General features: G+C 42.5%; 6 protein-coding genes across 7 annotated transcripts; 4 read left to right on the forward strand and 2 right to left on the reverse strand.

Annotated features, from left to right (window-relative positions):
- Positions 1 to 16,574: 16,574 nt before the first annotated feature.
- On the forward strand, positions 16,575 to 137,539 carry RAI14 (retinoic acid induced 14). Its single transcript, XM_081942876.1, has 19 exons — positions 16,575 to 16,857; positions 37,365 to 37,435; positions 90,047 to 90,177; positions 108,722 to 108,810; positions 111,357 to 111,421; positions 112,816 to 112,873; positions 113,997 to 114,067; positions 115,751 to 115,857; positions 117,496 to 117,674; positions 119,550 to 119,578; positions 120,810 to 120,899; positions 121,446 to 121,529; positions 123,419 to 123,476; positions 124,793 to 124,911; positions 126,496 to 128,037; positions 128,990 to 129,139; positions 133,144 to 133,209; positions 135,027 to 135,102; positions 135,408 to 137,539. The coding sequence occupies exons 2-19, from the start codon at positions 37,400 to 37,402 to the stop codon at positions 135,431 to 135,433; spliced, it is 2,976 nt and encodes a 991-aa protein (XP_081799002.1). The 5' UTR covers positions 16,575 to 16,857; positions 37,365 to 37,399; the 3' UTR covers positions 135,434 to 137,539.
- A 9,029-nt stretch (positions 137,540 to 146,568) lies between these two features.
- Positions 146,569 to 177,233, forward strand: TTC23L (tetratricopeptide repeat domain 23 like). Its single transcript, XM_081942885.1, has 12 exons — positions 146,569 to 146,706; positions 148,566 to 148,630; positions 151,815 to 152,005; positions 156,313 to 156,436; positions 158,187 to 158,384; positions 160,801 to 160,918; positions 166,345 to 166,522; positions 168,046 to 168,154; positions 170,151 to 170,278; positions 172,412 to 172,561; positions 174,413 to 174,495; positions 176,721 to 177,233. Exons 3-12 carry the CDS (start codon positions 151,895 to 151,897, stop codon positions 176,800 to 176,802), a joined length of 1,281 nt encoding a protein of 426 aa, XP_081799011.1. The 5' UTR covers positions 146,569 to 146,706; positions 148,566 to 148,630; positions 151,815 to 151,894; the 3' UTR covers positions 176,803 to 177,233.
- Positions 177,234 to 184,105: 6,872 nt separating this feature from the next.
- Positions 184,106 to 193,115, reverse strand: RAD1 (RAD1 checkpoint DNA exonuclease). Its single transcript, XM_081940653.1, has 6 exons — positions 193,008 to 193,115; positions 190,734 to 190,995; positions 190,073 to 190,181; positions 188,733 to 188,991; positions 186,760 to 186,858; positions 184,106 to 184,868 (listed from the first exon to the last, which is right to left on the reverse strand). Exons 2-6 carry the CDS (start codon positions 190,926 to 190,928, stop codon positions 184,676 to 184,678), a joined length of 855 nt encoding a protein of 284 aa, XP_081796779.1. The 5' UTR covers positions 190,929 to 190,995; positions 193,008 to 193,115; the 3' UTR covers positions 184,106 to 184,675.
- On the forward strand, positions 193,066 to 204,021 carry BRIX1 (biogenesis of ribosomes BRX1). The gene is made up of 10 exons (XM_081940652.1): positions 193,066 to 193,323; positions 197,486 to 197,597; positions 198,056 to 198,099; positions 198,351 to 198,421; positions 198,815 to 198,864; positions 199,443 to 199,516; positions 199,614 to 199,664; positions 200,261 to 200,362; positions 201,811 to 201,939; positions 203,605 to 204,021. The coding sequence occupies exons 1-10, from the start codon at positions 193,156 to 193,158 to the stop codon at positions 203,875 to 203,877; spliced, it is 1,074 nt and encodes a 357-aa protein (XP_081796778.1). The 5' UTR covers positions 193,066 to 193,155; the 3' UTR covers positions 203,878 to 204,021.
- A 4,097-nt stretch (positions 204,022 to 208,118) lies between these two features.
- DNAJC21 (DnaJ heat shock protein family (Hsp40) member C21) lies at positions 208,119 to 231,631 on the forward strand. 2 transcript variants are annotated; one of them, XM_081943364.1, is made up of 12 exons: positions 208,119 to 208,367; positions 212,403 to 212,496; positions 213,678 to 213,801; positions 215,704 to 215,826; positions 218,538 to 218,842; positions 220,932 to 221,080; positions 222,313 to 222,400; positions 223,085 to 223,240; positions 224,318 to 224,357; positions 227,706 to 227,887; positions 228,010 to 228,082; positions 231,162 to 231,631. In XM_081943364.1, the coding sequence occupies exons 1-12, from the start codon at positions 208,271 to 208,273 to the stop codon at positions 231,324 to 231,326; spliced, it is 1,596 nt and encodes a 531-aa protein (XP_081799490.1). In that variant the 5' UTR covers positions 208,119 to 208,270; the 3' UTR covers positions 231,327 to 231,631. The 2 variants fall into 2 exon arrangements, with proteins under 2 accessions (XP_081799490.1, XP_081799489.1); XM_081943363.1 differs by having other exon boundaries at positions 208,122 to 208,367; positions 228,010 to 228,088.
- Positions 231,632 to 234,525: 2,894 nt separating this feature from the next.
- Positions 234,526 to 276,741, reverse strand: AGXT2 (alanine--glyoxylate aminotransferase 2). The gene is made up of 14 exons (XM_081942884.1): positions 276,588 to 276,741; positions 271,951 to 272,036; positions 270,553 to 270,737; positions 267,527 to 267,650; positions 265,252 to 265,346; positions 261,156 to 261,249; positions 258,363 to 258,456; positions 256,818 to 256,918; positions 252,819 to 252,911; positions 250,685 to 250,817; positions 248,033 to 248,121; positions 238,737 to 238,886; positions 238,036 to 238,134; positions 234,526 to 234,707 (listed from the first exon to the last, which is right to left on the reverse strand). The coding sequence occupies exons 1-14, from the start codon at positions 276,676 to 276,678 to the stop codon at positions 234,597 to 234,599; spliced, it is 1,545 nt and encodes a 514-aa protein (XP_081799010.1). The 5' UTR covers positions 276,679 to 276,741; the 3' UTR covers positions 234,526 to 234,596.
- Between the last annotated feature and the right edge of the window lie 11,617 nt (positions 276,742 to 288,358).

A 288,358-nucleotide genomic window follows, 5' to 3' on the forward strand; every position in this document is an offset into this window, starting at 1 on the left:
CGTCTCTCAAGATGGATCTAATGATTTAGATTTAAGGTATTTCTAGGAGAATGCCTGCTATTATCTTATATTTCCCTACAGATGGATCTGCTCTGAAACTAATTTAGAAATGAAATACTTAGAAATATGTATCATTAGGTCAGCAGCTGCAAAGGAAGGATATTAGGTTGCCAAGGCTCAAGAGCTAGATAGAAACGGCAGAGGGGGGAAAATATTTCAAATTATGCAGTGATGCTTTTGGGGATACTAACCAAGGTCACTTTTTTGTCTTCAGAGCAATGGCAAAAAAAACCCAAAAACAAAAAAACCCAGTGTCAATCATAACAGCAAGACAATATATCTACTCTTGGTTTTATAATGGAATCCGAAAAGTGGACTAGATTTTCTATCTGCAAGAATTTGTAATATCTTTAAGAAGATATTTTAAAAATCCAATCACTCTTCCTCTTGAACAGAAAAGAAGTACAATACAGAAAGATGGAAGGCAATGCAAGTCCATCATAATCAGTGCAAGTTCAAATACAGGTAGCCCTAGACTTAAACCATATGTTTAGTGACCATGTAAAGTTACTAGGGCATTGAAAAAATAACTGACTTATAATTGGTCCTTATGACCATTATAGCATCCCCACAATTATGTGATCAGAATTCAGACTCCTGGCAACCAACATGAATGATAATGCCTGTTTCCCTGAAAATAAGACCTAGCATGTTTTTACATGTGTGCATAATATAAGCCCTATCCCCCAAAATAAGCCATACTTAAGAGCTTTTGTGGCTGCCTGGCCGCCCATTCCGTCTGGTTGCTTGCAGTGCTGCGGCCATGAGGCAGGGGTGGTGGTAGTGGAGCTCACCTCGTACTGGGTTATCTCGGGGCCTCCGCAGCCAGGCCATCCACCCTCCAACACCTGCCACAGGGCGGCAATACCAACAACCAGTGCAGCAGGAGTCTACATGGCCGCAGGCTCACTTCTTCTGCTTGCTTGCAGCCGCAACAGAGCAAAAGGCCAAGTGGTATGCTGGGTATTAGTGCTGCGGCCGCAAGGTGAGGCATGTGTTGGGGCATGGATAGCCTGGCTGAGGAGACCCTGAGGTAAGCCAGTGCGTGGCTCCACTCCCTGCCTTGCCTTGTGGTCATGGCACCGGTGTGTTGCTCGGCCTCCTGCTCCATTGTAGCTGTAAGCAAGCAGAAGAAGTAAGCGGGTGGCCACACGGGGCCTTGCTGGATGGGGCTACTGGAACCGCCTCTGCAAAGCGAGGCAGGTTTCAGGATATTGGTGGCCTGGTTGCAGGGGCCCTGAGGTAAGCTGATGCAGGGCACGTGAGGCAGCTCTACATGAGGCAGCTCCACCCCCTTCCTCGTGGCGGCAGCACTAGCACACCACACAGCCTCCCCACCACCAAGCAAACACAAGTAGGGCTCCTGTACATGGAAAAAAAATAAGACCTCACCTGAAAATAAGCGTTAGTGCTTATTTTGGGGCCTAAAAGGAAATAAAACCCAGTCTTATTTTCAGGGAAACACTGGTAGTTGGAGCATCATGGGGTCACATGATCATCATTTGCGCCCTTCCCAGACAACTTCCAACAAGCAAAGTCAATGGGGGAAGCTGGATTTGCTTAACGGCCATGTGATTCACTTAACAATTGCAGTGATTCACTCAACAACCATGGTAAGAAACAGAGGCATGTTACTTAGCAACCACCTCGCTAAGCAATGGAAGTTTCAGTTCCAATTGTGGTCATAATTTGAGGAATACTCGTAGTCTGAAATTTGATATAGTGTGATTTATAAGTTGACACATTTAATGCGATCCAAAATTCAGGGAGTGAAAAGGTAGCGTGTGCACCAATCATCATTTATGCAAAATAGAGAAGAGAAAGGTTTCATTTGAGAAAAGCTCAAAAGGAGGAGAGGTTCATTTTGAAGAACTATAGCAAAATACAGGAAATAGCAAATATGCTTTGAATAGGAATTTACTCCCTTTTACTGTCACACAAAAATGTATAAAATTACATTTCAAATTTTTAATTTCCTATTCCCATTGAGATGGAACCAATTACTCTATTCCCCATAGAAATATCACTTTAAACAGCACAAATTTGAATAAAGCGACCATTTCGTACAGTTCATTAACCACGCTAAACTGTAGATAAAATTCAAAAACATGTTCTGTGTTTGGTCAGGGTGCTTTAGCCACCTCTGTGGCCTTAAATGTATTGGAGAGGGTTTTTTACAGAGAAAAAATGTACAATTCAATACTCTCTCAACCATTTAAAAATAAATAAGAACTGGGTTTGAACGATGTACCAAAAAATTGGAACAGATAATTAGATGTCATATTGTATTATCCTTTTTTCTTTCTTTCCTTTTTTCCTGATTGTTTTTTTCTTTTAGCTTTACAGTTTAGTTTTCCTTCACTGCTTTGGAATATCCTATAATATAAAATCAGTGGGATTATTGGACACATTGTCCAGCATGTCCCCTATGACTTAAAAATCAGATTAGTCCAGCAATTTTTTTCAGGTCATTGGACTGCATAGTAAATGTTTAGGAAAGGTTCACTATTTACCTTTGTATGTTGGAAATGTACCACATTTGAACAAATCCCACTTCAATAAGTGCAATAGCACTTAGACTTATATACTGCTTCATGGTGCTTTACAGCCCTCTCTAATTGGTTTACATAGTCAGCATATTGCCCCCAACAATTTGGGTCCTCATTTTACCCACCTCAGAAGGATGGAATGCTGAGTCAGCCTTGAGCCAGTGAGACTCGAACTGCCAAACTGTTGACAGTCGACAATCAGCAGAAGTAGCCTGCAATACTGCATTCTAACCACTGTGCCACCATAGTGCTTTGATCATGTCCACTGGTACTTCCATTTTGACGGGATCCAATTATATTTGTCCACCACATTTGTGAGTGGAATGTAAGATTTAAACATATTAACTTGTTAAATCAATTCCCCAAACAGGAATTTGTCAACCTAAAAACCTTGGATATACAAGTGGTGCTCACTTATCATTCACTTGCTCAATGACTATTTGAACTTATGACAACTCTGAATGAATGAGAATTATGACTGTTTTTTGAAACTCTAGCTCTCACGGTCATGTGATTGCCCCTGACAATCAAAGTCAATGGGAAAGGTGCAGGAGAAGGCAATTGACAACTATATGAGGTCACTTTAATGAGGGCAGGATTCACTTAACAACTGGAAATGATGGAATTTCTGTTGCTAAGCAGCATGGACATGTGATGTTTCAATTTACACAGCTTACTGATAGAAATTGCAGATCCAATTGCTGTTATTAATCACGGACTACCTATAGAATGTTGTGTTTAAACCGTTGTGGAAAAAGTGATAAGAAATTCTTGTAAAAATCTGTAATCATCAACGTTTGGCTAAATTAAAATGGTCATCTCTCAGTCTTTTAACTCATTTTAAGTGAGGAAAGATCTGAAACTAACATTCCATATGATCTAAGTTTAATTTGAGCAAATAAACTAAATTTAAAATAAACTAACATTTACACAATTGTTCTTTCCTGCTTTAGGTATACAATTTTTATTATAAATACCATGTTAATAACACTCAAAAATGTTATTTTTAAAACAATGGGAAAGCCAACTGACCGCGGATAAATCTGCAAGAGGACATGACAGTGTCAAGGGTATTGTTTATTCATACTGACCTCAGTGAGATATTTGTCTGAGCCACTGTTCCGAGGACACAGTTGTAAAGATGCTACCATGCCAAAAAAAAATCTCAGTCAAAAAGCTTAATTAAGGCTTATACCCTAGAAGAGCAAGAAGGCAAATCTGAGGCTGGCAACAAGCCCTACTCATTAAAAAAGAAAAAAATAATAATTATCCAGCATTTGTACAGAATGTCCAGAAAACAACACAAAAGAATTCTTGGATTGCATTGTTTTTTCAAAGGGATCCACTGGCAATTCTTTGCACCACCCTGACGTTTGTAATGTTCAAATATACCATTGGTTAAAAATAATACCCCTTTTCTTTAAATGCCGTCTTTAATTGTTAGTTTTACACAAATTGGCTGACGTGGTTCTTTATGCAGAAATAAGCGATTGTCTTTTTATGGTGAAGTACTCTTGTTTTTGAGGTTTGTTTTCTAGACACAAGAAATGATAAAAAGAAGTTTTAAAATATGCCTCAATCTTCAGCCTTTCCATTGCTGCTTGAATGGACTAAAATCACCAAACTTTCTTCCCTGGGACTTCCATCCTTTGAGGGAACTAGTTCAGATATCATGAGACACAATTTGACAATAATTTCTTTTACTAATTGCAATTGTTCAAGGAACTGATAAAATATATTGAAAGGTGTGGCTCCTCAGTTTGATTAATGTGGGATGATTATGATAAATGATGTCTTTGTGTATATGTCACCGTGAAAGACCGAAATTGGTGAATGTCGACATTCACCAGTGAATGTTGGTGAATGTCGACATTCACCGGTGAATGTCGACACATACCAATTTCGGTCTTTCACGGTGACATATTGTTACTGTGAAAGTCCGAAATCTCAGCGTAACGCTTTCCTTTGGCTTTTCAATTCGCGGTCCTGGAAACTACTCATTCTAACCGCGCAGGATCGCAGGTTTTAAAAAAAAAAGCCCGCGAATAGAAGACGCTTAAAAGGAAGCGAGGAGCCGAGGTATTAGGGTAAGGGTATTAGGGTAAGGGTGTCGAGAGGATAAGGACATACACCAAGCGACTATGTGAATGTCGACATTCACCAGATTTCGGACTTTCATTCACCGGTGAATGTCGACATTCACCAGATTTCGGACTTTCACAGTAACATATACATGGAGTTGGCATTATTAAATGGGGGGAGGGCTTGTCTCTATCACCCTACTGGCTTAAGGGAGCTATTGTGCTGTAGTGATTGAAGGATTAGACAAGGATGGGGGAGAGTCCAAATTCAAGTCCATCCTCAAACATTTAGCAGATGACTTCTGGGCCATTCTCTTTCAACTCAACCTACCTCATAAAAGCTTTTGTTGTGGAGAACAATGGAAGAAAGGGTGCTACTTTTGAGTTTTTGGAGGAAAGGAAAATATAAATATTGGGAAATGCCTGAATATGGCTTTCACCCCCTTTTTGGAGTTTTTGGTTTGCAGGTAATCTCCTAAAACTCCCTCCCTTCCTCACTCCCCCCACAAGACCATCTATCTCATATATGATTCTGGGTGGCTCATAATTAAGGGTGGGATTCTACCGATTCAGACAAACTGGTAGCACCAAAGATTAGCTGGTTTGCTCCCACTAGCAATTGGGCCCTGCACTTTACCTACCTTTATCTTCTCAGCTGAGTCACGTGTCAGAGTGGATTGCCGCGCCTCAGCTGTTCTCCTTCCCAAGCAGCAATCTGGAAGGTAAGTATTCTCTAAACTGCACACACGCACTCAGTGAACCGGTTGTTAAACCGGTAGGATCCCATCCTTGCTCACAACAGCCGTCTCTTGACCTCCAGTACACCTAAGGACCTTAAGAGCATGCTCTCTGATGCATCTTTCCTTACTTCCCATCTCCTCTGAAAAGTAGGATACTTTAAGCCCTGTGCTGAAATTCAAAATTATTTACTACCGGTTCTGTGGGCATGACTTGGTGGGCGTGGCAGGGGAAGGATACTTCAAAATCTTCATTCCCACCCCACTCCAGAGGAAGGAAACTGAAAAATCTCCATTCCCACCCCACTCCAGGGGAAGGATATTGCAAAATCTCCATTCCCACCCCACTCTGGGGCCAGCTACAGGTGGTATTTGCCGGTTCTCCGAACTACTCAAAATTTCCACTATTGGTTTTCCAGAACCTGTGAGAACCTGCTGGATTTCACCCCTGTTTAAGCCTCATTTCCTATTTTTCATTTAGATTCAGTTTTGTCTCTGTTGTTTTACTGTACTCTTCCTTTGGCCTCCTTCATTCTGGATTCAGTGTCCCTTAATTTCCTATCTTCCTGGGAGCATTTCCCATGTAATTATGTTGTCGGTTTGAGCTCCGAGCTTGGCGATTTGGTTGCAAACATTTTGTCCCCATTCGCGGAGACATCTTCAGTGCTCTTTGGATCCAAAGCACAGTGAAGATGTCTCATCAAATGGGGACGAAATGTTTGCAACCAAATCGTCACACGCGGAGCTCAAACAAACAACATAACCAACAACCCCAGCTACTAATATTCAAAGACATTTCCCCATGCAATATTTAAAAACCAACCAACTATCAAGTTTCCCTTTGCTCAAAGAAGTCCAAGAGTAAATTGATTTGTTGACATTCCTATTCATCTCATAAATTGGTCAGTTGGTATCAAAGTCTATGAGCAAAGTCTGTGAAACACCCAATACAAAACTAGGTCTTTTAAAGAAATTGTAGACATTAGCAAATTCTTTCCATAGAAATTCATATGGATTGTTCTGCATCCTGGATTGTTTTCTTCGTTGAAGGTAATAGCCAGGTCTGCCACAGCTAACTATATCCCCAGTATTCTGCACGAGAGTAACCTAAATTCTGTGTTTAGAATAGCTACCCTCCCTCCCAAATATGACTATTGTACAAATAAAGCATATTTTCACAAATGTGCTGATTCTCTAGCATTTATAAAAGTATGGAATGTGATCTTTGCAGAACTAGTCCCATTTGATTAAACGGGATGATGACTTCTGATGATTGTAGGAAGGGAACAAAAGATGTGTGTATCATGTTGTTGTCAGCTGAGATTGGGGGGGAAAATTCTGCTTCCACATTTTCACAAAGTGTGGCCCATGCACTCTTTTTGTTATCCAAAGTGCAGAGCTATCACTGTTGTGTGAACCTTTTTTTAAAAAAATAAATAAAGATTTTTAAATTCTTTTTTGCACAATGTGTACCGTAATTAAACTTTGGAATTTGGTACCACAAGATGTGGTGCTGGCTTTTTTTTTTTTTAAAGGATTGGACCAATTCACGGAAGTCATGAGGATGAGCAGGTAACAGTCTTACTGGCAGTATGCCTACCTCTGAGGGCCATCTGCTGGCAAACTGCTGGGCTTCCGCGGACCATTGAGTGATCACCCTCCCCCCAAAAAACAGGGTTGAAATGAAGGGTCCTTGGTCCTCTCTGAGTTTGGCTGTTTCCTCACAGGCATTAAATGGGCTTTAAATTAATTAAATTTAATTAATTTAATTTAAAGGCATTAAGTGGGCTGCTGGGGGTTCGCAGAGGTTCCGGAGAACCTCTAGCTAAAATTCTGTACAGTTCGCCAAACCCCCAAATCCCACTCCTGGTTGGCCCTGCCCACCCCTCCCCTCCCAGGAGTTCCCATGCAACCCGTTTTGGATGTAGATAAGTGCAGGGCACACACAGAAGCCTGGGGAGGGTGAAAAACAGGCCTATAGGAAGTTCTCCCAGGAGCACCACCACCACCATCAAGGGTTTAGAGCTCACCAAGGCCCCTCATTGATTGACCACTGCTGGACGAGCTAGGCCAGGCCACCGATCCAACAAGGCACTGCATATATTCTTAAGATCCCAGGATGCTAAAGCTGGATTTTGTGGCAAAATTTAAAAAGTGGGAATTTCTAGATTTCTGTGCAGAGTCTGACTGAAAAAGATAACGGGGCAAGGGATGATTTTTTCATGTTTAAACATTTGAGAAGGGATGAGATAAACATATCAAATGGAAATCTGCTTGTGTAATAGGATTTGTGTATTTATTATTTTATTTATATATCAAATTTAGAAACTGCCCAATCTCACTCACAGAGGATGTCTTCTTGCCTTCTCCCCATTGGAATGTACATACGAAAAAACTGTCCTGGAAATTTATCTGTCTAGTTATTATCCAGGAAATAAAATCAAGAAGGATCCTGCTCTTAAGAGGGCATATCTGAACTCCCATTCAAGAGGCAGCTTATTGTTTCATAGCAAGATCAAGGTAAAGGGAATTGACTCACCATCCTGTAGAAATGCAAACAGAAATCTTTTTAGCTCAAAGGAAGTGCTGATGGGAGGAGATGCTAAACAAAATCATTTTAAAAATGTTATTTTCAGCTGTTTTTATTAGCTAGATCATGGGTGTCAAACTCAATTTCATTGAGGGCTGCGTCAGAGTTTTGTTTGACGTTGGGGGGGCATGGGGGCATGGCCAAGGGGCATGGTCAGAGTTCTATTTTCAGTCACAACAGCCTCCTGCAGCCCTGTCAGTGAAAAGAGCTTTGGTGGGCTGTGCTGCCTGGCCACGCCCCCTGGCCCACAGGTTGGATTCGGCTAGCGGGGTGCTTAGATCTGGCCTGCAGGGCTACCCTGGAAACAGCGAAAGTTCAGCTTGCAGTGCCTCTGCCAGTGAAAATGGAGCTCCATTTTCATTGACAGAGGCACTGCAGACCGGCCTTTCACTGTTTCCAGGGGATCCCCGCAGGCAGGGGTGGGCTTCAAAAACTTCATCAACAGGTTCTCTGCCCAGTTGTTGGGTGGGCGTGGCCTAGTCAGCCTCCTGCACCACGGCGGGTGGGGTAGGGCTTTCCATCTTCTCCAGGCTCCAGAGGCTTTCCTCGAGCCTGTGGGAGGGTGAAAACTGTCTCTCCTGGGCTCCGGAGGCCTTCCAGGAGACCCGTTTATCCCTGTCCTTGAGCCTCTGCGGTAGCCTCTGCACTTACCTCGCATCCAAAACGGGCCACGTGGAGACTCCTGGAGGGGATGGGATGGGTGGGAGGGGGAGAGCCAGCCAGGGATGGGATTTGGAGGTTCTCCGAACTGGCCATTACATTAGCTACAGGTTCTCCCAAACCCAGGAGAACCCGTAGCACCCCACCCCTGCCCACGGGCCAGATCTAAGCACCCTGTAGGCCGAATCTGGCCCATGGGCCTTGAGTTTGAAACCCCTGGGCTAGATGATGCCTAGAAGTTATATTTTTCAGTTGAGGACCTTACTGAGAATCTTGGGATTTCTTCAGATCAGGCTGAACTCAGGCAAAGCATCAGAGGATGGTAGAATTTAATTGGCTGCAAAAAAAGCTTAGATGACTGACAACAAATATATATATATTGTCAAGGCCATGGATGGTTTTCCCAGTTATCTGACTAAGAAAATTAGACCACCAGAAAACCTGAATTAAGCAAAACTGGTGCTTTTTAATTGTGTTGCTGGATAGATTTGCTTGGACCACCAGAAGAAAAAATATAGTTTAATATTAATGTAGGGTTTTCCTATCCAGTCATGTCTGACTCTAAGGCATGGTGCTCATCTCTATTTCTTGACCAAGAGACCCAGATACATTCAAATACATTTTCTGTGGTTATGTGGCCAGCATGGCTATACACCAAAACATAAATAATGCTGTTACCTTCCCACCAAAGTGGTACCTATTAATCTACTTGCATTTGTACGCTTTTGAACTGCTAGGTTCAAAATGAGCCATGGTGGTGCAGTGGAGTACTGCAGGCTACTTCTGCTGACGGCCGGCTGATTGCAATTTGGCAGTTCAAATCTCACCAGGCTCAAGGTTGACTCAGACTTCCATCCTTCCAAGGTGGGTAAAATGAGGACCCATATTGTTGGGGGCAATAGGCTGACTCTGTAAACCACTTAGAGAAGGCTGTAAAAGCACTGTGAAGCGGTATATATGTCTAAGTGCTATTGCTATTGCTAACAATGCATGTAGTCCTCAATTTATGACAACAATTGGGACCAGACATTCTGTTGGTTAGCAAGGCGATTGTTAAACATGTCATTCCTGATTTTGCAATCTTTCTTGCTTTGGTTATTAAGCGAATCACTGCTGTTTGTTGAGTGACTCATGCAGTTGTTAAGTAAATTTGTCTTCTTCCATTGACGTTGCCAGAAGCCATTTGGAAAGGTCACAAATATTGATTAGGACACTGCTTAGAGAGGGTTGTAAAGCACTGTGAAGTGGTGTATACTGTAAGTCTAAGTGCTATTGCTATTGCTAGGTGGACAGGAGCTGGGGCAAGAAACAGGAGCTCACCCTGTTGCGCAGTGCTCAGGTCCCAAACCCGAAGAAGTAAAACCAGACAGGCATCAGAACTGTTAATCGCAAAACTACAGCTTGAATATTTTAAACACATAAAGTGAAGGTAAGGGTCACTGTTGCTTGGAAAAAAATCAAGGCAACTGAAAAAGAAGCCAGCATTAGACAAGAAGATTAGATACAATTACTGATGATACTCAGACTCAACATACAGTAGCACTTACTGATGGGCAAATCTGCTGAGCTGTCTGAACAATAGCAGAGTGGATGGTTGCAGACATTACAATGAGCTGGACAATTGATGCTAAGCAGGTGAAGAATAGGCTAAAAAGCTAGAGGGTTAACAGAAGAGTTTGGGAACAGGATAAGGAGGAAACCATTCCACCATTGGACCAGAGGTGGGTTCCTACTGGTTTGGACCGGTTCGGCCGAATAGGTAGTAACTTGTCCGGACACGTGACCGTACCAATTCTATCCTGGGCGCCGCCATCTTTATTTTCTCTTCTGCACATGTGCAGAACAATCTTCATTGATAAAATGATTTTTTTTTCCTTTTTAAATGGTGTGCGCATGCCAGTCCCAGAGAGGTCATAGAGATGGGCCGTTTTTCGCAAAAACGGAGGCATTTTTGTCTTCCCCCAGCCTTGCTGAAGCCTGCAGAGTGTTCCTGGGGGATGGGAAGGACAAAAACTTTTTTTCTTACTGGGTAGTTTGCAGGCGCTCCCTTAGCTCCCCCCTCCCCCATGTCAAAACTTTTTGCCACCGTTTCAGTGGGCATGGCTTGGAGAGTGGGTCATGTGACTGAGTCTGCTTGAGTGACGTCAGGTTGGCCATGCCCACTCAGTCACATGTCCCCCATCTAGCCACGCCCATAGAGCCAGTACTAAAAAAACAAACCACCCCTGCATTGGACACTTGCCATGAGGTAAAGCCACAGCAAGGCCATTGAACAGTAGTCCCAGATTGGACTGAGATTTCATGACTTACCCCACTGTTCTAATGTTATCTCCATATAAAGGCAACAGTTAAGTTAGGAACTGCGGGACAAGAGATCTGCCGTGCACAGTAGTTCTTTCCGCCAATATTTTCTAGCATCTGCTGCTTAATGACTGTTTAATATTACATCAGCCCCACCCAGTTAATTTGTTTCTTGGCTGGACTGATCTTGTATGAGTTGGTGGATAGAAAATAATATAATGGGGGCATTAATACTGCTGAGGCATCAGAATAAAAATTAAACGAGTTGATTTCATTTAAAGGAACACCCCACATCCACCGGCCATAAAACGGCAGACTACAATTAGCAGATGACATTCCTGTGATCTTGAAAAAAAAAGTTGCTGTGCAATACTGAAATTGTCTGCGTAGGTAGATGCATTTCCCCTTGTATCAGTGTGGTTGTAGTTGTAAGATATATATGCTATTGCTATTACTAAATCGACCATTCAACTATCTGAGCCTTTGATTTTTGTTTCTTACCTTAAAAAGTTTGCACTTAAATTTCATTCTTCTGTTTGCATCTGATTTTCCACAATAGCTTTGAATTTCTGCCTTGAAGAAACAGAGTGGACTCAGCTACTGCTGAGATAAAGCAATGGGCAACTTTCTTGTGGTGGGCCCCACCCTTTCTTCTTCAATGTGGTCTCTGCAGACTACAGAAAGCTTGCCCATGAGGTCATCAGATTGGGAGAGACCAAATGTTTAGCAGGTGTTGGGGGATAGCTCTATTAAGCCTTAAAAATACCCATCTGGTCTCTTAATTGCCTGCTAAGAAGAAAAATTAGCTAAGATGTGGCTGACTAATTGACGGTTCAAGCACAGTGTGCGAACCAATCTTAGGAATCTTTCTTGAGAAGAAAAGAAAAAGAAAAAAAAGCAAACCAGTCATTTTTTCCAATCAGGTAAAAGCAGAACCATGTTAATCTCTTCTAGCCTATGTAGTTAGCCTGTAATACCCAGCCTCTTTATGATCTTCATTGAACAAGAACTGGGTTAAAAAAGAAAGTATAGATTTCATTTTACTAAGTATTTGGGAAATCGTTTCACTTGCAAACAATGGTTTAAGAAGATTTAGTGGCTCGAACTACCGTGTTTCCCCAAAAATAAGACAGGGTCTTATTTTCTTTTGACCCCTGAAATAAGCACTTGGCCTTATTTTTGGGGAGGTCTTATTATTTTTGAGGAGCAGGAGGCGGCGACCATGTCACCTCATGGCTGCTTCTGTGTTGCAATATTTTGGGGGAGGGCTTATTTTGGGGGGGGAATGGCTTATTTTAGCGCATGCACTCAAAAGTCTGATTGGGCTTATTATCCGGGAAACAGGGTACTTGAGAAAATGTCACTTGCTCTAAAATGAAATAGAAAAATATTACCTTATCAGGAATGGCCAGGTTCAGTCTTTTCCATCCATAACAAAATGAATACCATTAGCCTATATGAAAAAAATTAAACTTAATGGCTGGATGTAACAATGTAGAAGCTGTTGTATGTAGGGCAATGTAATGAAACATTAATCCTAAAAATTCTAATAAGAATTGCATATGGTTTATCCTGACTGATTCCACACACTGATTTCAGAGAGATTTGGGCCATTGCAGCTCAATAGTTACCATATTTTTCAGAGTATAAGACACACCAGAATATAAGATGCACCAAAATTTTGAAGGGGCAAATAAAAAAAAAGTTTTTGCACTTTGCAGACTTCCCCAAAATGGCCCGTTTTCACAAAAATAGGCCTGGTTTTTTTTTAAAAAGGGCATGAATAGCCTTTAGGAGGCTTTTAGAATGTTCCTGGGGGGTGGGACCCCCCCAAAACGAGCAAAAAACAGCCTTTTTCATCAAAAAAGGGCATGAATAACCATTAGGAGGCTTGTAGAGTGCTCCTGAGGGCTGGGGGGGGGGGAATTGAGCAAGAATCGGCTCTTTGTCGCACATTTCTGCCCTCCCCAGCCCCCAGGAGCTCTCCGAAAGCCTTCTAAAAGCTATGCACTGCCATTTTGGTAAAGGGGGCGGAGTTTTGGGAGGCAAAAATGCTGTATTCAGTGTATAAGACGCACCCAGATTTTCAGCTTCTTTTTTGAGGGAAAAAGGTGAGTCTTATACTCCAAAAATATGGTATAAAATATCTATTCATATGCTTATAAACTGCATTTTCCCACCAATGACCAGTTGTAGCAGCATTATAAAAACAACCATGAATGCAAAGATATACCCCAAACCTGAAAACAAATTTCACCCAGAGCCAACAATGACCACCCAACAATTTTGAGAAAGAAATAGGCTGGAGTCACAAAAGCCGCTCAACTGAAATGTTCTTCAGCTTTTTTGGGGATTGAACTGTGAATATAATTCACAAGAAGCTTTGCACAATGTGTGAATCCAGCCAAATAGGAACTACCCCACAAGCATGTTAATCTAAATACATGCTGACTGAGGGACTCTGGGAGTTGAAATCTTAAAAGTTGCCAAGTTTGAAAATACTAAGGGGTCCATGCTGTACTCTGACGGTGGCTGTTTTCTTGCAGACATTTTATGATCCAAACTAGGAAACACTATCAGTGCTCTGCAAGAAAATAATTAAGCTCAAGGAACACCAAGGATCCACCCTGCACTTCAACCTTGAGCTACAAATATTCTACTTTCTTGCTACACTGATCCAGTGGTGGGATTAATTTTTTTTTTACTACCAGTTCTGTGGGTGTGGCTTGGTGGGCGTGGCTTGGTGAGCGTGACGGGGAAGGTTACTGCAAAATTCCCTTTCCCTTCTGATTAGCTGCGACTTGTGAGAATAGATGGGGACGGGGCCAGTCAGAGGTGGTATATACCAGTTTTCGGGACTACTCAAAATTTCAGCTACCAGTTCACATGGTCAGAATCTGCTGAAAACCAACTCTGCACTGATCTAAATCCATCCATCTTCTGCAATTCTTAATTCCCAACTAACGTATAAATCCGATTTAAAATACAAATGTTTGCAGATGAATCAGCGCTTGCGTGTGTCATTCCAAACAATTCCAAGGAACTCTTATTTCAATGTTTATCACGGCCTCAGCCGCTTTTGTTATTCTGCAATCTGGTTTTATGTGTGTTTACTTAGAATTAATCCTTACTGATTTAAATAGGAAGTACTACCAACGAAGCTTTGTAATTTATTTGCAGCCATTTGTTATTTTGGCTTAATCATTCACTAGTTTCAATCCGAGCTTTCCTTCAAAGCAGGAGATTGGAGTGCATAGGGGTACCCTATTCAATGTTATTCTCACAACAATCCTGTGAGGTAAGTAGAACTAAGGTGCGCTTGACCTAAACTCATCTGGAGAACTTCCACAATTGAGCATGGACTTGAATCTGGAAAGCCAGGATTCTGGTGCAGCATCTTATGGCAACTTGGACTAGTTGTCTCATGCCAGTTCCTTCAAAGTGAAATGTATTAATCAGGGTAGATTCAGAAGAGGAATCAGGCAGAAAACTAATTCCAATGCACTTGAATAGGAAGAATAAGTAGCCTTAGAAATTATAGTTATTGTATCAAAGTGGTGGGAATATTTTGCCTTTTAGTAAGCTCCTGTTACTTGTCCCAGCTTCTGCCAAGCCAGCAGTTCGAAAGCACGTAAAAATGCAAGTAGAAAAATAGGGACCACTTTGCTGGGAAGGTAGCAGCGTTCTATGCGCCTTCGGTATTTAGTCATGCCGGTCACATGTCCATGGAGATGTCTTTGGACAGCACTGGCTCTTCAGCTTCGAAACAGAAATGAGTACCGCCTCCTAGAGTAGCGAATGACTAGCACATACATGCGAGGGGAACCTTTACCTTTACCTCTCAACAACAAAGGAACAAGCCGTCAATGCATGCTTTACAGATAACACTTGGTAGAGCAGCCATGAAGGTGTCGGAGAAGATATTTAAATGCCTTGAACCCTAACCTCACAAAGATCGGAATCTGCAAACTATGGTATACCCCATAACGTTATCTAGAAGCAAAAGTTGGAAGTTTAAAGAAACAGGATAGAAAAAGTATTGTTGTTTTTGATAATTGATGTTGGAGGAGACTCCCAAGAATGCCCAGGAGAACCAAGAAAACAAACCAACGGATCATTGAACACGTTGACCGAGTTCTCACTCGAAGCATAAATATGCAAGTTCAGACATATCATCCAAGGACCCAGTTCTCTGGAAAAGACTCTAATGTTGGGAAAGGTGGAAGGAAAAAGAAAATGACCAGAGTCATGGTGGATGGCTTCAGTTATAGCGATGACAGGTGTACTCTTGAGGAACACATTAGGGATAGAGCTTCTCGGGAAAAAATCTGTATACTTACCAGGACTTGAAAATGATTTAATGACACATGATCAATCAATCGTTTGAACAGCATCAGATTAGGCAAAATAATAGAGTAGAGTAGAATGGAGTAGAGTAGAACATGGGGAATGGGAATGATAAGAACAGAAAGGGAATGGAATAGAATAGAAAATAGAATAGATAGAAAATAAGAATAGAAAAGAAAATTGGAATGGAATGGAACAGAACAGAATAAGGAAAGGGTAGGATAGAATAGGGCTGTGATGGTGAAGCTATGGCACATCTGCCAGAGGTGACATGCAAAGCCCTCGCTGTGGGCGCACACACCGTCGCTAGCTGCTCTTCTGGTTTCTGGCAGGCACATGTGCACTGGCTAGCTGGTCTTCGTAGGTGCCGGAGCGCCGGAAAACAGCCCAAAAAACAGCTGGAAAATGGCCAAAAAAACAGGCATGTGCACGCTGGCCAGCTGGTTTTTGGGTTTCCAGCGTGTGCATGCATGCACGTTCTGGTTTGGGCACTGGGTGCCAAAAAGGTTCGCCATCACTGGAATAGGGAAAGAATAAGGATAGGCTATGATAGAACAGAACATGGGTAATGGAAATGGGATGGATGATAGAAGGGAAGGGGAAGGGCACAGAACAGGAGAATGGAAGGGAAGAATAGAATAGATAGAATAAGAGAGTTGGAAGGGACCTTGGGAGGTCTTCTAGTCCAACCCCCAGTTAAGGCAGGAAAACTTACACCACTTCAGACAAATGGCTATCGAAATACCCAAGAGAATGCAACAAAAGTCTTTATTGGCCAAGAGTGGACAATACTTTATTGGGCACACAAGGATTTAAGGCAACTTCGGTGCATGACGACCTGCTTCGCTATAGCCTTACAGGAGGCACCAACCCAGGCGCTCCTGGGCGTTTTTATCGGCTGAGGTCCAAAGCGGAGGAACGGGGCTTTCTCCCCACCAGCAGTAACGAATTCTAAGGACCCGGGGGTGCCGCCACCGCCGCCGGAGGCGCTGAAGTCCAATCCCGGGGCGGCCCCAGCAACCCACGAAGTTCATCAAAGGACCGAAGAAGCGGAGGGGGGGGGAGGCGCGAGAGGTTGAGATGCCGCCCGAAGCACGTGACCGGCCTCCTGTCCGTCAAGCGAGCGCCCCCAGACCCGGCGCCACGCGGGTCCCCCGAGGCGGAGCAGCAGCAGCAGCGGCAGTGGCGGAGGCGCCTTTCGCCGCGTCACGTGGCTCCGCCGTGACGTCATCCCCCCGCCCACTCCGGGGCATTTAGAACGCCGAGAAGTAATTTTCGAGGCTCAGCATATGGGCGCGCGCGCGTGGCTCGCAGACGCGAATAAGCAGTTTGCAAGCGAGCGAGGAGTAACAACCGCCCCGTAGCAGAAGCGAGCGCCGCGGGGGGGAGGGAGGAAGAAGCAACGCGATTCCTACATTTTGCAAAGCGACAAAATCCGCCTCCTGTGTCCGAAAGCGCCGCTCGGCAGCTCGGGGCTCTGCAGCCGGAACCGGCATCCACTAGCAACAGGGTGCAGCAAATCTTTTTATGGGGTGAGTAGCGTTTGCCGGAACTTTTGGGGCGAGCGTCCTGTGCCTGGCTTTGAGGATTTTCACAAGTCTTCGTCCTTCCTCTCCAGCTTTCCTTAATTCCCCCCCCCCCCCAACCTTCTTTTGTAGTTGGGATTCTTATTTGGGAGAGGGGAGGGGCGGGAGACCTTGACGGCCCGACAAGGAGCGAGCCAGCCTATGAATGGCTGCATTGTCTCGCAAGTCCTCGAGAAAAAGACCGAAGGTGGCTGGAACCGGAGGGGCAGAAAAGGAGAGAGAAGATGCCCGAGCCGCCGGTGCGATTCGTGCAATTAGGCGGAGCCGGTTCCAGGCATTGGCTTTGAACCGGGAATATGAGATGGGGAGAGATGCTCTTTGCTTTAGCTTGGACTACAACTTCCATTATCCCCGGGAATCCTGGTAAGCAACGATGGCGATTGCGGTCCAGCGCATATCGGTAGGCGCAGAGTTCGCAGGGGAACCAATCTCATTGCACATACGTTGTGCACTGACAAATTATTTATTATTAGTATTATTGTTATTACTATTATTACTGTTGCTACTAATACTATTATTATTATAAAAAACCGAGCGAACGGGATACTCTTCGTGTTGGCTAGGTAAGGGTACTGCAATGGGAGCGCGCGGAGAGGGAGCTTTTACCCTTTGGGCGGGGGGCGGCGGGGGCTCCTTCAACTTGAACAGGAGGGGGCGACGTCTGGGTGGGCGAAGGAGCCCCCCGCCAGCGCCTCGGCTTGAAAGGCTCTCTCTCTCGCCCTTTTGCTCTGCGGCAGTCGAGGCAAACCATCTCTGGAAGTCCGGTGGGAGCGGGGAAAGTTGCTCGGCAGGAAGGGACTGGCCGCCGCTTCCACCCACCTCCTTGCTCCCGACCCACCAAAGGGGAACCTCGCCTTAGAAAGCCTCCCGGGTGACTCCGGGCAACCTTTGAGGTTTTTGTTTTTTAATCTCCCGCCCGTCCTTCCCCTAGAGAATGCGAGCCGGGGGCTTTTGGAAAAGTTTGGCAGCTCCGCAGCTTCCCACATGAATCATAGTTCCTGGGGAAGCTTTGAGAGCTCCAGGGAAATTCAGATGGATCAGAATAGAGCTGGAAGGGACCTTGGAGATCTTCTAGTCCAGCCCCCTGATTAATCAGGAGACCCTCTACCATTTCAGACAAGTGCCTGTCCAGCCTCTTCTTAAAAACCTCCAGTGATGAAGCATCCACAACTTCTGAAGGCAAAGCTGTTCCACTGGTTAATTGTCCTCACTGTTAGGAAGTTTCTCCTTAATTCCAGGTTGCTTCTCTGCACTTTTTCCAAAGCTCAACATCTTTTTTGTAATGTGACCAAAACTGGATCACTCTTGAGATTTGGCATCTCGGGATGGGCCAAGGTAGCCTCAGATCTTTGATTTAATGTGTGGGGCAGCCCATTTCAGTGAAGGCGTCTGTTCAGCCTAAGGCAGGGGTGTCCAAACTTGGGAACTTTAAGACTTGTGGACTTCAACTCCCAGAAGTTGGCTGGGGAATTCTGGGAGTTGAAGTCCACAAGTCTTAAGGTTCCCAAGTTTGGACACCCCTGGCCTAAGGGGATGATTTATCGATCTCAGATTCTAAATTCCTGCCATTTTAATGACTCTTATGCAAACTTTTTTTTCATGGTGTTTATTTTGTTGCTGGTTTTTAATTGATTCTGCTTATTGAAACTAGGAAAACGTTTGCCCTGATGAAAAATATATCTGTAAGCCCTACAGAGTTTCTGTTCTAATGAAGCAGAATCCCCCATCTTTCCTTCTAGTCCTTGAGCATTAGAAATCTTAAAATAAGAAATGCAGGCTTTGTGCAAATTGTTGGTGGAGAGGAGATATCTTTGTCTCTCTCTGATATACTGTTGTAAACCAGCAATGATTGCAAGAGAGATGTGTGCTGATTCAGCTTTCAAACGGATCCTCATTTCATTAAAACTTTGATGACTTATAGGAGCAGCTGTCATCTCTAATATTGGGGACATGACCTGGATGACAGAATGACACTAATCTTGGGGAGTTCCTATTTACTTACCCTACACACAAGCAATCGTGGCTTGTGAGCAGGAGAGTCATAGCCTATTTAATCATGTTTTGTATGATATGCATATGTCTTTTCAGAATACTTTTCACATTCCTTTGCTAGGTCTAAATGTTTACAAGGTGGTTCCTTAATACATTGTTCTTGACTTACAATTGTAATTGAGCATAACAATTATCATTAAGTGGGCTACCATGTGACCGGACCTGTTTTTAAGACCTTGTCATTAACTGAAGCAAGTGTTCACTATGTGCAGTTTTTGCCAGAAACTGGAAGTAAATATACCAGTTTCTGGCTATGCAGCGTTATCAATTGTTACCATTGGTGGTACCAATTGTACCACTGCAAATAGGCATAAATGCAGGCTGAGCACCCAAAATTTGGTCATGTGACTGGGAGGGCAATGTTGCAACTTTGAAACCAAATCTTAAGTACCATCAGGGGAGGGCATCAGAATGTTGAATGGTTGCTAAGCAACCAGTCGTAAGCTAAGATGTATCCATAGACTGGGTACATGTAGTGTTTGGTTTGTGGAATAAACCACAACAGCTGGATTCACAAAACCTGGAAGCCATGCTAGGAATGATGTGTACATTCAACCAATTTCTTCGATTCCAAGTCTATTGAGGCAGGAGAAATTCTCTCCGGCTTTTCCCCATTGCTATTAAATGCCAGTGGAGGTGCTGCTGGTACATTTTTGTAAAGCAAATTCTTGAAGGCTGCTGTGTTAATTGAGGACACAATTGCATTGCTTTCAACCATCCTCTCATTGTGCATTTCATGGTTGGCAAATACACTAGCTCAAAGTGACAGCGAAACTAAAAGGGAGCTTGTTTTGGAAGAGTGTTGTTCAAAATACAGAGCTTCTGATGGTAACTGTTGAAGTTGAAACACACCCGTCCATAGTGGACCAGAGGACAATTGGTGATTGTATTTATTCTCACTTGTTTTGTTTTTTCCCTTTAAAGTAGGCTTCATTCATTTTGAGGAGAAGGGGTGCTTTTCTCCCCAGCTTGTATTTCCTTTCCAATGATTTTATTGAATTATTCCTCAATTGGCTGGAGTATTCTAAATGTTAATGTGTGTTGAACCTTCTACCCTGTTTCCCCAAGAATAAGCCCTCCCCGAAAATATTGCAATACAGCAGCAGCCATGAGGTGACCACGTTCGCCGCCTCCTGCACCTCAAAAATAATAAGATCTCCCCCAAAATAAGGCCAAGTGCTTATTTCGGGGGTCAAAAGAAAATAAGACCCTGTCTTATTTTTGCGGAAATATGATAATAAAGTAAGTTTTTCTGATTAAAAATATCTACATCTATGAATGCAAAAAGGTGGTTGGAAAGATGATTCATTGTGTATTAAAAGCAACTTTTCTAATATTGCTGCTACTCTGTAATCGGCAAAGCATTTGTAGTTGCTTTGGAAACTACAGGTAATTCTAGACTTAACACTATAATGAAGCCCAGGTTCTCCAACATAAGTCATGACGGTCATAAATCAAGGCACCCACATGACTGATCCAATTTTTGCAGCAGCCGTGAAGCGAATACTTCTGTTATTAACTGAGCCATTTGATTCCTATGGGCATTTCTGTTCAAAAGCAATGGCAAACATATTTCTTAACTGGTTTTTTAGGGGAATTGTTTTTTAAATTTAATTTTATGGGATATTTGCTAGGGTTTTAAATTATTTACTCAGCTGTACAGTTCTTTAAACCTTTTTATCCTCCTTCGTATCTATTTATCTATTTAATAATTTTAATTGTTTAATTTTATAGTTATTTATATGATGCATTTCTGATATGGACTGTACACCGCCCCGAGTCCCTTTCGGGAGAGGGGGCGGTCTATAAGCTCTCAGTAAATAAATAAATAAATAAATAAACTGTGGAATGCTGTAACTAGCCAAAATGCAGTCATGTGACTAGGGGGTGCCACTCTGGAACCATGTCATAAGATCCTTTAGGGGAGGAGTGTTGTAACTTTGAACTTCACTAAGCAACCAGTCATTAAGTGAGGACTACCTATATACTGTCTCTGTGAAATGGCGTACAAACTTTGTAAATGAATAGATTCAGGAATATTATCTTTTTAAGAGAGGGGTTGAAATTATAGGAGTTAGCTTGAATGTCTTTCCTTTTGCTGTCCTATGAGTCAACCATTAATTCATTCAAAAATTGTAATCTGTGGTTTTATAACAAATGCAAATTGACTCTAAAGAAATTACAGAAATATAGTATTTGCATGAACATGTTAAACCTAACCATTTTAGGTTGGTGCAGCTTTATCTTATTTGGTTATATTTCATTTATTCACTAGATAAACAACCTGTTTTTCTTCCCAGAGGTTCAGGATAGTTGCCTCTTCTAATATTATTTCTCACAAGAACAGTTTTTGAGATAGGTTGTACAAGAGATAGCGTCTAAACCTACGTGTGGTTTCTTTGGTTGTTGCTTTGCACAGTGTGTAAATGTAATCAATTATGATTTTATCAGAACACCACAATTTTGAAAATTGTGGCTTAGCTACACTGTCACATGTGGACTAGACCTGGGTTTCCTAGTTCCAATTTAATACCTGATCTTCCATAAAACTTATTTTCATATTTCTCTAAATTACACAAAGCAAAGGGCCCTTATAATGTTGTTGAATAGATATCAGTGGGGCTTCTGTACTTTACAAAAGAATTTTGTCCATTTTGACAGTGCTGATGTAGAAGAAATCCCTTGGATAATTCTTTTATTTCCAGACTTTGAATATTTCTTTTTCTCTGATTGAAAGAAAGTAGCCTACAAGTTCTACAGAAAATAAGTCGCTCAGCTGGAATCATTTCCCTTTCCCAGATGATTAGTCCCAATTGTCCTGTTCAAAGAATGGAAGAAATGGGCTTTTTACTGATCGTTAATATATTTTTATTTATTTATAGTTATTTACTTATCAGATTTAGGTAAAGGTAAAGGTTCCCCTCGCACATATGTGCTAGTGGTTCCCGACTCTAGGGGGCAATGCTCATCTCTGTTTCAAAGCTGAAGAGCCAGCTCTATCCGAAGATGTCTCCGTGGTCATGTGGCCAGCATGAGTAAACGCCAAAGGTGCATGGACACTGTTATCTTCCCACCAAAGGTGGTCCCTATTTTTCTACTTGCATTTTTACATGCTTTCGAACTACTAGGTTGGCAGAAGCTAGGACAAGTAATGGGAGCTCATTTCATTACGCGGTGCCAGGGATTCGAACCGCCAAACTGCCGACCATTCTGATTGACAACTTCAGCGTCTTAGTCACTGAGCCACCATGTCCCTCCATCAGATTTATCAGATTTAGTGGATGTCAAAATGTTAAGCAGGAATAGACCTTGTTAGTACTTGAATGACAAACTAAAAGTGGAGATTAGACTAGGACAGGAGTGTCAAACTCAAAGCCCTTGGGCCAAATGTGGCCCACTGTGTAGTTGGATTCGGCCCGCAGGGCCGTCCTGGAAAATGTAAGGGGCCAGCTCGTGTTGCTTCAGCCCAGTCTACCCAATGCGGCTTTGGCCCGGTCTGCCCAATGCAAAGAGGAAACATTGGGCCAGTGTGGCTTCTGCCTGGTCTACCCAGTGTGAAGAGGAAGCATGCCAACAGTTTGGGGAATGGTGTCAAGCTTGCCATACATACACAGCCCCCCCCCCAGTTCAACCACAGCCCTAATGTGGCCCTCAATGAAATTGAGTTTGACACCCCTGGACTAGGAGATTGAAGAAAATACATTCTGGAAGAGGATAGCAGCAAATTGCGTTTTTATTATCGAGAATACAGTATGGGTACATTCATGTATTCTTTGGAGATGACTTAAATTCAGTAGAAATTTTACCTATACGTCTTGCAGGCTTTTTAATCTAATGGGCAAGATAATTAAAGTTTGTTCATTAACCTTGACTGGGTTTATACTGTGTATTGAGAAGAGCATCAGAAGCCCAAATGTTTTGATTAATAACAAGGATTATTAATAACAAGGATTATATCTGTCTTACAGATATTGCTTGTCTACAATTTATATTACAGTCGTCATCTTCTGGCAACAGCTGTTTTTCTGTAGCCAGTCCACACATTCAGTCATCATCAAATTTGTGCATGTGCTTGTAACATGTGATAATGTTTCCAGAATGGAGAATCTGTAACTGTTTAGGGCACTTTTAGTTGTTCACTATTATACAGTTACGGTAAAATAGTTACCCAACCTTGTGCCCTCTGAAAATACCGTATTCATGTGATGGTTAGTAATCCTAAAAGTTGAAATGTGGCATTTTAGGAGCACCTGATTGGGGACTGAGGAACTATAGTATAAGTGATCAAGCATATGAAGAAGAGAGTATAATGTCAACATATTTGGTGTATAATACTTTATAATGGCCAGAGTTGAACCAGATTTATTTAACTTTTTATTCCCCTTTTTGTGGACAATCTTTAGTGGGGGTCTTAAAAACTTACAATATCAAATAATCGCACTACACTAAATTATATAAGTCATAGATTGGATGACTTCATAGCAACTTACAATAAAATACAAAATAATACTTTTTTTGTTCTGTTCAACTTCTGCCATGTCCGATTCATGTACAAATCCCAGCAGTTTTCTGGGCAAGGTTTTACAGAAGTGATTTGCCATTGCCTCCTTCCTAAGGCTAAGAAAAAGTGGCTGGTTCAAGGTACCCAGCTGAGTGTGCCTAAAACAGGACTGGAAGTCATGATCTCCTATTTTCTAGTCTCATGCCTTAACTACTACTCTTACAATAACAATATCTGAATATAGAAAAATATAGAAATGGTCATAGTTGCTTCCTATGAGTTTCTGCTTTCCAAAGGATTGGATATTCATCTCTCATGCTGGGAATTAAAATCCAGTATATTTCTAAGTTGCAGAATTCTAGGTTAAAGGATCTCTTCCGTACCCTCCCTTAAATAGGGAACCATCTGATGTAATTGAAAATGAACACTGCCCAACTTATATGGCCCACAAGAAGAGTAGGCGTGTAAGAGAATTTGGTGCTGCATGTTATATTTGATAAGCTTGGAAATTTAGGTTGGCAAGGGAGCTGGGTTAGCGCAAGAACAAGCCCAGGGCAAATTGATGGAACCACCCAGTTAAGACTCATTACAAGAATTATCCTTTAATATCAACTCAAAATGAAAGCAGCGTTGGAGGTAATTAAAATATTTTAGTATATTCTATATTCGGATCTTTTATACAGGCAATCATGGTATGCCTGTTTGCATACATGGAAGTTAAGTTGCTTGTTCAGAATTTATTTCTTAGACTGATATCATATGTACTGTACCTTGAACCCACCAGGAGCTGTGGTTCTGTGAAGTGGCTTTGCCCAATTCACTTTATTCTTGCAACAATCTTGTGAGGAAAGTTAGGCTGAGAAATGGAGATTTGAAGATGGGTCTGCCATGATGCTGCCTCTGTCAATAATGGATAGAAAGCACATGACTTCTACCTGATATTGAATGAGCTAGCTGTAATGGGAATTTACAATATATTCTGTAACTTTTCTAAACAATGGCCTTGAGTTATTAGCCTGTTTATAGATGGCCAGGAAAGCATTTCCTGTTGGTTTCAAAATATAGTTCCAATAACATAGCAGAGAAAATGGGGCGATTTTATTGCAGAGTCATCAGATTTCAGCTCCTCCTCTTCTGGAATATTCCAGCAGATCATAAGACTTTGCAATTAATCTGCTTTTTCCTTCCACGGAGTTCTTTACCTTTTGTGTTTTGTCTTCCAGATAATCCCTACTCTTGGGTTTATAGACTTGTTATTGACCTTGTAAAGCTCTTGGAATTCTTCCTCTTTTTGTGGCTGATGAGGAGGATAAAAATGTTTAATAATAACCTTCCTCAAATTAGTGCCACTGGTTATCCTATGTGCAGCAAATATGTATGCATGTATGCATGTATGTATGTATATGGATCACATTAGGGGAAAATGTAATATTGATCACCAGAGGCAGGCATCATTTGACCAGGTTCATCCTCTTCGGGATTCATCAGATGTCAGTAGCCAGATGCTATTCTATGGATTCAAACCCTCTCCTGGGAATTGAACTCACAGATGGTTGCATTTTAGATGACAAAAAACAGCACATTAGCTTTCGAAGCTATTTAGGCCCTGATGGTCAGTATTTGCAGGAGGAAATATAGAATAGAGGAAGAGAATAACAGTTGGAAGGGACCTTGGAGGTCTTCTAGTCCAATCCTCTGCTTAGGCAGGAAACCCTACACTCCTTCAGACAAATGGTTATCCAACATCTTCCTAAAAGCTTCCGTTGTTGGAGCATTCACAACTTCTGGAGGCAAGTTGTTCCACTGTTTAATTGTTCCCACTGACAGGAAATTTCTCCTTAGTTCTACGTTGCTTCTCTCCTTGATTAGTTTCCACCCATTGCTTCTTGTCCTCCCCTATATATAGAAAGCCTTGATACAGATATACAGATAGTCCTTGACTTATGGCCACAAATGGCGATCATGTGATCCTGGGACACTGCAAACGTAAATGCATTCCAGTTGCCAGTTGCATCCAAATTTTGACCACAGGATGGACATAAGTCACTTTTTTCATTGCTGTTGTAACTTCAAACACTTGCTAAACAAGTGGTTGTAAGTCAAGGACTACCGGTACACTGAAATCAAGGAAATACAATTTTATGTCATGTCCCCATGTATACCAGATGAATCATGTGGAATCTCAATTCCTGTTTTGCCTCAGCAATAATGCTGTGGAATTTTTGTGTAAATTACTGGGAAATAAAAAATGTGATTTTATGACTGTGTGTGCTTGTCTCAAATAGAGGAACAATTGCATCAGCGCCTCACTGGATATTTGCTCTTGTTCCTGGTTGTGTGGTTGTTTTAAGTTTAATGCATCTTTCCCAGTTCTCCATTTCCATTGTTCACGAGGCTGTTTCATATTTTGGATCCGAATTTAAAAATGTTGATTTGTTACTAAGTTCCCATTTCCTTAATTTCTTTATGTGCTTCTTATGCCTCGTTTGCATTTCTGTGAAGGAATGATGTGCAACAACTTTATGATGTGTGTTTAATAGACTTCTGAGTCAGTGCACATAGGTATCCAGGATAAATCACAAGTGATGTCACATTATAGCTCAAATGATGTGAATTATGTCATTTGCATGAGTTGTAACCTATCAGTTGTCTGACAACGTTATGGGATGCTGATCGATTTTTCTGTGGAGGAATTTTCTTTCTGAAAGCACAATAACTATGATCATTTAGGAATTGACTAATATTTTCTCCATAGTGAGGGAGGAGGAGTATCCAGGATGGGTTGACCTTATCCTCCAGCTGATTTGGACTGAGTCAGATAAGCTCTTGGGACATGCTCCTGGCCCACCAGGCACCTCCCAATTATCGACTCAGTCCCCAACTGGACGGTTGCCATCCTGGATCTCCAAGAAAAATTTAAAGAAAGTCAGAAAAAGCAAGAAAATAAGCAGCCGCAATTGAGCTGGAAAGCTCCCAGAGTGGCAGGAAAAATTTGCCAAAAGCCCCCTTGGGGGCGGCAAGCTGCCCAGACGTCTGAGTGAGACAAAGATCACTCAGGGATTGAATTCTGCCGGGCAAGCTACAAACACAGGGCACAAGCTCTCCAAGGGCAAGCCCTGCTGCGAGGGAATCAGAGGCGCTGGAGCGTGAGCCGCAGACCACCGGCAGGCGAGGACGGCGCTGGATTCCCGATCAGGAGGTGAGCCTCGCTGCTCTGCTGCTTCCCACCAGGTTGAGCAGCGAACCACAGCTTCCCTAATGCCGCAGAGCGCCCTGCCATCATCCACGTGGCTCACCTCATTGGAGGGAGCCCACGGGCAGAGCCTAGTCCCCCCAGCGCCAGAGAGAGGCAGAGGGGAGCAAGGAGACCGGCGTGGGAGACGCACGGCAGCTCCTAGGAGCACAAGCCGCCAAAGGAAAAGCTTTTAAAAAGTGCGCCCTTTCCACTGCTGGCGCGTGCGCCATCTTGAAACCGGCAGGGACCACGTGTTCCAAGATGGCGGCACCCAGCAACCAGGAGGAAGCCGGCAGGAGCCCAGCACCTACAGCGATGGATAGCAGCCCTGCCGGAAGCGCAGAGGATCAGCCAGGGTTAGTGACCACCCCTAGGGCTGCCCGGGGGAGGGGAGAAAAGGCTAAGGAAAAGAGAAGACACCTTTTCCCCAGGGCAGAGCAGGAAGAGGGTGGTCACAAGCCTGCCAAAGCCTCCCAAGTATGAAACAAGAAGGCACAAGAGGCTGGAGCAGCTCTACAAGAAGGCAAGTGGGCACAAATCCAGGGCTGGGACAGAAGGGGAGGGCCCCCGGAGCCCCCTCCTCAAGCGGAGCCACAGGGGAGGAACCCCCATTGCAAGCTAGGATCCCAATTGACACATCAGGTCTTTGGGGTCTCCCTTAGGGGTGGCACTCCCCTCCACATACAGCCTCCCTGGGCCCAGCCCTGCCCACAGGATTTCCACCACTGGGTTCCCCTCCTGCACAGGTGGGCATGGCGCCCAGCCAACAACTCCCACCAGGGGTCCCCAATTTCCAGGACATAATGATGCGGGCCTTTCAACAATGCATGACAGCGGCCTTTCAGCAGCCACAAGCGCAGCCCCAGGTGGCGCTATCCCCCAGGGCACCAGAAGGCCTGGTAGAACAGGAGGATGACATCTCCAGCTCCTCAGTCTCATCGCAGGAGGACAGCGACCTGGATTGCGAGGAGGGGGAAGTCAGGGAAGATAAACTCTCCGAGGACGAAGGTATGCCCCCTCCTAAGCCGGCCTTCACTGGGTTGTTCCAGCCTTTATTGTAGAAATCACTTCTGTTCAAGGCCAAGGCAGCAGCCAAGCTTGGAAACAGAACGGCAGAAGCTTCACCTCAGCTTCAGGGGTTCTCAGGAGAGACCATCTTTGATGAAAAGGCCATTGAGACCGACACAGTACCAACCCCCAAAGCCTTCCTGGAGTCAATCAAGCGCCAGTGGGAGCCCCCACAGCGGGTCCTATGCCCACATCCACAGATAAGATCTTTTTCAATGTGGATAAGGACATGGCTGGGGTGCTGTCTCAGCCCTCCATCGATGAGCCGGTACGGGCACTGCACACCCCAACTAACCTCCCATGGGAACCAGAAGAGGCTCTGAAGTTGGAGGACAGAAAGGCGGATCTCACCCTTCAAAAGGGGCATCAAGCTTGGGAGATGAAGGCGGCCACCACCGCCTCCTTCTTCAACCGGACTTCCTTACTTTGGCTGCAGGAGCTGCAGCAGCGGATCCCCGTCACTGAGATCAGAGCGCACTAGGACATCAACAAACTGGTGGCAGCTATCCAGTTTTCGGTGGACGCCACCTTGTCCGCAGCCAAGTTCACCTCCAGAGCGATCGCTTCTACCGTCGCATCCCGTAGACTGCTTTGGCTGAGGCAGTGGCATGCCGAGGTACGACACAAGTGGCGCCTGGCATCAGCTCCCTTCACAGGAGATACCCTCTTCGGGACAGCCCTGGACCCGTACCTCGTAGAGAACAAGGATAGGCGGAAGGTGCTTCCCACGGCTGCAACGAAGGGTCAGTTCAGAGCGACACCTGACCCCAGACGGTCATACTACCGGCGACAGGACTTTGGAACTTCCTTCTGTGGTCAGGACTCTTTCAGGGGACCGGAGGCAGGGTACTCAGGGGCCAGGCAGTACCAGGGGGGCTTCGCTGCCAGGCAAAGGTACCCAGATAGGCCACAGAAAGGCTTAGTTGGCCAGTGCCCTCAGTATGTGACCCTCCCTAGCTTTGGTCCGTCCCATCCTGGATACTCCTCCCCCCTCACTATGGAGAAAGGGCATTGGTACTTACCTGATACGCCTCTTCTCATAGTGGGGGGAGGCGTATCCAGACCCCCCCCCCCGACATGGTTATGTAACATGTGTTTGTTGAATGTTGCACTGGTATGTTATTCTTCAATGAAAGGTTTGAAACTATACTAAAGTCTGGAGTGGATGGCATAACGAGTCGGATAGAGTTCTTTGCCGATAACTGGGCGGAGCCTGGTGGGCCAGGGGCGTGTCCCAAGAGCTTATCTGACTCAGTCCAATCAGCTGGAGGATAAGGTCAACCCATCCTGGATACTCCTCCCCCCACTATGAGAAGAGGCGTATCAGGTAAGTACCAACGCCCTGTTTGGAGGTGTGATAATCTTAATCTGACCTTTTTCTACTTGGCATTTTCTGAATATTTTGGACTTTCACCGCTGATAAGCTCTGAACTGGCATGAACACTGGTTGTGCTGCTGCAGGATTATTATTATTGTTATTGCTAATTCGTGTAGGCCACCTTTCAAAAATGAGATTTGCTAGAGGCAGTTTGAAAATGAGTTTAAATTGCAATTTTAGGAGCTGATATCCATTGTCTTTTAGAAGGTGCCTGGTTTGGAAAGATTGATTTTATCTACTTTAATGGAACCTATTTCCAGATTGGCTGTTTTACTTCATTTTAAAAGAAAATTTATTTGAATTTGGGTAGATGATAAGGATAGCTTGCTTTTCTCTTTAACTGAAAAAAAGTCTTGTATTTTCTCTAGTGTAATGATACTGGTGCTAGGTTTCTAAGGGCTCAAGTCTATAGAAATACCCATTGATGAGTTGTTCTAATGTAATCAGTTTTTTTTCATGCTTGATTGTTCTCGAATGCTAAGGATTACAATATTTCATTTTCTTTGGCAAGTGCACATTTGCCCTGCTTCAGCACAACTCATAGCCTGATCCCATTTCCACAAATACTGCCAGAATTGAATTCTTTAAAAGCCTCTCCCTAATGCACACAGAAAAAAACCTATCCTCTTATTGTTTTAAAAAGGCTTTTTCTATAGCAAAAGGATCATGGGAATGGTGAAGCACTAATTTTCTTGTCTCTGCACTGGGAAGGTATGGAAATTATGCAAGTCAGTCTTGGTTATACAGATTGTCCTCGACTTACGACCACCAGTTGAGCCAAAATTTCTGTTGCTAAGCAAGACAGTTGTTAAATGAGTTTTGCCCAAATGACTGTAGGGATGCTACAATAGTCAGAAGTGTGAAAACGAGTCAGAAGTCACTTTTTTCCATGCTATTGTAATTCTGAGTGGTCACCGAATGAAAGGCAAGGAGTACTGTATAATGCCACCAGCTTGGAAATCTGGTGTTCTTCCATTTGATTAAGAAATCACTCTTATGATGGGCAAGTAACATGCATTGCAAAAGCACAGGTTTGGGTGTGCACTCAGGGTGTGTCCTCCATCTGTACAGGTAGTTCTTGACTTACGGCCTACCTGAAAAAAGAGACTTACCACCTGGATCTGAAGTTCCAACAGTTGTTGCACCATCCCCACCCCTGCGGTCTCCGACTACACTTCAGGTGCTGAGTAACACAGCTGCACTTAAGGCTGTTTACAGCATCCCATAGTCACGTAATTGCATTTTACGATGGTTTTGTTGAAAACTAGCACTTCCAGTTTTCGGTAAAACCATGTCATAATCCACCATGGGTTCACTTAAGCCTGTTATTTGCACTTACTATTGAGAATGAGGTGACTGGATGGAGTCACTGAAGCAGTAGGCGTGAGCTTAAATGGACTCCAGAGGATGGTAGCGGACAGGAAGGCCTGGAGGAACATTGTCCATGGGGTCACGATGGGTGGGACACGACTTCGCAACTAACAACAACAAATTTGCACTTACTATTTGCACTTACATACGGTATATGCACAAAGACAAATTCTTTGTGTGTCCAATCATACTTGGTCAATAAAGAATTCTATTCTACAGCCCCCGTGTTCGTTTAATGACCACAAAATAATAAAATAAAAGTGTGTGTGTTATAATTTTAAAAGTATGACTTATAACCAGCAGGTTCCATTATAATTGTAACTTGAGGACATGTATACCGAAAAGGACTGCAAGCCCTCGAAGGGACAAGTACATGTTGTTGGATTTTAGTTTTACCATTCCTGCAGATCTTTCAAATTTCAATTTTACTTGTCAGAACAGTAACAATTAATTTATATGGAGAAGACGAAGGAGGTGTTGCGTAAATCTGGTAACTATGTATTAAGGCTGTTAAGCTACTAAAAAGCTCCTGCTTTTGTTGTTATTTTCCCCCCCTCTGGAACAGCTCACCCCAACTGCATATGGCTCCCAAGCCCCCTTTTTTTGCATACTCTACAATTGCATCACCTAAAATAGCAACAGTAACTGTTTTTAAATTTCTTCCTTCCAGCATTTTGGAAATGTTTTGACCTCAGCATAAGCCTGTTGAAGTTTAAAACATTTGCAGCATGGATGGATTTTTATTTCAAAGGAAAGCAACTTTGTTAAACTTGAAACGTGCAGAACTCAACGTTTTGCATATTCCCCGTTGGGAGAACCCCATGTCTTTCTTCAAAATCTTGAGAAGAACTTTTTCTTTCCTCCTTGGTTACCCTTTTGGGGATAGCTCATGATTGGCACCCTACTTCATGGGAGCTCTGAATGCTAAGTGCAGGCTTTTGTCTATGGCTAAATAAAATATCCAAAGAATGGGGGAAAGATCTCCAGCCAGATTGATTTTTTTTTTTTTTTTGCCTTCCATTGGCCAAACATGCTGATCCATACAAATGTCTAACTTTGCAATAAACCCATTAAGAAGCATTTGCTTTTTCCCTTCTGCTAAAGAGGGAAGGCATGTTTTGGCTGTTGTTCCACAATCTGTTGTTTTAGTTGCAGAACATGTTTTTCTGCCTGCTTCCTTGAATCTACTACTGTTCTCGGTTAGAAAAGCTCTCTGCGAACATGTCAAAAAAAGATCTCTAGAGAGTCCTGTCTGCCCAAGTACAATATCAGACCACATAGGTAAATAATTAGAAGTGCTTTAGGGCAGATTCCTTCGATTCCTTCTTAGCATCCAGCATGATAACGAAGAGGAGCTTCATGGGAGGTATAGAAGGATCTGCCCATCTCCTCTACATGAAAGTCACTGGATCAGTGTTTCTCAGTCTTGGCAATTTGCATTCCTCTGCTGGCCAAGATTGAGACTCCCTGTGCTGCACTGGATGTATGTTTACTGCTTGGTGTCGGCTAATAAGGATCTGCAGAATTGAACATCACAGGTATTCCACTACTTTCACTATCATTTCTTCCATACAGATAGTTCTTGCTTAGTTGGCAACTATTCAAAGTTACAACGGAACTCCCCAGGGTACTCCCCAGGTTACTCCAACTCTCCAGGATACAACCAGTACTCTTCAATATCTTCATCGATGATTTGGATGATGCGATAGATGGGGAACTCATCAAATTTGTAGATGACACCAAGCTAGCAGGAATAGCCAACACTCCAGAAGATAGGCTTAAGATACAGAAGGATCATTGGGCACTATCTAACAAAATGAAATTCAGTGGTGAAAAAGCTAAGGTTCTAAATTTAGGCAAGAAAATCAAACACACAGGTACAATATAGGTGGTACCTGGCTCAATAGTAGCAACCGTGAGAGGGATCTTGGAATCCTAGTGGACAATCATTTAAATATGAACCAGCAGTTTGCAGCAGCTGCCAAAAAAGCCAACACAGTTCTAGGCTGCCTTAACAGAGGGATAGAATCAAGACTACCTGAAGTGTTAATACCACTTTATAATACCTTGGTAGGGCCACACTTGGAATACTGCATCCAGTTTTGGTTGCCATGATGTAAAAAGATATGTTGAAACTCTAGAAAGAGTACAGATCAGAGCAACAAAGATGAATAGGGGACTGGAATCTAAAGCATATGAAGAACGGTTGCTGTATGTCCAGTTTGATGAAAAGAAGGACTAGGGGGTGATATGGTAACAGTATTCCAATATTTCAGGGGTTGCCCCAAAGAAGAGGGAATCAAGCTATTCAGCAAAACCAGCCTATAGCAAACCGTTGGTTTGCTTAATGACTTTTGCTTTATTTAACGACCACAAAAAGATAATAAATTGGGTTAGTCGCGTAGGTGACCCGTCTTACAACTCTCATGACATACAACCATGATGGGCAGGCTCCATTATGTTTGTAAGTCAAGAACTACCTGCATTCAGGTACCACTCATAAACTACAGACTGTTTTAAATATAAAAGCAAACTTGAGAATATAGTATGTATTTGCTCTGCAAAACAGCTGAATCTGCTTGCAAATATTCATTTTTTGATATATTAAAAATCCAGAAAGTTTCAGGACCACTTTCCAAGTGCTCTTTCCTTCTCTTAGAGGTCAATTGGCGCCCACACACACAAAAGCTTACAAGGTTTTTAGTTTCACTGAATTATCCTTGTTGGTTTTGCAACTCATGAATTAATGTTATCCTTGCCAAGTAGCACTTGACTGGTTTGGTGTGTTTAACAATGCAGGAGTTTTTGTTTTTGTTTTTGAGAGAGGAACAGGACTAACCTCTGGCTAAAGGCATTTGCAATGATTGTGCAATGAACAAATCAGTTCTTTTGACACACAGCTTGTGTCATGTTACTTCTATTTGCAATTTTTGCAGCTTGCCTATATATATTCAGCTCTGCAAAAGTGCACCGTGATCTCCAGATTTTACTCCTGTTGGTGAATAGACAGCACAAGGCTACTGTTCTGCAGTATACTCCTTGGTTGTGGAGTCAAAGTGGTATTGTCTTCCATATTTTTTTAAGTAAAGTAAGTGTGAAATAAATACAGGGACGCGGTGGCTCAGTGGCTAAGATGCTGAGCTTGTTGATCAGAAAGGTCAGCAGTTTGGCGGTTCGAATCCCTAGCGCTGTGTAACCGAGTAAGCCTTCATTACTTGTCCCAGCTTCTACCAACCTAGCAGTTCAAAAGCATGTAAAAATGCAAATAGAAAAATAGGGACCACTTTGGTGGGACGGTAACAGCATTCTGTGCACCCTCAGCATTTAGTCATGCCGGCCACATGACCACAGAGACATCTTCGGACAGCGCTGGCTCTTCAGCTTTGAAGATGAGCACTGATGAGCACTGCTCCCTAGAGTCAGAAACGTCTAGCACATATGTGCAAGGGGAACCTTTATCGTTAAGTGTGAATTACAGTCACAATTGAGTCCAAAATTTCTGTTGCTAAGCAAGACAGTGTTTTGCCCCGTTTATGACCTTTCTTGTCATAGTTGTTAAGTGAATCACCATAGTTGTTAAGTTAGTAACATAGTTATTAAGTGAATCTGGCTTCCCCGTTGCCTTTGCTTGTCAGAAGGTCACAAAAGATGATCACGGGTCTTAGGGACACTGCAGCCATCATAAATACATGCCAGTTGCCACGTGTCTGAATTCTGATCGTATGACCATGGGAATGCTGCAGCGGTCCTAGGTGTGAAAAACAGTCACACATTACTTTTTCAGTGTCGCCGTAACTTTGAACGGTCATTAAATGAATGGTTGTAAGTCCAGGACTACCTGTATAAATAGAGCCCATATTATTTCCCAAACCACTGCATATATTTCTCCTTTCTGCAGGGGTGGGCAATGTACAGCTTCTTTGTGAAGCTTAAGGAACCCTTGCCACATTAGATGGCATCTGCCGGATTGGGGGCAAATTGTAAATTTTCTAAAACCTGCCTGAAATTTCACAACATTTCAGTGTTCATGCCCATCGTTCAGGGCAAAGTGTTGCTGAAAGATTAATCTTAAAGTGATTTTTAAAGTGTTGCTGAAAGATTAATCTTAAAGTTTGATTTTTTTTTGTCTTTTGAGGGGATCAACAGGGACAAAGGATTTTTTAGAGGGTTTTACACATTTTATACATTTCATTTTTTAAAAAATAGAAAGATGTGGTTCTGGTTTTGGAGGGGAAAGTTCCAAGAACTGTATATGTTGTGGGGTGGAGAAGGCAGGAAATGTTTGGCATCACAAGGTGCCTACTTCCGGTATCACTTTATTTGATAGAAGTGTCTCTGCAAACAATCATCCTGGGCCTACTCAAAATTACCTCCCCAAAATGTTGGAAATGCGAATCGATACACGGAACATATTACCATTTATGGTGGACCTGTGAGGAGGCTAAAAAGTTTTGGAAAAAGATCAAAAATTGGCTGGAGGCAATAATGGGGGTTAAAATAGAATGGAAACCAGAAATCTTTTTATTAGGAATAATGCCTGCGAAATACAAAAAAGAAATCCAGTATTTAATACTACATATAACTACGGCGGCAAGGATTGCCTTTGCCCAGAAATGGAAAAACAAACTAACTCCAAGTGAAGATGAAATAATAAGAAAGGTTATGGACTGTGCTGAAATGGACAAACTAACTAAAGAAATTCAGGGAAAAGAAGAATCAGAATTCTACCAGATATGGGATAAATGGTATAGGTGGATGGAGGAAAGAAACAAGAATCAATGAAGGAATGTAACAAAACTCAAAAATAATAGTTATGAGTAAAATAAGAAAGTTAAGAATGGTGAAACTCAAATGAAATACAATTGAATGGGAAATAATATAAGGTGAGCGCTACCGATTGATAATTGCTACTAGAAAGAACAGGAAGCTCCTGTTTGTATTGCACTGTGTAAATGTGTTGTACGCCTAAGTTTTGTGTGTGTGTATTTTATATGTTTGTTAATAAAATATTTAAAAAAATTGCCACATTTGACATGCATATTCAGAGGGATGGCAGGATTAGCTTTGTGAACTACAAGACCCTATCCCAAATACAGAAAGCCTATTAATAAAAAGCTGGGGGAAATCTACAATACTTAATTATCTTGTGTTATTATCTGTAACTGTGCAGTTGTAAAGATTTAAAGATCTTGCCTTGGTTCAAAGGGAAGTTTCAGGGTAGTATATTTAAAAATGAGACATTCAGTTCAAAAAGGCCATGTAAAATCCAGGCCCTATACATTAAAATCAGCTAAGAAAACCCAAATATAAAATGTCTAGATGAATTAAACTGCCAATGTAAGCAGAAGTTAATATTTCTCAAGGTACAGGTACTGTGTTATTTCCTATACTCTAAAATGGAAAATGATTGAGAAAAGGGACTCCTTTTTGAGAGCTACACATTTCTGAGCAACAAGCCTTTCAACAACAATTATTGTTTAGTGGGCATCTAGGGCCTAGGTTTACATTTGAGAGTCTTATCTTTAGAATACCAGATACCTCCTGATCTTTTATAAAATACTCTTTTCATGTTTCTCAAGTCATAAATCTCACCCATTTCAGCCTAGAACTCTTGAAGGCATTGCAATTACATCCAGCACAGGTGACATATTCATAGAGGAAACTAGCTAAGTCAGGGGTGTCAAACTCAATTTCATTGAGGGGCCCATTAGGGCCACGGTTGACCTGGGGGGGGGCAGATGGGCATGGCCGAATCGGTGGGCATGGGCAACTTGACACCACTCCCCAAACTGCTGGCATGTGTCCTCTTCACATTGGGTAGACCGGGCCGAAGCCACACTGATCCAATGTTTCCTCTTCGCATTGGTTCTCGTGGGCTGAAGCAACACAGGTAGATTGGGTTGAAACGATATGGGACGGCTCCTTACATTTTCCAAGGTAGCCCCGCAGGCTTTGAGTTTGACACCCCTGGCCTAAGTGGACATACGGTACATTCTTTGGTTACACGTGGAACAGTTGCTTATTACTTTCCCTTCTTTACTAGAACAGCTTTCCTAACTTGGCAATCTCAGCAGCCGTTAGAATGCAGAATATGAGCCTTGCTGGGGAATTCTGGGAGCTGGCAATGCTAGTATTTGTAGAAGGCGTTAGATTGAGCAAACTTATGCTAGAGGTTTTTCTTAAATAAAAAAGGAGATACTATTGTGGGAGAAAAGCCTTGGCCATGCTAAGTTGTGGCTGCAAATGACATACACTTAGCTGACAAGGAAGCAGCCACGTTGGGTGTTGTACAGTACATTCTGCTTCAATTGAACAAGATAAGAAAAAGGCAACTAACCCTCTATAGCGTGGCCTATAAAACCAATGAATACTTTACCAGGCATGTTATTAAATGCGTTACGCCTTGATTGGGATATAGAAAACTATTCTTTTAGAGGTTTCATTATTTTACACAGACAATATATTCTTTACTGCTTTGGAGAACAATGCCAAAGAATTGTAATCACAAAAGAGGATTGTGCATTTTTCTTGCTGGGTTAAAAAAAAATGGCTAGAGCAAAAGGTGGGAGATTATGTCATACTTATTCAGCTTTGCTATAAGTACTTTGAAAATGCACGTGTAAAAGTAGATCCTTTTCTCCATTGTTGCACAGAAAAGCCAGCTCACATAATTTTCTTTGCTGTTTAATGTAATAGGTGAAATTGAGCAATAGATTTGGCTATCGTTTTTGCCAAAACTTAACTGTATACTCCATTTAAGAAAATGAAACTGTTGCTCATTAAATTTCAACCAAATGTAGCTGGAAACATATATATTCTTTACACTTCTGTTTTTTCTCCCTACATAGGTGCTGAAAGTGTGTAGGATTTGAATGGAAAAAACATGAAGAGTTTGAAAGCCAAGTTCAGGAAGAGTGATGTAAGTATTCAGTGGCTCAGTTTGGCTAACTCTCATCTGTTTTCACTTCCATTCCACATTCTTTTGCTTCCAAGATGATAAAACTGAAGGTTAATAAACTACAAGAGCAGGAGTGGCAACGCTTGTAAAAAGAGACTGGAAGAAGTAATAGGATGACAAATTGCTTCTGTTCTAGACAAATATTATGAAATAATTGTTAGGATGAAATCATGGGTCACCTAGCCAACCTTAGTTGATCTCAAAAAGCTTAGCTGCATCAGACCTGGTTAATTATTTGAACAGCTGACATGCTAAGCAAGCAACCAAAGAAACACAGAACTGAGCAAAATTAGAAAATTTCCTTGAAGAAGCTGGCAGTAAACGTTTCTATATTGTTTCAAAAAAAATCTGTATCCACCAAGAATTAAACTTGACACGAATGAGAGTTTTATCGGCAAGTGCATAAGTTGCATTCCTCTTGAGGTGTGAAAAAGACAATTTCTGTTGGCTTGAATAACTCAGCAAACTAGGCCTTCCCTTTAAACTAATCCACTTCATTAATTAATCTGAAAAAAGCTAATATTGCTCAACTGAACTTTACTATCCATCACACCTGGATATAATCTTAACTATTGAGGACTGCATGCTTGAGGAAGGATTATATAATTCTTCCCTATATACAGTCTATAATGTATAAATAGGATGGACTATAGAAGGAAGGACTCACTGGAGAAGAGCCTAATACTGGGAAAGATTGAGGGCAAAGGAAGACAGGGACGGCAGAGAATGAGATGGCTGGAGTCACCGAAGCAGTAGGCGTGAGCTTAAATGGATTCCGGGAGACGGTAGAGGACAGGAAGACCTGGAGGAACGCTATCCATGGGGTCGTGATGGGTCGGACACGACTTTGCAACTAACAACAACAGGTGTATAGATTGTATAATGCATGTGCATACCTTTAACCAGGGAATTAAAGGTAACACCAGTAATCAGTGTGATACCTTTAACCAGGGAGAAAGTCTTCTACTTGAATCCCTGAAAAACTGCTGCAATTCAGCAGCCCACAATTGGTTGGGTCTCCACATCCTGCTTACTCTTAACTCATGGTGTAGAGATCATAATGGATGGCTCTAGGTCCAAGCCAAGCGCAACATGCAATAGCTTAGCTTAGTTTCTGAATTCATTTGCATTAGAGTCACTCCCATTAGGCTTCTCTGGATTATCTTAAATGAAAAGCAAGAGTTACATATTTAAAAGTTATGCAGAAAAAACTACATTGGTAGAAGACTATGTTTCTGTTGATCAGGGTTTTTCTTGTGTTTATCTTTTTAAGAACAATCGGTTATTCTTGTTGCAGAAGCTGATAATGTTCATGATTGGCTGTCTTTTGTATCTGGAAGACTTAGTTTTGACAATTGCTGGGGTTTCATCCTCTGCAAGTCATAAGACTATTGAGGAAGGCTGAGCATATTGATTCTTCTGCATTGTACCTCAACACATTATCCTATTCATGCCTTGGTCCTAGGCGTCTGCCTCAGCTTGTCAGGAAGCAGCTATCCTCTTAGGTCAAGCATTGACCAAAAGGGTGTATGTGTGTGTGTGTGTGTGTGTGTGTGTGTTGAAATTTCACTCATCAGATTCCTTTAGATGGCTGTTACTGTAGTTTATTGGGTGGTCCTTTGTAAAAGGAAACTGATGAGCCATATATGACAAAAGTTGCTTTCCAAATTGTTGCTATGCATCTCAGGCATTCTGTAAATTTTAGCTTTTTTATTTTGCGTATGAGCAACACTTTTGCATTCATTCATGTTGACTGTCTCTGGATGACAGGGGTTTTTTTAATAGCTGAAGAGAAAAGAGAATGTCTTGGGTCTGCAGGAAGACTGTTTAGTGATAATACAGGCTGTTTTTTCCCTTGTGTCACAGATTGATGCTTCCTTGCAGATCTTTGGCATTTGTCCCTGCCAAACATTGTCTAGCTCTTAAGAATCAGCCAAAGTTCTTCAAAAGGTTTTTTTTTTCTTGTTGGCTTATTTAAAAAGCAGTAATCCAGTGTGTCCAGCTTGGGTGCAATGCTAAACAACCAATGAATAGAGATGCCTATTGTTTGTTATTCCTGCTGAGTAATGTGCATGATAAAAGCATGGAGCCAAGCACATTTGCTTCTTCAAAGTATCCCAGGCTGGTTGGGATGAGGTTCTGGCACCAATTTTTTGTAAATAATTTTTGGGATGCTATTTCCTTGGTTGAAGGAAAAGTCCAAACCTGCTGATTCCGTTAAATTAAGTTGATTGATTGTTTGCTTTCTTTGAAATGTCTGGAGAAGAAGGCTTTTAACAAACAAAAAGGATATTTTCTGGTCTGTTCCCATGCCTGGTATTTGTAAAATTTTGCGGTTTCTAAGTTAAAAGAGAAAGAAATAGGGAATTATATCAGTCTGGGTAATGTAGTCTGTTTTTTTTTAAAAAATAAAGCATTTTAATATCCTATAAAAGATACTCCTACAGCTATCTGTTGCTATTTTTCCAGCTTCTTTCTAATTCTTCTTCTTAGTTCTTCTTTTCCTGAAACCCTTGGCATACAACCTGTTCCTTTTCATATCTGCTTGTAATCTGCCCTAAACTGAAACATCTGCATATAGTTTCCAAGTTGATTCTTTCCTCCACTTTTCCATTTGTTGTTGGTTTTTTTTTCTTCTGATTGTAAAGTCCTTGAAAAAGAGTTCTTTCTCCTTATCTTTGGCCATAAAGAAAGTAGATAACATGCATTATAGAATTGAACAAAATTAGCATATGTTAGCCCCGAGTCCCTTTTTGGGAGAGGGGGCGGTCTAGAAATCCAAGAAATAATAATAATAATAATAATAATAATAATAATAATAATAATAATAATAATAATAATAATAATAATAATAATAATAATAATAATAATAATAATAATAATAATAATAATAATAATAATAATAATAATAGTAAATTGGCACCCAGACCCCAGGGTCCCCCCCCCTAATAATAATAGTAAATTGGCACCCAGACCCCAGGGTCCCCCCCCCAAAAATCTCCAAATCTCAATGAATTCTTATTCCACCTTTACTTTCTTTCAACTAAATGAAACTAAACTAAAATGGGGAAAAAAGTATTGAATAGAAGCATGTTGCACGCTGGCTATCTGCAGCAACTTTATTTGCACAAATGCCTCAGGATTCCACAGAGCTTTCACTGGGTTAGAAGATAGCATCTAGGACTATTTTCCCTCTGGTGAATAAATGCATGGTCAATCTGGTAAGTGGCCTTCTCATTTTGGAACTGGCCATGGTGTAATGGTATGTGGGAATGACCTTAGGAAAAATTTCAGAAAGGACCCTTTTATCCGGAGGGTCTTGTCAACCTGCTGCTGTCTCTGCTCATTTAAAGTAAAGGTTCCCCTCACATATATGTGCTAGTCGTTCCTGACTCTAGGGGGTGGTGCTTATCTCCATTTCAAAGCCGAAGAGCCAGCGCTGTCTGAAGAAGTCTCCGTAGCCATGTGGCCGGCATGACTAAACGTTAAAGATGCACGGAATGCTGTTACCTATTTTTCTGCTTGCATTTTTACATGCTTTAGAACTGCTAGGTTGGCAGAAGCTGGGACAAGTAACGGGAGCTCACTCCGTTATATAGCACTAGGGATTCGAACCGCTAAACTGCCAACCTTTCTGGTTGATGTTATATTCCTTTCCTCCCTGACTTCCGATCGGGGATTCCCCTGTTGTCAGCCAGCAACAGCCATGCTGCGCCTTAGCCAATCAGGCGCGGCATGGCTGAAGGCGGGCTGATCGGCGTTCCTGATTGGTTCCTTGGCCTGACAGCTCTTCGTATAAATAGCTGTCAGGCTAAGGAACGGGTGTTTTCTCTCCTGTATTACTTCTTGTTGTTATTTCAAATAAAATAGAGTTGGACGTTCCTCAGTCTGTCAAGCCTCGTCTTTCCCCACACTTCTTCAGTTGACAAGCTCAGCGTCTTAGCCACTGAACCACCATGTCCCTCATTTGGAGGCGTTTTAATCCTCAGTTTTCCTCCCCCAGAAATCCTCACTAATTCTTAATTTTATTGTAAGGTTCAGTTAACAGATTCTTGCAAGACTGAAAATATTTCTCTCCTCCTTTCCTTTTGCTTTCCACAAAACTAGGGAGAGTCCCTCCTGAAACCTTTTCCTCCTTTTGTGGGTGGAGGTGTTTTTTAAATGGTGGTTGTCCAGCCTCTGGGCTCTTCCCTCCGTCTCCCAAAACCATTTCCTCATATTTACACACATGCTTGTAATGGCTCCCAATTTGTGAGTAGGCCCATCTCCATGACAACCATTTGTGACTGTGCTCTCAGTAGGCTAACAAAATTCCTAATCTACTATAATTCATAGGTTTGCCTACTCTATGTATAAACATCTTGAAAAAAATAATAATGTGATGTCTCATTCCCTGACATTTTCATTTAAGAGGAATCTTTCCAAATGAAGCTTAGTGAAAATGTCAGACACATCGGTAAAGGCAAATCCAGTTGTGGCTTTATCAACAAGCGTTTTGAGAAAATATCTTTATTTTGTTATATTTACCCTTTTGATTATTATTATTTATTATTTATTAGCGTTTATATACCGCCCCCTCTCCCGAAAGGGACTCGGGGCGGTGTACAGTCCGTATCAAAATACAACAAATTAAAACATAGTAATAACTACATAAATACGTATATGAGAGGAGGATAAAATATGCCAAACTGTACAGCTAAATAAATAAATCGAAATGTATAAAATTTAAAATCCCAATGTCATATAAGATTAAATTTAAAAAACTATCCCTCTAAAAACCAGTAAAAATGTGTATGCCAGGAGGTAGACGTTATAAATTATGCCAGACCAGCCAGTCGGAACAGGTGTGTCTTCAATTTCTGTCGGAAGGAGCGGAGGTCAGTAGTGGTTCTAATGTCAGGGGGGAGGTCATTCCAGAGGGTTGGGCCCATCACAGAGAAGGCCCTACTCCTCGGTGTCGCCCGTTGGCATTGCCTCGTGGACGGCACCAGGAGAAGGCCCTCCCTGTGAGAGCGAATTGGCCGCAGGGATGTATGTGGGAGGATGAGATCCCGCAGGTAACTAGGCCCTATGCCATGGAGCGCTTTAAAGATGGTAATCAGAACCTTGAAACGCACCCGAAAGACTACAGGCAGCCAGTGCAGCTCGCGCAGGAGAGGTGTTACGTGGGAGTACCTAGTACTCCCCATGACTACCCGCGCGGCTGCGTTCTGGACTAGCTGCAGTCTTCGGGCGCGTCCCAAGGGAAGCCCCATGTAGAGAGCGTTACAGTAGTCCAGGCGAGACGTCACCAGTGCATGAGTGACTGTGCGTAGGGCATCACGGTCCAGAAGGGGGCGCAATTTGCGCACCAGGCGAACCTGGTGGAACGCCCCCCTTGCCACGGCTGCCACATGATCATCCATTGACAGCCGGGCATCTAGGAGGACGCCCAAATTGCGCGCCCGTTCCACAGGGGGCAATTGTTCGCCCCCTATGGCCAGTGATGGAATCAGCTGGCTGAACCGAGGTGCCGGTAGCCACAGCCACTCGGTCTTGGAGGGGTTGAGTTTGAGTCTGTTGTCCCCCATCCAGACCCCAACGGCTTCCAAACATCGGGACATCACTTCGACAGCCTCGTTGGGGTGGCTTGGGGTTGAGATGTACAACTGAGTATCATCAGCGTACAGATGGTACTCAACCCCAAAACCACGGATGATCTCACCCAGCGGCTTCACATATGCATTGAACAAAAGGGGCGAGAGGACCGACCCCTGCGGCACCCCACAAGAGAGTGGCCTCGGGGTCGACCTCTGCCCCCCAGTCAACACACATTGCATCCGGCCGGAGAGGTAGGAGCCGAACCACCGTAAAACGGTGCCTCCGACTCCCATCCCCTCCAGCCGGTGCAATAGGATACCATGGTCGATGGTATCAAAAGCCGCTGAGAGGTCTAATAGGACCAGGATAGAGGAGCAACCTCTATCTCTGGCCCTCCAGAGATCATCAACCAACGCGACCAAGGCTGTCTCGGTGCTGTGCCCGGGTCGGAAGCCGGACTGGCGTGGGTCTAGATATACGGATTCGTCGAGGCGACGTGGAAATTGCTGCGCCACCACATTCTCAACAACCTTCGCTAAAAAGGGGAGGTTGGAGACTGGACGGTAATTAGCTAGCTCCGTTGGGTCAAGTGAAGGCCTCTTGAGCAGGGGCCTCACCACCGCCTCTTTCAAGGCAGTCGGTAAGAAACCCTCCCTCAATGAGGCGTTCACCAGGCCCAGAAGCCAGCCTCGCGTCACCTCCCAGGATGCCAGTACCAACCAGGAGGGGCACGGGTCCATTGAACATGTGGTGGGTCGCAGCCGTCCACGCAACCCGTCTAAATCCTCGGGGGCAACAGAGTCAAACTCCTCCCAGAGTGGGCTCACAAGACTCACTGATGACGGCTCGTCCGGTCCACTGGGGGGGGGGCATCCGCTCCGGATCTGAGCGACTTGAAAACTTAAAAGTTGTAAATAAAATGAAATCAATGTTACAGAGTTCTACATACATAATTGCAGTGGCATTATTAGGATCTAGTTGAGTTCTGATTGTTTACTTGGATTGGCATGAAACAGGATTAATTTCATTGAAAATCATTTGGACTGAAATTGAGAGGAGTGGGAAAGGCTGAGCTCATATATTGCTTTTAAATCATAATAAAATTAGCTTGTTTGGGTTTTGTATATTATTGAATATACAAAATGTTGTGGTTAATTCAGTAACCTTACTTAGTGCTATACAGGAACCCAATCAGATAGAAATTAGGAATAGCAAATCAGGTAAATAGTCCTATCTTAACCTTCTTCAGTGTGGTGCCCTCAAGATGTGCTAGGACTATAATTCCCAAATTCCAGGCAAACATAGAATAATTGTGGCCAGCCTTAATTCATCTCAAGGTCAAGAGCTTGGAGAAGAATGCCTTATTAGCATTTTATTCCATCTATGTCCAACCAGATGCTTCAGGTACCCCAACAACCACTCTATATCTATCAGTACTGATATGAAATAGGACAGAGAAGGCAAAATTTATACTGATGAACATTCAGGCCAATTTTTCCTTGCACTCATTTGTTCACTCCTTAGTGGTATTATCTAAAGAGCAAGCTTGTACTTTTGCATAAACATCCCGACATTGTTCCAAGGAATAGCCAGAGAAAGCTGCATATCTTTGAGGTTAACCACAGAGCTATCCAAGCAGACTCTGAAGCTAGTCCAAACTCTGGTTTTTAAATACTTGAGACGCTTTTGAACTTAGATAATAGTGACTAGCTTATTATCATTGGCTTTTAAATTCTGTGATATATTGTAGACTTGGAATAATGCCCATAGCAAATATTTGCGCTTCTTTCAGCTATCTTTGAATGGAGGTAGTGCTATTGCTTTTAAGCAGTGGGAAAACATTTATATATTTCATGCACCATGTACTGTTTTGTCATTAAATGTGTTAATTCAAATTCTGTTAAGTTCATTCTGGGTGATGAATTTATAGAAGTTGGGTTGCTTTGTCTTTGAGAGAATCCCAAGGGTTCAAATATTGTTTTAATAGATACTCACTTGTGAAATTTTCTTGTGTTCTAGTCATATTTCTATGTAAAGCTTGTTTTTCTTTTGTTGGAGGGTATCATCTGTTTCTGCTAGACAAAATCACTCTTCTGAAGGGAGGTAGTCAGACATATTAGTCTGGAGAGTGATAAAAAAATAGTTATAAAATAGTCTTTTTTGGAGTTTTACATGTTTTCTAGCTCAGTAAGAGGTTGAGTCATCCACATGTGTGGTCTTTCTTATCCATTAACTTGAGAATAAAAACAGAGAGTGTTGCATTTGGAATTGAGTTAACCATAATTTGTTGCCCTACAGTAGTGATAGTCACACTGTGATTTGAGACCACCATGTTGTCTGCTGCAGTCTCTCTACCTGCATCAGCTAAATGATCTGCTCATTTCTCCCTCTTACCGAAATGTATGATCTGGCTGGACAAAATCATTCAACAACTCAACTCTCCTCTTTCTCATATCTATCAGCTGGGCAGAAGAAAGTCTGCAATTGTTGGTAATGATTCAGGAAAATAGATCAGTGGCTGAAAACGTGTACATTGACACATGTTGTTAGTTGCGAAGTCGTGTCTGACCCATCGTGACCCCATGGACGACGTTCCTCCAGGCCTTCCTATCCTCTACCATCCTCTGGAGTCCATTTAAGCTCATGACTACTGCTTCGGTGACTCCATCCAGCCACCTCATTCTCTGTTGTCCCCTTCTTCTTTTGCCCTCAATCTTTCCCAGCATTAGGCTCTTCTCCAGGGAGTCCTTCCTTCTCATTAGATGGCCAAAGTATTTGAGTTTCATCTTCAGGATCTTGCCTTCTAAAGAGCAGTCAGAGTTGATCTCCCCTAGGACTGACTTGTTCGATCGCTTTGCAGTTCAAGGGACTCGCAGGAGTCTTCTCCAGCACCATAGTTCAAAGGCCTCAATTCTTTGGCGCTCAGCCTTTCTTATGGTCCAAGTTAAACAGCCTTACATTGCAACTGGGAAAACCATAGCCACATACATTTGATTATATAAATAGCAATGTGGGTGTGTTACAAATTCTAAAAACATTTATGAACAAATCTCAGATGCAGTTAGCAACTTTTGAGGTCATATAAGAGACAGCATAGTTTGCAGCTGGATAATGTGTGAGGTAAGGGGCTCAAAAAGACACTCTAATTTCCCGAAAATGTCTAGTCCACCTGGTAAGCTTGACATGTTCCCTACAAAGCATCTCTGGATCTTGACTTCTAAGATCATTCCAACATACCATTGTACAAGTAGAAGTATATAATATTACACCAAAGGAAAACTGTATGTAGGAAGTACAATTATGAATATTAAAGTATGGAATTCAGTTGAACAGGAGATCCAATTGCTTCTAGTCCCTTTGTATTCAAGAGGTTTCTACTGATGAATGTTCTTGACCAGCAAATTGTTTATTATTATGGCAAAGATTGTTATTTAAATGAGGAAGTGATCTTGTACACTGATGTGCAAAAGGGCAGAGCCAGAACTAATAGACCCAAACCATAGGGAAGTACATTCAAGGTAGGTATTAGGAGGAATTTCCTGATAGTAGAAGCTGCCAACCAGTGGAATAGCTTGCTTTAGTACGTTCTTCTTCATTGGAACTCATGAAGAGAGACTGGATAGCTATCCATCCAAACTATTTTAGCAGATCCTGCAATGGATGGCATTGGATTGGATGATTGCGAAGTAAATTATTCTGATCTTTTCCTGAAAAATATGAACATAAAGATGGAAATTGGGCAAGATTAAGGATGATTGGGTTAATTGCATCGTTCTGCATTTTATGAATATTAATAAATACGGTTGGAAAAAAAATCTATGAACTACTCTATCTGGTGTACCAATCCAGTACTACACTTCAGGATCAACTTAGAAATATACAATGCTGCTTTAACATATACTGATAGTATGGTAAATATTATGGGTGAACTTAGCCAGTTACATGGTACCTACGTGGTTCAGAGAAAAACAGGGAAAATCTTGCTCTACTGTGTGAGCAATGAGCAAAGTAATCCTTGACATAAAACCATTGATTTTACTACAATTCAAAATTATGATGGTCTTGAAAAAAAATGACTTACTCAAATTTATGACTGTCATACCACGCTCTTGGTCATGTGATCTTAATTCAGATACTTGGCAACTGGCTTGCATTTACAACTGATTGCAGAATCTGCAGTCACATGATTACAGTTTGTGACCTTTTTTGCTGATTTCCAACAAAACATACGCCTTAGGAACGATTTGCTTAACAACCACCATAATTGTTGCAAAATCAAGTTCAGCTGTAGTGACTTACAGTGGAAATTCCCATTCCAGTTGTGATTATAAATCGAGGACTAGCAGTAGATACTTAACATGTTGAATCCAGCAGTAGTAGTTATTTTTATTTTCCCATCATTCTCATATCCCTTTGAAGTAAGTACTACATTTGGAGGGCCAAATGTAATCACAGAGCTTATTTTGTTCTACAGGAAACTTTCAGAAAAATAACAGGGAAAAAAGAGTCATGCTCAGGCCAAGAACATGGAAATCTGTTTCTAGTGTGTAATTTTCAATGAGCAGTCTTAACTGAAGAGTAGGAGGGGGATAAAAAAAGAAGAAAAATGTTCTCTGTTTAACAGGAGAAACAAATCTCGCCTCCCACCCCTGCTTGATTTGAGAGCAAGAGTCTGAAGGACAGCTGGCTCTGATCTTATCGACACCTCTTATAAAAGACTTCCTTTTAATCCAGCCAGAATAAATTTCTTGGTTTTTATTTACTGAAGATTGGACTTGATTTATTAAAACAGCTCCTGGCCTTAAAAAGATTCCAATGTTATGTGGAGGCAAAATAAATCTGTAGTCCCCCAATCTGGTATAGAAAGGAAGCTGATTATGTATCAGAAATTCAAAGTTCTGGTGTGAAAGGAAAACGAGAAAATATAAGAAAAACAAGTCAAGTGAATCAAACTGAGTTGTAAAAAGCTTTCATTGAAACATGTAGTGTAGACTTTTTAGCTCAGTTGCCCTAAGCATAAGTCATATTTTAAAGTACACAGATTCCCCCAAAATTTGGATTGTTGTAGTTGTTTTTGAGAAACTTTGAATGTTATCACTGCTATATCATATTACCATAGAACCATGATGGTGAACCTATGGCACATATGCCACAGGTGGCACCCAGAGCCCTCTCTGCGGGCAAGCCAGCCATCGCCCCAGCCCAGCTCCACCGCGTATGCGCATGCCTCCCACCGACCAGCTGATCTTCGTGTCTCTACAGCGCATGCGTGGGGGAAAGGGCACACATGGGGGATGTGTGCAAGCATGTGAGGGTGCTCGTGTTGCATTTTGGGGGTTTGCGCACATGCGTGCACCTCTGTGCCCCGTTTTGGACCTGGAAGGCCTCCTGCACCTATCTGGAAGCCAAAACAGGGTGCAGGGAGTGCTGCATGAGCCCCCCCCCTCCGTGTCCCATTTTGGGCCTGGAAGACCTGCACCAACCTGGAAGCAAAAAATGGGTGGGGGCACAGGCATGGGGGACGTCCATGTATGCATGGGGGACATGCGCACATGCATGGGTGACACTAACTTTGCATTTAGGGGGGTGCATGCACGCGCACGCTTTGGGCACTCAGCACCAAAAATGTTAGCCATCACTGCCATAGAACATGGTATAATACTTTATAAATGGTGGATACATGGAGTATGGGAATTCCAGTTGGAATCATGTGGAATAGTTTGGGGGTAACACACTAACCCCTTCTGTCAAAACTATTAGAAAACTCAAGCTGGGAAGTGGGTTCTCTTAATGGCTCTTAAGAGCTATTTACTCAAAAGTTGGAGACAGCTCATCTTCCATCACTGTTGCAAAGCTGAGTCTCCCACCCTTCATTCTTCCGCTATAAACTTGACCTGAATGATCTAATTGTCCTAGAGGTGATGGCAGGAGACCTGGTGGCCTCTGAAGATATCATTAGATAGGTAAAATGTATGATAGTAAAGAAAATACATTAATAGTAAGCAAATTCCATACCATCTTATTCAGTGGTGGGTTTCCAATTTTTGTACTACTGGTTTGCTCGTGCGCATGTGCAGAAGCGTCTGAGTGGGTGGGCTGAACCTCCTGCCACCGCTACTAACGGGCCACCTGATCCGGGCTGAACCGGGAGCAACCCACCTCTGATCATATTGGTGTAGGTGAATTGATGCAAAATACTATAGCCGCCATAGTTGTGTTTGGATCTTTTAAGCATTCAAAGGAGCCTTTCCTTCAGAAAATAACTAGCAATTCATAAAGGGCTTTTTGCTGTGCTTTGTGATGTTGGATTAGAATGATCGTGGTTAATACTGTCATTTGGAAGCAACTCATTTTGGACATAGCTTCATATATGTAATGGTTAGGTGAAATAGAGAAAAGCAAATGAAACCAAGAGTGGGAAAATACTGATGGGGATTTGGCTAATCTTTTATGATTTATTTATATTTCATATTTCTGAACTACCTGTCACCCTCGGAAAGGGACTCTGGGCAATGATAGTACATTTCTTGTCACATCAGTGTCTCCTGATGTCTCTCAAGAGGGACAGTGGCCAGGTTGATAGAAGAGGCATATGAAATGGGGCTGCTAGTAAAATTTCAAGGCTCCTGGATCTGTTTTGTGAAATCTCACTTCAAAGTTATCTGAGCAGAAGTAGGAACCATCACTTCCATGAACCTGATGAAAGCAGCATCAGGATGCGAGGTCCTCTTGCTTTATCCATGTATTCCACATTGTGACTCACCTACAAAAGGTTGCATTGGGGCAACCTTGCGTTCATCATTTATCTCTCTGAGGCTGCTACTGCAGCATCTAAGCAGTGTTATAAAAACTCCTTCAGAAACAAATTAAAAGCCAGTGCTATTGTAACTTTGTGTATGAATTTGCAAAAGGAACATAATTCCGTTCTAAAAATACAGTGGAATTCATATAAATATGTCGCTTTCTGTTGCTATTAGAGGCAAAGGCTTGCAACATGGGATCACCCAAAATGCACTGCTGGGATTCAGGCCTTAAACTAGAACGCTAAATGCTTAAAGCTGCAGCGCAGAGGTAGCCCAAAGCATTTTGCTTCCTGATTTAGAAGAGCAAGATACCATCATACCATTGTTGATTAGCTTGATTAGCACTTACAATTTATATCTAACTGGTTTTTCCAACTTAATTTTTTCACAAAGGGATGAGTTGAGTCCAAAAGATAGATAGGAAATTGAACTACTCCCTATTTCTTCATGTAGTCCTTGACTTACAATCACAATTGGGACTGGAATTTCCACTGTAAGTTAGTAACACAGTTGTTAAGTGAAACGGGCTTCCCCTTAGTCAGAAAGTCACAGACATGATCATATGACCCCGGGACACAACGATTATAAATATAAGTCAGTTGCCAAGCATCCAAATTTTGATCATGGGATGCTGCAATGATCATAAGTGTGAAAAACAGTAATCAGTCACTTTTTTCAGTGACGTTGTAACTTTGAACAGTCACTCAATGAACTGTTGTAAGACAAGGGCTACCTGTATTAGGCCAACAGTTGGCATCATTAGTAGTTGAGATTGATGAAATGCTGTAGAGTTTTCACTTCTCAATAAAATGATAGTCAGCAGCGTAAAGTCCAAGGGGAATATCTATTGAAGCATTATTATCTTTGTCTACAGCTGTGCTGACTCATCCACAAGTCTATTGCTTAGAGATAAAGCAGTCTGAACACAGCTCACAGATGTGAAATATTGTCCGTCTTTGTCTAAAAATATGCTGTATATCAGCAACACATTTCCCAATATGCTTTTCTCTGGTGGTTCAAACTCTAGGAGGTGTTTGGTAAGTATCAATTAATAACTGCTGTAAGCAATTAATAAGCAGTTACTAGGGGGAAGCAGCCAAGGTTTGAAATGTCTCTTGGATTAGAGTAGAAATTCACCAATCTGTTTTTTTCAATGGGCATCCAGAAATGGGACAATAGAAATGAGATCTCTTGAAAGAATCTAGCTGTTTAGTTCTGAACACTTAAGCAGTCTTTCTCATAGGGTGGATTTGATTTAAATCAAGTCAATTTAAACCACGGTTTAAATCATTTAAATCACTAGCAAAAGGGCTTGATTTAAATCAACTCAATTTAAATCATAATTTTTAAAGAGCAACTGTCACCACTGTCCTGCAGTGGTGGCTCCTCTTGCCCACTGTTGACTCACCGACAGTCCCAATATTGCAGAATTTGCAGCCTCATGCAACATAACTAAGCTCCATTTCATGCTGAATAAACTAAATTATTATTGTACCTTAAATAGAAAACTACCTTTAGATAGATTTTTGCACCAAAAGCATTTTATTAAAATAAATTTAATAAAAATATCCGATTTAAATTAAAAAATCCATTTTTTTTAATTATTATTTTTTAAATCATCGATTTTTATCTACCTTGATTTCTCAACCTTGGCAACTTTAAGATGCATGGACTTAAACTCCCAGAATTTTCCCTACGGGCCAAAGAATTCTGGGAATTGAAGTCCACTCATTTTAAAGTTGCCATGGTTGAAAAAAAACTAATTGAGAAGATAATGTTTGGTATGTTCTTCTTTCCATTCTGCAGTCATTTGTGCAGCCTGATGTGATGGGCAAGGAGTTGCTGGGGCACACTTGCTTCATGTCCATGCAACCTGTTTGTTTTATGAGTAGCAGCAATGTACTTTGCTACCAGTTTGAATAGTATATGCTAGTACTTAGTAGAAATAAATATGTCCTGCCTCTAACATTTTCCCTGTAAGGAACTGAATCACTTTTAAATGGTTTGGTTTTTTTTCATTTAACCTACTTTCTCTGTGTGCTAAGCCTATGTTTTACCTTTTTCTTAACCAAGTATATCAGCCAACATAAAAGGAATCCATTGCACCTTGTTGATAGGCTAAAGGGATGTAGAGTTGGGATGTGGGAGTGAACACTGAACCAGCCATGCTTTGGCCTTGGAAAATGTACATTCATTTGCCATAATTATACTTTGACTGATTGGCAGAAAATTACATACCAATAACCAGATTGGAACGTATCTGCTGTAGCAGACTACAGCGTTGCAGTAGTCTCGTCTGGACTACTGCAACGCTCTCTACATGGGGCTCCCCTTGAGATGTACCCGAAGACTACAGCTAGTTCAGAATGCGGCCGCACGGGCCATCATGGGGAGTACTAGGTACTCCCACGTAACACCTTTCCTGCGCGAGCTGCACTGGCTGCCTGTGGTTTTTCGGGTGCGTTTCAAGGTGTTGATTACCATCTTCAAAGCGCTCCATGGCACAGGGCCTAGTTACCTGCGGGATCGCATTCTATCACATACATCCCTGCGACCAATTCGCTCACACAGGGAGGGACTCCTCCGGGTGCCGTCCACCAAGCAATGCCAACGGGCGGCGCCTAGGAGTAGAGCCTTCTCTGTGATGGGCCCAACCCTCTGGAATGACCTCCCCCCCCCGATATTAGAACTACTACCGACTTCCACTCCTTCCGACAAAAACTTAAGACTCACCTGTTCCGATTAGCCGGCCTGGCCCACTTATAGTTCTACTCTTACCTCCTGGCGGATATTTTATTTGGGATAGCTTTTAAGGTTAATGTTTTAAATTTTTAAATTTTTTAAAAAAATTTAATCTAACTTAACTAAGTTGTACAGGGAACTTTCACTACCTCCTCCAGTCCTATGTTTAATTTATTTATTTCATACTTATAACATGTATATTTACTGTTCAACTATTTTAATATGACTGTACACCGCCCCGAGTCTCTTTTGAGAGAGGGGCGGTCTAGAAATTCAATAAAGTTAAGTTAAGTTAAAAAAAAAACCATTACATATATTCCCTTCAGTTTTAATTTCCTCTGAAGTGGCCCTTTAACCTTCATTGTTGAGTGTGTATTTTGCATGCTGGGCTTGTCAAGAAGTCATTACAGCTGAGTTTTTGGTACTATTTACTTGTGGCAAGTTGCACAGGGACAACTTTCTGGCAGTTTGTAGCTGTGAAACACCTAGTTGCAATGTGATGTTTTCCTTCTCAAAAACAGCATAGCCAGAAAGCACATTTCTTTAGTTTTTCCTTTAGTCCCCACAGTTTTAAAACACAGCTTGTGTATAGGTATCTGGATTGCTAAGTTATTTACAGTCCTGCCTTTAAATAGAAACCTATATAGTTTTTTCACTACTAGAATTCTCGCATGACAGGTAGCATTGAAGAAGCATGTGATTGTTCCTGAAAAGCCTTTTGTTTGGGTTTAGCTCCAAGGTTCAGCATCAGGAGAGGCAACATCTTTGCTTTTTAATTTTTTTCTTCCTAAAGTTCATGCAAATGGCGGAAGTCCAGAAGCTGAGAAGTAAAGTGGTAGAGATTTCAAAAGAACCACCATTGAAAAAAAAGTTGAAGAAGACAGGATTATTAAGTTAATAGTCTCTTTAGCATGCAAAAATAATAAAGATGGTTTAGGGTTTAGCATCAAGGCACTACTCCTCTACACAAAATATGTTTCTTTTTATTCTTTCTATTAAACAACTAGTACAGGGTATTTGTCACTTAACAATAGCAATGGGTCCTCCTCCTCCTCCTCTCTTCCTCCCAACTCTTGAGTTGATGGCAAGATGAATTGATGTAAACATTTAATAATACAGTATGATGTTGGCTATGTAATAGTATACATGTGATTATATGTTATGAAAATGAAAAAATAAAAAACTTTATATAAAAAACAATAGCAATGGGGACTAGCAGCTCCGTCACTAAGCAACATAGTTGTGAAGTGAAACATCACATGACTGCTTGACTTACAACATCAGTTCCAGATGTTAAGTGAATCACTACAGATTGTTTAGTGTAATGTCATGTGACTGCAACTTGTGATTTCCTGCCCATTGACTACTTGACTGTGAAGTTTGCAAATGGCAATCACTTGACCACAGAACACTGCAACCATTGTAAATACACACTGGTAGCCAATCACATGAATTACAATCTTCTGGCCAGGGGATGCTGTCGTAAGTTCAAGGACCAGACATACATTTCCTTTTTCAGCACCCTCATCACTTCAGTTGTTGAACAAGTAAGGATTATCATGCATTATGAATTCAGAGAAATTCTAAGAAAGACCATTTCTCTGTTCTATATCACCATTTTTATTCATGGTATCTTGTTTCAACAAAGAATAAGCCATTCATAAACCTTTTCAAAAAGGGATAAGGTGCTATTTAGCAACAATTAAAAAGTTTTGCAGAATTATGCGATAGCTTCAGGTTTAACTTTATGTTCAATTACTCCTTTCCATTACCACATATATCTTTACTGACCTGTTCATCCCAAGGGAGAGCAGCTGTGCTTCAGATGATGCAGTTTCATGCTGAAGTATCTAAGCAGGAGATTTCTATTTTGGGTTCCTGAGTCAGTGTTTAATGGGTAAGATTCCTGACTCACCTTGGACTCTCTCCTGGGACTTGGAGTAACTTAGTAGAATGCTGGGACTGAGCTGTTGATTCATACAGTATGTTGTATCTGAAATAGCTTTGGAAGTCCCTTTCATTTCAAAAGCACTTTGCCATAAGACTTGGAGGATGATTTAAGGGAAATAGAGCCGTTAGCTTATTCTTGGTTCCTGGTTCAGAGTTCTAACTTCAAATGCTGCAATGACTGAGCCTTCCCTACATAATTATTCTCCAGTTTGTTTGGACCACAGCTTCAATCAATGTAGTCATTAGACATGCTGCCCAAAGTTAGTCCAATATATCTGAAAGCAACTGGTTTGGGAAAGGCTAGATTAGATGGGTGGGGGTTTGCTCTGGTTGAATTTTATTCCAAAGGAGAGATTTACACTAAACTTCCTCATCTTTGTCATACAGCTCCATTCTAAGTGGATCTTGGGTTTGAAGGACAATAGCAGGAGAAATAGCTTTAAGTCATTTCAGATCTGACAGTCATCACTCCTGATTGATCTTCCATTCTTTTCCTGGGTACAATTCCATCTCCCCAAACTTTTCCTTCCATATGTATTTTGACAGACACTTTTAACATTGAGTTGGGGCAGGGGTGGGATTTAGTCAGTTCAGACCTGTTCAGGCGAACCGGTAGTTGTGGTGGCCCCGCCTACCTGCCCCTGCCATTTCCTGCCCTATATTTCCCTGCAGATTGCTGCACGTCAGCTGTTTTACTCGCTGGCACTGACATAGAAGGTCAGTTTTTAAGCTTAAAATGGGTGGTTTTTGAATATGCGCACGCATAAAGCGCACATTAAGCACGTGTGTGTGCAAAGCATGCATGTGTGCGCTCACCAAAACCGGTTGTTAAGCCGGTTGCATCCCACCACTGGTTGGAGGTGGTGAAAATTGTAATCCAAAACATCTGGAGAACTGTAAATTGGAGAGACTGGCATATTCTAGTTATGCTCTTCAACTACCCTCATTTTGTCTGTCTTCTTTGTATACTACCGTATTTTTCAGAGTATAAGACGCACCAGAGTATAAGACGCATCAAGGTTTTGAAGAGGCAAATTTTAAAAAAAAAACCTCTGCAAACCTCCCCAAAATGGCCCATTTTTCACGAAAATGGGCCCATTTCTTTCAAAAAAAGGGCATGGGTAGCCTTTAGGAGGCTAATAGAGTGCTCCTGGGGCTGGGGGGGGGGAATTGAGCAAAAAAATGGCCTATTTTTTTCTCATTTCTGCCCTCCCCAGCCCCCAGGAGCACTCTGAAAGCCTCCTAAAATCTATGCACGGACATTTTGGTGATGGGGACAGGGTTTTGGGAGACAAAAAATGCTGTATTCAGTGTATAAGATGCACCAGATTTTCAGCCTCTTTTTTGAGGGAAAAAGGTGTGTCTTATACTCCGAAAAATATGGTACTTCCTTTTAAAAAATATCTTGCTACCATCTACAGCAGTGATGGTGAACCTTTTTTGGCTTGCGTGCCATAAGTGGGAGTGCAGGGGGGTCGTGTGCGAGCATGCCGCACCCATAATGCAATGCGCGACCCCCCCGTGCGCATGCGCACACTACAGGCGCAACCCCCCATTTTTTGCATGCTTTTTTCACCCTCCCCAGGCTCCAGAGGCTTTATAGGAGCCTCGGGAGGGCGAAAACAGCCTCCCCCGCCCCCCCGGAAGCCCTCTGAGGCTTCAGGGACCTTCAGGATGCTTCCCTGAAGCCTCCGGAGCACACAAAATGAACCTCCGTGCCCTGACAAATGGCTCCACGTGCCACCTGTGGCACGCGTGCCATAGATTCGCCATCACTGATCTACTTTATCTCAGTGTTTTTCAAAAATGGCAACTATAGTATATATGGACTTGGACTTCCAGAATTGCCCAGCTAGCATGATCTATCCCAAGAACATGTCTTGGAGATCTAATGGAGACAATTGTTCTGAATGCTGTCACAAGAGGGGTGGAATTTGGAGGCCTAGATAGCAATTGCGAACACAAATAATCACAAAATACCAGTTTAACCTCTTGGTTAGAACACTTCTTGAGCATACCTTCCAGCCCCCTATCCAGCGGTGGGATTCAAATTCTTTTACTACCGGTTCTGTGGGCGTGGCTTGGTGGGCGTAGCAGGGAGAAATGCTACAAAATCCCCATTCCTTCCTACCTCCTCAAATTTGCTTTCCATCTCTGTTCTCCTGTGCAGGGCAACAAAAGAAGACCCAGCTGATCAGTTGGCACTCGGGAGGCAGTGAATGGATCGGGGACGGGGCCAGCCAGAGGTGGTATTTGCCGGTTCTCTGAACTACTCAAAATTTCCGCTACTGGTTCTCCAGAACCGGTCAGAACCGGCTGAATACCACCTCTGCCCCCTATTGCTTTAACTTACCTGTGCTTTTTTACTCGGGCTGGAGACACTTCTGAACGAAGCATCATTTTGCAGTCACTGGTAGCCATACATACAAACAAATGTTTTCAGCTTTTTTTTTTTTAAGGTAGCTTGCCTGGAAATTTTGGCATTTGTCTCCTGTCCCCCCCCCCCTTTTTTTTTTTTTTTTGGTAACATTGGAATGTAATTGTTCAGCCATTGTGTATTTTTCCTCTGCATACCAGGCAATTTCCATGGAAGGAAGCTTAAGAATAGTTTCATATTGCATCTCTGTGTGTCTCAGCCTTAACAATGAATCCTACTACTTGACCTTGCCTTATAGTTATTCTTGAAACATTAGTTGTCTTTCCTCCCCACCCCCCAAAAAATGTCTTCAAAAAGATTTTGTCTTTGGAAGCAGTAACTGAATGTTCTGTTTCTTACTTAGAGACTGATTTACTTCTATAGGAAACTGCTGCAGTGAACTCAAGATAAACTGTTGAGTTTCCATTCAAAGGTTGAAAACTGTTTCTAATAGTTACTGTGTTTTATGAAAGCTCTCCCATGACACTTTTCTCAGTTGCCATGTAAGTGAAATTTTTGCTCAATTTTCTAAAAGCCAGAATGAGCAAACTGCACAGTTTATCCTGTCCTGTATTTTTTATGTGAGCTCCCAGTTGTTATTTAATGACAGCTAGACCAAAACTTGGAATATTCTTAATAAAATTCTGATTTGGGAGCAGATTATAAAATGCTGCATAAATGTATGTTTTATCAATTGTTGATAGGATGATACTTGCCCAGTCAGTGTATAAAAGGAGGTGAAACAGACTGGCTTCATACACCATAATATACATTTAATGTTTTGCATAGTTGCAAAAAATTACCTATTATTTGGACCCAGCCATTTGGTTTAATATTTAGCACAATGGGGATGTTAGCCAGTTGTGTTTATTTAATAAACCATGTTAATAAATAATGGCTAATAAAATATACAAATACAGCCCTTCTCTGTATAGAACTTGTTATTTTTCTAATTCTCAACTGCATCTTTCACTTTTTCAATTTCAGTTTCCATTTTATACATGCATCAAGCTCTTCCCATTCATTTTTATAGTCCTGCCCTCCAACTAGATTAGAAATTTGGTATTGAAGTCTTCGGCTTATAGTCATTTGTTTAGCAACTGTTCAAATTTACAACAGCACTGAAAAAAGTAACTTACAACCAGTCCTTGCATTTAGGACAATAGCAGCACACCATGGTGACATAATCAAAATTTGGACACTTGGCAACCAGCATCTATTTATTATGGTTGTAGCATCCTAAAGTCATGTGGTCACCATTTGCAACTTGACTTCTGACAAGCAAAATTAGTGTGGGGATCTGGATTCACTTAATGACCATATGATTTACTTAACCATGGCAAAAGGTTTTAAAATCAGGCATACCTCACTCAACAATCGTCTTCCTTAACAACAAAAATTCTGGTCCCGATTATGGTCATAGGTTTACTACCTGTATAATATTTCCAAATAGGTTTGTAAGTGCTTCCAGGCTATATATGAGCACATGCAGTATTCCAAGGTAAGGCCACACTTGGAATACTGCATTCAGTTCTGGTCACCACGATGTAAAAAAGATGTGGAGACTCTAGAAAGAGTGCAGAGAAGAGCAACAAAGATGATTAGGGGACTGGAGACTAAAACATATGAAGAACGGTTGCAGGAACTAGGTATGTCTAGCTTAAGAGAAAGAAGGACTAGGGGAGACATGATAGCAGTGTTCCAATATCTCAGGGGTTGCCACAAAGAAGAGGGAGTCAAGCTATTCTCCAAGGCACCTGTGGACAGAACAAGAAGCAATGGGTGGAAACTAATCAAGGAGAGAAGCAACTTAGAACTGAGGAGAAACTTCCTGACAGTTAGAACAATTAATCAGTGGAACAGCTTGCCTCCAGAAGTTGTGAATGCCCCAACACTGGAAGTCTTTAAGAAGATGTTGGATAGCCATTTGTCTGGAACGGTATAGGGTTTCCTGCCTAGGCAGGGGGTTGGACTGGAAGACCTCCAAGGTCCCTTCCAACTCTACTATTGTATTATTGTATTATTGTATATGTTCCTTTGTAGCATTTAGCTACTTTTTAGTGTTGAAACTTTTTAAAAGCCTTAATATTGCAAATAGCATTATTGGCCTGAGAATAAAGGTCTAATCTGAAATTTGTTGTATTGGAGCATTGGACTTGATATTTTCATAAGCTTCTTGGAATTTCTGTGGGGTTGAGAGAGAACTGCTCTACACCACGGGTGTCAAACTGGTGGTCTGTGGGCTGGATGCATCATTGTAGGCCACGCCCATCCCAGCTCCATGAAAGGGGAAAAACATCATGTTATGTCACGTGACGCCACGAGTTTGACACCCGCACACTACCGACTGAGTAATCAGGTACTCCCTGCTTCGGAGATCCACACCAAAGTATTGTTAAGATTTTGTTGCCCTACATCCCAGCAAGACTTCCTCTGTTCAGAAACAGGAACTGTCTTACAGTTGATTGCTTTGGGAGTGATCTTTGTCTTCTCCAACAAGGAATTCACGTACATACAATATTAACTCCTCAATATCAGCCTTCCTTAAATAGCCACTTTTGGTGCTTTCTGTACATCTTGCTACTCAGAGGCTGTCTTCAGAATGAAACTGGCACACTAGACTAGAAATTCTTGTGGCCTACCATCTTTCATATTCAAGGAATATGCTTTGTCCTTGCAATAACTTGCTTACATTATTCAAGGCCAAAGATACTATGCCATACAATGTGTTCAAAGCAATTTGGAATGCTGAAATTTACGTTACATTGCTGCCTGGTCAAAGCTGGCCCCAAACTTGTAAAATTAGTCTTTTCAGCATCTGATAGAGTAAGTCCTCAACAGCTGAAAACTCTCCTTCAGAAGATAAATTTTCTAAATAATCAATACTGTAACGATCAGACCAAAAGTGGAAGGGAAGTATGTTGTCTGGCTGTGGTCTAGCAATTGCGGTGACCCCTATCTTTGACAGGAATCAGTTCTTTTTCAGAAGACACATGTCTACAGATGTGTATAGCCTTACCGCAGACAGGGAATGACCTAGCCTGTGACCTGGTCTCGGGGGAAATTAAAACTTCTAACTCCCCCTCTTCACCTCAAGGAGATCAGTCCCCTTGGCTGGGAAAAAAAAAGTCAGATGTAAGATACTGTCTGTAGTTAGTATGCCTGCAACAGGAGAAGCGAACTACATCTTATAAGCAAACAAATGGACCTCAAATTAGAAATTATTCAGCAAGGAGCAGCAAGATTTTTAAAACAGTCCTTATTTATTTGATTTTGTATCCTGTCTTTCATTCATCAGGGTAATAAAGTCAGTAGGTTAAGAGTGTGGTTTGGGGATTTTTTGAAATATACATCTCAATAACAGTACACTAGTGGAATTATCCACCAAGAATTATCACCTCCCCCCCCCCTTCGTAAGTAAAGGCAAACATTGAAACATATACCCAACTGTGTATATACATAGTTGTTGATTTAGAACCATTCATTTAGTGACTGTTCAGAGTTACAGGGGCACTAAAAAAAATGATTTGCCACTGGTCCTTGCACTTACAATTATCACAGCATCCTCATGGTTATGTGATCAAAATTCAGATGCTTGGCAAACAGTGTCATTTGCAGCCATCCCAGTAGACCTCTTACAAAGTCAATGGGGGGAGTCAGATTCTCTGAATGACTGCATGATTCACTTAATGGCAGTGATGTGCTTAACAACCCAGGGCAGAAAGGTGATAAAGTTGGGCATGTCTCATGTAATATCTGTCTTGCTTAGCAATGGAAATTCTGGTCCCAACTGTGGTCTCAAGTTAAAGACTATCTATATATCAAGTACTCTGGCCCACTTAGTCCTGAGAATATTGTAGTATGCAAAGCAGGAATCGACCCTCTTTAATATTGTGAGGACTGAAAGGTGTTGCTTGACAAAACAAAAACATTACATTAGCAATTTTGCGAACTCCACTTTCAGGGATAATGTTGAGTGGCTTTTCAAAGTAATTGCTGTGAACAAAAAAGAATTGTAAGGGGCGTTTTTTGTTCTGAATTTATTAGTAGAACATGGTATTAACCCAAATACATTATTAATCAGAATTTAGAATTAATCCGTATTTATTTTGACACATTTCCTGGAGTCACATTTATGTGGCAGAGCCAGTGGTTTATATTTCAGTTTCATTTTTTTCTCTGCCTTTTAAAAAGTAAATGCAGTGGGCCTCTTCAAAGAATAACCAGAGAATTTGTACAAAAGGACAACACAAAACTTTGTACAAAACTTCTAACACAAAAGGGAAACTAAACTTTAAATTCTGGGAATTTGAAAAGCCACTTGCACATTTGCTTGCCAAAACAGAGAGGCTAAAAATTACAGGAATTGTGCAACAGGTTTTGGTTTACAGGGTGTGTTTTAAATTAAAATATTTTGGTGCAATGTCAGGATTCTATTAATACACAGCCCATGGTCCAGTATTATGGTTTTTCCTCAGGATTTCCAAATATCATGAAAGAAAACATTCTTGTGGAAAAAAGTTACCCAAATTCAAGAAATTTGAAATCCTGTCGTTGTCAGAGCTCAAATATGAACTATGAATAGATCTGGCATGAAAAAGTAATGATTTTTTTCCAGGGTAAATGCATTGTTGGTCTAAGGCTGCACCTGGAGCTTGTAGGTAGATAGGCTCTGTAATCTGTAAGTTGTTAAGAGTTGGGTTTCTGGTAAGGAGGCACCTAAGTTTCTTCAAACATTTTGCTTTAAAAGTGGCAGCACCAAGATATTTTATTGTTTATGTCTTCTAGCTTCTTACAGCAAACCTATTCTGTTGTAGGCTGTTGAATTGGGCATTCTTGGTTTTTCACTTTTGCCAACCTTTTAGGATACAAGCAGCCCTCAATAATTGAGCTCAGAATTACGGCCAAAAGTCAGATTCACTACATGAGCACACCCGATTTTACAAACTTTTCAGCTTCATTTCAGCAAACATCATGATGTTAAACTGGTCCATTTTCCCCATAGGCCTTTTTGCCATAAACTGAAAATAAACACTGAAAACTCTGGAAAATTGTGATCACATAAGCACAGAATGCTGCAAACAGTTGTAAATATCAGCTATTTGCGAAGTACCCAAAAGATTATTTGCAATGCATGAGTGTGGCTGCTGAAACTCCGAAAACCGAGCCTAAGTTGGTCTGAGAGGTCTGTTGTAACTTTAACAGTAGCTAAGCTGTTGTTAAGTCTTCTCTAACAGGTTGCCTTCCAGATGTGTCACATCATAAACTTCTGTCAATCCTGGTTAATACAGCTTTGGGTTAAAAAGTCTTGAATAAGCCAATTCATGAATATTTTATCCTTATGATGGGTGTATTAGAGCAATGACTAATCAGTTGCATTTGGTCCTTGAGTTCCTTAGATGAATCTTTACTTAGGTCTTCAACATTACTTGGAGAGTCATTTGATTTAAGAAAGTGAGTTCAAAACATAAGAAAATGAAGATAGGTTATATTGATTAGGTGAGAGAAAACACTAGGTTTCTCTAGTTATTTCAGCCAGTTCAGGAAATAAGTCTCACATGTGGCAAAGGTTCTGAAATTAAAGAATTCAATATTTCAAAGATTTACAAACTGATTATAGCTCACTCTGTATCTGGTTTCATGATCTGAACATGAAACATGGTCTGATTTTAACCTCATCTGAAGAAAAGAAAAGTACAGCAGAGAGAGACGATAAACTTCCTAAACAAAGATAATTTTTTGTTTTAATTATTGAGCAAACTAATAAGTGTTAAACTTATAGACAAGCAAAGTAGGCATGTTTAGTTTGGACAAATTCTAATTTCTCTCGCTGTCTGTTATCCTTATTTTGCATCTTTATAAATTAGTTTGGGGCACAAAAAGCGAATTGCAAACACTAAGTAATATGACTATCAATATGCATACATTTCTATATCATTCTATGCCTCAATGGCAGTTAATAAGCCAACAAGCAGTCATGGTTTCCAATTGTGATTTACTGCTGTAAAACAAGGTTTTATTTATCAATACTTTAAGTACAACACTCTTAGGCCCAAGCCAGGCTAACTGCATTATGTCTCAGCATGAGGTAGAAATCTGGCCAATATCTAAAGAAATACTGTGAAGCATTGACACTGATGTAGGTTACATTGTGAGAACTGAAATACTTAATATTTAGTCTTGGGAACAGCTTTGCCTCTATTTGTTTCTAGTATTTGAGGGGGAAATGGCATGGGGGAGATCATTGAGCAAGTCAAACAAATGTGTTTACAGAAAAAAAACAGCTTGGATACAGAAATTATGGGTAGGGGGAAACTTGAAATCCAACACTTAAAGGACTCAAGATTGCTTGGCATTAGTATTATGTGATACTTTGGGGAGACTGCAATTGAGATGCTTCCTTCATGACATCATGGAACCTTAAATTGTTTTAATATTACTAATTGAGAAAAGCTGAGATGAGAAGAAGGCAGCTGGAAGAATTCAGGACCAGTATACAGGGATTGACTGGGAAGGAAGAATTTGAGGGTCATGGCAGGAGATAGGTAATTTGAGGACAGTCCAATAATTGCTCCATTTACTTTCAAATTTGCAAAAGTCTTTGGCAGTGGGACTCTGCCAGGAGCCAAAGATTGGGACTGTTTGCAGTGAGCCTGGAAGGCTTTAGATTTTTGTAAATGGCCTTCTGTGCAGGTGGAAACAGCTTTATTTACAAAGCTGAGCTTTTGTGCGTGTCAGAAATCACTTGCAGTTCGGTCAGCAACTCTTTTGTCAGAAGAAGCAATTAATGAATATGATCTTTTGGAATTTTGTAGAATAGTTCTGCAGATTCTTTGGTGCATACAAGTGCAAGCAATTTCATGTCCACAATGTTACAAAGCGCTTTCTGTTCCAAATGATTTACATTAAATTTGTATTGGCGTGATTCAAGAGAAAACCAGAACTGGAACATCCCATCACTGGAATGGGAATTGTCACGCACATTTGGTGCGTTCGGCTTCACAGACTACCAGAATAAAAAGTTTTTCAGTGAACTGTATCCCTATTTTTGTGTTACTTGTTGGCTGGGGAGGCGGATCAGCAGTTGAACCAATTCTAGAAACTTTTCCTAGTCTTGGAATGGAGAGCTTAGAGATCAGCACCCCTAAACTTGTGCAGTCACTGAAGGCTTTTAAGAAGAGACTGGATAGCCATTTGTCAGAAATATTATAGATCTGGGATCTCCAATGTTGGCAACTTTAAGACTTGTGGACTTCAACTTCCTGAAGTCCACGAGTCTTAAAGTTGCCAACGTTGGAGACCCCTGCTATAGATCTCCTGCATGAGCAGGAGGTTGGGCTAAATGTCCTCCAAGGTCACTTCCAACTCTGTTACTGTAAATTATTTATCTTTGCAATTCTAATACAGGATGGATGACTTTGGCTTCTTATAGTCACTGAAATGTAGTAACATACAGTTAGTATTTGACTTATGACCACAATTGACCCCAAAATTTCTGTTGCTAAGTGTTAAATGAGTTTTGTCCCATCTTTCTTGCCACAATTGTTAAGGGAATAATTGCAGCTGGTAAGTTAGTAACATGACTATTAAGTGAACTGGCTTCCCCATTGACTTTGCGTGACAGAAGGTGACAAAAAGGTGATCACGTGAGAATACACTGCAATTGTCATAAATATGAGTCAGTTGCCAAGTGTCTGAATTTTGGTCAAGTTATCATAGGGATGCTGCAAAGTTCATAAGTGTGAAAAATAGTCTTAAGCCACTTTCTTCAGTGCTGTTGTAACTTCAAACAATCATTAAACAAATGGTTGTAACTACCTCTATTTGCTATGGTGAGTGAAAATACAGATGGATGTTTTATGACCAGTTGAGGAGTTCTTCATTGTTCCAAAAGCCACAACATGGCTTTGTTCTAAGAGAACAAAAGAAAACATTGTTGGTGAAGGCTTAGTTATGTATTGGTTAAGCAGTTGGATCTAATCTGTATAAGCAATTGTACACATTTAAAGTAAACAAGTATGGAATGACCCTGGTAATTATATTGGTAAAATAAAATCTTGGATTAGTAGTTGTTTACACTGCTACATTCAATTTTTAATGTGGCTGCATTTTAGGCTCATCAGAAGTACAATTTCCAAATCATAACATGTCATGCTTTCACTTTATTCTGTAACACAGGTAGTCCTCGACTTACAACCATTTGAAGTTATCACGGCATTGAAAAAAGTGACTTATGACCATTTTTCACACTTAAGACTGTTGAAGCCTCCCCGTAGTCATGTGATCAAAATTCTAGCACTTGACAACTGGCATTTATTTATGACAGTTGCACTGTCTTGTTACACCATTTGTAAGCCGCCCAACCAGCTTCTGAAAAGCAAAGTCAATGGGAGAAGCCAGATTCGCTTAATGACCATATTCACTTAACAGTTCCACTGCTTCACTTAACAACTGTGGCAAAAAGGTCATAAAAGGGGCAAAATTTGCTTAACAATTGTCTTGCTTAGCAACAGAAATTTTGGGCTAATTGTAGTTGTACGTAGAGGACTATCTGCAGTCGGTTCCACCTTGAATATTGAGTCAGTCTGGAACATTATATTTTAAGAAGGACTCAGAAAAACTAAAACGGATTCAGGAAAGGAACCGAGGATGAGCAGGGGATTAGAAACTAAGACCAAGCAAGACAGATTGAAAATGCTTAAATATTTAACCCTAAGAAGATAAGATTGATAGATGATATCACACTCTTTAAATACTAAAGTGATATAATTCAGAGGTTCAGGGTCTGTTCTCTTTTGTTCCAGAAAATAATGGAGTTAAGATACAGGAAAGCTGATTTCAAATGAATATTAGAAGAAACTGTGTAAGTTTAGTTCTCCACTGAGTAATTGGGACCATAAACGTAATGCTTTCATTTGGATCCTTCAACTGAGCAAGGAGTTGGACTTGACAGCCTAAATTAGCCTTCTTTCAACTGCATGATTTTATGAAATGAACATTTTGTAAAATTTATAAGTTTGTTAAACAAACTTGCAACTGGTGATGATGTCTGTTTGGCATCTCACCACAATCCTTATTAAGTCTTTAACTAACAGCAAATGGATAAGAAACTTGGGCAGGGCAAGACTCCTGCTCCCATACAGGAGTTGGAAAGATCTTGGAGGTTTTCTAGTCCAACCCCCTGCTCAAGCAGAAAACCCTGTACCATTTCAGACAAATTTTGTCCAATCTCTTCTTTAAAACCTCCAGTGATGGCGCACCCACAGCTTCTGAAGGCAAACCTTTCCACTGATTCATTTATCCAAATACCGGAAAATTTCTCCATAGTTCTAGGTTGTTTCTCTCCTTGATTAGTTTCCATCCATTGCTTCCATTCACACTTCCAAGGATTTGGTCAAACACAAATGTCTGAATGGGAATGATGTTTCCAGTTGTTTGGAGCATTTTGAATGGACTTTTGTTTTACTAAAGGAAATCTTTGGGGATTTGTGGTGGGGAGAGTAGGGCCCTAAGTAATGCATTATACTGCTGACTATATATTGTGGTCAGGTCTGTTCTTGAATTCTTTCTATGCAGGAATGTGCTTCTGGCAGGAAGTATGAATTGATGGCATAGATTCCATTACAAAAATCTTAGAAGCATTTAGTATGGTTCTAATAAGAATCTACAATTGTCTATATAACGACAAACGATCTCTGTTTTATTATTATCCTTTTGCAATTTTCAACAACGATGTTTCTCTTTTAATTGAGAAGCATTAAGTACTTTGGCCATAATCCAGTGACATGTCTAAGAAGCCTGTGGAAAGCAAGGACCCTGAAACTAATACTTGTTTTATAAACCAGCCAGCACTGGTCTATGCCCTTGGCTCTTATCTTTGCGCGGTTGGTTGTTTATGCATGTGGAATGAAGTACATATATGACCTTTTATGTAGAACACCATTTAGCTCTTCATGACCCCATGACCTCTGGCTTATTGATCCTCAACTGGGGAATGGAAGGATTTATGAACACTGGTCGAGATTTATGTTACTTGCCCCCAAGAGAATTTTCAACAGCACATATTTCTAAGTTTGCCCATATACTCCCTGGTGGATCTTAATGTTCCAGTCCTCACTTCTGTGAGGAGTAGAAGAATAAACAGAGTTTTCATTTTTAGTTTTTGTCGCAATTCACCCTTTTCTTATAAGAAGAGCATGACCACTTCTGTTCTTACAATAGCATTGTGGATAAAACAGGTATGTGTCAAAAAAGCATTCCTGTTTTCTCCCATCCCGAATTCAGTCGGAATTTATTCTCATAACCGTTCCTCCCTCCTTGACATAAGGTAGATTTTTTTTGGAAAAGCTTATACCTGTCAGATTAAGCTAATGATGTCCACCCAGAAATTTGGCTTTTGGCAGTGTTCTCTCAAAGTACTTTTTCAGTCCTTGATTATCACAATTTTTTAAAGTTTTGTTGACAGGTTTGCTGTTAATTTCACGTAAGCTACTCAGAGGACACCCCCAAGTTGAAAAATGCTACATATTTTTTTAAAAATACTATTTTCTAGAAAGTGTGCAGAGAAGAGCAACAAAGATGCTTAGGAGACTGGATACTAAAACATGTGAAGAACGATTGCAGGATTGGGTGTGTCTAGTAAAGTGAAAAGAAGGACTAGCGACATGAAAGCAATGTTCTAATATTGGGGGGAAGGCTGCCACAAAGAAGAGGAAGTCAACCCATTCTCCAAAGCATTTGAAGGTAGGACAAGAAACGGTAGTTGGAAACTACAGTACTTAAAGAGGGAATCAACCTAGAACTAAGAAATAACCTGTATCCATATCATCTGCAATTTTCCCTGGTAATGCAGCAATTCCATACAATTTTCCCTAACATATAAGTGTTTCATTACATTTTCTCTAATTTGAGGTTCTTTGAATGTATGAAAGCCGGAGGAAACACATGAGCCTAAAATTTAGAAGATAGGACCAATTTACTCCTGTAAAAAAAAATCTATAACTGGTTTTGGCCTGTAGCTATTATGTCTCTAATGGGAGTGAGAAGATCTTACTAAGAAGCAAGTTGTATTTAAGTTCCTGCAGCTCTCTTTGAATAGTAATTTATGCATGTAATCCTTAAGTGTTGACTTCTGCTCCAAAACTACCCAAAGGAGAAATAGCATTAAACAGGGCCAGCTTTTCAACGTAGACTAGACTAGAAAATCAAAGTCACACATGCTAATACTATTTTTAATATTAGGCTAATAGTAACAGAATCTTGCAAATCCGAATATGTTTTCCTCCTCCCTCCCTCCCTCTCTCCCTTTCTCTTCCTGAGAACTAGGAAAATCTTATCTGAAAAGATTTTTCTTTCTCAGGTTACAATTCTGACCCAGACTCAGATATCTTTTTTTATCTGATTGATGCCTTGTTTGCTGGCTCCTCTTTAAGATTATTCATTCTGCTCATTATAAACAGTTAATCAAACCAGGAGGATTATGGACCTATTGTTAATTACAATAAAATAAAAATTTAAATCTCATTTCTTTTCTTTTCATCTGGTAGGAGAATAAACTTACATAGCTTCATAGTGTGTTAACAATTTTTACTTTTTAAGCAAGTCCCCATGAACTAATAACGTCTTATGTCTAAGCTTGTTTATTTTTTTTTTTAAAAAAACCCTCAGTATGGCACTTTTCAACTAATTTGGCGGAAATATACAGTAGTTCTCGATTTACAACAGTTTGTTTACCGACTGTTCATAGTTAACAACTGCAATGAAATAAGTATCAAAATAAGACAATTTTTCACACAACCATTGTAGCATCCCCTTGGTCACATGATCAAAAACATTGGTAACTGACTCATATTTACAACAGTTGCAGTGTCCCAGGGTCAGGCAAGGAAAAGTCAATGGGGAAGCCAGATTCACTTAACAACCGTGTTACTAACTTAACTGCAATGATTCACTTAAAAATCATGGCAAGAAAGGTTGTAAAATGGGGCAAAACTCACTTATCAACTGTCTCACTTAGCAACAGAAAGTTTGGGCTCAATTGTGCCCTTAAGTCAAGGAATACCTGTGGTCTATTTGCAAACACAAACGAAATTGTTACGGCCTGGTGAAGGAAAAGCAGCCTGTTTGAATTTATGGGGTAAGGTTATTTGATGCTTTTCTTGAACGTCTTTTTACCCCAGATGTTGTTTTCAAGCGCATTATTTTAACTCTGTGGTTTATTTGATCTGCATCACCGTTCCCCATTACATCCTCACTTAAACATCTAGCCGCCATTGACTTTGCTTGTTGTATTTTCAGGAATATCATCTTGCAAAATGTCAGGATGTATGCTAAGAGTTGATAAAGCTCTCTTAGGCTGGCTCCCATCCATCTTCCACTTGAATCTTCCTGTTTTGACATTCACTGTTTGGGGGAAAAAAAATCTTCTTCAAAGGAGTATGCATGTGTGTGTTTATAACATAAAAGACAACTAAAAGAAGTTGTTAATGAGCTATCTGGTTCCCAGAAAATGTTTCTTACTGTATTTATAACTTTGCTTAGTTGTTGTGGTTTTGTTTTTGTGTTTTGCTATTTTAAGTTTACGTAAAAACATTTGACAGATTGTGGCATCTTTCCGCTGCATGGCACACTTGAGATAATCTAGAGGGTCAAAAAAATGGGCAAAACCATGTTAGAAAATAATCACACACAGATAGATCTTGAATTGCAACAGTTCGTTTAGGGACCGTCCGAAATTACAACAGCACTGAAAAAGTGACTTATGACCATTTTCACACTTACGACCATTGCAGCAACCCCATGGTTACATGATTTACATTTGGATGCTTGACAACTGACTCACATTTATGACAGTTTCAGTGTCCCAAAGTCATGGGATCCACTTTTGCGTTGTCCTGACAAGCAAAGTCAATGGGGAAACCAGATTCACTTAACAACTGTGTCACTAACCTAACAATTGCAGTGATTCACTTAACAAATGTGGCAAGGAAAGTCATAAAATGGGGCAAAACTAACTTAATAAATTTCTCACTTAGCAACATAAATTTTGGGGGTCAATTGTGGCTGTAAGTTGAGGCAGGGACGTGCGGTCAGGGGAGGCAGGGGAGGCAGAGCCTCACCGCTCATCATGAAAATTAAAAAAGGATTTTTTTATCCTTTAGCCACGCTCTCCTTCATGTTGACTCAGGAAGGCGGGGAATGGGACCACGTGTGCAGGAGGCTCCTCAGTGCTAGCCTCCTGCACACATGGTCCCATTCCCCTCCTTCCTGAGTCAACGTGAAGGGGACCGCGGCTCGTGCTGATGACGTCACCAGCCTCACCAGCCATAAACCTCACCGCACGTCACTGAGTTGAGGACTACTTGTATCCTATTCCTTCTTTTAAGAAAAGTGGTATATGGGAAGCTATGTTTTGCAGCAATCCGGCATTTTGTCACATGCCAGAGAAACACAATTGGAAATACCACCATGGAGAATGTTTGAAGACTTTCCCTGCAAAGTTTTATGGTAATGAATTCCCAGTTCAACATGGGAATGCAAACCCCTAGGCTAGTGTACTTGAAGCTCAACTTGAACTTGAGCTCAAGCTAGCCAACATATCTAATATCCCTCCTCATCTTGTTTTCCCCACAATAACAACCTGGTGAGGTAAGTTGGGCTGAGAGAGATTGACCCAAAGTCACTTAGACAACTTTCATGCTATGGTGGCACTAGAACTCACAGTCTCCTGTGTGAGGAGCCTAATGCCTCAACCACTAGACTAGACAAAGCTAAAATGGCTACTACAGAATGCACTAATAGAACTAAATTAGTGGCATGATGGCAAAAATTAAGGAGTCTGGTAGCTCTTTTTTCAATTTAAAAAAGTTATTTAAATGCAGACGTTTTCATAAACTGCAGCTCATTTCATTAAATGCATAGATATGCTGCAAGATAAATGTCACTATATTTCAGTTATTAGTATATCCACAGTGTTGGTATCTTCTGGAGTATCCTCAGGACATCTTGTAAACAGATAACATAAACCAGGTCTGCTCTGCTAGTGAGTTGCTTTTTATCCCTTTCAGTAGGCAAACTTTTTCAAAGAATTTCTTGGCTCTGCTTACAGGTAATAGTGGCTATGTGTGGAGGTGGTTATTAATGATGTGGTACAGTTGTCACCGACATTAACTCAAGGGTAAATAAACATTGATGGAACTTTTCATTAAGTGGCTGGCTTCACACATCAATTCAAGTCGTGATGTGGTTTGTTTGGTTCTGCTTAGTGTGATGTGTGAACTAAATCATTGTGGCTAAAAAGCAGTTTGCGGTTAACCACCTAGAGAACAAACCCAGCCGCTTTTGGTTTATTAGCTAAAGCAGGGTTTATGCTTGTGTGATTTATGAAGTTGACAATATTTGCTTGAACACTGAGCAAAAGAAGGTGGTGTGTCTTGGCATTATGGAAGTTCTCATTCAATACATCTGGAAAATGCTGTCTGCAGGATATACCGTATTTTTCGGAGTACAAGACGCACCTTTTTGCCTCAAGAAAGAGGCTGAAAATCTGGGTGTGACTTATACACTAAATACAGCATTTTTTGCCTCCTGAAACCCCGCCCCTTTTGCAAAAATGGCTGTGCATAGCCTTTTGGAGGCTTCAACGTTCAATATTTCAACTTTCTAACTCCAACCTTGTGGTTACTATATGTTCAAAAGAATGGATCCAAGGTTCGGTAAAGGGAGGAAACCACATAACTGGAATTTATTAACAAATTTTACCTCTAAACTATAGCTCTTGTATAGTCTTCTGTTTCTTTCTCCTTTCCCGAATCTTGGTTTCTCACTTCCTTGGGTTTTATTTTTTGAAGATGTACCAAGCTGGAGTGAGTTAGGGAGAGATTATTAAGACAGATAAGATAGGATGGGGTTGTGTTATGGGTTACAGCTGTAGCAAAGTCTTGCTATTCTTTTTAAAAGTCATAGTGTCTCATGCTAAACAAAAATTATGTATTGGATCTTATGGCACTGCCTTCTCACTTCAAATAAACTTTTCATTTTACTATTTAAGTTCTGGCTTGGCTTCAGACTTGCTCATGTGCAGAGTAGACCAGTGAAATTAATGTGATTTACATTAGATTGTAGTACCTTGCTCCTGCGGTTTGAATGAGTCTGCTTAAACATGATGATCATCAGTAGATCAGTTTTAAAGCATGATGGCATCTGGATTCAACCCAGAATTGTAGTCACGCTTAATGTACAGTTAATTCTGGACCTAACCCAGAACTGTAGTCATGCTTAATGTCTTGACACATGCCCCCTTTTTGCAGTGGCATTCACCTGGCAGGTGTACCTTAAAAGCAAGAAATGTTGAGAATGTGACATATATTCCTGTCTCAAAATTATGTCTGCCTGGATAAGAATACCTCCATCTTGTACATCTACTTGTTAAAGATGTTCAAACTGATTATCGTACTATCACATCATGCATTTTTCCATGCCAGTTATGTTAATTTCAGGGCACATGTAGCTGTCAGCATTCATTTGCTGATAGCTTGAGCTGGCATATTTTGACTGGATTGGACTTCCTATCATACCTGCAGGCCAATGGCTGCACTGACTGAAGGTGATGGGAAATGGTAGTCAAACTGAATAAAGGCAGTATTTTTCAACCTTAGCAATTTTAAGACATGTGGACTTCAACTCTCAGAATTCCCCAGCCAGCAAAGTCCATATATTTTAAAAATGCAAAGGTCAACAAACACCGAACTAAGGTGTCCCTTTGCACCTGCAGTGATTTCACTTTTCAAGGAAACTAGCAAAAAGTGTTATTACTTTCTGCAATCTGATTGGGACTAGAAATAGATAAAAAGTGTTGTGTGAGGAACATGTTATTCCCTCTGCTGTTCAGTCTTGTACTTTGTGCTCTCCATTAGATTATGGGACAATCAGAATCTAACTACAATAACCATGTTGCTTTCCAAGATTTAACTAATGATGTGATTTCACATCAGTATTGGGCCTTTGTGCCTAAGTTTAAGCACAATCAAAATAATGATTTAGATAATGTAAGAAAGGATAAATAGAAAATATTGTTTACTTTCATCTTGGATACTAGCTGAGATTATTAATGTAGCTATATGGAACATGTACACCGAAAAAGATCAGTGTGTGGTAGAAAGTTGTCCATATCAAAAATTGAAAGGGAAGAAAAATTGATTTTTCCCCCTATGGAAAGGCTCCTCTTTCATAAATTCATTAGCAATAGTGGATCAATAAATAAAATATTATTTTATTGATAAATTATTAATTAATAAATTGATAAATTATTAATTAATAAATTGATAAATTATTAATAAATAAAATATTAGACAAATTTCACAGCTCTTGAATTGTTAGTGGTTTTTAGTTGGTTATTTTATAGCAAGTAGGTAAAGGAAATGTATGTCATTCATCAGAAAACATTTCCTTGCAGCTTTTCCCAATAAAAACTGGCATATTTTTGCCTAATTCAAATAACAGCTCAGAATTTTTCACCCACATTACTGAGAAAGTTCAAGCAGCATTTCAGATGGCCTACTACACTTTCATTCTTAAAATCATTTTCATGTTGGAGTTAATGTATTGGCTGGGCAAAACAAGAAATGAATTGTTAGCATTTTCAGAGTAACTTAGCATTTTTCTTCTAAGGTGTACTCAGCCTTCTTACAGTACCATTTTGAGGGTGTGTATAATTGTTGGCTAAGGGCAGGACATGCCTGTGTGGAAGGACTTTTACGTGCAATTTTTAAAAGTTTCCTCCTGTAGATTCTAATGCATTTTGAGGTAACATTTTGACTGTTGTGAGGTACTTTGGAGAAAAGACTTTCTCTTAATATGGGCAGAATGGTGCCAAAGAACAGTAAAATGACGGATGTTGCATACAGCGCTAACTCATTCATTTGCAATATTAGCATTTGAGGCGGAATTGCTTTTAATTTTGCTTTAAAGAAAAGCCATTTATAAATACTCCAAGAACTGTCTTCACAATGTTTGTTTTGGGTTTAGCGAGTCTTTATAATGTAGTATGTGTCTTTTGCAATTTTTTTTAATAAAAATAGCTAAGCAGCTGGCTTCCAGGAATACTTGTCCATGTCACATATATCTGACGCCTTTCTTGTCTCTTGAGGCCACACAACATTGCATATTTTATGATTAGAGTAGAGCTTTTAAATGGATCTGTGCCATATGGCTGAGTCATCTGCTCCGGCCCTGGTTTTGGGAATATTATATGTGGAACCTTCCAATGGTTATGAAACAGTTGGAGTGGGAGTAGGAAAGGAAACCCTTAGAGCACAAAAGAGTCCAAACTTTTGCATTAATCAGACTGTATTATTGTCTTAAGCTTATACGGACATGGTAAAATGAACTGCATTTCAAGTTTTGGTTTGGAAAGAACCTCAAGTGATGCACCCTTTTTTTAGCTTTTTCTAGAAATTTGGACCAATGGAGATTAACTGAATGAAATGAGAATTAATTGCTAAATTGGAGTGGTTATATTGCTGAATGGTTGCTCTGGAGAATACCACACATTTCAAAACTAGGACAGGGAATTTAACATTTCAAAATTAGTTTTTTACGCCCGTTTTATGGTAGTGTTACTTTTTCATAGTTCAAATTATATATTGTGACTCTTATTTCCTTTATCCAAAGCAGTTAAGTTTTGTTCCTAGTTTACAAATGGTCTCTTATTCTTTCTGCATTAAACTGGATCTGAAAGTAGCGAAAGAGCTTGTTTATGGAAGATACACTTGAGTTGTGAGGTTGTATTCCAACTACATTCACAACATTTATTTATTTTATTTATTTTCTTCGAATTTCTAGACCGCCCCCTCTCCCGAAAAGGACTCGGGGCGGTGTACAGTCCACACAACAAACAATAAGTATCAAATACAAATATAAATACAGATATAAATACACATAAGGAGGAGGTTAAAAATTTAAAAAGAACTGTACGGAAGAGTATAAATCTGGTTCTAAAAATCCTACAATCAGTTAAATTGATCCTGTATCAACACCTGATACATTAACACAATAAAAAGGGTACTGGATTGGAGAAGATAGTAGTAGGAAGGTTTTCCCAAATAAATTGCTTTGTTTCTTAGGGCTAGCTCTGCATTCAGCTTTATATTTCTTTTCCAGTGAGAGAGCTTAAGGGTAAAAATAGATGACTTAAATTTTGTAGTGGCTTCAGGCTGCTTTTATTATTAAATCTTAGTAGATGTGAGGAAACAAGTTAACTGGTTCTACCAATGGAGAATATTGGATCAGGAAGTATTAAGCTCATCTCTCTTGGCATTTAATGAGCAATCATGTGCAATAAGCAGTTCTATGACTATCCATCCTTGTTGCTATTTTAGGAGAACATCTTCTCTCTATCTCATGAGGGAAAGGAAATTGTTCTCATTTCCCAGCCGTTTCATTTTATAAACGTTCTACCTAGAAGGGACACAAAGTTGGGAGCCCCATTCATGCTACGTAGCATTTTTCATGTTTCTTTGTTGTTGTTGTTCAATCATGGTTCGTCCCACGGTCAGCCAGATGTTCAAATTGGATTTGACATTTATATCCACCTGTTGAGTCTTTCCTAAGGTCCTAGGATAGGCAGATGTGGTTGTTTGGTAGTCTTAAAGCTATCATCGCAGGATATAGACTGTTCTGAGCAAAGCTGCCATTTGCAATTGATTGATGGTGATTTTGACAATGCCGATGGTATTCAAGTGGTTTTCCAGTTGTTTTGGGACCCAACATGTCTATTACTATTGGTATAATCTTTGCTTGCTTATTATTATTGTTATTGCTTGAACAACATGTAGTGTTTAGAAAGTTTTCCGGCTGTTGTTGCTTTTGGGGGGGGGGGGCTGAGGGAATTGTCTTCCACCTCAAAAGAGGCCCTTAGTTTATTGTGTTTGGATGAGTGTACAATGCAAAGTTTCTATTTATGACACCAGTTTTTAAACCCATGGAGACACACATGCTTTCATAATTTTTCAACTAGTTGTATCATGTCTGCATTATAATATATTATTATCATAGCTTCAATGTTTAAATCAGTGTTTTTGCATCCCTGATTAAATAGATTTAGTTGCTTTGAGAGGGAACTCCTGATAGGTATCTCAACTGGAAAACCTTTCCAGTAGCTTTGAGGAGCGGAATAAGTATGCACAGACTTTGAAGAATTGTTCATAATAAGCTTGTTGTGCATAGAGCCTGCCAAGCTTTGCTTTCAATCATAAAATTATAATTTTTAAGATGTCTTTGAAACAAACAAGAATATCTCTGTATGTTTTTCAAAGCATAGAAAGGCAATAAGAAATATCAAGGTAAAGAAATAAAGGCACAAAAAAGAACAGAAAAGGAAGTCTAACAAAATCTAGTTAACAACAACACAGTTCCCTATGTAACTTTCTGTCCTTGCAAATCATCCTTTCTTCTACCATATCTTTATATAATGGCTTTTGTTCTTTAAATTCTTACCTTTGAAGATCTCACCAAGTTCAACTACAACTTTTTTCACTCTTCTTCCTCTAAACTCAATCGATTCTGTAATTTAGGTTTCATTCATCCCATTTTCTATGACAAGCCCACATCAGCATAATCCGGAGAGTATCTTTTTGTTTGGCCACATAGACTTCTTATGCCATCTGTCTGGGTTTTTTTTTTTTTTTTGCAAATCATCACATTTCCAACTAACAGATCTCTAATACCATCATAAGCATGTCTTATATACATAATGAATTAAACAGTGGAGGGAATATAATTGCTGGATATTTATCCACTTACTAGCCAGCAGTATCAATTTTGACCAATAGATTCTAAAGCAGAGGGATTTTCTCTTTAATTGCTACTCGGTATTTCCAATTTTCAGAAATTGAATCTGAGATCTTCAATATGCACAACATACACTATACCATTGAATTGTGGGTCAGGCAGACATATAAATAACCCAACAAAAATATGCCAGGCTTTGAACTACAGGTAGTCCTCAATTTACAACAGTTTTAGTGACCATTCAAAGTTATGGCACTGAAAAATGTAACCTATGGCCGTTTTTCATAGTTATGACCTTTGCACATCCCCATAATCATATGATCAAAATTCAGATACTTGGTAACTGGTTCATATTTATGACGGTTGCTGTCTCCCAAAGTCATGTGATCCCCTTTTGTGACCTTCTGACAAGTAAAGTCAATGGGGAAACTAGATTCACTTAACAACCGGGTTACTAACTTATCAATTGTAATGATTCGCTTAACAACTATGGTAAGAAAGATCATAAAATGGGGCAAAACGTATTTAACAAATGTCTCAACAACAGATATTTCGGGCTCCATTGTGATAGTAAGTGGAGGACTACCTGTATTAAGATTAAGGTGGGAGACTCTGTGAATCTAATTGGAAATCCTGAGCTGTTAATGGACTACCTATCCTTAGCAGAAAAAAAATCAATCTATTCTTACACTGAGGTTGTTGACTAGGGACTACTAAAAAGGCCTAAAGGTCATTTTATGAAGGAGATCTGTAGACTTCAATTATTTTTGGAAGTAGATTTATTTTTATTTATTTATTACATTTATTTGCCACTCATCTCATTTCAAAGCTATTCACAGTGAGCAATAATTTGCGATTCTTGCTTCAAAATTTCTGCAAGTTTACTTCTAGCTTATAATGTTGAGGAATACAACTAAGCTTTAATATCTCTCATCTGTATATTTTTAATTTGTTGACCTTATAATACTTTGGTGGTCTTTTTATAACCAGAGTATATCAAAGCAGTCTGACTGATGATATAATTTAAATGTGATCTTTGGCATCTTCTGCCAAGGCTAGCTGCATGCTCTGCAAAATCACTTAAGCCAAATATCCCATTCTGAAGTCCAGAAAGGGATAAAGAAATAAACATGTAAATATTTGTGGTTTTGAAGTCTTGCCCAGTGGAATTGGATGATGAAAAACTCAGCCTTTAGAAAGTCATGTGGTGGTCCAGTGTGATGCCTGTTGTCCTTTATTTGTTTTAAATTTCTTTCTTTCTTTCTTTCTTTCTTTCTTTCTTTCTTTCTTTCTTTCTTTCTTTCTCTTGCTCTCTCTCTCTCTCTTTCTTTCTTTCTTTCTTTTCTCTCTCTCTCTCTCGCTCTCTCTCTTTCTTTCTTTCTTTTCTCTCCCTCTCCCCCTCTCTCTCTTTCTTTCTTTCTTTCTTTTCTCTCCCTCTCCCTCTCCCTCTCCCTCTCTCTCTCTCTCTTTCTTTCTTTCTTTCTTTCTTTTTTTCTCTCCCTCTCCCTCCCTCTCTCTCTCTCTCTCTTTCTTTTTTTACTTCCTTACTTACCAGCAATTTTCCACTCCTAGTGAGAGGCTAATTGGGTAGGATTTGCAAATATGTGGTTGTTGATTTTTGCAACGGGAAACCACATAACTACAAAATCCAGAATAAGGTTTAAGCAGTATTGTAGGAGTACTGAAGAACTGACAAGTTTTATTTTATTTTATTAAAATTAGATGATGTCTTGCCAGGCCTGTGGCACAATTCCAGTTTTTTTTGTGTGTGTTTCCTTTTCAGCTGCAAAAAAATGTGCTAACTTTAAGCAGCATTTATTAAACAGATTGTTAAATTTTCAGTATCTTCTCCAAAGATTTGTAGGGAGAATAAAGTCATACGCTGGGAGGGCATAAAATAGATTTGGGAATTGATTATTGATGAGCCCCTATAAAATAGAATACAAACAGGTCTGTTTGAATAGTGTTTCATGAAAGTACAGGCAGTCCTCAACTTAGCACAATTGAGCCCCAAATGTATGTCGTTACATGAATTTTGCCCCATTATATGACCGTTATTGCCACAGTTTTTAAATGAATCACTGCAGTTGTTAAATTACTAACATGGTTGTTAAATGAATCTGGTTTCCCCATTGGCTTTGCTTGTCAGAAGGGTGCAAAAGGTGACCACATGACCCCGGGACATTGCAACTGTCATAAATGTGAACCAGTTGCCAAGCATCCAAATGTAAACCACGTGAACTATATGGGGATGGTGAAATGGCCATAAGTGTGAAAATGGTCATAAGTCATTTTTACTGACATTTTAACTACGAATGGTCACTGTGCGAAACATTGTAAGTTGAGGACTACCTGTACATGTTTTGGGGGTGTTTGTCCATGCCGATCTTCCTTATTTATCAGCCAGAAGACTCTCTGGATTGGCACTTGGACCATAGTTGCCCAACAAATTTAACATTGATTCCTAATGGAAAGCCATATGGGTCATTGCACACTAAGACATATAAATAAGCCCACAAAAAATTTCGGGCTTTGAACTACAGGTAGTCCTCGACTTACAACAGTTCATTTAGTGACTGTTCAAAGTTACAACGGCACTGAAAAATGTGACTTGTGGCCGTTTTTCAAAGTTATGACCTTTGCAACATTCCCTATGATTCTGTGATCAAAATTTGGAAGCTTGGGAGCTGGTGCATATGTATGACCATTGCTCTGTCCCAAGGTCATGTGATCACCTTTTGTGACCTTCTGACAAGCAAAGTCAATGGGGAAGCCAGATTCGCTTAGCAACTGGATTACTAACTTATCATCAGCAGTGATTCACTTAACAGATGTGGCATGAAAGGTCGTGAAATGGGGCTCATTTAAAAAGTCTCACTTAACAATAGAAATTTTGGGTTCAGTTGTGGTTGTAAATCGAGGACTAACTATGCCGGAATGGGTCTGCTCGCCTCGTACCCTTCGCTGCCCCTTGTTTGCACCCAAGGTTTCACCCCTAGCCATTAACCCCTACCATTTCTCCTCCGCTGAAATGAACCTAGCTGTTCGCCCTGGCAAATGGGACCCAGCCTCTTCCGTCCCAGAACCTTCGTCACAGCCATTCACTGAAATACTGCTCACCCCAGCCTTTTGGGCTCAGGAGACAGTTGGGGGCAGAACCCTGGGGGTGAACAAGGGACGGCGAAGGGTACGAGGCGAACAGTCCTAGGCCCACCTGTACCATGTCAACAATGGGCAATCCTGAATAGGATGTGCACCTCACCCGGCATCTTCTGGGATTCTCTGTATAAATCAGGCATAATATCCTCCATTTAGTGTGATTGCAGGGTCTACATAAATTGTAGATCACCTCATGATGGGCTATAAGCTGAGGGCAGTATCTGATTTTTAAAAAATTTAAATGATGCGCTTCAATGATTGCATGGCCTAGAGTAGACACCTGCATTTGAACATATATCTTTTTAAACATTTATATTTTACTGCGTTTTACTAATCTTAAGTGAGTTGTTAATATGTATTGCCAGTCCTTGTATGATGTGCCATACACTAAGTAATAAAATGGGGGAGGTTAATTACTTCTCAATGCGCTGAGAAAGATAAATTGCATGTGATGACAGTAATTGCGCCTGTCCTTTCTTGAGAAGCATTGGAGATAAATCACCAATCATTTTGTTGCTGAACTCGCAGTTTCAGCAACCTGTCTAGCTGCTTCTGCAATCTTCAAGTTGCATAAAACCTGTGATTTAGACTGCAGTTTCTGGTGGGTTGTTGTTGTTTTTGCCTTTGCAGGATCTTTTCTGCTGTGTACATGTGGGAACATGGATAAGTTGTCACATAAATCTCTGGGGCATCTGATTTTTTCCCTTGGAGGGAACAAGTTCTAACCAGCAAGAATAGTTTGGAAACCGAAAATTGTGTTACAAAAGCATTGTCTTAATTGTTCACATTTACAATAATCCTAAAATCGTGGGTCCCTTCACAAATCAACTATGCAATCTTAACTTTAGCATGTGGGAAAGCCAAGAAAGAGTTCACCTTATCTTTTTCATGGTTTTTTTTTTCCTTTTATGCATTTTTAAAAATGGCATAATTGTGGTTCACTCATCTCGGTTATAGTACAGGTAGAAAATCTCTTACTAGATTTCTAGCTCCCATCAGCTTCCATACTTTTGCTCTCATTTTCTACGATAAAAACAATATACTACTATCAAGACAAAAAGCAATGGATGAAAACTAGTTAAGGAGCAAACCAACCTAGAACTAAGGATAAATATCCTGACAGTTAGACCAATTAATCAGTGGAACACCTTGCCTGCAGAAGTTGTGAATGTTCCAACACTGGAAGTTTTAAAGAAGAGGTTGGGCAACCATTTGTGTGAATTGGTATAGGGTTTCCTGCCTGAGCAGAGGGTTGGACTAGAAGACCTCCAAGGTACCCTCCAACTCTGTTATTCTACTCTATTCTACCGTTTTATCTGTTGGTGCTCCCTTTCTAAAACTCTAATGAAAAAATCTAAATCATATTAGATGGGAAAGGGTTTTGCTCAGAGATATAAACCACATTCTGAAGTTATTATTTTTTTCCTCATTTATATTGAATATGTGAAAGTAATATACTCATCTTCCTTTCTTTTTTCAGCCAAATTACTTATTGGTGGATGAAGAACTAGGGCAGGAACTGAACAGGAAAATATTTTTTAAGTAAATTGGGCACTTTTGGATTTATCTTAATACCCTTTCCATTACTCCATGCTTCCTACACTTTCTTAAGTTTGAAGATCCCCTTTTAATATGCACATCTCATCCTCCGCTTAGGATCACAATTGGACTTGGAATCTCAAACATCGAGTAAAGCAGTCTTTAAGCGAGATGCCATATCACAGCTTAACTCAACTGCCCCAATCCCAAGCCTCCCAAGATGCAGTTACGTGGAGCCCTGGAGAGAGGTCTAAGGCCTGGAGCCTCTCACTGCCTCACTAGTGAGAACAATACTGTATACTATGCTAAAGTGAGACTGAGGTTCTTTGCTCAATTCAAAGGTCTTGTTGTGACTAATCTGCCCCTTGGTTGGGTAAAAGAGAGGCACGGGGAGAATCCTCCTGCGCTCAGTTGTTGCTTTCTTTAGGTGCACTCCGATCAAAAGGACAGGGCTTCTAATATTTGTAGTCTTAGGACTTTCCGAAGTGATTAATGAATTGGAGTGACTTCTGCAAACTTTTTATAGTCATCAACATATTACCATTTAACAACTCAATTCTTCGTAATCACCATGGCCTCAGAATAGGTGCTTTCATAACACAGCCCATAAAGCACTTCCAGCCACCATGAAACTCCCCAACAGTCACATAATTGCATTTCGGGCATTTGCCAACCAATTGCATTCACAACCAGTTGCCAAGTGTCCTCTGATCACTATTGAGATCTTCTGTCGGCTTCCCCAGAAAGTCAAATGGAAAACCAACATGGAAGGTTTCAAGCAGAAGGGACATTGAATTTGAGGTCTGTTTCTTTGGCGCGCAAAGGGATTTCCTCCCGTCTCCCACAAAAATTCTAGCAAACGTCATTGTTCCTTTGTACTCTGATAAGAGATATTAATTACGTTTGTCTTTATGACATTTAGGATCGTCCTCTTTAAAACTAAAGCTTCCTGATTCTAACCAGAATGCCATCTTTGTGAGGTCTTCCAGTATCCTGGGCAGCTCTCATTTAGACATTGGATTGCCTGACATATCTATTATCTATCTATGTGCTACTAAAACTCTAGTTCTCATCTGTAACTTCAGTTGGGTGAGACGGTGGATCCAAAATCTGAGACATTGATTTCCATGGGATTGAAATTGGCAAATTTGTGGCTGCTTCAGTGCTGCCATGGCATCAGCTGGAGATTCAGTAAACCCAATCCTGCCCTAACCCTGCAAGGGCTAGGTAGACTGGCCGATCCTTCAGCCCCCCCCCCCCCCCAGAGATCATATTGGCTGGTCCCATCATAGTCCTCTTACAGGCCAGTTTACAGTGGTCACACTGTCAGCTACACCAAGTTGGCAGGAAGAGTTGGAGGTTATTCCTACTGCATTTTTGCCCTTGGTCATTCTATTTCCCTGTTTAGGTAATGAAATGTCTCTGAAACAACCCCATGGCTCACAGGTTGTCTAATAATTATTAATCCTGTCATTTTATTTTTATGTTGACGGATTGAGTTTTAAAATGGAGGATTAGATTTCTAGACCATCTACTAGGATACTAAGAAGACTAGTATCTAGACTACGTGTATTTATAAAAAAATATTTTTTGGCTTTGAGGCAACTGGAAGAGATAAATATTTCCCAGTCTCTGCACACTCACACTTTGTTGAAAACAGTTAATTATTCATAGAATGTTCTAACCTTTTCCATGCTGCTAAGTTAATGTCTATAACACCTTCTAAAGATACAACTTAAGCTTGTATAATGAGCCTCCACAAACAAGCTCTCAACAGCAGCTTGAGGAGAACTTGGAGTACATGCCAAATTGTTTGTTTTACTGTAATTCAGCTTCCATAATTCAACTTTGGAGGAAGTCTTATTTTGTAAACACATTCCTTCTCATTCCAGTCTTTTAGGATGTAACAGAATAAAGCATTTGCAGTATCCCGCTTAAGATGAATTGCACAGCAGGTGGGGGGGGGAGGTCTTGCATGGTTTATGTTTAATTTTTTAAGAGATCTGATAAATAAAATTAATGCCTTATAAAATAAATCTCTGAGCCTTATGTAATTACTACATAGTGTTACAAGCATAGCAAAAAATAGAAATCTCAATGCCTGAACGAGAATAATGGTCAGCAAAGAACTATAAAAACATACTGAATGAGAAATCCCAGTGCAAATCCTTTAGGATTAAAACCATCATTCAATATACAAATCTATGTACAATCCTTGTTTTATTGATTTCATGTAATATTCTAATTTTCTGAGATGGTGGATTTGGGGTTTTCATGAGCTGTAAGCCATAATCATCACAATTATGACAAATCACGGCTTGAACTATCTTGCTTTGTATGTAATGAGTCTATCTCATATATTAGTTTCACCTTTTAAGTTGCATTACTGAAATAAATGAACTTTTGCACAATATTCTAATTTTTCGAGTTCCACCTGTATATGCACATTTCCAAGTGACCGAAAATCTTGAAAGATGAACAGATGGGACCCAAGGACTCCACGGTTCTCCTATTCCAGAACCGCACAGACTGTCAGACCTGGAAGCCATCTTTTAAATTTGGGCCTTCAGGCCTGCCACATTTTCTACTGTAGGAAAATGGGAGGGGGGATAATATGGAATATGGGTGAGATATAGTCAAAATAACATTATTTTCTCAGGGAGTCAAGGTCACCTTGCCCTGCAGCTGCAATGGTGCGACTGGGCGGTATCTCCAGATTTGGATGGTGCCTGATTGGATCATGTGATGGTCATGTGGGTGCTGGGCAGGGACCTAAACTTTCTTTTGGGTGGGGAAAACCTGGAACTTTCAGATTTGGGTTTTCCCAGATGTGCCAATATGATATCTCTAATAAAATGGAACTTTGAGGAAACTCAAGCCTCGGAGTCTTCTTTTGTTAGGGCTGTTACTTGGAACCCTGACACAGACATTAATGTTGCTGATGAGAGAGTATCATCCTGATCACCTCATTTGGATGTAAGAATAATTGGTTCAAGTGATGTTCAGTCACTGGAAATTGATTACTGGGGCAAAATTGTGGGATTGTGGCCTGTCTTGTTTTGCTAAGTTACTATCTAATTAGTTCTGTGAGGTTTTTGGGCTGTTATTTGTTTAGTAATGAATTAACACTGCCAGCAGATAATTGAATGTTTTTGAACTTTTTCCATCATGAAGTCAACCTGTCTGTAAAGTGATAATGGCCTTGTCACTGCTGTTTCAGGTCTGAGTGATTGATTAGATATAATACCTGCTTATTTATAGCAAGATTCTTCCACGTGGTATCTTCTAAAGTGGGACCTACTTAAAAAGTGGCTATTGGTCTTCATTAAATAAGAATGAAATAAAATATCCATAATACTAAGGTGTAGACAGATTCCATAAGGTCCCAGTGAATTTATATGAGGTTTACAAGTTCATGGGTGAGTGCTTTGATGTGCTTGCCCATACACACGCACACACAGAGTACTGAAAAGTTTGTTGACCCTTGCTGACTTCCTGGAGGCATTGCTAATCAAGTTTGAAAAGTTGGCATTTACAACAGTTGCGTTCTTGAGATTCTTGAGACAATTAACAAGAAAGGGAGCAAAGTCCATTGATAAGTGCTTATCAAATGATAACTTAACTATGAACTAAAATAATACATTTACTGCCAGTTCAGTAAATAGCCCTGGCTTGTGATATCTTGTCTAAAATCTTTATAACCTCCAGTTTTGAAATTGTTGGTTTTTCTTCTTGCTGAAATGTGGAAAGTGGAACTACTAGTCTTCAGCTAGACACTGAAATGATTACCTAGCTAATAATATTTTATCAGGGTTCAAAAGACCATGAAAAAAGGAGGCTGTCCTTTAAATCAAGAACTTTTTCATGTCTGATAGTTATATTTTGTTGCTGCAATGGGAAGGGAAGTACAGTTGATGTGAAATGAGTAGCTTGTTTGTGCTTTTCTCATTTGGTGTGAAATGAGTACGGTAGCTCTTTTGTGCTTTTCTAAAGACAACCACAGGTAGTCCCCAATTTACAATTATTTGTTATGCAATCATTCAAAGTGATCCATATATTTTTAACTGGGTAATTTTAATTGGGTATTTTTTAGGATTGTTTATATACTGTTTTTTATCTGCTTTACCTGTACAGTGTTGTATTGCCTCCTCTTCTATGTTTTTATGTTTCCATGTTTGTAGTCTATTTTATCTATTTCACTTGACTGTACACCGCCCCGAGTCCCTTTGGGGAGAGGGGGCGGTATAAAAATCGAAATAAAAGGTAAAAGGTAAAGGTAAAGTTACAACAGCACTGAAAAAAATGACTTACAACTGGTCCTCGCACTTATGACCATCGCAGCATCCCCATGGTCACATTATCAAAATTCACATGCTTGGCAACCAACTTGTATTTACAGTAGTTCCTACTTTCCGGAATCATGTCATCACCATTTGCAACCTTCTCATCCAGCTTTTGACAAATAAAGTCAATGGTGACTTTCACTTAACAACCATGGCCCAAAAAAAAGGTTTTAAAATTAATAACAGACTTGCTTAATAATGGTAATTCAGATCCCAATTGTGCCAGAGGTAGTATTCAGCAGGTTCTGACCAATTCTGGAGAACCGGTAGCGGAAATTTTGAGTATTCAGAGAACCGGTAAATACCACCTCCGACTGGCCCCGCCCCCATCTGCTTCCCAAGTCCCAAGTGATTGGGAGGGAATGGGGATTTTGCAGTATCCTTCCCCTGCCACGCCCACCAAGCCATGTCCACAGAACTGGTAGTAAAAAAAAATTAATCCCACCACTGAATTGCGCTCATAAGCCGAGGACTATGTACAATGCATCCTTTTAAGGTTTACGATGCCCTTTTCATATATTTTGTATCACAAAAAGTTTTAAAACTTCCAGCATTTTTCAAAAATAACAGAAGGTGATCCTATTGCCACGAGTTGCCATCTTGGTCAATAAGTTCTTCCATAATTTCAATTTCAAGACATTCTGTAGAAGATAGAATGATTCAATATGGAACTGCTAGACGAAAGGTTAGATGGGGAGGGTGACAAGAGAGAAGTTAGACAGGCAGTCAACCCTTTGTAATGTACTTCCAAGGTGAGTCATTTACAAAGACTAAACTTTTGACGTGAATACATTCTGCCCTGATTCTGTGCTTCTCTTGAGGACAAAGCTCTCCTTGAGACCTTTTCATTTTTTTTTTCCTTGAAAAAAATAATAAGCCCATATACTTGGCAGACTGGTATATGAATAAGGCTGCACCCTAGGCTGGGAAAATCAATTCCAATTTCCAGTTTTGTACATTTATTAGAGTATCTGGTCAGAAATGATTAATTGCACTTTAAAATAAATCAAAACTACATGGAGTTACAAGAAAGAGGAGAGTCGGACTATTATGAAATTTGGAGTAGACTATACAAATGACTAGAGAATAGAAGCCAAAGCAAGAATTAAAAGTTTTGAAAATTATTGAATATACTATGAAGAAAAATGTATATATGTAAAATTTGATTATATTCCCTATATACTACTAGATTATAATATAGTTATCACATTATTATTAGAATTGTTAAAAACTATGAAAAGGCAATTATTGAATAGTAAACCACAAAAGCAGAATGTACATGCTGATACGGAAAGCTGTAAAAGTACATTATATTGTTACGTTGTTTGTGTTTTTAATCTGTTTTGTATTTGCTTTAATATTTTTTCTTGTTTTGTTTTTAAACTTGAAAACATTTAATAAAAACTATTTTATATTAAAAAAAATCAAAACTACATGTTGCTAACTAAAACAAATGTACCTGAATTGGTTACCTATCCTATCCAGGATCTTGAGGATATTTCAACAATCATTCCTTGAAGATTCTGTAGCTGAACCTATTTATGACATTCAACCAGCTCCTTGAAGACCAAATAGATTCAATCTGCTGGGATTTTATAGGGATTGGGAACAGCTTCCAAAGAGGAAAATTCAAATTTTATTTATTTAGATGTAAATTGAGAAATAGCCTACACTATGGCCTGCTGGGTCATTCTTTGTCCATATTTATTTACCTTAAGAGGTAAACAGAATGACCATGGTCAGCCAAAAAGGCAGTGGGAACAGGAGTGATGTCTGACTTCCTGCTGCTTCTCCAGTAACTTTGCTTGTAGGAAAATGACAGGGAAAGCCAGAAATCGGGATCACATGATTGGCATTAACCACAGTGGCCCCAGCAAATGCAACTGGTCTCTGAAGATCCTTGAAATTTCAATTCCAGGGGAGTAATGGGTCCGGATTTTGTTTCCTTGTTTAACTCACGGGTTTCAAGCTCAATTTCATTAAGGACCATATCAGGGTTGTGTTTGACCTGGGGGGGAAGGGGGCATGACCAGCTCAACGTCACTTGTGTCGGGGGCACCTGTGGTAGCCCAAGTGTTCTGCCAGTGAAAACGGGCTCCCAAGCTCTGTTTTTGGCTGCGATGGCCTTCTGCAACCCTCTGACAGTGAAAACGGAGCTTTGCGGGAGGTTGTTGCAGCCGAAAACGGAACTTGGAAGTCCTTTTTCACTGGCAGAGCATTCGGGCCACCACAGGTGCCCTCAACACTAGTGACATCGAGCTGGCTACGCCCCCCGCCCCTCCAGCGAGGTCAAACACAACCCTGATGCAGCCCTCAGCGAAATTGAGTTTGACACCCTGCCTTATAAAAAAAAGAAAACAACAATCTTTGTGTCAGGGTTAATATATCTGGTGAGTTTATGTGCCCCCTAATCCAGGTGGCTTAGATAGTTGAAAAGCAAAACTCTATTTAACACATAAAACATTTGAAAATAATGTACTAATTCTGTAAGCATTTAGAAAAAGAAAAACCCTGGAGCAAAAGATCTTTTTTAAACTGGCTGTAAAAAAGAGGGCCAGCTTTTACTCCAAGTGGCAACTTGTTCCAGAGTATAGAGCATGTTTTAGAGATGGCAGAATCATTGATGGAGGTTTAGGAGTTGCAAAAATGCTCAATAAGCTATATGGAATTAGGTAGTCTTGCAACAGATAAGTTAATGAATGAAGCAGGTTTGGGCCCTGCTAGGGTGACTTCCTCTCACAGGTTCTCAAATTCCAGCCAAAGGCTCATTAATTGCTCCACATTTTAATAGTTGGAGGTAACGGCCAAGTTGAACCTCAGCATCTGGGTCATAGTAGCTTGTTCCAAAAAACGTTCTCATTTTCAGGTTTTGGCTTTTGTGTTTAAGCCACAGGATTGGCTGACAACTGCAACAGAATCTGTAGTTCGTTAGTAGTGATGGAAACTCCCTTATGGATTAAAGTCAAGCCAAGCTGTCAAACAGCATTGTCTCACTGAATGTTGCGATGGTGGAAATATTAGTATAAATATTTACAACGTCTCTGCATATGAAAGATTGGCATTGCCTTCTGTTTATAGAAAGCCCAACTTGGATCAAGGCACCAAAGGGCACATTTCTTTCTGAAGGCTGAGTTTAATGTAGGCTTCGTGTTTGTTTTTGTGAATTGAAGATGCTTTCAAACAAAGGCCTCTCCACCCTTAACTTTTCAATGTGGACCAACTTGCAAAAGGCCAGAGTACATGGGAAGTTTCTTCTCTAACATGTTTTGGCAGTCCACTACCCGTGGATTCTTCTAGGTCAACAAGATAAAAAAAATATCAGATTTACTGCAAGATTCAGCTTTCAAAAACGCACTGCTATGACTTTCCAAATACTGCCCTTAAACAATTTGTGGAGAAGTCATTTTCTTTATTATGATTTAGTTCTGTGTAACCTTAAGATAGGAATGTACAACTAATTAGCTCAAAAACCTTTTTTATGATCCTTTATGATTCTCGAAATTGCTACACTGAATTCAGTGCTCCACTAACAATAACTGTGGTGCAATTTTCTGCAATTACCCAAGAAGATGACATAAAATTAAGTTGATGTCCCATTGCTATCGTCAGTCAAGAAAGCTTAAACGAGAAATGGATTTAAAGAAAGAGAAAAATCAGTGCTTAGGTTGCATACTTAGTGATCCAGAACCCGTCAACTCCTATCAAATTTTTGGAGATTTTTGTCTCTCTCCCCAATAAAAACTCCTACAGATTAAAATAAGTACCTTTATAATAAGGTATCCTGTTAAGGACATAAAGGGGAAGCGAAGGGTCCCCAAAGCCAAGCTTTATTAATTAATCCAAGATTCATTATAATAAACTTCCAACCACTGTGATTAGCATCACCAGAGATAAATATGAAAGAGGGACAATTGTTGTCATTCTCATCATGATTCTGTCCCATACAAGGACATGTACGAGCCAGAAGTATTATTTAGAGCTGTGATGGCAAACCTATGGCACGCGTGCCACGGGTAGCACGCGGAGCCATGTTTGCTGGCACAAAAGTCATCAGCTCGGGCGCACATGAGCTTCAGCCTTCCACCTAGGGATGCTGTTTTCGTCCTCCCCGGGCTTCAGGAAAGCTGGGCAGGGACTTGAACTTTCTTTTGGGTGGGGAACTTTCCACTGAGGGTGAAGCCAACAAGTACCATATAAGGAATACTTTATTCACCTCCTTAATCCCCTGAAACTTTTTTCTTTTCTTTTACAGACTCATGAGTGGAATAAGAATGATGACCGACTCCTCCAGGCTGTGGAGAATGCAGATCTGGAGAAAGTGGCTTCTCTTTTGGGCAAAAAGGGAGTCAACGCAACCAAGCATGACAGTGAGGGCAAGACTGCGTAAGTTGACGTCACTTTCTCAGTTGAATAACCATGCTTGAGTCCAGGGAAGGCTATTTGGTTGAACCAGACCTCCAGATTCTCTACTTTAGTGCTACTAAACTTTTATGACAAAATTGATGAAAACTGGCTAGCTTTTCCATCACTTTGCCACTTGAAATATAAGGAGAAATAGTCATAGGTCACTTAAACACAGCAACTGCAACAAAAAAAAGAGATCCCTGCTGGTGGAAAAAGTTTGTGAAGGAGGAGGGATGAAAATTCTGGAATTAGTGCTATTCCCTTTGGCCCATGATACATCTGCTACAGTCCTTAACTTTCCCCCTAACTGCATTAGAGTACTTGACCATCAAAAGATGACCCACTTACAGTTGAACAGATCGTTTATTTTTACAAATGAAAGCAAAGATACACGTCCCAGGATAATGTTGCAGGATCCAATCTGGGTCAGTCACCGGGAACAGAGATTTAGTTTTCCGATCTTTTGGACTTGTGCTGGAACCCATTATCCGGGAAGGTCCCTGAGGACGGGCTGCAGGATGAATCCGTAAGCTCAGAAGACCTAAACCTCTGTTCCCGTTGACCAACCCAGATTGGATCCCATTTATATTTAGCTTCAGTTTTTGATTGCCCAAACTAGATAGATCCTCCTTAGATTGGATTCTGTAAAAAGTAAGTTGGAACAATAGCTTGCAAAGTGAAAAGGAGTATTGTTGAAAAAAACAAATGAGACACATGTTTTGAAATGAGATGAGATGATCTTCGGGCATTTTTTGTTCCTTCCCCACCTCCAAGGTATTTTCCAATATTACTTTTCTCCTTATCTATCCAATAACACAGTGGAGCCACGGAGATAAGTCGCTGGAGCAATGTTTCTCAACCTTTAACAACTTTAAGATATGTGGAGCTCATATCCGCATGCCTAGCATGGTTGGCTAGGGGAATTCTGGAAGTTGAAGTCCACTCATGTTAAAGTTGCTAAGGTTGAGAAACACTGAGTTAGAGAGGCATAGAGATGAAATCTTGATGGTTAGAAAGGGGAGCGTTCTTCCATTAGCATTTCCTCTTTATGCATTCAAACTAGGCTTATGCAAAAGGCCTAATTTAATAGGCATAAGTGCAGAAACATAAGTGATATGGAGCATGCATAGGAGCACCTGGTAGCACCTACCAGGAACATCTTCAACATATGTATTTATTCCTGGGCTCCCACAGCTCCCTCCGCAGCTGACAACATAGGCCTAGGAAAATAGGCATTTGGTTTAAGATATTTTCAACATGTATCTTCCCAATCATATTTTGCCTTCAGATCTGTATCTCTGCACTGCCTTAATAAATAGAGCCCACTCTTTTTGCCTTGAGGCTAATTCACTTTTAGATATGTCTAGGATGTGGAATGTGTCATTCTGTGTCTGTATTAAATAGCATTAAATTTAAGTTTGCTTTTTTTAAAAAAAACACGTACTTGTGTCTGTCTGGAGCTTCACCCTCATCATCTTGATAGCTGCTTGTGTTCCAGTTTGAATTCTGATCGCTCGTGCAGAGCGTGTTGTGTTTTTCTTCCTTCCTTTTTTAAAGACAAAAATAATATAAATAGTTCTAATGCTGAAAGCTACAGAAATACGGGTAATTGATTTCACTGGGCTCTTCGAAAATAGCTTACGGTTTCAAGTCCCTTGATAAAAAGAAAAGCCCTCTGAATTAAATGAGTGGGTTGGAAAGAAGGAAGCAGCCAAGACCAAATGACTTTGGGCAATTTATGGAACAGTCTCAGGCTGAAAAACGGAGCGTGCTCGCTTTGTTTACAGAACCATGTTCTTGGCTAATTCTCACTTGCTCTGGATTTGCTTTTGCTGCGATGTCCAGTTTCTGTTTGGATGAAGAAATGAAATTACATCTTTGAGTGACCTGAACTTGAAAGCTCGAATGTAGCTTCAAATTTCCCAAATAAGGCTTCCTCCACATCATAATATGGCATGACAGGACCTACTTATCCTTTTGTTATGTTTAAGAGGAGAGAAAATGGGAAATGGATTGAGTGTCTGTAACAGCCAGAATGGACAACTCGCCACAGCCAACCAACCCTGGCCAACTTGCCATGGCCTATTTGCTGCAGTGCAATTCCAACAATTCAGTTTAATGATTTAAACTAATTTTAAAATTGTTTTAATTTTTGTCATTCGCATTTCGTTTTGTCCTCCCTTTTGCACCCTTTCTTTAAAGATTCTATTCCACAGTTTCTTTGATATTAGTGTAACTTTTGTCCCGTGGTGAGTTGACCCGTTGCAATTTGGCCTGATGAGCTATCCCGCAAGTGAGTTGACCGTGATGAGTTACTTGTGACAAGTTGTCCTAGACCTTGTAATCGCTTCCTTTAAATGTATCCGCGTCATGTATTGGACTGCAGGTTGGGAATGATGGGAGTGATAGTCCCAAATATCTGCAGGGTTAGGGTAAATGTTTTTTGAAGACAGTGGGTGTTGTTGCTACCCATCAGCAGAGTGAAGCAAACATCGTAGACAATAGATCTTGGTTGTCATGAAAACACAGCAGGTTCTTGAGTTATATAATGTACTGATATTTTAGAGTCCAAAATGGGAAAGAGCATTTATGTGATTTTTGTGACTCATTTTCCAGAGTAGTTATGCTGTTTGTTATAAATCTTGTATCAGGTGGAGGCAGTGACGTGCGGTGAGATTTATGGCTGGTGAGGCTGGTGACGTCATCAGGAAGGCAGGGAATTCTTAACAAGGCGCCGGGCACGACTCGGTTTCCAGGGTCCTTTCGCGAGCGAGCTGGCTGGGAAACAGTAGCCGACAGTCCGAAAAGTCCATCGCACTTTCTGCTTTCGCGAGCAACTTCCCGTAAACCTGCCGTTGCTCAGTGCGAGGAAGGGAGCCACTCGCGCATGCGTATTCGCCCTGGAACATGAGCTCCAGCAACAGAACCCGACAGAGGGCGGGGAATGGGACCACGTGTGCAGGAGGGAGGCTGAGGCTAGAGGAGCCTCCTGCACCTCCCTCTGTCCTGTACACGTGGTCCCATTCCCCGCCTTCCTGAATCAACATGAAGGGGACCGCAGCTCATGCAGTCCCATTCCCCGAGGCTCCTCAGCGCCTTTTCCCTTTTTCCTTTTTTTTTTCATGATGAGAGCGGTGAGGCTCTGCCTCCCCTGACCGCACGTCCCTGGGTGGAGGAGAGCCTCCATTTGCTCCTCTTATCTTAAGCAGCAAGGGGACTTAGGACCCAAACTTTGGATGCAGTGGAGCATGGCTGCATATATGGCCGTTTGCAGCATCCCATAAAAACTGTTTTTTATAATAGTTTATGATAGTTTTCCCAAAAAACCAGCACTTTCAGGTTTTGGAAAACTGCACCCATAGTGAACCATTAGTTTGCTTAATGACTGCAGTGTTCACTTAGTGACCATGGATTTATTTAACGACTGTGGTGATTGGTTTAACTACCACCGCAAAAAAAGGTTGTAGAATCGGGTCGGTCACATGACAGGCTCATTTTACAACCATTGTGACATATGACCATAATGAACAGGCTCTGTTACGGTCATACTGAAGGACTACCTGTATCGTGATTTTAAGTCATCTGTTTTGTTTGTTTTGTTTGTTTTGTTTATTGGATTTACATGCCGCCCTTCTCCCAAAGGACTCAGGGCGGCGTACAACATTAAAAGAAAACACATATTACAAAAGTTAAAAAGGAAATTAAATAAAGTATCCAAAAACAAACCCAATTAATATTAACAGTAACATTTTAAAAATTAGATTAAAATTAACAATTAAATCAATCATTTATTTTATTTTGTTCAGACCAGGCCGGCTTGCTGGAAAAGCCAACTTTTTAGGGCGCATCGGAAGGACCGGAGGTTGGGGATTATGCAAAGCTCCCAGGGCAGCTCATTCCAGAGGGAAGGCACTCCCACAGAGAAGGATCTACCCCTGGGGGTCGCTAGCCGACACTGTCTGGCCGACGGTACCCTGAGGAGGCCAAGTCTGTGGGATCGCACTGCTTTTTATCAAATTCAGTGTCCGCTGGAATGGGACTAAGAAGAATGAATGGTCACTTGCATACATATCTTTGTGTATATTTTATTTATTATTATTATTTTTCTTTTCTATAGTATAATTACCCATGTCTCCCCCAAAATAAGACCAGGTCTTATTAATTTTTGTTCCAAAGGGTGGAATTTTCCAGTTGGGTCTTCTTTTGGGAGAAACACACTATCTATAGCAATGATGACTAATCTTTTTGCCATTGCATGCCAAAAGCGAGTGAATGAAGGGGGGTCGTATGCGCGTGTGCCCACACCTATAATTCTATGCACCTTCCCCGCATGTGTGCGCCCTCCCCTAGTGCATGCGCCCCCCCTTCCGTGCATGTGCATGCAATCCCCATTAATGCGCACCAGTGGTGGGTTCTGGATCCCGTTGCAACCGGTGTCCACATGAATGCGCACAGCGTGTGCATGCTTCTTACCGTCCGGTGACGCCTCTGCGATGCTCCTGCTGCTCAGCGGAGCGTTGCAAGGCGCTGTATGCAGTGTGTGTGCCAAACTGCCAAAGAGTTTAAAGACAGGTAAGGAGGGCGGGCGGGCCCTCCAGAGCACCGTATCGGAATGGTACCCCGGTGCTCCAGGCAGGCTCTGGTACACCTGTACCGGGGTGTACCACCTGCAACCCACCAATGATGTGTGCCCTCCTCCCCTGTGCATGTGCACGACCCCCTCCATGCATGCGTGTGCAACCTCCCCTCCCCTCACTTTTGGCGTGATGGCATGGTAGGCCCATTTTTCACCCTAGAAAGCCTCTGGAGACTGGGGAGGCCTCCCTGTTCCCCCCCCCCTCCGAAGGACCTCTGGAGGCCGGAAACGGCCCGTTTTCATCCTCTGGAGGCTTCCAGAGGGCAAAAAACAGCCCAAAATGCAAACTGGAAATTCGGGAACGGATGTTCCATATTTCAATGGTTCTGAGTCCACCTGGAGTTATATAGAGAGAAGTATTAATACAGCTTTCTTCAGCCGAAAAGTTTTTAAATGCATTGGATTTCAGTTCCATTATTCCCAGCCAGCGTAGTTATGCTGCTTTGGGATTATGAGGATCAAAGTCCTTCTCTCCTGGACTTCGCCACCAGGTTAAATAAGGATAATTCATGTTATAATTCATGTTCTGCAGTTGGTACTGCAGAAATGCCGCTTTTATCAGACTGAATTCTGAAGAAAAGGTGCCCATAAAGTGGTCACAATCTCACTCTTTTTATACAGCTGCTAGTGCCAGGCAAAAATAGAAGATGCACTGGCAATAAATTCTGTAGCTAGTGCCAGTACATTTCCAAGTCCCTGAGTTGGAAGTTTTGGATGGAAGAGAGGCTGCTGAATCAGACAATACAAACCATCCAATTTATAGCAAGAAAAGTTTTTCCTCTAATAAACAGCATTCATTGCAGATAGGATTATTCAAGACCTGAGCTACACAGGTGAGGGAAAATTCAGAGAAACTGAATACATTGTCTTAAAGAAAAGTGAGCAATACATTTACTTGATAATAATAGTCCATTCAATGACTAAAGCATTGCATCTAGTTATCTGATGACAGTAATATTTTTTTTCATAGAATTTCCTATATAACAGACTCTTAATTTGAAGAATAATTGGTCTCAGTCAGGGTTGTCCAGTAGAAGCCATATTGAATCTGACGTCACTCCTCCTCTCATGGAAAACTTTGTGCAGTGTCCTAACCTCTTTCATGGAAATGAGTTTACAAGAAGCTTGTCTGTTATGGTTAACCTTAGTTCTCAGCAGCTTTTTATGTATGTGTGTGTGTTTTGTGACCATTTGTTCCCCCGATTCTCTGGTATGCACAGAGAAATGAAAAGAAAGAGAGATGAAGCACTTAGTTTCTCATTTTCTCCTGAACTTTAGAGATATTCAGAACTCCAGCAAACCTGTGAGTCATTTCTGAATCTCTCTGAAGACTAGTTATATGTAAGCAGATGTCAGCAAGAGAGGGCTTTCTAGGACCAAACATCAGGTAATACTGAAGTTCCTACTTCATCCAAGATCTACCTCTAAAAATTACACCAAGAATATATTGTAGCTCTAAATCAGGACTGTCAAACTTGTGGACCGCCGGTCAGATGCGTCCCATGCTGCCCACGTCCGTTTTAGTGAAGGGGGCGGAAAGTCACGATACGTCATGTGATGATGCCATGACGACGCAAGTTTGACATCCCTGCTCTAAATTAACCCAGTCTTCTCCAACATGGTGCTTTTAAGCTCCAGCCAATCTTGCCATCAAACATGCTGGATGGGTGGTGGAAGTATAACCCAGCACATGGTTTACGTTGCACTTTGGAAAAGTTGTATTAAGCTTCAGAATACCTTAAATAGGGTGTTCTTTTTTCATTCTATTCTTGAATCACTTTTCAAGCAAAAAACATTTGTTAGGGGACAAACAGTTGCCAAACATGGTTGGAAAAAAACAACCTGTAAATCAGTCGCCTGATTATTAAACTGGAAGGGGGGGAGTCAATTTTTTCCTTTCCTAAGGCAATTTGAGACTAGAAGTTCATGTTCTCATGTAATTTTTGTTAAAGCAACAATAATCATATCTATAAAGTTTTGTTAAGATGTAAGCTGATTAATCCATTTCTCTCCTTTGGCGTAGAGAGTAGCACAGCTGCTCTACAAATTATAAATGGCATTAAGATTATTTTACAAAGCATAAATCAGAGTTTAGATTTAGTGGATTCATATCTTGTTATATATGAACCACAGATCACATTTAAAAAAAAACCTTCAGCCAATGTCTAAACAAACAAGGTTCAAACCTTGTGCTTTTTCTGGTTTGATTTCAGTTTATTGTAAATTGTTGCTAACATGTAATAATAATTTTAAATATGCTACGCTAAACTAAACTGGCTGGCTTCTATGAAAAGTGGGCAGAAAGTGTTGTAATTCATATTATTCAGAGGGATGTTCTGGCTCCAATTAAAATTAAATTATGTTTACCACATGTGAGCTAGCCCTTTACAAGTACTTTTTAAAGTAAGTTAAAATAGGAAGGTGGACTTAAATATGATGCACATACAGATCAATGCAGCTCCCATGTAGATGAAGTCCAAACATGGCTCTTTCTAGGAAGTTGAGTTATCTTTAAGAGTTTTTAAAATTATTGCCTGAAACTATTGTAAAGGGACCAATTATTTATCACCTACGAAGTATTTTTTAAAAAACTTCATTGGAAGCTGGAAGGGAATTCAGTGTGGAATGCATTGAATGGACTTGGTGTTAATGATTTATTTCTTGGATTTACAATATATCCCACCTTTTCTCCAGAATGTGAGGATGGCATAGATAGCAGTTCTCCTTCAGTTTTCCCAACAACAAAACCTGTGAGATAATTTAGGATGAAAAAGTTTGATTCAGAGCTACCAAGTGAGTTTTTGTGACTGGGTACCCACGGTCCAGTTTTCAACCACTTACAGATAGTCTTTGACTTGCAACCACTGTGAAGCCCAGAATTTTGGTTGTAAGGGAGCTACAACCAGTCCTAAATGCACAGTGGTTGCCAAAGGCCTGAAATCTAATTAATATAACTGTGCTAGGAGGGGGCAACAGATGTAATTTTGACAATGGGCCATAAGTAGTTTTTTAAAACTCCATTGTAACTTCAAACAATCATAAAGTGACTGGTCATGTTGAGGACTATCTGTAATCATCATTGGTTCCTAAACTACCTTTAAGAAGAATAGAATAGAATAGAATAGAATAGAATAGAATAGAATAGAATAGAATTCTTTAGTGGCCAAGTGTGATTGGACACTCAAGGAATTTGTCTTTGTTGCATATGCTCTCAGTGTATATAAAATATATAAGTGATGAATCACGATCATAGTAATCATAAATAGAATAGAGTAGGAAGAGAAATTTGTGCTACAAGTTTCTTTTTCAAACGGAGTCATAAATGTTGGTACTGGAAATGACCAAACTCACCCTGCATGAAGGCCAACACTTGAAGTGTCACTTTGCAGATTGATAAAATTAGACTTGTGTTTTATGTATTTTGCAATTAGAATCCATTTCAAAATTGTAAAAATATTTGAAAGATAAGGACTAGTTAATACTAGTGCCAAGACTAGTTAATACATACATTAATAAGGACTAGTGCCAAGACTAGTTCATACATACATACATACATACATACATACATACATGAAAATATCTGAGGCAAACGTCTCATTCTCAAAAAGAAGGGAAGCACACACATTGAGACTTGCGAAATTCTCTTACTCTCATAAAAGTTTTAGCCTAAATGGTGTCTGTTTCTTAATCTTGCCTACCTTGTAGGACTGACAGAATTGGAGCAATTCCTCTGAAATATTTGTTACCTGCAAAGCACCAAATCATAATAATTGCATCTTTTGTCAGGCTTAGATATTACAATGCAAAGCATCTCTTTCTTAGAATTTCCAATTATTTCAGGAACAAGAAATAGCGTATTTCCGTGTATTGATAATACTGAAACTATTTTTTAAAATATTTTTTTATTTATTTACAAACATGTAAAATACACACACACACAAAACTTAGACGTACACCACATTTACACAATACAATGCGAACAGGAGCTTCCCGTTCTTTCTAATAGCAATTGCCAATCGATACCGCTCTCCTTATATTATTTCCCCTTATAGTATATTTCATTTGCATTTCACCATTCTTAACCCTCTTATTTAATCATCTGTCTGCTATATTGGCTGATTACCTCTAGTAAATTTAAATCTCTTGGGTATATATATATATGTGTGTGTTAATTCTCCTTAACTACTATTTTTGGGTTTTATTGTCTTCCTTCATTGATCCTTGTTTCTTTTCTCCATCCACCTATACCATTTATCCCATATCTGGTAGCATTCTGATTCTTCTTTTCCCTGGATTTCTTTTGTTAATTTGTCCATTTCAGCACAGTTCATAACCTTTCTTATTACTTCATCTTTGCTTGGAATTAATTTGTTTTTCCATTTCTGGGCAAAGGCAATCCTCGCTGCCGTAATTATAAGTAAAATTAAATACTGGATTTCTTTTTTGTATTTCGCAGTAATTATTACTAGTAAAAAAACTTCGGGTTTCCATTCTATTTTGATGCCTGTTATTGCCTCTAGCCAATTTTTGATCCTTTTCCAAAAAATTTTGGTTCTTCACAGGTCCACCATAAGTGGTAATATGTTCCGTGTACTGATTCACATTTCCAACATTTTGGGGAGGTATTTGCTGAGATTTTAGCTAACCTTGTTGGTGCCAGGTGCCATCTATAAAACATTTTGTACTGGTTTTCCTTGTATGCAACTGATAGTGTCATTTTTAAGTTTGTTCCCCAAAATTTTTCCCATTTATCTAATTCAATATTATAGCCAAAGTTCTGTGCCCATTTTATCATTGGTTCTTTCACGATTTCCTCTTCCATTTTATACTTCAGGAGAAATTTATATATTCTCCCTATCATCTTTCTATCTGAGCTTTGAATTATTTTATCCAATTCATGTGGTTCCATTTCGATGTCATATAATTTAGTATCATTATTGTGTTTAGTTTTGATTTGCAAGTAGGTTAGCTATTTTTAACTCATAGGGCAGCAGTGTCTCCATTTGCACCTCACTTGGTATCCAAGAGATTGCTATACATTTAAGAATATAAGAAACTTTATTAAAAATGTATTGGAAGTTGGCAGGGAAGATAACAAAACACCAATCTCTGCAGCATCCTTTTATTTCCAGGAATATTTCTGAGCTCCATAGATTCTTTTAGAAAATAGTTGGCTGCCTCCCAGGTCATTAGTAAAAAAAAAAAAGTTCCACATGTTCAGGTTAAAAGGAAAAGTAAATTGAGATAGCTAAGAACATCCTACTAGGGGAAACTACATAGGATTAGCTAGGCAGCATTCCTACCTGTTTGTCTGGATCTGTCAGGATTAGTGCTAATTGTTGCCTCTTTTTTTTGTTTTAAGTCTGTAGTTAGGGATCAAATTTCTGGAGATGTTCCATATGCTCATTATGCTGATTTTTTAAAAAAAACATATTTTCGTAAATCAAAGTGGAACATGTTCTCAGGTTAGTTGGGTGCCTCATAACTAAAATAATATATACTTAAGTTCATGTGACTGCACAGAGAGCTTTGCTTTTATCTAAACATTCTCCTTCCTCCCACCCCCAATAATTTATCTTTAACAGAGTGAATTAATTTGTTAATATATTAACAGGGAATTTATTATTTGGAAGTAGAGAAATGTCTTTTTCCTCCCTGCTCCTCCTCCTGGAGGAAGGAATATCTTAATTTCAAAGTCACCTTTCCTTCCCTTTCTCCCCTCTCCTCCCCTCCCCTTTCCCTTCCTCTTCCCCTTTCCTGCATCTTTTCTTAAGGCCATGATTATAGAACCCATTTTAACTCTGGAAGTTTTCCACTTGCCCATATATACATTTTCAATCTTAGTGCCCATATCATGTCTTGGTCTAACTCTGAAGAACAGTTCATTGTCCCAGTTGCAGAGTGTCTTTTTCCAGATGTGGAAAAATGTTGCCCATTATACATTAGGGATAAGCAACTGGTTTTAAATAAGCCATCTTCATAGCCCCATAAAGCAAGTTGTGTTTCAGATGAACTTTAGTTCAGATTAACTGTAGTTTATTCTCTTTGGGTAACAAACCACAGGCGATTGGTAGTAAAACATTTTAAACTTCTCAGGTGCATTGAAGGAAGCCGGAGAGCCTGAGCTTTTCATGGAATACAGTAGGCAGTCATGATTTACTGAAATGTAGACAATGGTGATTAGTGGAACAGGAGACATTCTGATGTCTTACTTGTTATTGTAAAGAAGTAGAATTTCTTGAATTTCAGAATTATTCATGCTATAGTTATGGTGGAACTATAGGAATAAACTGGTCCTGAGTCATGTTGCATTTTGGCTTCTTGATCTTAATTGGGATTGTTGTTGTTGTTTTTACCTGCTGCTTTGATTTTTTTTCCCTGTCAATCTAAACGGAGCTTTCTTGCCCTCATTCCAATTTGCAATGCAGAAGCTTGGGTCTCTGCCAGATGATCACCTAAAAATCTGATGCAATTTGCTTGGAATCATAGAATTGGAAAGGCCCTTTAATTGATCAATCAATCAGAATAGAGGTAGAAAAGGGACCTCGGCGGTTTCCTAGTTCCATGATGGCGAACCTATGGCACGCATGCCAGAGGTGGCAAGCAGAGCCCTCTCTGTGGTCTTGTGCGCCGTCACCAGCTGCTCTTCTGGTTTCCAGCACACCAGCCAACTGGTCTTCGCAGGTGCTAGAGCGTCGGAAAACGGCGTGAAAAACAGCCTGAAAATAGCCCCCAAACTGTTCCAAAACAGGCCATTTTTCAGGCTGAAAACAGCCCAAAAATGCCCCCAAAACAGGCATGCTCATGCTGGCCAGCTGGTCTTCAGGTTTCCAGCACACGCACATGCACGTGTTCAGGTTTGGGCACTCAGTGAAGAAAAGGTTCGCCATCATTGTCCTAGTCCAATCCTTTGCTCAGTCAGAGACCCTATGCCATTTCAGACAGGTGTTGTCCAGTCTTTCCTTAAAAACTTCCAGTGATGAAGCACCCACAACTTCTGAAAACAAAGCTGTTCCACTGGTTAATTGTTCTCACTTGTTAGGAAGGTTCTCCTTAATTCCAGGTTGATTCCCTCCTTGATTACAATACAATACAATACAATACAATACAATACAATACAATACAATACAATAGCAGAGTTGGAAGGGATCTTGGAGGTCTTCTAGTCCAACCTTCGGCCTAGGCAGGAAACCCTATACCGTTTCAGACAAATGGCTATCCAACATCTTCTTAAAGACTTCCAGTGTTGGGGCATTCACAACTTCTGGAGGCAAGCTGTTCCACTGATTAATTGTTCTAACGGTCAGGAAATTTCTCCTCAGTTCTAAGTTGCTTCTCTCCTTGATTAGTTTCCACCCATTGCTTCTTCTCCTACCTTCAGGTGCCTTGGAAAATAGTTTGACTCCTCTTCTTTGTGGCAACCCCTGAGATATTGGAACACTGCTATCATGTCTCCCCTAGTCCTTCTTTCTATTAAACTAGACATACCCAGTTCCTGCAACCGTTCTTCATATGTTTTAGTCTCCAGTCCCCTACTCATCTTTGTTGCTCTTCTCTGCAAATTTGATGAGTTCCCCATTTATTCCCTCATCCAAATCATTGATGAAGATGTTGAAGAGTACTGGGCCTAAAACAGAGCCTTGGGGTACTCCACTGCATACCTCCCTCTATGTAGATGCAGTTCCATTGAGGACTACACGTTGAGTGCGGTTGGTCAGCCAGTTACGAATCCATCTGGTGGTGATGCTGTCCAACCCACATTCTTCTACTTTATCTAGTAGTAGATTATGGTCTAGTTCCCATCCATTGTTTCTTGTCTTGCTTTCTGGTGCTTTGGAAAATAAGTTGACCTCCTCTTCTTTGTGGCAGCCCCTCAAATGCTGGAATACTGCCTATCATATCACCCCTAGTCCTTCTTTTCTGTCCAGATGGTTTTCAATGAAAAACGTTGAATTGAACTGTCTGTTGAAGAGTCTGTTAGCTCTACAGGTAGTCTCAGACTTATGACTACAGTTGAGATCAACGTTTCTGTTGCTAGGTGAGACATTTGTTAAGTGAGTTTTGCCCCGTTTTACAACATTTCTTGCCACAGTTGTTAAGTGAATCACTGCAATTGTTAAGTTAGTAGCCCAGTTGTTAAGTGAATCTGGCTTCCCCATTGACTTTGCTTGACAGAAGATCCCAAAAGGCACTGGGACACAGTAATCGTCATAAATATGAATCAGTTGCCAAGTGTCTGAATTTTGATCAGGTGATCATGGGAATGCTGCAAAGATCATAACTATGAAAAAGAGTCATAAGTTACTTTTTTCAATGGTGTTGCAACTTTGAACGGTGACTAAACAAACTGTTGTAAGTCGAGGATTACCTGTAGTTAATTTACTCTCGTATATGAGTGAGACAACTCTGCACACCATGATCAAGGAATGGGGGAAGATACTTACGTAAACAGATCCTAAGAAAGATCAGTCCCATGTTATTGCATCCACTGGTTGAGTCATAACTGCATTAGAAGCCAAGCAGAATCTGTTGACTTTTCTGAAGTTATGGGACAAATGGAGACTTTAAACGAGAGAGGAAGTGAAAGGCATTCACCTCTCTTGAAATGACACGAGCACATAAAACAGATCCGTCTCCATGGCAGCTGTCAAAGGGGCCTCTGCTTTGATAAATGGTTTGTTATGGTTTTAGGAGCGATAAGCCTTGTAAAGAAATGCTTGTGGGGGTCTTGGTCTCTCGAGTTTTATCACTGCTGCTGGAGAGGCGCTGACATCATTGCATCTTTATTTCTGCAATTTCATTTGTCTGTGCAGAGAAGGGTCTATCAGGAAGCTTAGATCATTAACTTGTTGGAAAATTAATCCTGATTTCTTGAAAGAGTCTGAAGCATTGCATCAGGAAAAGTCAAAGAAAGAGGGAAGAAAAAATGCTGTTTTTTCTCAGAACAAGCCTCTAGTCCAGCGTGTGGATTTCAACTTCCAGAATGCCCTAGCCAGTGGGGCATTCTGGGAGTCAAAATCCACAAATCTTCAAGCAGCCAACGTTAAAATAACAGTGCTATAATTAATACGTTAGTTTACCGTAAGCTTCATATGAAGCTATTGCAAACAAATATATCTTAATCAGTAGTTTATGTGAAGCTAGCGGTGTGTTTGGTAGCTTGGAATAGACTTTTGGGGCAGTGGTGGGTTCCTACCGGTGTTACTACCGGTTTGCTAAGCGCGCGGGTGGGAGGGCCCACAGGGCAGGAGGGAGGGCTCACAGAGCGGGTGGGAGGGCCCACTTTCAAAGGAACAGAGAACTGGTTCGCTCTCTGTTTGAAGGCAGCACTACCGGTTCGGCACAACTACTGTAGTAGCAGTTGTGCCGAATGTGGATGGTAGGAACCCATCACTGTTTTAAGGGTCCTTGTAGCAACTACTATCTGTGTAGAGACTAGTATCATCCATGAGCTGAAAAAGATCCTAAAACACAAATAAAGGAAAATATTTGTAGCTCAGGGTTGAAATGAGGGATCCTTGTTGATCTCTGGGCTTGGTTGTTTTCATGCAGACATTTCATTACCCAAACAAAGTAATCAGCACTGATGATGTTATCTACTTTGGGTAATGAAAACAACCAGGCTCAGATAGCACCAAGGTTTCCTCAGATCATCAAATCTCTTTGAGAGTCTGAGAGTCTCATCCTGACAGAGATCTTATGTAAAAAAAAAAATTAAAATTCTTATTTTGAGAAATAAGATTCCTCAAATGTGAGATTTTATTTTAATATTTTATTAAGAGGTTGCACTTCCCAGTATCTGCAGCAAAGCATTCTATAACTCAATCTCTGGCAGCTCTCATCAGTAATTTGACTCCACTGATAAATCTGGTTAGGAGGTCTTTAGACCACCTACTCCAGCGATGGCAAACCTTTTTTGGCTCACGTGCCATAAGTGGGGGGAGCGCAGGGGGGTCATGTGCGGGCGTGCCGCACCCATAGTGCAATGCGCGACCCGCCCAGTGCGCATGCGCGCACTACAGGTGCAAACCCCCCCATTTTTACATGCTTTTTTCGCCCTCCCCAGGCTCCAGAGGCTTTATAGGAGCCTGGGGAGGGCGAAAACAGCCTCCCCTGCCCCTCCGGACGGTCCCTGAAGCCTTCGGAGCGCTCAAAACAATCCTCCGAGCAAACCGGAAGTGACTTCCGGTTTGCTCGGAGGGTCATTTTGAGCACCCCGAAGGCGTCAGGGACCGTCCAGAGGCTTCCCTGACGCCTTCGGAGCGTTCAAAACGAGCCTCGGAGCAAACCGGAAGTCACTTCCGGTTTGCTCGGAGGGTTGTTTTAAGCGCTCCGAAGGCTTCAGGGACAGTCCGAAGCCTTCCCTGACGCCTTTGGAGCGCTCAAAATGACCGTCCGAGCAAACCAGAAGTCACTTCCGGTTTGCTCGGAGGATCGTTTTGAGCGCTCCGAAGGCTTCAGGGACTGTCCGGAGGCTTCCCTGACACCTCCGGAAGGGGGGCGGGGAGGCTGTTTTCGCCCTCCCCAGGCTCCTATAAAGCCTCTGGAGCCTGGGGAGGGCGAAAAATGGCTTTAAAAAAGGGTGAACTCAGCTGGCCAGTGCGCCCATGCGTGCTGTCCAGCTGACAGGGCAGCGCCTCGCGTGCCCTGACAAATGGCTCCGTGTGCCACCTGTGGCACGCGTGCCATAGGTTCGCCATCACTGACCTACTCTATGGTGCGAAAATAGATTTCATTATCCATTATGTGGCCCTCCAAATAATGTTTGCATTATGAACAAGTAAAGTACCTTTTACCTGGTCTTTAAAATTCCAGAAAGGGAAGTTCATGTATATTATGCACATTTTACCAGCAGCCTTTTTGTTTGTCTCTAAAATTCATTACAGTGAAATGTGTTACACTTGGCACAGTTTCTTTCACAAACAGAGAAGTTGGCATGTAGATTAAATCTGTCACTGCTTTAGCCAAACTGTTGCTATGCAAGTATTTTAATTAAGGCAGATACGGCTGAAATATAAACTCTCCTGAAGTGTGGTTTGCACGTTTCTACGACAAGATATTTCTGTCGTACATATGTCTTTTGATTCTAATATATTTTCGTTTGTTTGGAAATTTATATTGTGTTCTGTCTTAGGAAGCTGGGCTGTGGGTGAGAACGTGGTCTTTTTCCCCTCACCATCCATGTTTAAATACTTTAGGGAACATTTCTTGGGAACAAACTGTTTTAAAAATTCATCCTGTTGGTGTCTTGATAAACAAGTTTGTATTCTTGGTACTTATTTCTCATACACAGTAAAAAAAACATTCTTTTCAGTGAGTTCTAATTTATTTCATAAATTCCTTTGTTTGTGTATAGCACAAAGTTTATAGCACAAAGTTGCTTGGGTGAATTGTGTTCACGTTTGAAAACACACTACTATAAAAATCAAAGGTTCTCACAAGCCCAGGTTTGCCGTGTTGTGTGCACTGGGAAAGATGGTATTCAGCCATTTCGGACCGGTTCAACCGGTAGCGGAGATCGCAGGACTACCTGTACAAGCATATATTTTAAAATAAACCAGATTTTAGCTTGCTATTTTATTGGAGTTAAATGTTTTAATGTTTATTTACTTGTGTACATAAACCATTTTGGAAGGGCTTCGGCATATAAGATAACTTAGAAATCATAGTAATATCTGTTTGGAGAAAAGAATTGGTTTGGCAACAGGATATTCAGAATGATATGTTTGGAGTGGTGTTCAGAATGATAGGTTTAAAATGGTGCCCTGGCCTAGAGGTGGCGCTCTCACCTCACAATCAGGAGGCTATGAGTTCGATCGTAGGTAGAGGCAGATATTTCTCTCTCTGGGCACACTGAGAATATAGCCACGGTGAGCCACTGTGGCGCAGAGGTTAGAGTGTAGTTTTGCAGGCTACTTCTGCTGCCTGCCAGCTGCCTGCAATTTGGCAACAATTGGAAGGGACCTTGGAGGTCATCTAGTCCAACCCCCTGCTCATGCAGGAGATTCGAACCACCGAACTGCCGACCTTTCTGATTGACAAGCTCAGCGTCTTAGCCACTGAGCCACCTAGCTGAGCCAATCTCATCAGGCTCAAGGTTGACTCATCCTTCCATCCTTCCGAGGTTGGTAAAATGAGGACCCAGATTGTTGGGGGCAATAGGCTGACTCTGTAAACCGCCTAGAGAGGGCTGCAAAGCACTGTGAAGCGGTATACAAGTCTAAATGCTAATTCTATGTCTGCTGAACAAAACTCCTCATTGGTGTCAGGAAGGTCATCCGGCCATTAAAACACTCTGCTAGCTCCACTCAGTTACCCAGACTCCCCCACCTCGCAAGGGATTATGGGGTCGTTCAATGACGATGATGATATTCAGAATGATACGTTTCATTGGAACTCAGGATGTAGTGCCATACAGTTTCAGCATCCTGGTTATATTTGTATATAGACTTTGATCAGTGGTGCTCTCTGAACTTGGTTATTTCCTTGTAGATGTCTTTAGTGCTTTGCTTGCACTCTGTTTTCCCTGGAGAACATCTGCAAGAAAGTGGGGAGTGGGGCTTGCTTTCTGTTTTATATACAGTAGCTTGACCTGCCAGTATTGGTGGGAGTGATGTTTTCTCCTTGATAGTTCCTTGATTAGGCTTTTGTTTATCTGAGTTGGTAGTTCCTTGATTAATGTAATGTTTACTGCTTGACTGATTGCCTGATGTTAATCTTTGAGTTAACCCTTGCTTATCTGGGTGTTGATTGCCAGTTGAGGAGGTATTCTGGTTATATGAACATTTTATTTCTGACTTATATCAAAATTCTGCAGAGAATTGTGTATTTCTTTAGGAAGGAGAGATAAGTATCCTTTTTCCATAAGATTCCAGAGGTCTGTAATCAATGGATCTTTTCGATTGGGAGTTTGTTGTAATGTTTAAATGTCAAGTATTGTTTAATGTGCAGTTATAACTAGGTTCGGAATTGGCGTTTCACAATCTTAAACATCCTGGTTTTTAAAAAAGTTTTAACGAAGTTATTCTGAAAGCCTCCCCTCCCCTTAGACCTTTGTAGGAATATAATATTTTTTTTTCCCCTGTTTGAAATGTTTTAATGTGGAAGACTTTTAACTCACCCTAGAGTTAATTTCTCTCATTGGCTTTAAACAAAGTTGGTGGTGGTAACACATCATCGGAGTGAAGTTTCAGATCTTTGTTGTACTGAAAATTACAAACTGGTTTATTTATTTTTACTGATTTTATTAATGAAACCTTTAGCTGCTTGCCATTATTCCTAAAAGCTTCCAGATGTGCTTATTATAGGGTACTAAGAACGTTTTTGAGAGGCATCTGCTCTAAGCTTTTTAATTATGATTTTTTTATGAGCATCATTTTGTTAAGTGGGTCAAATCGGGCCTGGGGAAACCTAAATTTACGTTCCTCCTTGGCTCTGAATTGTATTGGGTGACCCTGAGGCATTCAGTACTGTCTTGCAGTTTAATTTCCATCTTAACTGTGAGCACAATTCCTTGAGTTCTTAGAATTAAAGTAGGAGATACATCAGTGGTGAAATTCAATTTTTTTTTTACTACCGGTTCTGTGGGCGTGCCTTGGTGGGTGTGGTGTGGCTTGGTGGGTGTGGCAGGGGAAGGATACTGCCAAATCTCCATTCCCACCCCACTCCGGGGCCAGCCAGAGGTGGCATTTGCTGGTTCTCTGAACTACTCAAAATTTCCGCTACCGGTTCTCCAGAACCTGTCAGAAACTGCTTGATTTCATCCCTGAGATGCATATATTATTCAAGCAAACTCTTTCTAAGGCAAAGATCAATGTGATCCAACAACAGCATTTCCTTTTCAGTTATTATGGAACTGGCTAAAGACATTATAATTCTTTCTTTCAGCTTCCATCTTGCTGCCTCTAAAGGATATAGTGAATGTCTCAGGCTTATGATTACACATGGTGCAGAGGTTACAATCCTGGATGGAACAGGTACTCAAATTATCTGTTTAATATGAAAAGATATGATGTTTGTATGCATGCATGTGCGCGGATGGGCATATTCCTCCGACATTATTTGATTTCGCAGCACATAGCTTTTGTAGAAGCAGAGGGAATGTTTTTAGGAACAGAAGGAAGAATCACTGCCAAGGCAACAGTTGGGTAAAGAAAACCTGAGCCCAGGCCAAACTGTTATGTATGCAAACATCTCAGACAAGCTTCTCTAAGTTCACACAAAAGTGTTCTGACCCAGGCTTCCTAAGAGCATGAAGCAAACTCCTTGTCCTGACAAAAAACCCTTTTAGTAATTTACTGTGAATTCTGCTAGGTCTTTCAAGGGAGGATTTACAGTCACAGACCTTATCTGGCTTGGAGAGCTGCCAGGACCATATCTGCAAAACTTGGCAAGGAGTCTCGGAGAATCACGAACCAATTAAGCGAACTGATTGTCTCCTGCAAACTCCACTCCCCTTTCGCTCCTCTTTTATTTCCTCTGGGAAGGGCCATTCATTGTCCAGCTGTGGCTTTACTCCCAAGTCGACCCCTGTTCTTTAGCTATTCCCTTCGTCTGGCAGCTCTGCACATGTCCACGCTGGGAACAGGCTCCAGCTGTTTGTCTGCCTCACTGATGTCTGACTATGAAGGCAGCTGATAACTGGCATACGGCTCTGGCCCCCTCTCTGCCTCCAACACAGAGTCCTCATCAGAGCCTTCCCCAGACTCCAGGACTGACCCATGTTCCTCCCCAATCTCCTCACTGTCCAAATTTGCTGCTGGCTGCTGGCAGGCCACAACAGTATCATCTGTTGATCAGGAGTTTAGGCAGCCATGCTCTTTTGCTGGCAGGCCACAACACAAAGAAGGAGAGAGAGGCACATTCTGACTTGCTATATTTTGCTACCATAAATGTACAATAAAATGTACTATAAATTTACAATGAAAGTAGCATTAGGCTTAGTTTGGTTCCTTAGGTTCCTTAGTCTGGTCTACCTTGAAAGGTTGACTTCTACCTACTTTCGTCTAGTACCCTCCAGGTACATTCATTTCCAGCCAGCCTGCCCATCCCATGTTACTTAAATACATCTGAATACTCCAAAGTTAAGCAGGTCTGTGGATGTGGTTGAATTGACACATGGATATATATGGATGTATGGAGATACGTTCAGCATTCCCATATCTAGTACTGCACAGGTATGTTAGACTAGAGCAGTTAATTGAACGTTTGAGTTGCAGCCAACACTTCTGGATAATGCAAGAATGAGAAAGGCTGCATTGTGCTAAAGCATTATTCTTTTTCTGGTAAATATTTGTTTTCTGATTAATAGCAGCTTTCCAGTATCTCGAATTAAACTCCCCAGTTGACTTAACCAGAAATGGCATAAACTATACTCAGTTGTTGTTGTTGTTGTTGTTGTTGTTATTGCATCCTGCTCATGAGTTCTACTCTGTATCTGCTCTGCCCCACAAACCTGTTTTGTTTTGTTTATTTTGTTTTGTTTGGGATATACCATAATTTTTAGCGCTTTGGCCAATTTATCTCTCCTTGGTTTATTTATTTATTACTTGAACTTATTAGTCGCCCCCTCTCCCCACAGGGACTCGTGGTTGAGTCTTTCAGTACTATTTGGTATGACAGGAGAGGCTTGCTCCAGGTCCCATCTGCTAGAAAGCATCATTTAGCAGGGCCCAGTGGGTGAATTATTTGTGCCATGACACATATCCATCTTAAGGAACATTACCTTTCTGGAGATTCTACTTATCTATCTACCCATCAATTCATCTCACCTTTAAACAGCCCACCTCCCCCACAGAGCTATACGAGTGACATAAACAGACCCAGACATAATCAACAAATGTACTAATATTCTCTTCCCTACCTCCAAAAATAAGTACATGTTACCATTAAATGGGAACAAAAACCATCTGGCTTCATCCATTTGTACTTGGTTTAAACCTTGTTTAAATGCTACGTATACATCTTACAGAAAGAGATGGGCTTCAGAGAATCTGAAGGAAACCAAAGAGGAGGCTATAATTTGGCTGCAGAAAATCTGCCCTCAGATTCCAGTATTTGTAGAATGTGGGTTGGCTAACAGCTATGTTGGGTCCAGTCACAGTAATCATAGCAGCATTTAGTTTGTTCATTAGATGTATATGGACATCCATCTCAACCACATGATTCTTGGTGGCTCGCAATATTAAAGATAATAAAGCCACATTAAAAAAGAAAGCCACATAAAGTATATAGCCTGCCAAGAAAAAACTACAAAAACATCATACAATCGACACAACCAGAAACATCATAGAGTCAACACAATGCGCTCTACCAAAAATCCAGGGCCCCGGGTTCAAGCACAGAACCAAGTCATCAAGGCTTTAAGATTGGGACCATTCTATTATATTTCATCAGTATGCTTCAGATTTTTAATATAAAGACATACCCACTTAATATTTCAAGCTAAGATTTTGAACAATATTTATTTCATTTGTAGTACTGTTTTCAGTGGGCCTGAAATAATTATGAAATATTTACATAGGGCACAATGCTTTGCATCTTGCGGCCAAGAATAACCATGTTGACTGCGTCAAGAGACTACTACAGGTGAGGTGCTTTATTCCCCCCCCCCCCGGGTCCAACCCTTTTGGTTTTCTGATTAAATGCCAGTCTACATTAAGCTTCTCTGTAAGTAGCCAATTAAATGGATTTAAGAGTTTCCAACAGGGTCTATCTAAATCACTGAATTATTTTAAGTCCAGGGCTTATGAGTAGGAAATCCTTAGATTATATGGTTGTTTGCTGCTTTCTTTTGCAGTTTTGCAATTTAATGGTGCTTCACTAAAATGCCTTCTCTACATTTTCTTCCTGTTTGTATGAGCTAGTGGGTACAATTCACATAAAATGCCATATAATTGCATGTACTGGGAGTGGTAAATGTTGACTTTTAACATCTAACATCTGACAAGAATTATTTGATGTCAGGCTAGAGAATAAGAAGAGCTGCAATTGCCTAAATAAATAGTTTGTTATGGAAAGTGCTAGATCTGTTAGTTAAAAGTAGTGGTTGTCCGGTTTCTTCACATTTGATAGCAAAAAGCTTTAACTATGAATCAAGCTCTTTATTTTTACAATAGGGTGGGAAAATCTTCTTGGCTGGATTCTAGTATAGACTCACACAATTAGAAGTTGGTATCAGATTTCTATACAGTTTTCCACTTTTCCCAATGTGGTACACTACAGAATGAGATGGAGAGAAGGGCACTCTCTAAAAATCCAATATATTGTCTCCTGTGAATGGAGTTCAGTCCTCTGTCTAATGTTGTAATATCTGCCCTCCTTTCTAATTCAGTAAACTCACCATAGTCTTTAGTTAGCATTTTTGGGTAGGACTGATATACTGAGGGCATAAAACCACCTACTAGGTTCAGAACTGACATTGTACTCAGAAGTTAAGCAGGCATGAACTTGGTTAGCACTCAGATAAGAAATCTTCAGGAAATTCCAACACTTGTACCAGTCCAATCTGAAAGCATGCTGGAACAAACCAGAAACACTGTAGACTTCCTACAGTAAGAGAACCGAAATCTCTGACAGCACCATTTGTCCATGTATTTTTCTTTTGCTGGAAATCTAAATGTTTTTTTTTCAATCAAAGATAGACCTTTTTCTTTTATTAAACATTTAGTAATATCTTAATTGCTCACATCTGTTTTTGACGTGTCCTTTCTTAGTTTCAACCAATCAAAAACAAATTGCTTCACCTATTGCAGTCTTGCAACTAAGCGGTGTAGGATGATCAAGTTTGCAAAATGGATTTAATCCCTTTCTAAAAACATTCAGTTTAATTTTGTCCTGAACATCGAGCTAATCCTGGATAACTCTCAAAACTAGTTTGATATTCACACCAAAAACTTTACTCGCGTACAGTGTAGCTGTCTAACTTTCAAAATCCTTTGTGTTCTGTATTTTGTTAAAACTTCTTTTTTCTTATTCTACAGTCCAAATGTCCAGCAGAGAACACAGATAGCTCGGGAAAAACCGCTTTACACTATGCAGGTATTACATAATCATCTTGCTTCCATTCATTAACATAAATCTAGTATAATTTCTGCCTTCTGCTTAAAGTTCAATAAGAACTTTGACAAACAAGAAGGACAAGACCGAATCATCAGGTCACTAATTATCTTAATTACTTTCATTATATTCCCATAGTAAAGACATGATTGAATGGGGTTTACTGAGTAAATTTCCAATGGAACCTGATAGAGGTAGTCCTCACTTACTCACCATTTGTGAAGGACTGAAATAACAATGGTGCTGAAAAGATAATGTTATTTATTAATTAAATTTATTGGCCTTTGTGGTCCACTTACAACCTTTGCAGTGTCCTTCAATCACATGATTGCTGTTATAGTTGCACTATCCTGGGAAAACATCAGGCTGCTACATTAATGTGCTATATGCTCTGAAGCATCCTTTTGACTTCAAATCTGAAGCACTGCATAGTTCTAGCAACAAATTATGGTCTAGCCCATGAAAATGTGAGAAATATAGTCACCTGGTGCAGCTCCATACTAAGTGACCTTCTAAAAGGACTTTAAAAAAGAACTAGACAACCCATGGCCCATTGGGTCATTGTTTCAGAGATACTTCTTTACCTAAACCAGGGGTGTCAAACTCGCGGCCCACGGACCGGATTTATCACTTGCTAGCCATGCCCATGCCCGTTTTAGCGAAGGGGGGGAAGTCGAGATACGTCACATGACGCCACTGTGAGTTTGACACCCCTGACCTAAACAGACAAGCAGAATGACAAGAGATGGGCAAAAAAAGCTATGGAAATGGGAGCGACTTCCAAATTTCTGCTGGCTTCCCCATTGAATTTCCTTATGAGAAGCTGCGAGGGGGCGTTGGAAATGATGATCGTGGGTCTGTAACTGAATAGCTGGAATGCAACAGTGCTAAAACAGCCAAAACCTATCCAAATTTTAATCCTAGTATAGGAATTACAGGTTTTTGAACACATGCTTTAAGTTAGCCCATTTGAGGTGCGTTGGTTCAAAAATTGTTGCCTGTTACACTGTTTTGCTCAGCTGAATGTTACAAACTGACAAACAGGAGAGTTTTAGGAGTCTATACTGCAGATCTTCTAATATTACAATTCTTTTTTCCCCTTAAGCTGCCAATGGCTGCCTTCAAATAACTCAGCACCTGTGTGAACACAAGTGTCCAATTAACATCAAAGATCTGGTATGTAATTATGATTTCACTGGCAATTATTTTATCCTATTGAGCTTTTAAGTGCCTTTCAGTTCCTGAAATCTTATTAAAACCTAATCAGCAATTTTGTTTGGCGTTCTTTATTCTACTATTTTTTTAATAGTTTTGCAGCAAAGGAGCCAAAGAGGCATGTCCAGTTGAAAATATCCCAACATAGATATTTATAGTCACTCATTACACTTTCAGAACTGCTGTTATTGATGAGAAAGCATTGTTAAGCCATCTGCTATATAAAGTATCAGCTAGCTTTTACTTTGATATCTGGTTCTGCCCCAGGATCAGAAATTCAGAAGGCATAAATGAGAAATGTTCATCTAAGTATTAAAAGGATAACATTGCAATAAGTTTCATAATGAGAGGCAAGTTTGATGGTGTATAACAACTGGCAGTCGTGGGTCATATTTATTTCCATCTGATGACTATTGCCATTGTAACTTCTTTATTTATGGTGTTCTTATTCCATGTCTGAGCTATCTAACTTCATTAAACTTCTTGGTTCACTTTTCTTACTTGTTTTATATAAAGAAATCCATTCAACTCCATTCAGAGAAAGAAGATTGAAATTAGTTTTCAAACAAAGCTGGACTGCCAGTTCTTCCAACGATACCTTTATGCATAAAGAGCAGCAATGATGACAATCTCACACAACTTTTTGTTTAGTTCAGGGGTATCAAACTGGTGGCCTGCAGGCCGGATACATTACATGCAGGCCACGCCCACCCCAGCTCCGCGAATAGGAAAAATGTTGGGAAACGTCATGTGATTGCAATGTGTCACGGCGAGTTTGACACCCCTGCTTTAGTATTACTTTTCAACCCAGTAACTAGGTGGTTGTTTTGTTGAGTTTCAAGTTATATACACCAGTCCCGTGAGCATGAGAGCAGCAGGACCAGCTTGGAGGTTCTGCTTAGATTGGTAGATGACAATACTAAGTCAACTTATCTGGTTTGAAGATAAGCAGGAGCACACCCGGTTAGTACCTGGACAAGACACTTATAAGATAAGACCAGTGACCTCTTCTAACCACCCATGGTCTCCCAAAATAACAATAAATATACACAATACCTGAAATGACTGCATGTTTCCATGCTTATTACTGTAGGATGGGTAACAATTCTATGACAATGGGTAGGATAGATTTCATTCAAGGAAGATATGTAACCTTTTGCTACAAAAGGTCATTGAGATAAGATTATAAAGCTGCATATCATGGATAAGATTTTTAATTGTGCTCTGGGTTTTTTATTGGAATGCTTATTGTTGGCTTGTTTTTTAAAGTAATACATCTATTTTAGGGGTTAGGCTACAGTTGTAATATGTACTCAAAATGATAAAAAATCTATCCATTTTTCTTCTGCAGTCGAGGCTTTCTGAAGATAGCAAGTGAAGGGTTCAGGATCATATGTAACCCTAGGACTGAAGGCTGCGCATGGCATGTGGTAGCAGGACCACTTCTAGACTAGACTTTTGATAACTGATGAAGTGTGTAGCGTTTCTACACAGCTAGCTTCTAAATAAGGATTGTATCCCATTGTTTCCAGTTTCTGGATGTTTCCAACTTCTGTGGTGCACACCTTGTTATAAATGTGTTGAATTCTTTGGGTTCAATTGAATAATTAATAGGTTATAATTTTGTTTCAATGTTTTCTCCAGGATGGAAATACGCCTTTCTTCCTGACAGTACAAAATGGCCACTCTGAAGTATGCAAATACCTTCTAGACCATGGGGCAGATGTCAACTCCCGGGACAAAAATGGAAGGTAGGATGAAATGGAATGTTCCCCATCTTCTTTAGCAGTAATTAGAAGTCTGTCACTCCTAGTCACTCCATCAGAATATTTTTTCTAGAGTAGGATTGAAATCAAAAGACAGATAGTATTTATAAGATTTACATGAGAATCAAACTTAAGAGATACATTTGTATCCTTTCCAAATATTTGCCGATTTCCTTAATCAAGAAGGAAGAAGATCTTACTCTTTTGCTGTGAGAAAAATACCGATATTCCCTCAGTTCGCCCATTGAAGCTTCTCCTGAGGCTTCAATGTAATTAAACAACATATATTTATACATATTAAAGATACATGAAGTAGTACATCATGTGTTTTATAAAAGGCACAATTTCCCTAGTGAAATACACCAGAATCATTTTCTCATACCCTGTGTGTGGAAAATGTTTCAGCTTGTCGTAGCTATCCATGTTCTTTCTGTGTGGTTTCTATCATCAGACACAAAGTATACAAAGGTACACAGTGCCAAAAATCTATAGGCAGAGGATAAAGGTTGTTAATTGCCGATAATCATGGCACATACAGTATAATCCCCTGTTCTGGCATTCTTCTAGACAGTAGTTGTTGAGGCATGTTAATGGGAAGTGTTGGTTCTCACTTGCTCTCCTCTGAATTTTTGTAAGGCAACTCGTTGGCCATGGTAGATAGACAGGACTTTGCCTGACCTAGTAGGCCAATGTCAAAATATGTTGTTGTGTGATATTACATATTATTGGTATGGGATCCTGTCCTTTAGAGATATCTTGTCCAGCTGGGCATGGTTGTGGGCATGAAATGGCAACCTTTCCCCGTATAGATGTTTTGAACTACAGTTTTCATTAGCTGTACAGAGCATGTTATAGGAATTGTAGTCCAACACATCAGGAGAGTTCCAAGTTGGGAAAGAATTACATGAGGAAGGCAATATTGGCACTGCACATATTTAAACTACATGTATTCCAAGTAAAAGTCTCCTTCACTTGAACTTGTGACTTCATCCAAGTCATTTTTATTTTTATTGTTTTTGCAACAAAATGGAAATGTTTTGCCATGTTCTCCTTCTGAAAAAAGGTTTGTTTGCTTATTTTGGTTTCCCAGCTTATTCTAAAACAGCCATGAGATTTCCTAATGATCTTTCATCAAAAAATACAGGAATCTATCTATCTATATATATAAATTGTGTGTGTGTGTGTCAAACTTGGTACACAGATGACTTACTCTCTGGAAAAAAATATTTTGGAGATAAGACACCCTTAAAACCCCTCAGTGTGTGTGTTCTGTTAAGATACAGCCTGTTGTGCCTTAAAATGGATTCTACTGTACTGTCATAAAATAGCTTCTACTGTGCAGCGCAGTGGAGTTGCCATGGTAACGGCTTCACAGTACTCCACAAGGGTGCTCCCTCTGGTATGGGGGAAAATCCAACATTAGAAATTACGTTTGTCTGGACATTTTCCCCCTATGAATAAATACCCGGGCAACGCCAGGTTATAGGCTAGTATATAATATCAGCCTACACGTATCTTAGGCTGATCTGGAGTGGAATCACATATCTTCAGTTACTCTGGGGCTGTATCACCTTGCCATAGGCTCATGCTCTCCTTCATGGTTAGTCTTCTTAATTTCTGTAGAACTGCTTTGATGCTGGCCTGTGAAGCTGGAAACCTGAGCATTGCCGAAATCCTAATCCAAAAGGGGGCAAAAATAAATTTGGCAGATGCCCTTGGACACAATGCCCTACATTACGCCATGCTTTCTGAAAATACAGGAATTCAGAGTCTCCTTCAATCCAAAATGGTTCAAGATGCTGGTATGTGGATGCTTCTTAAATACTTCCTAAAATATACAGTGAGGCCATATAAGTAGTGTATAGAGTGCAGTCCCATTGTCCCACTGTCATGTGATCACCAATTATGAACTTCTGCTGGCTTCCCCACTGACTACTAGTCAAAGACTAGCATTGAAGTTCACAAATGGCAAACCCTTGACCACAGGATGCTGCTTGCAATGTTGTAATTGCAAGCCAGTTGCCAAGCACCCAAATTGTAATCTAATGACTGTGAAAACAATGGTTACAACTATGAAGATTTTATGTCTAGTGAACATACTTTGTTATGTATCTTCCCCCCTCCCCTCTGTCTGGAAGATGGCTCTTTCAGCTTTTAATCTGTCTGCCTCTTCGTTCCTCCACCCTTTTCTAATTCTTCTGACCAATTCCTCTTCCTTCCTGTTGTAGAGGGTTTCTTCTCCTCCTCTCCCCCCCCCCAAAAAACCAATATTTTAAGTATTTAATAGGCCCATTGAGAATGTCTCTTGTTAAATTTTCTTTTTTGTACTGTGTTTTTAAAGTCTGTTTAAGCTGGGGTAGCTCTGCATCTGCAGATAAACTTAAGCTGTTTGTTTTTTCAAAAAAAAACCTTGTTAGTCTGTCTGACAGAAGAAAAGATGCTGACTCAGCCATCTTATGTATCTACATAAATCTTCTTTGTTGTAAGCGGAGTAATTAAATGCCATGGAGTACGGTGTGTGTCTAGTGTTATACTTGGATTGCTTCTTCCTTCACACTCTCAGTGTGCATAATAAAATAGTCAAGGCTTGAAAATACAAATGTAAGTAGGATTTTTTACACATCTGGTGTAAATTATCGATGTGATTCCAAACAGGTGTCTATATGATATGGTTAAAAAAATAGTCAAAGAGAAACAATAAAGTTAAAGTTCTACCTGTCTTATATGTGCATTGCACCTCTGTAGCTTCTATCTTGACTTTTTTTGAACATATCCTGTGGACCCCCAACTCCAAACGTCTCCATTTGCACCTCAAGTTATACTGAAATCAGGAAATTGACTAAAATAATGCTAAGCTTAGGGCCGTGATGGTGAACCTATGGCATGTGTGCCAGAGGTGGCAAAAGGCTGTTTTTTGGGCTGCTTTCAGACCGTTTTTAGGCTTTCGGGCTGTTTTCAGGCCATTTTTTGGGTCATTTTCTGGCTGTTTTTTGGGCCGTTGTTCCAGGCCATTTTGAGGCAGTTTGTTTGGTAATTTTCAGGCTGTTTTTTCAGGCAGTTGTTCCCGGCCTTTTTTGGGCAGTTTTCAGGCTGTTTTTCTGGCCATTTTCAGGCTGTTTTTCTGGCCTTTTTCAGGATGTTTTTCTGGCTGTTTTCCGGCCATTTTCTGGGCCATTTTTAAGGCTGTTTTCAGGCTGGTTTTTGGGGGCGTTTTTAGGCTGTTTGGGGGGCCATTTCTGGGCAGTTTTCAGGCCATTTTTAGGCTGTTCTTCAGGCCGCTTTCTGGCCTTTTGGGGGCCATTTTCAAGCAGTTTTTGGGCTGTTTTTTTGGGGGGGCATTTTCAGGCTATTTTCAGGCCATTTGGGGGGGCATTTTCAGGCTGTTTGTTGAGCAGTTTTCAGGCCATTTTTGGGCAGTTTTCAGGCTGTTTTGGGTTTTTTTTTCCTTTTTGACCCAAAAACGGCCCAAAAAACGGCCTGACAATAGCCAAAACCAGCCAAAAAACAGGCATGTACATGCCAGCCAGCTGGTCTCCAGGACTCTGGCGCGCGCAAAAAGATGCACATTCCAGTTTGGCCACTCTGTGCCGAAAAGTTTCGCCATCAGCAGCTTAGGGTGTTGGTTTATGTGTCTTAGCTATCTCAATCAATTTAAATGGAGTCTTTCTTTTCTGCAGATGCCAAGTCACCAATCAAGTCAAAGCAGGTAAAAAAGAAAGAAAGAAAGAGAGTGGCTTAATAAAGATAAAATTTGCATTTAGCATAAACAAATTCCTAAGAATTAAAATTACGATGAAAAATTATTTGTAGCTTTATAGAGCTTTGGGAAATTTATCCAACGTGTGTGTTAAACGATTGTGTGAGTCTCCCATCTCTCAGTCAAAATGGGACAGTTTCACTGGAACTGGCAAAAGAAGCAGTCTAGGCATTTAATCATTTTTTGCAGTTGGAAGATCCTTATTGTAGATTTTCCACACTATGAAAGTTTTGTGGAAGACTCGGAATATGTAGAAGTCATCCTTTTGAAGAAGGCCGTTTTAACCCATTTGGACATTTTTGGACCTCCTTGTAATAAAGTTGGGGGAAAAAACCATGTTCTAATCTCCTTGCAGTCAAGCTGGAGGAGGAAGCAGAATGGGAGTTTCACACTTGTTCACATAACAAATAAACTATAATCTACTTGGCTTAATGATGCTTAGAAGCCATTTCAATGTAACAAGCCTAAAATTCTGAAGCAGTTCCTCAAAGCTTTATTGGCTTTCAGGGACGTATTTGGGCAATTGTAAGAAGTTGCAGAAAATGTTCTTGTTTGCTTTGAAAGTCAGGTACAGCTTCTAAAATAGGGCTGGTATCAGTTACATCCAATTGTGGCATTTATAAATTATTGGTTTGCTATGTTGAGTTCCTCCATTCCTATTTCATGGATTCCAAATTTACAAAAGGCTTGGAAGGCAGGTAGGCAGAGATGGAAGAAGATTGTGGGTGATACTGATGATTTGGCCTGCAGAATGTTCAGTGATATATTTTGCATAGATATAGATATAAATAAAAGCAGAATGATCCAAGAGACTCCACAAAAAATAAAAAAGGCTCAGGAACAGAATTGAGAGGATATCGTCTGTCTGTCTCTTCCTGTCTGTCCTAGACAGACAAGGCAGGGATCAGGAGGTTTGACAAATGGCTCGAGGCTGTGAATAGCCTCTGAAAACATGGCCCAGTAGGGAGGGATGTGCCTTTATTGACTTCATGGAAATGTACAGAGGCCTGAACTTAAAAAGGAAGCAGGATGAGCTCATGCTTAAGCATGCGTCACATCCTCACAGCAGTAAGGCAAAGCGTGAATGTGTGTGTGTTTTTAATGTCGTTGAATAACTTGTTAACACAATCCTTACTAACAAACTAACAGACCTCCCTTTTCTGGCCTGTGAAACTTCCAGCATGATCAAGCCTCTAAATTAAGTTCAGAAAGAAGTGGAACTCCAAAAAAACGCAAAGCCCCTCCACCTCCTCCCATCAGCCCTATCCAGGTAAACAACCAAGTCCAGCTTGAACGGGTTGCTATGTATAGAGAGGGAGGGGTGGTGGAGGAATGTCCTGTTGGGAATTGATCTGGTTAAATTTGCTTGGTGCAAATCCCTCTCTCTCTTTTAAATATGTGAGTCTCATGTATCATGAGTGAATTCTCATCAGAATAGAAATAGGACGGCCTGTTGTTGTTGGGGAGAATCACACATTAATTGCTACTTTGCAGAGAGAGAGAGAAATTGAGATGGGACAGGAACCTAAGTTTAGACTACGGGAGCTTATAAGAGTGCTGTTGGCTTGCCTTTTAACCATCAACTGAAGTTTGCTCTTAGACATGCATAAGCAGCTTTGCACATGGGAGCCCGTGGCATTTTAACCAAAAGTTTAATATTAAACCAAGTGGTTGCTCAGGCGATTGTTTGATTGCATGCCTGCTGCCGACAAACAATGAGGGCCGTATAGTCCTGCTTATCTGCAACTAACAGAGAATGATGACTTCTGTGAGCCAGAGGAAATTTGTGTCCCTAAAATGCATCCATCTCTTCCAGCTTGCTGACCATTCTTCATCACAGGCAACAACTTCAACCCCAGCATCTGGGAAAAGCCAGGTCTTCGCTCAACGAGGATCCAAGGTATACTGGCTGGTTATTTTTTCAGTCTTGCTTGGAAGGAAATATGAACATTGCCCTGTTTGTAGGACAGCCTCTCCTATTGGGCTACCAGATATATTGGTTGCCCCCTAGGAGTGAGTTGTGTGCTCAGCATATTTGAGGAACACCTGATTGTGGAATGCTGTTGTAGAGGATTGAGCAATGTGAAAGAGTATTTACTGTATTTTTCAGAGTATAAGACGCACCTTTTTCCCTCAAAAAAGAGGCTGAAAATCTGGGTGTGTCTTATACACTGTATACAGCATTTTTTACCTCCAGAAACCCCGCCGCCTTCACCAAAATGGCCATGCACAGCCTTTAGGAGGCTTTCAGAGTGCTCCTGGAAACTGGGGAAGGCAGAAATGAGCGAAAAATGGGCCATTTTTTGCTCAGTTCCCCTCCCCAAGTTCCCAGGAGCACTCTATAAGCCTCCTAAAGGCTATGCATGCCCTTTTTTTGAAAAAAAACCAGGCCGTTTTGGGGGGGTCTGCAGAGTGCAAAAACTTCTTTTTAATTTGCCTCTTCAAAATCTTGGTGTGTCTTATACTCCAAAAAATACAGTAATTAGCTCAAGTTGGGGAGAAGTTTGCTGTTGTGCAAGGCGCCTGGACAGAAATAGATAAAAGTAGAGAATTCTAGTTTCCAATAGATTCTGAAATGTTACCTGTCCATGAAGTTAAATGAGTCACTTAAGGCTACAATGGGACATTATTTGTGGGAGGACGGCCACACATCAAATGGGCTAATGGAATTTCCTTCAAAGGGGCACTAATGACAACATCCACTGCACAAATCCAAGTGAATTCACAACATGTGGCTTAGCTAAGAGCAAGGAGCATCTCAAGTATTTTTAATCAGCTGGCTTTTAAGATTGCTTTGGCTAACATATTTCCTCCGGCAGTGAAAATAAAATTTTTTAAAGTGACAATTTGTCTAAATAATGTTGCTTATTAAGCAATGAATTTCTTCGGTTTCTTCTACACTTTTCCTTGCCAATTTTGTCGTTATTTATTGAAAGCACTTCTAGCCCAACTTTGTCTACTAAATATCCAAGATAACTTGTCAAAATCAGAACGCAGCAGCTGAAGTACATAAGAACGGCCTGCCCAACCCATTCACCAATGCAACACCGGTTCCAGGAACTCCATTGGCCACTGCTTTGCTTCTAGATGTAAATTGGGGTCCTGGTTGTCATCTTTAAACCTCTAAATGGCTCAGGACCCGGCTAAGGCCCAATAAGATCTAGTAGGGAGGTTATTCTTTGAGCCTTATCTCTGCAGAGTCTTAGCATTAGAGACCACCAAGATACTGTATATTTTTTGCACTACTGCCTCCCTCCTTTGGAACTGTGCTTCTGCCAACGTCAGATTAGCCCCTGCTAAGCACTCGCTAAATCTCTAAAACCTGGCTATTTTGGAAAGTTAAGGAGTGGTAGAACGGTGAATCCCCATCCCGTAGTAGGTGATTGGTTATTAACTGAGAGTTGTTACTCAGCAAAATGAAAAATGTGAAAGTGATTATTGCTGTAATAATTGTTTGTTTTTGAGTCCATTTATAGTTATTTAATCTTTTCTTATGGTATTGGAATGTGAGCTTCTTAGACGTCTAAGACTGAAAGTGGTACATAAACTTTACATTAAAAAAAAACCAGCAACTAAATTATAGCAAACAATTTATGATATGTAGATATGTGTACATGTAGTCAGTCAAACATCTGCCATTTTACCAATTATTGTTGAAAAGATGGTTTTAGGGTTGTTTATTCCAAGTGGAGCATTCCACTTTAAAGGTATTTGAGCTTATTAATGAGTAGTTTGGTGGGACTTGCTTCTTGTTTTTAATCCAATCATGGTTTATTTGTCTTTCAACAGGAAGACACCAGTGCTATTCACTCTGATTGCAAAGATGGGTTAAGTGAGAGCACTGCAGGTAAGGTGGAAGGAAAGGTGTGAGGATGATTTTCTCCATTTCTTTCTATGGTTAAAGTTTCCTTCTAAAAACCAAACTCTTAATATTGTTACTGTACATCATGTGCTATGGCCATTAACCTTTGCCACTTCACTGCAAGTAGGTACTGTTTGTGTTGACTCCTTTTGTCATGACAATTCCATGGAAGGGATTCCATTATTTCCCCCTAGACTTTATTGATTTAAGTTGGTTTGGTTCTTGGACTCTCTCCTGTTTGAATTCCTAAATGTCACTGATTGTGCCCTCCCAACCAAGGAGTGCCAACAAAAGTGTGTATAGTCAAGGCTATGGTTTTCCCAGTTGCAATGTATGGCTATGAAAGTTGGACCATAAGGAAGGCTGAGCATCAAAGAATTGAGGCCTTTGAACTATGGTGCTGGAGAAGACTCCTGCGAGTCCCTTGGACTGCAAGGCGATCAAACCGGTCAGTCCTAGAGGAGATGAGCCCTGACTGCTCTTTAGAAGGCCAGATCCTGAAGAGGAAACTCAAATCCTTTGGCCACCTAATGAGAAGGAAGGACTCACTGGAGAAGAGCCTAATGCTGGGAAAGATTGAGGGCAAAAGAAGAGGGGGACGACAGAATGAGGTGGTTGGATGGAGTCACCAAAGCAGTAGGCATGAGCTTGAATGGACTCAGGAGGATGGTAGAGGACAGAAAGCCCTGGAGCAACGTCGTCCATGGGGTCGCGATGGGTCGGACACGACTTCGCAACTGACAACAACAAACCAAGGACCATTAAACAATTGAGCTTGTAGAAGAAAGAATAGAGGTCCTGGAGTCAAAATACTAAAACTAAAATTGTTTTGATTTTTTATTTATATCATTTAGCTTAAATTAAAATTAAGCAGACTGAATGCCATTAATATGATCACTCACCGTGCATTCATAATTTGCTCCTGTCATAATTTTATGTTATAATTTGACACTAAATCTAAATTCCAATCTAGTATGCCCCCTCTTAGCTTGGCTTCAACTCCAACAACAACCTGTTGTTTTACCCAAGTTTACTTTTCTAGAATTTTTGGGTGGTGGTAGTGTCTCAAAGTGTTCATAGATTTCCAGATTCACACAGTTCTTTAAAATACTTTCCAGAAGCTCTAACTGCCAAACAGTTTTGTGAGGCTTTGCCAAAATTGGCTAGCTAGTAAAAGATAATTGTCTATTTTCATTTTGAAGATTTGCTAAGTAGATGTTATAGAATTGTAGCCTCATTGAATATTCAAATCATAAATGTGCTTTTTTCCCCCCTTGTTCTTTCCCTTTTCTTTTTTAAAGGTGCTAATAGTATATTGGATATGAGTTCAGAAACAGAACAGCAAGATTTGCTTCTGATGTTGCAAGGAAAAGTTGCTTCTTTAACATTACAAAATAAGAAATTGCAAGAAAAACTTCAGGTATGTGTTCAGCACAAAACAGCACTGGTATCTTTAACAAACGATGTCAGTGATGCAATGAAAACATATTTAACCAAAATCTGAAGGATACAAAAGGAATTTGTGCAGCTGATTCAAGAAATTATCTGGGATTGGAAAAATTTCTGGTCCGTACAACAAATGGAAGCCAAATCAGAGTTCCTCTAGTAAAAAACCCATTCCCTCCCTGACAAATAACCCACAGTTATGGCTTATTTGTGTGTATGATTCATGTCACCCTTTTCTTTCTGAAAAGCAGAAGATAGCTTGGAGGAGAATCTCCCTTCATGTTGCCCTTACAACAACAAAGAGCTGAGAGAGAAACTCTGTCAGGGCTCCAGGTAACACCCCCAACGAAAGAAGACTCTAAGGCTTGAGTTTCCTCAAAGTTCCATTTTATTAGAGATGCCATATTGGCACATCTGGGAAAACCCAAATCTAGAAGCTCCCAGGTTTTCCCCACCCAAATGAAAGTTCAAGTCCCTGCCCAGCACCCACATGTCCATCACATGGTCCAATCAGGCCCCATCCCAACTGGAGACGCCTCCCAGTCACACCACTCCAGTGCAAGGCAAGATGACCTTGACTCTCTAAGAAAGGAATGTTATTTTGACTATATATTTCCCATCCTCCATTCAATCCCCCCTCCCATTTTCCTACAGTAGAAAATGTGACAAGCATGAAGGTCCAATGCAAAAGATGGCTTCCAGCCCAGACAGACTGTTTGGCTCAAAAATCATCCAGTGAGCTTCTTTGCCTGAGCTTGGGCTTGGGCTTGAACTTGGATCTCTCCAGTCCATATTGACATCTTTACTACTACCCACACTGGTGCAACTCTGCCATTTTCTGTGCAACTGCAAGTGGAGAGCAAATGGGTGCTTACTTTCTCCTACAGAGAGGAAGCATTTTTCTCCATGAAGCAAGTAGCTCGAAAATCCAAGCATGGGTTTAACTTTGTCCATTTGCCTAGAGACTAAGAAAAAAGTCTTGACCATGCCTCCTCTGACTGGTAGAGTTCAGTTGTTGTTTTTTAACTCAGCCCAGCCTTCAGAGAAACCTGTCCCTCTGCTTTGTCATCCACACATGTGTTTCCTTTCTATGCACTAGCAGATATATTACTTCTCTCTACTGCTTCATGGAGAAACACAGGGCGGATATATGTGTTTTTGTGTCTTGGGGTATGTGACTTAGCCTTACTAAAAGCCCACCATGACATCACCTGGAACACATTCAGATTCCCATCCCCTCTTCTGTGTCCTCGTGTTTGTGGTTTATGCAGTCAGTATCGTTATCGTCAGTCTGATTCTGAAATCAGAAATACAATCCAGACTGCATTAGAAATGGGAACTCTTGGGACCAGCCACACCACAGCATCATCCTTCTGGCAGAAGTGGAGGGGTGGAGGGAGAGGTTTGCTGGTTGAATGGAAATCAAATGTTGACCCAGTAATGATCAAAGAGAGGAGGGGAAAAATGTAGCTCCTTGTCTTCTGGATGGGGAAGGAGTTCTTGGATTACATTGGAATTAGGCATCATTGTGAAATACTGCCCTCTGCTGTCTCTGCAGGCAAGGACCTTCAAAACAGAAGATACCGACACTACAATGGAGTCTTCTTCTTCCACAAACACAGAATTTGGTGCTTTGACTAATAGGCTGAGTGAAGACTCAACAGTAGCAGCCGAGGAGATAAGCACATCTCCTCTGATTCTGGCACAGGCTCGGGAAGAACCAGGCCTTAATGAATTTAAAATTAAACAGTTACAAGAAAGCTTAGAAGAAGTCCAGAAGAGACTAGATAGTTCAGAAGCAAAGAGATTGCACTTAGAGTCACAGCTTCAGTCTAGTGTGCTGGAGGAGGGGAGTCCTTTGTTAAACAGCTCCGAAATTTCAGAGAATGGCACCGACCTCAGCCAGAAACTCAAAGAATCTCAACTCAAATACGAAGAAGCGGTGAAGGAGATGCTGCATGTCCAGAGACAAATGAAACTGGACCTGGTAACTTCAGAAAGCAAAGAGCCCGACCTGCAGGAGGTCAAAACGACCTATGAAGAAGTTGAGCTCTTGAAGGAGAAGCTGAAGAAAGCTCAAGAAGATGATGAAATGCTGAAAGTGAAGGTGAAGGAACTAGAAGTGAAGCTGGAAGAAAGGGAGAGAAATGCAGCTGGTATCGTGTCTCTTGAGGAATGTGAGGAGATGAAGAAGTCTTATTGTTCGGTCATTGAAAATATCAACCAGGAGAAGGTGTTGCTGATTGAGAAATATAAGGAAGGACAGGACAAAATCAAAAAGCTTCAAGATAGACTGAAGGCTCAGATGGAATTAGGTCAGAGTGATGAAGCTGAAGAGGTGAAGGATGCCAAGAACCAAATGATCAATGAACTCAACAGGCAGGTTAGTGAACTTTCTCAAATGTACAAAGAAGCCCAGGCAGAACTTGAAGATTGCAGGAAGAAAAGCACTCCAGAAGATCTGAGTTCAGGATACATACCTCTGGAGGAATATGAGAAGCTAATGGAGGCCACCGTCTCACAGAGAGAGCAAGCAGAACAGGCTTTGTTGGAAATGAAGACACAGTACACCAACGTGCTGAGTGAAATGACACAACTCCAGAACTTGGTTGACACTCAAAAGAAGAATTCTGTCTCCATCACAGAACATCTTCAAGTAGTTACTGCTCTCCAGACCTCAGTGAATGAAGTGGAAGAAGAAATAAATGCACTCAAAGAGCAGATCCTTCATAAAGAGAGTGAAGTGCAGCGTCTGCAGAAGGAGTTGTTAGAAGAAGAAGCTGCGGTGTGTGAAGCCATGGTGCCTAGAGTATTGTACGAAGAGCTTCGGACTTCTTCAGAAAATGAAGTCAATTCCTTGTCATCCAAACTGAAGGATCTGTTGAAGGAGAAGGAGACTTTGTCTGCTGATCTTGCCCAGTTGAGGAAGGAGATCACCCAGGTGAAGGGGGAGAAGGAGAACCTCCAAGCTCTTCTCCAAGCCAAGGAAGAAGAAATCAAAGGACTACTTCATCAATATCACAAGTCTCAAGATGAACTCCTCAAAATGAAAAAAGCTTCTGAGAGTGCCTTAAAAATGGATGAAGACAAAGATAAAAAGGTTAGTTGTTCTGATATCCCTAGCGGGATTGGCTGGGTTTCCCGTGGTTCAAATGCCCCCCCCCCCCCCGAAGCATCTTCATCCACTGATTACTTGCAAGATGTTACTGTGCTAGATTCGTTGTAGTCATTGCCAGGGGTGGGATTCAACCGGTGTAACTACTCGTTCACTGAGCATGCGCGCCAAACACACGCTCCCCCGCGCGTGCGGTGCCTTTGAAAACAGCTCAAAAACTTACCTTCTACTGCAGCCCTGTTGAATAAAACAGCTGAGGCGCAGCAATCTGCTCTGCTGCGCCTATCAACTGGGCTTCAAACAAAGGGAATATAGGTCAGTATAAAGCAGGGGAAAGTGGGTGGGCCCACCTGATCATTGGAGCGAACTGGTCCAAACCAGCTGAATCCCACCCCTGGTCATTGCAGAGCCCTTACCTAGGCTCAATTCCTTTGGCGTTTTTATCTGTTTCCAATAACAGAATCATGATGTAAATGCAGAAACAGTTTACTATGTTCCAAGATGGTTTTTGTAGAGTATCTCTTGCAAGAACTTATTTCAGGGAGTTTGAAGAAACAGTCCTTCATCTCCCCGTGTGTGTGTGTGTGTTTTTTTTAATAGAAAAATCAGGCTGTAAAAGGTGATGGTTGCAACCATCATAAATACATGCCCGTTGTCAAGCTCTCCTTATCATGGGTGGGGGTGGATGCAGTAATGCCTATAAGCATAAGGACCCGTTGTCACTTTTTTCAATGCTGCTGTAACTTCAGACAGTCATTAAACAAATGGTTGTAAGTCGAGGGCTAACTTTGCATTATGATTAAACACACCATCTGAATCAAAACGATGGTGATGACGAAGGCTGTTTTCCCACCTTTAAAGCAGAACTCACCAGTGCCAGGACTTTGATGTACTCTGGAATAACAAAGGGTTTTTTCCCCCTTTTATCCTTTTATAGATAACTGACATGTCTAAGGAAGTTACCAAGTTAAAGGAAGCATTGAACAGTCTTTCCCAGCTGTCTTACTCAACTGGTACACCTAAACGACAAAGTCAGCAGCTGGAGCTGTTGCAGCAGCAAGTGAAGCAGTTACAGAGCCAATTGGCTGTAAGTTTATAACTTCCTTATGTACAATTGCATATTTTTGTAATTGGGGACCAGGTTTCTCCTTGGGATGAAACCAAGGGTGAAATCTACTTACCTTCAATACCCATTCGCAAATGTGAACGTGTGCGCCTTGCTCGCACGCACCACCTTCGCACAAGTGCAGGACCTTCCAGGCATCTGCAGTGTCAAAAACAGATGTTGTGACATGCGGGTGGGTAGGCAGGCGGAGCCTGCTACCAAGGGTGCCTGAAAAGGTAAGCAGAACAGCCGGGGGAGGGGAATCCGCTGTGCCATGCAATTTAGATTAGCGAATCCGCTGTGCCATGCAATTTAGATTAGCGAGAAAACAGGAAATCCTGCGCATCACAGCTGATCGTCAGAAATACTGCTTTGCCCGAACTAGTAGCATTTTTTAACTATCGGTTTGGGCGAACCGGTCCAAACCAGTAGCTGCTCCATAGTGAGGGGAGGAGTATCCAGGATGGGTTAACTTTGTCCTCGTTGATTGGACTGAGTCCGATAAGCTCTTTAGACCACGCCCTAGTCACCAGGTAATACCCACTTATCGACTCAGTCCCCAACTGGACAGCTTTGTCATCCTGATTTCCTTGAAAAATGTAAAAGAAAGAAAGGAAGACTGATTTAAAGTGCATCTTGCTATTCCTCAGAGGCGTGAGTACTTTGGCGGCCAGCAAAAACCCCGGCGGGGGTAGTGCCTATCGCCATTAACCTACAAAGGCGGCGGACAGATTTGGCCACTAGGAATAATCCTGCAGCCACTCAAAAGGCTTTTTAAAGCTCGTGAGAAAGGGAAAGAAGCCTCACGAGGCTCCGGCTCGCCGCTCCTTTAAACAGCGGCAAGGGAAAAACCCCGAAACAGCGCCAGAGCGCTCCGCCGCTGCCTTCAAGGGTCGAGCGACAAACCGCGGCGTTTGAACATCGCAGAGTGCCCGCGCTTATCCTAAAACACCGGAGGGGGCGAGTGGAGCCGGAGAACAAGCGCTGAAGGCAGGGGGAGAAAGAGAGCTATCTCCACCTGCAGAGAGAGGCGCGCGGCAACCCGAGGGCACAAGCCGCTGTTCAAGCACGCTGGAGGAGCGGAGCTTTGAATTTGTGAACCGCCATTTTGAACACATGATCCAAGATGGCAGTCACCATGAACACAGAGGACACCCGCAGGAGCCAGGTCCTCGTGCCTACAGCCAGCCTCACCGGAGGAGCGGAGGAGCTCTCACCAGCTCTTAGTGAAGATACTGTTAAGGGAGGGGGCGGCAAGGCAAAAAGAAAAACCAGGCACCTTGCCCTCAAGGCGCCTAAGGAGCCGAGCGCTGGTCCCAAACTTACCAAACCAGGCTCCAAATATGAGAAGCAGAGGCATAAAGCTTTAGAGCGAATATGCCACAAGGCCAACAGCAGAAAAGCCCCGCAGGGGCTGGGGTCGGATGAGAGGCTACTGGAGCATTCCTCCCCCAGCAGAGCTATGGAAGAGGATACCTCCCTTCAAGTGAGGATTCCCTTTGACACCTCGGAGATCTGGGGTGCTCCGCAGGGATGGCAATCCCCTCCACGCACCATGGGCCCTTCGCCACAACCTCTCCCTCCTACACCTGTGGGTATGGGAGCTGGACAGGTACCCATATCAGGGGTACCTAATTTTCAGGACATGATAATGGCGTTTCAGCAGTGCATGGCTGCCGCTTTCCAACAGCCCCAGATGCAGTCTCACATGGCACCCTTACCCATGGTTCCTGGGGGGCTGAAGGCCCGGGGGCAGACCCCGCTGACTCCCCATTGTCGTCCCAGGAGGACAGCGATTCGGAATCTGAGGAAGGGGAGCTCGGAATAGACTCTCCGAGGACGAGGGCTTGCCTCCCTCGAAGCCCTCCTGCTCTGGACTGTTCCAGCCCTCCCTATACAAATCCTTGCTCTTCAAGGCAAAGACAGCTGCTAAGCTTGGCAACAGACCTTCAGAACAGCCAGCGCAACCTCAAGGCTTCTCGGCTGAGACCATATTTGAGGAGCAGACCGTGGAGGCCAACACGGTGCCTACACCCAAGTTTTTCCTTGACCTGATAAGAAGGCTATGGGCATCTCCCACCTTAGGGCCGATGCCAATATCCACAGACAAAGCCTTTTTCAACGTGGACAAAGACATGGCTCAGGTGCTGTCGTAGCCCACCATCGACACACCTGTCACAGCGCTGCATACACCTACGAACTTGCCCGGAGAACCAGAGGATGCTCTGAAACCGGAGGACAAGAAGATAGACTTCACTTTGCAGAGGAGCCATCAGGCTGCGGCCTGGGCAGCGAAAGCAGCCACCACCGCCTCCTTCTTCAATCGGTCTTCACTACTGTGGCTACAGGATCTCCAGCAGCGGATCCTGATAGCGGATGGCAGGGCTCACCAAGAGATCAACAAATTGGTGGCTTCCATCCAATTCTCTTTGGACGCCACCCTAGCAGCAGCCAGATTTGCATCCTCCTCTGTAGCATCCCGCAGGTTGCTTTGGCTTCGGCAGTGGCAAGCGATACATTACAAGTGGCACCTGGCATCAGCGCCCTTCATGGGGGGAAGGCCTCTTTGGCGTAGCTCTAGACCCCTTCTTGATAGAGAACAAGGACAAGTGGAAGGTGCTTCCCACCATGCAGAGAAAGAACGGCTTCAGAGCGACTCCCTACCCCAGATGCACCACCGGCCGTGGTCAGGACTATGGGTCTTCCTTCTGGGGTGAGGATTCGTTCAGGGGGTCGGATTTTGGGGATTTAGGGTTTCACCAGTACCAGGGACGCTACCCCCCCAGGCAGAGATACCCCCCAGAGAGACAGCTGAGGGGCAGGCAACAGAAGCGGCCCTTTCGAGGGGGGCGGAGGAGGAGGAGGCGGGTGCTCCTTCCGCAAGAACTAAACCTAGGCCCAGCTCACCTTTTATGCCACAGTTGTTAAGCAAAGCCCTTCAGTTGTTAAGTTAGTAACGTGGTTGTTAAGTGAAGCTGGTTTCGCCCTTGACTTCATTTTATGACCTTTTATGCCACAGTTAAGCGAAGCCCTTCAGTTGTTAAGTTAGTAACATGGTTGTTAAGTGAAGCTAGTTTCGCCCTTGACTTTGCTTCGCAGAAGGGCGCAAAAAGGGGGTCACATAAGCCCAGGACACTGCAGAGGTCAGAGGTATCGCCAAGTACCTGCAATTTGGTTTCATCGTGGGGACGCTGCAAAGATCGTAACTGTGAAAAATGGCCATGTCCCTTGTTTCATGGCCATTGTAACTTTGAACGGTCACTAAATGAACTGCTGTCAGTCAAGGACTACCTTTAATTGAGTCTGGAATTACAGTTGTAAGCTGTGCCGGTTGTTAAGCAGGTCTATTTTTTCTTGCGGCAATCATGAAGTGAATCCGTGTGATTGTTCAGTGGTTGTTAAATGAACAACATAGTCATTGAATGAATCCATTGTCCGCAATGGGCTTTTTTTTTTGCAGGAAACCAAAACAGGGCGTGAAGGGGGGGCCGTGTGCATCCCTCGCACCCCCCCCCCTTTTCGGCTTGGATGGCCTCTAGCACCCTGCTGGCCAAAATAGGTTACTGCGGGTGGGGGGGCTGTATGCGGCCTTCCCCGCGGCCCATTTTGGCTGGCAAAGTGCTGCAGGAGGTGTTCATCCCTTCTCTTCCCCCTTCCGGCCAACCTGTGGAGGAGAAGTACAATGCTGATCCGGCCCTCGAAGAAATCCACTTTGATACCCCTGCTCTAATCCAAAAAAATTTCTATTTTGCTCTCACACAAGTCTGGGATTCTTTTCCCTAGGATAGAAGCTGGGAATACCTGGGATTTGGCAACTATGCCCTTGCATTGCTATCCTCAGTGTACATGTGGCAGATTATGGCTTGGGTGAATTAGTATCACTTTCTGTTTTACATTATTTTATTAGATAACTACATCAATGTTCCATTAGAATTCTAGTGCATGCTTGTTCATTGGTTGATTGATCATCTTCTTTTTTTTTACAGGAAACAAAGAAGCAACATCAGGAGATAGTTTCTGTTTACAGAACACACCTGCTTTATGCAGTGCAGGTGAGAGGCTCTTTCCTTCAGTTCTCCTTGCATTTCTTGCAGGACCATCAGTTGGTTAAAGGAAGCAGTGGATTTGTATTTGTAGAGGTGTTGGTGCTCTATATGAGTTTGGTTGGTTTTCTTTTTGCAGACATTTCATTACCCAACTAGGTAACAATCAGTTTCTGTAGGTAAACTTCCATCAGGGTACAGTTATCCTTTCTACATAAATGCTTACAACAGCAAGCCCTGCAGCCCTGTTGCACTGAAGGTGTTACCTAGTTGGGTAGTGAAGCATCTGCCAAGAAAACAACCAAGCTCAGAGCACCCAGGATTCCACAGTTCAACCCTGAGTTATAAATATTGTCTTGTATTGATTATATTTGCATACTATTGTTAACAACGGATAGTACAGAAAATGGAAATCAATCTGAATAGAGCTGGAAGGGACCTTGGAGGTCTTCTAGTCCAGCCCCCTGCTCAAGTAGGAGACCTTATACTAAATCAGATAAGTACTCTTTTCTTAAAAACCTCCAGTGATGAAGCACCCACAACATTTGAAGGCAAGCTATTCCACTGATTAATTGTTCTCACTGTTGGGAAGTTTCTCCTTAATTCCAGGTTGCTTCTCTCTTTGGTTAGTTTTCATCCATTGCATCTTGTCTTCTGGTGCTTTGGAAAATCAGTTGATCCCCTCTTCTTTGTGGCAGCCCCTCAAATGCTGGAATGCTGTTATCATGTCACTCTTAGTCTCGGCTAGCCATACCCAGTTCATGCAACCATTCTTCATATATTTTAGTCTCCGGGCCTTTTATCATCCTAGTTGCTCTTCTCTGCACTTTTTCCAAAGTCTCAACATCTTTTTCGTAATGTGGTGACCAAAACTGGATGCAGTATTCCAGGTGTGGTCTTACTAAGGTTTATTAATACTAATAAATGCTTCAGGAAGACACATTGCACACAGCTGTTATATGAGAATGAATGCCTCTTCTAAGTTGGTCTGGCCAAATAGTTGTTAATGAGGGGTAACTGTAATTTGACTAAAGAAATATATGTAATCATTTTAACTGGAATGATTGAGTAAAGGTTTCCATCTCAACGCATGTGTTTTACAAAGGAGAACATTTTGACATGCATAACAGAGTGACAAATGTTGATAGTTCAGACCTTAGAGCAGTGATGGCGAACCTAGGGCAGGCATGCCACAGGTGGCACGCGGAGCCATTTGTCAGGGCATGTGAGGCTCCAGAGGCTTTATAAGAGCCTGGGATGGGTGAAGAGAGCCTCCCCCGGCCCCCGGAGACCCTCCGGAGGCTTCATGAGCTTCCCTGAAGCCTCCGGAGTGCAAAAAACCGCCCCTACAGGCAAACCGAAAGTTCGGGAACAGACTTCCTGTTTGCTCGGAGGGTCGTTTGAGCGCTCCGAAGGCTTTAGGGAAGCCTGAAGATCCCTGAAGCCTCTGGAGGGCTTCTGGGAGGGCGGGGGGGCTGTTTTCGCCCTCCCCATGCTCCTATAAAGCCTCTGGAGCCTGGGGAGGGCGAAAAAAGCATGCAAAAATGAACTGGGGGGGTCGCCAGCATGCACTGGGGGGGGTCACGCATTGCCTTATGGGTGCAGCACGCCTGCACACGACCCCCTTGCGCTCCTCCCACTTATGGCATGCTAGCCAAAAAAGGTTTGCCGTCGCTGCCTTAGAGCATGATGATCCTAATATAAAATGAGTACTTGTTTTATTATAACAGTGCAGTAATGATTGTAATATTTAAGAATTTGGCTTAATGCTCTTTGCTCAAATCTTATTAATATTGTTTGCCTTTACTGTTTTTCCCCCTCTCTAGGGCCAGATGGATGAAGATGTCCAGAAAGTGCTGAAACAGATTTTAACAATGTGTAAAAACCCATCACAAAAAAAAGGTGAAACTGTTTTTGTGGATCCCTGATAGTGCTGCTGCTACAGAATTTGAAGCTCACCTTAGAAAGATTTCCAAAGTGCTAATTTTGCATCTTGGACATAAATGCAGAATCCTCCAGAGATTACAGTTTACTATAAATCAGGGATGATCAACCTCTGACCTTCAGTATTAGGAAGTGATTGTGTATTTTCTTGGGTTATGATTTTGGTTATAAGCAGCTGCACCATTTGAAGTTGGAGGCAGAAATGAATTGTTCAATTCCTGGTTATTTTTAAATGGATAAAATTACCTTCTTTATATTTTTAGGCCTTCAGATGTCCAATATAACCTAGAAGCTAATCGTAAGGAAGACATCTTCACCTTGTTGTGTAAAGCCAGCTGCAGTGTTTTCTTTTTATTTATCAAGTAATTTATGGACTGCGAGAGCACCAGATTTGTCATATGTATTAAATAGATAACATAAGATATAGCCATGTACCAAACAGGAGTGGGGAACTATAGTCCTTTTATGACTTGTGGACTGCAACACCCAGAATTCCTGAGCCAGCATGGCTGGCTCAGGAATTCTGGAAGTTGAAGTCCACAAGTCATAAAAGGACTATAGTTCCCCATTCCTGTACTAAAACAAGTAAAATACTTCTGAAACAGTTAATTGCTAAAACCTCAGTTTCATTATCAGGCAGGAAATCAAACTATCTATGCAAAATTTTGCAGTTCTATTGGAAATAGAACTTAGAAGAGAGAAAAGGGTATTTCAAATTGCAAGCAAGGGATCTGATTGAATTCATGATGTTTACAGTGAGTTATCTCACAGTTCCAAACCTCACTTTTGTAAAGAAAATAAAAAAAAATCTTCTCTATGATATATTTTTACTGGCCCTCGAATTTAGAAAAGCCTTTATAATGAAATGTGTTTGCTATGTAATACTTCTTTGCGATAGACTTTAATAAGAATTTACGCAATTGCTTTCTTCGTTTTCTCCCTTTAACCCTTCCCCCCTAATAAAATTGGTGGAAGTAGTCTACTCTCTCTAGAAAACTTGTACTGAAGTAGAACTGTCCATGTATCTTAGATATGTCATTGTTTTCTTTTCCAAAATGCTGTAACAATTAAAGCAGAGAAAAACCTGTTTCCCAGAAATGTTTGTTGCATTAAATGAATATGGTATAGGGATGATTCTACAAATTGCAATGGTGCCTAAAAATTGTTTGGCTGCTAAATTTTAGTAAAAATGAGTAATAGTTGTAATAGATATCCAGGTTGATAATAGCAACGTGAAGGATGATAACTGGTAGTATTAGATCAGTGTTACTCAACCTTGGCACTTGAAGATGTGTGGACTTCAACCATAATTTGCAAAGCTGGTTGGGGAATTCTGGGAGTGTGGAAGTCCACACAAGTCTTCAAATTGCCATGGTTGAGAAACACCGTATTAGAATATCATTTTGGGATAGCAAGAAGGAATATGTGATACTTCTATTTTAAGGACACGTTTACACTGTTAATTGGTTTCTGAAATCAGTTTCAAACTAGGGTGATCAAATTTCAAACTAGTGTGAGCTTGCTAAGGATGTCATTTTTGGGCAGAATATCACATAAATTATAAGATTCCCAGTATTCAATTGATGAATGGTATAACTTGCAGAATTAAGTTGATTAAACAAATTTACACATCTAGTGTAAACACGAGCACTTATATTTCAAAAACTGAGAGTGGATACCACATTTTTGAAAACTAGACCGCACTGATTAAAGTTTTTAAACAGAATTTGTAAAATGAATAAATGTATCACTCCAGCTCTCTGTGGGTTAATCATAAATACCCCAAAATCTAAACAATGTATATTTTCCCTAAAGCAAAGAACCATTTTGTGTCTTTGGTGTATGGAATAACTTACTAATTATAAACAGCCTCACCCCTACAAAGATCCTCAGTGGCCTCTAATAAGTGGCAAGTAATTGTTCAGTATCTCAGGGCTACCACGTTCACCAGGCACTTACATAGTTCTCTCGTTTACTTTTTATTTTTCTGGTTGTTGTTGTTTTTTGAACAATGAGCAGAATTTTGAACTCCTGAATCTTTTTTTTTCCTTCTGTCTTTCTCAGTATTTGGATAATTAATTTGAGACAATATTTCTTCACACAGCACCTGTTTTAATACTTCAAGGGGGTGGGGAAATTTTTGCAGCATTTACCAGCAAAACAAACAAAACACAATAACTCTTAACAGAGGCCAATAAACACTGCCAGGTATAACACTTGGGGAACAGTTTTGTAGGTTTGCCTAACATTTTTATTTTGTTACATGTATTTATTACGATTATCCTTGTGGACACATTTTGAAATTGTATGCTATAGCATAGTAATAGTCCTTTGTACATTTACAGAAGTTTCCTTATTCAGCAAATAAAAAGGTTTTTTTGGTCCATGTTTTTCATTTCCAGATCTTTTGTGTAATGCTTTATATTACTATACTTCAGAAGAACAAAGGGGAAATGTCTTCAAGGAACAAATGGAGATATTAGGAGGATTTGCAAAGGGCCCGATCAATCCACAACTATGTTTCTGCTGCCAATACAACTGATAGGCCCCATAAGAAGAGAATATAGAGTAGCTCAGGGTTGAACTGTAGAAATCCTTGGTGGTTTTCTTGCAGACATTTCATTAGGAGCCCTGGCGGCACGGTGGTTAGAAGGCAGTATTGCAGGCTAACTCTGCCCACAGAGTGAGAAGTTCGATCCTGACCACCTCAAGGTTGATTCAGCCTTCCATCCTAGGTAGAGGTTGGTAAAATGAGGACCCAGATGTTCGAGGGCAATATGCTGACCCTGTATACTGTTTAGAGAGGGCTGTAAAGCACTATGAAGTGGTATGTAAGTCTAAGTGCGATTGCTATTGCCCAATTAAGTAATGTCAGCATTTGAGTGGGGTTGCTACTTGTGTATACGCAAGAGACGCTTAAGGAGTCAAGCAGGAAAAAATGCCCTAATTAAGGAACTACCAAAGGGGGGATAAAACCACACCTCCACTAATACTGGCAAGGCAAATAGGGCTTAATTTGATTAGATAAAGATCAAATATTCTTTCAGTCAGTTTGGCTCCTGGTTATTTCATAGACACATCCATATGTTTTTCTTGTCTGTGATGTAGAAGGTCTCCGCTACTGATGCTCTCAGAATTTTATTATTATTATTTTAAATTAATTTTCCAGTCTAGCCCATGGAACTGGGATTCCCGTTCTGTCCAACTGCAAACTAGATTCAATCCTGCTTGGCTTTCTGAGGTCTTGAGCCTGGTATGGCTCCAAGTTCTTGGCATTGCCATCCTCATTCTACAATCCATCTGTGCTTATAATTACTTAAAATGGATCCCGGGGTTAAATTGGAATGAATTGCAGCTTTAGCTCAAAATATGATAAAATCAAAATATAAAACGATCAAGCATCGCGATTTCCTATTACCTTGCAATGGACTTAGGCTTTTATTCATAGTTTCCTAGACAAAGTACATGGATTTTTTCATCTGCAGTTTTTCTTGAATATTAACTCCCTCCTAAAAAGGACTAAACCAAGTAATTCACAGACATGACACTAATGGGGGATCAATGAAATTTCTATGGTAAAATTCAAGTCTCGGGGACAAACCAAACACCTGGTGACTTCAAGGAGAACATACTGTTTTTTGGGGTAACAAAATTGAAGTGGTTTGGTTTGACACTGTCATCTTTGGGGGGGAGGGTGGGGTTTCCACCTGATAGTCTATCCTACAGACTAGGAACTTATTGGTGGGAATGCCTCCCTCCCAGTAATAAAGAAGTCTAATTTGGCTTAGCTTCATATGATCAGCCAAGGTGTGGCATGTAGCTAGATAACACAACTGAATTTAAGCACACAAAGACACCTTAGTGCCACCACAACCAAGCCATTACCTCTAGTGATATTTCTGAAGACCTCTCCAAGCTTACGTTTCTGTAGTTTTCAGCATTGGCATTGCAGATACATCAGCATAGTGTCTGTTTAAATTTGACTTACCTTGGCTTGGTCTTTTTAAAGTCTTGGAGAAGCTCCATTTAACTGGTTTTTTTTAAAAAAGCATGGCTTGGACGCATGCTGATTAATCTGTTGTCAATGTATTGTATATGTAATTACATAGTACAGCATGACTCTTGCAGCTGCAAAATGCTCTAAAAATAAAGAAGCAGGTGGGACAGCTAGCTATGCCTGAAGCCTAAAGGCCTGCCAAGATAGTAACAGAAGAAATTGCATCAGATTGTCTCTAAGGAGGCATAGCATTTATTTTGCAAGGCAGATTCAATAAGCTGTTGACCCAAACGGCAATATTGATCAATTGCAAAAGAAGGAAATGTGACCTTTTCTCCCTAAAGGCAAAGTTGGAAGCAGGACAACAAAACTCAAATCTGTCAACTTTGACAAGTTGCCTTTAGTAACCTGGAAACTAATATTCATTCAGCAGATCATTCCAGTTTGGAAGGATCTAATTTTTCACAATAGCTGTACTAGTTTGGGGAACTTATAATTCAGCTTTTCATTCTTCAAAAACACACATCACTAGTCCTGCCGTATGGATGAGATGGAGAGGGTGGGGATTGGGGTCATATACTGCTTTGGTACAAAAGCCAACTATTGAATGCAATGAACCAATGTGTCACGATGTTAAAAAGTTTGCTAGGCCTGAACTGCCTGAATTGACACTCAAGAGTTAAACTAAGAAAGCTTTATTGCGCAGGTCATAAAACAAAAAAAAGGTTCTTATCTGAAAGTGATTTATTGCGCACGCGTTACACATTCCAAAATTCCTCTCTTCTTTGTTCGCCAGCCAACTTTTGGCTGACGAAGCTTTCATTATCAAAATGTAACCAATTAGTTATTTTCTGTTTTATTTTATTATTAAAGTTTGTTTATTAATTAGAATACTTTTAAAGACTTATTTTTCTCAATATCTCAAAAGATATGCTGAAGGGAATCAGCCACGGTCCATTGATCTCTAACAGGGTGTTTTTTTCCCCTGACAACTTGGTAGCAGAGGTTTGGTTGACAACTTGGTAGCAGAGGTTTGGTTGACAACTTGGTAGCAGAGTTTTGGCTTTTGATGATACCAGCTGAGATGGTTACAATTTATGGCTGTATTTTCCCTTCATGCTATCTAAAGATAACCGACTAAGCCTAATTAGCAATGTCGGAGAAAAAGAAAAAAAAGAAAAAGAAAGATGGGGCGAGCACAGATGGATCAGCTTCCTCTGACAAGGAGGCTCCCTCGGACACAGAGAAGCAAGATCAAAACGTGCTTCAGGAACAACAAATTCCTTCAGGTGCCGAGCCAAATATGGGAGAAGGAGCTACAGGACGCGACATCCACGAAACGAGGTCAGTGGTTCCTCCTTCTAAAATATCTCCAGGAGATTATGAATTTTTGGGGGCCAAGCCAAAACTTCCCACTCTGCCAGAGCCACTCCATTCCCAGACCCTCGCAGATTATCAAACGATTGATGAATGGCAACTGCCGGCACAGAAAATATCCTCCCACGCAGAAAGCAGATTTTATAACATCTCCCCAGATGGTGAGCAAGAAATGCAAAGCTATCTAGATCAAATAGAACTGTTTGAAAAATATGCTAGGGAGGCGAGAGTGTGTTTTGAAGAAATAAGGCGAAGTAGAAGAAGCTCCCCCACTCCCAAAAAGTCTGAGGACGCCATCTTGTCTTCTTCAAAACAACAGCCTAAGACACACCTCACAGAGTTCACTGGTCAATTAGAACAAAGAGACATGTACACGTCACCGAGGTCACGTGGTCCCTTTGAGCCCATTGAACTTCAGCATACGTATAGAAAGGAGAGGCAGCCAAAAAGTGAAGCTGCACTGCCATCTGCTGGCGGAGAAAAATTATTACAGCAAAAGATTAAGCAATTGGACCAGATTTTCAGAGATATGTCTATGAGTCCTTTAGAAGCCAAAACTTTGTCTCCAAAGGTTAAGTCTTCAACACCTCCTGGCGGTGTGGAATTCTCCCTAGATGGAATAAGGCAAAGCCAGAGGCAAATTCGAGGAAGCCAATTTGATGTTGCCACGCAAAGGCCAATGATGCAACCCCAGCATCCCCTGGTTCAACAACCAGCTTTGCAACCAGAGCAACAAATTGTTCCTCAGCAGGTATTCACAGTCACCCCCTTGACTGGTGAGTCCAAATTAAAGGAGTCAGGAGAGAATTATAAAGCCTGGGTCAGTGAAATTGCGCTCTTGCTTCGAAGAGAAGGCACATATTCCATGGTTTTTGATCCTCCCCGTCAACCCTGGACACCTGCAATAAGAAACCTTGAAAACAGAGCTATCACGACTTTACTCATGTCAATGGAAATTGAGATCCAAGGTATCTTTCCACCTGATGCAACTGCCCAAGAAATTTGGGCTATTTTGGAAGATTGCTACAGGCCCGTTTCAATTGAATCCTCATGTTTGCTCATGTCTGAGTTCCATGGTTCGAAGTTGAAACCTGGTGAACGAATTGGTGGACATTTGACCAAACTGAAAAGAATGAGAAGTGAATTGAGACAAAATGGCCATGTAATCGATGATATCCAAATGATTAGCATCATCATTAACTCATTGAATTATGAATGGAAAGATGCTGTTGCAAAGATTAACTACGTGCCTATTGCTCAACGCACAGTTAACCACGTTTGCAGACTTTTAGTGGAAGACGAAGCTATCAGGTTAGCTACCCCACATCTGCAACGACCTCCAGCGTCAAAGGCTCCAGCCAGACGTCCCTTCCGAGGAAGAGGCTACGCTCCAAGGATGCCAAAATGCTACACCTGCAACCGTGTGGGACATGACACCCGGGATTGTCCCCAACGAGTTCCAGCTCCCGCCACGTACCAGCCCAGAGGAACAGATTCCAGAGGCAGAGGTAGAGGCGGAAGACAAGGTCGTCGTGGTCCAAGGCGTGATTCACAAGCTCCGCTTGCAACACTGGCCATAACCAACGTTCCACAACCTGATCCAAAGTTCGACAGACGTCTTTTGTGGACTTTAGACAGTGGAGCAGCTGTGCACGTTACCCACAGAAGGGAACTTTTCACAGAGATGGGCGAACCAGAGCCCGAGTATCGAGAACTGTATTCCTTCACCAACCACACTTGCAAGGTTATGGGAAAAGGAACTGTTTACATTGAAGAGCTCGATACACACATCCCTGATGTTTATTACATACCTTCAGCAACCAGTAATTTGCTTAGTCAAAGTCACTTGTCTAGAGAGTTAAAGTTCCAGGTTCACCACCTCGAAAAAGCAAGTTACTTAGTTAAAGATGGTGATATTGTTGCTGAAACCATGCTGATTGGTGGTGTTTATTACTTAAAGCCAAAGCCTAAAGGGCAAGCACAGGCAAGTATGCAAACTCCAAAAAGGCACAACGCAAACCCAGAGAGAGTTGTCCCAGAGAGAGAAAGCGTTACTGTGCCAAAGGCTCCTAAAGCCAACAAACAAAGAAAACAGAAACAGATTGCTCAAAGCAAGCCTGAGGGTCCTCATGAAACTGTTAATGTTGAGAATTCACTAACTGGTAAACCTTTGCATTCCAGGTGTATTCACAAGTGGCACAGAAGATTGGGGCATGCCAGTTTCCGTGTTCTTAGAAAGATGCCGGAGTTCGCAAAAGGTTTGGATCTAAAGGGGTGTAAGGTGTTTTTGGATTGTGCCGTTTGCAAAAAGGCTAAATCCAAGGCGGCTCCAGTTCCAAAACACGCTACACGCCGGTCAACACGCATTTTTGATTTGGTACACACTGACATAGTGGGTCCTTTCCCACCAACCCTTGGTGGCAGAAAGTATTTTTTAACAATTGTAGATAATCATTCTAGATATGGATTTGTATATCCTATGAGAGAGAAATCTGAGACCTTTCAGATCTTTAAAGACTTTGCAGCGTTTGTTTCTACACAATACCAAGTTCGCATCGCTAGAATCCAGAGTGACCGTGGTGCAGAATTCATGTCTCAGCGTTTCCAGGACTGGATGCGTAAGAATGGAATTCTTCATCAGACATCTGCTCCATATACACCGGCTCATAACGGAGTCGTAGAAAGAAGACAAGGGGTTCTACAAACCATGATGCGTTGTCTTCTAGAAGATGCCAATCTCAGTAACGCATACTGGGGTGAAGCAATCAAATATGCAAATTACATTGTCAACCGTACTTGGAGCAGTGTAATCAATCAAACTCCTTTCTACATGCTGTATGGCTACAAGCCTGATCTCAAGAACCTCCATATTTTTGGTTCATATGCTATGGTGAACACTCCCTTAAGTCAAAGAAGAAAGGGAGGTACAGTAGCAAAGAGACTGAGATTTATGGGTATTGATGATAATTCAAAATGGTACAAATTCATTGATACTAAACATGTGATTGTCATTTCACAATCTGCTAATTTTGAGGAAGATATTGACTGGTCCAGGATTCATTCCAATGATCCTGAAGTTTATTTTCCTAGAGATGGTGTTCCAGATGCCACGCAGCCTGATGACAATTCGCAGGCAGATGTTCCTTCTACCAGTTCTTCACAACCTGATGTTCCGTCTTCTCAAGCCGCGGATGCTGATGCTAGCGACGAACGTGAGGACGAGGATGATGATGATGAAGAAGAAGAAGACTGGACTGATGTTCCTAGACGCTCCAAGAGGGCCACAAAAGGAATCCCTCCACAACGTTATTCATGGCAACTGACAAAATCACCATTACCTTTGATTTGCAACGTTACTCTTCCTCCAGAGACATTCACACAAATCAAACAGCTTCCTGATTCAGAACAAGACAAGTGGTATGATGCAATGCAGGATGAAATGGACAGTTTAAAGAAACTTAATGTATTCACACCTGCAAAACCTCCAGCAAACAAGAAAGTCATTGGCACCCGATGGGTTTACAGAATCAAGAAGAAACCAAATGGTGAGTCTTTATACAAAGCCAGACTGGTAGCTCAGGGTTTCGCTCAACGTTATCCTGAGGACTACACAAACACTTACTCACCAACAGTCAGAACTGAAAGTGTAAAAATTGCTTTAACCACTGCAACTATTCTTGGTTTAGAAGTTTTTCAATTTGATGTGGACACAGCTTATCTACATGCAGACCTAGATGAAGAGATCTACGTAAGAAGCCCTCCAGGATTCCGAAAGCAAGAAGGGGATACCTGGTTCCTGAACAAAAGTCTTTATGGTCTGAAACAGTCAGGTTTAATGTGGTATTTATGTCTTACTGACAAACTAAATTCAATGGGCTTTATTAAGTCCGAAACTGATGAATGCGTGTTCACAAAAAGATCTAACAATGCATATGAGATAATTCTTGTTTATGTTGATGATATTGTTTATATTGGTCCAAATAAGAAAATGAGTGAGATTTTTGCCAAAAGTTTGCAGAGATACTTCACACTAAAATCTTTAGGACACATTAGCACTTATTTAGGTGTTCAAATTGAAAAGACACAGAAGGGGTTTAGTCTTTCACAAGAGGAGAAAATTGACCACATTCTACATCATTGCAACATGAAAGATGCTAGCACAACAAAGACACCCATGCAAACAGATTTTCACAACTTAACACATGAACCAAGTCCTGAGTTCGAGGATCAAACACTCTATCGTTCAGTCATTGGTTCACTATTATACATTAGTAGTTGGACCAGACCTGACATCGCACTTAGTGTTAATCTTTTATCACGACACGTAGGTAAGGCAACACAATTTCATTGGTCATGCATTAAGAAGTTATTGAAATACCTAAAACACACTAAACACATGAAGTTATTGCTAGAACCAACACACACTGATCAACCAAAGTTGATTTGTTTTGCCGACGCTGACTGGGCGAGCGACAAGAAGTCACGTAAAAGCACTTCTGGTTACATGATGTTCCTAAATGGTTGTCCTGTTTACTGGCAAGTGAGAAAACAGAGTTTTGTTTCATGTTCATCTACTGAAGCTGAATATGCTTGTGTTTCAGATGCTTGTAATTCTCTAACGTGGTTTGATGCTTTGATCACAGATATCTGGACACGTCCGATTCGACCAATCACCGTGATGGAAGATAATGTATCTGTTGTCTATATTTCTGAGTCACATTTTACAGGTTCTAGGTCCAGACACATTGACATTCGTTATCAAAACACAAAGCAATTAGTTAAGCAAGGTTTTGTTAAATTGCAATATGTTTCTACACATGATCAGATCGCAGATATGCTTAACAAACCACTTGCTGCAAATCAACACGAGTATCTGCGAAAGAAGATGTGCCTTAATTGATGATTTGATGACGTCAGCCCAGACTAGCAAAAGAAGGGGTGTCACGATGTTAAAAAGTTTGCTAGGCCTGAACTGCCTGAATTGACACTCAAGAGTTAAACTAAGAAAGCTTTATTGCGCAGGTCATAAAACAAAAAAAAGGTTCTTATCTGAAAGTGATTTATTGCGCACGCGTTACACATTCCAAAATTCCTCTCTTCTTTGTTCGCCAGCCAACTTTTGGCTGACGAAGCTTTCATTATCAAAATGTAACCAATTAGTTATTTTCTGTTTTATTTTATTATTAAAGTTTGTTTATTAATTAGAATACTTTTAAAGACTTATTTTTCTCAATATCTCAAAAGATATGCAGAAGGGAATCAGCCACGGTTCATCGATCTCTAACAGGGTGTTTTTTTTCCCCTGACACAATGGGCAGATGACAAAGAATGTTTTTTCTTAAACAGCGCCCTCTGAATCAGTGTTTCTCAACCTTGCTGGCTGGGGTATTCTTGAAGTGGAAGTGTACACATCTTCAAATTGCCAATGTTGAGAAACACTGCTCCAGATGTTCTTGGTTCTGCTCTTCCCAGAATCCACTGTATACATGAAGAATGCTGGAAGGGGATAGCTGGAATCCCAGCAATAATCTACCCTGAGTTGTCCTCAACTTTTAAGTCACTCATCAGAGGTGGAATTCAGCCAGTTTGGACCAGTTCACCGAACCAGTTGTGGAAATCGTGGCTCTATGCCATCCTATTTAGGCACGTTTTCAAGTCGTGCACATGCGTGCAAGCCGCGGGCCTGATTAAAGCGCACACGCGGAAGGCTGAGGACATGTGCAGACGGGGCGCACTCACATTTGTGAATAGGTATGGAAAATAAGTGAATACTACCCCTGACTCAGATGTTCACCCTCCAATTTCTACCTAATCCATGTGGGAATATTACATACACATGGGACTTGGAGATGGGCTATGCATACTTAACTAGTCCAAGGAGGGGAATAAAGATGCAACATTTTATCCTGGTTATAGGAGTTATTTGGTTGGAGCTCTGCTTGTGGCTGAAAAGGAGGAACTGCAGGAAGTGTGTTCTTGTCACCAGGGCAGTAAGAACAACGCTTGTGACCATGGCTACTGGATTGCTTGGGGTGTGGCCTATGCTTGATCAAAAGTGATCCACCCAGGTCTCTGAAGCGTGGAAGGCTGGTGTCTTTTCCTAAGATTTAAACCTGGGGTTAATTATGTGCCCGACAACAGGGTTGATTCCTGAAAGGAAGACACTGGTTCCTGGACAAAAGATTAAGGTAAGATGTGGTCCTGCGTAAACCACATACTATATTATAAAACCCAAATCTAGTATTGCTTCAATCCTTCAAATGTAGCAATACAGGTAGTCCTCGATTTACAATTACAATACAATACAATAGTAGAGTTGGAAGGGACCTTGGAGGTCTTCTAGTCCAACCCCCTGCCTAGGCAGGAAACCCTATACCATTTCAGACAAATGGCTATCCAACATCATCTTAAAGACTTCCAGTGTTGGGGCATTCACAACTTCTGGAGGCAAGCTGTTCCACTGATTAATTGTTCTAACTGTCAGGAAATTTCTCAATTCTAAGTTGCTTCTCTCCTTGATTAGTTTCCACCCATTTCTTCTTGTTCTACCCTCAGGTGCCTTGGAGAATAGTTTGACTCCCTCTTCTTTGTGGCAACCCCTGAGATATTGGAACAATGCTATCATGTCTCCCCTAGTCCTTCATATCTTAAACTAAACATACCCAGTTCCTGCAACCATTCTTCATATGTTTTAGTCTCCAGTCCCCTAATCCTCTTTGTTGCTCTTCTCTGCACTCTTTCTAGAGTCTCCACATCTTTTTTTACATCGTGGCGACCAGAACTGAATGCAGTATTCCAAGTGTGGCCTTACCAAGGCATTATAAAGTGGTATTAACACTTCATGTGATCTTGATTCTATCCCTCTGTTGATGCAGCCTAGAACTGTGTTGGCTTTTTGGGCAGCTGCTGCACACTGCTGGCTCATATTTAAATGGTTGTCCACTAGGACTCCAAGATCCCTTTCACAGTTACTACTACTGAGCAAGGTACCATCTATACTGTACCTGTGCATTCCGTTTTCATTGCCTAAATGTAGAACCTTACTCTTTTCACCATTGAATTTCATTTTATTAGATAGTGCCCAATGTTCAAGTTTGTCAAGATCCTTCTGTATCTTAAGCCTATCTTCTGGAGTGTTGGCTATTCCTGCCAGCTTGGTGTCATCTGCAAATTTGATGAGTTCCCCATTTATTCCCTCATCCAAATCATTGATGAAGATGTACTGGGCCTAAAACAGAGCCTTGGGGTACTCCACTGCATACTTCCCTCCATGTAGATGCAGTTCCATTGAGGACTACACGTTGAGTGCGGTTGGTCAGCCAGTTACGAATCCATCTGGTGGTGATGCTGTCTAACCCACAAATTTTTGTTGCTAAGTGAGACCATTGTTAAGTGAGTTTGGGCCCATTTTACAACTTTTCTTGCCCCCATTGTTGAGTGAATCACTGTATAATTAAGTTAGTAACACAAAATTGTCAAGTGAATATGCCTTCCCCTTTGATTTCACCACATCAATGGCTTGATAATGTATGATGACCTCATGTCAGCCATTGTTTTTTTCTTTCTTCAGCAGGTAACATGAAAATAATTCTGATTTCCTTTAGAGGGCTACTTATAAGTGTAGCTATGACAAATGTTGAGGGATGCGGTGGCTCAGTGGCAATGTTTGGTAGGGACTGCCAGAACCACCTGGCATGATGAACAGGCTGTGTGGAGAGACTGGGGAGGGGTAAGAGGGGCCAGCCGGTCCTTGCAACAATCGGTTCGGCAAACCAGATGCAAAATTAGCATCAGGTTTGCCCAAATCAGTATGAACCGGCTGAATCCCACCACTGTCTTTTGTGTCTTTGGCACAAAAATCTGAGGTTGATATGAATGCCTGGCTGCTGAGCTACCTCAGACTTTTATCAGTGGAAGTATATTCAACATCCTTTTTAAGGATGTATTTCATGTCTAAACCGATTTGCTCTAATAATCATCTGTTGTCCTTAAGAATCCTTAGAATTTCTGGTCCTGAATCAAACTGCGTTATGTAAAATTTCTACAGGAGGAAGCCGTGGGTGTATACAGGATATATATTAACACTATCTCTCTGGCTGCAAACTAAGAAAGGTATGATGCTTTTTGTTGGCTTGTGTGTTTGTTTTTGGAGGCTAGCAATCTCTTGCCTATTCTGGGACATTTGTATGTGACTCTCTTTGATAAGATCATGTCCATACATGCAACAAATACTACCTGCTGACATTCTGGGCCCTGTAGCTGAACATGCATGTTAAATTCCCATTACTGGAGAAGCTACTCTTTGCTATGCAATAATCATTATTTGCATGATTTATGTGAGGAATCTATTTGTAGTCTGATTCAGATGGATGGCCTCCACCCAGCTACTTTTGAAACTGTTCCAGCTCATTTGCACCAACCATGTGGTGTGTTTATACCTGCATGCAAAAGAATTAAAATCAACCCGGTGTTGTTCTGGATATATTTTTAATTGCTTCTATATTGCAACCCTCCTCCAGTTTTTCTTTTGCTATGTACTAACACTGGTTTAAAGCTTGCAGGTACTAAACTGACCACCTGTTGAATATATAAAGCAGAATCAAATCATTTTGCTCTCTGTCAAATACCAATTGCATCTCATTGCATCAAGTTGGAGCTGTATATTTTGGACTTGAGCAATTGAATTGAACTACAGTATTGGATTATCATGATGGGACGCAGTGGCTCAGTGGCTAAGACGCTGAGCTTGTTGATCAGAAAGGTCGGCAGTTCGGCGGTTCAAATCCCTAGCACCGTGTAACGGAGTGAGCTTCCGTTACTTGTCCCAGCTTTTGCCAACCTAGCAGTTCAAAAGCATATAAAAAATGCAAGTAGAAAAATAGGAACCACCTTTGGTGGGAAGGTAACAGTGTTCTGTGCGCCTTCAGCATTTAGTCATGCCAGCCACATGACTATGGAGACATCTTCGGACAGCACTGGCTCTTTGGCTTTAAAACGGAGATGAGCACCACCCCCTAGAGTCGGGAATGACTAACACATGTGCGAGAGGAACCTTTACCTTCATCTTATTGGATCATTGCTTACTTTGTAATACGTTTAATAGTTCTCAGGTTCAAGCCTTCTCAATTCCTTCCTCCCTCCCCCTTCCTTCCTTCCTTCCTTCCTAGCATTAAACCCAAGCTGTGTGACACCAAAATTATCTTTAACTCTTCACTCAGAAAACTTAAGCCTTCTCTTCAGCAACATCCACAATTCAGACTTCTCATGATTAGGGAGGAGGTTCTCAAGCTAGCAAGCCAAGTTACATGTTAAAGGAAAAGCAAAATGCTGCCAAAATCAGTGGTGAATTAGCTTTGAGTACAATTATCTTCTCTTAAAGAATGGAAGGAAAACAACTTCCATAGAAAAATGCTACCAACTTCTAGATGATCGCTGTAATACAAAATAATATTTAGTTCTTATAACAGGTAATTAAAAAGCATTTAGGTCTTCCGTGAAACATGACACATTCTAGCACCGGATTGGCGAACCCATGGCATGCATGGCACGTGGAGCCATTTGTCAGGGCACGCGAGGCGTGTATGCCCATTTGGTGGGAGAAGGGGAGGATAATCTGATATCACAGTGGATCCTGGAAAATTTGAGGATGCAGTAGGGACCTATGTCTCTAGTTTGCCTTTTGGCAAGTGATGTGCAATAACTGGCCTGTCTCTGTGTACCTACAATCTCAAAATAGGTTGGGAACAACTCTTGTGTTTTCAGCTTCATAAATTGACTTTAAAGTCCCTGTTATCCGACTACTCTGTTTATTGGCAAATTATAAACATTGTCAACGAAAGAAGACTTCAAGGCTTGAGTTTCCTCAGTTCCATTTTATTAGAGGTGTCATATTGGCACATCTGGGAAAACCTGAATCTGACATCTTCCAGGTTTTCCACACCCAAGTGAAAGTTCAAGTCCCTGCCCAGCACCCACATGTCCATCACATGGTCCAATCATGTACCGTCCAAAACTGGAGATGCCTCCCTGTCACCTCATCATAGCTGCAGGGCAAGGTGGCCTTGACTCTCTGAGAAAAGAATATTATTTTGACTATATGTCACCTGTTGTGACACCCCTCTCCATGCCTGTGAATAAACCAGAACACAGGCTTGGCTGTTTGCCACTGTTTAATTACTGAGATAACGAATCCTTTGGCTGAGGGCCCAGACAACTCACGTTCAATAGAGCAACCCAGATAATTCAAAATAAAGCAACGCAGATAGTCCAAACGAGCAGACATGGCTAGAATACATAGATTTTCTTAACTACTAATTTGAACGGTTGTTTTCTGCAAATGTCCCCTCCCAACGCCTCACCTATAATCTTTCTTGGGAGGGGCCAATCAACAACCACCTGTGCTTAATCATCTTCTGTGAGTCTGCCTACAGAGTTGCTGCTTCCATTTCTCAGCCCTTCTCAATCTAGCATCAGGGACAAACTGCCTTTGATCCTCCCCACTGCTCCATGCTTCAGGTGCCTCATGGTGGCCAACCAGCCTCTCTGGTCCCTGCTCTGAGTCTGAACCCTGCACAGGGTCCTCCACATCGTCCAGGGCAGACTCATATGGTTCCTCGCTATCCGAGTCCATCAGCAGCTCAACCGGATCCTGCTGGGCCACAACAGTCACCCATATTCCATATAATCCCCCCTCCCATTTTCCCGCAGCAGAAAATGTGGCAGCCTGAAGTCAAATGTAAAACATGGCTTCCAGGCCTGACAAACATAATACTTGCATGAGGTACTTTTAATAAACACATACAGAAAAGAAATGAGAACACTCAGCTAGCAACAATTTGTCCCCATCGATCTAATATTAGCCAAGGATTTTTTAAAAATAATACTGATCTTCTTAAGCAACCAGTTTTATCAAAAGCTTTTTGGAGAAGCAAGGACATAACTGAAAGGCTAATGCTACCCCACCTTATTCCCCCAACTGCTTCCCTTTCATCCCAAATTGGCTCCAGGCAGAGCATCAATAATTGTCTACCACTGTTTTCCTATCATCAGGCTTTGGAGATAGGCCAGGTAAAGGAATATTGCAAGAGTTCAGAAATGCCATTTTATTGTTGCAGAGTGTATTTTCAGAATCTTGGAATCATGTCCAAATTTCTGTCCTGTTTTTACACCAAAGAAAATCAAGGTGGGGCTATTTTATGTTTCTCGTGCTTCTTTCTATCTCAAGACTTTGCAATCGCTTTTCTAAGTTCCTCCTTGATGCCTGCTCTCTTCCTTCCCCCATGAACAGCCTTCTCAGACCTTCCCCAGGGTCAGTCCCAAGGGCTTCATCCTTACTGAAGGCTCAAAGGAAACATTGGATCTGGGCAAAGGGATATAATGGACACCAATGGGGAAGATCAAGAAATGTGGGCCCAGCTGATGGCCCCTCCAGCAGCTCAGCTGATAGAAGCACAGAAAAGAGCAGAAAGATTTGCTGAAGAAAAAGAGGTATGTTGATGCATTTGCTTCCATAGCTGTGTGCAGAGGAAAAGTAATGAATTGATAGAAATGTAATAGTGGTACAAGAGAAACACCTTACGATATTACTTTCAACATTTGCTCAGACTCTGCCAAGAAATGCAGATGTTGTCTATAAATTCTTTACAATATAGAACCTGGACTTCTCCCTACTGAGTTCACCTGAGTTCAAATTTCTTCTCGGTCAGAAGAGTCGCCAAGCTAATCCAAAAACTCAGGATGGATGTCAAGATGGCCAAAAACCTTCTTAATTGTGAATAACAGACAGTGACTAAGAGGCTGAGCTTGTCGATCAGAAGGTCGGCAGTTCAGCGGTTCGAATCCCTAGTGCCTCATAATGGAGTGAGCTCCCCATACTTGTCCCAGCTTCTGCCAACCAAGCAGTTCGAAAGCATGTAAAAAATGCAAGTAGAAAAATAGAGACCACCTTTGGTGGGAAGGAAACAGCATTCTGTGCACCTTTGGCATTTAGTCATTCCGGTCACATGACCGTGGAGATGTCTTCGGACAGCCCTGGCTCCTCGGCTTAGAAACAGAGATGAGTTCTGCCCCCTAGAGCCAGAAATGAGTGGCACACATGTGCGGGGGAACCTTTACCTTTACCCTATACACACCCTACTTTTAAGTATAAGAATAATCTTTATTGTCATTGTACTTAAATACAACGAAATTGGTTTTAACTTCACTGGTGTAAAATTATAACAGAAACAAAAAAAGAAAGAAAAAAAGGGAAAAAATCTAGCGTGTGCATGGAGTGATTGTGGTTGTATTTAAAAGTCTCACAGCCCAAGGATAGAAACTATCTTTAAACCTGTTTGTTCGGCTGGCTATACTTTGATGTCTTCTGCCTGATGGTAGAAGTGCAAAGAGACACTGACCAGGGTGTGAATCATCTCTGAGTATCTACCTTACTCTGCTAAAGCAGTGAGACCTGGCGATGTCATCCAGTGGTGTCAGAGGGCAATCAATGGTTTCTTGTGCCGAGTTGATCACTCTCTATAGTGCCTTCCTGTCCGCAGCTGTTAAACCAGCATACCATACTGTAATACAATATGTGAGGACACTTTCTATGGTGGACCGGTAGAAAGAGGTCATCAGCCTCTTGCTCCTGGAACAGAATATCAATTGGAAGGGATGTTGGAGGTCTTCTAGTCCAATCCCCTGCTCAAGCAGGAAACTCTATACCATTTCAGGTGAAGGTTGTCCAATCTCTTTCTAAAAACCTCCAGTGTTGGAGCACCCACAGCTTCTGGAGGCAAGTTGTTCTACTGATTAATTGTTCTAACTATCAGGAAATTTCTCCTTAGTTCTAAGTTGCTTCTCTCTCCTTGATTAGTTTCTATTCATTGCTTCTTGTCCTGCCCTCTGGTGCTTTGGAGAATAGTTTGACTTCCTCTTCTTTGTGGCAGCCTCTTAAATATTGGAACACTGCTATCATGTCTCCCTTAGTCCTTCTTTTCATTAAACTTGACGTGCCCAATTCCTGCAAACATACTTTGTATGTTTTAGTCTTCAATCTATATTTTTAAAGCTTCCAGTTTTGAAGATCCTACTTGGTCATTTTCCCACTACTAATTTAAAGGATAAGCAAACCATTTCCCTTGTATCAGTAAAAGGGATGGCCTTCATCAATTTCTTCATCCAAGTCATAAGCTCCAACCTGATTCAGTAGTTTTTATGGTGGTTCAGTGGCAAGGTTCTGGTGGCTGTGCTAAAGTACTGCCCAGTTCCCAGCCACTGTTCCCTCTAAGGTGCGCGCCTGCGCGGCCGCACACATTCCTAGAATATGCCGCGCAGTAATTTCTAACTGCCGCGCAGCGTCGCGTATTTGCTGTGGACACACGGACTAGAGCGGAGCGGATAGGGAATCACATCACAATCGAAACACTCTCCAGCCAGCTCCAGCTAAACGCAGTACGTTGCCGCCTGACTTGTGACTTCAGGATTCTCCTTAATCAGTGTAGGTCAAAAATAAAAAAGGGCAAGGGAAAACGCGGCGTGATCGGCTAATTTGCTACTGCCCGCCCGGCTCCCCGGTTAGATTTTTGCTGGGAGTGGGCTGAGGGGAAGCTCCTTGGCCTCCGTCTCTTTTTCTGCCTCCTTGCTTCTCAGCCCCGCCCAACTTCAGGATCCTCCCTAATCATTGTGGGTTGAAAAGAAAAAAGGGAAAGGGGCGCTTAAAGGTTCAAAATATTGGAGCAAAATATCGCTTCAGAGGCAACAGTTCTCATGGGGAATTAGGTCAGAGAGCCCTGGAGTTTCACTGCCCCACCCGGTCAAACCTCACTTTCCGCCAGTCCACCAGTCTTAAGAGCCAATTTTGCAGATCCCTGGGCTAATATGATTGATGCCCTTGGTGGACTTCAACTCTCAGAATTCTGGGAGTTGAAGTCCACCAGTCTTAAGAGCCACTGATTTTGTTGTTGTCTTGGGTGACATCTGTGAAAAAAATTCAGGTGCTCAGGCATGAAAATTTTCCAGCTCAAACACTATACTTTTCCGCCCACACTGAAAAAAAATTAGAGGGAACATTGTTCCCAGCCCCTCTGAAATTGGCTGCCTTCCCTTTTGTTACTGTCACCAAGTTACACCTTGGGTATAATCAGATCTCTGGCAACACCCAGATGGTGGCTATCTAATCTACAATAAAAGGTAACAGCAAAGGTTCCCCTCGCACATATGTGCTAGCCTTTCCAGACTCTAGAGGGCGGTGCTCATCTCCGTTTCAAAGCCAAAGAGCCAGCACTGTCTGAAGACATCTCCGTGGTCATGTGGCTGGCATTTATTTATTTATTTATTTATTTATTTACTGCGCTTCTAGACCGCCCCCTCTCCCAAAAGGGACTTGGGGCATGACTAAACACCAAAGGCGCATGGAACGCTATTACCTTCCCACCAAAGGTAGTTCCTATTTTTTCTACTTGCATTTTACATGGTTCTGAATTGCTCGGTTGGCAGAAGCTGGGACATGTAATGGGAGCTCACTCCATTATGCAGTGCTAGGGATTCGAACCGCTGAACTGCCAACCTTTCTGATCGACAAGCTCAGCGTCTTAGTCACTGAGCCACCGTGTCCCTACAGTATTTGCTGTAAAAAGTCTGCAAGGCAACATACATTTCACAATTTTATTGCTGTAGTGGAATATTGTCAGATTCCTCAAGAAAAACCACTTTTAACATGCACTTCAGTGTAGTGAAAGGAGACTGGACCAAGAGAAAACCAGCTTCTTATCATCAAGAAGGAACATCTGCATTCTCAGGGCATTTGAGGATAGGAGTTTAGTGTCTGATTTTTCAACCCTTGCAACTCTAAGATAAATGGACTTCAAGTCTCAGAATTCCCCAGCCCGCTCAGAATTTGCCATACTGGCTAAGGAATTGTGGGAGTTGAAGTCCACAGGGTTGAAAAACGCTGGTCTGGACTATGTATTACAATGAAGAGTCCCTTCCAAATTGGTGTTTCTATATTTAAATGAGAGTGGAATGAAGGCACACCAAAGATTTAGATGCCATCTAGCCCTTACAGGGTTGACCATGGTGTGTGACGAAGCAGTCAAAGAAGTCAAAATCTTAGCCGTCCCAGCTTGTTCTAAATCCTGATTCTTTTACAGGAACAGACTTAAACTGATTCAAGCAAGCTGCCACCTTGGTTTCAGTAAAAGTGAGAAAGGAATGCATTTGTCGTATCATTTATGCCTTGAATTGGAATGTGTGTGTTTCAGCTGAGAACTGAGTATATCAGGGGTCGGCTGCTATGGGTTCGGGAGAACCCATAGCAAACATTATGACTGGTTCGGAGAACCTCCAAAACCCACCCCTCTCTGGCCCCACCCACCCCATCCTGCTCCTCCCATCCCGCTCCTCCCACCCCATCCCTCCCCTCCCAGGAGTCTCTACGCGGTCCATTTTGGATGCGAGGTAAGTGCAGGGCTTGCACGGAGGCTCGGGGATGGGGGAAAATGGGCCTCCCAGAAGTTCCAGAAAGCTGAAAACGGGCCCATTTCCGGTCTCCGGAGGGCCTCCAAAGCCCGGGGGAGTCAATTTTCGCCCTCCCAGAGGCTGGAGGAAAGCCTGCAGAGTCTGGGGAAGGTGGAAATTGCCCCCCCCCCATAGTGCAGGAGGCTGACTAGGCGATGCCCGTCATGGCCACGCGCACCCACCAACCTGGCAGAGAATCTGTTGCTGAAATTTTTGAAGCCCATACCTGGAGTATATGTGTGTCTAGCAGGTAGTTACAGTTGAAATAAGAAATTAACCACATAAATGTTCTTCCCCAGGTACATAAAGGCTGCAAGGAGTTGATGCAATGCACAGTCCTCACTAGAATTATCTATGGAAACCAACATTGGAGGCTAGCAGAAGCTCTTGCCAATCTCGCTCACGGCTACCTTACCCTACAAAGTAAGGCATTTTTTGCCATGATCCCTCCAGAAAATAAAGGGAACTAAAATGTTATGGATGCTCTATTTCTAGGTCCAGGATCTAGAGATGTGACTTACGTGCTTTCATTTTCTTTCATTTTGTTGGGAATGACTGGAGTTGTAGTCTAACTTTTTAGAAAAGTTCCAAGATGAAGGAGACTGACCCCCAAACCCATGAAGCTAAGGCAATTTCTCTTACTCACAGGAAGAGAGATGTGGTAGTTGTTACTGGCAATGGTAGCCCCTTTCCAGTGGTGGGATTCACTGACATCCTTGGTCTCCACCAATACTGGGTCAAGAGCCTCACCAAAGAGCTTATCCCCTTTAAATGGGGCCAAGGCGAGACTCCATTTCTACTCCATGTCCGCCTGCCAATGGCGAAGTTGAAACTTTCACAACTTCTGGAAGCAGGTTGTTCCACTGATTAATTATTCTAACTGTCAGGAAATTTATCCTTAGTTCTAAGTTGCTTCTCTCCTTCATTAGTTTCCACCCATTGCTTCTTGTTCTACCCTCAGGTGCTTTGGAGAATAGTTTGACTCCCTCTTCTTTGTGGCAACCCCTGAGATATTGGAACACTGCTATCATGTCTCCCCTAGTCCTTCTTTTCATTAAACTAGACATACCCAGTTCCTGCAACCGTTCTTCATTCCTCCAGTCCCCTAATCATCTTTGTTGCTCTTCTCTGCACTCTTTTAACATCATGACCCTCCTCTCACCACCTTATAAGGAACTGTGGCATTTTGCAAGGATAGCAGTGGAAGAAAACAACAATCCCAGATGTTAAGAAAAGAAGGTTTTTTTTTTTAATTAGCAAGCATCAAGAAATATGAGTCACCCTCAAGTGCAATGGAGGAGAAGAAGAAAAAAGGTACAGGCAACTCCAAGAATAGACATTGAGAAGGAAAAATAAAAGGGAAGGGAAAATACTAGTCAGCAACCCAGATCCTGAAATTGAAATAACTGAACCTAGAGAGAAAATTACTAGGTTGATGATTGGGGTGCATGTTTCCACATGCATAGCAGTGATCATTCAGCAGTGATCATTCCACCGTTTTACTGTTGGAGTTGGAAATAAATACCTGGCTGTTGAATCTGCCATCTAGTGACTATTTTATAATTTCATCAAAGAGTAGAGTAGAATAGAATAGAATAGAATAGAATAGAATAGAATAGAATAGAATAGAATAGAATAGAATTCTTTATTGGCCAAGTGTGATTGGACAACAAGAAATTTGCCTTTGGTGCATAGTGTACATAAAAAGAAACATACATCATTAAGTGTTGTATCTTATGATTCTTGATGAATGACAAGAATACAAGCAACAAGGTTATAGTCATAAGTGGGGGATGAGAGGTACTAGGAAGGATGAGAAGAAGAATTGTAATAAATACAGTTTTAATAAAGTGTTGTGGGAATCAGTTGTTTAGCAGAGTGATGGCGTTCAGGGAAAATCTGTCCTTGTGTCTAGTTGTTCTGGTGTGCAATGCCCTATAGCATCGTTTTGAGGGTAGAAGCTGAAATAATTTATTTCCAGGATGTGAGGGGTCTGTAGTTATTTTCACAGCCCCCTTTTTGACTCATGCAATATACACTGGCATATAGTACTAAAACCCATAAAAAAGGCATACAGTACTAAAACCCAAGCCAATTCATTGAACGTTTTGATAGGACAAACTACTCTATGCTTCTTTCTATTTTTGTTCAGTAATTTAATTAATTATTCCAGGTCTTCCGTGTCAAGCTATGCACCATGCAAATTCAGCAAAATATATCCTCTTCTCCCTAAGGGGTGATACTCCTCCGGCATCCTCAGAGGAGAAAGGAACTATTTGGAGCACCTTTGTGACAATCTACTACACCTTGGGCATGGCAAATCTGATGCAAAAAGAATATCCTTGCGAGTGGCCAAGAGCAAAGGAGTTGGGTATGGGAAGCACAAACAAATTCTTTTGCACAGCTGTGTCCTTCACCAAATAGCTCAGGATCTTTCCATCAGTGGGGTAAACCAATGCTGGGATATACAGTTGATGGTTTACCAATATAAAAATATAAACAATTAACCAAATAAATACCTACTAGGTAGAATGCAGTCTGGATTCCCAGGAGGGGGGGCTGTATTCTAGAGCAGGGCTGTCAAACTCATGGCCCGTGGGCCAGATGCTGTTGTCACCTGCCAACGGAACTGGCAGCAGATTCGGACAGTGAGGAGGTTGGGGAGGAACATGGGCCAGTCCTGGAGTCTGGGGAAGGCTCTGATGAGGGCTCTGTGTCAGAGACAGAGAGGGGGGCAGAGCCGTATGCCAGTTATCAGCTGCCTTCAGAGCCAGACATCAGTGAGGCAGACGAACAGCTGGAGCCTTTTCCCAGTGTGCGCATGTGCAGAGTTGCCAGACGAAGGGAACAGCTAAAGAACAAGGGTTGACTTGGCAGTAAGGCCACAGGTGGACGATGAATGGCCCCTCCCAGAGGAAATAAAAGAAGAGTGAAAGGGGAGTGGAGTTTTAGGGGACAATTAGTTCACTTAATTGGTTCGTGCCTCTCCAAGACTCCTTGCCAAGTTTTGCAGATATCGGCCTGGCAGTTCTCCAAGCTAGATAAGGTCTGTGACTGTAAATCCTCCCTTGCTGGATGTGAATGAGCAGAATTCACAGTAAATTAATAAAAGGGTTTTCTGTTGGGACAAGGACTTTGCTGCATGCTCTTGGGCAGCCTAGGTCAGAACAGATGCGTCACGCCCTGGCCACACCCACGCCTGGTTTAGCGAAGGGGGTGGGAGTTGCGATATGTCACGTGACAATGCAAATTTGACATCCCTGTTCTAGAGAATCAAGAAGAGGCAGCTTAGTTAAGAAGAAGAGGGTTAAGCCGCTTCTCCCTAGGTGTTTTCACAGTATATCTTTAGTAATGCAAGTAGTTTGCTTTAGTTTGGCAAGATTTCTGTCTGTATGTGAGAAACAATCAAGTAAACTGCTTAGAAGATACTCAGCATGTCTTTCTTGCTTTTTGGAGCCTGATACATAAATTGATTCAGGGGTTGGGAAGCTGGGAAGTATCAACCAGGCTGTTCAGTCTGTGAAAAAAAACCTTGGTTGGAGTCTGCTCTGAGAACTTTCCCTTGCATAGGAAGCCACAGTAAGTCACAGCGAAAGATAGAAGCTGTTATATAGATTTAGCAATCCCTAGAGGGGACCAAAGAGATGCAGAAAGTGTTTAACTCTTTGCTGCCACCTCCTGGTTTCTTAGATTTTTGCAAGCCAGATCTGAGAGGCTTAGCATTACGCAAACTTGTCCTATTCCACATGAGAGAAGGTCTCAAGTCCTTCTGCTGCCATTCCTCTCTAAGGGATTGTGGTAGCCTTGGACATCGGAACAGGCCAGCTCCCTAATTGCTTCTTTGTTCAATTTATATTGTTCTCCCCTTCCCAGGGGACTCCAAATGTAACATGAAGTGTTTGTGTTGCTTTCTCATTTAGTCGTGTTGGATTCTGTGTGCCCCCCCCCCCAGCCACCTGATAATTATTTGCCAGGGTTTTCTTTCAGCATTGTTTCTTGGCGCATGCATGTGACTTATCTGCAAACTCATTCTCTGCTCTGCTGTATTTAAGTTGTGTAGAACTTAAGACTTGGGTAACCAAAGGACTAATAATCCAGAAGGGCCCTGAATCTATAAAATAAAGGGGACAATTCCTATGCATAATATCAGAGTCTATGGAGGAACGTGCAGTGCTAGCCTGCATCTTCCTTTTATTTCAGTAGGATTTGTACCAAGTTTCCTTAGGGAAATTCAGGCACCAAACATCTGTCGCCAGTGTCAAGAATAAATTAATTGTCAGCCACAAAACCCATCACCTTCTTTTAATGACCCCCATAATCCCTTGCGGGGTGGAGTCTGGGCAACTGAATGGAGCTGAGTGTTTACTGGCCGGATGCCCTTCCTGTCGCCAACGCGGAGTTTTGTTCAGCAGATATATTCTCATTGGGCCCAGAGAGAGAAATATTTGCCTCTACCTAGGATCGAACTAGCAGCCTCCCAATGGTGAGGCGAGAGCTCCGCCTCTAGGCTGCCGCATCACTCGTTGGAGTCACAAAACTGCATCATTCAAAAGTTTTATTCTTTGCACTGCTTCAGGATACACTGATTTATATTCCCGTTAACTAGAGAGCAGAAATTGTCAAACCATACAAAGGAAGAAAAATAGTTTTCAGATCTGCCAATATAATGGGAGTCCAAATCAACAGCGTAAGTTCCTCTTCTGTTATTTTTTTTGTACTTGCTTGCTTGCTTTAAATACTTTAATACTTCCATTACTGATTTCTCCTTGACTTTTCTACTGCCAAAGAATGTTACTGCAACCTGCAGAAGGCTAAAAAATGTCTGGAAGAACTGCAAGGGTTAGATTGGAAAGGAGCTGCCAAACCTAAAGTATGCACCAAAGACATTACTCTGGCACTTGGCAGGTAAGCAAAAAATAGTTTAGAAGTGGTTTGATAAATAAGGACACAGATGCATTATATCAGTGATGGCTAACCTTTTTGTCATTGTGTGCCGAAAGCAAACGCACACGCACCCATAATGCAATACACGCCCCCCCCACGCCCTGCTAAACCCCCCGCATGTACCCCACCCCCTGTGAATGCACACACGACCTCCCCCGCATGTGCCCTGCCCCTCACACATGCCCCCACGTGTGCACATGACTCATGCATGCGCACGCGACCCCCATGAACCCTCCCCCATGCGTGGGTGTGCAAACCCCATGATCCCCCATGCATGCATACAAGTCTCCCACATGCACCCCTCCCCACGTATGCGTGGCAGAGAGCTGAAAAACAGCTGGCATGCGTGGTGGAGCTGAGCTGGGGCGACGGCTTGTGTGCCCACAGAGGGAGCTCTGCATGCCACCTGTGGCACATGTGCCATAGGCTCAGCATTATATGAACAGATTAAGGACAGAGGTGACCAATCAGCCACATATACAGGTGTGTCCTTGGCTTATTTAGTGACCATTCGATCTGTAGTTTCCAAACTGCTTTTTTTTGCACCACTGCAATGTTTTGCACCAATTACAGCAATATTCTAATATTGTAATGCTGCCAAAATTTAGCGACTTTCCTACTCAAAACCTGCAGTGCAACCAGTGGTGGGTTTCTGCCGGATCGCACCGGATCGCGCGATCCGGTTGGCCAATGAACCCGGAAGTAAGTTTCCTGCCCCGCCCCTGTCACGGGATGGCGCTTGCCTGCGTTCCACCAGCTCGGGCGCGACCGGAGAAGTTTCTCTTCTCAGAAATGTATTCAGTGGAGCGGTGGTAGCCTGCGTCCCTTTCAGGAGCTCCACTGAGGAAGCTTCTCTGGTCGCGCCCAAGCTGGTTCACGCTGCAGAGACGAAATGCCAGCCTTCGGGTTGCAAAGCCCACCTGCCTCCCCTTCGCGCCTCTTGCAGCTGCCAGCTGCTCAGGAAAGGCAGGAGGCTTCAGCTGGCCAACTTGTATAAGACAAGACAGGCAAGCTAGTGGGCGCATGACTCTGCCCAGGACAACGTAGAAGGTGCAGAATCAGCTCTGTCTGAAGGCGGAGCCACCACCACCCCTGCTTGCCCACCAGCCGAAGCCTCCCGGGAGGTTTTGGCTGATGGATGCGCGGGGGGGAGGTCCAAGCTTTTTGCCTTCAGGCAGAGCTGATTCCACGCCTTCTACATTTTCTCCGGCAGAGTCACGCGCCCACCCGCCTGCCTGTCTTATCTTACACAAGTTGGCAGAAGCGGCTTCTCTCTCCTCCTCCTTCCAGCCGAAGGAAAAGCCCCGGGGAGACGGGCTCCGCACGCTGCTCTGCTGGGTTGCAGCGCGCGGAGCCTGTCTCCCCGGCGCTTTTCCTTCAGCTGCAGGAGGAGGAGAGAGAAGCCACTTCGGCCACTCTCTTCCAGATGCCCAGCTGGGACCGAAAAGGCGCCCTTTTGACCAAGAAGGGATGTGGAACCGTGGGGTCTTTTCAAGTGCGTAAGCTGAGCAGAAGGAACATCTGTTCCTCAAACCCGGACATCGCTACTCCCACCTCCCCATTGTCCGAGTTGCAGCAAGTGAAGTGCCACGGGCGGCAGGGAAAACGAGGCTGCTTTGCCAGCCTCCCAGCTGGCAAAACAGAAATTTTCGCCAACTGGAAGGTATGTGTGTGTGAGGGGGGGGGGAGTGAGAAAGAAAGAGTAAGAGAGAAAGAAAGGAAGGAAGGGGGAGAGAGAGAGAAAAAAGAGAGAGACAAAGATAGAAAGAGAAAGAGAGAAAGAAAGAGAAAGAAGGAAAGAGAAAGAAAGAACATTGGAGAGAGAGACACAAGAAGGATGGAGGGAAGGAAGGGAGGGAGGAAATAAGTGGGGGAGAGAGACAAGAAAGAAAGAAGGAAGGAAGGAAGAAAGAGAAAGAGAAAGGAAGGAAAGAAAGAAAGAGGGAGAGAGAGGCACAAGAAGGAATGAAGAAAGAAAGTAAGTGGGGGAGAGAGACACAAGAAAGAAAGAAGAAGGAAGGAAGAAAGGAAGAGAAAGGAAGGAAAGAAAGAAAGAGGGAGAGAGAGAGACAAGAAAGGAATTTTGGTTCCTAAGCAAGAGCATTGTTAAATGAGTTTCACCACATTTACAAGTTGGTCACTCCCACCCGGTCACATGACTGCTAAGCCACGCCCACAAAATAGGCCACACCTACGGAATAGGTTCTAAAAAAAATTGAAACCCACCACTGAGTGCAACCATCATCTGTTGAGGAAACTCAGAACAAATAGCTGGTCAGGGTTTAGACTAGGTTAGAATAATGAAATGATTTGGGGAAGAAAATTGTCCACAAAAAATACTTTATCAGAAAGCTGAAGAAAAATCTGAAAAATTGAATCTGCTCCAATTTCACCGATGGAAATCTCGCCAACAACCCTGCACCCAACTCAGATTGATACCTTTGGCTTATTAAGTTTACATATCTAGGAATAAACATGGTTAAAAACAGTCAAACTTAGACGTAGACAGCTGTGAGACTGCAATGCAATTTAATGACCTTTCTAGGCAAAGTCATTATATGGTCACTGTTGTAGCCCAGCAGGTTCCGGTTCAGCTGATGCTGGACTCAGATAGTGAGGGATCATTTGAGTCTGCCCTGGATGATGTGGAAGACCCTGTGCAGGTTTCAGATTCAGAGCAGGGACCAGAGGGACTGGTTGGCCACCAGTAAGCGCCTGAGGCATGGAGCAGTGGGGAAGATCAAAGGTAGTCAGTCCCCGATGCAAGAGTAAGGTGGGCTGAGAAACAAAAGCAGCAGCTTTGTAGGCAGGCTCACAGGTGATAATTAGCACAGGTGGTTGTACATTGGCCCCTCCCAAGACAGCTTATAGGTGAGGCGTTGGGAGGGGACATTTGCAGGAAACAACCATTCGAAATTAGCAGTGAAGAAAGTCGATGTCTTAGAGCCGTGTCTGAATATCTGCTTTGTTTCTTGTATTCTGAGTTATCTGAGCCTTCAGCCAAAAGATTTGTTATCTAGCAATTAAGCAGTGGCAAATAGCCAAGCCTGTGTTTTGGCTTGTTCACAGGCATGGAGAGGGGGGTCAGAACAGGTCACTGTCCACAAGTCTCATGCAATCCATAGGTAAGAGTGACCAATAATTAAGATTGGTGTTGTCAGCTAACACATTTCCTTTTCAAGACCTGACTGGTTCAGCCTGCCATTAGATGTAGTCTTCAACTTAAGGCTATAATAGAATCTGGCAATTGGGGCCATAAGTTGTGATGGTTGTATAGTGGATCACCATGTGACTAGACCTCTGGACCACCTTTTTGTGGTGGTTGTAACAAAACGTGGTAGTCATTAAGTGAAGCCATTGTTTACTATGGGCTGGGTTCTGTTAGAAAATGGGAGGAAATGTCGGTTTCGGGTAAAAATGGCTTAAATTGCTGTCACGTGACTATGGGGCGCTCAAGTATCTGTAAATTCAGGCTGATGGCTGAGTATACAAAAACGCGGACATGTGGCTACATGGGAAGAACTGACACAGTAACTTCAAAACTGGGGGATTTGGGGGGAATCCTTCATAACTTCAAATCAGTGGTGGGATCCTACTACTTTAAGAACCGGTTCGGTGATCACGCGCTTTGTAGTTTTGAGAAAGCTTGCCTTCCTCACTACTGCTGGGGAGGAAAACAGCTGAGTCGCGACAATCCACCCTGCCACGCAACTCAGCTGAGGCGATATAGGTCAGTATAGCGCAGGGGCAGGTAGGCGGGGCCACTTGATTGTGGGAGTGAACCAGTTTACTCCCAGCTGATCGCCAGAGCTACCGGTTCTCCCCAACAGGTAGAATCCCACCCCTGCTTCAAATGGTTGCTAAGGGACTGGTTCATAAATCAAGGACTAGCTGCATTTCAGAGTAAATGACTGACTCAGTCAATCTGCCTTCACCAATATCTCAGTTTTATTTTGTGAGAGATTAGTTTAAATATTTAAAAACCTAGAATGACCAAATCAAAGTTTAAGCAATTTTTCTACATTCATTTTCATCCCCCGTGCCCATGCAGGGTAAATCTATATTTGCAGCAGAGCTGGGTTCCTACCAGTACGGACCAGTTCGGCAGAGTAGGTAGCAACTCGGCCGGCCACATCCCTGAACTGGTTCTATCGGCGCCACCATAGGCACCGCCAGTGGTGGGTTGCAGGCAGTATGTCCTGGTATGGGCGTACCCGTGCCTGCCGGGAGCACTGGTTACTGTTCCGGTATGGTGCTCTGGAGGGCCCACCCGCCCACCTGAGCTCCTTACCTGTATTTGAGCTCTTTGGTGCTTCTGCGCACCCTCATGGAGCATACAGCGCCTGCGCGATGCTCCGCTGAGCAGCTGGAGCATCGCAGAGGCATCGTGGAGATAAGGCGTGTGTGTGCCCGTGTGCGTGCGTGCCGCATGCATGCATGTGGGGGACGCCTGGGTGTCGTTTAATTAGGACCTAAGCTGATCTGGAAATGACTCCTTTCTGAGTTTTGAAATTCTATATCTTTAAAATGATTCCGTTGATTGTGATGTGCCAATCCAAACAAAGTATTGTTAGAAGAATCTCTGAATCTTTTAAAAACATGTTTTCCTAGATTTATGTCCCATATTTCCTCCAGAGGCTGAAGGCCGTTGCAACCGGTACGGAACCCACCACTGGGCACCACCATCTTGTTTTTTGCTTCTGCACATGCAAAGAAGCAATTTTTTCACTACTGCGCATCGCACATAGTGCACATCAAGCACGCACACACAAAGCGCATCCCTGAGCAAACCAGCAGTAAAAGAAGCCAGAACCCATCCCTGATTTTCAGGATAAAAGTTAAAAACAAAGCAACCAAATTATGGGATGCATAAAATACCCCTATTTTGTGCAGGTTAGCTAGCAAAGGGAATTAACCCTATTTTAATCCGAACTTCTAGGTTTGCACTATATAAATTGGCTTGCTTAAGGTAAAACTCAAAACGTACCTGGGTGTCGTTTAGGGTTAATTAGGACCTAAGCTGATCAGGAAATGACTCCTTTCTGAGTTTTGAAATTCTATATCTTTAAAATGATTCCGTTGATTGTGATGTGCCAATCCAAACAAAGTATTGTTGGAAGCATCTCTGAATCTTTTAAAAACATGTTTTCCTAGATTTATGTCCCATATTTCCTCCAGAGCTGAAGGCCCCATAACTAGCATTTTTTCCTTGCATTCTTCTCCCACAACTGCTCTGTTCAGTAATTTGGTTTGAGACTGGACCAAAGTCAGAGACCTTCTCTGAGTGAAATTAGACTTGAACCAGATTCTCTCCAGTGAATGAATGCAACGATTTGGCAACTGCACCACAATCCAGCTGCTGTTTTTATTTTTATTTTTGTCCCTAGGGCAAGTCTGCAGAAAAACGAATTAGATTTGGCATCCAAGTATTTTGAGAAGGCCGTTGATGATCTCATTTCAGCTGAAGGAGATGCGGCTCTAGAACTGATATTTCTTTATCAAGAAATAGCCAAAATCAAACGAATGAAAAAAATGTATGAAAAAAGTATTTCATATGCATTACAGGTAAAGGATTTTTTTTTTACGCAATTGAAGAATATTGGGAAACTTCCACTGGTGCAAAAAGGTAGTTATGTGTGTTCCTCTAGATCAGGGGTGTCAAACTCAAGGCTCGTGGGCTGGATCCGGCCTGTGAGGAGTTTAGAACTGGCCTACAGGGCTGCTCTGGAAACAGTGAAGGACCGGCCCACAATGCCTCTGCCAATAAAAACGGAGCTCGGGAGGGTGGGCAGCCCTCCCGAGCTCAGTTTTCACTAGTAGAGGGTTACAGGAAGGCGTCACAGCTGAAAATGGAGCTCAGGAGCTCATCTTCTCTGGCAGAGTCCTGGGGCCCCCACAGGTATCCCAACACGAGAGACATCGAGCTGGCCATGTCCGCCCTGGACATGCCTACCCCCATCCCCCCAAAGTCAAACACAACCCTGATGTGGCCTTCACTGAAATCGAGTTTCCCCCCGAAGGCTCTAGATCACACATTACGGGTCTGGTCTCCCAGCTGTATTGGTTGCCATTTTTTCCCTGGATCAGTTCAAGGTGCTGGTTTTGACCTTTAAAAGTCCTCTATGAAATGGGATTATATGTATGAAATAAGGTTGGCCAATAACAAAGCACGTTCTTGCATTTGATTTCCCCCCCATTGCTACTGATATTAAACTCCAACACCCCACACCCCCTGAATATGGGCTGAGATAAAATCCTTTCCCAAAGCTGTGTGTCAGGTGTGCCTCCATCAATAACCAAGAAAGAAAACTCCCAACTCCATTGTTTATGGAATTAAAATACTTTTACTGGTTATGAAAAGATAGCAACAAAAGTAAAGCAAGATCTGAGCCAGAAAGGCGCGAACAAGTACATATCAAATGATAACCCAGCCCCCTCCCTCCAATGACCCCACCCCAGTGTCCAATCTGGAACTCCCTGAGGTGTCACGTGGATTGCATCTCCAAAAGGCATCATCACGTTGGTATGCAGGACGGTTGACCTTGATCAGGTCCAAACACCAGCCACCAGCATGCGCAAAAGATAGTGAGAAGAAAACTCCCTTTTCCATATCACCTCCTGTACCATTTATTCCCATCCCAAATACCATGCCCCCACTCTCCCCATTTCTATGGCAGCCGATAGCAAATAAGCGAAGCAGAGGCTGACACTGTGATTCTGTGGGAAAGCTCCACATTGGGGATTAGACCAGGACTCTAGCTTTAGGATGACGAAAAAGGTTTTGAGAGCCGTGATGGCACAGTGGTTAGAAGGCAGTATTGCAAGCAAACTCTGCAGTCCACTGCCAGGAGTTCAATTCTGACCAGCTCAAGGGTTGATTCAGCCTTCCATCCTTCAGAAGTTGGTAAAATGAGGACCCGGATTGTTGAGGGCAATAGGCTGACTCTGTAAACCGCTTAGAGAGGGCTGTAAAACACTAAGAAGCGGTGTAGAAGTCTAAGTGCTATTGCTATTTGAGGGAATGGACTGCCAGAAATCATGTGATAGTTCTTGGTTTGTGACTGGAAACACCCATCTCTTTCCTTTAGGCTCATTCTGTGTCATTAGCTCTCTACCAGAAATCCAGCCCGGAAGTTGGAGCCGCAGCGTTATTCCTGGGAAAGGCTTATGCTGCTACAGGAGAAGAGACGCACGCTGGTAATTATGGAGTCAAACCACCAGATAAATATTGATTCTTAATCCCTGTCTTTTTAAAAATAACTCAGGGCGACAAATGTATGATGGCAGCAGCAAAGGAGGATTCCTTTGGTTAATGTTTTCAGTAACTAGGAGGTTCTTTGATTAATGTTTCTAGTAGATTAAGAAGAAAACAAACTATGAATGAGAAACATACAGCCCCATAACAACTGCTTCGAAACTGCCAAGGACATTGACTTTGACTTTGGTGACTTCCAAACTTGTTATAATAGGAAAACCACACTTCTTGAATATTTCGATGAGCTTTAACAAGGTCATACTAAGAAACTGGAATGTTCTGTATTACATGCTAAAGCTACTGGGCAATATACATCAGTGGTGGGATTCAATTTTTTTTTTACTACCGGTTCTGTGGGCGTGGCTTGGTGGGCGTGGGAAGGGAAGGATGCAAAATCCCCATTCCCTCCCCACCCCATTAACCTGCTTTCCAGCTCTATTCTCCTGTTCAGGCCAACCAAAGAAGATCAGCTGGGAGGCAGCAGGGGTGGGAACAGCCTATTTGCTGGTTCTCCGAACTACTCAAAATTTCTTCTCCAGAACCTGTCAGAACTGGCTGAATGCCCCCTCTGATATACATAACACCAGAGATGTGTCAAAATGACTATTACCAATGAAGCTGACCTACTCCAAACCCAAAATGTTTGAACTGTATATAAAGTACCGTATTTTTGGAGTATAAGATGCACCGGAGTATAAGATGCACCAAGGTTTGGAAGAGGCAGTTTTTTTAAAAAAAAGTTTTTTGCACTCTGCAAACCTCCGAAAAATGGCCCATTTTTTTTGTAAAAACAGGCCATTTTCTCCCCCAAAAAGGGCATGAATAGGAGGCTTATAGAGTACTCTTGGGGCCTGGGGGGGCACAACTGAGCAAAAAATGGCCATTTTTTGCTCATTTCTGCCCTCCCCAGCCCCCAGGAGCTCTCTGAAAGCCTCCTGAAGGCTCTGCACGGCCATTTTGGTGAAGGGGCAGTGATTCCATTTTGGTGAAGATTGGCCATTTTGGTGAAGACGCACCCAGTTTTTCAGCCTCTTTTTTGAGGGGAAAAAGGTGCATCATACTCCGAAAAATATGGTAATTCTCCACCTTCTTAAGCTGCTCTTCGTTTGTCTGAGTGGCCAGTGAGGCACCCTCTCCATTTATGTACATAAATACAAAAAAAAAAAAAACCCATCAATTTTGATCTGGCTTGGACTTTGTTTGGACAAGTCACCCTGGGGCCCGGGCTAACAGACCTGCCAAGGCTTACAGCTAACACATACTTAATATTCCTTTCTCCTCCTGTCTCCTGGCTGTGTGGAAGATTGCTTGGACAATGACTGGCTGCTATGTGTTTATTTTTTTAAAAAAATGTGTATTTTATTGTAAACTATCTAGAGCCGTGATGGCGAACCTTTTCGGCATCAAGTGCCGAAAAGGGAATGTGCACACACTTGTCTGGCCTGCAACCTGGCAGAGGAGCAGGAGAAGAAAATGAACTTCCGGTTTCTGGCGCATGCATGCACAGTGGCCAGGTCGTCTTCCGGTTGCTGCCGCGCATGGACACATGATGATCAGCTGGCCGGAAAACAGAAGACCAACTCTGACAGTTTCTGGCACTGCTGTACGCACGAAGCCCAGCTGAGTGTCACATGCACATGTGCACCAGAAACCCGGAAGAAGAACGGGTGACGCCGCACGTGTCAGGTGACATGGCTCTGCGTGCCACTTCGGGCACGTGTGCCATAGGTTCGCCATCACGGATCTAGAGTCATTGTAAAAGTGAGACAGGCAGCTACATAAATCAAATGAACGAAATGATAAATGTGTACTTCTTTTGGCATAACGAAATGACATCAAATAAAAGAAGTGACATTAACTAATCCATACAACTTCCTTACACGGATTTGTTTTTCAAGATACATTTCATACGAGAGACCCCGCACTTGTTTTTTCTAGAGGCTGCTGAAAGATATTTCAACGAGAGCTTGGTAGCCTACAACGAAGCATTAGGAATGGACCATCCTCAGACAATCAGTGCCCTTCAGGTTTTCAGCAAGTGGCTTGGACTTGCTGGAAAAAGAAAGGTAATCAGACATCTGCTGGGATACAGCTGTGTAACTTTTGGCCATGCAAAGGCTGCATGGAAGGACAGCCAACAATAATAATCAGCTTGGAAGGATAAGATGGTTTCCCACCTCCAACTGTAGTTATAATTGGGATTGTACCAAGGAGGAAGATCACAGCTGGATTGGGAAAAGTTATTCCCTTGGGGGCAACTTACCTTTTCCTCAAGCATTATGGACAGGGGTGGGATTCAGCCAGTTCGGACTGGTTCAGGCAAACTGGATGCTAATTTTACATTTGGTTCACTGAAGCGGTAGTTGAAAGGACTGGCTTTGCCCCTCCCAGGAGTCTCCATGTGGTTCGTTTGGGATGCCAGGTAAGTGCAGGACCCGCACGGAGGATCTGGGAGGGTGAAACGGGCCTCCTGGAAGTTCCGGAAGTCTGGAAATGGGCACATTTCCAGCCTCAAGAGGGCCTCTGGAGCCTCATGGAAGCTCGAGGAAAGCCTCTGGAGCTGGGGAGGGTGAAAAACGGGCCTGCTGGAAGTCTGGAAATGGGCCCATTCCCCGCCTCCGGAGGGCCTCCGGAGGGCCTCTGGAGCCGGGGCAAGGGCGTTTTCATCCTCCCGGAGGCTTGAGGAAACCCTCTGGAGCCTGGGGAGGGAGAAAATACCCACCACCACCGTGGTGTAGGAGGTCAAATAGGCCACACCTGCCCAGCAACTGGGCAGAGAACCGGTTGCTAAAAATTTTCAATCCCATTCCTGATTATGGATAAAAAAAACTCTTTTGGATTGGGAGAATTCAGCTCTGTAGAGTTTAAAGAACTGAGGTTATCATGATTTCAAGAAACATAATCAATGAGCCATAAAATAGGAAGTTAGCACCCACCCTTCTCTTAAAAGAATGAAATATTCTAGGAAATATTAAAAATTCAGAATATTATACCTCCCTGGATGAGAAAATGGGAAACATGCTCTTGTAAAGCAGCCCCTACCTTTGTTAATAGCTATAAAGATTGGTGCCAACCTATCTACAAGACAAGAGACTGGGCCATCTTATCTACAAAAGACCTTCAGCTCCAGGGTGATAAGATTAGCCTTCACTCAAGATCCAAACCAGGACAAAGACATTAAGCCATAATAGGAATTGCCTAAAGCCCCTTCATTACATCACCCAGCAAGATTCAACCAAGCCTGGAACTCAAGACAACCTACAAAGTTACTCCTGCATGGCCCCATGGGAGTCTGGCAATATATATAAATATGTATTTGTGTTACAACCCCTGGTATGCCTAAATATGGGAGGAAGGTCACTACTCCCTCTTTCTGTCCTTCGGCTCATCACAGAAGACCATGCAGGCAGAAAACCATATTTTTATTTTTAATGTTGCCTTTTTATATTTGTGTTGTATTTGTACTGATAAATAAATAAAGGGAGACTAGTATAGATCTATTTCGAGCTAATTAGCTCTCATCAGCCAGGTTCAAATCCCAGTAAGGGTATGGCTAGCTGATGAGAGCTAATTAGCTTGAAATAGATCTATACTAGTCTCCCTTTATTTATTTATCAGCACAAATACAACATTATATATATATATATATATATATATATATATATATATATATATATATATATATATATATGTGTGTGTGTGTGTGTGTGTGTGTGTGTGTGTGTGTGTGTGTGTGTGTGTGTGTGTGTGTTGTGTGTTACAACCCCTGGTATGACCCCTGGGAGATATATATATCTCCCTCCCTACCATGTGCTTGATTGCCCAGCATCTCAAACCATGTGGTCCTGTCCACCATTAAACCATCTTTTTAAACAGTCTCCATGTTTCCAGTGTCTTTCTCCCCACTTGGAACTGAACCCAGAAGGACATTTCTTCCAACATAAGAAGCCATAACCTATGAAACTCTAACATTTTTAGTAAGATCGAAGTAACAGGGCTAGAGCTTTAAATTGCTGAATAATCAGTTGTTCACTAGAGAGAAAATACCAGCTATATTTCAAAAAGACATGTGTGGATGAATGAATGGATGAAAAGTTATATAGTAAACCCAAAAGGAATGAGCATAAATAAACAAAGTATTTGTGTTGGAGAGGACAGGAGTTATAAAAAATATTTTATTTTTTTATGATTTCTTTCAGCAAGCCTATGAATTACTCAAAGGGTCCTTTAAAACTCAACAAAATCCCTGCAATGATTTTAATAAGCAGGCCATTGAACGATTATATCTCATGGGCTGCATTTGCCTAGCAGAGGAGAAAATAGGGGAGGCCTATCAGCTGCTCAGTAAGGTAATTACTAAGTTAAGTTATACTATCAGCTTAAATTAAAAAAAAGACCATCTTGGTGGTTTGCAGAATGTTTTGAATTTGAAATATCTCATAGTTGCAGGAATATCGTTTTGAATTCATGATGTTTAGGGATTTAATTGTTATTAAGAGTTGGTCTCATGTCACAAAATTGTTCCTAATTGTTTGCATTTCAATGTATTATTGCAAGTGCCCCCAAGTTCAGTCTATCAACAAAAACTTCATCATGGTTGCTTCATCAACACTACAGTAGAGAGAAGCATCCAGTCAACCCTAGCTAGAAATCTTAAATACGGTTGAGAATGAATGTTTCTCTTGTAGCCAGCCTGGACGCTAAATCGCCCCCCTGCAAACTCTCGCCTCTTGAGGAGCGCTTGCTGAAGCGGTACGGGAAACTTCAGCTGGGCTCTTCGAGATGAGTTTGCAGGGGGGCGATCTAGTGTCCGCCCCCCCTCCCGCTGCAACAGCACCAGAGCGTGGCGAGTCCGGGGCAGATTTCCCTCCGCTACTGTTGGTCTTACCTTCCAGTTCCAGCTCGCATGGCTCACACCGCTCTACTCAAGGTAAGGTTTGTACTCAGCCAAAGGGTGGGGGCTGGCAGGTGGGCAGGGTGATGTGGGCGGCACAGACTTATGTTCCCGCACTGACCAGATTGTTTTTTGGGGGGCATATCTGGCGAGGAAATCTGATTTAGTGCAATATAAAAAATGCAAAAATGCAAAGATTTCTCTGTGGACCACCAAAATTTTCTCACGGACCACCAGTGGTCTGCGGACCACCAGTTGGTGACTGCTGCTCTAAAGCATAGACTTAGTCTCAAGATTATTTTTATATTTCAAAGGTGGCTTTAAAAGACATTGGTATACCAAGCAAAGTTTGCACAGGATAGGAAGAAGGAAGGTATTGCTAAAGATTACACAATATTAGATAAACTTTTGATACAGACAGAAAACAGGCTGATCAAAGTGTTGTATAGATTTTTGTTGGAGTATAAGCTAGAGGAGGAACATATCAAAGAAACTATGGCCGCCTGGGCGAAAAAAATTCAGTTATAATGTAGAATTGGCTTAGTGGGAAAAACTCTGGATACTTAATCAGAATCGAACAATGGCTACAGCGTACAAAGAAAATCTTTGGCATCTACAGATGGCATCTCCCCCACAGCATAGCTCTCCAAAATGTTTAAAAATCTGGCCCCAAATTGTTGGAAGTGTAAAAAAACACCAGGCACTTTTTATCATATGTGGTGGACGTGCAATGAGGCAAAAAAATATTGGAAAATGATTCAATCATGGTTAGAACAAATAGTGGGAGACCAAATCTTGTTTAAACCAGAAATTTTTATCCTAGGTATAATACCGGAGGGGTTTAAGAAAGATACACTTTATCTAATTATACATGTACTAACTGCAGCGTGCATAACTTATGCACAATATCGGAAAAAAGAAAATACACCATCAGAGTTAGATATAATCAGAAAAGTGTTGGCCTGTGCGGAAGCAGATAGGCTCATTCTTGAACTTAAAAATAAAGGGGAATCAGAATATTTTGAAGTCTGGAGCAGATTTTATGATTGGTATAAGACAAGGTGACAAGACTAGAACAAACTATATATGTTGTGATTGGACAGAAGGATAGACAATGTATTAAGTAGGCTAATTGTTAATGGTTGAGACTAGCTGTATATAATGTGAATGTATGGTCACTTCGACTTCGCGGTACTGCATTGATTTAAATGTAAAAATAATAAAAATATATTTTTAAAAAAAGACATTGGTATACATAAAACCACTACAAGGAATTAATCGTCTCTTGTATTTTGAACCCATGCAGTGTGTGCAGATTCAGATTGCTATTTATGGGTCCCACCACAAGAAAACCAAAAAGATACAAGAGCTAGTAGACATGATGAATAGGTAAGTTTTAATATTTTTAAAGAATTAGGATTGGAAAAGGATATGCACAATAGATATCCAGACTTTGTTGCAGCAAGATTGGGAAGGCTGTTTGACTGGGAGACAATTCATGCATCACTCTTCCAAGCAAACATTTTAACATTGCTATTCTAAGATCGAGGGATGCGGTGTCTCAGTGGCTAAGACGCTGAGCTTGTGAATCAAAAAGGTCAGCAATTCAACAGTTCGAATCCCTAGCGCTGCGTAACGGAGTGAGCTCCCATTACTTGTCCCAGCTTCTGCCAACCTAGCAGTTGGAAAGCATGTAAAAATGCAAGTAGGAAAATAGGAACCACCTTTGGTGGGAAAGTAACAGTGTTCCATGCGCTTTTGGCATTTAATCATGACGGCCACATGACCACGGAGACATCTTTGGACAGCGCTGGCTCTTCGGCTTTGAAACAGAGATGAGCACCGCCCCCTAGAGTCAGGAACCACTAGCACATATGTGCGAGGGGAACCTTTACCTTTTTTTCTAAGATGCTGCACAGAACTTTCCTTTATATATATGTGTGTGTGTGTGTGTGTGTGTGTGTGTGTTTGTGTTACAACGCCTGGTATGCCCAAATATGGGAGGGAGCTCACTCCACCCTCTTTCTGTCCTTCGGCTCATCACAGAAAACCATGCAGGCAGAAACCCATATTTTTATATTTGTGTTGTATTTGTGCTGATAAATAAATAAAGGGAGACTAGTATGGATCCATTTCAAGCTGTTTTAGCTCTCATCAGCTAGCCATACCCTTACTGGGATTTGAACCTGGGATGTGTTAGCCACTACACCACCGGTTTTCCTCCTTTATCAGCTAAGCCAGGGAAATAAGTATGTGTTTGTGTTACAACCCCTGGTATGCCCAAATATGGGAGGGAGCTCACTCCTCCCTCTTTCTGTCCTTCGGCTCATCACAGAAAACCATGCAGGCAGAAACCCATATTTTTATATTTGTGTTGTATTTGTGCTGATAAATAAATAAAGGGAGACTAGTATGGATCCATTTCAAGCTGTTATAGCTCTCATCTGCTAGCCATACCCTTACTGGGATTTGAACCTGGGATGTGTTAGCCACTACACCACCGGTTCTCCTCCTTTATCAGCTAAGCCAGGAAAATAAGTATGTGTTTGTGTTACAACCCCTGGTATGCCCAAATATGGGAGGGAGCTCACTCCTCCCTCTTTCTGTATATATTTTATATATATTTATATATATAAAAGAAATTAAATATATATTTTTTATTTTTCAACAAACATAGACAGACAAGACACGTAACATAAAAGTATCTTCCATTACATACAGTGTGTTGATTGGTCACAGAGCTGCACAGAACTTTCAATTTGCATTTGTTTGTGTGCATAAGATACACACGCGTGCATTGCACTTGCACTACTATGGTAACTACCATTATCACATGTCACCTCTTTGTGTCCAGATGTGTTGTTAGAAAAAGCAGGGTTTCTTCAGGGCACCACTTTTAACTTTTATTTATAATGTGGATTGATGGTCTAAAAAGTTAGTCCAGTATTACCAAAATTATTAAGTACCCTGGTACGAAACCTGTAGCATTTCCTGCTTTGGAACATGGACCCTAAGGCTCCTAAACAATAATCCAAGAAAAGATAGTGACTGAGTTCATGCTATCTTATGTCACTTTTCCAAAAGCTTTGTTGAAAACAAATTGTAATCCAACCTAGGGACAGGGGTGGGTTACTGCCAGTTTTACTACTGGTTCGCAACCTTCCTGCGTGCGCTGTTCAATGTAAATTGTTCATCACGTATGCGCAGTACAATTTAAAGCGAACTGCGCAATCACTTAAAAGAAAAATGGTGGCAGCCCAGCAACGGTGTGGGAACCAGTTTCAGGGGCGTGGCAGGCCTGGGTCGCTGCCGGTTCTGCGACCCAGGCCTGAATTCCCCTACTGGTTCAGCCAAACCAGACCAAACTGGCAGCAACCTACTTCTGCCTAAGGAGCATCAATCTTCAAAGAAAAAGCAGAAAATCCAGTTGCCTCTTAAAAAAGCACCTTTGGGACAAATATGACCTGGATGACTGAGAATCTCCATAGACATTGTTAGCTTAATTCCACTTTTTAAAGAGCAAATGAAACAGAGCAGTATAATCTGATGAACTGGTTCATTTATTGATGTGTGCCCTTTAATTGTAACATTTTCTTTGCTATTTTTTCCTGCAGGCTTCCAACTGAACAGAAATCGACCAAGTGTCTAAAACAGGATAAAAAGGCAACATTAATTTTCTCCATCCCAGATCTTTAGGCAATACAGGACTGGAATAGAAGACTAGGAATATTCAAGAGGAATTGGCATTTAAATTCTTGATTAAATTTCTGCAACACACTTTTAATTTCAGTTCCTTTTTAGAAAGATACTCATAAACTAGCAGTCGTGTTTCATGCAGTGGTGGATTCCGGATTCCGTTCCAACCGCTACAGTTGGAACAGCCCCGGAATCACCCACATGCACCCGTGCGTGGCGTGTGCATGTGGTATAGCATCAAATGATGCTTCCACAAGCCTCCGCGATGCTCCAGCTCCTCAGCGGAGCATCACGCAGGCACCATATGCGCCATGTGCATAAGCGCCAAAAGCTTAAAGCACAGGTAAGAAGCGTGGGCAGGCCCTCTGGAGCACTGTACTGGAACGGTACCCGGTGCTCTGGGCAAGATCCGATATGCCCATACCAGGGCGTACCACTGCAACCCACCACTGGTTTGATGCTACAACATAGCCCAACTAGCTACAAAATGTGGTTTACTTTTACAAAGAAGGTGCAGGGAGTGATAGACTCAATTTTAATTCTTCCTTCATGACTTGGTTTATCCATTGTACTACATCAGGGGTGTCAAACTCGATTTCATTGAGGGACGCATCAGGGTTGTGTTTGACCTGGGGGGGAAAGGTGTGTGTGTGTGTGTGGCTGGAGTGGGTGTGGCCAGCTCCACATCACTCATGGGGAGTGCCTGTGGCAGCCCCGAGCGAAAATGGGCTCCCAAGCTCCGTTTTTGGCTGCAATGGCCTCCTGCAATCCTCTGCCAGCGAAAACGGAGTCGGGAGGGCCGCCCCTGGCCCTCCCGAGCTCCATTTTTGCTGGCAAAGGCACCAAGGGCCAGTCCTTCGCTGTTTCCAAGACAGCCCCGCGACTCCGATCTAAGCCCGCGGGACTTGACAGCTGTGTTACACCATAATGCAGGTCATTTAGTTTGGATTTAGCTTATTGCAGGAGCTCAGCCTTAGGATACAACCGAGCATTTAAAATGAGCCAAGCATGATCAGCACACTCACAGAACTTTACTATGAAAGGATACACATATCTTGATTTGTGGCTTCCCTATAAAAATGTTTCTCAACCTTGTTAACTTGAAGATATGTGGGCTTCAACTCACCAAATGTTTTTACTACCTACACATGCCAAGGTAAGGTAGATTCCTCATTTCGTCATTTCTTTGGCCAAAGTAGGCACGTCAGCTTCTCTGGCCACTGAAATTCAGTCAACTAAGCTTGAACTTTCAATGGTAGTACTGATTTCCAGGGGTGGTTGGTGAGCAGTTGAAAGGATGACTAATAGTTAAGGGCTGAGGTGGTATTCAGTCAGTTCTGACTGGTTCTGCTGAACCGGTAACGGAAATTTTGAGGAGAACCGGCAAATACCACCTTTGGTTGGTTCCACCCCCATCTATTCGCTGCCTCCTGAGTCCCAGCTGATCAGAGTCCCAGCTGATCTGTTGCCCTGCACAAGAGAACGGAGCTGGAAAGCAAGTTAGTGGGGTGGGGTGGAAATGGAGATTTTGCAGGATTCTTGTCCTGGAGTGGGGTAGAAATGGAGATTTTGCAGGATTCTTGTCCTGGAGTGGGGAAAGAATGGGGATTTTACAGTATCCTTCCCCTGCCACGCCCACCAAGCCACGCTCACAGAACTGGTAGTAAAAAAAATTTGAATCCCACCACTGGTTAAGGGGTGTGTGTTTTGTCTACAATGTTTATTCTTGTAATAACACTTAGCACCTAACTGAATTTTAGAATCATCTCTTTAAATTAATTAATAGGTTTCCATGTTACTTTTTCTGCAGGAAAACAAGCATTTTCTCTCCCCAATACCATTTCTAGTCATCCATACATTCCAATTGAGCCACCATGAAAAAAGACAGAACGAGAGCCAGACGATATAAATTGCTCCCTTCGTTTTTCATCCAACCTCCCCCCACAAAATTATTGTTTCAATCAGATTGATGATCTTTTTTTTTATAAAATGTTGAGAGTTTCTTCTGTCCTTTAAAATGGTGGTACTGATTTGTTTGCCTGGATAGAGGAGCAGCCTGAAAACAGGGGAGGAGTCCCTCTAGTTCAAAATAGGAAAGGAGATTGATGGAAAGGAGATTGCCTGTTACCTTCACCAAAAAATAATAATAATTAAAAACTACATTTGAAAATGTATTTTGTGGAGATCACTTCCGGTCCCTGTAGGCGACGGACGTTTCGTCTGCCGCTTGTATTCTCGGTGGGCTCCGTTCAGGAGCATAGGGGGCCTTGGAGGGGTCCCCTGCCGTAGGGCGGCTTGTTGGAACCCCCCAGACTCGGCGGCAGCCGGTAGGGGTTTTTCCAGCTTCGCCCCAGGAGCCAGGGAGCAGAAGGGGGGGCATGCTTGCCCCTTCACCGAATGGGCTCCGGGAGGAACAAGTTAATCAAAGGAAGTGTGGCTGAAATATTGGTGGTGGAGGAACCTTCCTAATCTCCTCAACTATCGGTAACGGATAGGCAGCAGATTATTGTAAATTCCTGTTCAATCTATTTAAAACCGAAGATTAGAGGAGGTGTTTTTTTTCTTTAAACCCCCCCCCCCCCCGGACAAAGCAGCATTTAAACTATCTCTCTCTACATCGGAATGGAGAGAGAACAAAGGCTGACTTGCCACTTGAATTAACTATGTGAGAAAGACTGAAATCGCAGTTGCAAAAGGTGCTTGCTGAGCTGTTTTTAAAAATTGAAACCCTTGCTCTTCTCCCTGCGAAAAGGAGGAGTCAAGATGCCCCCCCCTGTTCTCGTTTTTGTACTTATAAATGAAGTCTGCCTTTTGAAACTACCTTTGGGGGGGAAAAAGGATAATCTCTGGCATTTTTAATACCTCCCCTAAGGGTGCGCTGGACCCCTTCTGTTACATGGACTTTATGGATTTTGATTATTTGATTTTTCTCTTTCTGGTGTACCTCTGTGTCTTGGAACAGTGAAGGAGAATTAACTTTTTACTTTCGGATTTGCTTGCCATCTTGGACCAGACCGGCTGCGCGCTCCACTGACGCCATTTTCTTTGTACAAGTTTTACCATCTCTGAATTTAGACAATGGGACCTAAGAAACCACCAACGGGCAAGTCACTATCGGCTCCCGCTTCAGCAATTTCCAGTCCAAGTACGCAGCAGCCGAAAATTACTTCATTGCTACAAAAAGAAGTGGCTGGAGAGAGTTCAAAAGAATTATCTGTCAACCAAATATTTCAGGAAATTATGAGAGGTCAAAACGAACTGAGGAAGGAGGTGGCAGATCTCAAAGACGAACTCAGAGGGGTACAACATAACATAACAGAAAATAGACAAAGAATGGTGGTGCTGGAGGAGAGGGCAGCGGGGATGGGGAAAGAGGTTAAGGAGGTCAGAAAGGGAAATTTAGAACTGGAAAACTTTATGGCCAAAATAGAATTTGAAAGAATGTCTTTATTTCTCAGGTTCCAGAACCTACCAGAGACAGAAAATGAAGACCTTAAAGATATTATGAGCACAATTTTAGCAGAATACCTTAAGAGAAACAAAGAACAGTTGTGGTGGGATATGGACCTGGTTTATAGAATTAACTCAGCATATGCTAGAACTCATAATGTTCCAAGAGAGGTACATGTTAAATTTCTTAGGAGGACCACGAGGGATGAGGTGCTAGGGGCCCAAAGGGAGGGACCTTTAAAATATCAAGATAAAGAAATTACTATTCTTAAGCAAATTCCGAAAAAGATAAGAGAAAGAAGGAGGAAGTATTCTTCCTTATCAAAGAAACTATACAATAGAGGAATTTGCTTTAGATGGTTATTGCCAGAGGGAATGTTGATTTTCTGGGAGGGAAGCAGAATCAGAATTAAGACAGTGGATGAGGCTGAAGCCTTTATTAAAAAATATTTTTCTCTCCTAGAGGACGAAGACAGCGGAGATGGGGAAAAAGGCAGCAATGTACAAGATGTACAATGTACTCAGTTCGTTTTGACCTCTCATCAATGATTTGATTTTGGAGGGGGAGCCAGACCTCGCAGGAATAACAGAGACCTGGTTGGGCCACGAGGGAGGTCTACCCCTCGTGGAAATGTGCCCACCAGGTTATCGAGCATTCCACCAGCCACGGGCCCAGGGAAGGGGCGGTGGGGTAGCAGTGATTATCCGGGAAGACTTAGAGCCGAGAGAGTTCACTGTGCCGCAGACATCCGGGTGTGAGTCCCTTGTCGTGAGATGGGGCCCAGGGAGACAGTTGGGCCTGCTGATAGTATACTTGGCTCCTCGCTATACATCAGCGGCCCTGCCTGAACTCCTCGAGCTGATCGCATCGGTGGCGGTTGAGACCCCCAAACTTTTAGTGATGGGGGACTTCAACCTGCCGTTGATGGGAGAAGCATCCGAGGTGGTTCGGGAGTTCATGGCTTCCATGACAGCCATGGACCTGACTCAATTAATTCAGGGCCCTACGCACGAAGGAGGCCACACGCTGGACCTCGTTTTTGTCTCTGGCCAGTGGATGAGTGATCTGGGAATAGGGGATTTAACTATCACTCCCCTGTCATGGTCAGATCATTCACTTCTCCGACTTGACTTCCCTGGTGCTACCCCCCGCTGTGGGGAGGCGGAGCCGGAAGGCATTAGATGGTTCCGCCCCAGGCGCCTGATGGAACCGGATAAGTTCCAGACAGAGCTTGGGCCACCTCCTGTAGACCTGACCCGCCCCCGGATAGAGGACCTGGTAGCCGCATGGAATAGTGCGACTGCCGGGGCCTTAGACCGAGTGGCACCTTTGCGGCCTCTCCTGCGGCAACGAACCACCCTGGCCCCTTGGTTTACTGAGGAGCTAAGGGTGATGAAACGCCACAAGAGACGCCTAGAGAGTCGTTGGAGATCCTCCCGCTCCGAATTTGACCGAGCACAGGTACGAACCTACTTAAGGACATACCTTGTGGCATTAAGAGCGGCCAAACGTCGACATTGTGCCGCTCTTATTGCATCCGCAGATAACCGCCCTGCCGCCCTGTTCCGGGTGACCCGCTCCCTTCTGTCACAGAGGCCGCGGGAAGCCCCTCTACAGGGCAGGGCAGAGGAATTTGGGAAATATCTGCAGGATAAAATCGCTCAAATCCGGAAGGAATGGGTCCCTTTCAGTGGGCTAGGGGAGACACCCGAGGCGAGTCTTGAGAGACCACTCTGGGAGGAGTTTGACTCGGTTGCCATCGAGGATTTGGACAGCTTACGTGGGCGTCTGCGACCTACCACATGTTTATTGGACCCGTGTCCCTCCTGGCTTGTACTGGCATCCTGGGAGGTTACACGCAACTGGTTCCTGGGGCTAGTGAATGCTTCGTTGGGCGAGGGGTCTCTGCCGGCCGCCTTGAAAGAGGCGGTTGTGAGACCCTTACTCAATAAGCCTTCCCTGGACCCAACGGAGCTAGCCAATTATCGTCCTGTCTCCAACCTTCCCTTCTTAGCGAAGGTTGTAGAGTGTGGTGGCCCAACAGTTCCCACGTCACCTGGAGGAAAATGATTATCTAGACCCGCGCCAGTCCGGCTTCCGACCCGGGCACAGCACGGAGACGGCCTTGGTCGCGTTGGTTGATGATCTCTGGAGGGCCAGAGATAGGGGCTGTTCCTCTATCCTGGTCTTATTAGATCTCTCAGCGGCTTTTGATACCATCGACCATGGTATCCTGTTGCACCGGCTGGAGGGGTTGGGGGTCAGGGGCACCGTTTTACGGTGGTTCGGCTCCTACCTCTCCGGCCGGATGCAACGTGTGTTGACAGGGGAGCAGAGGTCGACCCTGAGCCCCCTCACTTGTGGGGTGCCACAGGGGTCAGTCCTCTCGCCTCTCCTGTTCAACACATATATGAAGCCGCTGGGCGAGATCATTCGTGGTTTTGGGGTGGGATATCATCTGTACGCTGATGATACTCAGTTGTACATTTCCACCCCGAACCACCCCAACGAGGCCGTCAAAATGATGTCCCGGTGTTTGGAAGCCGTACGGGTCTGGATGGGTGACAACCGACTCAAACTCAACCCCTCCAAGACAGAGTGGCTGTGGCTTCCGGCCCCCCGGTTCAACCAGTTGCTTCCATCTCTGGCCATCGGGGGCGAGCAACTGGCCCCCATGGAGCGGGCGTGCAATTTGGGCGTCCTCCTGGATGCCCGGCTGTCCATGGATGACCATGTAACAGCCGTGGCAAGGGGGGCGTTCCACCAGGTCCGCCTGGTGCGCCAATTGCGCCCCCTATTGGACCGGGATGCCTTACGCACAGTCACCCATGCGCTGGTGACGTCTCGCCTAGACTACTGCAATACTCTCTACATGGGGCTTCCCCTGAGATGCACTCGAAGACTACAGTTGGTCCAGAATGCGGCCGCGCGGGTGATTATGGGGTGTACTAGATACTCCCATGTAACACCTCTCCTGCACGAGCTGCACTGGCTTCCTGTGGTCTATCGGGTGCGTTTCAAGGTTTTGATTACGATCTTCAAAGCGCTCCATGGCACAGGACCTAGCTACCTGCGGGATTGCATCCTGCCCCATACATCCCTACGACCAATCCGTTCGCACAGAGAGGGACTTCTCCGGGTGCCGTCCACTAAACAGTGTCAGAGGGCGACACCCAGGAGTAGGGCCTTCTCTGTGATGGGCCCAGCCCTTTGGAATGACCTCCCCCTTGACATTAGGATTACCTCCGATCTCCGCTCCTTCCGTGTAAAGCTCAAGACCCACCTTTTTCAATTATCTGGCCTGGCTCAACCATAGTTCCATCCTATTCCTCCTGACAGTCTTTTTAAATTCGTAATTTTAAACTGGGGTTTTAACTGCTAATTTTATTATTATTATTATGTATTTAATGACTATTACCTCCTTCGTGTATGTGTGTGTATATGTATATATATATATGTGCTTTTATTGTACGCCGCCCCGAGTCCCTTGTGGAGAGGGAGCGGCTAACAAATCAAATAAATTGAATTTGAAATAAATTGAAATTGAATGGGGGGGGGGTATGGCTCCACCTGGGGACAGGGAGGAGGGAGCAATATCGAAAAGGCTCAGGTCACAAAAATAAATGTATTTGAAATATTGTAATTGTTGATATACTAGAAAGTGACAAAGAGATGATTGAACACATGGTGTATATAAAGTAAGAATTCTGTTTATGCTTATCTTTTATATGTTATTTTTAAACTTGTAAAATTGTGAGATTTGGAGGGTTTTCTACTACTAGCATGGGAGCTACCAAAATTTTCTATGTACCTTTTTACCTTTTCCCCATAAATGTTTTAAAACCAATAAAATTCTTTTATAACGAAAATGTATTTTGTGGTATACAAAATGGGAAACATATCCATTCAGAATCCGTGATACTTTCTAGATTCAAATGCAAAGTAGGTGATACAACACAGTTTTGCCAAATCTGACACCAGAAATGAGTTAGTGGCTCATTTTGACATGCAACCAGTCTCTCTTTCAGCTGTTTCAGAGGCTCATTTCTAGCTTCTGTAGTGCGTGTGTAAGCCCCACTGTTACAGATGTCCCTTGTAATTCTGATTTTCAGATAACTGAAATAAAAATTCTTTTGGCTTTACCCTGCCCTCCTTTTGGAGGCAAAGCGCTTGCCTGGAAAAATAAAAAGTGTATTCTTATTCTAGAACCTGAACCTCCGTATCACACACATTCCTCCATGGGTATTTGCAGCAGCTTTTTCAAAGCATATTGTTTCCATCTGCATTTTTCACTCCCCTAATGTTAAGGACACCAGGTATGGCTCAGGAATGTTCTGATCTCTGGACTTTCAATTGGATTCGTCTTGTTCTGTTTCTTTCCCGAACTAAATAGTTTTCTCAGGTATTAATTCAGTCCCATTTTCATGACAGCTGCAGTTCTGTTTCTGCCACATCCTCATCAGGACAGCAGTAATATTCCACAAAGCAGATCTCTCCGTCTTCGTTCCTTATCATATATTGCAATGAAAGAAAACCTCGGTTATCTGTCCGAATGGATACCTTGCAAGACAGAGCTAACGCTTTAATTGATGGCTTGAGTAATGATATCTTGTATCTGTAAAAAGGAAACGTATAATGTCAGGTATAACATAGGTGTAAGTGGCTGCCGTGAGACGCGGTGGTTCAGTGGCTAAGACGCTGAGCTTGTCAATCAGAAAGGTCAGCAGCTCGGCGGTTCGAATCCATAGCGCAGTGATGGCGAACCTTTTTTGGCTCGTGTGCCACAAATGGGAGCGCAGGGGCGTCGAGGGCGGGCGTGCCGCACCCATAATGCAACGCGCGACCCCCCCCCCATTTTTACATATTTTTTTGCCCTCCCCAGGCTCCAGGGGCTTTATAGGAGCCTGGGGAAGGCGAAAATAGCCTCCCCCACCCCCCCGGAGGCTTCAGGGACCGTCCCTGAAGCCTTCGGAACGCTTAAAACCACCCTCCGAGCAAACCAGAAGTGACTTCCGGGTTGCTCGGAGGGTCGTTTTAAGCGTTCCGAAGGCTTCAGGGACCGTCCGAGGCTTCCCTGATGCCTTCGGAGCGCTTAAAACGACCCTCCGAGCAACCCGGAAGTCACTTCTGGTTTGCTCGGAGGGTGGTTTTAAGCATTCCGAAGGCTTCAGGGACGGTCCCTGAAGCCTCCGGGGGGGGGGCTCTTTTCGCCCTCCCCAGGCTCCTATAAACCCTCTGGAGCCTGGGGAAGGTGAAAAATAGCTTTTAAAAAGGTGAACTCAGCTGGCCAGCGCGCGCATGCGCGCTGGCCAGCTGACAGGGCACCGCCTTGCGTGCCCTGACAAATGGCTCCGCGTGCCACTTGTGGCACACGTGCCATAGGTTCGCCATCACGGCCCTAGCGCCACGTAACGGAGGGAGTTCCCGTTACTTGTCCCAGCTTCTGCCAAGCTAGCAGTTCGAAAGCATGTAAAAATGCAAGTAGAAAAATAGGGACCACCTTTGGTGGGAAGGTAACAGCGTTCTGTGCACCTTCGGCATTTAGTCATGCCGGCCATATGACCACAGAGACTTCTTTGGTCAGCGCTGGCTCTTCAGCTTTGAAACGGAGATAAGCACCGCTCCCTAGAGTCAGGAACGACTAGCACATATGTGCGAGGGGAACATTTACCTTTAGCTAAGTGGCTGCCAGTTAAAAAAAAACCAATCCTACACAAACAGTGTTACTAGGAGCAAAAAGTGAAATGCCATCCTTTCTCCCCATGCTTTGTTGTCAATCCAAGCGCAATTTATCCAGTATTTAAAATGAGCCCAATGTGATTAGCACATTTACACAACTTCACCCTGGAAGGACACACCTATCTGGTTTTGTGGCTTCCCTATAACACAGTGTTTCTCAATCTTGAAGCTGGGTGGACTTCAACTCCCAGAATTCCTCAGCCAGCATGTGGAATGTATTCAAACTTCCACAGAAAACCACGCTCCCCACCAAAAATGGCTGGAAAAGCCACTATATATAAACAGGGAGCAAACCCCACATCCCTCATACATTACCCTAGTTGGGTAATGAAATGTTCAGAGCGCACCAAGGATTCCATAGATCAGGGGTGTCCAAACTTGGGAACTTTAATGTTGGCTGGGGAATTCTGGGAGTTGAAGTCCACAAGTCTTAAAGTTCCCAAGTTTGGACACCCCTGCCATACATCAATCCTGAGGTACATATATTCCATTTCTCTTTTCAAAACTATACAAAATAACACTTGCTAGATTTCTCAATATCATTTCTGATTTGGGACTTTAAAAAAAATGTTTTGACTGTGCAGGATGGCATGCATGGCATTCAATACCAAAAACCGTTGCCAATCCTGCTACAAAAATTCCAATTAAGCAATATTGATCACCTTTCCGGCCATGGATATGCACTCTAGGATAAATAAATATTAACAGCTGTATGATGCAAACGGTCGCTGTAACACTTTGAAGGTAAATGTATTGGTTTAGCTCACCTGTTTGTTTGTGTTTCATTACAATGAAACGCTTCAATAAGGTCAGAATCTTTGGGGTAATCCAGGTGAGTGCTTCCAGCATTCCCAAAAGTAGATAATCTTAAGAAGAAAAGATATACCAGACTGAATAACGAAAATAGCAATATCGCATATGCAAACGCAGCATATGACAAAATTGAGCCAACCGAATTCAGAATGTGTCATTAACACTCTAAAAATTACTGGAAAATTATGCTTGGCATCGAAGTCTGAAAGTACTAAATATTTTTGTCTAACTGTTGCAAAGAGATATTCAGAGAAAGGAAGACGAATGGCTATGCCTGGACTTCGTTTTCATTTTGGGATCAGTAGGATTGAAGGAGCAAAATGAACTTAAGTCTTGCAGAGTCATGTGACATGCTTTATGCCCATTAAAAAATTAGCAAAGTGTTTAAAAAAACACTATTTTTTTCCTCTTTTTAAATAGCAAGAAGAGTTTGCAAATGTTCAAGGGATCTTGCTCCTGAACCATCCTGGCCTACAATTTCATCAACCTTAGTAATTTCTATTTCCCACTAGTTCTTCTGCCATTATAATTTCCCCAAAAATAAGCCCTCCCCTAAAATATTTAAATGCATGCGCAGCCTGTCCCTGCCATTTCCTGGGGGGGGGGGAAGAGGGAGAACATGCCCCACATGCACCTGCCATCCACGCAAAAGAACCATGCGGAGGCCGCTCCCACCAAACCTAGCTACCACGCCCCTTCTCTTAGTGGCGGCTGCAAAAACAGCGATGCTAGGGCTGGCAAGAGTGTGCCAGAAATGGAGACAGAACTTCCGCCCCTTTCTAGATCAGCTGATCCGCGGACTGCGGGCCAAGGTTAAGGGGCCTCCTGCATCTCAAAAATAATAAGACCTCCCCGAAAATAAGGCCAAGTGCTTATTTAGGGGGTCAAAAGAAAATAAGACTGTTAAGATACTAGCAATTGTTATAATGGTTTCCACCAAAGTCCTCTGTTCTGGCGGAAACAGAGGTTTAATCTCATTGGTCGAGAGGTCTGACAGCCCCCTATAAAAGGGCTGCTGTCAGACTGAACCTTCACTGGATTGTACATACTTGTTCTGTTACGATAAAGAGCTGTTGTCGCCTTTAGCCTAAGTGTGCCTTTCCATTACCCAATCTAACAAAGACCCTTTCTTATTTTCGGGGAAACACAGCATGTTTGTAGTTATTTCTCTTTATCACTAAAGGAAGTGTGTTAAATTTCTGGTTCAATTAGATTCTCAATTACATTCCAAAATGGAAAACAGGTTCCGCCCTCTGCTCGCATCACGAACCTCAGCACTACATCCTCTGAAGGCCTCAAAAGCATAAACATCTGCTAGAACAGCTGCAAAAAGGTTGCTCATGGCTGATCTACCCTGACTTGGCAACTCTCCAAAATCTCAAGCTGCAGCTTTACTACTGGCTAATTAGTGGTCCTTTTCCGCTACACTATTCCACATACATAATTGGGGGGGTGGGAAAGCCCTGGAATTCAATAGGGCTTACTTTTAGATAAAGGAAGAACTGCTGTGCTAGAGCATAATCCAAGACTGCATTTTAAATATGCAAAAGTATATTCAGCTTTCCTTTCCATATGCTCATTTTATGCCATATGGTTGCACTTTGCTCACAGTTCACAGTTACCCGATTTTTATATGTGATTATCAGACTAGGAAAAGGGGTCGGCAACTTTAAACACTCAAAAAGCCACAAAGTTCCTAACCAGAAGCCCCCCGTTCAATTCTGGAGCCAACCGGAAGTCCGGTTCCCCCACCATAGAGTCTCCTCCTAGCGCGGCATCCTTTTTCCTTTCCCTGTCCTAATCAAAAGCCCTAACAATTGTGGGGCCAACCAGTGACAGGGAGCGGCAGAAGAGGGATGAAAAAGCCACATGTGGCTCCAGAGCCACGGGTTGCTGACCCCTGGACTAGGACAATTATTTCTACTACCTGAAATAAGGTTTGTCTGGAGACATTGTAATCTGCAGCACTTCACTGCTCATATCTAGTTCGGAAAATGCCTCTCTGAGTCCCTCCGACTGCAGGATAATTTTATTTACAACATTAGTACTGCAGAAGTCAAAATCGAGAATCTCTTCAGGTTCCTGAGTGTTGATTTTACATACAGTCACCACCCCTCCTTCCTCCAGGTAGAGGGTTAGAGGGTAGCCATATCCCCGATAACACATCCGAAGGGCTGTTTGAGTTCCTGAAATAGGAAAAAACAACAACACCCTATAATAATATTGCAACTATTCCTATTCACTAGAGCAAAGCTGGCAGCAGATTCAGACAGTGAGGAGGTTGGGCCAGTCCTGGAGTCTGGGGAAGGCTCTGATGAGGGCTCTGTATTGGAGGCAGAGGGGGCCAGAGCTGTATGTCAGTTATCAGCTGCCTTCAGAGTCAGACATCAGTGAGGCAGACAGCTGGAGCCTTTTCCCAGTGTGTGCATGCGCAGAGTTGCCTGAGGAAACAGCTAAAGAACAGGGGTCGACTTGGGAGTAAGGCCAGACGATGAATGGCCCCTCCCAGAGGAAATAAAAGAGGAGCAAAAGGGGAGTGGAGTTTGCAGGAGACAATTTGGTTCGCTTAATTGGTTAGTGCCTCTCCGAGACTCCTTGCCAAGTTTTGCAGATATCGGCCTATCAGCTCTCCAAGCCAGATAAGGTCTGTGACTGTAAATCCCCCCTTGAAAGACTTTGCTGGATGTGAATGAGCAGAATTCACAGTAAATTAATAAAAGGGTTTTTTGTTGGGACAAGGAGTTTGCTTCATGCTCTTGGGCAGCCTAGGTCAGAACAGATGCGTCACGCCCTGGCCACACCCACGCCTGGTTTAGCGAAGGGGGGAGGGGAAGTTGCGATATGTCACGTGACGATGCAAATTTGACATCCCTGTTCTAGAGAATCAAGAAGAGGCAGCTTGGTTAAGAAGAAGAGGGTTAAGCCGCTTCTCCCTAGGTGTTCTCACAGTATATCTTTAGTAATGCAAGTAGTTTGCTTTAGTTTGGCAAGATTTCTGTCTTTATGTGAGAAACAATCAAGTAAACTGCTTGATATCGGCCTGGCAGCTCTCCAAGCCAGATAAGGTCTGTGACTGTAAATCCTCCCTTGAAAGACTTTGTTGGATGTGACTGAGAAGAATTCACAGTCAATTAATAAAAGAGGTTTGTATCGGGACAGGAGTTTGCTTCATGTTCTTGGGAAGCCTGGATCAGAACACATCTTTAATTCAATTCACAACTCAGGATATCATAAGAAACAAGTTGGCAACATAAATTCAAGCAATACCTGGCAAAGAATTTGTTCCAAAGATGGTCAAACAGTCCAAAAGCACAGACAGATTGATTCTGAACATCACAGATTCTTCCTGCACTACAAATTCTTGGAAAATTCCGGCCTGTAAATTAACAAATTCAGAAAATATAAGGCCAAGTAATATAAAAATGGCACTCTTACTTTTATAATGCAATCCGGTAGTTTTTAGCAAGAGATAGTTCAAGCAGAAAAGTGTTTTACAAAACAGCACATGGATCTGATAATTTGCAATAATAGACACAAGGACAAGACTGGGATGATAAAAAAAAAAAAGTCTAGTAGAAACCCTACTATACACAGCAGGGCTGGAACAACAATTTATTTTCAAAACACCTTCTCTTCCATAAATACAAAATCTATTTTAAATTACAATATTTATTATTAAATGTATATCAAGAAATACTTCTGGGATAACATTACACCAGACTCCATGACTCAACCATCTCAAAGGAGCTTAAAGAGTTCCCTCTGCTGGAAATAAATATGCTGATATTACAGCACAATTGTTTTTATTTATTAGAACATGTCATTTCTTTTGGAAGTCTTATATTGCTTGTAACACACATTCGCCTACTTTTTTTAGTCGAACTAAAATTCCTCGTAAGGCAGCAGAAAAGAAATCCTATGGTCTAACCTGAATAAAAGCATTGGCTTGCAAAGACTTTGCATTTTCCACCGTGACTTTGAGTCCATTTGATGTAGCGAAGGAAGTAGCGTGGTCTTTGAAATGAATGGCTTTCAAAATATTGGAGAGGTTTCTGACATTATCAAGAGTTGCTACCAGAACATTCTGCTCTTTGCTTGTTTCAGGCTGGGTTGAGAAGGGCATGGCTTCAAAGCACCCTTAAAGCCCTCCTTAGAAAGTCAAAGAATCTGGAAATTCTGAAAGAAAAAACCTGTAAAAAGCCAAACACAGTTAGCTGAAACAGACATGACTCCATACAGCACAATAGGTTTTAAGCAGCAATTATATTATACTAAGATCCTTTATAAGCAGCAATTATACTGTATTCTAAGACTCTGTACAACAGACAACGGATAATTAGAACTGCAGAAAAAGGAATTGCTACCAACCTGCCTTCCATTGAGGACCTGTAGACTGCACGAGTCAAAAAGAGGGCTGTGACAATATCTACAGACCCCTTACATCCTGGACATAAATTGCTTCAACTTCTACCCTCAAAATGACGCTATAGGGCACTGCACACCAGAACCACTAAACACAAGGACAGCTTTTCCCCTGAATGCCATCACTCTGCTAAACAACCAATTCCCACAACACTGTCAAATTGTTTACTAAGACTGTATTACTATTATTATTCTCATCCTTCCTAGTACCTATTTCTTCCCACTTATGACTATAAATTCATTGATTGTATCTCTACAATGTATATTGTTTTATTTGTTTCCTAGTATGATTTGATTGCTTATTAGTAATCTATGACTATTACTAAGTGCTGTATCTTATGATTCTTGATGGATGTATAATTTTCTTTTATGTACACTGAGAGCATAGGCACCAAAGACAAATCCCTTGTGTGTCCAATCACACTTGGACGATCAAAAATTCAATTAAATTCAATTCAAATTCTATTCTTGACTCCCCCTTAATAAACTTTCACTTTGTCTAAAGTGGGGATGAGCCACTGTTGGAAGAGTTAAAATCTTCCTTTGCTAGGTTTGAATTTCCCGCTGGGAAGCGCGAAAAATAATTTAAACGGGACCGCTGCGTGGAAGCCAAGTATTTTATTTTTTCAAGAAGGAGGTACAAGCAGCAAGGTTCCTGGGATAGCTGCTAAACTGAGATTGACTAGATATTTTAATACCCTTTTTACCTTTGAAGTCTGATTTTTTAGTAGCTTTGTGCTAATGATTCGGGCTTTTGTGTGATTCCTGTGCTAATGGTTTCATTCCTGTTTTGCTCTACAGGCAAGGAGGTGCTTGCTAGTTCATGTTTGTAATCTTAATTTTATTTGCCCCAAGTAGGTTTTCCAAAACTGATACTGTTTTTATAACCTGCCTTTAGCACCTTTCTGTTTGGTTTCCCACTTGTCATCTTGGCCAATCTCCTCTTGTATCTGCATTTCCTGTTTTTCCCTCCACTATACCAAAATTTTAATTACTCTGGTTTTTCTTCTTGGGCTTTTTCTATGGGGATTTTTAATGATTTTCTATTCTAATGTTTCCTGTTTTTCCTAAAAAGCTTCTAGTGGTGCCTTTGTTTCTGAATTTAGGATTTTATCCTTTTTTCTTTTAGTAGTAATACTCTCTGAGCAAATTCCTCCCGTTTCCTTCCTACACCACTTTGCAAAGGTATTGGGTATTTCGCCTTCAAGGGGCAAGAATTTTTCCAGCTCCAGACGAACTCAGGTGCCTTAGTTTTTATGGACAACACTTACGGGAGGATAGAAGCGCTGCCAATCCAAAAACCTAGTGCAGTTACTTTGGTTTTTTGCTCCTTAATCCTGCAGAATGCATGCACAACGACACACCGCCTTCTTTTCCTCCGTTTTATTTCGATTCCTAGATTGTACAGTATAGTTCAGGGGTGTCCAAACTTGGGAACTTTAAGACTTGTGGACTTCAACTCCATGCTGGCTGGGGAATTCTGGGAGTTGAAGTCCACAAGTCTTAAAGTTCCCAAGTATGGACACCCCTGGTATAGTTCTCCCCCCCCCCTTCACTCGATAACTCTTTTTATACAACCGATTAGGTTTTTAAAAATCATAGTCTTCATATAATGCATAGTGATATTGCAATTTACATACAGCACTAGAAGCCATTCGGTTTTTTTTTAAAGAAATATGAATTGCGATGCTTTTAAAGTTTTTTTAAAAAATAAAGGTAACACGGGTTAAGCCATTTGTGACATTGAGTTTATTAAGGTAATCAATAAAACACACGGTACCTTCTACCAAGGTCTTTACGGCGCAGGAAACCAAGCCGAACTTTCCCAACATTCCTAGCGCGCCCGGGAGAAAACTCTATCGTTCTTTCAACCGCCCCCCCCGGAGATCCTAGAGCGGTCGAAAGGGAGGCAGTCTGGGAGAAGGCAAATGGCGGCGACCAAGAGACGGCGTGGAGCCGGCAAGGCCACCGCAGCCGGGCCGAAGAAAAAACGCGCGAAGGGAGCTTCGGAAGGGAAGGAGAGCGAGGAGGCCGAGAGAGATCCGTCCTCCGTGCCGAGCCAGGATGAATTCCAAATCCCTCCCCCGGTCTCGCAGGTGTGGACGCCACGAGGGGGGTTTCTGTGGAGGGGAGGGTGTGGATGCCTCTGAGCCCTTCGCTCCCCGAGGTTAGCATAGAATAGGAATAGGAATAAGAATCAGAATACTGCAGAAGAGAGGAAAGTAGAATAGAATAGGAATGGAATTGGGAATGGGAATAGGAATCAGAATACTGTGAAGTAGAATGGCATGGTATGGTGAATAGAATAGAATAGGAATCAGAATACTAGAGAGAAGAGCAGAGTAAAGTAGAATGGAATAGGAAGGGAATGGGAATAGGAATCAGAATACTGAAGAATAGAATAAGGAATAGAATAGAATAGGAATCAGAATACTGGAGAGGAGAGTAAAGTAGAATGGAATGGGAATAGGAATCAGAATACTATAAAATAGAATAGGAATAGAATAGAATAGGAATCAGAATACTGAAGAATAGAATAAGGAATAGAATAGAATAGGAATCAGAATACTGGAGAGGAGAGTAAAGTAGAATGGAATGGGAATAGGAATCAGAATACTATAAAATAGAATAGGAATAGAATAGAATAGGAATCAGAATACTAGAGAGGAGAGGAGAGGAAAGTAGAATGGAATAAGAATAGAATGGGAAGGGAATGGGAATAGGAATCAGAATACTGAAGAACAGAATAGAATAAGGAATAGAATAGGAATCAGAATACTAGAGAGAAGAGCAGAGTAAAGTAGAATGGAATAGGAATCAGAATACTGAAGAATAGAATAAGGAATAGAATAGAATAGGAATCAGAATACTGGAGAGGAGAGTAAAGTAGAATGGAATGGGAATAGGAATCAGAATACTATAATTGTTATTGTACGTCGCCCCGAGTCCCTGGGGGGAGAGGGGGCGACTAAGAAGTCAAATTAAATAAATAAATAATAAATAAATAAAATAGAATAGGAATAGAATAGAATAGGAATCAGAATACTAGAGAGGAGAGTAAAGTAGAATGGAATAGGAAGGGAATGGGAATAGGAATCAGAATACTGAAGAATAGAATAAGGAATAGAATAGAATAGGAATCAGAATACTGGAGAAGAGAGGAGAATAAAGTAGAATGGAATAGGAATGGAATAGGAATCAATACTGAAGAATAGAATAGAATAAGGAATAGAATAGAATAGGAATCAGAATACTGGAGAAGAGAGGAGAATAAAGTAGAATGGAATAGGAATGGAATAGGAATCAATACTGAAGAATAGAATAGAATAAGGAATAGAATAGAATAGAATAGGAATCAGAATACTGGAGAAGAGAGGAGAGTAAAGTAGAATGGAATAGGAATGGAATGGGTATAGGACTCAGAATACTGCATAATGGAATAGAATAAGGAATAGAATGGAATAGGAATAAGAATAAGAATACTGGAGAGGAGAGGAGATAAAGTAGAATGGAATAGGAATGTAATGGGAAATGGAAGGGAATAGGAATGCAGAATAGAATAAGAATAAGGAATAGAATAGAATAACAGAGTTGTAAGGGACCTTGGAGGTCTTCTAATCCAACTCCCGGTTTAGGCAGGAAACCCTATGAATTTTGATCATGTATGTGACCATGGGGATGTTGCAATGGTTGTAAGTGTGAAAAACAGTCCTAAGCCACTTTTTTCACTGCCATTGTAATTTTGAATGGTCACTAAACACTGTTCTAAGTTAAGGACTATCTGTATTGGATCTTACCTGCTTTGGTGTTATTTCTTCATCATGAAGAATGAAAAGAGTCTGGTTTTCAAAGAAATTGTGCAGATTGATGCTAAAGGCAAGAATAGAATAATAGAGTTGAAAGGGACCTTGAAGGTCTTCTAGTCCAACCCCTGCTTAGGCAGGAAACCCTACAGAAAAATAGTTATTCCACATCATCTTAAAAATTTCCAGTGTTGGAGCATTCACAACTTTTGGAGGCAAGTTGTTCCACTGACTAATTGTTCTCACTGTCAGGAAATTTCTCCTTAGTTCTAAGTTGCTTTCCCCCCTTGATTAGTTTCCACCCATTGCTTCTTGTCCTGCTCTCAGGTGCTTTGGAGAATAGCTTGACTCCCTCTTCTTTGTGGCAACCCCTGAGCTATTGGAACATTGCTAGTCCTTCTATTAAACTAGACATACCCAGTTCCTGCAACCGTTTTTCATATGTTTTAGCCTCCAGTCCCCTAATCATCTTTGTTGCTCTTCTCTGCACTCTTTCTAGAGTCTCCACATCTTTTTTACATCCTGGCGACCAGAATTGAATGCAGTATTCCAAGTGTGGCCTTACCAAGGCATTATAAAGTGGTATAAAACCTTCATGTGATCTTGATTCTATCCCTCTGTTGATGCAGCCTAGAACTGTGTTGGCTTTTTTGGCAGCTGCTACACACTGCTCGCTTATATTTAAATGGTTGTCCACTAGACTCCCAAGATCTCTCTCACAGTTAATACTGTTGAGCAAGTTACCACCTATACTGTACCTGTGCATTTTGTTTTTCTTGCCTAAATGTAGAACCTTACTTTTTTCCCATTGAATTTCATCAGGTTGAAGCAGCCAAATCTTTCTCAGCCGTCTAATGCCACTGTACTTCTGAACATGTGCAAAATGTCTCTGGGAACGTGGGCTGGTATAACAGGGTGCCTGCCTTTCCCTCTTCCAAAATATTTTAATAGAATAGAACAGAACCTTGGAGGTCTTCTAGTCCAACCCTCTGCTCAAGCAGGAGAACCTATACCATTTTAGATAAGGGACTGTCTAGAGATTCTTCTTAAAAACCTCCAGTGATGAAGCAACCACAATTTTTAAAGGCAAAACTGTTGCACTGGTTAATTGTCCTCACTGTTAGGAAGTTTCTCCTTAATTCCAGGTTGCTTCCCTCCTTGGTTCCAACCATTGTTTCTTGTCCTGCTTTCTGATGCTTTGGAGAAATATTTGACCCCTTCTTCTGCAAATTTGATGAGTTCCCCTTCTATTCCCTCCTTTAAATCATTTATGAAGATATTGAAGAGTACTGGGCCTAAGATGGAGTCTTGTGGTACCCCACTACTTACTTCTCTCCATGTGTATGTAGTACCATTAAGGACTACTCATTGAGTAGTAGCTTCTCTTGGATCTGTAGCTTCTCTTTTATCAGAGAAGCTACAGATCCATGTGGTGGTGGTGTCTAACATTTGTTGTTGAATAATATTTGAATGAGTTGAGCTTTGAATTTTATCAAGGCTGTAACTTTGGAAGTGAGCTGAGGGCGCCTTGTAGGTGAGCTGTATCTTTCCCTTGAGAAACTGGAAGGTCTTTTGAGTTGATAATTCTATTGGCTAGGTAGTCCTTGACTTGCAACAGTTCATTTAGTGACCGTTCAGAATTACAAAGGCACTGAAAAAAGTGACTTATGACTGTTTTTCACACCTACAACCATTGTACCATCCCCAGGGCCATGTGCTCAAAATTCAGATGCTTGGCAAGTGGTTCGTATTTATGACGGTTGCGGTATCAGTGGGGAATCTAGATTCACTTAGCAACCAGATTACTGACTCAACAACTTGTAGTGCTTCACTTAATAACTGTGACAAGAAAAGTCGTAAAATGGGGCAAATGTTAACAAATGTTTCACTTAGCAACATAAATTTTGGGCTCAATTGTCGTAACTTGAGGACTACCTGCATAGTGAAAGACTTTTAATGCTGATATATTCTACCTTTTGGGATGGTGTTTTTGACCAAGGTAGTTCTGTCCATAGTTATGCCTTGGGAGACTGTGTGGAGAGATTGGTGAGTATCCTCCTTTAGTAGAAAGATTAAATTTTCATGTAATTGGAGGCTTCCTTAAGGAGTCTTGGACTTTGGCTTTGAAAAGTATTTCTAAGGTTAGAGCAGTGTTTCTCAACCTTAAGTTAAGTGGATTTCAACTCCCAGAATTCCCCCGTCAGCATGAACTCCACTTATCTTAAAAGTTGCCAAGGTTTAAGGGCCTGATCCTACTTAATTATTGTTTTTTTTTAAATCATAAAATTGGAGACCTCGGTTTGAGATTTTGAAGCTTCTGCCAGATCCTTTGTCATATTGCACAGTTTTCTTACACATGAAACAATTTACTGTTAGTGTATTTAACCACTGCTTGGTTAAAAGATTTAATTTAGTTTCTTCTTAACTAGGTCATGCTAATGCTTCTGTTTTCCAGGGTAAATGGAAGAACAAAGAGAGGGTCCTCATTTTTTCTTCCAGAGGAATAAATTTTAGGACAAGGCATCTAATGAAGGATTTGCGTACATTAATGCCTCATTCTAAAGCAGGTAGTTCTGATTTTACTTGTATTACCTCTCTGTCTTTTTAATTAGGTGCTTATTATTTCAATTTATGAAAGCCTGCACAAATGTGTACACTAGGAATTATTAGTTTCTGAAAAGATATTGGAGTTGGAACAAAACCGAGTGAATCAGTAGTTATATAATTATATATACTATTGCCTCATCTTAAAGCCAGTTAGCTTATGATTTTTTCCTGCCCTTAACAAAAGTAAGTAGCAGATGGTATGCTAAACAACATATGAATACAAAACAGGTTCCACTTTTGCAGATAGAGGTATTAGGAAATAAACACATGGAAAAACTTGAAATAAGCATCACCTACAAACTAAATGTGTCAAATCTGTCATTCTGAATATTAATTTTTGAGAGAATCTTCAATATTTGTAAAATTCTATATTATTGAAGTTTATAAACTTAAAAGATGCTTTCTATTTGTGTTATAGATACCAAAATGGACAGGAAAGACAAGCTATTTATCATTAATGAGGTAAGTTATATAAATTTTCTTTTTCCAAGTAACTAATTGATTGTCCTGGTGGTGTGGGGATTTAATTCTACCTTTTCCTGTGTTTAAACTTTCCACTGTGCCGTATTATAAATTACAGACTTGAGGATTATCTAAAACAACATAAGCGAGCTTCATCTGCACTCATAAAATCCTTTTTTATTCTGGATATTAGATAAACACAATGAAATACTCTTCTTTGGTCTGAATATTGTTTTTCTTACTTTATGTAGGTCTGTGAAATGAAGAATTGCAATAAGTGCATCTTTTTTGAAGCCAAAAAGAAGCAAGATCTTTACATTTGGTGAGGAAAAAATCTGCCTATATATTCCAATTCCTGATATCTAGACACTGTGTGACTTACGCACTTTAACTGCCATGCTAATTTTGGAATTCTGGAAATTGAAGCCCACAATTTGAAAAGTTGCCTTAGTTGCCCACCCCTGCCTAGAGGTTTGGATGTTCCTACTCCAAAAATAAGCCAAAACATCACTGTTGCAGTGGCAATTTGAAAACAATGGCAAAACTTTAAAAGCCTTTTAGTATATATATATATTTGGGGCACTTTCAGGCATCTCTTGTCAAAAGTATTGTCTATTTCATACATTCCAAACATACCGTGGGCCAATTACTAAGGAAATGCAATTACCAAAGAAATGCTAATATTGTTTCTGACCATCTTCCATAACTGTTTTAGGCTTTCAAATGTCCCCCATGGACCATCAGCCAAGTTTTTAGTCCAGAACAGTAAGTACAGCCACCTACTGTGTGAAATATTTTCTAATATAATCATTATATATATACTTTTTTGAAATTTTTTTATTCTTTTAATTAAACAAAAACACAAAAAAGAATCATCCTTCATTACATCTTGTAGAAAGCGTGTTGATTGGTTACAAATAAATTTTGTGCGTTTCTTCCACAATCATTACTTATACTTCATTCATATTGAATTGTACATTTTAAATCAAAAATCTTTATGTATTTTACTATCAATGTCCCACAATTCTCATTTAACTATAATTATTTAAACGTGCTTTTATCTGAAATCATTTGTGTTTAAAGACACAACCACCTACTGGCATTCATTAGCAATTTCAATAAACCTCCAATAACATTACACCTTTATAACATATTCTCAATCATTATATTTTAACTGCTTCCAAACAATCCACCCAAAAAATATGCTTGTGGTAATTACATTGGGCATTTGCAAAAATTAGTATCGTAGACTGATCAGCTGCTATAGTGTTCTGTTCTTTTAAGCAACTTCTTCCCCACATAGCAGACAGTAACATTCTTAATTGTACTTAATATCATTACAGTTCACACATTGGCTGAGTTGAAGATGACTGGAAACTGTTTGAGAGGCTCTCGACCTGTTCTTTCTTTCGATCCAGTAAGAATAAACTTGCAGTTGTGGGACTACTCTCCTTCATGGTCTATAATTCTCATGCTTTTTCGCATATTCCTAAATTTTGTTGTTTCTTTCGTAGGTTTTTGACCAGAAACCACATTATGCTTTGCTGAAAGAGCTATTTATTCAGGTCTGTATACATTTAATTATTCTTAAGAGGCAGCCTTCCATTTGTAATGATGTGTTGCACCAGATTTGGAATCCTTTGATTGGGATTTGATATACATATTTGAGGAACAAGGTTTTATTAGACTTCTAGTAAGAATAGGTTGCACTCCTACTTCAGTAGGAACTGCACATTATACATTAATATTAGTCTTTGTAAAACTTTGTCCACAAGGAAATACAACAGTAAGACCTGAAGAATTCAGCTGAGATTTGATTTTCCGTATTCTACCTCCACTTCTGTTAACATGTGCTGTCATTCATTTCTTCAGTGTCTCCATAATATAAACAAGTTGACATCATTCTCTGTAGAAACCAAGAATAGCCTGGACAGAGTTATGTTGAAGTTGCCTTCAACAAATATTCAGAAAGTAGACAGTCTTTGTATTATGAAAACAGGGAAAATAATTATAGCCTGACTTTGGGTGATAAACAATTTGTGTGCTTGAACTATTTTAATAGCAACAAATTGACCAGACAAATGGAATGTGTGACCTTTGTGATACCCTTCTGGGACTATGATTGTATTCATCACTCAGCGCTCTCATTTCTCTTGACTAGATCTTTAGTACTCCACAGTATCATCCCAGGAGTCAGCCTTTTGTAGACCATGTTTTCGCCTTCTCCATCACAGATGAGAGGATCTGGTTTCGAAATTATCAGGTTAGTTCCCGCTTTGTTTATGAGCACGAGTCAACAATAGTGACAGGAACTCTCTGAAGTTTTGACCTCTGAAAAAGAACAGGACCATTGAGTTCCAACCCAGAAGAGGTTAAATGGTTATTTTTTTTCAAGTTATTTTTTTCTTTCACTAGATTAGCTTTGATGTGTGTGTGTGTTTGTCAAGGCACCTGGTATGCCCAAATACGGGGAGGGAGCATACTGCTTCCCTTTTGCCTTTCAGCTCCACCCTAGGAGCCTTCCAGGCCAAAACCATTTTGTATTGCATTTTTTGTTGATAAATAAATGAAGGGAGACTAGTGTAGATCTATTTCAAGCTACTTAGCTCTCATCAGCTAGCCATACCTTTACTGGGATTTGAACTTGGGCTATTTTACATGTTAGGGAGTTATATTAACCTCTAAGCCACAAGCTCTCCCTTATCAGCTGAGTCAGGGGAATGATTAGGTGTTTTTGTCAAGGCACCTGGTAAAAGGGAAGCAGTATGCTCCCTCCCATATTTGGGCACACTAGGTGCCTTGACAAACATCTAATCATTCCCCTGGCTCAGCTGATGAGAGCTTGCGTATGTAAAATAGCCCAAGTTCAAATCCCAGTAAGGATATGGCTAGCTGGTGAGAATTTGGTAGTGATATAAGTAACAATGGTGCATAGAGTTACAGTAATAATTGTAAAGCTCTGGGTTTGCCTTCTTCTCATTTTTTGTTTTTGCACAGTTCCAATAGGACTGGAAGAATTGTTTTCCTTCAGATTAATTAACTGAAATTTTTTTTTTTCAGTTTGTCATTCTGTACAGAGACAAATTGTGAAATTTAATTGAAGTTTTATGAAAGAATTAAATAAGAATTCCTTGATTTCTTGTTTAAAGACACAGCAATAAACCAGAATTTGGAATTTATTTATTTTATCAAATTTGTACGCTGTCAAATCTCTTTAAGATATAATGGGAAACTGGATTTACACAAACGTAATTGTTGATGTGGCAGTGTTCAAAAGGGAGAACACAAAATTTGAACTTAAAGCTTGCTCAAGCTGATTTGTATAAACAATAGGCCATATATAATGGTTACATAGCTACTGAATCATATTTCAATTTCATACTGCAAGCAATGGCTTTCTCTTCCAGTGATAATTTTTCACTGACCTCCTTGTAGTTTCCAGTTTTCTTTCTGGGTCAAGAAGAAATGGATTAAATCTCAGGTGTTCAGGTTATAAAAGCCCTTAAGCTCCTGCATAATAAAACCAGGAGGTTTGGGGTACACTGATGTTGAAGGTCCTGGAAAAAGTAGACGATAGAAAAGGGCATTTAAGCATCTACCTAGTGATTCAAAGTTCTAATCAGAATAAAATGTTAACACGTTGGATCAAATGGTGCTAAGTACTTTGATTCCAAATGCCAAAATATATCCCCGTGTTCGGTTCTGTTGCAGATCATAGAAGAAGATGGAGCTCTTGTTGAGATTGGTCCTCGTTTTGTCCTGAACCTAATCAAGATCTTCCAGGGCAGCTTTGGAGGACAAACCCTGTATGAAAACCCTCATTACCAATCTCCAAATATGGTAATACTATATTCTTGTTTTCATTACCGGTTAGATAACTTTGCCTTTTTTTCTTAGGTACTCAAAGTGGTTTGTGCTGAAGGAGACGGGAACACAACTCCCTTCTCCAACATAAGATGCTGTACAATATAGATAGGGTTGAGGAAGAGTAATTGGTCCAGTGTCTTCCAGCAAGCTTCCCTGGCTGATGCTGGACTTGAACTGGGTCTTCACACCTAGCATCATTCTGTCTCACACTTACTGCAACTTGACTAGTTACCCTGGTAGCTGCGGCTACACCATCTCAAACCATTAATAAAAATGTCAGTATTTTATTATTTTCCCCAATATTCTATTATGCTGTTGTCTCTTAATGACTGCTTCCCTTGCCCAATAGTTCATCTTAGGTAGTTTCTTTGGTCTTTATTTAAAAGGCAGTGATTCCTTTGCATGCTATATATCCAAAATACATTTCTATATATCTGGAAGCTGCTGGATCAACTTCAGTAGAATCATGTAAACTGCTGGCTGTTGGCTCACAGTTACTTTGAGTCAGTCTCAAGATACTTGAAACAAGAATTCTATGTCTGTTGATTATTGATCTTGCCGGATTAGCTTGTTACATTTTTCTTTATAAACACTTGATATTCTGTGCACTTAATCGGCACAAAAATGTTTGTGCAAATGTGCTTTGCATGTACTAGAAAAGTGTATATTTGTACCAATCTATTTGCAAAATTATAAATGATGGCTCTTATGCTAAAATTACAAAATAAGTTTAGATTGACCCCACTAGGAACTAGGAACAGTGCACAGTCTTCAGTATCTTAATGTGTGATGTAATTTCAGTGTCTAGACCCGTGATGGCAAACCTATGGCACATGTGACACAGGTGGCACACGGAGCCATATTTGCTGGCACAGTAGCCTTGATATTCACCCTTCCGGAGGAGGCCATTTTCACCCTCTCCAGGCTTCAGGAAAGCCTCTGGAGCCCGAAAACTCCTCCCTGCGTGGGCGCATATATTGGGGGTCGGGCGCACGGGTGGGGGGTGTAGTGTGCACAGGTGGGTGGGCACGTGTGCAATTTTGGCACACCTTTAGAAAAAGGTTAGCCATCACCTGTGGTGGACATTCATGTTCATTATTTGATATACCAGAGACAGCATAATACTAAGTTGCATAATATTTTGTTTTTAGGTAATATTGCCCAAAAGTAGCGTAATACAATCCCTTTAGATATTAGAACTGGAGATCCAAGTTCAAATTTATGCTCAACTATGGAACCCATTGGGTAGCTTTGCAGCAAGCCAATATATCTCTCAGCTCATCCTTGTCTCACATGATCATTGCTGTGGAGAAAAAGAACTTATATAAACTAAGTTCCTGGACAAAAGATGAACTATCAATCAATGCAAGTTAATAAAATTTCTGGAAACTGAAACTGGCAAGAGGGAGAAATTGATGACAGATATTATTCGCACATTGGGGGCTCTGGTTCTACCCATGGAGCATTCTGGTTCAGTTGCACAAAACTATCTGAAGGGCTGCAGAGCTTTTTCAGTTGCCATAAAAACCCCTCAAACTAGCTAGACTAGGAGTCGTCTAACTTGATATATGCAGCTTTCTAATGTTTTTCAATGCCTTACACTATGCATACCAATTTGCTTTTTTATTACAATTACAGCATCGTCGGGAATTAAGACTGGCCCTAGTTGCTAAATTTAGAGAAAAGCAAAACATGAAACAGTTACAGAAATTGAAGAGTAAGGAAGACCAAGCGCTCATTCCCAAAGATCCCACCGAGGAAGTATTTGAAACGCCAGCTGAAGAAAAGCCAGTGGAGATAGAACTGGTGAGGCCAGAACCAAAAAAGAGCTTGAAAAAGAAAAAGAAGAAAGTACACCAGCGGCAGAGGAAGTGGAAGAGAAAGCTTGGCAGAATTGGAGTACAGAATTAGAACTTTGAAAAAAAGATGGAGATTTAACTGGACTTTATAATATGGGAGTCTTAATCAGTTGCTATGCTACTTTTCTAATCAAGTTCTCTACTGTAGCATCACATAATCACTTATTGGCTGGCGTTAAATATTTTTACAAAATTTGTTTTTGGCTTTTCTTGCTTTTTTTACTTAAAAAAGGAAGTTGGTGATAGGTATAACACAGAGTTATAGAGAGCCAGTGCCTCTAGCAATATGTCTTAGGCCTACTTTGAAAAGAAAAATAGCCCACTGGAACAAACCCGTTTAACCCATCACCCACTCAGTTTCCAATAGTTAAAATGACTGAAATGCCTTCTCAGTTTGAAGATTAATACTTTATGGAACTGGTATGTTTTCCTGCATTTTTTGCTGTAGAGGTCCTACAGTAATTCCTACCTGAAGATTCATAATAACTGTATTATAGAGGCTGTTTACTTATCAGTGAGGCAGAACTTTTTTGTTACTATGTTTCCCCGAAAATCTTATTTTCTTTTGACCCCCAAAATAAGCGCTTGTCTTTATTTTGGGGGAGGACTTATTTTTGAGGTACAGGAGGCAATGAGCATGGTCACCTCATGGCTGCTGCTGTGTTGCAATATTTTTGGGGAGGGCTTATTTTAGCACATGCGCTCAAAAGCCCGACTGGGCATCTTATCCCGGGAGGTCTTATTTTGGGGAAAACGGTATTAATAGCTGGAGGTAAAATTTCATATGTATGCATACGCTGAACTAAGATTCTTCAGTCTCTCCATTTTTTTCTTGTATTCCAAAGCATTTATGCAGTTTTGGACGTACTGCACCCCAATTGCTTTCTCATTAAAAAAAAAGAAAAGGACAAAAATTACATGCTAGGTGTCAGGGCAGCCTCCATCAGTAACCAAGAAAGAAACCATTGAACTCCATATTTCAGAATTAAGAGTACTTTTACTGGTTATGAGTAGAAAGCAGCTAAGCAAAGCAAGATCTGAGGCAAAAGCGTGCGTAATCATAGATATCAATATGTGACCCAACTCCCTCCCCCTAGTAACCCCATCACCCAGTCCAATCCGCACACCCCACAGGTGTCATGTGGGCTCCAGCTTCAAAACCCATCAGGTTGGTATGCCAGACGGTTGGCCTTGGCGGCAATTCCACTATCTGCAGCATGCGCAGTAGATGGTGAGAAAACCACTCCCTTCTTCATTCACTCCCGTGCTGAAGCTTCCCCTCCCAATACCATGTTATCTCCCCCCCTCCCCATTTCAATGGCAGCTGAAAGCAAGCAGCAAAGCAGAGGCTGACACTAGGTTTATACAGTTGGGGTTGGCTTGCTTTAGAAAGTCATTATGAATAGATGCTTTGAAATGCTGAGGAGCACAGCAGTTCAAAACAGTTTTTTTTTCTGCATGGGTCTAAAAAAATGCAAATGTTTGAATGAGAATTGAGACAATACAAACTTGCTTTAAAGAAATAATGTGCTCCTTTGCTTTTCAAATACCCCTTTCAAATAATTTTGAGCTATGTCCAATCCTGTAAAACTTTACTGCTTTGGAACAAATAACTATCCTTAATCTATATGTATTGGTGCAAATTTATCCTGTAAGGTTAAAAACAATAACAATAATAGTATAACAGCTTGAAGAGAGTTTCTAGTTCAGGGATGTCAAACTGGTGGCCCATAGGCTGGATGAGTCATGCACAGGACAAGCCCACTCCAGCGCCACGAAAAATGTTGCGAAACATCACATGCCGGCAACATGATGCTGCAAGTTTGACACCCATGTTCTAGTCCAACCCCCTGCTGAGGCAGGAGACCCTATACTATTCTGGATAAATAGCTGTCCAATATCTTAAACTCAAGTGAAAGAACACACATAATTTCTGGAGGAAATCCGTTCCACTGATTAATTGTGAAAAGGATGGATGGGAGGTGACATGAATGTGCAGTTTTTAATGTTTGTTTACATTATTTGTTGGTTCAATAGCCACTACTAAGTAATTTAACTTCAAGGATGCTAATTTCTGGTTTTACAACAGTTTTCTCAGCAATACCATTGCTGAATTTTTGAAATATTACATTGGAGGGACTAGATTTTTCTTAAGTGTCAAAGCACAAAGAATAATAGTTCAGTAACTTCCAGGCTGCAAATAGTAAACATTGTAATTCCTGTTAAAAGTTGATTTATCAATCAACTGAATAATTACAAAATGACACTAATAATCATGTGTCCTATAACAGGAAACAGGTGCGTATAATATCCAATATTTCTTGCCCTTCTTCCAAAATGCATTGTAAAGCAGGTGACGAAACTGCCCTGTTTCAATTTCTAACAGTGGAATAGGTTAGACTAGTCAGAAAGACAATTAGTGATTCAGTTTCTGCAGGAGGTGTTCATCTCCAGAATCTAAGAGCAGATTTTTTGGGGGGGAGGAGGGATCACCCATGTTAGCTTTTATGTTTATGTTTTTGTCGCTTGCTGCCAGATACATATTTACAGCTAGGAAGATGGCCTTGCTTTCAGCGAAATTAATTCTATGTGCAAAATGAGCACTCGGTATCCAACGTCCTCTGTCCACACTACAGAAATCCAGGTAGTCCTTGACTTGCGGCCACAACCGAGCCCAACATTTCTGTTGCTAAGTGAGACATTTGTTAAGTGAATTTTGCCCCATTGACAAACTTTCTTGCCAAAGTTAAGTGAATCATTGTACTTGGTTAAGTTAGTAACCCGATGGTTAAGTGAATCTGCCTTTCCCATTGATTTTGCTTGTCAGGAGGAGGGTCACATGACCCAGGGACACCACAACCCTGATGGGTATAAATCAGCTGCCAACCATTCAAATTTTGATCACGTCATCACGGGGAATGCTGCCATGGTCATAAGTGAAAAAACGGTCCCAAGTCGCCTTTTTTCCCCACTGCCGTTGCAATTTCGGTCACTAAAGGAACGGTTGCAAGTCGAGGACTACCTGAGGTCACACATCCGCATGGCAATTCCAATCCGAGGAATTGCCATGCAGATGTCTACTGTCTACCGTCTACCTCACCGCATTCCTTCCCCCCCCCAATTTGTTTTGTTTGTTGGTTTTTATTGGATTTATATGCCACCTTTCTCCCAAAGGACTCAGGGTGGCATACAACATTAAAAAAACACATCTCAAAAGTTAAAAAGAAATTAAATACATATCCAAAAAAACCAAACCGAATTTATAAGACAATATGTTTAAAAATGAGTTAAAATTAACAGGCCAGGCCGGCTTGCAATACAATAAAATTGTATTTTATTCTCTTACATACCATTTTAAGTATACATTCACATAATTGTTATTCTTCTTCACATTTGTCATTCTTATACATTTCTTATTTCATTTAATAGGTTATAATACAGTTTGGGTTGCTTTGTTTACCATCCCTTCCGCCTGTTGTAACATCACCTTATTTTCCCTTTCTTTTCTCCCTGCCTCCCTTCTCTACTTTCTTCCTTCCTCCTCTCCTTCCCCTTCCTTCTTTCCTTACCTCTCCTCTACTCCTGCTCTTCCTCTTCCCCTTCCTACCCTCTCTCTTTCTCTTCCTCTCCCTTCCACCCTCCTCCCCTTACCTCTTTCTTCTTTGCCCCCTCTTCCTCTCGTTCTCTCCTCCTCTCTCCCTTTCTTTTTCGGTTGTTCTAAGTGTCTCTTTCGACCTCGCCGCATTCCCAAGAAGTCTGTTAAGGGGCGTGCACAAGTGCCTAGCGCCCCTGTCCTGATGTTCCCTTTTATTCGTACCCTATTCATGTAGTCAAAATCAAGTTTATACTTGTATCTGTTAGCTAATACATGCTTGACGAAATAAATAAATACAAATACATAACTACGTAAGTAAGTAAGTAAGTAAGTAAGTAAGTAAGTAAGTAAGTAAGTAAGTAAGTAAGTAAGTAAGTAAGTAAGTAAGTAAGTAAGTAAGTAAAAAAAAAACAGGCAGGACCGCCCTCGTTCTGATCAGAGACAGAGGCGGCTCCGAATCAACCAACTTCCAACGCCGCCCCTCCCGGCAAAGCGACTCTGGAACGTTCGGTCCCGCAACGTTCCACGACATCAAAACCAGCTCGGCGGCCTCGGAACGTTCACGTCCCCGACGTTCCACGCCATTGAAACCTCCGCCGCTCTCCCTCCTGCTGCGTTCCATCCTCCCCCACCCCTGAGTCCTTCCCGGCCCTTCCGTCAGTTCCGCCTCCCAGCCCGGCAGCCAAGGAGGAGCTGGACCTCCGCTCTGCTCCTTCCGGTCCTTCCCCCCCACCCCCACCCGCCCCTTTCCTCCGCCGGCTGTTCGTCACCGCGGTCCACACGTGCAGGTGCCGGCCGGGGCGGAGGGTGGTGGGCCGCTGGGCTGAAAGAGGCCCTGGGACTTCCGAGCATGAAGTGTCACTACGAAGTGCTGGGGGTGAAACGCGACGCGTCCGATGAAGACCTCAAGCGAGCCTATCGGAAGCTGGCCCTCCGCTGGCATCCAGGTATCCCTTCCCCCCCCCCCGCCCGCCCCGAAAGCGTTTTTCCCACGCCACCCGAGGCCTCCTCCCACCTGCTCTTTCTCCAAAATAAAACCATGGGCCCCAGCCGGATGTTGGGCAGGGTGGGAACTGTAGTCGAGCAGGGTGATGTCCAGGGATCCAGGGGTTGGAGTGAGGGCAGTTCAAGCCACCATCACTTTATTGGTTCACTTTATTGATTCGCTTTATTGGGGTTTTAACCCAAACCCCCAAAACTTCAACCTTAGGCTGTCTACTGTCAACCTCACCACATTCCTAAGAGGTGTGTAAGGGGCACCAGCGGGCCTACCGTCCCTGTCCTTATATTCCCTTGTATTTGTATCCATTTCGTGTATTCATAATCATGTTTAAACTGATCTCTTGTCTAATTGATGAGATAAATAAATGAATTTAAAAAATCAGCCATGGTATCCCCTTGGCTGTTCACTCTCTTCCTTAGCCCAGTCTACCTTACAAGGGGGCCACCCAGGAATGGGATTTGGGGGTTTGCCAAACCGCACGGAATCTTTGCTAGAGGATCGCTCGAACCCCGGGCGAACCAGGAGCAGCCCACCCCTGTTTATCATATGTATTGGTTGATAGCTGTATATCCTGCCTGGTGCTAGTCCCGCCCTTTAACCACTCACTCCCTCTCACTTTGCTAAGCTTTTGAAATGAAATTTAAGTATATTCATTGGATTTTTCTATTATATTGACCAATATAATAGAATATTATATCGTATATGTGTATGTATATACAGATATATGTATATGAGCCATAGTGGCGCAGTGGTGGGAGTGCAGTACTGCAGGCTACTTCTGCTGACTGCCGGCTGACTGCAGTTTGACAGTTTGAATCCCACCAGGCTCAAGGTTGACTCAGCCTTCCATTCTTCCGAGGTGGGTAAAATGAGGGCCCAGATTGTTGGGAACAATAGGCTGACTCTGTAAACTGCTTAGAGAGGGCTGTAAAGCACTGTGAAGCAGTATATAAGTCTAAGTGCTATTGCTATAGCTACACAGAGAGAGAGGGAGAGAGAGAGAGAGAGTATACACACACACACACACCCTTTATGATTCTGGGTGTATTCTGCCTTTAGTTACTTCTCAAGGCAACAAGGCAGTTCAATCTAGCTTGATTCCTGATGTTCATTTGGAGCTATCCATATGCCATGCAATGGAAGTAGCTTCCTATTAATATTTTCTGCTATGGGGTAGGTTTTTTTTTTTTTGGCTTCCCAATTTAGCCCATGAATGAATGAATAAATAAATAATAAATCTGGGATTTATTACTATATTAGTCCACAGAAGATGGCGTTTATTCATCTCAAAGCAAATACAAATTCTGTTGGATGTAAGCTAGTAAATCAACAGCCTGACTGATTGTTTGCACTGGTACTCTTATTAATTAAATCCCAGGAGAATGTCCACACATAGTTTGGTAATGAATTCTTTTCATGAGGTCATATTAGGTCTGTCTGGCTTCAAGGCTTTGTTAAGATGCTTCTTAAATATAATTTCAATGTAATACCTGCCTGACCGTAGAAAATCCTTTATATGATTATTCAAAAATAAATCCTGCTGACTCAGATCAGCAATCTTAGAATTGCAGCCTAAAGGTAATGAAAATAATAAGGTTTGTAACAGCAAATGCAGACCTTCCTTGCAACTCTTTATTGAAAAATAAAGTGATTGTGTCATGCCTTAATGCCACATTATCTTCTACTGTTTTCTGTGTACGGTGTGGTGCATCATAATGTTATTTTGTTGTTGTTAGTTGCGAAGTCGTGGCCGACTCATCGCAACCCCATTGACAACATTCCTCCAGGCCTTCCTGTCCTCTACCATCCTCTGGAGTCCATTTAAGCTCACACCGACTGCTTCAGTGATTCCATCCATCCACTTCATTCTCTGTCATCCCCTTCTTCTTTTGCCCTCAATCTTTCCCAGCATTAGGCTCTTCTCCAGTGAGTCCTTCCTTCTCATTAGGTGGTCAAAGTATTTGAGTTTCATCTTCAGGATCTGGCCTTCTAAAGAACAGTCAGGGTTGATCTCCTCTAGGACTGACCGGTTTGATCGCCTTGCAGTCCAAGGGACTCGCAGGAGTCTTCTCCAGCACCATAGTTCAAAGGCCTCAATTCTTGGCACTCAGCCTTTCTTATGGTCCAACTTTCACAGCCATACATTGCAACTGGAAAAACCATAGCCTTGACTTGACACACTTTTGTTGTCAGGGTGATTCTCTGCTTTTTAGTATGCTGTCTAGATTTTCCATAGCTTTCCTCCCCAGGAGCAAGCGTCTTTTAATTTCTTGGCTCCAGTCCCCATCTGCAGTGATCTTGGAGCCCAGGAAAATAAAATCTGTCACTACCTCCATTTCTTCCCCATCTATTTGCCAGGAATTGAGAGGGATGGATGCCATGATATTAGTTTCCTTAATGTTGAGTTTCAAGCCAACTTTTGCACTCTCCTTCTTCCACTGCAACAAGAGGCTCTTTAGTTCCTCTTCACTTTCTGCCATTAGAGTGGTGTTATCTGCATATCTGAGGTTGTTGATATTTCTCCCGGCAGTCCCAATTTTTGATTCATCTAGCCCGCCTGCTCTGCATATATGTAAAATAGGCAGTGTGATTTAGCATGCATTAATCCTGAATGCATTGATTTTTAAATCTTCAAATAGCAATCAGGCCTAGACAATTGTCTTACTGCTTTGGAGGCCCCCTTTTTATGTGGAATTGAATACATTACAGCAAATGAATGGCAAACCAATTAGTAAATGCATTAGGCTCCATCTCAATTTCAAAAAGATTTGAACATTTTCATTCACTTATTCATTCCTTTACTTATTTATTTATCTGAGTATGCCTCCGATGGTTTATCTGAATAAAGATCATGGTAATCTCTATATACTAATGGCAAACTCATTTGCTGCATTTATAGCCTTCTGTTTGCCAAAAGATGAACAAGATCCAAAACTCTCTTGAAGGAAAAAAAGTCCAGTGAAAACAGAGCTTGCCCAGTAAGCAGGGAATATAGACTGGTTTGTTTAGAAACACAAACCTTAGCAGGAGAAAAAGTGGAATATCCTGAAAAGAGCATGGCTGTCTAAACTCTTGATCAACAGATGATACTGTTGTGGCCCGCCAGTGGCCATCAAAGCTGGCAGCAGATTCAGACAGTGAGGAGGTTGGGGAGGAACATGGGCCAGTCCTGGAGTCTGGGGAAGGCTCTGATGAGGGCTCTGTGTCAGAGGCAGAGAGGGGGCCAGAGCCGTATGCCAGTTATCAGCTGCCTTCAGAGTCAGACATCAATGAGGCAGACGAACAGTTGGAGCCTGTTCCCAGTATGCGCACGCGCAGAGTTGCCAGACGAAGGGAACAACTAACAAACAGGGATCGACTTAGGAGTAAGGCCACAGGTGGACAATGAATGGCCCCTCCCAGAGAAAATAAAAGAGGAGCAAAGGGGGAGTGGAGTTTGCAGGAGACTGTTAGTTCGCTTAATTGGTTTGTGACTCTCAGACTCCTTGCCAAGTTTTGCAGATATCGGCCTGTCAGCTCTCCAAGCCAGATAAGGTCTGTGACTGTAAATCCTCCCTTGAAAGACTTTGCTTGATGGAAATGAGCAAAATTCATGGCAAATTAATAAAAGGGGTTTTTGTCGGGACAAGGAGTTTTCTTCCTGCTCTCGGGAAGCCTCAGTCAGAACAGATACTGGAACATGTTGCAGATATTATAGTTATTGCGTCATTCTGATCTTAAGCATTCTGTTTGGAACTGGATTCTATTAACAGACTTTATTTCCAAATAAATTTGATAGGAGCCCTCAAATGTGTTACTCAACTGAAGTCTAATGGGATGTGCTAGAGCCACATAGGTTGCAAATGTGAGCCAGGAATTGTGTTTTTCTCTTGGCTTTTTAGCCTCTGATAATTACCAGTGCATTTCCCAAGGCTCGTGATGTTGAGGTTGTTTCTGTTTTGGGGTGAATTGATTAGATTCTGCTTCATTGACATTGCAGATAAAAATCTAGACAATGCAGAGGAAGCAGCAGAACAGTTCAAGCTGATCCAGGCTGCATATGATGTGCTGAGCGATGCACAGGAGAGAGCGTGGTAAGTTTTGCCCTTGGATAAAAGCTTGACAATTCTTATATTGATTGGAGGTGCTACCACTAGGTGGCAGCACAGAGTTAACCAGATCTTTTAAGTTTAAAAGTTAAGCTTTTTATTATAAAATAAAAATACAGGAAGATTTAAAAAAAAAAAAACCTAAAAGAAAGAGAAAAGTGTGATGAGGGGGGAAAAAGTGGTGACTTTGACTTTTTTTTTTCCAGTGCATTAAAATGCATAAAGACAACCTTGGCTTTATGTTTCACAATATTTTAAGTTATTTATTTTTTGGAGGTGCTGCCACAGGAAATTTTTAAAAACACTAAAAGAAAGAGAAAATGTTGAAAATCAACATTTCTTCCCCAGTTTCGAGCAAAACATTCAGAAACAGTTCCCAAGTTGAAACAAAACTAGAGGTGGTGTTCTCTTTAATTTAAAGAGTTTAGGCATAGTTTGTTTGTTTTGTTTGTTTTATTGGATTTATATGCCGCCCTTCTCCCAAAGGACTCAGGGCAGCGTACAACATTAAAAAATACATATCACAAAAATACCCAAAAAGCATATTGATGATACCGTACCCCAAAACCACAGATGATCTCTCCCAGCGGTTTCATATATATGTTGAACAGGAGGGGTGAGAGAACCGACCCCTGGGGCACCCCACAAGTCGATCCCTGCCCTCCAGGGGGTCGATCCCTGCCCTCCAGTCAACACGAACTGCGACCGATCCGACAAGTAGGAGGAGAACCACCGTAAAACAATGCCCCCCACTCCCATCCCCCCGAGTCGTCGCAGTAGGATACCATGATCGATGGTATCGAAAGCCGCCGAGAGGTCTAATAGGACCAGGACAGAGGAGCAGCCCCTGTCCCGGGCCCGCCAGAGATCATCGACCAACGCGACCAATGCCGTCTCCGTGCTGTACCCGGGCCTGAAACCCGGATAGTTGCACCTGAATCCATCAGACTCCAAGCTGGCTGGGGTATCCTGGGAGTTGAAGTCCTCACACCTTAATATAGCTAAGGGTGGGAAACCCTGTTACAGCAGGACCTGAAAACAGCCCACCTTTTAGCTGCGATTCAGGAAACTAATTTGGTTTTCCTGCTAAGAGATACCATGCCTTGTTTATTCTGCGATAGAAAGCTTCAAGGCCTCCGAGTTGGTTTGTTCTTTTTGTTTTGTAGGTACGACAATCACAGGGAAGCTCTTTTGAAAGGAGGCATTGATGGAGGCTACCAAGATGACAGTCTGGATTTGGTCCTGTATTTCACCGTTACGTGTTATTCTGGCTACGACGATGATAAAAAGGTCAGGCTTAAGCTCTCACCTGAGCGAGTAACATTTACTGTATTTTTCAGAGTATAAGACGCACTGGAGTATAAGACGTACCAAGGTTTTGAAGAGGCACATTTTTTAAAAAAAGTTTTCCATTCTGCAAACCTCCCAAAAAAGGTCCTGTTTTTCGCGAATCATTTTTTTAAAAAAGGGCATTAGGAATCTTATAGAGTGCTCCTGGGGGCTGGGGATGGGTAAAATTGAACAAAAACCGGCCCATTATTTGCTCATTTCTGCCCTCCCCAGCCCCCAGGAGCTCTCTGAAAGCCTCCTACGAGCTATGCACGGCCATTTTGGTGAAGGGGCAGGGTTTCAGGAGGCAAAAAATGTTGTATTCAGTGTATAAGATGCACCAAGATTTTCAGCCTCTTTTTTGAGGGGAAAAGGTGCGTCTTATACTCCGAAAAATACAGTACCTTTCGGTGACCCCTGAGATCAGCACATCATCTTGCTACGGGTGGTGACCCAACAGGTTCCAGGCTGAGATGTGGTCACACCTGAGGCTAACAATGCTGCCACCTTCTAAGCTGCCCTCCTTAGCCATTGACGCTGATTCTGTAAACTGCTTAGAGAAGGCTGTAAAACACTATGAAGTGGTACAATAGCTATTGCTATTGCTACTTCCCTCCAGGTGTTCCTTGTGAGGAGGGGCAGGGGTGACCTTCTCTCAGGTAGCCTTCTCTGGGCTTGCCTACGCTCCACTTTCCTTGGATCGGTGGAGTAGACAGCTGTTCCTCATCAGAGGAGATTGACTGCCCATCAGCACCACTGCCTGTCCGCAGCCGATCCTCCCCTGTGTCTGTGCAGGCAGGCAGCTCTCCGTCTGGCCGACCTCCTCCCCCAATGCCTGAGGGTCGCGGGACAGCATTGTCCTCAGTCCCTGGCATGCCTTCCCTGTCCAACAGTCCCAGTTCCAACTCTTCCTCCTCCTCCTCCTGCAAAGTGGGCTCTGAGGGGGCCATGACAAGAACAATTGATCAGTGGAATAACTTGCCTCCAGAAGTTGTAGATACTCCAACCCTGGAGTTTTTTCAGAAGAGGTTGGACAGCTATTTGTCTGAAATGGCATAGGGTCGTGACAGGTGACACGCAGAGCCCTCTCTGCAGGCACGTGAGCTGTCACCCCAGCTTAGCTCCACTGTGTATGCGCACGCGCCTCCTGCCAGCCAGCTGCTTTTTGGGTCTCTGCCCAAAAATGTGCGGAGGACAGGGTGCATGTGGGAGACACACAGGCATGCGTGGGGGGCAGGGAGTTGCATGCAGATGCACAAGGGGAAGCGCGGGGCTACATCCCCCCGTGGCCCGTTTTTCGTCCCATAAGGCTGCAGGGAGGCCTGCTAGGCCCAAAACGGGGCACAAGGGGGGGGTCATGCACATGCGTGGGGGGAGCGGGGGGAGCGCACACATGCACAGGGGGGCAGGGCACACAGGTGGGTATCATATGCACATTGCATTATGGGTGTGGGCACATGTGTGCGCGCTATTGAGCGCACCTGCTTTTAGCATGCAACAACAAAAAGCTTAGCCATCCCTGGTGTAGGGTATCCTGCCTGAGCAGGGGGTTGGACTAGAAGACCTCCAAGGTCCCTTCCCACTCAGTTATTCCGCTGATTCAGCTAGAGAGAAGTCATTTATTTGTGGAAGGAAATACAACAATTTTATGGGATTTCAAAGATGAGGAGATGAAATCAATAAATTCAATAAATAAACCTTTAAGTCTTCCAGCTCTGTTTTCAAACATAAAACGCCTGGCAGGAGAGCTCACTGTCAAAACAGTTCAGAAAACGAAGCAGTTATTCCAGGCGACATTATATCGAGCTCTCCGATTGTCCTCAGCCTCGTTTTCTCTCTGAATGATCGTATTGTTTGTTTCAGGGGTTCTATGCAGTCTATCGGCACGTCTTCGAAATGATTGCAAAGGAAGAAGAGGAATCCATAGTCAATGAAGATTTTGAAGGATTTCCAAACTTTGGAGACTCTCAGAGCGACTACGATACGGTAACAACTCTGAAATTCATAGGTGGCCAGAGTTGCCTTGTAGGGTCGGCTCAGATGACACCAACTAATCTATAAGCTTTTGAGGTCACCAGAACTTTTCCTTAATTAAAAGAAAAAGAAAGAATGCCATTACAGTGGAGAAAAAACAGCATTTCAGCATGAGACTGAAGTTGCACAATTCCTTCCACCTGTATCTTTTCCTGTTGAGTGCTACACTTCCAGATTCTACCTGTTACTCCACTAGTCCCCTGTTTCTGAACCTAAGGAGCATTGAGGCTGCTCTCACATACCATATTTTTCAGACTATAAGACGCACCAGAGTATGACGCACCAAGATTTTCAAGAGGAAAACAAGAAAAAAAATAGTTTTTGGCCCCCATGTGTCTGGTTTTTGTCCTCCCCGGCCCCCAAGTGCACTCTGCAGGCCTCCCAAAACCTCTACACACACTGCTTTTGCGAAAAACAGGCCAGTTTTTGGCAAAAATGGGACATGCGGGGCGGGGTTTCGGGAGGCCAAAAATGGCTGTATTCAGTGTATAAGACACACTGATATTTCCACCCTTTTTGGGGGGCAGGGGAGTGTGTCTTATACTCTGAAAAGTACAGTATGGAGTGGCACATAAAAGTTCCTATGTAACAGAGATATCATGTGCTTTTAACAGTGGTTTGCTCTCTCAACTTGTTTCAATTTAGTTTCTGAACATTTAGTTATGAGGCTAGGTAACACAATCAGGATTTTCTTGTCCTCCTGATCCTTAAATGAGGAAATCCTAATGATGACGTTACCTAGCCCGGTAATGAAACGTTCAGAAACTAAATTGAAACAAGCTAGGAGAGCAAACCACTGCCAAATCTAAAACCTGAGCCACAAGTATTTTCTATTATTTCAAATATTACATGTCTAAGGGCAGCTAGGTAAAGGATACAGTTTTGCAGAATGTGGGGCTAATGAACTCCCATGAAAGAATTCTTGTCTTACCAGAGTTTATAAAGAGAATTACTTACATATCTAAGCCACGTACGTTTTTCCTTTGTAAACAATGATCTGTAGCAAACTCGTAGAAAGGAGAAAAAAAACAGTACAGGTTATTGACCAGAGGTGGGTTCCTACTGGTTCGGACCAGTTCGGCTGAGTAGGTAGTAACTCGAGCTTTCACGCCCCCGAACTGGTTCTATCGGCGGCAGCACCATCTCGATTTTCAGTTCTGTGCATGCACAGAACTTCATTGCAGAAATGTAATTTTTTCCCCTTTTCTAACGTGCGCATGCACAGAGCTTTTTAGGCGCAAATGCGGACACACGCCGAGCAGGCAGAAACCCACCCCTGTTATTGTGGTGTCTAGATTAATTATTTACATAGATAGAAGGCCTGCAGAGTCAGGATCAGGGACCACTTTCTAACCTTGTTCAGCAGGAAAAACCCCACTTCCTGTTCAGTGCATCAATCCAAATCCAGAGGAATGCAAAGCTTCTCCAATAGTCCCTGTGTGAATGTATCGGCAAAGGAATACAGATTGTCTTCAAGTTACAACCATTCGTTTTAACAACAGTTTCAAGTTACAGGCTTTGAGGGGGAAAAATAACTTCCCTCAAAGTTACGACCGTCATACCACCCTTTGCCATCAATGATTGCAATTAGGCTGCTTGGCAGTAGGCAGCAGGGTAGATTTAATGTAAAACATGATTTAAATCACTAGTAAAAAGGCTTGGTTTAAATCAACTCGATTGAAATAGTAATTTTTCAAGAGCAACTGCCATCTCTGTCCCGCATGCCTGGCTGTGGAATTCTGGGAGTTGAAGTCCACAGCGACTGGGAGTTGAAGCCCGCAGTGACTCCTCCTCTGACCTACTGTTGACTCACCGACAGTCCCAATATTACAGGATATACAGCCTCCTCATGCTACATAACGAAGCTCCATTTCATTATTAATGTATCTTAAATAGAAAACTATCATTGGATAGATTTTTACTCCAAAAGCATTTTATTAAAATAAATTTGATAAAAATAAAATAAAAATCCTATTTAAATAAAAAAAATCAGATTTAAATTTTAAAAACCGATTTAAATAAAACCATTTTTTATTTTTTAAAAAAAATCATTGATATTTATTCACCCTGCTACACATTAAAGCAGCTGCATCTTTTTCATGCTTAGGAGGAAGCCCTAAAGAGAGATACCGTATTTTTTGGAGTATAAGACGCACCAAGATTTTGAAGAGGCAATTTTTTAAAAAAAGGTTTTGCACTCTGCAAACCTCCCAAACATTTTTCATTAAAAAAAGGGCACGCATAGCCTTTAGGAGGCTTGTAGAGTGCTCCTGGGGACCAAAAACAAGCAAAACACCGGCTATTTTTCACTCATTTTTGCCCTCCCCAGCCCCCAGGAGCACTCTGGAAGCCTCCTAAAGGCTATGCATGGCCATTTTTGCAAAGGGAGTGGGGTTTCTAAGAGCAGAGAAATGCTGCGCTTGTGTAACACCCAGAACCAGTTTTCTGAATCCTTTTCAAAGTGTATGCATCCTTAGTGAAAATGCAAAAAATGAAATAAAATAAGCCATCCTCCTCCCTATGCAGCATGGCTGTTGTGTCTACTTTTCAAAAATGTAAGTCAATACAGAAAGTAATATGCATAACAAAATCACTGCCTTGTGATGGCCCTCCTCTAATTGCCAGTGTAAACGTCTCTGTTTTCTCCCTCTTGTCCCAATTAGGTGGTCCATTGTTTTTATGCGTACTGGCAGAGTTTCTGTACCCAGAAGAATTTTGCATGGAAGGAAGAATATGACACTCGGCAGGCGTCCAACCGCTGGGAAAAACGGGCCATGGAAAAGGAAAACAAGAAAACCCGAGACAAAGCAAGGAAGGAGAGGAACGAACTGGTCCGGGAACTGGTGGCCTTTGTGCGGAAAAGAGACAAACGAGTTCAGGCCCACCGGAAACTCTTGGAAGAGCAGAACGCAGAGAAAGCTAAGAAATCAGAAGCGCTCCGGAGGCAGCAGAAACTGAAACAGGCCAAGTATGATGATTTAGACCAGCGATTCTCAGCCTTGGTGGTTTTCTAGAATTTCCAAAATTCTCCAGGCAGCATGCTGCATGGATACCGTCTTTAAATGGTGCAGACCCCAAATGGCAACATAGTCATTAAAAGCAGGAACTAACACAAGCCGGGAGCTTTCCAGAATTTATACCGTAGGTGACCATGCTAGCTTAGGAATTGTTGTCTAACTGATGCCTCTATCTGCTACTAAGCTCAAAGACCACCTGGTGAAATCCAGTCTAGTTCAATTCCTTATTGCTTAGGCCTAATAGACAGAATCTTGCCAGATTAAAAGCTACAACCTTCTAACCTAATAGATACATCCTGAGAGATTCTAGGGTGTGGCTACTCTGAAGCTCTTCTTCCCGCCCCCATCTAATTTGGGTCTGCAATTTGGTTGTTTTGGGCTTCTCTGGAATGCGCTGCCCCCTCCTTAGGAAACCACAGAGTTTCCACCAAGATTACCCCCTACTCCTTCTCCAAGTGCACATTACATCACAACGATGCACGAAGGTTCATAAATGTTCTTCCTACATTGGTGTAGAAGGAGAAGTTCATGTTCTAAATTTCCATCTGCCCTCACGGCTGTTGCGGTACAGCCTCCAAAACTCATCCTAACAAGATAATCTTATAAATGTGTGAACTATGTTCTTGTAAAGGCTGGGCAACCAGAGAGAAACATGAGAAGAACTCTTGGTACTCTCTGAGCTTTGTTGTTTTCTTGAGAAGGTTTCGTAACCCAGTAATATCAACAGCACACTGATTCTTCTTCCTTATTGATAAGAACTCTGTGTTGTGGCCGCCAGCAGAGCTGGCAGCAGAGTCAGACAGTGAGGAGGTTGGGGAAGAACATGGGTCAGTCCTGGAGGCTGGGGAAGGCTCGGATGAGGGCTCTGCCCTTACAATACAATACAATAGCAGAGTTGGAAGGGACCTTGGAGGTCTTCTAGTCCAACCCCCTCTGCCTAGGCAGGAAACCTTATACCGTTTCAGACAGATGGCTATCCAACATCTTCTTAAAGACTTCCAGTGTTGGGGCATTCACAACTTCTAGAGGCAAGCTGTTCTACTGATTAATTGTTCTAACTGTCAGGAAATTTCTCTCAGTTTTAAGTTGCTTCTCTCCTTGATTAGTTTCCCCCCATTGCTTCTTGTCCTACCCTCAGGTGCTTTGGAGAATAGCTTGACTCCCTCTTCTTTGTGGCAACTCCTGAGATATTGGAACACTGCTATCATGTCTCCCCTAGTCCTTCTTTCTCTTAAGCTAGACATACCCAGTTCCTGCAACCGTTCTTCATATGTTTTAGCCTCCAGTCCCCTAATCATCTTTGTTGCTCTTCTCTGCACTCTTTCTAGAGTCTCCACATCTTTTCTACATCGTGGTGACCAAAACTGAATGTAGTTTTATTAAACGAATGTGAATTCCTCATTCACATTCAGCAAAGGCCTGATAAACAGTCTCTCAAAGGTGAATATATGACCACAGACCTCATCTAGCTTGGAAAGCTGCCATGTAAATATTTTCCAAACGCAGTGCTGTGCAAGGAAAGACTTGGCACAAAGTCTCTGGGATTCATGGATAGATCTTCACACGCCTGAAACGAATGAATGAAGGAACAAATGAATTGTTTCCTGCAAAAGCCCACTCCCCTTCCGCTCCTCTTTTATTTCCTATGGGAGGAAATCACAGTCCACTTGTGGCTTTACTCCCAAGTCGACCCTGATTTCTGAGCTGTTCTTTTCTTCTGGCAGCTCTGCGCATGCACACACTGGGAACAGGCTCCAGCTGTTCCTCTGCCTCACTGCTGTCTAGCTCCGAAGGCAGCTGAGAACTGTCAGAAGGCCTTGACCCCATCTCTGCCTCTGACACAGAGCCCTCATCCGAGCCTTCCCCAGCCTCTAGGACTGGCCCATGTTCCTCCCCAACCTCCTCACTATCCGACTCTGCTGCCAGTTCCACGGGCCGCATCCATCCCCCGGGCCTTGAGTTTGACACGCCTGGTTGAGGGTATTGCACAAAGCCAGCCTATGAGGATCCTCACCTTTTGTCCCCCACTTCCTTTCAAAGTCTGGCGGAGCAGTACAAGGAGCAGAGCTGGATGACCATGTCTGACCTGGAGCGAGAACTGCAGCAGATGGAAGCTCAGTATGAAAAGGAGTTTGGAGATGGGTCTGGCGAAGAAGAAGAGGAAGAGAGGAAAGAGAACCAAGAAGAGGGTGAGGGTCAACTGGCAGTTAGTTGCTCCTTAAGAGCAAGTGCAAATTGCTTTTCTGGGAATAGCTTGCTAAATCGCCTAATTTCCTCTATTGATTTCCAGAATAAGGACTTCATAGCTATTAAGGAAACGTTAACACCACTTGCCGAGGGTTAATTCTCACTGTTGCAACTTGGTAGCTGTTCCTCCCTTTTGCCAAGAGTTTGATTTTCCCAATCAGTACAGGTAGCCCTTGACTTATGACCACAATGGAGCCCCAAATTTCTGTCATTAAGTGAGACATTTGTTCAGTGTCCCATTTTACAACCTTTCTTGCCACAATTGTTAAGTGAATCCCTGCAGTTGGTAAGTTAGCAGCCCGGTTGTTAAGTAGATCTGGTTTCCCCATTGACTTTGCTTGACAGAAGATCACAGATGGTCATAAATAGGATCCAGTTGCCAAGTATCTGAATTTTAATCCCGTGATTATGTGGATCCTGCAAAAAAAATGGTCATAAGTCACTTTTTTCAGTGCCGTTGTAACTTTGAACGGTCACTAAATGAACTGTTATAAGTTGAGGTTTACTTGTATTCTGTGATCCCTGGACAAGATCAGTCCTGAGAGGTACAGTTCTCTCCATGTGATTCCTGGAGATTTTACTATTGCAGTTGTTGAAGGTCCCTTCAACTTTGCTGATTCCTTCCTCTCCTGCATAGATGTACTATTTTGGTTACTTAAGCCCTTAAATTCATAGCTGAATATCGACAATAGAACAGGGGTGTCAAACTGGATTTCTTTGAGGGCCGGATCAGCATTGTGGTTCTTCACAGGCCAGCGAGGGGGGGAGATGGGATGGATGCCTCCTGCAGAGCCCTGTCAGCCAAAATGGGGGGCAAGGAGGCTCCACATGGCCCTTTTTCAGCCTCTTTGGGCTCTTGCAGAGCTCTGCCGGCCGAAAATCAGCCATGTGGGGGTCTCACAGGGCCTCCATGTGGCTCATTTTTGGCTGGCAGCGTGCTGCAGGAGACCAAAAACAGGCCACGGGGAGTGGGAGGGTGCACGCAGCCCCCCTGCTTCCTCTTTTGGCCAGCAGAGACATCACGGGCCGGTCCTTTGATATTTCCAGGCTGGCCCCATGGGCCAGATTTAAGCACCCCGCGGGCTGGATCCTTGAGTTTGACACCCCTACAATAGAAGAAGACTTGGTCAGACCATCAAGCATCTCACACAGAAATATATGTATGTATTTTCAGACAAATTAAGTGAAGAACAGGATGCTGCCTATCTTTTTGATGAGCTCTACTGTCCTGCTTGTGATAAATCCTTCAAGACGGAGAAAGCGTAAGTTTTTCTTTATGTGCAGACTAAAAAGGTGTCAGGCCTGCAGTTTTCTTTTGGATCTTTGGCATGCCACACTTTCTATTATTCTATTACACCTTTTTCTATTGTGGGAAAATGGGAGGGGGGATTGTACGGAGTTACTTACTGTGTAGCCAAAACAAAATTATTTCTAGAAAGCCAAGGTCATTCTTTGCCTCTGCACCCGACCGAAACTGGATGGGTGGAACTGCCAGCATGGCAGTGGGAGATTGGATCATGTGATGGACATGTGGGTGCAGGGACAAGATCTTGAACTTTCAACTAGGTGGGGAAAACCTGGAAGCTTTCAGATTCAGGGTTTTCCCAGATGTGCCAACATGGCTCTCTTAATAAATTGGAACTTTGAGCTATATGTGTCCTTGGACTCTAATTTATTTTTGGATGCTATTTGGAACCCTGACAAAAGGACCAGCACATACTTCATCTGACATCTTGCCTTGATTCATTCAAACCCCTCCTTGGTTCCCATCAGGCTTCCCTTCCCAAGCAAACGTCTGCTCCATTTTCCTTTCAATAAAAGGCAGCCATTCTTTCTGAACTCAACTCTTTATTTATTTTATTATTTTATTTATTAGACTTGTTAGCCGCTCCCTCTCCACGAACTCTTGTTCTTTGCAGTAACATCCCTTTGATCTCTCTCTTCAGGATGAAGAACCATGAGAAGTCCAAGAAGCACCGGGAGATAGTGGCTTTGCTCCGGCAGCAGTTAGAAGAAGAGGAAGAAGCGTTTTCGGTCTCCACGGTGGATGAGAACGGGTGGAAGAGCGAAGAGGAGGCAGAAGAACCAATGCCCAAACAAAAGTACTTATGGAAAACACGTAGAAGTTCAGACTGCCAAAGGGCATACGTTATTTCTGGTTTCCAAAGCTTCATGAGGGAGCTGGCGAGGGGCCCTTTTTCAGGATGTGCCATTCCATGCTCCTTTGCCCCAGCCCTTGAGAGACAACTAAACAATCTATTTGTTTTGTATTTATTTATTTCTCAGCTTCTTTTCGTTTCATCTTCATAGTTTCTCTGAGTTCGTTGATCTTTCCTTTCTCTGCCCTGATACATGGTTTCCCCTTCCTCTGTAAGAATCCATCACGAGAGATTCAGGCTACCTACAGCAGGAATGCTTAGAAATAATCCGTTAACCTTGATGCGCATGGCTAAAACAACTAGTTGGTCAGGAGAAATCGGGGGTGGGATTGAAAAATTTTAGCAACCGGTTCTCTGTGCAGTTGCTGGGTGGGCGTGGCCATGGGGGCGTGGCCTCCTGGGCCTCACGGCGGGGAGTCATTTTCACCCTCCCAAGCCTCCGGGAGGGCAAAAACTGCCTTCCCCCCCCAGGCTCCGGAGGCCATCTGGAGACAGGCCTGTTTCTGGATTTCTGGAACTTCCGGTAGGCCCATTTCTCGCCCTCCCAGAGCCATCGTGCAGGCCCTGTACTTACCTGGTATGATGCATGTGCCACGTGCAGACTCCTGGGAGGGGCAGGTTGGGATGGGCGGGGCCAGCCGGTCCTTCAAACAACTGGTTCGGCGAACCAGATGTAAAATTAGCACCTGGTTCACCCAAACCAGTATGAACTGGCTGAATCCCACCCCTGGAGAAACACCATATTTTCCCTGGGTATATACAGAAGGGGTTTCAAATTGTACCCAAGATTTCTCTGGGGCCATGTTTCTTAATCTTAGCAGCTTTAAGATGTGTGGACTGCAACTTCCAGAATTCCACAGCCAGCTTTGCTGGCTGTGGAATTCTGGGAGTTGAAGTCCACCCATCTTAAAGCTGCTAAGATTAAGAAACACTGCTTTAGGGCTTTAGAAGGGATTTAACAAGCAAAGGAGGTTGAACTCTGTTCTTTTGACATTGCGGTTTTGTTTCTGTCCCTAACAGGCTGTCAAAGAAACAGCGAAGGAAGCAAAGAACAGCAGGTGTAAGTTTTTTGTTCTTTTTAAAGCCGATTTCCCGTTGAATGTGCTCCTGTTCTTATCTGCCAATCAATTGTCTTTTGGAATTATTTCTGCCTCCGTTTGCAAGTGGCATTGATTGCTGCCTGAATAAATTTGCTGAAACATGGTGGCGTTTTATGATGAGAACTAGCTAATTTTTCAAGGCTAGTTGCAGCTTTGCCTCCCCCCCCCCCCCCACACACACACATAAGCTCCATTTTTGTGGAAATGGAGATGGCAGCCTTCTCCTTTGTAAAGCACCTTCACTCTTGTTCACATCTTTTCAAAGGGCAGAAGACTTGAATATTTGTAACTCAGGGTTGGCTTATGGAGTCCTTGGTGCTGTCTGAGCTTCTTTCTATCTTTCTTTTTTTGGGGGGCAGACGTTTCATTACCAAACTAGGTAACATCATCAGTACTCCGATATTAGCTAGTTAGTTTGGTCATAAACATTTGCAAGCAAACAGCCAACCTCAGCACCAAGGATCCCACAACTAAACCAATGTCTTTGAAATATAATAAAGGCTTACAGGAGGAGGTTGCTGGATTCCCAACTTCAGAAGCTGGAAAAGTTTTCAGGTGGGGCAGAAAGTTTGAACACAAAAAACTTTTGTCCCATCCTACCACGTAGCCTCTTCATGATTTCTGTGCTGGAGCTGAAGGCTTCTGTTGGGGCCCACCTGCGGCCAGTGGAGCTGGCAGCAGATTCGGACAGTGAGGAGGTTGGGGAGGAACATGGGCCGATCCCGGAGTCTGAGGGAGGCTCTGATGAGGGCTCTGTGTCAGGGGCAGAGCCGTATGCCAGTTATCAGCTGCCTTCAGAGTCAGACATCAGTGAGGCAGAGGAACAGCTGGAGCCTGTTCCCAGTGTGCGCATGCGCAGAGTTGCCAGACGAAGGGAACAGCTAAAGAACAGGGGTCATCTTGGGAGTAAGGCTACAGATGAATGATGAATGGCTCCTCCTAGAGGAAATAAAAGAGGAGCAAAAGGGGAGTGGAGTTTGCAGGAGACAATTAGTTCGCTTAATTGGTTCCTGACTCCCAGACTTCTTGCCAAGTTTTGCAGATATCGGCCTGGCAGCTCTCCAATCCAGATAAGGTCTGTGACTGTAAATCTTCTCTTGAAAGACTTTGCTGGATGTGAATGAGCAGAATTCACAGTAAATTAATAAAAGGGTTTTTTGTCGGGACAAGGAATTTGCTTCATGTTCTTGGGAAGCCTCGGTCAGAACAGCTTCCTTGAATGGGAACAGATTTAACAGAGCCCACGTTGAAAATACCTAAAGGTGTTCCCCAAGTGGTCAGGTTTTTTTTCCATGCTGGAAAAAAGTTGATGACACTTTTGTAGCACCTGGAGGGCATCTGAGTGGCTGTGGCTACCGGCACCTCGGTTCAGCCAGCTGATTCCATCGCTGGCCATAGGGGGCGAACAATTGCCCCCTGTGGAACGGGCGCGCAATTTGGGCGTCCTCCTTGATGCCCGGCTGTCAATGGATGACCATGTGGCAGCCGTGGCGAGGGGGGCGTTCCACCAGGTTCGCCTGGTGCGCCAATTGCGCCCCCTACTGGACCGGGATGCCCTACGCACGGTCACTCATGCGCTGGTGACGTCCCGCCTGGATTACTGCAACGCTCTCTACATGGGGCTGCCCTTGGGACGCGCCCGGAGACTGCAGTTAGTTCAGAACGCAGCCGCGCGGGCTGTGATGGGGAATACGAGGTACTCCCACGTAACACCTCTCCTGCGCGAGCTGCACTGGCTACCTGTGGTTTTTCGGGTGTGTTTCAAGGTGCTGATTACCATCTTTAAAGCGCTCCATGGCACGGGACTTAGTTACTTGCGGGATCGCATCCTCCCACATACATCCCTGCGGCCAATTCGCTCACACAGGGAGGGACTTCTCCTGGTGCCATCCACTAGGCAATGCCAACGGGCGACACCAAGGAGTAGGGCCTTCTCTGTGATGGGCCCAACCCTCTGGAATGACCTCCCCCCCGACATTAGAACCACTACTGACCTCCGCTCCTTCCGGCAGAAATTGAAGACCCACCTGTTCCGATTAGCAGGCCTGGCATAATTACAACTGTCCCTCCTGGCAAATGTATTATCAACTGGTTATTTTAGGGGTTTTTTAATTTATTGTGTCTATTTCAGGGGTTTAAAAACTTATATTTATATAGCTTTGTACAGTTCTTTTAATTGCATTTTAATCTCCTCCATGCCAACTGTACATATTTAATTTTTTATTGTATTTTGTTATATTCTGTATGGACTGTACACCGCCCCCAGTCCCTTTTGGGAGAGGGGGCGGTCTAGAAGCATCAAATATAAATAAATAAATAAATAAATAAATAAATAAATAAATAAATAATAAATGGTCGTAAGTCACATTTTTCAACGGCGTGGTAACTTTGAACGGTCACTAAAGGAAATGTAAGCAGAGGACTATGCCCGTACATTCATCACGATCACAACGAGATCTGCAAAGTCTGTTTGCAAGATGAGGGAAATCATGCTAGAACATCACGTCTGAACACCGACAGGCAAACTCATCTTCCCCAGCCTGATGTTCTAGCATGATTTCCCTCATCTTGCAAACAGACTTTGCAGATCTCGTTGTGATCGTGATGAATGTACGGGCATAGTCCTCTGCTTACATTTCCTTTAGTGACCGTTCAAAGTTACCACGCCATTGAAAAATGTGACTTACGACCATTTATCAAAGTCATAATCTTTGTAGCATCCCTGTGATCACATGATCAAAATTCAGATGCTTGGCAACAGGTTCATATTTGTGACCGTTGGTGTGTCCCAAGGTCATGTGAGCTGCAGTGGCGCAGTGGTTAGAGGTCAGTACTGCTGGCTAATTCTGCTGCCTGCTGGCTGACTGCAGTTTGGCAGTTCGAATCCCACCAGGCTCAATGTTGACTCAGCCTTCCGTCCTTCCAAGGTGGGTAAAATGAGGACCCAAATTATTGGGGGCAATAGGCTGACTCTGTGAACCGCTTAGAGACAGCTTTAAAGCACTGTAAAGTAGTATATAAGTCTAAGTATTATTGCTATTGCTATATCTCCTTTTGCTACCTTCCGACAAGCAATGGGGAAAGCCAGATTCGCTTAACAACTGGGTGGCTAACTTATCAACTGCAATGATTCACATAACAACAGTGGCAAGAAAGGTTGTAAAATGGAGCAAAACTCACCAAATAAAAACATCTCACTTAACAACAGAAATGTTGGGCTCAACTTTGGTCTTAAAGTCGAGGACTACCTGTACCTAGGCCATTGTCTCCCATTCTTTCTCTGAAGGCTCTCTTCTTCTTCTCGACAGACCCAGGAGGATCCTCCCAAAGACAGCAGCCCTGAGCCACAAGTCGAAGAGCCACAGCCGGTGAGCAGCAGTGACCCAGAGAGGGTATCTCCAGAATCAGAAAATGTCAGCAAAAGCTACAATTCAGACGATGCTGGAGAAAATCCAGCGCCTGCAGTAGAGTCCAAAACTGAAGTGAAAAGGTAACCATGATACCGAAGGGAGTTGTTGCTAGTGAAACATGAAAGGTTTTGACTTGTGAAAATGTTTTATATAGACTGTATTTGAGTCTGCTCGGAGACTAAGCATGTCTTTATTATTTTAGCAATCCTAAAGGGAAAGGAAAGAAAGCAAAAGAGGCCAAGAAAACATCTGCAAAGGCTTCTTCAGAGGACCAGGTAAAGGTATGTAGAAGAGATGAAATTTGGACAAAACAGGTTACTATTTTTGGCCTCCAAGTCCTAACTGTATCTAAAGGCAATTTCTCCCCCTTTTTGTGTATATGTGTTTAATGAAAATGAGGAACGCGGTGGCTCAGTGCTAAGACGTTGAGTTTGTCGATTAGAAAGGTCGCCACTTTGGTGGTTCGAATCCCTAGCGCCGTGTAACGGACTGAGCTCCCATTACTTGTCCCCCTTCTGCCAACCTAGCAGTTTGAAAGCACATAAAAAATGCAAGTCGAAAAATAGGAACTACCTGTGTTGGGAAAGTAGCAGCATTCCGTGCGCCTTCGGCATTTAGTCATGCCGGCCACATGACCACGGAGACGTCTTTGGACCGCGCTGGCTCTTTGGCTTTGAAACGGAGATGAGCACTACGGTGTGACGTATCGGGATTTTTTTCCCCTTCGCTAAACTGGGCATGGGCATGGCCAAGTGTATGACACATCTGGCCCATGGGCCAGGAGTTTGACAGCCCTGATTTAGACAGTTAGGACAATTAATGAGTGGAACAACTTGCCTCCAGAAGTTGTGAATGCCTCAACACTGGAAGTCTTTAAGAAGATGTTGGATAGCCATTTGTCTGAAATGGTATAGGGTTTCCTGCCTAGGCAGGGGGTTGGACTAGAAGACCTCCAAGGTCCCTTCCAACTCTGCTATTGTATTGTATTGTATTCTTTTTTTGAAACCTGTTTTAATTTTCCGTTTAGTTTACAGCCCTGGATTTTTTCTAGTACAGGTAGTCCTCAGCTTACAACAGTTTTTTAAATGATTTTCCAAGCTACAATGGCATTGAAAAAAGTGACTTATGAGTGTTTTTCACCCTTAGAACCATTGGCGCATTCCCAGGGTTACAAAATCAAAATGCAGACACTAGGCAAGTGACTCTTATGGCCATTGCTGTGTCCTGGGGTCATGTGATTATCTTTTGTGGTCTTCTGACAAGCAAAGTCAAGGGGGGTGGGGGGGGGTCAGGTTCCTTTAACAACCCTGTTACTAACTTAACAACTGCAGTTATTCACTTAACCTTGGCAGGAGAGGTCGTAAAAATGGGGCAAAATTCACTTAACAAATGTCTCATTTAGCGACATAAATTTTGGGCTCAATTGTGATCATACGTTGAGAACTACCTGTATTCCTCTAGTGCAGGGATGTCAAACTCAAGGCCCACAGGCTGGATCTGGCCCGTGGGGTGCTTAGATCTGGTCCGCGGGGCTGTCCTGGAAGCGGCAAACGACTGGCCCACGGTGCCTCCGCCAGCAAAGACGGAACTCGGGAGAGCCATGTGCAGCCCTCCCAAGCTTCGTTTTTGCTGACAGAGGGTTGCACGAGGCCATCCCAGCTGAAAACGGGGGTAGGGAGCCTGTTTTTGCTGACAAAGCGCTCGGGGCCACCACAGGCGCCCCTGACACAAGTGACATCAAGCTGGCCACGCCCACCCTGCCTCCCTGAGGTCAAACACAACCCTGATGCAGCCCTCAATGAAATTGCATTTGACACCCCTGCTCTAGTCAGATCCCAACCAGGACTCTCCGTATGTAGCTTTTGAAGGCAACCAAGACTGGCCAAGTTCTGCCATCCGTTTTGCTTTTTGCTTTTTTTTTTTCTTAACATGTTCCCCAAATTCTAAATGTGACCGCTTCAAAGCTAGAACTCTGCCTAGTTCACTTGTACTCTTAAAAAAACAACAACAGCGAAGCAGTATTAGATATTGCTTATAACTTGGGTGAAGGATAGCCAAAAATTCTACAGCTGTGAAATGGGAAAGTCCAGAAGGATCTCGGAAAAAGACAAGAGCAAACCACTTGTACATCGCTACCCAGAAAATTGCATGGACATGTCTAAATCACCAAGACTTCAACTCCTTTTATATATGCCCCATTGTTCTGCCTGGCTGCCTTAGCCAACTTTCAGCCTGGAAACAAACTTGTTATTCATTCATTTAAGGTCTGTAGCTGTCTTGAAAGGATGACCAGCTTTAAATCTTAAGTTTAGCAACAACTGTTAGCCAGTAGAGCGTTGACCCTCCCAGTTTAGAGACAATATAATTAGAATTTTTTATTGGCCGAGTGTAATTAGACACACAAGGAATTTGTCTCTGGCGCATAACCCATCAGTGTAGTAATTGCAATAGCACTTAGACTTATATACCGCTTTACAGTTCTTTGCAGCCCTCTCTAAGCAATTAACATAGCCAGCCTATTGCCCCCATCAATCTGGGTCCTCATTTTACCTTGGAAGGATGAAAAGCTGAGTCAAGCTTGAGCCGGGTGAGATTTGAACTGCCAAATTGCAGGCAGATGGCAGTCAGCAGAAGTAGCCTGCAGTACTGCACTCTAACCACTGCGCCACCATGTACATACAACAATAGTGATAGATCATTATATAGTTGAGAACCGGACGGTGATATTCAATGGAGTGGCTGTTTTCTTTTTCTGCCTGCTTGCGAGCTTGTAGAAATATGTTTTGAGGCCAATGTAGGTCTAACCAGACCTTAGTCTTCTCCAATCAAGTGATTCTTTTACTATATTTTTGCTGTCATCAAAGAAATGCTATATTAATGGTAAATCGCTATGGAGATTCTCATTTATATAGATATAAAATAAAATGGCTGTGTGTGTGTGTGTTCCAGCATAACTCTGGAACCCCTTGAACAATTTCAACCATACTTGGTACACAGATGACTTACTGTCTGGAAAGAATTATTGTGGGTGGGTAAGACACCCCTAAAACCCGTTGTGTGTGTGATCTGTTAAGATACAGCCTGTTGTGCTTTAAAATGGCTTCTACTGTATTGCCGTAAAATGGCTTTTACTGTGCAGCACAGTGGAGTTGTCATGGTAACGGCTTCACATTACTCCACAAGGGGGCTCCCTCCGGTAAGGGGGGAAATCCAACATTAGAAATTACGTTTGGTCCGGATATTTTCCCCCTATAAAAAGATACCCGGGCAATGCCGAGTTATCGGCTAGTATATTATACATTAATGGTAATAACGTTCTTCCTGTCTTTGTTTCTTCTGCTTTTCCCTTTACAGCCTGAGGGCCCCCTTCAGTGTGTTACCTGCAGCTGTGAATTTCAGTCGCGGAACAAATTGTTCGAACATCTGAAAACCACGGGGCACGCCAAAGCGTTAGCCACCTCCACTGCCAACACAGCCACCAGCAGCAGAAGCAAGAAAGAAAAGCGGAGAAACAGATAGAGTTTTCTGGAAAGCCTCGAGAACTGTGGGGTTATTGTCATGTCCGAAGGCACCTTGTTGGCCCAAAGAGAGGCAGGCTTTTCCCGTGTGACTTAACCGGGATGAAGACTGCTGGGCCCAGCCATAAACAGAGCAGAAACACATTTGAACCTGTGCAGCACTTGATACATTATCTGTTTGTGTCTGTATTTTGTTTCATAAATTGGGCTAAAAGCCTCCGGATTGTTCATAAAGAGAGCCTTCCCGCTCCTTAGATTTGTAAAAACCTACCTGTACAGGCAAAGGAAATAAATTATTTTACTGTACATTTCTGTTTGTTTTGAAAAATTGCACTATTCACTTCATCTCGCGATGTCCCCTTTACATTAAATACACCTTTTTGCTACCAACCTGCCTATATTCATTTAGCCCAACCCTGGGTTGGCTGTCAGCCAGACAATCACAAGTACCGCCCCTCACTCCATGAAAAAGGGCTTGCTAACAACCATGACAGGAAAAAACATTTTCTAGGCAAAAGCGTAACTTTAAATAAATTCTGTTATTGTATGGTTTAAGTTCCAATATCTTTTTCCCTTTGCCATATACGCACACACACACACACACATAGTTTTTATTGCTCTGCGCATGTGCGCAGAGCACGCATCAAGCGCAGCACGCCCACGAGCAAATCAGCAGTAGTGACTGCCGGAACCCACTCCTGATAGATAGATAGATAGATAGATAGATAGATAGATAGATAGATAGATAGATAGATAGATAGATAGATAGATAGATAGATAGATAGATAGATAGATAGATAGATAGATAGATAGATGATAGATAGATGATAGACAGATGATAGATAGATGATAGATAGAGATAGATAGATAGATAGATAGATAGATATATGATAGATAGATAAGAGATAGATAGATAAATAGACATAGATAAGATAGATGATAGATAGATAATAGATGATAGATTGATAATAAATAGATGATAAATGAGATAGATAGATGATAGATAATAGATAGATAGATAGATAGATAGATAGATAGATAGATAGATAGATAGACAGATAGATAGATAATAGGTAGGTAGGTAGATAATAGGTAGATAGATAGATGATAGATAGGATAGATGATAGATGATAACTAGATGATAGATGATTGATAGATGATAGCTAGATAGATAATAGGTAGGTAGATAGATGATGATAGATGATATAGATCGTTAGATGATAGATAATAGATAGAAAATGATAATGTTCACACATATACTGTATGCTAGTCATTTGCGTTCCTCTTGTGGCATATATTCAACCAACAACTCAAAAGTGCTTATTTAAGAGGCAACTGAACTTTCTTTGAAGATGTTTCACTTGTCATCCAAGATTTTTGGGAAATGGAAGGATGTGTACTCCTTGCAGACAGCTGGCCATTTGCATTCTTTTGACAACTCATCAAGGCCACCTGGAGGTTTATCTGTAGCCTCAAGGTCACCTGAGTAGTGCAAATTACCCACCATCCAGTCAGAGCTGGAGAAATAATCTTGGATGAGAAGTGAAACGTCTTCAAAGAAAAACCAGAAAGTCCACTTGCCTCTTGAAAAAACACCTTTGGGACAACCATGACCTGGATGACTGAGATAATCTCCATAGACATTCAACCACTGATTGAAAAGCCCTGCTGTAAAATATATTTGGGAAACTGTCCCTCTCTTGTTCTTGCTATATTCTGTTCTTCAGCAAAAGAGACTTGGGTAAATTATCTAGTTGGGGGATGTTCAGGATCTCCATATGATTCTTCTGTTCAGAGCCATCTGAATTAGCCTGGACAGCAAAATTTGCAAGTATCAGTTCTGCTTTAGTTTCCTCATCCCTGATCCAAGAGCTAAGAATTGAATTAATATTCCTTTATCTTACTATATGCTGAGACTATTAAAGCATTAATCAGCATTAAACCTTCATTCTGTTCTCGCTGGTGGGGAAGTGTCTGTTGCCCCTCAGAAATTTGTGGTAGGATTTCCAGGGGTGGGCTTCAAACATTTTAGCAAGGTATTCTCTTCCCCGGTTGGGTGGATGTGGCCATGGTGGGCGTGGCCTAGTCAGCCTCCTGAACCACAGCGTGGGAGGTGGGGGTCGTTTTTGCCCTCGCAGGGCTCTGGAAGTTTTTTCCTAGCCTCCGGGAGGGTGAAAACGGCCTCCCCAGGCTTTGGAGGTCCTCTGGAGGCTGGAAACGGGCCCATTTCCAGCGTTCCCGAAGTTCCGGTAGGTCCATTTTTCACCCTTCCCGAGCCTCCATGTGCACCTTGCACTTACCTGCATCTATGGGCCGTGTGGAGACTCCTTGGAGGGGCGGAGTGTGGTGGGCAGGGCCAGCGGGGGTTCTTCAAACTGCACAGAATCTTAGCTAGAAGTTCTGAGCACCTGCAACCCCCAGCAGCCCATCCCTGAGTGTCTGGGAAAAGATGCAGCTGCTTTAACAAGTCAAAATGAGATACTTCACACATGTCCACGTGTCGTGAACATCTCATGAAGAATTATTGAATAATTATTTCTTCCTTCTGATCCTTATAACTCATAACTCAAAATTGTTGGCATTTAATTCATATTCTATATCAGTTTACTGCCTTTTTATGTATGTCAGGGCTCTTTAAAATTCCAAAGGCAACTGCTGGATACAGTTGTTATATGCAAACATTTGTCCAACATATCGCAGTGTTTCATGTTCCATTTTTTGCTTTGTGAAATTAAAGGTAAAGGTTCCCCTCGCACATATGTGCTAGTCGTTCCTGACTTTACCTTTATGAAATTGCGTTTTGTCAAAACAGGAAGGGATTTGGGTATGTGCTTCCCCACCTGGAATTCAAAGCGAAATGGCAACAGAATTAGCTTGTGCCCTTATGGCAGAGGATTGGAAAGAATTTATATTCTGCTGCTCAGCTGTGTTTCAAACCTGTTTCCAGCAATTTTCCCCTCGGAAGCACTCAATCTTAAAATCCCTTTGTGTAGAGAGGAAGAAAAGGTGGCTCCCGTTTGCTCAGCCAAAACATCTGCTGGGCTTTTGTAAATCAACTATGGACATATCGTCCAGCTGCTGCACAAGTTATAAAACAGCCAGGTGGAGTTGCGGGCCAAGGAGCCTTGCTGCTTTCTGCATGTAACCTTATCCAAATCTAAAAAAAAAAAAACGACAATTATGACTCAGTGCTTCAGGTAACGAGTTCTGGTTCATGGATTTATTCACAGTGAGTCCAATGCATCTTGGGTCCGTGTGCATGTAAGTTCTCTTATTTTTCAGCTGTTCTTTCCATATGTCTTATTAAGGCTTCCTGGAAGACGGCCACTGCAAAATCTGCATCTTCCTTAGTAATGCACATCGGAGGTTTAATTCTAAAAGTCTTGGGGAAGGGAAAAAAAAAAGAGGGAATATATTATACAGAGAAGAAACCTCTTTAGTAGTAGAGATGTTTTGGCAGTAGATATAGTCACAAAGCAACATACTGTGCAGCTGCCGCTTAAGGGGCAGAGGATGGGGATGGACCAAGCTAAAACAATTCCAGTCTACCACAAGCTAAATTTATTGGTCCATCTGTATGGTCCTGTTCTACAATATACTGTATTTTTCAGAGTATAAGATGCACTGGTGTATAACAAGCACTAAGATTTTGAAGAGGTAAATTAAAAAAAAAAAGTTTTTGCACTCTGCAGACTTCCCAAACTGTCTGCACGCCTAATTTTTTGTGAAAAGTGGGGTATGCAGAAAGTTTGAGAGGACTGCAAAGTGCTCCTGGGGGCCGGGAGGGCCCAAAACGAGTAAAAACTGACCCGTTTTTTGCTTGTTTTTGCCCTTCCCAACCCCTAGGAGCACTTTGCAGGGCTCACAAACCCTCTGCACGTCCATTTTTGTGAAGGGGACGTGGTTTCGTGTGGCAAAAAACGCTGTTTCAGTGTATAAGACAGTGTATCACCCTCTTTTTTGGGGGGGAAAGGTGCATCTTATATTCTGAAAAATACGATATTTTGCAAGCCGTTTTTAAAAAAGGAGGTAGATATGGCCAGTCCCTTCCCTTCTCATGCAATCATTTTATGGTGCTGGGAAACCCACCCACATTTATAGTGACATGTGGTCACAAGGCTGATTCACAATATTTTTTGCCAGAAATTAGCATTTCTGGTTTCTGGCAAAAAAAACCAAAATATTGTAACAATGGACCGCTTAATGACCAGCATGACTTAACAACAATAATCTGGGTTCAATTATGATCGTAAGTTGAAAACTGCCTGTATTTCTCTCCCCGTGTTTTCATGCACAGGCTAATTAATATACCTGAAACAAAGCAGGCTTGGAAACAAACATCAGATACAATTTCATGCACATATAGTTGTTCCTTTTTTGACAATAATGCATTAGTTATGTATTGATATGATATTATTTAAGGGATGTGGTGGCTCAGTGGCTAAGATGCTGAGCTTGTTTATCACGAAGGTTGGCAGTTCAGTGGTTCAAATCCCTGGAACCGCGTAACGGAGTGAGCTCCCGTTACTTATCCCAGCTTCTGCCACCCTAGCAGTTCGAAAGCATGTAAAAATGTAAGTAGAAAAATAGGGACCACTTTGGTGGGAAGGTTGTAGCATTCTGTACCCTTGGCATGGGCTGGCTAATCTTTTTCCCCTCTGGCCCAAGCTTTTCTTATTATTTTGAGGTCTGGGTGAGTAATTTAGGATGCTAAAAAGCAATTTCAACTTCACCCCGGCTCCAGTGAAATCACCATTATAATGACAGGATGATGTCACAGGAGCTGGGATGAGATTGAAATCGTTTTTTACCATCCCAAACTACTTGGAGTCAACCTGGTAAAGTTCAGTATTTTGAAATACATATAGAGGAATACTTATAGGTAGTCCTTGATGTACGGCCACAATTGAGCCCAAAATATCCATGGCTAAGCAAAATAGCTGTTAAGTGAGTTTTGCCCCATTTTGCGAACTTTCTTGCCACAGTTGTTAAGTGAATCACTGCAATTGTTAATTGTTCAGTGAATCTGGATGTCAGATCCGTGTATCTGCCATTCTTCAGAGGAAGTGGGGAGAGGCATTATAACTTGCTACATTTACGTGATATTTTCCTATGTATCTTCTGCTTTGCATTACATTCTTCTATAACCTTTCAGCTGGTTTATAACCGATGCCTGGTGCCTCCATTGCCCGGCTATTTCTCACCTCTCTTGGGGAATGTAGTACATGTAATACAATACAACATGTAATACAATAGCAGAATTGGAAGGGACCTTGGAGGTCTTCTAGTCCAACCCCCTGCTTAGGCAGGAAACCCTATACCATTTCAGACAAATGGCTATCCAACATCTTCTTAAAGACTTCCAGTGTTGGGGCATTCACAACTTCCGGAGGCAAGCTGTTCCACTGATTAATTGCTCTAACTGTCAGGGAATTTCTCCTCAGTACTAAGTTGCTTCTCTCCTTGATTAGTTTCCACCCATTGCTCCTTGTTCTACCCTCAGGTGCCTTGGAGAATAGTTTGACTCCCTCTTCTTTGTGGCAACCCCTGAGATATTGGAAGACTGCTATCATGTCTCCCCTAGTCCTTCTTTTCATTAAACTAGACATACTCAGTTCCTGCAACCGTTCCTCATATGTTTTAGCCTCCAGTCCCCCAGTAAATGTACGTAAAGTGGGGGGTGGGCCATGTGGACAGCAGAGTCGGAAGATTGCACCGACTTGCAACTTGAGAAAGCTCCCTTATCTCTTTCTCAGAGCAGCCGGTGCAATAACATCTTCAGACCTGCGGATTGGCTGAATCCACTCAGGACTGTTGGGAGGGGTGTCTAATTCCTTTATTCTTAATTGTACGGCCTGAGGGACCTCAGAGCCTGTTTTGAACCTGCCCTGCTATCACCCCTTTTCAATAAAAGGTTCCTTTTGAAATGCCAAGTTTCAAGAGTCTTTACTTTCTTGAATAACGGGGAGACGCTGGTCCTTACACTGGCTTGCCCATTTACTTTGTTGTCAGAAGGTCACGAAAGATAATTGCGTGACCCCAGGACACTGTAACTGTGATAAATGCATGCCAATTGTCAAGAGTCCAAATTTTGATCACATGATCATGCTGTAATGGTCATACGTGAAAAAACAGCCACCAATCACTTTTTTCAGTGTCATTGTAACTTTGAAAGGTTACAATACAATACAATACAATACAATACAATACAATACAATAGAGTTGGAAGGGACCTTGGAGGTCTTCTAGTCCAACCCCCTGCCTAGGCAGGAAACCCTATACCATTTCAGACAAATGGCTATCCAACGTCTTCTTAAAGACTTCCAGTGTTGGGGCATTAGCAACTTCTGGAGGCAAGCTGTTCCACTGATTAATTGTTCTCACTGTCAGGAAGTTTCTCCTCAGTTCTAAGTTGCTTCTCTCCTTGATTAGTTTCCACCCATTGCTTCTTGTTCTGTCCTCAGGTGCCTTGGAGAATAGCTTGACTCCCTCTTCTTTGTGGCAACCCCTGAGATATTGGAACACTGTTATCATGTCTCCCCTAGTCCTTCTTTCTCTTAAGCTCTTAAGGTTACTAAATGAATGGTTGTAATTTGTATATTTTTTTTAATATGCAAATCATTCGTTTTTCTTCAGCATGGGTCATCCTTCTGTCTCCTGAAGAACTGGCTATGGCCACAACTTAATATGCTTCTCAACATTTACAATACCTGTAAATACATCCCTCCTTTGCCAATCAGCATTCCCATGTCCTTGCAGTCTTCCCAAATCTGGTCCATCTCTTCAGCTGGAAGTGGCTGGCGGGTTTCCTATAAAGGAAGTTTAAACTTCAGTTTCCCACCTTTTTTCCCCATTGTGTGTTTTTTTTAAAAAACAGGAGGACATGAAAGAATCAAACAATACATAGCCATTAATCACAAGAGTGGTTAGAGTACTGCACTCTAACCGTTGCGCCACCACGGCTCATCCCAGCTTAAAGGATTGGAAACTCTGGTCTAGAGCAAAGAAACGGAGGGGCAACATGATATGATAGCATGGTGAGGTACGTAAAGGGAAGCTACAGGGAAGATAGTCAGAAATTATTTGACCTGGCCCAGAAACTAGGTGTAGAAATAACAACTACGCGTTTAAAATCCATTAGAATATAAAGGGAAATCTTCCCGTCAATAGCATTTGTACAACAGTGAATAGTGAACAAGAGTGAACGTTCCAGTTAGAATCCAAAGGTTATAGGTTTTCCCTCTCCGCGTTATTTTTTTAAAAAATTAACCATCTTTCATTAGTGGCAAATTAGTTTTTCTGCACATTGTACTGGGTTGGACTAGATGACCCTTGTTGTCCTTTCTAGTTCAATGCAAATACCTTACAGGCACTACAGCCCCCCTCCCCCCCCCCCGAGTGCAGTCCATACCTTATTCTTGACCATCTCTATCCCAATCATAAGTCCTTTGCCACGAACATCTCCAACACTTTCAAACTTATCCCGCAGCTTTGCAAACTCTAAGAGCAAGTGAGTTCCAATGTCTTGGCAATTTTTCTGCAAGCCATCTTCCGCTATTGCCTAGATGCACAAAAACCATAGAAGGAAACCATCAAGCATTCGGAAATAGCATTGCCGGCACATTTAGTTCTATAAGGGGCCTTAAAAACTAGACGGAAATAACTTTGATAAGATCATAGCAAGTCAAAAAGGATTAAAATGTCAATCAACTTCATTATGTGCCAACACATGGAAAAATTCTGGAGTACATTCAATCTAATACTAGCTAGTCCTTGACTTACAAAAGTTCATTTAGTGACCGTTCAAAGTTACAATGGCAGTGAATTTAGTGACTTATGGCCGTTTTTCACAGTTACAACCTTCGCAGCAATCCCATGATCCTATGATCAAAATTCAGACGCCTGGCAACTGGTTCATACTTATGACCGTTGCAGGGTCCCAAAGTCATGCGATCAGTTTTTGCAACCTTCTGACAAGCAAAGTCAAGCAAAGCCAGATTCACTTAACAACCAGATTTCTAACTTATCAACCGCAGTGATTCATTTAACAACGGTGGCAAGAAATGTTGTAAAATGGGGAAAAACTCACTGAACAAATTCTCTCTTAACAACAGAAATTTGGGGACAATTGTGGTCGTAAGTCGAGGACTACCTGTATTGAGGGGCTTTGGGGGGAGGGGGATCTAATATTAAAATAGTGGGTGCAGCTGAGGCGAAGTCCTGCCCCTATATATTTTCAATATATTTGCAATGCTTGTGATCCACATTAAAAAGGGGGGTAGAGCTTCCACCACCCAAAAGTACTGGCCCCAATATTTTGCAAATATCCCTGGCAATATGGAGAATGTGTAACTGTCTTGCTGTCAAGTACAGTGGAAATTATACAAGCATATTTTTTCCTCCTGTTCCACTGTGTTCAATTCTTGGAAACTGGACAAATCCCTGCAGTTTTCCTGGCAAGGTTTTTCAGAAGTGGTTGGCCTTTGCCTCTTTCCCAGGCTTATTTTATTTTTATTTATTTATTTATTTATTTATTTATTTTCTTCGCATTTCTAGACCGCCCCCTCTCCCAAAAAGGACTCGGGGCGGTGTACAGTCCACACAATAAATAACACGTACTAAATACAAATATAAATATAGATATAAATATACATAAGGAGGAGGTTAAAAATTTAAAAGAACTGTATGGAAGAATATAAATATGGTTCTAAAAACCCTAAAATCAGTTAAATTTAAAACCGTACCCTAAAAATAACCAGGTAAGAATATGTTTCCAGGAGGTATCAGTTGTCACAATTATAATTATGCCAGGCCAGCTAATCGAAACAGGTGAGTCTTCAATTTTTGTCGGAAGGAGCGGAAGTCTGTGGTGGTTCTGATATCGGGGGGGAGGTCATTCCAGAGGGTTGGGCCCATCACAGAGAAGGCCCTACTCCTTGGCGCCGCCCGCTGGCATTGCCTAGTGGACGGCACCTGGAGAAGCCCCTCCCTGTGAGAGCGGATTGGCCGCAGGGATGTAAGTGGGAGGATGCGATCCCGCAAGTAACTAGGTCGTGTGCCATGGAGCGCTTTAAAGATGGTAATCAGGACCTTGAAACGCACCCGAAAAACCACAAGTAGCCAGTGCAGCTTGCGCAGGAGTGGTGTTACATGGGAGTATCTAGAGCTCCCCATGACAACCCGCGCGGCCACATTCTGGACTAGCTGCAGTCTCCGGGCGCGTCCCAAGGGAAGCCCCATGTAGAGAGCGTTACAGTAGTCTAGGCGAGATGTCACCAGCGCATGAGTGACTGTGCGTAGGGCATCCCGATCCAGAAGGGGGCGCAATTGGCGCACCAGGCGAACCTGGTGGAACGCCCCCCTTGCCACGGCTGCCACATGGTCATCCATTGACAGCCGGGCATTTAGGAGGACGCCCAAATTGCGCGCCCGTTCCACAGGGGGCAATTGCTCGCCCCCTATGGCCAGCGATGGGGTCAGCTGGCTGAACCGAGGCGCCGGTAGCCACAGCCACTCAGTCTTGGAGGGGTTGAGTTTGAGTCTGTTGTCCCCCATCCAGACCCCGACAGCTTCCAAACACCGGGACATCACTTCAACAGCCTCGTTGGGGTGGCTTGGGGTTGAAATGTACAGCTGAGTGTCGTCAGCGTACAGATGGTATTCAACCCCAAAACCACGGATGATCCCGCCCAGCAGCTTCACATATGCATTGAACAGAAGGGGCGAGAGGACCGACCCCTGCGGCACTCCACAAGAGAGTGGCCTCAGGGTCGATCTCTGCCCCCCCGTCAACACATATTTCATCCGGCCGGAGAGGTAGGAGCCGAACCACTGCAAAACGGTGCCTCCGACTCCCATCCCCTCCAGCCGGCGCAGTAGGATACCATGGTCGATGGTATCAAAAGCCACTGAGAGGTCTAATAGGACCAGGATAGAGGAATAACCTCTATCTCTGGCCCTCCAGAGATCATCGACCAACGCGACCAAGGCTGTCTCTGTGCTGTGTCCGGGTCGGAAGTCGGACTGGCGTGGGTCTAGATAGTCGGATTCATCAAGGTGACGTGGAAATTGCTGCGCCACCACATTCTCGAAGGAGGAGGGAGCGGAGTGGGGGAGGAGAGGGAAGATAGCATTCCTGTGCAGGGCTCTTTGATACCAACGGTCGTGGGGAGGGGCAGGTGCGAGGACAGATCAAGAGCGCGTAGTCGGTTGGGAGACCGGGGTTTTTGGTCATACCCGGTCGTTTGTACCAACCCCTGCATACTAGGTGGTCAGGATCTACAGACCCAAGGCCTGAGACTGTTGTTATGCAATGCGAGGTCCGTTGTCAATAAGGCCCCCCTCATCCACGATCTAATTTTGGAGGGGGAGCCGGACCTCGCAGGAATAACTGAGACCTGGTTGGGCCACGAGGGAGGCCTACCCCTCGTGGAAATGTGCCCGCCAGGTTATTGAGCATTTCACCAGCCTCGGGCCCAGGGAAGGGGCGGCGGGGTAGCAGTGATTATCCGGGAAGACTTGGAGCCGAGAGAGTTCACTGTGCCGCAGACATCCGGGTGTGAGTCCCTTGTCGTGAGATGGGGCCCAGGGAGACAGTTGGGCCTGCTGATAGTATACCTGGCTCCTCGCTATACATCAGCGGCCCTGCCTGAACTCCTCGAGCTGATCTCATCGGTGGCGGTTGAGACCCCCAAACTTTTAGTGATGGGGGATTTTAACCTGCCGTCGATGGGAGAAGCGTCTGAGGGGGTTCGGGAGTTCATGGCTTCCATGACAGCCATGGACCTGACCCAATTAATTCAGGGCCCTACTCACGAGGGAGGCCACACGCTGGACCTTGTCTTTGTCTCTGGCCAGTGGACGAATGATCTGGGAATAGGGGATTCAACTATTATTCCCCTGTCATGGTCAGATCACTCACTTCTCCAACTTGACTTCCCTGGTGCTACCCCCCGCTGCGAGGAGGCGGAACCGGAAGGTATTAGATGGTTCCGCCCCAAGCGCCTGATGGAACCAGATAAGTTCCAGACGGAGCTTGGGCCACCTCCTGTAGACCTGACCCGCCCCCGGGTGGAGGACCTGGTAGACGCATGGAATAGTGCGACTGCCGGGGCCCTAGACCGAGTGGCGCCTTTGCGGCCTCTCCTGCGGCGACGAACCACCCTGGCCCCTTGGTTCACCGAGTCGTTGGAGATCCTCCCGTTCCGAATTTGACCGAGCACAGGCACGAGCCTATTTGAGGACGCACCTTGTGGCATTAAGAGCGGCCAAACGTCAACATTGTGCCGCTCTTATTGCGTCCGCAGATAACCGCCCTGCCGCCCTATTTCGGGTGACACGCTCCCTCTTGTTTGAGAGGCCGCGGGAAGCCCCTTTACAGGGCAGAGCAGAGGAGTTTGGGAAATATCTACAGGACAAAGTCGCTCAAATCCGGATGGGATGGGCCCCTTTCAGTGGTCCAGTGGAGGCGCCCGAGGCGAGTCTTGAGGGACCGTTCTGGGAGGAGTTTGACTCGGTTGCCATCGAGGATTTGGACAGGTTGCGTGGACGTCTGCGACCTATCACATGTTTATTGGACCCGTGTCCCTCCTGGCTTGTACTGGCATCCTGGGAGGTTACACGCGACTGGCTCCTGGGCCTAGTGAACGCTTCGTTGGGCGAGGGGTTTCTGCCGGCCGCCTTGAAAGAGGCGGTTGTGAGGCCCCTGCTCAAGAAGCCTTCCCTGGACCCAACGGAGCTAGTCAATTATCGTCCAGTCTCCAACCTTCCCTTTTTGGCGAAGGTTGTAGAGAGTGTGGTGGCACAACAGTTTCCACGTCACCTGGAGGAGAATGATTATCTAGACCCGCGCCAGTCCGGCTTCCGACCCGGGCACAGCATGGAGACGGCCTTGGTCGCGTTGGTTGATGATCTCTGGAGGGCCAGAGATAGGGGTTGTTCCTCTATCCTGGTCCTATTAGATCTCTCGGCGGCGTTCGATACCATTGACCATGGTATCCTGTTGCACCGGCTAGAGGGGCTGGGAGTCAGGGGCACCATTTTACGGTGGTTTGGCTCCTACCTCTCTGGCCGGACGCAACGTGTGTTGGCAGGGGAGCAGAGATCGACCCTGAGCCCCCTCACATGTGGGGTGCCACAGGGATCGGTGCTCTCGCCTCTCCTGTTCAACACATACATGAAACCGCTGGGCGAGATCATCCGTGGTTTTGGGGTGGGATATCATCTGTATGCTGATGATACTCAGCTATACATTTCCACCCCGAACCACCCCAATGAGGCCGTTGAAATGATGTCCCGGTGTTTGGAGGCCGTACGGGTCTGGATGGATGGCAACCGACTAAAACTCAACCCCTCCAAGATGGAGTGGCTGTGGCTTCCGGCCCCCCGGTTCAACCAGTTGCTTCCATCTCTGGCCATTGGGGGCGAGCAACTGGCCCCCGTGGAACGGGTGCGCAATTTGGGCGTCCTCCTGGATGCCCGGCTGTCCATGGATGACCATGTAACAGCCGTGGCAAGGGGGGCGTTCCATCAGGTTCGCCTGATGCGCCAATTGCGCCCTTTATTGGACCGGGATGCCCTACGCACAGTCACCCATGCGCTGGTGACGTCTCGCCTGGACTACTGCAATGCTCTCTACATGGGGCTTCCCTTGAGATGCACTCGGAGACTGCAGTTGGTCCAGAATGCGGCCGCGCGGGTGATTATGGGGAGGACTAGATACTCCCTTGTAACACCTCTCCTGCGCGAGCTGCACTGGCTTCCTGTAGTCTACCGAGTGCGTTTCAAGGTTTTGATTACGATCTTTAAAGCGCTTCATGGCACAGGACCTAGTTACATGCGGGATCACATCCTGCCCCATACATCCCTACGACCAATCCGCTCACACAGAGAGGGACTTCTTCGGGTGCCGTCCACTAAACAGTGTCGGGGGGCGACACCCAGGAGCAGAGCCTTCTCTGTGATGGGCCCAGCCCTGTGGAATGACCTCCCCCATGACATCAGGATTACTTCCGATCTCCGCTCCTTCCGTGTACAGCTGAAGACCCACCTCTTTCAATTATCTGGCCTGGCTCAACCGTAATTTTTTCTTATTCCTCCTGACAGTCCTTTTGAATTTTAAATTGTGGTATTATTAATGGGGTATTTTAATGGCTGATTTTTAACATTCATGTGATGTAATTTGTTACCTCCTCCGTGCATGTATGTCTTTGTATATGTGTGTATTTGGATGTTTATGTGTTTGCACATATGTTTTATGTTTTATATGTTTTATTGTACGCCGCCCCGAGTCCTGTGTGGAGAGGGAGCGGCTAATAAATTCAAATTTATTATTATTCTCAACAACCTTCGCCAGAAAGGGAAGGTTGGAGACTGGACGATAATTAGCTAGCTCCATTGGGTCAAGCGAAGACCTCTTGAGTAAGGGCCTCACCACCGCCTCTTTCAAGGCAGATGGTAAGGATCCCTCCCCCAACGAGGCATTCACCAGGCCCAGAAGCCAGCCTCGTGTCACCTCCCAGGATGCCAGTACCAACCAGGAGGGACACGGGTCCAATGAACATGTGGTGAGTCGCAGCCGTCCACGCAGCCTGTCCAAATCCTCGGGGGCAACAGAGTCAAACTCCTCCCAGAGTGGATTCACAAGACTCGCTGTTGACGGCCCGTCCAGACCACTGGAGGGGGCCCATCCGCTTCGGATCTGAGCGACTTTGTTCTGTAGATATTCTCCAAACTCCTCTGCTCTTCCCTGTAAGGGTGCCCCCCGCGTCTCCTGAACCAAGAGGGAGCGGGTCACCCTAAACAGGGCGGCAGGGCGGTTATCCGCAGACGCAATAAGAGCGGCGCAATGTCTACGTTTGGCCGCTCTCAATGCCACAAGGTAGGTCCGTAAATAGGCTCTTACCTGTGTTCGGTCAGACTCGGAGCGTGAGGACCTCCACCTGCTCTCTAGACGTCTTCTATGGCGCTTCATCACCCTGAGCTCCTCGGTATACCAAGGTGCCCGGGTGGGTCGCTGCCGTAGGAGAGGTCGCAAAGGCACAACCCGGTCCAAGGCCCCAGCCGTCGCCCTATTCCAGGCGGCCACTAGGTCCTCCGACCGAGCGCGGGTCAGGGCTACAGGAAATGGCCCAAGCTCCGTCTGGAACCTATCTGGTTCCATCAGGTGCTTGGGGCGGTACCAGCTTGGACGAACTGGCTCCGCCTCCTCGCGGTGAGGGGTAGCGCCAGGGAAGTCCAGCCGAAGACATGAGTGATCTGACCATGACAGGGGGGTAATATCTAAATACCCTATTCCCAGATCACTCGTCCACTGCTCAGATACAAAAACAAGGTCCAGTGTGTGACCACCTTCGTGTGTGGGGCCCTGAATTAGTTGGGTCAGGCCCATGGCTGTCATGGAAGCCATGAACTCCCGAGCTACCTCGGATGCTGCTCCCGTCGACGGCAGGTTGAAGTCCCCCATAACTAAGAGTTTGGGGATCTCCACCGCCGTCTCCGAGATCAGCTCGAGGAGCTCGGGCAGGGCTGCTGACGTATAGCGAGGAGCCAAGTATACAATCAGCAAACCCCACTGCCTCCCTGGGCCCCATTTCACACCAAGTGACTCACACCCGGATATCTGAGGAACAGTGAACTCCCTCGGCTCTAGACCATCCCGTATAACTACCGCCACCCCTCCACCCTTACCCAGGGCCCGAGGCTGATGGAATGCATGGAAACCTGGTGGGCACATTTCCACGAGAGGTAAACCACCCTCGTGACCCAACCAGGTCTCCGTTATTCCCGCAAGGTCCAGCTCCCCCTCAGAGATCAACTCATTAATGAGGGGGCGCCTTATTGGTCACGGACCTTGCATTGCAAAGCATCAGCCGCAGGCCCTGTCTCTGTAGTTCCCGACCACCTAGGTTGCGGGGGTTGGTACAAACGACCGGGCGTAGCCAGCAGCCACAGTCTCCCAACCGACCTTGTGATCTTCTCTTGTTCTCGCATCCCCCCCTCCCCGCGACCGTTGCAATAAAACAACCCTCTACTGGAATAGCTTGTTCCCTCACCCCCCCCCCACTCCGCTCACTTCCCTCCTGGACTCACCTGTTCGTCTGGCACTGGCTTCCCTCCTGGCCTGGTTATCCCCCCCCCCCTTCCCAGAACCCCCTAAAAACAATATAAAACATTTAGCTAAAAAGCCCCTCAGCTTCCTCTTCTGAGGCTGAGAGAAAGAGACTGGCCCAAGGTTATCCAGCTTGGCTTCACGCCCGAAGTGGTACTAGAACTCACCATCTCCCAGTTTCTGGACGGATGCCTTAATCATCACATCAAACTGGCTCTCTACAAATGTGTAACATCCCATTAATTTCACTGAGATTTGCAATAGATGAATAATCTGCATTAATCTATCTGCACGGAATCCTTAGTTTTAGTGCTTGTTACCTGAATTGTCATGCCCCCAGCATATAACTTTTATATACTGTTGTTGTTCTCTAGCCCCATCTAGTGGCCGGAGGGACAAATATGCCCTAACATACGATCTTTATATACTGTTGTTGCTCTCTAGTCCCATCTAGTGGCCAGAGCGGCAAATATGCCCTAAAATATGATCTTTATATAATGTTGTTGCTCTCTAGCCCCATCTAGTGGCCGGAAAGACAAATACCAAGCATGTTGTTTGAAGCTGATTTAAACCATTTGCCCACCAGCTCACACTCTCAAACCAAGTGCATGCTGGGAAGCCAGACTCCATTTCCTTTAGCATTTGGAGAAGGCAGAAGCACAAAGAGGGAATCTATCTTAATCTATGGCACGTGGTCATCCAAGGACAAACCCACATCCCAGACACAGAGCATCGCTGGTGTGATTTAAGTTGCTTGTATTTATTCATTGTTATGTTCATCCGTAACTTAATACTGTCTATATTATATTCGGTTCTCATTGTATGTATCCCTATTTTCCCCCACTTCACCATATCCTGTTCTTTCAATAAAGCATTCAGATCTACGCACAAAGTCTGTTTTATTGGAGGATAGGTGGGTTTAGTTGCACCTACAGAGTAATGTGTAGTGGGGACAGAACATAAAGGGAAACCTTCAGCCTGCCTATGCTTTCTCTGCATTTAAACAGAGAAGGAAGTTATGTTTGAAAATAAAAAGGATTCCAGATTGTTTTGCTAGAAACGAATAAAGAATCTCTAGCCAAGGTGACTAAACGTGCACGCATTAAGGCACAGCAAGACATCCTTTGGGGAATGTAGGAATGAGAGGTAAGGCTTACGTACAGGCATGCGTAGAAACTACCATGGTCTCAGTGGCTGTTATCTTGGAAGCCTACAAGCTCACATAATTAGCAGAACCAGATGCGGGAATAAGGGAAAGGTGATGCATAGTCTGTTATCTTTAGCTCATTAATTCACCAGAGCAAAGGCATGAGGTAACCTTGGCCTGAATAGTATTCTTGATTCTCTAGGGAAGATTTGGGGGAGTAAAACCGAAAGTAATGTGTTGTTGCTCTGTGCTTTGCTTGTAAAAACTTTATAAAAGCCAAATAAACTCTGCGAGAGGCAGACAGATATTTTGGACACAAACTGCGTGATGGATTTCTGAAACCTACAGGGGAACCAAAAGTCCTTTAATTTAAGGGGGGAGGGGGAGAAGGAATTTTGCCAAAGCTCATAAATAATAATATAACTAAAAACCAATGAAAACATTTTCTTACATCCAGGACCGCAGATCCAACTGCACATGCCAAGGGATTGCCTCCAAACGTGTTGAAAGTGAGGCTCTCTGTCAAACTGTACGCAATTTCTAAAACCCAAACATATCAGTATTAATAAATGAAGCTTTAAGGTCATTCATTAAAGGGTTCAGCAGCTGAAAGAAACATAAAAAGGGGGACCTCCATTTACAATGAAGATAGTCCTTGACTTACAACCTTGTGACTTACAAGAGATTCTCACACTTACAAGCACAGCAGCTTTCTCACAATCATGTGATCCAAATTTGGGTGTTTGGCAACTGGCATGTATTTACAGGTATTGCAGATGTTGAGATGCATATTAACGATCAGACCTGTTGTGGCTGTCAGCCGCCAGCCCCTCCACCAGCTGAATCAGAAAAGGAGGCCCGGAAGTCAGGGTCAGGATCAAGGTAATTGAGAGCTCTGAGGGGGAAGAAGGAAGAGAGTTGGAAGAGAGAGAGAGACAGAGAGACAGAGGAGGAGCCTGGACTGTCCGTCAGTTCTCAGATGGAGAGTCACCAGCCCCTAGGTCTGGAGGTGGCTGATGAGGAAGAGGAGGAACAGCTGGGTTCAGTGCCTGATACACGGATGTGCAGAAGGCAGAGGAGAGGCGAGCAGTGGAAATCTGTGGGCCGGTCCTTGGGACAGAAGAGTTACCACTGCTAGTGAAGCCCCACCCTAGCTTTGGGGATAAAAGGCAGGAGGCAGAGATGAATAGATGTGGCAGGCAACTATTCATCTCCCTGCCGGACAGACTTGTTAGCTTGCTGTGTGAAAGAAACTTTTGGCCGGGGCTGCTGGCACGTCTAATAAAAAAAATCATTGCTTCAACTGCAGAGGTTTGTCGTGTTTGGGAAGCCGGGTCAGAACAAGACAATAGTATGATGGTTGCAGTGTCCCTGGATCATGTAATTGGCTGCAATCTTCCCAGCTTGCTTCCAACAAGCAAAGTCAATAGGGAAAAACTGGATTTGCTTAAAGACTGTATGATTCATTTAACAACTGCAATGATCTGCTTAACAACTGTGGCAAGAAAGGTCATAAAATTGGATGCGATTCGGTTAATAGTTGTAAGTTGAGGACTAACTGTATTTGGAACCTCAATGTTACCATAGTGGCTCAGAGGTTCTTTTGGAAACCTGTGCTCTCAATATTCAGTGGATCAGACTGAAAGTAAGTTTGTATGCAGTCAAAGCCCTTTCCACTTAAAATGATTTTTATCTAAAGGTTTCCTTGGTTTATGCAAATACCAGAGGCAAGGGTCTAATGCAAAGTCATTCATTCATTCATTCAATTTGCCTGAATTAATAGGCTGAATTGTGCATTTGAACTGAATTTACACTGCAAAACCAGAAGCAAGCCAGATTGTATTAAAAAGTAATTCATTTATTGTATCCCGTCAAGGTATCCCAAAAAACCTACAATATCACATTATTATTTGACAATCGCTGCAATTCTACCAGTTCATTTATATACCACTGACTTGATGGAGCTGCAAAAAACGAAGGCAACTTAAGAATTCCATAGTGATCACAATAACCTCCTTCAACCATGTCTGTGGAGATTCTCAGTCATTCAACTATATTTTGTACTTTAAACTTGTGATTATAACATTTATAACTGGCTGCTTCCTAGAAATGTGTACGCTTAATAGAATAGGGGCTCTGGGGTTTAGTTTCTGTTGACTGAGAGTGGAATAAAAACCGATAGCATCTTGAGAAACATTTATTTTAATTTGAAACAGGCAGATGGAACATAATGGAAGAAAACTGTATGATTATTTTGTGGGCCACCTGCTGTTAGCTGGAGATTGCATCTGTTATGATAAAGTCATAGGGTAACCCTTAAAGAATAACACAATTATTTCATAAGCATACATGAATCACAGTTTGGTTTATCCTATTAACAGAACATTGTAGTGACGGCATTTTTATAAGCCCCAGTTAGACAAGGGCAGGAAAGGGGAAAGGAATAAGAGAGAGACAGAGAGAATAAAGAATTTGAGTCAGTGACCAATTATAGAGTCCATTCAGAGTGTTTGCTTGTGATTCTTCTCTATATGAGGTAAAATTCTACTCATCCAGCAAAATTTATTCTCTCATGCATGTTCGGAAATAATGAATGTAAAGCTAAGGTCAAGGATAACATGCAACCGAAATTATTTTTCATAGCCCTCCATATTGGTGGGTTCCTACTGGTTCGGCCCAGTTCGGCCCAACCGGTAGTAATTTGGCGGCCTGGATCATGGAACCGGCAGCGACCCAGGCCTCCGGTGGTGCTGTAAGGGCAGCCATCTTGGGTTTTTTTGCTTCTGCGCTTGCCACGCCCACAAGTGAACCAGCAGTACCCACCCCTGGCCTCCCAGACCTCTGGGAACACGTTTGTCGAAAACTGTGGAATGGCATCCTGCCATTTTGAAGCAGGGAACATAACCTTAAGAAACGTATGACATTGTTGGGGAAGAAAACCCCAAAATTCCTCTCCAACCCAGAAAAACAACAGAGAATGACCTGACCTTTCTTTCATGTTGATGTGATTGCACCCCCTGTGTGGCCTCGTCTGAACCCCCAGACCCTGTGCATGAAAAGGTTGTTCACTCTGAAACCCACCAACTGTGAAAGCAGTTCTCACCCTTTGTAGTCACAACTGCTGCCATGGGAAAGCCGTTACCAATTCCTTTGGCCATGGTAACTATGTCTGGAACGACATCGTGTCCTTGAAATCCCCAGAAATGACTGCCCGTTCGACCAAATCCAGTCTGAACCTTCAGGGAGCAAAAAAAAAAGTTGCTTTAAAAAGGTTTAAACTTTAGAGCATGGCTGGCTGGGGAATTCTAGGAGTTGAAGTCCACAGATCATAAAGTTGCCAGCGTTGGACACGCTGCTATAGAGGTTCTCCATATAGGTAGTATCTATATTTTAAGGCAAACGTTTCCTGACAGGAAAGGTGTAAGGTCGGACTGGAGAGAGGGGTTTCTAATGCCTTATTTCTAACTGTATTGCCTGAGGGAATTCAGAGTCTGCTTTATGTAAGGTCCTGCCTCTCCTTCCCGCTCAAGAAAGTAACTCTTGAAACGAAGTATTTCAAAAGGAACCTTTTATTGAGCAGTAGTGATAGCAGAACAAAAACAAAGCAGACTCTGAATTCCCTCATGCAATACAGTTAGAAATAAGGCATTAGAAACCCCTCCCGCCAGTCCGATGTGGATTCAACCAATCCACAGGTGTGGAGATGTTGCTGTAACCGCCTTCCTGAGAACCTAGATAAGCCAATGTTCCCAGGGTCATCTTCTACCACTTTCAGAGTAAAACAATCCATATGGCCCTCCCCCCTAATACATTCCCCCAAAGGTGAGAAAAACTCCAGATGCTCCGGCAACAGGATAAAGTTTATAAAATAGCAGTCGTCAAAGGTAATAGGAAAGAAGTACATTTGGGGGGAAGGGGGGTTCCACCTCAATCCCCACTTGTATGGCAGTATCACTTTAGGGATCTGACACTATGTTTACTGTCAGGTTCAATAGAGTTTCTCAATCATCACGGAGGTCACGGTTATCCCAAAGGTGGTTTTTTTTCCAAAGGCAACTGGACCATATTGGGGATTTTTACCTTTGAAAATGTTTCGCTTCTCATGGAAGAAGCTTTTTCTTCTGAAGAAGCTTTTTGGATGAGAAACAAAACATTTTCAAAGAAACCCCCCCCAAGAAAGTCCAGTTGCCTTCTGAAAAAAAGCACTTTTGGGTTCACTGTCAGATATGCTACATGCATGCCAGTATTTCATCAGCTGTTCTTACACAGAAGTGACTTCCAAACTGAAATTTGTGTGTGGTAATGTCCCTTGAGAAGACACCAGTCCCTTCTCCCAAGTTGAGGATTCAGTTTAAATTTTGTTCTGTGTTTATTTTTCATTCATTTCTAAAAGACACATCAACTGCCTTGCTTTAGGAGGGGTAGTTCCCTCAGGCCCGGAGGTGGTATTCAGCCTGTTCCGACAGATTCTGGAGAACTGGTAGCAGAAATTTTGAGTAGTTTGGGGAACTGGCAAATAGGCTGGCCCCGCCCCCGCTGCTTCCCAGCCTCCCAGCTGATCTTCTTTTGTTGCCCTGAACAGGAGAACGGAGCTGGAAAGCAGGTTAGTGGAATGGGGAGGGAATGGGGATTTTGCAGTATCCTTTCCCTGCAACGCCCACCAAGCCACGCCCACTGGTAGTAAAAAAATTTGAATCCCACCACTGCTCAGGCCAACTTGTTTTGCAAAGTCTTCAAATACCATATTTTTCGGACTATAAGACGCACCGGTGTATAAGACACACCAAGATTTCGAAGAGGTAATTAAGAAAAAAAAAATGTCTGTCCTCTCTGGCCCCCAGGAGCACTCTGCAGGCTTCAGCAGGGCTGGGGTAAGACAAAAACGCCCCCATTTTTGTGAAAAATGGGTGGAAAATGGGCCTGCAGAGTGTTTCTGGGGGCTGGGAGAAGGCAAACATGCCTCTCTTTTTACGAAAAATGGCTCGTTTTTGTGATTCAGGGGCAGGGTTTTTGGGAGGCCAAAATGGCTGTTTTTGGTGTATAAGACACACCATTTCCATGCTCTTTTAGGGCAGAAAAAGGTGCGCCTTATACTCCGAAAAATACGGTACTTTGTAGAGTCCCAATCCCAGTGACCCAGCCAATCCAAGCCTTCTGCCAATGATATCTCACTTAGCTGTCCTTGTATAAATGCTGCACATAGAATTTAGTGACGGGACTCCCATTCGGATACTCACCTCGTCTGCAATGCAGAGACCTCCTCTTTCACGCACCAACTGATAAGCCTCCTTTAGGAACCCTTTGGGAAACTGAACAGCTCCATTTACGCCCTGGAGAAAGCAGGCAGACAGGATCAAAGGAAATGGTGATCTTCCTTTCATGGAAGAAAATTTCCACACAGAATCTTAGGGCTGGAAGGGATTTCGGAGGTTTTCTGGTCCAACTCCCTGCTCAAGACAGGAGTCTCATGCCACCCCCGTCAAATGGTCATCCAGTCTATTTTTGAAAACCTCCAGCGATGGAGCACCCGTAACTCAAGGCAATCTATTCCATTGATTAATTACCCTGTCAGAAATGTTATCCTTACTTTTACGTTAGATCTCTTTTTGACAAGTTTCCACGCATTATTTCTTGTCCTGATCTTGGATGCCCTAAACCAGGGGTCTGTAACCTTAAACACTCAAAGAGCCATTTGGACCCATTTCCCACAGAAAAGAAAACACCGGGAGCCACAAAACCTGGGTGGGCGTGGCCAACTCAATGTCACTCCCACCCTGTCACATGACACCCACCACCACCACGCCTACCCAGATTTTGTGGGCCCCGGTGTTTTGTGTGGGGAATGGGTCTCTCTCTCTCTCTCTCTCTCTCTCTCTCTCTCTCTCTCTCTCTCTCTCTCTCTCTCTCTCCTCTTTCTCCCCTCCCATTTCTGTTTTCCCCTCCCCCTCCCTCTCCCTCACTTTCTTTTTTCTTTCTTTCTCTTCCTTTCTTTCTCTCCCCCTTGTCTCTCTCATTTGTTTCCCTCTCTTTTCTCTCTCTCTCATTCTCCCCCTCCAGCTCTCTCTCATTTCTCTCTCATCTCCCTCTCTCTCTCCTCCTTCTTTTTCTCTCAATTGCGCGACTGAGGTGGCAGGGAGCTGCAGGAGAGGGGTCAAACAGCCACATGCAGCTCTGGAGCCACAGGTTGCCGGCACCCACTCTAAACAATAAGTCAATCCACTCTCAACAGCCCCTCAAGTACTGGAAGACAGCTATCATGTCTCCTCCAATCCTTCTCTTCGGTAGGCTAGACATACCTAGCCCCCTCAAGTGGTTATCATACAATTTAGCCTCCTGGCCTGTTATCATCCTTTTGCTCTTCTCTGCACACTTTCCAAGGTCTGATTGTCTTTTTTGTATCATGATGGATACAGTATTGCAATTGTGGTTTCTCTACTCTCTACTCTCTACTCTCCTGGATCATCTGATCACCATTTACACCTTGTGTAAATGCTGCAGTCCTAGTGATGCACTTCGATGCACATTACCAGGAGATGGCACTGTTGAATTTATTCCCATTACCTGTTTTATCTTTTCTTTGCTACGGGGAGTAAGGAGATCCGATGAGCCCTACCTCTTTCACATGCTGGAAGTAGAATACCTGGTGAAGTGACACCCAAGGAAGATATGTGGTGGCAGCGGTGGAAAAGGAGGTATGAAACCTCCAACTTTCAATTTATGACTCAGCCATAGTACATATTATATTCATCATGTAAGATTACATGATGGCACTATGGGCCTGAACAAAAAGAGTCCATTAGTAGCAGGAGATCACAACCCAGGAGGAACAGTTTATCTGAAGGGTCCAGGGGTGGGATGCAGCCGGTTCGGACTGGTTCGGCAAACCAGATGTAAAATTAGCATCCAGTACTTGCAAGGACTGGCTGCTCCCCCCCCCCCCCAACCCTCGAGTCTCCACGCAGTCCGTTTTGGATGCCAGATAAATGCAGAGGCTCTGGGAGGGCAAAAGGGAAAGCTTCTGTAGCCTGCAGAGGGAGAAACTCTCCCCCCGCCATGATTCAGGAGGCCGAGTAGGCCACGCCCACCCACCATGGCCACGCCCACTCAGCAACCAGGCAGAGAACCAGTTGCTAAAAATTTTGAATCCCACCCCTGGAAGGTCCTTGGTGCTCTCTGGGTTTGCTTGGTTTTTTGCAGATGTTTCATTACCCAGACTAGGTAACATCATCAGTGCTAGTCCTCCTGATAATGTTACCTAGTTTGGGTAGTGAAATGTCTGCAAAAGAGGTGGTATTCAGCAGGTTCTGACCAGTTCTGGAGAACCGGTAGCGGAAATTTTGAGTAGTTCAGAGAAGCGGTAAATACCACCTCTGATTGGCCCCATCCCCATCCATTCTCTGTCTCCCCAGTCCCAGCTGATTGGGAGGAAATGAGGATTTTGCAGTAACCTTCCCCTGGAGTGGGGAGGAAATGGAGATTTTACAGTATCCTTCCCCTGCCACACCCACCAAGCCACACCCCACCAAGTCATGCCACGCCCACCAAGCCATGCCCACAGAACAGGTAATAAAACATTTTGAATCCCACCACTGGTCTGAAAGAAAATAAGCAAGCCCAGAGAGCACCAAAGACCCCTCATTTCAACCTAGAGCTACAAAATATTCTCCTTTATTGGTAGATTATCTGGATAGGAGAACAGGAATGTGGACAGTGAGTGTATAATTGCCCTCGATGGATGGTCTCACACAGGTAGGAGAAGCAGAAGGCTAAGACATCTCTATGCAGAGATCACATGGGGAAAAGTTTGTGTCAGGTCTGAAATAGAACTGGATTTGTATTCTGTAGCATCTCTCCTGCTTACTGAGAGAAAATGCTAATTCTTTTTTGTAACTGCCATTCTGTCGTGCTGCCCGGAGGACCACACAAAGTATCTTAGGGCAATGCTGGCTCCCTTGGCTAAGAAAAAGAGAAGAGCATTGCCCCCTAGAGTGAGGCACAACTGGATAAGTCAGGGAGGTCAAACTCGCGTTATCATGGTAGCGTCACGCGATGTCGCGGGACTTTTCCCCCCCTTCGCTAAACCGGGCGTGGGCGTGGCCACCGTGTGATGCATACAGCCCACAGACCAGGAGTTTGACAGCAGCGGGATAGGGGAAACCTTTATCTTTATCTCTTTAGCTGCCAATCTACTACGACCATAAAGATTTAGTTCCTAGCTCATCCAAGACTTTTACAACATAGTTTGTACCAGTACAGAGAGAATTAAAAGTCCTCAGTTTAAATCCTGAAAGGAAATCCCTTCTAATCTCCTGCAGATCAAAGGAAAGAGTCGAGATGTCCAAGAAATCAGGACCTGGAACCAACAGCCAGAGAAGTTGCACAGGGATCTCAAATATCTGATGTCTTGCTGCTTTCTGCAATTTTTGATTAAACCGGTTGATGATCCCACTGAAATTTTCTTTTTCTTTTGTCCTGCCTCCTCCCCATTTTTTTGCCTTCATTATGACAAAATCTCAGCTTTTTATATACTATAACTATTCTCCTAGTAATAATTTATAATACACAAACCTTCAAGGTGATACTGCTATTTTTCAAATAAAAACAAAGTACATTTCACAGTGTGATTCCATGCATATCTAACATCCTCAATGAGACTGACTCCCTGGTTAAATGTATATAGGACAGCAACTATAATCCCAAATGTATCTACAGAAGAAGCAAGGTTCTCTGATTACAACATGTTTAAGATGACATTATGTTTTATAATGAGGAAGATGTTATTTTAAGAATCATGCATAAAGGTAAAGGTTTCCACTCTCCAGTCCTGTCTGACTTTAGTGGAGCTCATCTCTGTTTCTTAGCCGAGGGAACCATGATTGTCCAAGTACATTTTTGTAGTCATTTGACTGGCATGACTACATGCCAAGATGCACAGAACACTGTTACATTCCCACTGAAATAGTACCTATTTATCTACTCGCATTTGCATGCATTGAAACTGCTTTGCAACTGCATTGAAACTCCTGATGGACAGGAGCTGGGGCAAGCAATGGGAGCTCACCTTGTTAGGAAGCACTTGGGTTGTGAACAAGGCTGTCAGCTTTCCAGATGACAAGCTCAACATCTATAACTACTGAGCCGTTCCGCCCATTAAGAATCAAGCATAGTATGAACTGTGTTGGAAAGAGCACTGAAAAGTTTTAGGTCTTTGCAGCCAATAAAAAAAACCCACTTACTTGAATTGGCTCAGCAATAAATGCAGCGACTTTGTTTGGAACACAAGTTTGGAGTGTGTCCTTGAATTGCGCAATGTACTGGTCTTTAGCGTGGCAGGTTCCTGTATTGGGGGAGCAACATGTTTATTATTTTAAGGCTATTATTTATGAAAGAAACATCATGGCCCTGTTTATCATCTAAAATGCCAAAAGGCATTTCCCCAATTGGCTCATTGTAGCATGACATTAACTTTGCTACATCCTTTTTTGGTCAAATCAAATGATGTTGCCTTCACCACTGCATGGTGGCATAGAGGTTAGAATGCAGTACTGCAGGCTACTTCTGCTGATTGCTGGCTGGCTGCAGTTTGGCAGTTCAATCCTGACCGGCTCAAGGTTGACTCAGCCATCCATCCTTCCCAAGTTAGTAAAAATGAGGACCCAGATTGTTGGGGGCAATAGGCTGGCTCTGCAAACTGCTTAGAGAAGGCTGTAAAGCACTGTAAAGTGGTATATAAGTCTATGTGCTATTGCTATCTAGGTAGGGATTGAGAACAGAGGCAGGAGAAGCAGGAGAGGGACTGATCCAGCGGTGGGATTCAAATTTCTTTACTACCGGTTCTGTGGACATGGTTTGGCGGGTGTGGCATGGCTTGGTGGGCGTGGCTTGGTGGGCGTGGCAGGGGAAGCTTACTGCAAAATCCCCGTTTCCTCCCAATCAGCTGGGACTCAGGAGGCAGAGAATAGATGGGGACGGGGCCAGTCAGAGGTGGTATTTATCAGTTCTCCAAATTACTTAAAACTTCCGCTACCGGTTCTCCAGAACTGGTCAGAACCTGCTGAATACCACCTCTGGACCGATCATGGGAGAAACAAATTTCATCCTAGTGAATTTCTGCTGAATAAGGATGGGTAGATAGCACCAACTCAACATTAGGGAGGGATTCTATGATGGAGAGCTAATGAAATACATCATGACACTTATAGTTAGTCCTCCAGTCATGACTGTAAATGGGTCTGGAATTAGAGTTGTAAGTTGTGTTGATTGTCACGTGGATGAGCATGCGACCGTACCCAATTTGACAACCTTTGTTGTGTTAGTTGTAACGAGGTGGTTGCTAAATGACCATTGTGGTTAAGGAAATCCACTGTCTGCAGTGGGCATTTTTTGCCAGAAACTAAATTAAATGCTGTTTCAGGCAAAAAAACAAATTGTTTTAAATGATGGTCACATGGTCATGGGATCCTTCAAAGACAATGGTGGGATTCAAATTTTTTTTACTACTGGTTCTGTGTGCATGGCTTGGTGGGCGTGGCGTGGCTTGGTGGGCGTGGAAGGGGAAAGATACTGCAAAATCCCCATTCCCTCCCGATCAGCTGGGATTTGGGAGGAAGAGTATAGATGGGGGCAGGGCTAGTCAGAGGTGGTATTTACCAGTTCTCCGAACTACTCAAAGTTTCCGCTACCGGTTCTCCAGAACTGGTCAGATACCTGCTAAATACCACCTCTGTGCAAAGAGTCATAAATGTGGAACTGTGAAAATCAAGAGGATTTTTCTTTCTAACCTGAGGAACAGGAGCACTTTCGAATTGTTTGCACCGGAGAATCACGACAGTGGCTTCCTCCCCAGGGACCACGGAAAACATCAGGCAACATTGTCTAAAGAAACAACAGATCCAACGATGTTCATTACTTCACCACGGCATACTTGAGTGTGCTAGATTCTTAAGAAGTAAATTCACAGAGAAAAGACAGAACTAAAATAGCAGAGAGAGATTAAGATGAACCCTTACACTGGAGAGATCACCATTTATCCCTTGTTTATAAACCAAGTTTTCTCGGCATGAAAATCAAAGAGGCCCACTTGGCCAACCTTGTCATTACGTTAATTGTTTGCTAGCCGTGCTGAAGATATATTGCGCAGGTCATAGGTCTTATCAGCAAGTGATTTACTGCGCATGCTTCTTAACACGTTTCTTAATACATCACACATTCCAGAGACTTCTGATCTTCTGTTCGTCTGCCAAGAAGGTGGGCGACAATTGTTCTTGCCAAAATGTAACAATTAGATAGATTTGTTTATTTTTATTTTCATATTAAAGTTTGTTTTAATTAGAACACGTTATCGGTTTTTATTTCTTATCTGAGATATGCTAACAAGGAAGGCTGGCGATCCGCACCTCGATTGAGGGGGAAGGGAAACTTTCCATTCCTTCTCAAACCTCAACCCTTGTTGGTGTAGCCATATGCAAAACATCCATAAATCTATCAGAAGACAAACAAAATAAGGGATTTTACTACCTATCATTTCATTTTTATGGATGCTACCGGGCTCAGCAGGATAGTTGGAAATATAATTATGCTTCCGCTTGATTCTTACCTTTGCAATATGCTAAATTATTTTCTTTTTTCATTTATGGAATCTAGACTGTAAAATTAGAGCAGGGAGTTTGGTGGATGCTAATAACATTATATAGCTCCCAGGCACCACATTGGAGACACAACTGCTACCCTTATATGAAAGGATCAAAGTATATGATAAGAGTTTTCAAATACTTTTTAAAAAGTCTTAAAAGATTTTTTAAGTTGAATTCGCCCACCTATAATCCTGGCTATATCCACTTTTTTCTCATGGGACTACTTATATTTTGCTTCTGACGTGCTTCCTGAAAAATAGTACCCACCCCTGATGCACAGAACCTTAAAATCTGGATAGTTTATGCAGCTGACAATGGTAGCTGTTGTGGTTCATCCTCATTAGAGTTGGAGCCTTTAGACCAGTGTTGGCAAAACCTTTTTGGCACCAAGTGCTGAAACGGGAGCGCACACCGCGGTGATGGGTTCCAGATCCCGTTGCAACCAGTACGGTTGCAACGGGGCCCGGCATCCTCCACATGAAGTGCGTACCTTGCATGCGCACACACGCAGCACACGCATGCGTCTTACCATTCAGCGACGCCTCCATGATGCTCCAGCTGCTTAGCGGAGCATTATGCAGGCACTGTACGTGCTGTGTGTGTGTGTGGAAGCGCTGAAGAGTTTAAAGACAGGTAAGGAGCACGGGCAGGGTAGGTGGGCCCTCCAGAGCACTGTACCGGAACGGTATCTGGTGCTCCGGGCAGGTAACGGTACGCCCATACCAGGGCGTACAGCTTGCAACCCACCACTGGCACACAGGGGAAGTGATCTTCCAGTTACTGGTGCATGCGTGCACACCGGCCACCTGGCCTTCGTGCGTGCATGCACGCCAAAAACTGGAAGACCAAGTGGCCAGTGTGCATGCATGCACCGGAATCCAGAAAAGCAGCCGCCCGACATGTGCATTTACACTGGGCAGCTGCTTTTCCGGTTTCTGGCGCTGCTTTGTGAGTGAATACCAGCTGACCAGTGTGCCGGGACCTGGAAGAGCAACGAGCGATGGCTCGCGTGCCCGGAGAGAGGGCTCTGGGTGCCACTTCTGGTACGCGTGCCATAGGTTCGCCATCAGAGCTTTAGACAAAACAACTTGGGATCACAAGACAAGATTGACTGACGAGATGAGCAAAAAAGAAGGTCAGCCTATAGTATCTCAAGAAAGAATATAAGTAAGGAAACTGAGGTTGATGAAGACCCCAATATTTCACCCAGGTCTGTGAGAGAATTCTATGAAAGCACTTTCTTATAGCCCTTCTTCAAAGGTGCAAATTTTGATGTGGCTCATGGATCAACAAAACATTTGGCTCAATTCATTTCAAACAGAGCTATTTTGCTCAAAGTGGCAATAGGAATAGGCCACCAGGGGACAAGACGACGCTTGCGTTTAGCATCAATCTGCCCAACTTCTTGAAAACTGGACTCTCTTTTCATTCTTCATGATGAAGAAGTAATACCAATGCAGATAAGATCCAATACAGATAGTCCTTAACTTAGAACAGTTCGTTTAGTGACCATTCAAAGTTACAACGGCACTGAAAAAAAGTGACTTATGACTGTTTTTCACACTTACAACCATTGCAACATCCCCATGGTCACATGACCAAAATTCAACTGGCTCATCTTTATGATGGGTGCAGTGACCCCCCCGGGTCACGAGATCACCTTTTGCAACCTTCCGATGAACGAAGTCAACGGGGAAGCCAAATTCACTTAGCATCTGTGTTACTAACTTAACATCTGCCCTGATTCAGCTGTGGCAAGGAAAATTGTAAAACAGGGCAAAGCTCACTTATTAACAATCTTGCTTAGCAACTGAAATTTTGGGCTTCGTTGTGGTCGTAAATTGAGAATTATCTGTACCAGCAATATCAACACCAGCCAGGAATGTGTCCAACATGTTCCAAAAACACATCCTCCCCCCAAAAGCAAAGTAAGATACTGACCGAGTGGCAGTTGGCTCCGTTGGTAACACTATATTTGTACCTTCCAATGGCTGTGATGCCCATGACGTAGGTACTACCTCCATGGTAGCCGCCTCTGCAGAAAGAAAGCCATCATATTTTCAACCTTAGGGTGATTGTTTTTTCTGCTAATCTTTCCGAAAGTCGAAGGACTCTTGTTCAGTGGAATATCTTTTTGTCAATGTCTATGGAGATTCTCAATCATTCAGGTCATGGTTGTCCCAAAGGTGCTTTTTCAAGAGGTGATTAGTTGACCCTCCTAGAAAGAATCGACAGATGCTGGGGATCCTATGGAAAGTTGAGCAATGCAACAAACAGTGCTTGGAAAAGTGCATGGGTGGAAACTAATCAAGGAGAGAAGCAACTTAGAACTGAGGAGAAATTTCCTGACAGTTAGAACAATTAATCAGTGGAACAGCTTGCCTCCAGAAGCTGTGAATGCTCCAACACTGGGAATTTTTAAGAAGATGTTGGATAGCCATTTGTCTGAAGTGGTGTAGGGTTTCCTGCCTAGGCAGGGGGTTGGACTAGAAGACCTCCAAGGTCCCTTCCAACTCTACTATTGTATTGTATTGTATTGTAAAAGCAAGTCCCGTTGACATCTTCCAATTTCCCACCCAACATAACCAACGGGAGATGCTTTGCTGTGGCACCTGCACGGCCTCCTCCTACTGTTCATCCCTCAAAGGAGCGCCTAGACCAGGCAAGCTGTTTGAAGATCATTAAGAAGACAGAAGAGCATGAGGCAGCACTATTTGTGTGACCCCACCCAGGAAATCAATCAACAACATTCAGTTACTGTTCAGTGTCTCGTCTGTTTGCATTTGGATAGCAATGGTGGTTTTCTATTTCCTAGGACAGAAGATCACTCTAAGTCAGCAAAGAGCTGGCAACGAGCAGTTAGATCAGTAGTGGGATTCAAATAATTTTACTACTGGTTCTGTGGATGTGGCATGGTGGGCGTGGCAGGAGAAGGATACTGTAAAATCTCCATTCCCTCCCCACTCTAGGGGAAGGTTATAGCAAAATCCCCATTTCCTCCCAGTCAGCTGGGACTCGGGAGGCAGAGAATAGATGTGCCAGGGCCAGTCAGAGGTGGTATTTACTGGTTCTCTGAACTACTCAAAATTTCAGTTACTGGTTCTCCAGAACTGGTCAGAACCTACGGAATACCACACCTGAGTTAGATGTGGAATATGAGCATCCTGCATCCAGATGGGCTGCCTCTGGAGATTCTGATCCATCATCCCTAGCGGCTGAAAAGTCCCAAGCATCCTCTGAATCATCCATGGCTGTGGCCATTTCATCTGGTTGTTCTGGAAGTCCCCGGGAACAAGACACAGCTGTTTAGCTGTAGGCTTTTCAAAGAAAAACCAAGGAAGTCCAGTTGCCTCTTGAAAAAGCACCTTTGAGATGTTTTTTTTTGTCAAGTTGCACGTTCTTGGCGGCTCTTCTTTATTAAAACATTAGCACCCCTCTTCTTGAGACTGTATAGCAATAGAAATAGCACTTAGACTTATATGCCGCTTTACAGTGCTTTACAGCCCTCTCTAAGCGGTTTATAGAGCAGCATTGCCCTCAACAATCTAGGTCCTCATCTTACCGACCTCAGAAAGATGGCAGGCTGGGTCAACCTTGAGCCTGGTGAGATTTGAACTGCCAAATTGCAGTCAGCCGGCACTCAGCAGAAGTATCCTGCAGTACTTGCACTCTAACCACTGTGCCACCATGGACCATGTATCCAATGCAGTGGTTGGTTTCAAAAATTTTTAGAACCTCTTCTATAAGTGTGGCCTGCTTTGTGGGAGTGGCTTGTTGGCCATGTGACTGGGTGGGAGTGGCTTGCCAGCCATGACTGGGTGGGCGTGGCCAACTTGTAAAATGTGGTGAAACTCACTTAACAACGCTCTTGCTTAGCAACCAAAATGTTGGCTCAGAAACACTGGCATTGAAATGTGCAAGTCTTAAAGCTGTCAAGTTACAAGACCCTTGCACCCCTAACCCTTTAGAAAAAAAAACCCCAGGGTTGTTCAAACTTGACAGCTTTAAGACTTGTGGACTTCAACTCCCAGAATTCCTCCTCTCGCTCTTCATCTTGATGATGTCCGGAAGGGCGGGGGGAGGGAGCTGGAACCGGTTCTAAATGGCACCGTTGATTTGTGGAACCTCTTCCATAGAAGAGGTTAGAACTGGCAGGAACCCATCCCTGATCCAATAGTTTCCTTATGCCAGTGGATGGGTGCAATCGGCATATCAAATATGTGTCTCCAAATCAATCAAATGTGCTTTAGGAAGGCTAGGGAATCTTCTAGAAGTGTATTAGAAGGGGCTTTCAAGAACAATATAAAGAAGGGAGATTAGTATTTCCGGGTAAAAGTTTGCGTTCCTAATAGCGGGTTTAGTTCATGAAAATTTTCCTAATTCATTTTGAGGATCCAGTTTGAGGACCAGTTGATTCAATGAAACTTCACAGGATTTGTTCTGTGCATTACAGACACACTCTCAGTTTAGACAGTACACCTGTATAGTGGCTTTGATATCTTTGATGGAGGACCAGACCATCATCAGTTCTTTTTAAACATGAGTGGCCTAGAGCAGCAATTGCCAATTCAGCATTCATGGCTGCCAAGGTACCCATCTACGTTGGCCCCAGCTTTCCAAAGCTGATATAAAATGACAGATGGTAATAGTGCACTAGATTTTCTCAGATTTTTCATGAGAATGTTGATAGGTTATAAGGGTTACTGGTGGTATTGCTAAAATTGTACCAGAGTTATTGATCTCATATATTTTGCAGCAGGTCAGGTATGGTTGCATGCCTTTATTTCCTAAGACATTGGTCTTAGGGAAATATGAATATTTGAACGGATAAGGGTAATTCATATATTTCATATATTTCCTTATTATTAGCTTTCATTATTAGACTACGTATTTTGAATTATTGAGAGGCGTGGTGATTCCATGGCTTAAAGACACTGGAGAAGTTCTGTGCTCTGGCGGTTCGAGTTCTAGCACCATGTAACTAAGTGAGCTCCCGCCGCTTGCCTCCGCTTCCAACAACCTAGCAGTTCAAAAGCATGTTACATGCAAGTAGATAAATAGTTACCACTTCAGTGGGAAAAAGAAGGCATTTCATGCAGAAGTATGAATCCAATTGGTGCTGGACCTGCCCAATGCAATGCCTGAATGCGAGTGACATCAGTGGAGGGGAAAAGCCCCAGGTGACACTGAAATCCGCTGTTGCCATTTTGAGTATGGAACTAGTTTATCTCCTATGGTGCACTTTTGGATTGAGCCTCTCCCTTCGGGGAGAGGGGGTGGTCTATAAATCAAATAAAACTTCAAACTGCTGGCGGGTGAACCAAACAGACTGTGTGTGTGTGTGTGTGTGTGTGTGTGTGTGTGTGTGTGTCTGATAGCTTCCATGCCACGCCGCATTAAGGCAGTAATTGCTGCAAAAGGGGCCCAAACTATGTACTGAGTACATATGCATGTTTACACTTTTCAGCGGTCCGATTTTGTTCTATGTACAATCCTTGTTTTATTGATTGCATGTGATATTCTAATTTTCTGAAATGGTGGATTTGGGGTTTTCATGAGCTGTAAGCCATAATCATCACAATTATGACAAATCACAGCTTGAACTATCTTGCTTTGCATGTAATGAGTCTTATCTCATATATTAGTTTCACCTTTTAAGTTGCATTACTGAAATAAATGAACTTTTGCACGATATTCTAATTTTTCGAGATTCACCTGTATATACTATATAAACACTGTAGTCTCCTGGCTAATGTACCATTGCCATACATTAAATAAATAAATTTAAATTATTAACCAATGATCTGTCTAGTATAGGCCACCTAGTAGGAAAATAATGCAGAATTAAATAACATTTAATATTAATCATATTAAAAAGGGATTTATAGCAGCTCAGGAAAAGGTTTTGATCAGAAGAAGGTTGTGGGATAGAAAGACTTTGGCATGAATATCTACAAGCCATTTATGGGAGATCAGCTAATTCCTAGAGAGAACACAGAAGCCACTGAAGAGAACAAAGCAAAATGCACAGAATTACCTCAAACAAATGACGTCAGGGTTGCGGGTGAAAATTCTTGCTATTAACAATGCCAGGTCGTTGGCTTCAGTACCACTATTAGTCAAATAAGCTACCTATGACAAAGATTGTGAGAAAAATACATTGTTAGAAAAGAGGCTGAAGCTGCCACATATCTAAATCCATTCACAATTACCCACCCAACCTATTGCAGTGTAAAGTTATTGTACAGGTAGTCCTCAACTTATGACCACAATTGAGCCTAAAACATCTGCTGCTAAACAAGAGAGTTGTTATGTGAGTTTTGTCCCGTTTCATGACTTTTCTTGCCACATTTGTTAAGCTTTGGTAATGCGGTTGCAAAGCGAATGTCAGACCTGGAAGCCATTTTTTTACCTATTGGACTTCAGGCCTGCCACATTTTCTACTGTGGGAAAATGCGAGGGGGGATTATATGAAGTGTGGGTGATATATAGCCATAACAACATTCTTTTCTCAGAGAGTCAAGGCCGTCTTGCCCTGCAGCTGCGATGAGATGACTGGGAGGTATCTCCAGTTTTGGATGGTGCCTGATGGGACCATGTGATGGACATGTGGGTGCTGGGCAGGGACTTGAGCTTTTATTTGGGTGAGGGAAACCTGGAAACTTTTCAGATTCGGGTTTTCCCAGATGTGCCAATATGAAATCTTTAATAAAATGGAACTTTAAGGAAACTCAAGCCTCGGAGTCTTCTTTCGTTGGGGGTGTTACTTGGAACCCTGACAGCGAAACTGGCTTCCCATTAACTTTGCTTGGTAGAAGGTCACAAAATATGATCACATGAGCCCAGGACACTGCAACCGTCTTAACTATGACCAAACGTCTGAATTTTGATCAGATGACCCTGGGAATGCTGCAATTTGTAAGTGTGAAAAGCAGTCATAAATCACTTTTTCAGCACTATTGTAATTTTAAATGAATGGTTGTACAGTAAGTCAAGGATTACCTGAATCTACCTTTCAAAATACTTTTTGCATTGCTCATCATGGTTTATTCTCCGGGCTTCCTGTTTAGCTTCCAAACGTTTCGTCACCAGGCTGGATGGCATCTTCAGCGGGACTTTGGTTGAAGTGTCTTGTTTCGGTTCTTCTCCGCTTCGAATGATCTCATGGGGTCATGTGGTTGGTAGGTCATGTGACCAGCTGGTCATGCCATGTGATATGCCATGTGACTGGCTGGTCATTATGTGTACCCAGAACAAAAATTATTGGCCATGCCACCACATGCCATGCGCATGAATTCATTGAAGCCTGGTATTCACCTCATATATTCACCACTGTGTGCAAAATGTGTGCATGCACATGCAACAGCGAACACCCTCCCACTCGCCCCGCCTCCTGCACATATGCATATGACCCCTCCGCGCTTCCCTATCCCCCATACGTGCATATGCGACCCCCCCCCAGCAGCCCATATTGAGGCTAGCAGGCCCCCCTGAAGCCTCTTGGGAACAAAAAGAGGCACGGGGCGCATCCCCTGCCCCTCCGGTGCATGAACTTGCAACCCCGCCCCCCCATGCATGCGCGGCAGAGACCCCAAAATCAGTTGGTCAGCCGGAGGCGTACCCGCACACGAGGTGGAGCTCAGCTGAGGCGATGGCTCACATGCCCGCAGAGAGGGCTCTGGTGCCACCTGTGGCACATATGCCATAGGTTTGCCATCATGGTGATAGTGGATCTATCAATAAATATGTCGACTTGGAGCTAGCCTAAGGAGCCATATCAATCAAGTGACCAACCAACGTCTACCTCTTCCCTTGGTGACCTTCACACATAATGACAGTCACACAACCCACATGAAATCAATAAAAGCAGAGAAGAATTGAAATAAGATGCTTCAACCAAAGTCCCGCTATGGATATCACATAGCCTGGTGACGAAATGTTTGGAAGCTAGACAGCAAGCTTGGAAAACAATCCAACAACAACACCTACCACCCAAATATTTTCTATCGTTTCTAATATATTTTGCATTTTCCACAGCTCCAATTCTCCGATTGTCACCATAACTCCGATTGGATTCTGTGTTCTTGGGTGGGCTGCACCAAGGGAGGCTCATTCCATTTCATTGTACACACGTTGTGCATTGACAATAAAGGTTTGATTGATTGATTGATTGATTGATAGCTCATAAACTAAGTTATCTAATTCTGATATTAGGGCCCAGTTTCCTTTCCCGCTACATAAATAATATTCACAACAAGCACCCACCCCAAGCCCTCTGAAGCAGTCCTGATGATGATGCCCAACCTACACACCTTTAAGGAGCTGGGAAGCAGCGAAGTCAGCTTCTCGGCATATTCTTGGATTCCTGGATGCAAGTAGATGTTACTTGTATGTCCCAGGCGGCCGAGCTGTTTCTGAGCTGCTGCTGTTACCTTCCTGGATTCATTAGGGGGGAAAAAACAGCACTTCCAATCTAATTTGTGGCAATCTTGATCCTTAATTAGGAGGGTAGGGCTTGAAGAAGCATCTCTCCTGGTATGTCTCTTCTTGAAAATTAACGTCTGGGGCAGGGGTCGGCAACCTTAAACACTCAAAGAGCCACAAAGGTCCTAACCGGGAGTCCGTCATTCAATTCTGGAGCCGACCAGAAGTCTAGTTCCCCCCACCATAGAGTCTCCTCCTAGCACAGCACCCTTTTTCCTTTTACCGACCAGAAGTCTGGTTCCTCCCACCATAGAGTCTCATCCTAGCACGTCCTCCTTTTTCCTTTTACTGACTGGAAGTCCATTTCCACCCCCACCCCCTAGAGTCTCCTCCTAGCACGGCATCCTTTTTCCTTTTACCGACCAGAAGTCCGGTTCCCTCACCATAGAGTCTCCTCCTAGCACAGCACCCTTTTTCCTTTTACCGACCAGAAGTCCGGTTCCCTCACCATAGAGTCTCCTCCTAGCATGGTGTCCCTTTTTCTTTTTATGGACCGGCGACAGGGAGCCACAGCAGAGGGATGAAAGAGCCACATGTGGCTCCAGAGCCACGGGTTGCTGACCCCTGGTCTAGGGGAACGGCAGATTGTCGTTTTGCCAAGTAGGCAGTAACTTGGCCGGACACACCCCTGAACTAGCATGCACAAAAGCAATTTTTTTACTACTGCGCATGCATGCATAGCATACATTGAATGTGCGCATGCGCAAAGCGCGTCCCTGAGTGAACTGGCAGTAACAGAAGCCGGAACCCAGCCCTGGACCTAATACCTGAAAACTGTTTCCTCTTGATACCTAAAGTGACTATCTGTCCATCTTATTATAAACACTGTGTGGCTGAACTGAAGGTATCATCTGAATTAAATAAAAGGCCTTATATGAATCAGTGTCTGGTTGTGTAGGAAGGAAGGTTGGTTTCTCAGGCTGAGAGATGTGAAAAGTTTTAGGGAATGATGCTCGGGTAAATGAAATGAAATTAAAGTTCCATTTCTTTTTCCTCCTGTTTTTAATTTATTTTGCTTACTTCTCCTGGCTCTCTTTCTATGTCTTGCATAATGTTGTTTACCCAAAAGGAAATGTTGGATAAATAAAAATGCATGTATGTGTATTACTATTTTTCTTTGTTTTTATCCTGAAATGTCACCAGTCACAAGATGTTTTTTTTTAACTAGTGCGCAGGCTGTATTTAAAAATAGCAACAACAACAACAACAACAACAGTGAACTAAGATGCTGTATAATTTACAGAAACGGAAACAATCTTAGGTCACTAGAAAATGAAATGTTATAGGACCACTTTCAGAAGTACAATATCTTTAGATAAATAAAACATCACCGTGGGTATTTCTCTGCTCTTAAGTCCAATTAAATAAGGATTATGCCTGTTCAAAATAGCTGTGACGTCAGAGAAGTCTATGGAGATTCTCAATCATCCAAACCTTTGTCCCAAAGGTGTTTTTTCCAAAATGCAACTGGACGTATTTTTTTTTCTTTGAAAACCTTTCAAAGAAAAACTAAAGAAGCTTCCTGGATGAGAAGTGAAAAGTTTCCAAGGGGGGAAAAACTGTTGTCTTTTGGAAAAAAATCACCTTTGGGATGATGTCAGAAAGGTAAGCCAACAGCAACACAAGAAAAAGAATATTATTAATGTAATAACAGCGGCTAGAATTAAGTATGCACAAAATTGGAAAAACGGAAGCATACCTACAGAGGAAATGGTAATAAAGAAAATATTAGAATGCGCCAAAATAGAGAGGTTAATGATGCAAATTAAAGACAAAGGAGAAACAAAGTATTATTTAATATGGGACCTATGGTACAATTGGTTAGATAATAGATGCAAAGGTTAGAAAATTAATGATGAAAGACGATCAACAAGCCAGAAATAAATACAAGTATAAAGCTGTATAGAAAAAACGTATCGTAAGCAATATCACTACCAGACTGTACAAAAGTGTAAATAAAAATATATAGAATGATAAAGGTATAGAGAACTATGTTAGAACCATGAAAAAAATAGATATAAGTATGTCATATAATGTCAAGTTTCTATATATTTTCTCTTTTTTTATTCTTTTTTTGTCTTCTATAGACTATATTGTATGAATAAGAGAAAAATGGTTGTAATTAGGATGTATAACATCATGTATATTTTAAAAAGTGCTGATACAACCAGTTGCAAAGTTGAAATTGTGATGTAAAATGAAGAAAAACGTACAATAAAAATTATATATATATTTATATGTGTATGTATGTATATATGTATGTATGAGTGAATGAATGAATGGATAGAATAGAATAGAATAGAATAGAATAGAATAGAATAGAATAGAATAGAATAGAATAGAATAGAGAACTCACTGCTTCCCTCCCATATTTAGGCATACCAGGGGTTGTAACACAATACATACCTATTTCCCTGGCTCAGCTGATAAGGAGGAGAGCCTGTGGCTTAGTGGCTAATACATCTGCCTAATATGTAATACAGCCCAGGTTCAAATCCCAGTAAGGGTATGGCTAGCTGATGAGAGCTAAATAGCTTGAAATAGATCTATATTAGTACCCCTTTATTTATTTATCAGCACAAATACAACACAAATATAACAAAGGCAACATTATGGATGGTCTCCTGCAGTGAGCCGAAAGAGGGAAGCAGTGAGTTCCCTCCCATATTTGGGCATACCAGGGGTGTAACACAATACACACACACACACACACACACACACACACACATACTGTATATATATACTGTATATATAAAAGAATGTTTCCTGGGTCTTTGCAACTGGCACACGCTGCTAATGGAATTCAGCCATGCCAATCCTTGCATATCAACTTGGGTGTTAAAATCTTACTTACGGATGGCAGTGACCAACACTGACAGTAACGATTCCACCAAAGAGATCAAGGTATCTTCGTCCTTCAAAGTCAAACAGCCACTGCATGTGTCCTTGATGAATCAGGAGTGGCCTCTTATAACAAGTATACAGGGATGGGAATACGTTCTCTTGGCGAATCTTCAGCATTTGTTCATAAGGGTAAGACTAGAGATTGCAGAACATTAAACAAAGTATGTGTGAATCTCAGCACAACATCAGATCACATAAAGACCAAGCAGCTACATTCAAACAACGTATTAGGATTGCTTAGTTTTAATCTTAGATTTTCTTTTTTTCTTTTCTATTTGCTGGCTATGCCTGATGTGTGAACCCAGCCCATTTTGTATCCAGAAGAAGAGAATCTATTCTTCCTTTCCATTCTGAATCCATCAGACAGACTGCACAGAAGCTTCTGAGTTTTAGACTTCTGTTTTAGGACAGACACAGATAAATTAAAACATGCGCAAAGGAAAGTAGTTGGCTAGGGAATTCTGAGAGTCGTCTTGAAGTTGCCAAGGTTACACACGTCTTGAAGTTGCCAAGGTTAAGAAACATTGGTCTACATACAGATACAGATCAACAGAGTTAGAAGTGACCTTGTAGGTCATCTAGTCCAACCACCCACCCACCCAAGCAGAAGATCCTACACCATTTCTGACAAATGGCAGTCCAGTCTCTTCTTGAAAGCTTCCAGTGATGAAGCTTCCACAACTTCTGAAAGGAACTCCCATTCCATTGGTTGATTGTTCTCACTGTCAGAAAATTTCTTCTCATTTCCAGGTTGAATCTCTCCTTGTTCAGTTTCCATCCATTATTCCTTATCGGGTGCCTTGGAAAATAGCTTGACCCCTTCCTCTCTGGGGCAGCCCAATTCAAATATTGGAACACTGCCTGAGGAACATTAAGTGGCAGTGATTGTTTAGAGTTTCTGACAGAAATACTCCCATCTCTTCTGCAAGATGACACAGATAAGACCAAAGATGTAATAGTTATCACACGCCCAACTTCTGACCTACAGTCTTATCCACGTTTCTGTATGATAATAGCAGTAGCAACAGCAATAACACATAGACTTTTATACTGGTCCGGAGTGTTTTAGAACACACTGAGCTGTTTACAATGTCAGTATATTGCCCCCCAAAATCTGGGTTCCCATTTTACTGACTTCAGAAGGATGCAAAACTGAGGCAATCTTGAGCCGGTCAGAATCAAACTCCTGACTTTGGGCAGAGTTAGACTGCAATACTGCATTCTAACCACTGTGCCACCAGGGCTCAATCACAGTGGACATTTGCTTGGTTTGATCCATTGCATTTTGCTTCCCATTAGCATCAATGATACCAATCATCCACAATAACCAAGACTACCATATGCTTACATCATACTTCTCAGGCACAAAGGCACACGGAGGCATTTTGGGTTGGAGGCAGGAAGAGTTTTTCAGTTCTTGATACTGATGCACCCCTAACAAAAGGAAACGCAGATCAATACAATACAATACAATACAATACAATACAATACTAGAGTTGGAAGGGACCTTGGAGGTCTTCTAGTCCAACCCCCTGCCTAGGCAGGAAACCCTATACCGTTTCAGACAGATGGCTATCCAACATCTTCTTAAAGACTTCCAGTGTTGGGGCATTCACAACTTCTGGAGGCAACTTCTGTTCCACTGATTAATTGTTCTAACTGTCAGGAAATTTCTCCTCAGTTCTAAGTTGCTTCTCTCCTTCATTAGTTTCCACCCATTGCTTCTTGTTCTACCTTCAGGTGCCTTGGAGAATACTTTGACTCCCTCTTCTTTGTGGCAACCCCTGAGATATTGGAACACTGCTATCATGTCTCCCCTAGTCCTTCTTTCTCTTAAGCTAAACATACCCAGTCCCTGCAACCGTTCTTCATATTTTAGTCTCCAGTCCCCTAATCATCTTTGTTGCTCTTCTCTGCACTCTCTCCAGAGTCTCCACATCTTTTTTACATCGTGGTGACCAAAACTGAATGCAATATTCCAAGTGTGGCCTCACCAAGGCATTATAAAGTGGTATTAACACTTCACGTGATCTAGATTCTATCACTCTGTTGATGCAGCCTAGGACTGTGTTGGCTTTTTTGGCAGCTGCTGCACGCTGCTGGCTTATACTTATCAAAGTCCGTCACAATAGCCATCTATCTGGAATGCCATTTAACTTCACGGCAGATCATTTTCATCTTTTATGACAAAGACATTGCCCGTAATGGATGAAATGTCATCTCGAATTTTGTGAATGGAGCTGACATTGCACTTCATGGACCAGGAAGGGAAATTGAACAGAATTCTTAAACAAATCAGAGCTTTGGGTTTTGTGGAATATAGACAAAGGAAGTCCTGGGGTTAAGTCCACCTCCATCCTCCAGGAACAATTTTCATATCATTTCCTTAATGGGGTTTCATTGGACATCCTCTGCTCCACCCTCACGCTTTCCAAATGTATAGGATGACAGTTCCCATCTTCCCCGCTGGCATGAACAAATAGTAACATGTCTATCACATCTGGAGAAAATATTGAGAGAGGCAAATTTTATCTATTGACACAAAGGTGCTCACATTCCCCTTCTTTAATGTCAGCCAGAATTCTTGATTCCCCCAACTCTATTTTTTAAAAAATTTGGCTGCTCTAGCAAAGTTTTTTAAAAAACATTCTGGGAAAAAGCAAAGATCAGCCAACATCACTGTGTAAAGAAAGCTACACCAGCCTGTCCGTATAGAATTTATAGATCGTAGGAAGTTATCTTGCTCCAAGGGATCTTGATTTCACTTACAAGTTAGCTTAAAACAGGGCAAAGCATCCTGGGAGAGAGAGCAACTGCACCAGTTGGCTTTCCACACCTCTTCCCCTCTTTTCCAGCAGCGCGCACCCATAATGCAATCTGCATGGGTGCATAAGCCCCTGCCCCCCCCTCCCCCACGCACATGCAGCAGAGATCAGAAAATCAGCTGGCCGGCGGGAGGCGTGCACGCATGCATATTGGAGCTGGAGTGATTGCTTGCATGCCTGCAGAGAGGGCTCTGCGTGCCACCTGTGGTACACGTGGCATAGGTTCACCATCAGGCTTTCAAGGCTGGTATCTTTGGGACAGTTTTGGCTTCAGGGCTTAATGCCCCAGATGTAGAGAACAGATTTCCTGATATTTCAATGGGAGACACCAGCCCTCACCAACATGCACCAATCAGAAAGCAGCTTGGGTAAAGACTAATCAGAAGTCAGGTCACCTGCCTCTAAAGACTGCTCCATTGCCTGTGATCTGCATAGCACAGTGATGGCTAACCTTTTTGTCATCACGTGTCTAAAGCACGCCCCCCCCGCGCATGCGCACACAACATCGCGCCCCATTTTATGCCACACAGACCTCAATGCAGCCTCCTGGGACAAAAACAGGCCATGGGGGGGAATGTGCTACCTCCCCGGCCCCTGCACATCTCCTGCATGCACCCCCAGCCCTCCGCGCATGCACGGCAAAGACCCAAAAATCAGGTGGCCAGCGGGAGGGGCATGCGCACGGATGGTGGAGCTGAGGTGGGGCGACGGTTCGTGTGCCCGCAGAGCAGGGGTGGGTTCCTGCCAGTTCTAACTTCTTCTATAGAAGAGGTTCCACAAATCTACAATGCGGTTTAGAACCGGTTCCAGCTCCCTCCCCCCGCCCGTCTGCACATCATCAAGATGAAGAGCAAGAGGGGGAATTCTAGGAGTTGAAGTCCACAAGTCTTAAAGCTGTGAAGTTTGAACACCCCTGGGTTTTTTTTTCTAAAGGGTTAGGGGTGCAAGGGTCTTGTAACTTGACAGCTTTAAGACTTGCATGCTTCAAATGCCAGAGTTTCTGAGCCAACATTTTGGTTGCTAAGCAAGTGCGTTGTTAAATGAGTTTCACCACATTTTACAAGTTGGCCACGCCCACCCAGTCACATGACTGCCAAGCCACCCCGTTGGTTCACATGGCTGGCAAGCCACTCCCACCCAGTCACATGGCCTGCAAGCCACTCCCACAAAGCAGGCCACACCTACAGAAGAGGTTCTAAAAAAATTTGAATCCCACCACTGCCACAGAGAGGGCTCTGCGTGCCACCTGTAGCACGCATGCCATAGGTTCGCCATCACGGGCATCGCAGATCCCTTTTTTTCTGAAGATGTTAATTGTTGGCAAAAACATCAGGAAAACTGTTTGCTAGACCTTAGTCACTAAACCCTGAAGTCCAAGGTTGCCTAACAAATTCCAGTGCTCATTCAAGTAAAACAAATGAATGGTTTGGGGGCTATTCTTCCTTTTCCAACCGTGGGTCAATGAGTTTAGGAGGCTCGCTGACCTGAGTTGCACCCGTTTGGGGCTCGAAGTCCAAGGTGTAGCCCAAGGGAGGAGCACTGCAGACACCCACTGGCGACGCCAATGGGGAAACCCCTGGGAGGGGAAGTTCAGCAAGAGTTCAGCAAAACTTGGACCCGGTCTGCCTTTGCTGGGTTCTCGCTTGGGCATCGTCCCGGCTGGAGAGACCAGCTCTGGCTCCAAGGAAGGATGCAGGTGTGGCCCATGTCCCCTCTTAAAATGGGGTGTGTGTGTGGCTTAAAAGCAGGGGATGCAGTTCCCCAGAATTCCTCAGCCAGCATGAAGTCCACCCATCTTTAAGTTGCTAAGTTCATAAAACATTGACCTAAACGCACCGGGTTGCTTTACGTCAGTGGCTTTCAAGTGAATCGACTCTTTTCCACGGTCCTCGTAAGGGAGGGGGGGGATCCAAGCCTCACCCACCCACCAATTCTCGAGTCTCACCCCGCTCTGGTATTTAGAAGGAAAACCCTGCATTTTCCCCCTTACTACATCTAATCTCATGCAAAAGATCGAAGTCCCTGTATTGGGGCAGACACTGAATTGCATCCTAACGTTGGTGATTTCCGAGTGAACATAGGAAGGTCGGACACACGACCCCCATCTACGGCAGTGAGTTGATTCCGACGTGCCAATGAGGAAAAGCGCAACACGAACAGGAGTTAATTTTGCCCGTGCTGGATTCCCCAAGCACGAGCGCAAACTCGCGCGCGCGTTCTCGCCTTCCCACGACACTCTTGACCCGGGCAGAACGCAGGAGGAGGGAGTGGATGTCCCCACCCCTTCTCATTACCCCCCCCCCAGCCTCCACTAGAACTTTCACTCCCATTATATACTGTACTATATAAGTAGTTACGGTATTATGTTAATACACTCTGTTGTATTTACATACTGTATATACTTAATGCTTGTGGTTAATCGGAAGGAAGGAATAAGAGAAAGAAAGAAAGAAAGAAAGAAAGAAAGAAAGAAAGAAAGAAAGAAAGAAAGAAAGAAAGAAAGAAAGAAAGAAAGAAAGAAAGAAAGAAAGAAAGAAAGAGGGGAAGGGAGAGAGAGAGACAAAGAGAGAGAGAGAGAGAGAGAGAAGGAAAGATAAAGAGAGAAAAAGAGAGAGAGACAGAGAGAAAGAAAAAGAAAAGGAAGGTAGAAAGAAAGAGAGAGAGAAAGGAAGGAAGAAAAAGGGAAGGAAGGAAGGAAGAAAAAGGGGAGAGAGATAGAGAGAAAGAAAGAAAAAGGAAAGGAAGGAAGGAAGGAAGGAAGGAAGGAAAGAAAGAAAGAAAGAAAGAAAGAAAGAAAGAAAGAAAGAAGAAAGAAAGAAAGAAAGAAAGAAAGAAAGAAAGAAAGAAAGAAAGAAAGAAAGAAAGAAAGAAAGAAAGAAAGAAAGAAAGAAAGAAAGTTGTCTAACGGGCTGCGGTTTGGAGGTGCGACCTCCTTTTCACAAACCACTTTTGTGGCTTCTCCTACTTGAACGAAAGGGGAGTGAATCGAGACAACACCCGCCCCTCTGGGGCTGTGAGAGAGCATCCTCCTCTTGGCTCTTGGCACTCTGGACGTGCTCAGAGGCCCGGCGGTCACCATCCTCGGGGAAACGCTGACACCGCCGAGCGAAGGCGCGAAAGAGCGTCTCCGGAGGGCTCCTTCCCGGCTGCCTCCACTTACCTCTCCCCGGGAGGGCCCGCGCCGTGCCGGGCCTCTTCCCGGCCAAGAAGCGGGGCAAACGGGCGAGGGGGAGCCGCGCTGAGCCAACCATCTTTGCGCCGCTTCAGCAGCCCAGGCGAGCGGCGTGGACTTTAAGACCGGCGCGGCCCACCAATGGCAACGGGGCTGCCGTCGCCGCCTCTTGGACCAGCCGCTGCTCCTGGTCTCTCCTGCAAGCCCCGAGTTTAACCGAGAGGGCAACTGGGGCCGAGGAGCGGGGGAAGGAATGCGGTGCCTCTCGGTGGGTGAAGCCCGGGCATCCGAGACGGTCTCTGTGCATGTGCAAAGTGCATGCACGTCTTCCTATCTCCCTCCTCCTTCCCTAAGGGACGCCTTCATGACCTTCTCGTCGCTTTCTCCTCCTCAACTCTTTCTCTGTCTTTCTCACCCGCAGCCTTCTTATCTCTTTGCCGACAGTTTCTGCTGGGCTGCTTTTTCTGTTTTTTTCTATGAAGACTTTTCGCTTCTCATCCAAGTAGCTTCATCAGCTCCGATTGAATGGTGGGGAATTTGCACTACTCAGGTGACCCCGGATGATACAGACAAACCCCCAAGTGGCCTTAATGACTTGCCAAAAGAATGCAATTGACAAGCTGCCAATCTCTGTACCTATATTTTAATTTTGTCCATGCATACATGGACATTTGGGCATACATCATATAAATATTGGTAATGTTGCTATGTTTGTGAAACAATAACCAAATATTTCTCTCCTGCATCCTCCCTCTCTCTCTCTTTCTCTTAAATATATACATTAAACTAGCTTTTCTAAAAGTGAATAGACTCATGATTTGCATGTAATAGGAACATACCGGTGACTATAAATTTACCTTTTCTCAGGTAAGACGTTTGTGTGATTCAGAACATTCAGTTATACATTGAATGAATTATTAGGGGAATCAAAGGAATTATTAAGAATGAATTATCTGAGTAAGGGGGCTTACTCAGAAATTTTCTGATAAAAAAAAATCTCAGAGATTTTTGTGAATTACAAGATACTTAAAGAAGTATAAATCTTTAATATTCGAGTGTATTACTAAAATAAGCAAGAAAAAGCTGCAAACTTTTTGGTCATATCTCAAATACATATCACTGGTGTTTCCTAGAATATAAATTCTCAGTGAGGAAGCTTCTGGCAATCATAAAAATTCAAAATGTGTTTTGCAATGATGGAAACACGTTTCCAAGGCAATTAATGTTTTTTACTGTATTTAAATATTTGCTTGTTCATTTGTTTGGAAGACAGAGTTTTACTTTTTTGGCATCAGCTACAAAAAGTAACGGACGTGGTGGTTCAGGTGCTAAGACGCTGAGCTTGTTGATCAGAAAGGTCAGCAGTTCAGCGGTTCGAATCAATAGCGCCACATAACGGAGTGAGCTCTCGTTACTTGTCCCAGCTTTTGCCAACCTAGCCGTTCGAAAGCATGTAAAAATACAAGTAGAAAAATAGGAATCACCTTTGGTGGGAAGGTAACAGCATTCCGTACAACCTTGGCGTTTAATCATGCCGGCCACATGATCACAGAGACATCTTCGGACAGCGCTGTCTCTTTGGCTTTGAAACGGAGATGGGCACCGCCCCCTAGATTTGGGAACGATTATCACATATGTGCGAGAGGAACCTTTATCTTTACAAAAAGTACAGTGAAAAACTACAAAGAAAGGCCAAAACTAAACAGCACCCTACACCCGTAATGGCGAACCTATGGCATGCGTGCCACAGGTGGCATACGCCCCCCCCCTCTGGGGACACACGAACCGTTGACCCAGCTCAGCTCCACTATGCATATGTGTGCGCCTCCCACTGGCCAGCTGATTTTTGGGGCTCCGCTGTGCGTGTGCGGGGGGATGGGGGCACATGCACGAGATACGCGGGAGGTCTCACGTGTATGCGTAGGGGCGGGGAGGCAGCACATTCCCTCCCTGGCCTGTTTTTGGTCCCAGGAGGCTGCAGGGAGGTCTGCTAGGCCCAAAACAGAGCGCAGGGGTGTGTGCGCATGCGCAGGGGGGGGCGGGGCGTGCTTTTCACATGCAACAACAAAAAGGTTAGCCATTATAGAGAGAACAGACTTTATGAGAAATATACAGGAGCCATAGGGAAAAGGGCACACACATTAAGTTCAAACAATGAGATTACATTTGGCAAATGTTTCTCTATTCATTGAATTGTTTAAAGGAAGAGGAAGTACAACATAGCTAGAATTGCAAGCTTCTGTTTTTACTGTATAACCAAACTCAATAAAAAATAGTTTTAGTTTTCTTGTGGAGTTGATTTCTTGTTCTGATCTATGTAGTAGGGCTGACCCCTATTAAGTTTAAACTGAGTCCATTCACCCATCTACAGTAGCTTGCTAATTGAGATTGACAACTTCTGTCTCATTTTTGCACCCTCAAAACAATATTGAATGGAGGTGATTCAACAGGTCCCCGGTCAATGGATTTTCAAGCATGGTGCATATGAGTGAGCAAAATTTGACTTCGTGGGTTAAAATTGTACAGGACATCTAAAATCAATATAAGGTAATTACGTATAAGGTATGAGGATACCTAAAATCAATATAAGCATAATTGTTCCCATCATATTATGAGAACAATAATTGGTATTGAACACGGTAAATATCTTTTTGTGAACTATCAGTTCAAGCTGCATCATCTTTCCTAAAAGAGTAAAATAATAAACTATTATTTTATTTTTGATCATTAAAGGAACTAACTGCATGCAAAAAGGGCTCATTCATATTATTGATTACAAGATCTTTTCTCCAAACTTTTTGCACAAAGTTTTTGACTCCTGAGTTTATAGCATGTTGGAATTTTTATAAGCCCTGATCAGAAAGAGCTGATGATGAAATCCAGCAGAATCTCCTGCCATGGGCAAGAGTTTGGAGTGGACTAGAAAACCTCCAAAGTCCCTTCCAACCCTTTTATTCTATATTTTTTGTTCTAAAATCTGATGGATTGAACACAGCACTCAAAGAGAAACCCTAAGAGATAAACCTGCTGAAAGTATAGGTAGAAGCAGCAAATTTTGATGGACTATGTGTGATATTTGTTACTATTTCTACATCATTTGTTTGTACACCAATAATATTACCACTGGCCAGCCGTAATTTAATACACACAGTCTGATTATTTTATTTTAAATTAGTCAATCCTCAATGGAGAACTCAAAGCTAATTTAGGCCCATTATGAAGTTTAAACAATTGCTTGATTTACGTGCACGCTTACTTCCTAGTGGAATGGAGAAAAGATGGTGTCTGCATGTAAATAGCTATTGGCAAAAGGTTCTTTCAGGCCTCCAAGGGCTGAAGGTTGCTCTTAAAAAAATAAACACAGTTCATCTTGGCACATAATGTGAACTATTTACAGCTCCCTTGACTTACATAATTATGCTCCTGTGATTCAGAAAAATATATAAGCAATTACAAAAGATTCAATTTGCTCTTTTTGAAATATTCAGCAGTAAGAAAACTCAATCATTTTTCTTCTTGCATACATCCTATGTACTACTAAATAATTCTTTTGTTTGGTTGGCTTTTAGAGGGATAAGAATGCAGGCGGTAGTATTTGTTCAGAAAAAAAAGTGTTCTGTTATACCTGTGAAAATATTCACAATTTTATGTCTTTCCATCATTCATCTAGCTAGCTGGCTTAGTTTATTTTGTATTTCCCAGACAACAGTTATTATCTTATTCTTCAGTCAACAAAAATTATCATGGCTATCAACATTTTCAAGCAAGAAATAAGTCCCACTGAGTTCTTAGGGGTTATTTAGAATTGGAGTTGAACAATTACAGTTATAACTGTGAATTCCATATCCAAAATATTTTAGCGATTACCATAAGTAGATCAGCAAGGGTAAAATCACAGCAAAGTAAAAATTTGGTGTGTGTGGTTTAACAAAAACACCTGCAGGAAAGAATTTGAACTTGGGAATTGGGAATTCCCATTTAAACTTAGGAATTGGGACTATCGACTTAGTTAGATATTCTTAGGAATTTTAGAAATTTCTTAGACTTTTAGGAATAAAAGCAAGGGGATTAAAAAAAAACAATTCATGTGACATTCTGATATACCATGGGGCACTTTCTGGTAATATAATTTATAATTTGGAACAATCTAGGTACCATATCATATTGTTAATATTTCAATTATTTAAAATCTAGAAAGTCTATACAAAAGAAGGTTAATACATTATTTATGCAGCTGACCCATCATTCAATCAGTCACTTAATCTCTTTTCATTTTTTTTCTTGTCCTTTCTCACAACATTCTTCAAAAGTTTACAGGCCTCTTTTCTAAATTCAGTATAGGAAAATTCTCCCAAGACATTCACTTGATTTGTTATTTGTATGCTGCTTTTCATTATTAAGACATCAATCAGCTTCTTTTGTATGTGCAATGTAGCAACTTTTTCCATATTGTTCTTACAGCCTGATATTTTTGAATCCACTTTCATGTCAATTTCAATTTTGTCAGATAGAACTTTTTCCTCTTTCATAACATCTTTTAAATGGTTTCTTTATAAAGATACTTTAAAAGTTATCTACTGTGTTCAGTTTTCAAAAATATTGTTTATTATATACAATGTTAAAACATATTGCTTCATTCTATATTAGAGAGCAAATTTAAGTGTTCTTCTCCTTATTTATAATATTTAATCCCTTCTAGTCCTCTGTCTAATCTTTGTTTTTTGTTTTTTAAGAGAATCCAAAATAAATAAATAAAAATCCTGCTGGGATGATTCATACAATTGCTTCCAAAAGCTTATTTTAAATTCATCTGGATCATTAGTCTATTTGTAACTTTCGAAAAGTTCAAAAGCAAAAAAGTTTTTGCTACTTATTCTAAAAGATTTTTTAAAGTCATTAAACTTGTATTTAAAACATTTTTATTGAGAATTGAAGGAAACTCACTAGGTGCTATAAATCGAAAGGTTTTTAATATAGTAACTGAAAAGCAGTTAACAAGCAATATCCAAAAGTGATTAGAAAAACAGTATGTAAACCCAATGTTCTTTTTGAAGGTGCTGAGAGTGATTTCAGCAAAATGGTAATTCCCTGGTCTCTCGGAGCTTTAAGCTCACCAGACTGCACTGTTTTGCAGTTTCCACGCAAAGAGCAACTGTATGGAGCACTTGTGGGCAATCTCATGTCCTCTCTTTGTCCTCTTCTTATGTGGAATTGGATAGGTTTCAATAGGTTTTACAATACGTATTTGTTACACGCCAGTTATACTAAAACTGAAGATTTACTAAATCTTTAGCACTAAAATGAAGAACAGTTGCAGGATTTGGGTTTGGCTAGTCTAGAGAAAAGAAGGACTAGTTGGGACATGATAGCAGTATTCCAGTATTTGAGAGACTGCCACAAAGAGGAAGGGGGTCAACTTGTTTTCCAAAGCACCAGAGGGCAGGACAATGGATGGAAAGTAATCCAGGAGAGAAGCAGCCTAGAATTAAGGAGAAATTTCCTCAAAGTGAAAACAATTAACCAGTGGAGGGCTTCAAAAATTTCAGCAACGGGTTCTCTGCCCGGTTGCTGGATGGGTGTGGCCATGGCGGGTGTGGCCTATTCACCTTCCCCAGACTTCGGAGGTTTTCTTTGAGCCTCTGGGAACGCTAAAACTGCTTCCCCCAGGCTCTGGAGGCCTTCCAGAGTCCAGAAAAGGGCCTTCTGGAACTTTCAAGAGGCCTGTTTCCCCCCTCCTTGAGCCTCTGCGGAGATCCTGCACTTACCTCGCATCCAAAATGGACCGCGTGGAGCAGGAGTGGTTCCAGCAGTCACTACTGCCAGTTCACTCATGTGCATGCCGCGCGTGCAATAAGTGTTCTGCGCATGCATGGACAAGATGGCGGCGCCTATTGCGCCGGCCAGAGAACCAATTCAGGGGCATGGCAGGTCTGGGTCGCTGCTGGTTCCACTGACCCAGGCTGCCAAACCACTACCGGTTCGGCCAAATCAGTCCGAACCGGTAGGAACCCACCAATGGCATGAAGATTCCTGGGAGGGGCAGAGTGGGGTGGGTGGGGCCAGACATGGGTGTGATTTGGAGGTTCTCCAAACTGGCCATAAAATTAGCTATGGGTTCTCTTGAACCCAGGCAATCCCGTAGCAGCCCATCCCTGAATGGAACAGCTTGCTGTCAAAAGTTGTAGATACTTCATCACTGGAGGTTTTAAGAAGAAACTGGACAGTCACTTGTCTGAAATTTTATACAGTTTCTTACTTGAGCAAGGGGTTGGACTAGAAGACCTCGAAGGTCCCTTCCAGCTCTATTCTGATTGATTGATTTGTTGAATTGAAATAAAAACATAAAAGGACAAACTTGACTGAAAGCAGGCATGCCAAAAAAGTAGAATTTTAGTCAGAAGTGAGATAATTATTTGATAAACAATAGTACAGAACAATTCTATTCAATATGTAAATTATGTAAAATATTGAACAAAGTAACTTCTTCCATTATTACATTTTAAAGTCTTACATGTTATTTATTTATGTGTAGCAAATATAATGATTATCAGTTCAACGGACTTTGGATACAACTGACAAATTTTTGTTCAGACATTTTCCATTTCTAACAATTATTGAATGATACAAATGACATCAATTAAAAGTGACATAAATTTAGCTTTGATGGATATAGTGAACTTACTTAACAGAATCTCATGTATTAAATAAAGTTTTCTTTGTACCTGAAAACATGCACAATCTTGTGAAAAGGCAAAACAAGATCAAATGCATATTTTTTATAACCTTTCTTAATATACATAATAGCTCATATTAATGCAAGAATTACAACTGGATACAAATGACTTTTGTTTTCCACTAAACATGTCAACAGAGAAGGTAGGTGGGTGATTTTTCTGAACATCTCCAAGGGAAGGAGGCATCCTTCAACAATTTCTTGATGGACAGACTCGCTTTTAGCAGTGACATTATCAGAAAGCGGAAAACTCTAATGGTAGATGTTATTTTGTGATGTTGTATTTAGGCTTAAGGATTGTGCAATGCAAGATAGCCAGGGATGGGATTCAGCCGGTTTGGACCGGTTTGGGCAAACTGGTAGCTGTGACGATCAACTGTGACGGTAGCTGGAGAGCGAATTGGTTCACTCTGATGATCAGGTGGTCCCCCACCCCACCTGGCCCTGTGCTTTACTTACCTATACCCTCTTAGCTGATTCACGCGGCAAAGCAGATTGCTGTGCCTCAGCTGTGTTATTCCCCAGAAGTAATGTGGAAGGTAAGCTTTGTTAAAACTGAGCACAGACGCAAAGCACGTGATCACCGAACCAGTTGTTAAACCACTGGTCTCTGCTGGATCCCACCACTGCAGATAGGATATCTCTGACCAAATTCAAGGCAAGCACACCATCTTCCAATTGAAATTAATGTCTAAAACCAAGTTTCTTTTGTCACACTGAATCAGAACTTGTAGGAATAAAAGAGCACAGCAGGACCGGAACATCTGTAAATTGCATTTGGGCCTTGATAAACCATGGCTAGTTAACATACAGCAGTCTTCTCAAGTTGGTACTTTCCAGAAACCCTGGACCAATAGCTTGGAGAGATGTAGCCTACACAAGCAACTGCCTGACCCCCAGTTGGCTGGGAATGAGAATTGCAATCCTGGTACACTGTATAAAGGTAAAGGTTCTCATCACACATATGTGATAGTCATTCCGGACTCTAGGGGGTAGTGCTCATCTCTGTTTCAAAGCCGAAGAACCAGCTGTCCGAAGATGTATCCGTGGTCATGTGGCCGGCATGGCTAAACACCGAAGGATCACAGAACACTGTTACCTTCCCACCAAAAATGGTTCCTATTTTTCTACTTGCATTTTTACATGCTTTCGAACGGCTAGGTTAGCAGAAGCTGGGACAAGTAACGGGAGCTCACTCCATTACATGGCACTAGGGATTTGAACCGCCGAACCTCCGACCTTCTGATCGACAAGCTCAGCATCTTGGTCACTGAGCCACCGCATCCCTATAGTACACTGTATACCAGGAGATAATGAGGGTGGGACCACCTCTTCCTTCTCTGCCAAGATCTCAGTCCTACCAGCATGCTTAATAAGATAAAAGAACAATGCTGGACTATACCAAAACCCCGCCTACTTCTATCATCTCTTATGCATAAGTTTTCCTAACACTTTCTTCAGGCCAAAACGGTTAATAGATCTACAACATTACAAAAAAAATGCTGGTCTGTTTACAGCTAGAACTTTCACTCTTGAACTTATGACTCCCGTGGAGAATACATGCTTCTTGGCACAAAGAGACCCTCACATGAGGCACTGTTTATCTCCCTTCTTCAAGCATGCATGCTTTGCATTCAAATGGCTTCAGAATTCAACACCATCGTTGTCACTGGAAGGTTTTTCCACCCCAATAAAGCTGGGAATTGCCAGCCCATGCCGGGAACAACAAAAGACAAAGGCCTCAGAAATATAACTGGGTAACAAATTCAGCTCTATTCTAACTGTTACCTTTTATTATAAAAAATTGTAACGTCCCCTGGGGTGTTTTTTTCTTCTGCTTTGTTTGCAGCGGCAAAAAAAAAATAGACAATAAAACTCTGGATAAATACATACAGCTCTGGGAAGTCAGAAAATAAATATTTAGAATAGAAAAATAATCTGCGAAAGTACACAGGGGCGATATTAAAGTAGCTTTTTTATTATGTACAATAAGGCAGTATATGAAATTGAATTGAACTCTTAAGTTAGAGTGACACAAAAGCGGGCTAGTTTAAATCTCCTTTTCCCTCCATTGGTTGGAATTCGAAAATCATTTATTTTGTTAAGTACTCTCCGTACCCAGGGAGATTTTTTGCAATGAACTCAAAAAGGAATTCAAGGACCTCACACACAAAGGCCATACAAGAGGCACAATTCCCCCCCCCCTCTCCCTAGTTAGGTATATTGTCATAGCTTAGAATGAGGTAAGTTTTTAAACATTTATAAAAATAGGACTTTTTTTTAAATAGGAAAAAAAGCAGATAAATCACAACACCCCCTCCTTTTCTGAGCTTCTAAAATGTGTTAACGTACATAGCAGCATGTGACAGATATGCAAATTTTCACTAGCAGCATATCAAAGAAACCTGCATGAGTAACAACAGAATACAACGATGCAGCGTGTGATGGGTGTCCATTTTCTTTTTCATGGAATTCAGGGATTTGTTTGGTTGTTAAATGTCATATTTATTCTACTGAAGCAACAGGAAAGCATCCTGTTTTTGGCTGGCCAAAGAATGACCCAAAGCTGCAAAGAGGAGTTCATGCAAATTTGATTAAGGAGACGATTAGAGGACTGATACCACAAATGGCAGAAGACATGAGATTGTTTTGCTACTGGAAAGATACAGGTTGATAGATGAAAGTGTATAATCTAAAACTAGCTAAACTTAGTGAAACTTAGTGACAATAGATACAATTAAATAAATAATTGATAATGATAATAATGTACACATATGTATTGCTATGATAAGTAATAATTGGATAGGAATATTGAATGGTACCTATGAAAGGAAGATTAGAATATTTTTGGTTATATATAAAGGTTAATAAAAAAGAACTAAGTTAAATTTAGTTAAGTTTTGATTATTAGGGGGAAAATATTATGATAACGAATATAGTCAAATAAAGGAAGGATAATGATAATAACGTATATATATGTATGGGTACAACATAAGGAAATTGGATGTAAATTGTAAACAGTGATTTGGAAAGGAGGATTAGAAATTTTTGATACTAAATATTCTGGTTGTTTAGCCAGAATAGGTCATAAGGATTTAGTGTTATTGAAGGATATTAGAAATAGCAAATGAAATGCCGGTATGTGGTTATGTTTTAAATCTTGGTATATTTTATGATGGACGTTTAAACAATTATAGTCAAATGAAAATGGAGGTATGATGATGGTAATATGTATAAATATATCTGAGTTATAATACTTGACTTAAATTGAATTATGGTTGATGACTGTGGAAGAGATGCACAAAAGTCTTTTGTAACGAACTGATACACTTTCTACAGTATATAAAGAAGGAGGATTCTTTGTGTTGTTTGTTTTGAAAATTAAAAATAATAATAAAAAAATGAGTTCCTCACACAGTGCCAAGGGCCTCCTATTACAGGTAGTCCTCGACTTATAACCATTCATTTAGGGACTGTTCAAACCAGAGGTGGTATTCAGCAGGTTCTGACCAGTATGGAGAATCGGTAGCGGAAATTTTGAGTAGTTCGGACAACCGGTAAATACCAGCTCTGACTGGCCCCGCCCCCATCTATTCGCTGCCTCCTGAGTCCCAGCTGATGGGGAAGAAATGGGAATTTTGCAGTAACCTTCCCCTGCCACGCCCACCAAGCCACACCTGGTAGTACCGGTAGTAAAACCGGTAGCAAAAAATTTGAATCCCACCACTGTTTCAAAGTTACAACGGCACTGAAAAAAGTGACATGACCATTTTTCACACTTATGATTGTTGCAGCATCCCCATGGCCACATGATCAACATTCAGCTGCTTGGCAGCTGGTTCGTATTTATGGCGATTGCTGCCAGGTGATCCCCTTTTGCGACCTTCCGACAAGCAAAGTCAATGGAGAATCCGGATTAACAACCATGTTGCGGTTAGGAAAAAGAAAAAGCAGCATTGACTTCCGACTTTCTCTGCTGCAGTAAAATAAGGCATTAATATCAAACCACGACTTTTGTTTTTTTTCATAATAATATAAACTGGCCATTTCTATAAGGATCTATCAATCTAATCGATAAAACCACAAATCAAAGTTTCATTCTTTTCTACTTCAAGCAGAAAGTTCAAAAGCAGCCTCCAAAAGTACTTATATTCTTTTCTTTAATCAAAACAGTCAATTTTGCCATTTCTGGCAACTCCCATCAGCTTCTGCAGCCATTCAGCCATGGTAGGAATCAAAGTGTCCTTCCGTTTTTGTGCATATAATAATCTTGCTCCAGTCAACATAAATAGTGTCAAAGTTCCCTTCCTCAATTCCCCTCCCCCACTGTTTCCCAATTTATTTTCATATTTGGTATCTTATTTTATCTTATAACTCAATAAAAAATATTAAATTAAGAAAACGTAATAGATGTTGAACAATTGTGTTGCTACCTTAACGATTGTTGTGATTCACTTAACAACAGTGGCAAGGAAAGTCGTAAAATGGGGCAAAACTCACTTTACAAACGTTTCACTCTGCAACATAAATTTTGGGCTCCATTGTGGTCATAGCTCAAGGACTACCTGTACTTACACCAGACGTGGTATTCAACCAGTTCGCCTGAACCGGTGGCAGAAATTTTGCCCAGTTCAGCGAACAGGTAGTGATGGCTGGCTGGCCACACTCCCGAACCGGTCCCCCTGTCGTCTGTTGCTCACCCTGCCTGCCAGGTCACTGCTCGGTGACCAGTGGGCGTGAGTGATGTCAAGTTGGCCACGCCCACTCAGTCACATGCCCCCACCTAGCCACACCCACTGAACCAGTATCAATTTTTTTTGAATCCCACCATTGACTTAGACCAGGGGTGTCCAAACTTGGGAACTTTAAGACTTGTGGACTTCAACTTCAAGTTGAAGTCCACAAGTCTTAAAGTTCACAAGTTTGGACACCCCTGATTTAGACCATTCCTTTGGGTGATTTAATGCTTCCACCAAGCACTATATTGGGCAATGAAATGACCGCAAGAAAACAATCAAACTCCGAG

This window comes from Natrix helvetica, assembly GCF_964273705.1.
Source record: "Natrix helvetica genome assembly, chromosome: 2".
Classification (NCBI taxonomy): domain Eukaryota; kingdom Metazoa; phylum Chordata; class Lepidosauria; order Squamata; family Natricidae; genus Natrix; species Natrix helvetica.

Bases quoted from the DNA above. Each gene is read 5' to 3' on its own strand.
- RAI14 (XM_081942876.1), top strand. From the start codon at position 37,400: ATGAAGAGTTTGAAAGCCAAGTTCAGGAAGAGTGAT. The intron at 112,874-113,996 runs GTATTACATAAT...TTTCCCCTTAAG, and splicing joins AACCGCTTTACACTATGCAG to CTGCCAATGGCTGCCTTCAA. The intron at 120,900-121,445 runs GTAAACAACCAA...CATCTCTTCCAG, and splicing joins CTCCCATCAGCCCTATCCAG to CTTGCTGACCATTCTTCATC.
- TTC23L (XM_081942885.1), top strand. From the start codon at position 151,895: ATGGACACCAATGGGGAAGATCAAGAAATGTGGGCCCAGCTGATGGCC. The intron at 168,155-170,150 runs GTAATTATGGAG...TGTTTTTTCTAG, and splicing joins AGGAGAAGAGACGCACGCTG to AGGCTGCTGAAAGATATTTC. The intron at 174,496-176,720 runs GTAAGTTTTAAT...TTTTTCCTGCAG, and splicing joins CTAGTAGACATGATGAATAG to GCTTCCAACTGAACAGAAAT.
- RAD1 (XM_081940653.1), bottom strand. From the start codon at position 190,928: ATGCCCTTCTCAACCCAGCCTGAAACAAGCAAAGAGCAGAATGTTCTG. The intron at 190,182-190,733 runs GTTAGACCATAG...GTTAATTTACAG, and splicing joins AAGCCAATGCTTTTATTCAG to GCCGGAATTTTCCAAGAATT. The intron at 184,869-186,759 runs GTGAGCTAAACC...TCCTTTTTACAG, and splicing joins AATGAAACACAAACAAACAG to ATACAAGATATCATTACTCA.
- BRIX1 (XM_081940652.1), top strand. From the start codon at position 193,156: ATGGCGGCGACCAAGAGACGGCGTGGAGCCGGCAAGGCCACCGCAGCC. The intron at 198,100-198,350 runs GTAAGTTATATA...TACTTTATGTAG, and splicing joins AGCTATTTATCATTAATGAG to GTCTGTGAAATGAAGAATTG. The intron at 198,865-199,442 runs GTAAGTACAGCC...ATATCATTACAG, and splicing joins CAAGTTTTTAGTCCAGAACA to TTCACACATTGGCTGAGTTG.
- DNAJC21 (XM_081943363.1), top strand. From the start codon at position 208,271: ATGAAGTGTCACTACGAAGTGCTGGGGGTGAAACGCGACGCGTCCGAT. The intron at 213,802-215,703 runs GTCAGGCTTAAG...TGTTTGTTTCAG, and splicing joins GCTACGACGATGATAAAAAG to GGGTTCTATGCAGTCTATCG. The intron at 227,888-228,009 runs GTAACCATGATA...TTATTATTTTAG, and splicing joins TCCAAAACTGAAGTGAAAAG to CAATCCTAAAGGGAAAGGAA.
- AGXT2 (XM_081942884.1), bottom strand. From the start codon at position 276,678: ATGGTTGGCTCAGCGCGGCTCCCCCTCGCCCGTTTGCCCCGCTTCTTG. The intron at 267,651-270,552 runs GTAAGTAAGATT...TAATGAATCCAG, and splicing joins AGTGTTGGTCACTGCCATCC to GAAGGTAACAGCAGCAGCTC. The intron at 238,887-248,032 runs GTAAGAAAATGT...TTGTGCATCTAG, and splicing joins TTGGATCTGCGGTCCTGGAT to GCAATAGCGGAAGATGGCTT.